Raw genomic sequence first — 230,463 nt, forward strand, 5'->3', positions numbered from 1 at the left:
TTTCTTCTTATAAAGTCATGCAAACACCTTAAAGTTCTCTGCTCGAATTTCAATTTTAATCTTAAAGTCAATTTCAAGAGTGTATCTTTTTCCCCCACATCACACACATTCACATTCACTTTAATCTCTCTCGTATCTTACTCCTTTCATTTTCATCAATTTCACTGACATTTTCCACCTGCCTTTAAAACTCTTTACGTGTAAAATGCTTTCAATTTTCCCTCCCTCTTGAAATTGTGCAATTTAACCAAAACGATATAAAATATGCATAATCTTTTAATTTCATCAAATGGTCCAATTAAACAATTTGCCTACAGAATGTATTTAATCGAGACATTTTCTGAACTTTGAAATTGAAGGGAAATTGAAAGGAAATAAAGCCTTTTTAAAGCTCTTTACAAAGACAGTATTGTAGGTTTTTAATAATGGGAAGAGGCCATAAAGGGCATAGCTTAAGTTTATAGAAAATCAAATAATACTATATAAGTTACTAAATTGACAAGCTCGGAACCCTTTGTTTGTTTAAAGAGCAAAAATCAAACTATTAATAAATTTACACGCTTTTTTAACCGGTTTGCTACAATTTAACTAATTATCAAGTGAGTGGCGTTTAGCTTGGCTAAGCAAAAACAGGCAAACAAAATAGTTACCAAACTTATAATTTGTGATGAGCTAAAATTATTTTCCAATTAAGGGTTTTTGTCAACTATTTAGACTAGGTCCATACTAAACTTGATAAAAAGTGGAAAATTACCCCTAAACTGATGCCACTTAACTACTTAAAAGTTTAAACATGTGATAACAGATTGTTTGAGATTTTCCTTAAAACTTTAATTTGATTAAAAATATTTTTAAGTCGTGTAGTTATTTCTTCGTTTTTCCAATCAGTTTTTTTTTATATTTTATACATAACAACTTTAACCTTTTATATATATATTTAATATTATAAAAAGATATAATTTTTATGCGAAATATAGTAGTACCAAATGCCGTTTGCACAAAAGGCTGTAAATAGTATTTTAAAACGAAAGAAAGAAAACCCACTGGAAATGAAACGAAAATCCTGCGCCGATTCTGTTATTCTTGTTTTGCACTTCTCTGGGCTGGAAAATACATTATCATGAAGGATATATTGCCAACCAGTTTTCGGGTGGAAAATTCCAAAGGGGTGGGAAATTGGGAAGTGTTGGGTCTCTCGCCTGGGCAAGAAAACTGTGCAAAATACAAAAATGAAGAAAAAAGAAAAAAGGACACACATAAAATGTAAACTCTGAACCGAAACGGGGCGTGTAACGAACCTGCGGGGCAAAGTGAAGAGGGCGAGAGGAAGCTATAGTGGGAGAAGAAGGAGGCGGAGAACCAAAAGAGGCGGAGAAATCGTGGGTTGTCGCACACAGGACGAACAGGCCAACAAAACGAACAGGAAACGAGCGTGCAAGGACACACAACTTTGGCGTGTGGGTGGTATGTGTGGCGGTGCACAGAGACGGCGGGTGGGGAGTTGTGCGGGCGGGTAACTGGTGGTGCAAAAATTGGGGGCGTGGCAGGGGTTAGCCGGAGTGAAGTGGCAGTAAAACGAACCGAATGAGAATCGAGAATTGCGAATGGTTGTAGTAGTAGTAGTAGAAGTAGAAGAAGAAGCGGCCGCATCAGCAGAACAGCAAAACTAAAATTGAAAATGGCAACGCCAGGGGGAACACAAAAGAAGAGGAAGGGAAAGGGACAGAAGAAGAGCAGAGCAACTACCAAAAACAACAACAACAGCAAAACCAAATAAAGTCCAGGCTAGCGCAGATGTCGACTGCGACGCTGGCTGCGAAACAGAACTAGTAATAACAACAAATGCAGCAGCAGGAGCAGCAGAAAAGCAGCACCAACTACAACTACAACAAAAACAGCAATGGGAGCAAACAAATGAATTTATGCAGCGAGGCTAGAACAACAAAAACAACAACTACAACAATGACAACCGCAGGCAGTTGTTTCACAGTCGTGACTCACTAAGTTAAACCATTCTATTTATATTTTAATAATTTTTTGTGCCAAAACTCTTGAAATCTATAAGCCTTATGGAAACTGGGAAAAATTACTTGATGATAAGGCCAAATCGTCATATGAATTAATAAAAAAAAAGGTTTGATAGGTTTATAGATCTGAAGCTAAGAAACAATCTAATATAATAACCTGAGAGAGCTAATAGAACACAAAGTTCGTTTTATTGAAATTCTATTGTAGTGGCTTGATTTCGGGATGCCTGATTGATTATCATTTAGGCACGTTAGACTGTAGTTGGTATTTATGTAACGATGTTGGTGTGGTTGATGTTGTAACTGCTGCAGGATTGCAGGAGTACGAGGAATGCATGGGACATGGAAAGTGGGATGCGAGATGCGGTGGAAGAGGTGAAGGGTGAGGTAAGGGAGCAATGGAGCAAGGGAGTGAGAGGTGGCACATTGGACAAGGGACAAAAGCTCCAAGTGGAACGAGAGAGCGCGCACGACCCATAAATTAGAGTGAGAGGGCGCGCGAGTGTGCGAGTGAGAGCTCTTCTAGGAGGTGCAAAAGGACGAGGGGCAACACGAAGGCAACAACATTGACGTATTTGCCATTTGCAACAGCAACAGCAACAACAACAACAAAAACAAGGTGCAAGAGCAATTTCAAGGAGGAGCAAAGAAGAACAGGAGAAGGAAGAGTGCAAAAAGGAGACTCCAGAGCAGAGACAAAAAGAGAGGGAGAGCCATTGTCTCTCTCGCTTTCTCTTACACATACGCTGTCTAACTTCTTCCTGCTCTCGCTCTTCACCTCCCCTCTCGCTTCCTCTCACACTTTTGCGGTGGGCGGAGTGGGCGCATTTTGCGGCTGCACCCATTGCAATCCCTTCCTCTTCACTCTGCCTGCCGCTTCGCCGCTCTTTCGTTGCTCCTTGGCATTCACAAAATGATGATAACGTGATGCAATTTCCAGTCATGTGCAGTTGACCATGTGCAGTTGCCAATTTATACCAGCCACCTGCTTTCTACCTGTTCCTCAACCTTTCTCCTTATCCTTAACTTCCCTTTCTTCTTGCTCTTCCTTCGCCTCTCCTTCTTCTTCTTCTTCTTCTTCTTCCTCCAGTGGACAATCAACTGATATCGGAGACATGCTCACTGCACTTCAAGGACTTAACTTAACCCTCTGACACCTCTTCTTCTGTACCAGAAAATGAACTCATAAATCAGCTTTAAATTACTTTTTGGGTGATGAGAAAATGATTGCGGTTTAATAGGGATACGTTAAATACAGGTTAATAATCGTAGTTTTATGGTTGACAGCTTTAAAAGGATTCATCATCTTTAAAGGTCGTGATCTTATAATCTTATAAGTTATAAATGTTTTAAAACTAAGAATAATAATAAAGGTAATAGGATTCAAAATATATACTAATAAACTTTACTTAAAATATCATAAAAATGGCTGTTATCGCTTTAAATAATCTGATAGAATAAGTACCTTGCTTTCCTTTTTAATAAAATTACATTTTCAAAGGACATCGTCATTCTAGGCACCAAAAATTCTTATCAACTGATAATTGACAAATGGTTTTAAGTAAAAGTTTGTAATATCTTTAAAATAGTTCGAGAAACTATAAATTGAAGTCAACGTTAGACAAATACTACGTATCATACTATATCATTAGTAGTGTAACCCCCGTTGCCATAGCACCAGTCCTCTACCACCCCACTTCGATTCACAAATATTTCCGTCGATTTCCCACACTTGGCACAAGGCATTTTACCCAAAATATCTCGATAACTATATATGTGGTTTTTATAGCTTGTTCTTTTGCTTGTGGCCCCCAACCTGTCTCTCTCTCTCTGTAAAACTCCTGCGATTACAATCCAATCCAATCCAAACCGATTGAATCGCCGTCGTTTCGTTGCACAACTGTACGCATATTTCGCTATTTGTTGGCCAAAGCTTTTAAATGTTGCTCGGCGCTGCGGTGATTTCATTAGACGGCAAATACAATTAAAGAGCTTGTTGCACGTAATCTAATATGGACAGCGCACAGTCGCATTTGTTTTTGTATTTCGTATACGTATTTGTATCTGTGTTTTATTTCGTATACACCGCCACAGAGTGACGGCGATAGATACACGGATAAAAAGATATATAAACGCACACACATGCGTCCGTCCGTCCGCACAGCAATTTAATTAATGCTTAAATCAGATTATCCCAACAAAAGGCAGAACGCGAGGGGAAGTACCGGGTGTGGGAAAAAAGGATAAACGGCGACCGGGGGAGGCGGCAAAGAGAAAGAGGAGAGCAAATGTAGATACTTTGTTACATTAACAGATGGTCAACTTGTAGATACATTTATGTCTGGGCTTTCAAATTAAAATAAACCATTTGTCAACTGATTTGGAGCAGCAAAATTAAAATTAAATAATTAAAATATAAAATAAAATACATATAGTAACTAATAGGATTAAAATAATTCCGTTTTTTGCTTCTCTTGAATACATTTTAGCTTTTAGGATTAAAATAAATTCTCATAAAACACTTTCAGATACTTTTTTTCTAACACAACGACTAGTTGAAAATCAATGGTCACCTTTTAGATATATTGAAATCACTGCTTTTTAAATTCCCTGCCTTTTAAGCCTTTTTAAGTTTTAAAGAAAACTTTCAACTTTATTAGGCGAAATTTGCAAGATGTAATTTCTTAAGTATCTTGTATTTAATTACAAGAACAGAAGCTAACTTTATTTTGCTCGCAAACCCTTTAAAGACAACCAACCTAGGATATTTTCTTATTCTTTCCTATCAAAGTTCCCTTTCTTTTTTAGTTTCCTCACAAAACTCACCTCTTGAAATGAATAAAATCTCAAAGATAAACTTTGTTAGTTTTTTCAGTTCCGCTTTGTTGCCGATTTGTTTACTTTCATTATTATTCAACTATTCACTTTTGTCGCCATTCGATTTTGCTTTCATTTCGTATTCTTAAGCTATCCGTTTTAATTTATCTCACTCACTTTTCAAAAGGAAAAACATAAATTAATGATTTTCTTTTTGATTTTATGATATCATTTCTAGATTTCCGTTGGCCTTTTTTTCTGGCCTGGTTAAAACACAAACACACAATGAGTTTGAAATGATTATTGAAATTTATGGGACGCCGTCGCTCAAAAGAAAAACTTGTAGAGGGAAAACGAGGAATGAAATGCACAATTATAATTTCGGTATTTTCCTACAATTTTTCCTCACACCACCCTCTCTCTGTCTCTCTATCTACCTCTCTGTCTCTCTCCAATGAAATTAAACAGACAAACAACAACAATTATGTATTTTCTATTGGTTTTGTGTTGTTTTTTTTTTTTTTTTCAAACTTTTTCCTAAAAAAGTGGAATGAGATGGAGGGTTTGTGAGTCACTACTTTATATAAACAATGGCCGTTCGCAGCATTTTGGTCAACTTCTCGACGCTGCTGCCGCCGGTCATTTAGCACTTCTCGCCGAAGAAGGGGGCATCAGGGGGTTAAAAATTCTGTACCAAGAAAGCTAATGAACGGCTGCGTCCGATTCGAAATACAAAAAAGCAAGAGGAAGCTAAAAAGAAAAAGAAAAGAGTCAACATTTTTCAATTGAATCAGTTGGCAGAAAGAGATGGAAAAAGTGGGCGAAAAAGAGATGGCTGAGGCCAAAGAGGCCAAGAAAACAATTGACAGTCAGTCAGTGCGTTGGTGGAGGCGAGAGGGCGGTATCTAGATAGAGATATAGACAGCGGGGGAGAGACAGAATGAGAGAGGGGCAGGGTCTGTGTCTGTGCGCTGCGCTTCAATAAATCCGGGCTACAAAAAGCAAACGAAACTCGCCTTAAATCGAAAGAACTGTGCTATTACCGTCTATGTGTTCTACAGTGGATCATCATAAAGAACAACAAAGGTCACAAAACGAAGAAATTTATTGGAAACCTGATAAAAATAAATTTCATTATATCTTTACAGGCAAAAGACCAAAAAGTTAGCAAATCGATAAAGTTTCAGTTCACAGAGTCTCCACTGTATTTCTGTGGCAATGCAATCAATCAGATAGCAACAGCCAACACAGAACGAACCTAACCTAACCGTAAATTATCGTCCAATGGCCAAGTGTTGTTATCGTTTGGTTTTTAGAGCTTGCACTTTCCAAGCTCTTGGGGAAATGTAAAAACATTTGTAATTTAATTAACCGATTGCCTGGGATTTCAACGTTCGCCTCTAATGTGTTTTGAGTGCCCCAATGATATCACAGCTCTCTCGTTAACTAAATAAACCCTTCACTTGTTTATATCGTGTGCACACGGCAAAACTGGAAATCTGCTTTGCAAAATCCATTAATTGCTCTGTACTGTAGTTGTACACAATGCACAGCCCTCTCGTTTTTACCCAAGTGATTAAATGGCAAGGCAGTTTACGCTGACCACTTTGACATCGAGATATGGGTACACAGTGAGAAAAGGTGTTTCCTACCACAAAAACCTTTAATTTTCCGGAATTTATGATTTAAAAAGTAACTACAATTTCTCTCTCTCTCTATCTCTGTACAGAGATAGAAAATGTAAAAATGAAAAAGTGCATCTGAGGAAACTGTAAATTCAAAGCGATCAAAGAGCAGATGCATTTCTCAAAGGGCATTTATTCGGTTGCATGTGTATGCTATACGTGTGTTCGAGTGTTTAGAAGTGCATTTGTGGTGGTGAGGGTGCACGGCAAATGACTAAAATTAAACAAGAAAACAAATTCATCACCGAAATGCCTCAAAAATTCGTTGAAGGGATGATGATGATGAAGCTGAACGGAGCCAGATGAAAAAAGGTACAAACGACATGACGAATTGTAGATACAGATGAACCCAGAAAGAGGAAGAAACAAAAGGGAGAGGAGGTGGCGGATGAGGAGGATAAGGAGGGGGCAACAACGAGCATGGCCACAATGAAAACCAACGAAATAAATTAAATAATATGAAAAGAAACACGCTGCAGAGACGATGGCATACACCCAAAAAACAAACCAAAGAGGGGGGAAGCGCGGAAAGAGCGGTGGAACGCTAAAGAGAGGTGCTATGGAGGGGGGCAAAAGAGGCTTTGGGTGAAGAAGCCGAACCGGGGGGGTTGGAGGTACAGAGCAATCAGCGAGGAGCGAAGCGAAACCGACGGCAAAACAACAGACGAAACAAAACTTGACAGATGGACAAGCGGGCGGAACGGGTGGCACGGGGAACGGATGGGAGGGGGACAGACAGAAATCCAACTAAATATCGAAATCACAAATCCGCAACAGCATGAAAAAAAAGAGCAGAAAGATGCCCAAACTATCGAATACCGAAGTTTGTATACACTTTAGTTCAAATATGATTAGATATTAATCATAATAAACCATAGTATGATAAAAATATAAACCTAACCTAAATAACCAAAATTATTTACATAATAGTCAGTATAATTAGTTTCATTATGAAATATTAAAAGCTTACATGGTAAAAGTGATAAATCGCACATATTTAAAGTTTTAATCCAATTTTTTATTCTCATAACATCTTGTATGGTTAACTAAATATCTGACCTAAATTATGATTCAACCCTTCAAAAAGGGTGTATGAAAAAAACGCGTCCAAAACCAGCGCAAAATTGTATTTTAGAAACGAATGGGAATCGGACAGTGGACATCAGACATTGGAGAGGAATGGCCGAGAGCTAAAACAACAGCAACAAAAATAATTACACCAACAACAACGAATGGAGGCCTGACCGAGCAGCGACGCTGGCCAAAGCAGCGGCAGAGGCAGCGACGCCGGTTAGTTGGCCAAAACCAAAAACAATTCGCTGTGAAAAAGTATAAAAAATACATACAAAATTCCAGCCAACTTCGGCTCAAATACGCGTGGTTAGGCTTTAAAAACTCGATCGGCTTAATAGGTTTTCGGGCACCGAAGGGTTAAGTATTAATATGATGAGATGATCCGGAAAGATGTTCCCATTTCCATAGCGAACAGATGACTTCACATCCATATCAGTAAACTCACTCATTCACTCATTGAGCCCACGCAGCAATACATGTTTATCTTTTAATTTTCACAGTCCAACTTCGCTATAGCAATTGTTAGATACTCAATTGATTGAGATATTAATCCTTGGTCATTCAATTTACTTTTTTTTTGTATGTTCCAGATTAAAAAAATTGGTTTTAAGGCATATTCAAAGGTATCCCTGTAGGATTTCCTTAAGGGAAAATTTCCACCTTTGTTTTTCGGGTTAAAGCTGCTTCTAACTTAACTGAAAACACTAATTTCGGTTTTATTTTGATATTTGATATTGCGCTTAGCCAAGTTGCTCTGTATTTCTGTTTTTAATCCGTTAAGTTCTCGATTTTGCGGCATTTTTCAGTTTGTGTTCAGTTTTTGGTTGTCAAGTTGAGTCGGCAGAAAATGAAACAGAAACAGAAAACCCAAGAACAAAGTAACAAGCGAGTCATGCACACTCACACACATGTGTATATATGAAGAGTGGAAGAGGGAGGAGTGGTTGATTTAGGAGGGCGGGGGAGCAGGATAGGCAGCTCCAAAGTAGCGCAAAAGCAGCAACAACAACAAAGTCAAGCCGAGACATAAAATAAATGAGCGCCGCCGCACAAACATGTCTCCAATGTTCAACCGTTGTTGTTGTTGATTTTGTTGCTCCTGTTGTTGTTGCAATTGTTATTGTTGTTGCTTTCTGCTGTGACTGGCCGTTACGTATGCCCCCGCCTCCCTTTCCCCCCACTACCTCTCCCTCGCACCAACATACACTAGCCCACCACACCATCACCTTCTCTCACTCGCACTCCCTCATTCCATTTTCATTTCCATCCGTGTGCTTCAATTTCGTTTCCCAAGCGTCGTCGTTGTCGTTGTTGTTGCTGCCCCTTGCTTCCTCTCTTTCTGACTCACCCCCTTCTCCACCACCTCTCGTTCACTCTTTGTAATTATTGATACATAAAAATACAACAAAAGCAAGTTGAAATGCCGGACTGCAATTGTGGTCATAATAAATCTTATTGCAAGCTGCTCAAAACAAATGCACAGAAATACAAATATCGTGTGAAATCTTCGAGAGTCGATGAAGCTTAAACGATTTTTGTCGTTTTTTTTAGATATTGATTTATCAATATTGATAGGTAGTACGAGAGTCGAAACCTTTTAAACACTCGGACAAAAGTACATGATTATCCTGAAATTTCTATTAAAACAGCAAAAAATTTAATAACTTTAGATTAGTGTTGCTTATTGACAATTAAATTGTCAGAATAGAGATTATTAATAATCGTTTTAAAGGAAATCACTACGAGAAAACAAAAAAACCTTTATGCCATATTTTCTGCTAATTCTGATAAGTGTTTCAGTCATCCTTTAATAAAATAATGTCTTAATAAGTGAGCATTGATAATATATTTTGATGGTGTTCGGTAAATAATCATATTGATTACAGCAGATGTCAATTTAATTAGTAACAGCGTATCATTGTTTTTTAAAGAAAATTTTAAAACAGGCTATTACATTACAACGAGACTATGTGTTTTATAAAACCTGAGTTTATAGGAATTAAAAGTATTTATATAATATATCTTAAAATGTTTTTTAATTTATATGATAAATAGTTTTAAATATTTTCAAATACATTTCACATATTCACGAATATTTTACAAACCCCGTTTAATTATTTTCAAGATTGATTTGCTGTCGATTTGATCGAATAAAGCAGATTTTTCTACACACGAATACGAAATAATCCAACAAGCTGCCCTTTTCTTTTCTTAATCCTTTTTTCAGTCGTCTCCTTTGGCGGCTGTACGAAAAGAAGAGCGTGGAGAATAAGGTGGCGGAATGGACAAAAGAAAATGCGCGCTCACACAAACACACATACACTAACACGCTTGGCTGCGTTTATAGAAGAAGAAGAAGAAGCCGAGGAGGAAGAAGCAGCAGAACTTGGCCCAAACGAATTCCGTTTTAGCTTTGTGTATCTGTATCTGTATCTGTCGCACTTCCTTTGCTTTTTTGTTGGTGTTTTACTTAATTTATTTGTTATTTATTACTTTTATTTATTTGTTTCTTACTTTTGGCACATTCACTAGTATTTGAGCTCACACACACATATACTTTTCTAATTATTTTGCTTTGACTTTGTATTTCACGACACTGTATTCTTTGCTATATTTTTCTTTACTCAATCATTTGTTTTAGATTTATTATCTTATTTTGTTGTAATTTTCGCTTGGGATTTTACTTGCGCGACCGACGAGTTTCCGAACCAAACTAACACCATCAACATTCAACATCAAACATTCAACATCAGCGGCTGCGGACGGCGACTGCGACGCCAACAGCAACGCGGGCAGCGCTGCGGAGACAACTGTGCGGTTGTTGTTGTTATTTGCTGATTGGGAGAGGGAGAAAATGTATAGAAGAGAGGGGACGAGGGCAAACGAGAGAAGAGAGCAACGGGGCGACGACTGCGATTATATGAGAAAATTTATTCAACATTTAACGAACGTGCCCACAGGCTAAGGGAACGTGGGGTGGGGGAGGATAATGGAGCGGGGAAGGACAGTGGTAAAAAGGAGAGGAAGAGAAGGAGAGGGTGTTAGTCAGGTGAAGGTGTTGTTGTTAGGGGCCAAAGTGGTAAGGAGAGGGCAGCAACAGAAATTAGAGAAAGACAGAAAACATTTGTATTGTTAAAATTTCTTCATTTTTTATATTTCGTCCTGTATTACTTTTTTGTAGTAACTTGTGTTGCTTCTATGGACAAGTTTAGTCCATTCAAGTGCAAGTAATTAAAATTGCTATAACAACTAAATCACATGACACTGCTTCTTATGCGAGTGGGTGTTAGGGTGGTTCAATGTAAGCTTTAAATGACCTAGGAAAAATAAAGCGGCAATAAAAACTTAAGTCCGAAAAATAAAATCATTAAAATATGATCTTTTTAAGGGTTTGTAAATATTTATAGACTGTAATTTGAACGATATTTTCTTCATCTCTATACGAGTTTCTTTATTATTTTATATTTTACACAGGGACTAAGTAGGATTAGGTGTATTAGGTATATAATGGCTCAAATACGATTAAAAATTAAGGAATTATAACAAAGAAAAGATTCTTTAGACTTGGTTATTCTTTTTAAATTCTTTAAGATATTTCAAATGCAGCGAGAAGTGGGGCCACCCTAGTGTACGGCGGTGTAAGTATGTGTGAGTTAAAGGAACAAGTGAGAAATTAAGCAATGCATGATGACAAAAAGGAGATGTGAAGAACAGAGGGATAAATGGAAAGGGTAACAGGAAACGGGAAAATGGAAGTGAGCAAGCGAATTTCGTCATGTATGTGCTGGTGTGGGTGAATACGTCTGGAGTTGTGCAAATGTGTGTGTGTTTATACTCAATGAAAAGTTGTCTCCTTCTTATTGTCCTGTTTATGTTATTCTTGTTGTTGCTGCCAAAACTTTGCGGCAGTTGTAGTTGTTGTTTTTGCTTCTGTTGCGGAAGCAGCAATGCAAATTGTTGAATAATGTCAAGTGAAATTGCGTTTTTGTAAGCGGAAAGTGTGTTTGGATGGGGAGTAGGGGAAATGTGGGGATATTACAGAAAATTGCAGGCACACGCATCAGTTTTCCATGCAGTCATCCCATCTCCCTTGCTCGGGCTCCGCCCACTCTCTTTCGCACTCATTGACAAAGAGGCGTAGGTGCTAAAACTGCAAGTAGAGCGCAATTAAAAAAAACAGCAGGATCGGTGTAGTCGACCATAAAATACCTGGGTTTTATTTTGTGTAATTGCATACTTTTTGGGTTGTAATGATTAAACCAATTAAATTAGGAATTGTGAACTTAATATTGGTTTGATTCATATAAATTGTGGTATGCCGATCAGTAATTTAAAGATGACTTTCCCGTGACCCTAAATTTTATCTTATATGAAAAGTGCTGAGTTTAAATTATGATATAAAGTTGAATTGTAAATTTTATTTCCATATTTATTGATATTATTTTAAAGTTTATGTATTGCCGGTTACATTGCAAAGTAACAGTAATAAAACACCATAATTGCTTAACTAATGCAATATATCTAATACCCCATAGATTGGTTTACCTCCCTACATATAGACATAATCGATTTACCAAAGCATAATCAATAATATTGCACATTTTTCGCAATGTTTTCAGGAAAAAGTTGTGGGACCTGCGAACCGGAGTGAAATGTAAAAGGGCAACGACAAGAAGGACGTGCATAGTGCCAAAGGTGGAGAGGCTAAAGAGATGGTGGAGGAGGAGGATGGCACAGAGGAGTCGAAGTAGGTGGAGGCGGAGGAGGAGGATAAAGAGGAGCTGGAGAAGGTGCATGAAGCGGCAACGTGGCGGCAGCAGACAAAAGCAGAGGCTGATGCTGTCGAACGCAGCTTGATAAAAGGAGGGAGATGGCGAAGGAGGAGCACAGAGGAGGCAGAAACTTGCTGCAGCAGCAGCAGCTATAAGAAGAAAGGAGAGGCGAAGAGCGTGTGCCAACTACAACAACCAGGATTACAATTCAAACTTGCTCGTCAGCCTGGCTGGCTGCCATAGCCGTGGGCCAAAACGGGGGGTTGGAGTGTCAAAGGGGGACGACAGCGGAATAAAGGAAATGACAGAGGGAGCAGGGAATAAATGAGGAAAGAGCAAGAGGAGGAAGAGAAGCAGGGATGTCGTGCAGAGAAAAACGCCAGAGTCAGAGGCAACAACAACACACAGGCCAAGTTTTTGAAATCCCCCTTGCGACTTTTTCCCCACCCCTTGGCCCCTTTAACCCCCTTTAGCCACATCCCTGTCCAACAGCGAAGCTGCAGTTTGCAAAAGAATACACACACACGTGCATAAAAAATGTGCGGAAGAAAAAATATTTAAGCATACGCGTGTACGAAAGAGAGGGTAAGGTAACAACGCAGCCAGAAAGAGCAAGAAATAGAGCATTTTTAAGAAGAGGAAGCAGGAGGAAAAGGAACTTGCGGCCAGCGGAAAATACAGTGGACACTTTAAAGAGTGACCAAAGGGTGGGAAAATAATAAATAATACGGAAAAAATAAATAATTAAATTTAATTATAATTATTTATTAAAAAAGTATATAAAAATATTATTTTTATAACTACCAAGGAAATTTTTATCTCTTAATCAAATCACTTTTATATGTCCACTTTTAATACGATTATTTAATATGTCATTCAAATTGATTGACTACTGTGGACAAAATGAGCGCCAAGGGGCCCAAAAAGCAAAGCCAACAACGTTTCAGCTTTTTTGTTAATTTTCATCAGCAGAGCCACAAATGAGTGGGCCAAAAAAGAAGGAGAGGGGGTACTCTCCCCCAGATAGGCAGCAGAGAAGGCTAAAAAAGGGACACCACGAAGTTCCTCAAAGTCAGCTTAATTGGCACGGCGGAGCTTTTTGCAGCTGATTGTGATTGTGTGTCCCAAACTGTCTCCATATTTTTCTTGCTCGAGATTTTAAACAGTCAGAAGTTAGAGCAAGGCACGTTTCACTGTGATTAGTTGGGCTTTATGGTATATAGTATAGCACACAAAAGAGACCACAAAGTGGTCAGCAAAGTCTCAAAAGCGTACTTTAGTTATGGCAATAGGAAAACATGTTTACAGAAGGAGTTAAGAGTTTTGACTGTACAATACAATTAAACTCAATACTTTAAGTTCTAGCACTTAAAAGAGTGAATAAACATATATGTATCTTAATAGCTTAAATCTATAAATCTTTACGTTTCACCTGCAGATTAAATCGTTTAACGCATCAATTTAACATCTTTAGGATTCAAGGATTTAAGCCCGCCAGCTGTTTTCATAATAAATTGAATCCAATGACCGAAAACTTTTAGTTAGAGCTTCACAGCATGACAATTCAACCAAAATTTAATTTAGGCTTAGATTGCTTTTACATATGTATGTGTGGTTTTCGATTGGCAAGATTCCACCGGACTAAATAAATCAATCAATGAATCATTCAGCCATTTAATTCCCCTACGAATTGCAGAAAAGACATTTGATTTTGAGTGACACATCAGTTGAGTGCTGTGCAAAGAAAGGATTATGTATTTAATATGATATTTTATTTATTGTGGAACTCGGATAAGAAGCTGTATGTTTAACATGAGTAACTTATAAGTTTATATGTTTAATAAGGCTGCGCGACAATATGTGGTGACGTCTTCAAAAGCAGATACAAGAAGAAAGAATACATAAGAAAATATCGCATAAAGCAATAAAAGGGTAGCTTAAGAGTGACCAAAGTTTGTATATCGATTGTTGCCCGACAAATCATATTTCAACACTCCTTCTCAACAATCATATACTTTATACATATTAATAACAATTCATTTCATTAATACATTTTACATGTTTGTTCTTTTGCAAGTTTTTAGTTAACACATCTGAGACCATATCATTAGTACTTATATACTTAACATCTATTTCATTTTTAGTATATAACTCTCGTACATGATGAAACTTAATATCAATATGTTTACTACGTTTATGCAAAATCGGATTCTTAGCTAAACATTGTGCGCTTTGATTATCGCAATACAACAAAACGGACTTGGTTTCTAAGAAACCCATTTCATACAATAGTTTCTTCAGATATATCGCCTCTCTAGCTGCCGTGGATAAGGCAATGTACTCGGCTTCGGTGCTGCTAAGTGCCACCGAACTTTGCTTTTTGATTCCCACGAAATTGCCCCGCCAGCAGCAATGAAGACGTACCCGCTATACGATTTGCGATCTGTAGTATCGTTAGCCCAGTCAGCGTCCACGTATCCATGTATCTCCTTTCCAGTAGCCTGATAGTGAAGCTTCATGTTAGCCGTGCCTTTAAGATATCTCAGCACGCGCTTTGCCGAAACTTCATGCTCCTTGTGAGGGATTGGCGTTGCGCTGCGCCAGTTTCACTACCGAGTGTAGTATGTCTGGCCTAGTTGTTATAGCCAAATACATCAGGGTGCCTATTAACGATTGATAGCCTTTCTCGTCAATGGCCTTGCATTTGGCGTCATCACATTTGACTTGATGACCCGCCTCCAGTGGTGTAGCTACAGGTTTGCATGTTGACATGCCCCAGGCATGAAGCATCTGCTCGACATACTGCTTATGGCCGATAGCTATGCTGCCAGTTTCGCCATCGCGCTCAACTTCGATGCCCAAAAAGTGATTGAGCTGGCCGCCATCCACAACATCAAACTTATTAGCGATTGATGCTTTGATGCCCAAAAGTTCATCTTTATTTGAGCTGGCAAGTAAAAGATCGTCAACATAAACTGCTATTATATTTATACTACCTTGTCCATTGCGTACATATACGCACGGCTCGCTGACACACGGTGTAAAACCAAGTTTTTTCAATACTGCGTCGAGCTTAGTATTCCATTCTCTGCCGCTTTGTTTAAGCCCGTACAGAGACTTCTTTAGCTTTAGGACCTTCTCGGGAAACTCTTCGCTTACGAACCCATCTGGTTGCCGCATGTACACGTCCTCCGATAGCTCGCTGTTCAAGTAAGCAGTAGATACGTCCATCTGATGCAAATGCAGCTTCTTCTCAACCGCCAATGCCATGATCATTCTAACGGACGGGTATCTGACCACAGGTGAGAATGTTTCCCAGAAGTCAACACCATAGCGCTGAGCACATCCTTTGGCAACTAGTCTTGACTTAAAGCGCTCTACATAGCCTTCCTTGTCAACCTTTACGCCAAATACCCACTTGCAGCCTATAGCCCTTTTATCTTGTGGCAGATCCACTAGATCCCACGTGTTATTGGCCTCTAGCGCATCCATCTCCTTCTGAATCGATGCTGACCATTCCTGCTTCATTCCTGACTGATTAACCTCACCCAAATTTGCTGGAATGTGTATATCCTCTGCCTTCAGCATATTCAGACAGTTGTATTGCTTACGTGGTCGCCCCGGCTTGCCAGTTTTAACGAGTCTTGGACGCCCTGGTCCACGGGTTTCAGATACAGCAGGCTGCTCTGCCTCATCGCTGATAGCACTCTCGTATTCATCACTGTTCTGATCATCTCCTGTGTCCAAGTCATCCTCTCCGACGTCCAAATCATCCTCTGCCTGAAGCTGCTCATCATTGTTGTCTTGTGCCTGCTGATTATCTGCTACAAAATCATCAAACAATGCCATTTCCATTTTATCGCTTGGAGATCCACCTACATTATTTTCCATGAAAATAACATCTCTGCTTTCAATAACTTTCCTTGATTTAGGACAAAACAAACGATATGCTTTTGCCGTTGCTGAATAGCCAATCATAACGTATTCATTACCTTTTTGGCTAAACTTCTTTTTATGGGCTTTATTCAATACGATTGCCTTTGAGCCAAAAACCTTGAGGTGCGACACATACGGTTTCTTGCCAACCCACGCCTCATATGGTGTCATGTTGCACAACGCTTTTGTTTCTGACCTATTGCGCAGATATGCTGCAGTCTGTACTGCCTCAGCCCACAGGCTCTCATCTGCGCTTGAATGAATCAACATACTCCTGGCCATTTCTACCAGAGTGCGATTTGCTCTTTCGGCAACTCCATTTTGCTGTGGAGTATAGGGTACTGTCAGCTGTCTTACTATACCGTTTTCAGTAAGAAATTGTCCAAATGCGTGGCTCACGTACTCGCGCCCGTTATCGCTTCGAATTGCTTTTACTTTCTTTCCGCGTTGTTTTTCTGCAAACACAACATAGTCTTTGAATGCGCTTAGTATTTCATCACGATTTTTAAAAAATAAACAGCTGTATAACGCGAGTGATCGTCAATGAACGTTGCAAAATAACGCGCACCCCCGACAGACGGTTTGTTCATTGGTCCACATATGTCCGAATGAATCAAATTCAACACTTCTTCTGAACGACTTTCAGATTTCTTTGGAAATGGTTTCACACTAATTTTACTTTTGGCGCAAGTCTCACACGCATTGCTGTTTGAGTCAATTTTTGTATTAACTGTTTTTAAACCATTCACCATTCCACCACTCGCCATTTTAGTTAAGCTTGACAAATTTATATGGCCAAAACGATAATGCCATTTCCACATTGCACTGCTGTTTGTATTAGAATACATACACTGCTTCATTTTTATGTCAATCATAAACAAGTCACCATATCTGCACGCTTTCAATATGTCCACATTTTGTTTATCCCTAATCACTGCTTTGTGGTTATCAAAAATGACTTTATATCCATTTTCAACTGCTTTAGCCACCGATATAAAGTTTGTCTGTAACTCTTTTGCATACAACACATTTTTCAGTTCTATTGTGAAACTTTTTACACTAACACACACAGTGCCAATGCCATCGGCCAACACAAAATTGGCGCCAGCAAGAAATATTTTTCTTTGTGCTCTCTCATTTCTACGAACCACGACTTATCACAACACATGTGTACAGTCGCGCCACTGTCCAGACACCACATTGATTTGCTCAAATTGTCAGTTTTCTTCACATTCGCCAGAATAGCAAGGGGCTCTCTTCTTCTCAGTGCTTGTGTCTTTGTCATTTTTTAATTCTTCTTTGCACTGAGCTATAAATGACCTTCGCGTCCGCACCTATAGCACTTCTTTTTCTTTTTGTATTACCCTTTTGGTATACATTCTTCGCGCGCGACATAAATGCTTGCTGCACACTGCTGTCCGCAACTTCACTTTTCACTTGTTGTCTCTGTCCTTCTTCAATAATTTTTATTTTCAAGTCAGATAAGGACGGCAACATTTCTCGCGTCTCGATTGCCACAACGAAATTTTCAAATGATTTGCCTAAGCCGGTTAGCAACAAAATTGTAAGCATGTCTTCACTTATGTTCATTCCTATTTCGTTTAACTTTTCCACTATGTCCGAGAATTCACTTATATAGCTTTGCACACTTGTACTTTCTAGCAAGCTCATTCGCAGCAATCTTTTAAACAATGCTATTTTTCTAGCTGGTCCGCGCGGCTGGTACACACTCATTAATTTCTCCCATGCCTCTTTTGACGACGTGCAATTCTTTATGAAGTTAATTTGCGACGACTTTACACCCAGCAATATGCTTGCTAATGCCTTTTCGTCCCGTGTATCAAACAATGCGTTTTGTTCTTGGCTATCCCCTTCATTTTTCACAGTTCTCCCGCACACAATTGGCCACAGATCACTTTGCACCAGAATGCTTTTCATCTGTACCGACCATACCGCGTAATTTTCCTCATCCAACTTTTCGATGGAACATAACCCGTGTCCACTCATGTTCATTAATTTTTTCGCAATCACACACAGTAATTTAAATTAATGTCACAGTTTTTTATCCACACGAGCCCTGGGCCCATAACCTGTTGGTTATATGATATTTTATTTATTGTGGAACTCGGATAAGAAGCTGTATGTTTAACATGAGTAACTTATAAGTTTATATGTTTAATAAGGCTGCGCGACAATATGTGGTGACGTCTTCAAAAGCAGATACAAGAAGAAAGAATACATAAGAAAATATCGCATAAAGCAATAAAAGGGTAGCTTAAGAGTGACCAAAGTTTGTATATCGATTGTTGCCCGACAAATCATATTTCAACAAAAACAATATAGAAGGAGGGTGCACTTGGAAAAATAATGGTGCTTTTGAGAGACTATGAGAAATTTCTGATTGCCATTTTAGGGATAAAACATTTGGAATGTTTAATCAATTAATCTTAATTTAAGCTTACTTGGTTTGCCTCGATTCTTTGCAGATATAAATCACCATTTGCAAATAATCAAATGCTTTATCTAACACCTTTATTAGCTCTATCATATAAAAAAGAAAGTTACCCCTTGCCTAGATTTGATTGATTGATTAAGACAAAACTTCATTTACCTTGTTGCCTAGTGTTCAGCTAGCTTAGTATATATAGAAAATAGTCAGAAACATAGACACACATGCCGAACTAGTGAGCATATAATTACAACATTGGATAAAGGCCTCGCCGCTCGCAGAGGATATCCTGGACTTCTCTTCCACGTCCTATTCCTTTTCACCTCCTTTTGTCAACCCCTTCCCTACGCCGCGTCCTTGTCATTTTCCCACTCTCCCATTCGAGAGCCACGAAAATGCCGCCACTTGGGCTTCCCTTCCAGAAATAAGCAGGATTCAATAGACGACGAAACCGAGGACATGAGCGAAACGAAGCTATAGCTTTGGCTATACCTTTTGCCCACCCATAGATACACACGCACACAAAGACGTTAGCAGGATACACACATGTGTAGTGCAACATATATATATATATATATATATGTATACAAATATATATATATTCACATAATGAAGTAGAGCACAAATGCCTTTATGGTGACTGGATGATGGGCCAAAACCAAAGCCAAACAGTTGCCCACTCGAGACCTCGACCCTCGTCCTTCAGCAGCCATCCCCTCCCTCTTTCTCTCTCTCTCTCTTCGCACACCCTCTTTATCCAGGATCTCCTTCAGCAAGCAGGCAATCACCCAACAACACGGGGCAAAAGTTCACTTTGAGCTTCGCTTAGATGGCCAAACCAAAAGCAAAACCGACAAAAGGAGGTACAAATGCAGATGGCCGAGAGGGATATACGCGAAAGCAAAGCTAGTAAATAACAGGATTATCTATCAGCAGTTACAGTGATTTCTGGGAAGTAACATTATTATTTTAAATACTAAGTTGACACTAACAGAAATTCCTTCCTTAACGTATACCTAAATGGAGATGACACACACGGAAGATCATAAAAATAGGGCCTAAGCCTTTATATGATCTTAAAGGTAAGTAATTTGGAGTCCCTTTTTAAATAACTTCAAATAATATTAAAATGGGTCATATTTCTCAATGCAAACTAATGTTTTGACATTGCCGATGTTTATTTTATCGAAACTAAAACTAACTAACAAACTAAACATGATAACGAGGGATAAAGCCTTAGTCGAATAAGCTTCCGAAAGCGGAAAAAATGTAATGTAATCAAATTTAGCAACTTGGTCTGGCCTTGGTATACTTAAAGATAAAAAAAAAATTCGTCATTTTATTAGGATATCTTCTTGACTTTTAAATACAAATTCTACGTTAAAAATGTATCGTACTGAAACTATATTTAATATTTGAATACAAAAACCATATAAATAATAATTTATGCATAGCATTTATCTGCAAATCCAACAACATTGTGCCAAACAATTTCAGACGTCGAACAAAGTCCCCAAAATATATATATATGTATATATCGCCCCCCCACCTCCAATAACCGATTCAATTAAAAACCGAACCTGATGAAAAATACATATATATGGATATTTCGTAACACGAAATAAGCTCTGCAAATAAACGGAATCAAGCAGAAATAAGAGAATTTCCGACCACAAGGAAAATAGCAATGAAAATTGGCGAACATTGTGTGGGAGTGAGATGGCTAGCGGCAAATGAGTGGACAATGGAAAAGTACGAATGGGTGAGGTGGCAGGGGAATATTGGGCCTGTAAAAATATATAGGTGGCTTACTCATCTTTAGTATTTCAATTTTGGATAGTGTTGACCTGCCTTTTTTCCCACCTCTACCTTCACCTCCTGCTCTACTCCCTTTCCCTACCATAAATTCAATTACTGCCAATATTTTCCAAGCGTGCAAAGCAATTGCACCAAAAATACAATAACAAAACACCAGCAACAACACACAGTAGTAAATTCAATTTTGTGTTATCCATTCGATGTTTCCCCAGAGAATTCGACAGAGACGGAGAATCGGAAAGAGCCAGAGTGAAAGAGATAATCCCCCCCTCCGATTTTGGCGTGCGATTTTTTGCACTCTTTTTTTTATGCTGGCATTTTGAATTGTGTTTGAAATTGGGAAGCAAGAGGCCAGAACACTAGATCCAAAATAAATAATATATATAAATGTGTGTGTGTGTGTGTCTGCAGCATTACAAAATGCAACAGCAGTTGAACAGCCCAAAAACCCCCCTTTTTCTGTTTTGCTCCCCAAAAATCAACTGACAAAATGTCAAAAGCCCATTTCAGATATTTGTTTTGTACACTTTTGCGTAGAATGTATTGCAATATTACTATTTAGATCTAAGGTTTAGCAATGTACACGAAATTCCGTTATTTATTCAAACATCATGGAATATGTACTAGAAAGAAAATTTTTAAGCTGTATCTTACTTTAAAAATATCAATTTACTGATATAGGTACAGATTCGGCATTTATTTTATTTTTATGGTTAGGTCATATGAATTTCTCTAATTTTTGATATGAAATATAAAATCAAATTGTTTATATGTCATCCTAATATATTTTTGTTGAAGGTGCTCATGTTGCGTGTGTTTTTAGGTTCGGAAATTCGCGAAGTTCCCCTTCCAATATCCTTTCGTTTATCTCTCGCATTTAAACAGCGCTGCTGTGGCTGATGTTTGCTGTTCTTTTTTCACTCTCATCCCCATGCTCCTTCTCCTCTTCTTCATGCTCCTCTTTATCCCCTTCCCCACCATTCAATCCTGTTTGATTTTGGCCTGCCCTCTCATTCCCCATTTCCTTTTCATCGAAAAAGCTCAAGGTGCAACCAGAAATCTGTGGACTGCACTGAGAAAAAATATTAATGACCTACATACATTGGTTATTTATATATTTTGAAGATTGAAGATTGAAATTATGTCACAATATTATTTTATATATTTTCTTTGTATTATAATAAGTAAAGGGCTTAAAAACAAAATAGTTTAAATTGCAGAATAATACTCATTAATACCATAATCTATCAAGCACTATTATCTTATCTAAGCAAAACCTTTATCATAATTAGCATGCTAACAATAGGGTATTCTATCATATTACCATATTAAAATATGTATATTGTTTTGTCATATTTATAGTAATTAAACTTAAAAGAAGATTCAAAGATTATACGAAAGTACTTTTTAGTAAGTAAGCTTAGTAAGCAAACCAATTAACATTCGAGTTATAACATATTTTGCTTGCAGTGTAGGACTTTTGGTTTTGAAACAATTGCCCATACAAATCTACCTTTCTCTCTCTGCCCTCCTGATTTTTGTTGCTATGCGAAAGAAGAGGAGTCATATGTGGTACAGGAAGAGTAGAGGTAGAACAGAAGAACGGGAAAGGAGAGGTCGCAGCATTTGTCGCCATTTATTTACACGATTAGAAATCGATTTTGTGCGTTCTCATATAGAATTCCATATGAAATGACAGCCGAAACGAACAAATATACACGGAGACATACAGAAAAGAAGGGTGGTGGGGACGAAAGGTGGCCTGTAAGGTCCCTCCTGTATGCGCCGTTATAATGATTTATGTTAAGCTTATTGCTCACACACACACATACAACATACTCAAACAGAAGTCGAGGGTGTGTGCAAAAGAGACAGAATCAAATCGAAATCGATTTGCGGGCAGAGGAAAAGCAGAGCGGATAAGAAGAGCAAGCAGCCACCGGAATCAGCCAACAGAGGCGACATCTGGCGGCGTGAACCGCTTTTCATTTCGGCGAAAAAGGGAATCGGAAATGAAATTGGGAAATTGAAATTAAACTAAAAGAGCATGTTAAATCAACAAAGTTAACCTTTTGATTAGCCAAGTTAATTAAATTGCTAAAATGGCAGAAGTGAATGAAAATGAATAACATTCTGATTATTTTTTAAATAAAATTACAAAGACGATAGTTTTTTAGCACTCTAAAAGTAACGGTTAAAATATACAGTATTTTAGCTGATAAACACTTTTGGCAAAGGCATTATTATAAGATGCGATTAACTCACACATTTAATGTATGTACATCTATTACCCAATCCTAATGTCAACAATTTACCTTAGAACTACTTTCCTTTACCAAATTTCTAAACATATTTGAATTTCAGCCAACAAAAAACCAGCGGCATGTGTGTTTATAAAACAAACAAACACAGCAAAGAAAACAAAAACCAACAAAAAGCAAAGAGCACCTAAACCAATTGATTAACAACTAAAAGTTCAACGCCGGCAATTAACATGCAAAGGGAAAAAGCGAAATATGCCAAGAAAAGCAAAGGCAAGGAGAAAGTGGGGGAGGTGGTGCTGAAAAGTTCAGTGAAAAAGGAAGGGAGGAGCGAGTAGAAAAAGGGCCAAGGGGAAAACGTATAAAACAAAATCCAAAGCCCAATCCACTTGCCTTCATTTTTGTATACTTCTTATTTTTCTCTATGTTGTATACACGTATTTCTGATCCACGTATGTATGTGTGCTTGTCCACGAACTACGAAACTAGCCTGAAACCCCCTCCTCCCTTTCCAAACCCATACCCCCACCCCCTTTTACAATTTATATACAACTCCAAGAGCAAAAGCAAAAGCCATTCGTGCGCAAATCTCAAATAAAAGCGCGCAGAACCAGCAACAACAAATAATAGCAGCAACAGCAACAACAATAATAAACGACGCCGACTTCTCTGCCGCTGATGAATTGTATTTGTGTGAGCCCAACGCACACAAACCCTCGCGCACTCACACACACGCATAACACATGCGGCCAGGGCGGGCAAAAAAAATAACATAAAAAATGAAAAATAAAATACAATATGAGCGCAAAAAGAATAATAAAAGAAAAAAATTAAAGCAGAGGAATCGGTTTCGAGAGGTGAGTTGACTCCTCGAGGTGTCTTTTGCCTCTGCTGCTGCCGTCGTCGCAGTCTCTGTCCCCCAATACTTTTGTCATTATATTCGTGAGGGCACAGTGGAGATTTCCTAAATCAATCATGATTTCTTATCATTTGAACTTCAAAAGGTATTTAATTTTACTAAAAATACAAAATGTTTGGTTGATAAAATTTGATTTGAATATTATTATTATTTATTTATTCATTTTATTATTATTTTTTCACATAAGACCACAAAACTGATATTGGTCTTAAAGCTCAAAGTTGATTAAACACTAAATCAATGTATTCGTTATCTTGAAAAAACTACGGTACTTAATTCCTTATAAATGACGTTTATTGCTTGCTAAAGAAGATAAGTCAAATATGTAAGTTATGGCTTACAATATTTCGCCATCAAATTAATAAAATATTAAAATATTGCTTAGTTTTAAAGTAGTTTCTTAGAGATCAGCATTTTTAACCTCATTGTTTTTATAGCTTATCGAATGCTAGTTCCCTTTTAAAGAATCTCCACTGTTTTGCTCTGACCAGTAGTGTTTGTTTGTGTGTGTGTGTGTGCTTGTTGGCCGCGTCGTGTGCCACTGCTTGTGGCGTTTCCAGAGTTCGCTGTTCGCTGCCTTCCATTGCTCACTGTCACCGCCGAAGTCAAGCCGAAATAAAGCAAGAACAAGAGCAACGGGGGCAGCAGCAGCAACAACAACAAGTCTATGCACCATGTGGAACGAAATGAAATGGAATGAAGGACTGAAATCGGCGACGCTACTTCTTTCGCTTCTTCTTCTACTTTTGCTTTATCCGCTTCGGGTTTTTCTGCCCATTATATTTGTTTGCGGTTAAAAGTGGGTGGGGTGATATAGGGGTGTGGGGTGATAAAAGGGGGAGGGGACGTAATATCGAACTCAGCGGGAGTAATTTAGGGGTGCAATATCGTGTTTTCAACAGCGAAAATATTACAATTTTAATTTTACTCACCTTTTTTGTATTTGTTTTAACTGCTTATCGCTGATTGACTTTTCTTCTTTTCTTTCTGCTGCCCAATCATTTGTCACCCAATCACACAAACACACACTTTTATATTTTCTTTTTAGCAATTTCTCGAACTTTTTTTTGCTTATGATATTAATTTTTTTTTGCACACCCACACAATTGCAATAATTTTCGCCGTTGGCGTTTATTTCCTTATTATATATCCGCCTTTTCCTTGGCGTTGATTTTCACACGAAAATGTGACAGTTCCTTCCGCACACGCGCAAATTTTCGCGAAGTTTTTCCAAACACTGATTTTGTTGTTATTATTATTTCCAAAATTTATTGATTAAATTTATTTAAAACAACGCCATGCCGCTTAATGATCAATCATAATTATTGTTTACTTTATTCGCCGATGGATTAGATTAAATTTAATCAAGTTCGTATCGCTTTATCTTTTGAACGTCCGAACGCCTCGACAAAGAGTGAGAAACACATACACAGTGACTTCCATTTGCTCTGTTCGACGCCGGTGTTTGAAGCTGTGGTGAATACATCAGCTGTTCGAACTTGTGCAAGGGATATGTGATGGGAAGTCACCTTCCTAAGAGCTACTTGCGCTAGAAGCGTACAGACAGTGTGGGTGAAATTCAAAATATTGAGCGGGTGATTGTGATTATTTCTAAGAAATATAAATTAAGTTATAATTTCTGCTTTCTAAGGATCCATTTATTTCTAAGAATTGTTTATAAATCCATGGAATTCTGAAAAACAATATTTTTAAAGCTATAATACCAAGAATTACATACATATATATATTTTTTTCTCGAAAATGTAGTGCTTAGTGCTGCTTTCAACTATTATTATTTTATTAATTTTATCACAAAATCTTCCTCAATTTGACTTAATTTAAGTTTTTGCTTTACGGAGAAATAGATTCTCTTTAAGTTTTTGCTCTCTTTGTATTGTAGCAATTTTGCAATTCTGTTCTCTTTCTGTAAACAGTTGGAGAGTTATTTCAACTAACAGAGAAGAGAGTGGCGAAAAAGAGAGTGAAACCAAATGGAATTGAAACAAAATGACCAAATCTTGCTGTTGTAGTTGTAGGCACAAACAAACAAACTCACACATATGTACATATCTATTAATCATTGAATAGTCATCCAAATTATTAAGAATTCACTGATTCCTTATTGATAGCCATTAACCACCTAATAATTGAACACCGTTATATTGATAAACACTAATAGTAAACAAGTGGCTTTGTTTTCAAAGTACAGTTTCCAGGTTACTTTACCACCTGTCCACACATACACACATGCACAAATAATACTCACAAGCGAAGCAACCGCGCACTTATACATTGACACCGCTTTTGGCCGTTTTCCTGCGCCGCTTACCAAATTGTCAATTCTTTATCAATTCGCCCAGTTCAGCCACTCAAACGAAATGCAAATCCAATTCCCAGAGCAGCGGCAAAGGCGGACAGGTGGTAACTCAACGGTTTAAGCCATTTCACGGGGGATTAAGATTATTTTGGTATCGGCATAGACCTTTTTGAAGGTCTTGAATATTAGAGTGTACGAATTCTTTAAAAATATGCAAAAACGTTTTACATTTTTTTTATGATAACCATTTGAAAAAATAAATTTTAAAATATCCGAAATACTTTCTTTAAATAGTTAATGTAAAAGCAAGTTTAAGCCTTCTTCCTAAAAATTCAAAGTATATTTCCAGTAAAGTTTAACTATTTACACATGGTATATATGTATGTATGTACATAAATGTCATTTTAGCTGAAAATTGTTATAAAAGCAATCAATAGAATGAAAAATCCAATAAACAATTATTTGTTTACCCATAAAGAACCTCTTACAAATCCAGTTAAAACAACATTAAGTTATCAATAACAATTATTTACTTTAATGTTAAAGGCAATAATAAACTTAGCTACCTAAGCCAGGCTTAGAAGTTAAAGGTGAGCGGATGGACGGGGAAGTAGCCCTTGCTCTTGGTCAGTTGCTTGGAGAGTCTCAGCAGATTGTTATCATTATTTACGAAATTACCGCCAAAGATCTGAGTGCAAAGAGTGTGGACACGATCCCTGCCCTCCGAACAAATCGCTGTAGCAGTTAGCATTTCATGATCCGCCAAGGGCAGGCCAATGCAATAGGACCGCGATGCCCTCGAAACGCTCGCCCACATGGCAAAGATAATTGTTCCCACTTCCGCCAAACGTTGCATTTCACTTTGCTTCTCCACCACGGCATTTCCATGACGGGTGAACATCAGCTCCACAGCCATTTGTAGGCGGGCTACGGAGTGCTCAATGCACTGGGATGCCCCTTCCAATGTTGGATGCACATGCTCCGATAGCTGCATCTTGGTCTTGGGACTATCGATGCTGTTGGTGTCCAGGAACTTGCCGAAAATGTGACCAGGATTGAAGAGGGGATTCCGGGACTTTCGTACGCCTGCGTTCATGGATTGCTGCAAATATAGAGTTTCTTTAGGATCTTTCTTGACTTTCTCTATCTATCAGATCTTTACCCCCGCATGTTGCAATCCAGTCAGGGCAATGAACATCCCCAGGGTATCAAGAGATTCACCCTGCGTGCACAACTGAGCTGCATCCCGTAGTCCCTGCTCTGTGGCCTCGCCACTAAGCAGACTTTTAGGTCCCACTAGGCCAAGATTTTGGGAAGCAATCTCGTACAGCTGCCGTAGAGTAAAGTACTTGGTGATGGCACTCTCTAAGGTCACATCCTGGGCACGGAACTCGTCCAGTAGGCCGGCTGTCATGTAGATCATGCTCTCCATTGCGTAGATGGAACACATGGCTCGGGAAAGGTGGACACGGGTTAGCTCCAGGTCTCTGTAGAATATAAAGATTAGTATAGGTATGGACTTTAGACTTTTAAAGATCCTTTCCAATACAAAACATAACTTACTTCAGTTGCACTCCACACTGAGTGGTGGTCACCGTGTACTGGGCCAGTTTATTAAGCAGTTTCTTGGCCAACGACACGCCCACCAAGCTGCCCCTCAGCCTGGAGGATCGGACTAGCTGCTCGGAGTACCGATTGCCATCGTGGGGTAAGCCCACCACCTGATCCTCACCCAATTTCACTTTGTCGAAGTGCACACGTCTGATTTCCGCTCCGCGGCAACCGAAAGTGGCATGTTTCTCGCCCAGACGAACACCTTCCTGTTGGGAATCCACCAGGAAGATGGTGGTGCCACGTCCCAACGGTCCCGGGACATTAGGCTGCTGGGTTTGAGCGAGTACTAGGAATAGCTGTCGTTCCCCCGGAGTACAGACCACGTAGGATTTTTCGCCATTGAGAAGCCACTTTCCGGATTCGGGGTGCAACTCCGCCTGGGTGCTGAAGTAATCCTCCTCCGGTGGGGTCAACTCATAGATAGCTTCAGTGCCTATCAGTTTACCAGTAGATAAATCCTGGAGATATCTCTGCTGTTGCAATGGAGTCCCGACTTCCTTCAGAAGATCCACAACCACGCGATGACCTTGTAATCCTAGGGTAACATTAAGATCTGTGGAATCTGGTTCACTGGCCATCAGACTGGCACTCCAGCCATATCCTTTGCCGTCGTAATCCGTGGGAGCATTCAGACCATACAGTCCCAACTGTCGGAGAGTCTCCGGGGAGGTCTTCTCCTCCCCTTCTCGCGGCTCCTCAAAGTAATTTTTCAGAGGGAGGAGAGAATTCTGCAGCTGGGCCATCTCATCACGAGGTATCACCTCCGGATAGGCAAGCAGCTCCTTGTCAACGACACCAACGAAGAAATTTTTGGCCAGCGGCTCTCTGGTGGGCAGCTTTTGTTGCTGCTCTGGAGATTCCTCCACGGATTCTGATTTTCCTCCTTCCGTGGCGGCTGCATCCTGGTTCTGCGAATCCAAACTGCTCGAGGTGACCTTGGTGCTCCTTGCTCGAGTCAGAAGTTTTCCATTCCGGCTGTATTTCAAGAGCCGTGAGGCGCCGGAAAACAAATTGGATCGCATATTTACCAAGAAATTAGGTAATTTCCAAGACAAGTGGGACCAGGTGAGGGAGTTTAAAAATATACCGGAACTGATAAGCGGTATTTTTATAAATACTTTATAGCATAGCTCAGCTGTTAGCCTTGCTATAAAATTTGAATATTATAGCGTATTTTTAGTATTTTAAAAGCGAAACAAGCTTAAGGTAAGGTAAATCGTTCAAATTTATAAAATTTAGAATATACAACTATAAATTAAGAAAATCTATTGAAAAATGTATATATTTTTATAGTTATTTTGTTACAAAAATTAAGCTTCAGCTTGGGAACTTAAAAGGCAAATAATTAACAAACTGAAAGAATCCTAGAGACAAAAATGTTATATTCTCAGTTTTACTTAAATTGATAACTTAAAACTTTAGTATTTTGCAAACAATATGTTTTAAAGTTTTTAGAAATACTTAAATGTGCTATAAAAATAAATTTTTATTTTTATACGCCATTTTAGAAGTTATTTATATTTGTTTAAAATGTTTGAGTAAGCTAAGCTTTAAGAATTGTAAATTTAAGCCATATTTATTTATAAATAAAATAAACGAAAAACATTAAAAAATAGTTATATTGAATAAATACCTCAAATCGTAAATATTTCCTTGCTTTACCCACGTTTTCAGTTTAATAACTTTATAATTTTTGAAAAAAAGATAATTTTCTTGCCCAAACAACCTCCTCCTACCCTATATTTGAAATAAAAAACACCTTTTACCTTTATTGAATCATTGTATTGTATATTGGTGTTATTGTTACACATATAATTGCTATTGACAGCGCACATTAAGCTCTCTACTTAAAACAAATTGAACAAAGTAAATTGTATGATTCTCGATCGATGGGTTTAATCCATATCCCCATCGACATTTCTTTATTGTTTCGCTTGGTTTTCATTTTCTTTTCTTTTTTTTCGAGTTTTCCTCCTTTTCATTTCTAAATTTAAGGTTTTTATTTGTTGTTTTTCTTTTCATACCACCTAGATTGAAAATTTGTTAATAGCTGTGTGTAGTACTTTTTGTTATACAATAGTTTATAGTCAGGTATCAATTGGAAAATAAGAATTTTGGTTAGAAATTCAACACATCTAGATCCGTAATAGTTTATCTCTCGGTATTATTGAAGTACAGCATAATGTGCTTGAAGTATTTGTTCAATATTGCATGGCGTGTGCAAAAGTATCTCTCCAAGCACTTATTGCATATGAAAAAAACAAAACAGGGAAACTATTATAGTTTGTAAAAACGAGGAAAGAAAAACGATCAATCAATTGTATTTAACTAAAATAAAACTCTATTAGAAGTACACCCCACATGCAGCTCATATCGTATCACAGGCACGCTTAATAGACACTCTCATAACCGAAATTCAAATCGAAATTAGATAGTTAAATTCATCTCAAACTTGCATTCAACATAAACTTTAGTTCTTTTTAAAATTTTTTGATCATTAAAAACTCACTACACACTAACAACAACGATCGATATGAGCGCACATCAACCATTATCCACTGCTTGCCCCAAAAAACCTACTGCAAATCGCTAACTCCTTCACAAATTGCCTTTTAAAATTGCTGACGCTACTCGACGGTTATACATTATGGTACATAAATATATATTCAAATATATATATATATATTGTATGTGATATCTGCATGCATGCCCTTTCTATATACGTTAGTTTTCTCCCTTGTTTTTATTTAGTATTGCTAATTGCTCCGCTTTCGCTTTTCTTGAATGTGGACCCCAAAAAGATACAGATAGTTGAGATACAATTGCAGTTACAGATACAGATACGGATTGATTTTGCTTCGCTCTTTTGACTGACTAATTCGATTGCTTTCATATTTCAACATTTTTTACTTTCGCAATGTTTTCAAACACATTTTCCAAGTATTTCAAAATTCAAAACTAAACGAATAGAACCTCCCAAGAGGTTGAATACCAAAAAAAAAGAAGAATTTAAAAAGAAACTAAACTTAAACGTTAACTAGTAAAGCAGTTGGTTGGTTGTCACACACACGCCTAGGAGTTTCTTTCGCCTCCTGCCCTCCGCCTCCGCCTCTTCCTGCTCCTCATCCTTCTCCTGCTCTTTCTGTTTCTACAATTGATATCTGGGCCACTGCCAGAGATCCCTTGTCTCCCGCTGCTGCCATTTGTCTTGGAGCTGCTTGCACAGACGGCAGAGCAGCTCAAAGGTGCCGCCCAGGGCTCGCAGTAGCTACTAAATCCTGCCAGCGCTCTCCTGTCGCGCACTGTAGCGCGGTTCAGCTGGCATCATGGTGTCCGTCACCAGCTCATTGGGTGCCTCCAAGACGCCCTTAGCATGTGCCGCCGCCGTATCGCAATCGGTGCGGCGTGAGATCAGCAGGCGGATGTCCGTATGCAGGCACAATCGTCCGGAGCGAGATGTCTGGAACCTAGGAATTAGAAAGATTAGGTTAGTTCTGAGGAATATCTTTGGAAAGTATCTAAAAAACTCGTTATAAGCGAAGGAGCTTTCCACCATGCTGCCTCATCGCTTACAATCTCTTAACGTACCTTAGATGTATGGAGTATCGCAGCCGTTTCATTTGCTCGGCGCTTATAAAATGTCCCAATTTGCTAGTAGTGCTAGTCACTGTTGGACTCCTGGGCATCCTAGGTCCAGCATCCTGCTCCTGGCTAAGTTCCTCAGCCAAAATACGCTGACGAATGAAAGTGCGATGCAACGGGGGCATGTCCCGCATGTCATAAGGTATCACAAACATCCTAACCACAGTGCCCATGGGATTCAATAGTGTGGCCTGCACCGTGCCCGTCCTTGGAACCGAATAACCCTTGCGCGGCAGACGAATCTCGCACTGGAAAAAGATATTTTTCTTGTTATTTTTTCGTTTCCTCCTGAAATTTGTCATCAAACTCACCAAATAAGGAGTGCTCAGCGTCTCGCCATGCAGTTCGTAAAAGTAGGACATCGCTGGGATGGTCAGCTGGGTGGGACAGAATCCTCCGGAGGCACCCAACTGCAGCTTGAAGCCCGACACCTCGATCTTAGGCATAAGTCTTCTTTGTAGCAGAGATTCCTCTAGGTTTCCCAGCAAAGGACGTCCACCAAAATGAGCAGCCAATCTGGCGCGACATTTTAAGGGCGAACCACCAGCTGGACTGCACAGACCAGATTCCAAATCCTCATCCGACAATTGCTCATCGGAACCCAAAGAACTACGATCGCTGCGATCGCTCAAATGGCGGGAACGCCTTTTATGGGCAGCCAAAGCTTGTTTGGCAAACCTTGGCGACACGGACAAAGAAGCTGCATGTGGCAATGTGGGAGCAGAAAAGGATTTCTGCACTGGCGGCGTGGCACTTGCATCCGGTGCCAGCAGCTGTGAATGGGCGTGGCTCAAGGCAGCTGGATCGAAACTAAAGGCGGGACAGCCAATGGCAATGGGAGCCGAACTGCAGAAGATCGTCGTCAGGTTGACCTTGGGCAGGGCTTTTCGCATTTGAGGCGAAACAATGGGTGGCGGTGTTTCACTCGCCAACAAACTTGATCCACAATTTAATCTTAGCTGACTTGGCTTTGGTGAGGATTTGCCCAAATGTTGTTGCTGCTGCAGTGGCACCATCGCATCTGGTTGATGCTTTGCCGGCACTTGGCTCAGCGGCGTCTTGAACTGCACCACTATGTGGTCTGCCACTACGGGTGGTGGAGTCTTGCAGCGCTCTGTGGGATTGAGGGAACAGCGTTCAATGTTGGGAGTCAGCTTGGTTGAGGGAATCTACAAAAGAAACTTGTTTAGCTTAAGATAATCTTGGGAATGGTATCAGAAACCTACCTGAACTTCAGTTTGTTTCTCCGACTCCAGATGCATGCCACCAAAACCATTGCTCGTGTGCTCTCCATTGGTGGGTTGATGGACCTTTCCATTTGCAAAGTTGTGTTGAGTCTTCTGGCGTTTGCACACCTGACAGCCACTGCTGGCTGGCGTGGCGGCTTTCACCAGATTATTGTTCTGCCCTCCATTGAGATCTGAGTTGCGGCAGGAGGTTCCAAGAGGAGCCTGATCCACCGACTGATGGGGCTTTCGATTCCGGTTCTTTGGCGTTCGCTGGATGGCCTGAAGTAGGAGCTCCGCCTTGTTGCGGGGTGTGCCCACGATGAGATCGCTGCTACTGAGGCTGCAAGTAGAGGTATCCTCCATTTCAGAGGCTGTCGTATCGCTATCATCTGCATCATCAGCTCCTTTTCCTACACCATTTGCAGATGTACCATTGGCTGCTCCTCTTGATCCACAAGGTGCTCCTCCTCCTCCTGTGCAGCTGAGGCAAAGTAGAGTCTTCTCACTGCCACATTGCTGGCAGCTGCTTAGAGAAGTCTGCGTGCCCGTGGAGATCATGGCGATGCGCCTTGGTTGCTGCATAGTCAAGGATAGGGATGGCGTTTCTGAAAGCGTCTGAGATTGCGACTGCGACTCTTCGCCCTCCTCCATGGGTTCCTCGGTTTGTTGTTGTGGATTATTTTCCCGTTCCGGTGTTGATTTCCTCTCCCTTTTCTTGTCCCTTCGCTGCATTCGCTTGCGATACTTCTGTAGCTGTCTTTCCCGGTGACTCAAACTTGTATCCCCGTCGAGTTCATCCAATACCTGTCCCATTCCTGGTTTTCCATTATCACAGTTGGAGCCGCTGGCCGTTGTCGTTGGGGTTAGTGCACTTATCCGGGCACCCAGACCTGTCGGTGTGGCGGCATGAAGACCACCGCCACCAGTGGGCGTGCAGACCGGATCTCCTCCTCCGCAGGATCTTAAGCTAGAGCGCGGAGCTGGACTAGGTGGCATTGGCTCAACATGCGGCAGCCCACCATTTATCCTGGGCAAACTACGCACGCTCACCGAGATGCTATAGCTCTCCGAGACATTGACGTTGGGAAAATTGTGCACATTGGCCTTGGCACTGAAGCCATCCTCCTGGTGTAGTCCACTGCTATTGGTGGTGTGCTGTTTGATCCTGTAGAAGATGTTAAGACGTGGTCTCTTTTGGCCACCACACTGTGTATATGTGGTGGCCAAATCTCCGGCATTATTTCCGCAGCTGGAGAAGATTACACGACCACTGTCGTACACCGAAGGATCACATTTGCGAAGGAGATCACACCAGGCCACGATCTGCGAGAAGTACAACTGACTCCGAATGGCGCTGCACAGTGAAGGCAACGTCATTGTAGGCGGCGGAACTCTATAAGAGGAAGATTACTTTAGATCTTTGTTGGTTTTAATGGTTTGAAGACTCACTTCTCCTTGCCGGTAATGATCCACTGCTCTAGCAAAAGTTTATGGCTCACGGGACCCAGGTAAACCTCGATGCATACGGGTTCACGTCTGGCCAAGATGGCCTCCATTTTCATGCAGTACGCCCGCCAACGATTGCACTGGAAAAATAGGATTTAAGAAGTGAAAAATTGAAAGAAAATCTTTTAGTTATCCGAAAACGTACGGTCATATTCACGTAGGACATATCACAGATGTGCTCCTCAGCCTCCGATGGCATCTCGCCCTTGGCCAGACCCATCTTCCTGAGGAACTGATCACAGTGCGGCCCATGTTTGGGCCGCGATGCGGAGCTACTTGCTCCGCTGCTGGCAGTGGCAGTTACCGTTGTTGTTGGTGTGTTACTGATGCTTGCTGCTGCTGCTGCTCCTAATCCCAATCCTCTACCACCAGAACCACCTGATCCTGACCAGAAGAAGGACAAGCTCAGGGGTCGTGGCTCCACAGGTGGTGGCGCCAAGGCGGGTCCACCTCTCAAACAGGTTGTGGCCAGCGATTGCAGTGAGTGAAGGATGTTATCCGATGAATTGGAACCCGGTGAACTGGCGGCACTGGAGTTGTTGGTACCACCACCACCACCGCCCGGACCACCACTACTGGCACTGCTAGCCAAAGCCATTCCACCAGCTCGATTGAGCATAACCCGTCGTACAATCTCGTAGTCGCCGTGATCCTTGTTGAGATCATTGATGGCCAAAGAAACCAACTCCGGTTCAGCACTCATCGCCTGGGCAGCGGGTGAAATCTGACGCAGTTGGCAGAGTTTCTGCGTCCAGCGCTGGTGGGTTAGCGAACTACTACTACTGGGTGATCCGGCCGATCCACTTCCATTGCCTGCTCTATTTTCCGATCCTCCCATGGTACCATAGGGATTCGTTGTGATGTTAATAGCTGCTCTGGAGGTGGAGGGTCGCGGCGAAAGGCGTCCTCCCGCTGAAACACCACTGGATCCTCCTGCGACAATTCCCACCTGCGGTTGCTGATACTCATCGTCGGCAATGGGCCTGCCCTCGAGGATTAGCGAGGCCAAGCCCAGCACAACCGAGCTATAGTTGTTCTGAGCAACTGCACCTGCTCCCGTTGACACGCTACCAATGATTCCTATCATTCCCAAACCGGACAACATTCCTCCTCCACCCGCCGCCGTTGCCGAGCCCAAGGATGCAGATGCTCCATTTTGGCCCAATCCCGCTGGCGGTGGCGAATTGGTCACGCTGGTGGGTATCATAGTCGGTTGGTTGCCTGTCGTCCGTTGGATCTAAAGCTTGTTCCGGTTCCGATTCCTGTAGCTATTGCTGCTGCTGCTGCTTCTTGCACCAGAAGTACACTGGAAAAATAAAGGAAAGATATTTTATTAAGAAATTTAAATGGTTAAATATAGAAAAATAAATAAATAGGTAAAAGTAGATCTTAGAGTACGAAATTCTATTCATTTTCTCATTTTAAAATCTACTTTTAAGTTAGCCATGAAGCCGAAAAACTGGCCCTAATTATATCAAAAAGTGTTAATTTAAGAGTGATATTACATAATTTTAAGTTATCTAACTGATTCTCGTGGGAAAATCTAGTTTCACTCGTAGCCACTGATAGTTAAGTAACCTAAAGCCAAAGTCAGCTTAAATTTGGCCCGAAACTAGGCTGGCAGACTTATGTATGACATACATCCTTGACTCTATTTCGTAACCCACAAGGCTGCTGCTCTATAAATAAGCCTAGCAACAGATGCTGCAGTTGGTGTAGATTCCAACCCACCCACTGGCCGTCACCCACTGCAATTGCTGAAGGTCGACTGAGGAAAGAAGCACCCTCAACTTGAATCGAATCCCCAAGGTCCAGCCACTATGTACTTTTTATATTATGTACTAGTGACATGGTTTACTTTAGTGTTACTCTTTTTTTATCCTTCCGATGCGGAAGCAACAAAAGGCTAGCCGCCAGTATAATTCTCTTGGCCAATTGTTTAAATGCGACACACTGACACGGCCCCGTTTTAACCTGAAATCATTATGTACATAGATACATACATATGTACTGCACTTAACTAAGTGCACATATACATGCTAACTAATAAGTGAGAAGTAGAGGGGAAAAAAGAGCAGAGCTGGAAACCAGGTCGTTACTTAACCGGAGACCCAGTTAGGAGCAACATGTCAGCCGTTTGGCAATGCACAATGCATCAAGCAACCATCCACCCACCCACCACCTCCCTGCTGCTCACCGCACCACTTGAAAATTCGCACAGGTCGTCAGCTCAGCAACAACATGTTGCTAACGATGTGACGTCATTGAGCCAAGCTTTGCAAAAGCATTGCATTCGTATGGGTGAGAATCTGTGCGAAACTTTGAAGGTCGTTCTGTGGCAACCTCTTTGGGGATGCTCTATCTCATTTTGTATAATTATTTATCTATAAATTAGGTTATTAATTTATGGTTTTTATTAGGATTTAATATTATAATAATCTTTTCTAATCGTTTGTCATTTAAATAAACATTAAAATAGTAATTTTAAGAGTCCTATAAAATTATTAGTTAAAATATACATTTTACTATTTATCATTAATAATTAATGAAAATTTAAATATAAAATTTTAAATTATATTTTTAATATTTAATGTTAAAACAAAATGACCTATAAACATAAAAAAATAAACTAGAGTACTTTGTTTATAAAATTAAAAAAATATAATTATTATTGCAACTTTTAATAAATCTTAAGAAAGAGTAAAAAAGTCTGTTGCAATTATATTTTTGCATTTGTAAGCTTTTTTTGTATACATTTTTTTTGTATGCTAAAACTCTGCTTGACAACAGCGAAATCGCGGGCTGCGAATTGAAAACCAAAACCAAATTAAGAAGCAAACATGTGCAGCGAGACGCGTGCAACATGTTGCTAACGAAAGAGAGGGAGAGCGCGCGCTCTCTTGGGTAAACATGTTTGTCTTTACTTTTGCTTTTGCTTTTGCGTTTCTTCTTGACCTGCATACACAATATATAAGTAGCGCGCGAGACAGACACAGATATATAAGACAAAAAAATGAGAGCGGGAGAGCAAAAAGCTTTTGCCCTCTCTCCCTCTCTGAGTGTTTGTATTAGAAAACATCTGATTTTTGTATTGCTTTACAATGTTTGCTGTGCGTTTGTATGTGTTGAGTTTTGTTTATGGCATATTCGCATATATAAACATGCTGATATATATGTATGTATATGAAATACTCTTGGCCCACAATAGGCAAATACATACGGACGCGAAAACCCGTATGAAAATGGGGACAAGCGAACGGAACAACCGTCCATATTTCATTAATAATTCTATTACATTATTGCCAATTCTTGTTCTTTTTTATTTCCCACCCCTGCTTTACAGCTTGTCCATTATCGTTTGCATCTCTCAACGCAGACGGAAGGAAAACGGCGGAAAATTCGCTTTTCAACTGAAAATTGAAAATTTACTCGATGACGCAGTTGGAGGAGAGACGCGCTACGATTTCAAGGAAATGTCAGGAAATGACAAACGTGGAAAATCGCATGGGACACATCGGGAAAATTTTACTTGTCTGATAAATATTTTTAGTCGTCCCAAAAGACGTCATTGTGTGTTTTTTTTTAGTCAATTTAAATTACATAATCGATTAAAACATCTATAAAATTAAAGTAAAGTGAATAAATAACAATAAATTCTGGATATTTTGGAATTGTTCTTAATACTATTTCTAACTTCTTTGCCTTATAAAATCGAAGAAAAATATTTGTACTTCATATTTTTAATATTTATGCCAACTTTATCGTTCTCTAATAATCAAAAATTGTATTTGAGTATCTTATTGTCTATAAAAGCGGATTATTTTTCTTGGCAAGCTAACGAAGCTAAAGCTTCAGCCAATTGCTATTATTCTGTAGAGATAGCCTTGCAATTCCTCGCACTAGGAAATCATGAATTCTCACTAAAATAATTGCTTTTTAAGGTAAAAACAGATGCAAAAGTAATTGGCAGCGAATTAAACAAAAAACCATTAAGTTGATCGGAAAAAAAAACGTTTGTCATATGGTTGTTTTTTCCACCTTTTTCCTCCTTGATTGGCACACTTTGTTGATTATTTTCTGCATTTTCTTGGCAAAGCGATCGAGAGCAGGTTGAAAAAGAGTGGGGCAGAGGAGTGTTGGGCGGAAAAGGGGGTGGTCAGGGGGCGCATTGTTGGACTAATTTCATTTAGCTCGGCCACCGTCCTTGGCATGCTTTTTGATTTTGCAACGCGCGCGCTGCTGCATTTGTGTTCGTAGATTGTCTTGCTTGAATTATTTATTTATTGCACATTTTCGTTTCATTTGAGTTTTTCTCATTTATTATTACGTGTTTTTTTCTCTCTTTTTTTTGACGCACATTACAAAATTTGATTACCAAGCGGAAAATGCAGGCGAGGCGAATGGCACAAGAAGGAAAACAAATTAGGGAACGGGAAATAAAAATGGAAACTTAGGTTTTTGTACCCTATTTTGGTAGAAAACATTAAATATAAGGAAATCTAATTGAGAATTTTGTTTCTAACGTTTCTTTTTGATATGTCTAAGAGGAACCTAGTTATACAAAGTTATCCTCAAACTTTCTAATAAAACACCATTTATATACGATTTCTAAAATCGATTCCAAACAATTTTTCACCAAATCATCTTAAAGAAAAAGAAAAATACACACAAATAGTTATACCCTATAAAGATCACTCTATGAAGGGTATTAAATTCGAATATTGGAATAACAAAATTTTGAAGGCGCGCCACCAGGCGGAGTGAAAGGCATGTAACGAAAACCCCCGCCAGTGGCGCTGCATCAAAAACAAAAACAAAAAACCAAAAAAATAATACCAGTTCAAAGCAGATAAGAAAGAGAAAAACAACGACCACGAGTGGAAAATTGTTATGTTGCAACTTTTCAAATTAAAAAAAAAAAACAAGTTCCGTTTGCCTTTCGTTTGTTTTTGGGGTTTCCTTTTCTGCGTCCCCCTTTTCGGCGTTATGAAATCAAAAAAAAAAAGAAGAAAAAAACAAAAGCCAAGTTAACACGTGAGTGCAACGAAAGCCACAAACAAAGAAAACGTCTTTTATTTGCTTTTAACATCATCTTATACGGTTGTGTTTCACTTTAGTCATGCCGTCGAATGCGTCACCATAAAGTTTAATTATACTCATATTCTCGTTAGCTGCAGAAGTTAAGTTCGTTAAGTGGAGGATGTGTCATCTCAAACGGAAGTCGTAACGAGATTTCTGAGATGGAGTGGAAATATTGAAAGATCTTACAGAAAAATGTTCAAAGAAAGTCCTAAAGATTTAAGTGAAAATAACATGCTTTATAATGTTATATACATTTCATTCTAACTTAAAAAGTGAATACCATAGAAAAAATATAATCTAGGAATAGCTTAACCTCTAATAAATTTGAATTGAAATTATTTCTAAGGAAACCCTTTTAATTCATGTAATTCACCCTAACCAACCTAATATGTAATTCCCGTTCGATTTTCATAGAATCATCCTACGATTCTTATTAAATTTTCATTTCCCAGGAAGACTGCAAGACAATCGCTTTTCCAAACACTGATTGACCTCGCTGTCGACCTTACAAAAGCCCATTCTGTGCCTGTGTGCGTGTTCGAATGCTCATGTGGTGGTGACCCTCCCAATCATAAACCTTCACAGCTGAGCGAGCTTTGGTTTTTTTTTTTTTTGTATTTTCTGTGTGTTTTCTAGGGGGCCGCACCTTCAATGGGTTACATGAAGCCACCCCTGTTTATCACCCATCCTCCTCCTCTCTATTTATCTCTAGTTCTCTCTTACGGAACAAAGAACATATTGTAGGGTGACTTGAGTTATCAGCATGGTCATCCGATAGGGAATTCCTTGATACGGTATGTAAACTTTAGAAAACTTTGAGTTTTTACTTTTTTTTTTACTTTAAATTCTAATAATTTAAGTCTTTAATAATATTATAATTATATTGAAAATATCAGATATTCATTTATATATAATTCAATTTATTTCACACAATTACAGTGCCTACAATTACTCAACTATTTTTTCACACACGAAACATCACCGCGTATTAGAGATATCATATCAAACCAGTCAAGGTTTTCCTTTATAAAATCCCCCTTCACTTACCTTTCAAAACTTTGTTAAAATTCCATTATTTTTTGCTTTTTGCTAAAAAGAAAAGATAAATCGAAAAGCAGTGATTAGAAATGGTTGAATTCTTTGCAGTGAATTAATATGTAATTGATCAGGAAATGTAACAAATTAAAGCGTAATTACAGTTTTTTTTTTTTATCATTTTACAGAGCGTGAGACACCCTGATTCTCTTACACAACAAATAAAGTTGAGGTATTTTTTGCTCACCCCTTGTCTACCTCTCTCTCTATCTTTCTTTCACCCACATTGCCCTGCTGATGCTCACATGTGCGCAGTAAATAAAAAAAAAGCAAAAACAAAATAAAACAGAGGCAAAATCAAAGCGAGCAAAAACAAAAAAGGCAAAGCAAAAATGTAAACAAACGCAGTCCAGTTATGGTGCTCTTCTTCCTCCACGTGTGTGTGAGTGGGTGAGCAAGTATGTGAGTGTGTGTGTGCTTTTGTAATGTGAGAGCACGTGAGCGCATCTCACTCGCACTTGTGTGGAGTTTTGGGGCCAGCAACTGGAGTGGTCGAAAGAGAAATAGGGAGAGAGAGAACATGAGGGAGCCAGAACAGGACGAGCACGTTTTTATTTTTAGCCAAAATATTTCTTGCAAATTGAGAGCAAAAAATCAACAAAAAAATACGCACTTCTTCTCTTGAAAAGCAAATGACCGCAAGACGTGTTAATGCCTTCCTTTAACCCCTCTCTTTTTTGCTCCCCACACACTTTTTCACTTGATACTTTTCCAACTCCAATTCTTTATTCTGTTTCTCTTTCTGCCGCCGCCCCCTACCCTTGTATTGCCCTCTCCCTCTTTCATTTACATTTCCAACTGCGCACGTATAAAATTACTATGACAAATGTATGCAAGTGTGTGTGTGTGTGTCTGTGGGTCCGAGTTCGTTACATTTCATTTATATTTCTGTATTTCTTTTTTGCCTTATCTGAATTGATATAAATTGACCAAGTGTACATTGTACGTGTAAAAACCACAGAAAAAACTTTAACCAAAGTTCAAAAATTTCATCAAGAACAGCTGTTGCTATTTATTTTGGCTTTATTTCGGCTTTGCTATTTTCGTTTTTTGTTTTGCTTATCTGCCAAAAATGAAAGAAACCAAAAGGCAAAGTACTTTCACTTATATAAAAAGCAGGTTCAGAGATAGTGAAAGTTTGTCATTTAATTGTTCTTGCTAAATTCTTTAAATTGCAGTTAAAGTGACCTTCACTTTATGTGAATTTAAAGTGACCACTCGATATGGTAAATTATTTCAGAAATACTTAGGTGTTATACACTTATTGTAAGCTTAAATCATTAAAATATTAAATAATATGAATAGGAAATAACGATAATTTTATTATTTTTACAATAATTTCCTTCCCATAGTTCATTCACAATGTATCCATTTATACATCGCATAATTCTCCCTCCCCACTTTCTTAAAGATTTGATCTAACAACCCGGACACGTGGGAGGTTTCAAGTATTGCGCATTTTATTCTTACAGATTTTGTTGCTATTTTTCTTTATTACATGATTATTGCCTATTATATTTTTTCTTTTATCTTCTAACAGCTGATTGAGTCAAACAGGTTACAAAAGCGAGAAACGAATAAAGAAGTTCGAAAGCAGACCTGCCGATACATGATAAATGCCCCCATGCAAAGCAGCAACAAAAGTGTTGACACACAGCAAATGCAACGACGCCACAATTAGAAAATGTGTGTCAATTATATTAAAAAAGAGAGAAAAAAAACTCGAGTAGTTTTCCTGACTTCACAACATACAAAAACAACATTTGAGGGAGTGGAAAGATAGAGATACAGATAGGTGTGCGGAGGGAGGAGTGTGAAGGGGCCAGAGAGCATGATTTGAATTGCCTTTTCAGTAAATTATGTGTGTTGCTTTGTATGTGAGGGTGTGTGTGTTTGTGTCAAATAACATCGAAGGGGGCGTCACAAAGTCTCCCAAAGTGCTTCACCTACACAAGTGTCCAACTACAGTACAGCTTCTATAAGTAAAATTTTGCATTACGTGATTAGAATTCACGAAAAAAGGTTTGAGATGTCGAAATATTATAAATTTATTTAATATTACAAAACAATTGAAAAAATTATATATTTTTTTAACATTACATAACAATTTAAACGTTAAAAAACTGATTTCAATTTATTAAAAACTGATTGATTTTGCACAAATTTAAACTTAAAAATTTGCAAGTACACTTTTAAAATTGATTTTAGGGAGTGTCCACTGTCACTGTGAGCGATCTTCAATTATTGGCAACTGTGTGTGTGGGTGGTTGTGGGTGATGGAAGTGGTGGTTGGGGGGCTTTAGAGCTTTGCCAATTGCGCTGCATTAGTATTAGTTTGGCTGTGCTTTGGCATTACGTCACCAACACATGCGCAGCTAACCAGCTGAGTGGCCACAAACACACACAACCATACATACTCTTGGCACTTAAAGCCATACAATTATTTTGGTTTTTGTGCACCAACCTTTTTTTGTGTTTTTTGCTGTAAAATTTTGTCGAAAACTTCCTAATTTTGATGAATTTGGTTTCTTTTCAAGTGAATTTTAAAATTTAAAAACACTTAATTGAAATTGATTTGATTTAGATGTTCATAATTTTAGGTATTAACTGTGGCGGATTTTTGTCGCCTTTGATTTTTTTGAATTAATTGGCTTCTAGTCCTGAGGCTGAAAAAATGGCAGTGGCCACATATTTTTGGGCGTTCGCTTAGCTGCATTTGAATTCTCAACGCTTTTGAACAGCGCTAAAATATATCGATGTATTGTGTATATATATATTTCTTTAAAGTTCGAGTTTCGCAGGTAAACGCGTTTCAATATTAGCCAAACAAACTTGTTTGCTTAGATTTTTTGGCCTTTAATTTTTTGTTTTGCTTTCCTATGTATTTCTTTTTGAGAGTCTCTGCACTTCACACACACACACACGCGTTCACACTGTGAAAAAATAAATTTTAATTCCTTCTTTTTCTTTTGATTTCTTTTTGTATATATTTTATGGATTGTGACGCGTGTGCTCGCTTCGACGTCTCGAAATGAAATGAATGGAAATAAATGAGCGGAGGAGCCAAGCGCTGCGAACCGTTCGCTGCTGCTGACGGCAACTTTCTAAAACAGCTGAGCAGCCAGCAGCACTTTGTTTATGTATATACTATACATGTCTATATATACTATATACCTAGATAGATAGATATATACATATATATATGTAAACCCCTCTCTGTTGCGGGGAAAACTACGTCGTACATTTGGCTAGTTTTTGTGAGTTTTGTTTGTGTATGGCAACATGTTGCTAACTATCTCGATAGCAACATGTTGCTAACTATCTCGATAGCAACATGTTGCTGTTGCGCAGGCCAAAAATGTACACAAAAATCATATGGAGCTCACCAATACTAAAGTATGTGAACGAAAAAAATAAATAAACACATATGATAAGATAAGTAAATAGGTAAGAAACAAAATCACAGCTATAAATTACAGTGGACAGTCGGTTAGGGGAACTTTAATTTTGATTAAGAAATATTAATACTTATCATATAATATTTGGTTTTTCAATTATTTATCAAATCTCCTAACATTTTCTGTTTGATTAATCAAAATACTTATTAAATATTACGAAACCTTTTACCATTAATTCAGGTTAATCTCGCGGAACCCTTTTTCATTTTAGTGGGGCAAGAGCAAATGTTGTTGCGATAGCGATTCAATAACAAAAGCCACTCACAGATACACAAAACACTCACACGCATACATGTTAACATGCACATGTAGATTAAACAACAACAAAAAAGACGAGGAAAAGACAGAGATAGAGAACCCGTTTCCATATGTTCGAGATGCCATGTTGTCGAGTGTTGTTTTGCCTTATGTACGAAAATAGCTGTTGGTTCGTGTATATGTATATAGTATATATATATATACAACTTGGGTACTTGTTGGCAGATTTCTTAAAGCAGAAGAGGAAGAGAGGTAGAGCACCAAAAAACAACAACAACGCATGCGCTTTCAATGTATTTATATGAGTATGTGCGATTATATATCCGTATATAGCAAGCCCCAAAAAATCGTCAGCGACCCAGACAACAGCAACAAAATTCAGAATTTATGTTTGCCTGCTTTCCTTCTCTCTCGCCTTTACGTTCTGTCTCTTTCGCGGCCTATCTTTGCCTTTCATTTCCTCTGCGTTCTCCTGCGATGCGAATCTTATCAGCACAACCCACACACACACACCCGTATATTTTCGAATTCTACTGCTCTTCTCGTTTTGCTGATATGATTTGTACTTGATATTGTTTGAGAAAGATTTGCTACACGTTGGCCTATTCTGCTTGGAAAATACGCTTAAAATAAGAAAAAAGATACAAATTATTATACATTAAAGGTAGTTCCTTATAACGTCTGTCTTAATATGAAACCTGTCCTTTTAAACCAAAATCATAATCAACATTTTAAAGAATTCTAAAGATATTTTAAGACATTTTTACTTTACTTGACTTAAGAGAGCTTTACTGTCTTGAAGGTGTTTTTCCTAAAGAGATATCTTTTGGCAACCAAATCGCATTCGAACTTGGCTGCACTTCCCAAGTTTCACTTAACTGTTAACCACTGTAGGTGCAGCAGACACCATCACAGACGGCACACATCTATAGCAGCAGATACTTTGTCAGGCGTCCGTCTGCAGAAAAAGCGAAGAAGTGAACTCGAGTAACCCAACTTGCTTGCTGGAACCGAAGGATACTCTCAGATACTCGAATACTCAGAGATATACGGATACACGGCGACAACAAAAAACAACATAGCCAGCCAGACAAAGAAATGCCCAGACCAATGCGAATGCGAAGACCAAGACTAAAGAAGTCTGGGGTCTGGGGTCTGGGACTCTCATCGGTCGCCATCCTGGCCAAACAGGAAAACAAGAAACTGCTGATGGACCCCCCTTAAGTCCAGACAAAGAACCAACTTGAGTAATGTTTACCAATGCAACAGTCCGTATATGTATGTAGGGTCTTTTCTTTAAGGTGTTTCAATTATCAGCGTTTTAGGTATTATATTTTGTATATTAAGTTGAAATCGAAAGTTATTGCCTTGATAATGATGCATTTTGATGTTTTATGATGTTTATTGATGTTTTGAATAGTACATTGAAAATGTCACACTTAAGATCTATTAATGATCTTCCTCTATTAAAAATGTGCTTTTGAAGAATATCTAAACATGTTTTCCAAAAATCCTAATGTTTTACGTACACTTTCTTTGTATACTCTATATCACTTTGTCAAATTCCATTTCTATTGATTGAAAGGTGTCGTCATAAATTAATGGAGAAACGTTGTGGACCGATTAGCAGCTCTATCGATCAATCGATTCTCTGGGTTTTTCTCGTCACTCGTCTGTAAGCCAGACATTTCCCATTTATATTTTTCCTGAAACCCGAGATAAGAAGTTCAACGCAAATATTTACTGTTTCTTTTCCCACTTCCATTTATCTCGTGCAACTACAAATAGAAGTAAGGGAACTTCAGTTACAGGTATGTAGATCTCTATAGACCTTATATCTTATGGAAAGTCATGCTCAGACGAAATATAAAATTTTCCACGCACAAGAAATAAGGTTTTACATAAATGAAGATGAGATCACAAAAGCCCTTGGGCTTGGTTTTTCTTTTCTGTTTTTGGTTGGCTTTTATTTAAGTTTTATTTTCTGGTCTCTTGGTTTCAAAGCTTGAAAAATTCCACTGATTGATGTCGGGCTTTGGCTTTCTTCGCTTAATTTTAATTAAGATGGAATTCGAGAGACGTGCGAGTGTGTGATTAAATATGTGCGGAATAGTTTAAGCTAATTGTGTTTTTCTTTTACTGATGCTTTGCCCGAATTAAAATGTTTAGTGCTCTCCCTCCCTCCTCTCTCTCTCTCTCTTGATAAAGGGCTAGAGCTCTTCTCGGCTCTCTTCCGCTTTTTATATGCGCAGTTGTTTTCAACACACAGATACAAACACATACACACTTAATTGTGTCGATCAGCTGTTTTGATAATAAAACGGTTAAAAACCTTATGAAAGCAAAGCAGCCCGCAAAAGAGGAAAACAAAAACCAAACTAACAATATTACAGCGAGCTCTGCTTGGAACGAAACAAGCTAAACTATAGAAGATTTTTAGTAAAGGCTATTTTTAAATTAATTAATCATTTAGATTAAAAATAATAATAATAAATTTAAATTATTAAATAAAAGAGATAAAAATGTGTGTTCATTATTGAAACTTAAAGGTTAATACAACGAGTGATTACTGTACTTGCTGAATCTTTTACTGCATTTCATTATACATTTTTATACTTTGTTTCAATCTTAAGGAAAAGTCCACATGTGTTTGTTTGTTTACCATAACTTATAAATTATAGAGCGTTTTGCCGCAACAGCAATTGCGGGATTGCAAAGAACGCAGTTGAAAAGTTTCGAGTTTTTGAGACCCTTGGAAAAACCTTGGATTGATTGCGGGCAAATATAGACTCAAGGCAGACGAAACGCTTACACAAGAACGAACGGCTGGGGGCACAGCTCATGTAACGCGTGTGCATGGTACAGTAAATATTGGCTGTGAATGGCATGCGTCAGCGAAAAGGCAGAGCTAAGGAATTTATAAAGATTTGAGGTCGCAGAAAGGCGTTAGCCCAAGAATTTTAATATATATTCAAGATATAGAAGAATTTATACTTTAGAGTTCTTTTTAGCCAATGCCCACTGTTCAACCCTTGGCACTGTCAACTTTCTGATTATTTTAGCTCTTTGTGTCTGCCGTGTGTTTTTCCTTCGTGTTTTCCGGCACACCAACACAGCTGTTCTTGTAATTTGGCCCACACGTGACTGTGATTGACTCGTCGTCAGGTGGGCATGGAAAGCAGGAGGGGAAGAAAAGAATGTTGGGACTAAGGAGAAGAAAACTGGTAAACGAGGTGCCACTGTAATGAGCTTTCCACGGAAAAGCAGAAAGTTTAAGGTTGAGAGCGCAGACAGCTGTGACATCAAAGCCAAGTGTGGCGGCCATATTGGTTGGTGATTGTGGGAGGTGATTGGAAAAAAGGGTGAAGAGGTGTTCCAAAAATATATATATATATCAGTATATGTTATTTAGATGGCCGATGACCCAGCACTTTGATAATCTACTTCAGATAGCAGGCAGACATTTTGAATAATAAGCCCCTCTGAATAATTGAAGGCTATCAATAGAAGTTAGTTATAGTTAATTGCCTTGTCGAGATAGGGAGTTGGTATTTGTTCAGATATACCACCCACTTACTAAACAAAAATATATAGTAATTTCATCATGCTATATCAAGGACTGTTAACATAACTATAAATAAGACTGAAATGGCTGATATTGCCAAGAATTATCAGATAAGAACTTATTATTACCTAGATATAAACTCCCTTTTAAAATCCCATTAAATCGCATTCAACGTAATCTATTTGTTTAATCCCTTCTATTAAAATGATGTATTAAAACTCCTATTTTTGAGCCATGTAGTAAGAAGCGTGTCATGACGCAATTAGATATCTTTGGAATATAGAATATTTACAAAAATGGGAACTACTCAAGAGCCCGTTGTTGCCCCGAAAACTCTGCTTACCAATCCCAAAATCATGTGATGACTACATGCTGTTTATTTTTGTAAAATCGGCAAAGCAAAAACAACAAAAAAGAACACAAAAATCTAAACAAAGAGCTTTTGTTAGCAATTTAGAGAATTTCATATAGAACATGATTTTTTTGGTTTTATTTCTTTTCCATATATTTTATTTTGTTTGCTTTGATTGAAGCGATAAAGTAGCGAATTGAAAGAAATGCAAATTCCATCAAAGCCATTGCACGAATATCAATCAAAACAATGTTGTTTATCCCCTCCCGACTACTTTCTACCCCTCTTTCAGCTATATAGCAACCCTCATCGGATATAAGGGCTTTTATTCTAAACACAAAATCAGAAATTTCGAAGGAATGAGCTGTGATTCCCAGACGAGACGACTTCATACATATATATGTATGTAGTATATGCCCACCCCCTAAGGAAACCTCTTGATGTAAAACCTCCCAAAAACCCATCAGCTGTTGAAAATTTTGGTGGGTTCGTTGCCTTTACATCGCTCTCTTACTCTCTTTGTTTTTGTATTGTTGAGAGAGAGAGAGTGCGAGAAAGACTGCCCCCCAAAAAATGTTGTTACTTTTTAATTTTTGCTGGCTGGCACATGTTGCTATTGTTGTTGTTGTTATCCCAAAGTCATTCAACCCGACAAACAAAATAACGTAAAATAAAACGCAAAAGTGGGCAAGGAGCAGCAGTAGCAACAACAACAACAACAAATACATAAACAACGGAATGGGAACGGAAAAAGTCAACGGCTGAAAAGTTGGGGTCACTGAGCGTTAGCCACTCTCTCTCTCTATTGCACGCTCTTCTTCCCACTCTCACTTGCTGGACATCTCCCCCTCTTCTTGATTCTCTTCAAGCGAATTTCAAGAATACCTATAATGCGTAGTAGAGAGGAGTCCGGCAAAGAAATCACGCGAAAAGTAGCGTTATAATATCCAGGAACAGGTTCTATAATTCTCAAACAATAGGTTTGCTGAGTAATGTTCTTTATTTAATGCAATTTGATTTTTATCCTTAAGATATTTTATGGTTTCTTGAACCCTGCTTTTAATGCGTAGTATGAATAAGCCGCTAAAACATGATCTAATACAAATACAGAACAAGTTCTACGAGTCTCTAAAGATTTAGACAAATAGTAATCTTTGTGACAGATATTATTTTTTTTTAACACAATAATATAAATATATTAATACTAACACAGATTTATAAACTGGATTGAACAATATTTCTTTTAAAGATTTTCTTTTAAGGGTAATTTACGAAGAATAATGTTTATGATCATTTTCATTTATTTAGACCCTACCGTCTTCTTTTTAATCTATTAAATATTATCTTAAGAAATATTTCCAGAACTGAACACAGTCATAGTAAAATATCTTTTTCATGACTATCAAAACAAATATTTTTTTGTGTGTTTTTATGATACAGATGATATGAACGCCCCCAGAAAGAGAACCAGGATATGTTCATTAAAATTCATTTAAAGAAGCGAGCAAACTTAACAAAGGAGCATTAAAGCGTATCAACCTTTCTTGCTGTTCTTTGGTTATCAGCTGAAGACCTAATGTGATATACGACCCTGAATCGTAATGCAATAACCCCAGGGAACTGGAAATATTGAGATAGACCTTATCAGGGGTCCCAGTTTCGTTTTTCGGAACGGGTTATCTCAGGCTGCCGCATAACCACATACCGTAAATATATAATAATAAATAGCAATAAATGAAACATTGAAAGGAGTTACAAAACAGAAAAGCAAACAACGAATTGAGGTTTCGGTGACTTCGAGATAAGCCCTGCAGTTTTCCTAGGTTTTGCTTCTTTTTTTTCGTATTTTTATTCTTATCGGCGAAAGTTCAACCCGAGAGTGGCGCGGAGGTGGAGTACAGGGCACTACAATATAACACTTATGGCTTCCATTAACAGCATGGAAAACCATAAAAACGCCCAGACACGCAGGGGACTTTACTTTTGTCCTTCCCTTGGGCGAGTTTGCTTATTTGCTAACATATTTAATTTGAAAAAAAAAAACACAAAACCGACAGAGTGGTGAAATACATGGTTATTTCCGGGGGAATCATATTTTATAGGATGAATGCTTTGCAGTATATCCAGATTATTGTGAAATTATGATTAATTTTGCACTATATGAATGAAAAATGCACTACACTCATTCATTGTATTTTAGATTCTCGCAAATGCGGGTCTTGAGGATAATTTTTTCTTTGTTAATCAGTAGTATGAAATTCAAGGGATTTTACCATGATCTTTTCCAAAGCAAATTTTTTTTCATGACAATGTTATGAGTTTTTTTAAACTAAAATTTTTATAGAAAGAAGATTATGATACATACATACATATATCATAAATGGTATTTTAATCGGGGTAAACATACATAAATATAAATGTCTCTTGCGTTATAAAATCTAAGCTCTGATTAATAAAATTTACATTTACATTTTACAGGGTGCCTAATCTTCCACCATTTCTCTTCTTCATTTCACAATGCCTTTGATCTGAAAGCTTAATATGGCCGCCAACGAATGAGAAGGAAATGACAGGGCGCCGACAACCGTTAGTCCGCTTACAGTGCAACATCTTTAACCCGTCTGCCAAGATTTTGCGGATGTACATAATGCGCACTTGGCAGCAAAATCCCAGCAGCTAATTGCTTATGTAAGCAGTCCGCTTTTGGCTATCACTTAAACAAATCAATGCAAATATTAAATCAATATGGATGAGGAGGAAAACTCAAACTGTCAACCGTTTTTAATGTGATTTCCTTTGTTGTCTGTTTCTTCTGCGCAAAAAAAGGAATAGGAAACAAAGCGAAACGAGACGAATTCAAGGATACAGCAAAGTCGACGCTAACCGTTTCTTTGTCTGCTCTCTCTGTTACACACACACACACACAAATGACACAGCTGATTATGAGAGACATCGGAGCGAAGGAGTAGGGGAAAGTAGGGAAAGAAAGAGACAGAAAATAAATATTGAAGCAAAGGCAGTGGAACGTGAATTGAAATCATTTACTTTGACCATAAAGAGAATCAACGAAGACTTTACAAACACATGAGGACGCACAAATGCACTGACGAAAAGCATTAGAAAGGTCAAGCTTAGCTGAGCTTTTTTAAAAACAAGTGAATAAGTTAGGTTTTCTAAAAAGTAACATTAGTAGGTAAACAATTGAAATATTATTCTTTTTTCTTTCCATATGTCTGCATAAACATTGCCCGCCTAAAGACTATTTTATGCTATTTTCTAAATATAACATACTTTTTCATAGTGTATCGAACTGTATATTATGTCTACTTTGTTTACACAAGTCCCGCATTTCCAGTTTTAAGCTTCTCTTAAAAACGCCATTTTCTAACGAAAGACTCCATTTAAACTGATGAAATATTATAGTCCCCGCATAAAGTTCAAGGCAATTAAGCACAATTTGTGGTCTTGTTTTTATTATGTATTAGTCAGAAAGGAAAGAATGACACGAGGAGAATGCAATAAAAATGGCCGACTTACCTTCGCTTTGCAGCTGAAGATCCGTTGAAAGGCACGATTTTCGCTCAGTGTAGCCGAATCTTATGGCCGTGCTAATTTGTTGCCTTTACTTGATTTTTTGACATTATTGCAGTTTCTATTTATTTTTTTTGGCTGCAAATATTGATTTCACTTGCACACACAACACACAGGCACACACACTTGCAAGCAAACAGCGCTCACACACACGCACTCAGCTGTGCTACTGCTGCTTCTTCTATTTCTGGATTTTGCGTCTATATCATTGATTTATTTTCGATTTTTGCAACGCTTGCATTTTGTGGCACTTGAAATATATTATATATTTTTTATATAACCCACAGTATGCCCCTTTTCATTGCATTTTCGCACTCTTATTCGCCATTTATGAACTCTTCTCTGACGGGTAAAACGGTTCTTTTTCGCTATTTTCGCCTTGCACCCACGTACCGCTCTCTGCTCTTCGCTCTCCTCTCTCTATACACACCGCTCTTTATCCTTGATTGCTCTTTCTATTTAGCGAAATTGATCGTTCTCAACTTGGACGCCATTGCAGCTCCACAGGCGAAAAAATCGGTGGAAATGCCAACACAGGTGCACAAATGCCGATAAGATGGAAAATCGGAAAAGGACGCGCCTACACTTTCAATGCCAGCATCGCGTTGCCCATTCGCTGTCAAGATTCGCATAATTTCCACTTTTGGTTCGCGCACAACAACCAGCTAAAATTATTGTTTATTTTTTTCCCAACAAAACAACTGTGAGGTGAGACTGTGAGACCAGACCAGCTGTGGGCGGGTCAGTGTGCCCGTATCCTAGTATGGTGAAAATCTTATCGAGGTACCCAGTTAAAGGTCTATGACACGGGAGTGATTTTAATTTTATTCGTTTTTTAATATGCCCATATTACATATAGAAAAATATATTGCTAAAAAAATCTTTTAAACATAAATCTTTTTTTATTCTAGCCTAGATATAGAAATTAAAGTAACTGTTTGTAAACTAGAGATTTACCCCTTATATGGTTTAACCTCCGAATAAATCATGTTAAAAAGTGCATAAATGAAAATGCATAACTTAAGAAATTTAAATAAAATAAAACACATAAACCCTTTGATATTTAAAATATTATTTATGTTAAACGTTTCTCAGTTTAAAATGTCATTTTTTTTTTTGTTTGCCATATTAATTTTGGGTTAATTTTCGAGTGTTTCATTTTTGTTATTACTTTTTGTTTGCAAAACTACACACGTACATATGATGTAAATATATTAGTCTGCATTGTAAAGCCTTTACGTAATACATATATATATATAGAGGTGTATATAATATTTAATTCTCCTTTTTAGATGTAAATTTTATTGAACCAAAAGTTATTTTTTGTGTGGTACGGAACTTGATTGCACTTTACGGCAATTTTCCATGTATATATATTTTTTTTTTTTTTTACATTTTTTTTTGTTCAACTCTAATTCTAATTAATACATATCAGTTGTGATTTTTTAGTTGATTTCTTGTTAAACAGTTTTTTAAACAAAGTTCAAACGCACTACAAGAGACAGACAGAAAGATCCGTTAAAATACGCAACTTACAACTCTTGTTTTTGTATCATTTTGCATTTTTTTTTTTTTTATATTTTTGTGTAAATATGATTTTGACTTTTTTTTTTGGTTTTTCTTTCTAGGAAAATATATGGTAGGTTGTATGTTTGTATGACACCATTTGCTTAGCTTAACTTTTAGACAGAGAATAAAAAGAATCAGGAAAATATCTCATCTGGTATCGTTTTGCGTTTTATTGTGCTTATCTGTGTGAGTCGAGGGGTTAACTGTGGGGGGTATTGGGTTAAGAGGGGCGGTCGTGGCCATGTTATTGTCACGCCATCGTTTATCCTAGTCCCCAAGCTCACAACTTGGGTTCGGTTCGATCTCTCGAGATTTGGGATAATTATGTAGTTCTGTTGGATAGAAAGAGGGGAAACCTTTCAGTTGTGGAAAATCCTATATTATCTACTTAGTAGTAGTGTGGGCCCAAACTGTGAGCTTATCGCGAGGGTTTACGATAACACCTTCCTGCCCCTTTCTATACATTGTTTAACTTTCTCCTTGGATAATACATTACAAAATAGACTGTATAAATATCTGTGGGAGTCCAGACGGGTGTACATATATAGTTTTATTGAATTATTTATGTGGGTACTGTTGTTTTGTGTGTGTTTTCAGGGAAGATGAGTCGTTTGTTCGTTGTGTAATATACATGGCTATACATTAGATAATGCTAACTTGCTGAACAGTTTTAGCTGGCACTAGACTTGTGTGGTTTTAAATCGGAAATTAATCATAACTCGCATATAGTGTGTGTGTGTGTGTGTGTTTTATTTTTGAACGCTTTGTGGTTCTATCGACATGTTTTGGAATTTAGAAAACTCCAGGTTTTTCTTTCGTTTTTTTTATAGTTTTTAGTTTTAGGTGTGAACCAGTAAGAGATAAAATCCGAGCATGCTCCAGATGGATTTAAATAATTTAGTCATAATTTAGCAAACATTTAATACAGGCATGCTTGTATGAGAGTTAAAACTAAACGCACATAATTGCAGTTTCTAAGCGCTAGACACAGAACATTCAGCGGAACCACCTGAAGCTGGATCGTCTACATATATATGTATATATGTATGTATATATATATACAGATCTATATAAGCTAGCAATTCATCGGGCTGCAGTTAATAACAAACATAGAGCGTGGTCTGGGGCTAATACAGTTTTACACAAATGAGGGTCTAGTTAACGTAGCATATTAAATAAAATAATCACAATTTGATGCTGGTTTTCTGCGAGTTTTTGAAACTCGCTTTAAACTAAAACTAGGGTTACGTTTCCGTTTCCGTTTTCGTTTCAAGCCGCTGCTGCTGTTGCTGCTGCTACAGATTTAGTGACTATGTTGTCATCACTGCGTCAAGCAGGCCCAGCAAATACATGCAGATCATCGAGACGAGAGTCAGGCTGAACACCATGGCGAACATGACGATGCACACGGGCCAGCATCAGTCCGTGGCCGTCTTTCGCATTATCTTTCTGGCGAAGCCAATGGCCGTATCTCAGAGAATCTCACAGCAGCGGCAATAGCGTGGTCGGTGGCCGCTGGTCACAGCTGGCGGGGTTCCGGGTGCAAAGTAGGCGTGCACCTTGATATTTGGTAGATGATTCTGCAATCATAATAATTATTAAATCTCTGTAATTAATACAATCTAATAATTATTACCTTCAGCTTGCGTATGGCGGTGCGGGTGATAAGCTGACAGTCGAATAACTCAATGCGCTGCAGATTGTGGCAGGACACCAAATGCTCTAGCGTTCGGTCCGTGATCAAAGGGCAGTTGTCCAGCTCCAACACAGACAGAATTTCAGCAGCACAGCTGCCAGTAGTAAGGTGTCTAATACCATCATCCGTGATCAGCTCACAATGCGAAAGGGTCTATTGGGGAGCCAAGAAATTAGATAATTTTCAGTTATCAAGGAAATCAATCCTACTAATTTCTCCAAGCTGGGACAACCGGTGGCAAGATGGGCCAGCGTTAAATCTGTTATCTGGCTACACTCCTCCAGGTCCATTCTCTCCAGATATTTACAGTTTCGCCCCAGCGCCTGGAAGCCGATGTCCGTGAAATTGCGACACCCAGACACCTCCAGGGTGTTCAGCAGGTGATTATGCTGCGAGAGGGACAACAGCGTGAGATCGGTAAGGTCCGCACACTTGGACACGCACAACTTTTGCAGCTTGTGGCAATTGGCAGCCAGTTGGCGGATCGATGAATCGCTTATGGTCTAAACAAAAACAAATCTTGATTATAAAATCTATATCTAAGAAGTTATTTATACTCACCTCACAGCTGTGTAGATTTAGCACCATTAAATCGGGACAGTATTTGGCCAGGCACATTATGGCATTGTCGTTAATCTGTTTACAACCTTTACTGCTAAACTTGCGGAGCTTGACGCAGCCGCGAGCCAGCGCCTCCACGCCATTCTCAGAGATCAGGTTGCACCAGGACACGTTGATCTCCATGAGGTTCTGCGGTTACAACCCCGAATAAAGTATTATGCTAATGGGATTAATTCATATTAAAACCTACTGGACAGCCATCGGATAGATACTTCAAGCTGTTGTCTGTTATGTTGGAGCACGAGTCCAAATTAATGGCCGTTAATTTGGAGCAATACCTGCTGATGGACTGTGTGGATATATCGGTTATCTTCTTGCATTCGGACAGATCTAAGTGTTCGATATTGTGGCAGTGATTCGCTAGAGTTCTGAAATATTACATTTATCATTTATTATTGGTTTTATAGAGCAGTTAGGAGTAGTTACTTACCTTACGGACTGATCTCCCACCGATTGGCAGCCACGCAGCGACAGTGACTTGAGGAAACCGCGACATCGCTGCGATATATTCTCAATCACTGGACCCTGTTTTCAATAAATATTGATATAAACATTTAGTTAGTATAAAGTTGATTAGTTATTAGAGCTGTGCTAATAGATTTTATCTTTACTAAACACAAAGAACCATATATCTCGTTCTAAGCTTATTGCAGTCTAGACTTCAAATATATTTTGTTGAAATTACAATATGAAACCCTAAACTTCCTTACAGAACCTTATTCCCTAACTCAAATATGTATAAAATTAAGATTCTGGAAGCTGCGCGTGGCTTTCGTTAACCATTAGTTAGATGCCCCAAAGCTCACCTCGATATCACGTTGAAAGTCGAATAGATTGATTTTCTGCCAGCTGGAACCGTCGAGGGCCAGCACGTTCCAATATTTGCATACCTGTGTAGCATGAAAAATTCATTAGTTAAGGAAAAGCCTGAACGGACACCCAGAATATGGGCGTTTAACATATAGAAGTTCATTTACCTGTGCACAGCGGCATAGTGAGACAACATCCAGGTAGGAGAAAACTCGCAGCAGTACCTCCTTTGGCAGTTGTTTGATTAACTCATCGTCCAGTTCGGTGGCGCCTAGGAATGTTTGCTGTAAAACGGACCAACATGGCGGATGAGTGATGGCATTTCAAAAAGTAATCTTATGGCTATGAAGTTTTTCCCAATTTCGGGGGAGATGTATGGATGGCTAAACAAAATCAACTGACTGATTACTCTCAAGTGGCCCAAAAATTAAAAAAAGAGCATTCATGAAAACCAATAAATTAAATTGAATTCCGGATGAAAACAAATTAATTAATGGAAGAATCATAACGAGCGACGAGAGAAAGAGAGGAGGAGAGAGCGTTAGATAGAGACAGAGGGTGGTTTTTGCGAGGGTTTCTTGAGCAATATGTACAAAATGCTGGATCAAGATGATATTATATACGACCGCTGAAGTGGGGAAAATCGGAGGTGGTAACGATTGACAAATTTTTGTAATGGTTTTTAGCTTTTTTTCGGTTTTTTATCTTCTTTTTTTGTATGGGTTTTTCTTTTTTGGTTTTTGTTTTTTCTTACGGACTGATCCTCTGGCTGATCTTGAGTGCTGATGGCCACAGTCGTTGGCTGATCCCCCAGGCAAACCTCTGGCGTTATCGATGAGCTCAATGAGCAACTATCACTGCTGCTTTCCATGCCCTTGGGGTTAATGTGTACAGCTGGTAATGGGTTAATAACAGGTGTGGCACTGCCAAATGTTGCTGAACGCCAAATGGTGCTGCAAAAACCGCTTATGATATTGCTGCTGTGATTGTTATTGTTGTTGCTGTTGGGAGGGCTTATGTTGCTGCTGTTGCTGGAGTTACTGTTGCTGCTGCTGTTGCTATTATTGCTGCTATGCAGTCTAATATTGCTGCTGTTCTGTCTGGTGTTGCTGTTGCTATGTTGCCTGATATTGCTATTGGCATTACCATTCAGTTGTAAGCTCGGATTGTGATTGTTGTTGTTGTTGGTGTGGTTGATGTTACTGCTGCTGCTGCTGGTGCTGCGATCTGTGGCACTACTGACGGCAGTACTGTGCGTTTGACTGCTACTGCCGCTGGCACCGCTGTTGCTGCTAAAACTGGCGCTACCACTGATGCTGCTGCTGCCGCTGGGCGGGCACAGCAGCTCAATGCTGCCGCTAGGACCGCCGCCACTGTTGTTGCTGCTGCTGCCACCATTGTTGCTGCTACCGACGTCGTTGACGCCTGTCTCGGCGTTGCTGGCAAACATTCTCAGTTTTCTTATCTGCGCCTCTGCCGATTCAATTAACTCTTCAGCACTCTCTTATTTTCCTTTTTTTTTTTTTTGTATTTTTTATTTTTGAGCAGCTGGCGCCGTGTGAACGCTCGATTAAATTATTCACAAATTGCGTCTCCAATACGTTGCTCCCGGCTTCTTTTTTTGGCCTCGGCTTGTTTTTGATTTTTATTATTTTTAAATCACTTACTTACTGCAACAGGAACTGGTTGATATTTCCCAAACATAAAAACCATAAACGTCGTGGAAAAAATAGAACAACAGTGGAATTTATTACGAGACTCAAAACCAAAAATGAAAAAGAAGAAATACAAATATTCGGACATCAAGGTTGGGCGGGCGGTCGTGCTTTAATTGAAATGCGCACCCAACTTTAAGCTCTTCGGAGGGGGCCGCCTTCTTCTTCTACTCAAGCCCCCAACCCCCTTTGTGGCATTCAACTTAAATGAAAAGTCATCAAAGGCAATTTAAAAAAGGCAATCGATCGAACGTGTGACGAATTTGAGCGAAGCGCGAACAAGAAATAAGACTGTATAAATAATAATGACAATAACAAAAGATTCAATTGATAACTGAAGAAAATACTTTAAAAAAAGGGAAGGGTATATTCCATAGTTGAAGAGTTTTAAAACTTGTTTGAAGATTAAATTAAGAATTTAAGATTTTAACCAATCAAACTCATTTTGGCTACTACAATATATAAGTTAAATCCTAAAAGATCAAATATACCTTTGTTTTAAATCCAAACAACTCCCTACAGCCCTATTATACGAGTACACCTAAAAAAAACCCCCCAGCAGAGTATACACACATTTAACTTAACAATACACATTCCTTTCTTTGTCAAAAGTACTGTAAAATGACACAACAATTACAGAAGCACTATGAACACACAATACATGTCGGTTATAAAATTGCTGTTTCCACAATTGTAAAAAAGGCATTCATATGTATGAGATTCAAATAAAGCGATTTGAAGGTCCAATAAATTATTGATTGCGAGCTGCAGATCTTTAACAACAATGGGAGTTGAGAATAAATCTATATGGGGAATATTCATATGCTCATATTCAATTAGACCATCTAAAGATGACAAACAAACGTGTTATCAATTTAGGAGAAAAACACTTAAAGTGGCCTGAATTCAATCAGAACGAACAATGGGAACTCAAAGTACAGGGAAGGTTGAAATAGTTATTGTATTTTAAAAAATTTTAAGGCTTTATGTAACATAATATGTGCACTTCTTCTAAAAAGTCTAAATAATATGAATGTAACACCCGTTTTTGTGAAGTTCTTATTCATAACTTCTACTTATCTTTCTATGAATGTTCTACCTCAACCTACAATCCATCGAATTACTCTGCAAATATGCGCTTATAAACCATTTAAATTCCACCCACTACTAAATCCAAGGCGGTATATCTTTCGCACGTACTTATGCTAATTCAAGTGCAGTTGAGATCCAAAATAGTTTCCAACTCAATTCGTTTTAAGTGATGGAAGCGACAAGTGCAAGGCATTTCGCTTGATTGCTGCGTTTTTGCATAGTTTATTATTTATTTGATCATGCAACACATGGCGTATACGTAACTAAACTAAAACAGCTGACAAAAAGGAAGTGGAAAACAGAAACAACAACAACAATAAGAACAAAAGTGGGCGGTTGGTGCGTGTGGAAAAAAGTAAACAAATTACAAATTCCCAGTCGGGCATTTACTTTCCAAGTGACCTCGAACGAAAAAAAGAGGAATTAATGCATATCAAATATATATATATATGTTTATATATACATGTTATATAGCAGCCCACATGACAACAAATCTGGGCTGCATTTTATATAAGCCATGGCCGGGTCAGCTGGCCCACAAAAAGTTGAGAGTTGATAGCACTGACAGACAATCATGCTTCCGTTCTATATATTCACGGTATATATACATGCAAATATATAGTATAGAAGCTATATACATGCATGTAAGCAAGGTCAGCGAATAGGGAAAACTGGGTCAGCATCCAAATTGGGTTGCACTCATTGAGTTTTTCTTCTGTCGATAAATATAGACTTTCCAAAACAAGAATATCTTTAAAAAACTTTATCAAAAACTAAAACTTTAAGCAGTTAAAGAATATATACACAAAAAACAGCTGACAACACACACACACACACACTGACACTGGTAAGGAAAATCAGGCGGAAAAGCCCAATAACAGTTGGAAATGCCATCACAAACAGCACAAGAAAACACACACTTTTAGTTATTTTACAGACAAATTTGATAGACAATTTGCCCTACCATTTGTTTATATTTTCAGCTGGACTCTCGTGAAATGGATTTTCTTTTCGATATTCCCCCAGCTGCAAGGAAAATCGTGTAAATGCAGAAAACGCGAGTCACGAAAAACGAAGGCGAGCTGCAATTTTCGCGAGACAACATCGATGACAACAGAGCGCAGAATGAGAACTGAGTGGAGAATCAAACACGCAACGCAGCCGAAGCTCAAGAAACAGCTGTCCCACCAGAAGCACTCTCACTCTATTTTCTCTCTCTCTGTTTTTCTCTCGCGAAAAATGAAATGAGGAGGCGGGCCAATGCACCCACACAAAGGTCGACGCAACAACAAAAAACCCAGCTATGAAAATCTCAATGAGAGCAAGTCTTAAACCGAAAGAGAGAGTGCACAATAAGAAGAGACACTGTCCAAACAAAACTAAAGAACTGTTGATGCCCTTGCCCAAGTACTTGAACCTTTTCGGCGGGGTCAGACTGAAAATTAACACAAAACCAAGCAAAGTCTACGGAATGTTACTTAAAGTTCATATTTAATGGAAAAAAATAAGAAATATTTGAAGAACAGTGAACCGTTTATGATAAAGTTAAAAAAGCCCTTCCTATTATAAATTAAAAACGTATAAATCCTCTTATAGGGTATCAATAACTGTAAATTCCAAGGGACTATCTCTCACTTTATCAACAGATTCCTCTCCCCCCCTCTTTCTCTCTTTAAGTTGGTAAATCTGCAAGGGTTGCAATGCTGCCAGACTTTGCGGTATAATGCCCGTCAGCTGTTTATCGGGCAATCTGTTTACTTTCGTTTGTTATTGGTTTTTGCGTTGGTTCTCTAGATAAGTTAAGTACTCTAAATACCGAATACCAAGAATGGACAGTCGGTAAAGCCCACAAAATAAATAAGCAATTCGGTGCGATTAAAGCATAGGAGAACGCAATTAAAATGAGTCTTCATTTCCATTACCCCTCTCTCTTTTTCCTTTACAGCAATTAAAGCAAGTACACGGAAAGAAACTTTTATAAACTGAGAAAGTTATGTGTTTTAGATATATTTTTAAAATTTAATTTGAAAATATTTTTATAACAGAATTAAAAACCTTAAATTTAAATAAAAATGAAATAAAAATGATTCGAGACAAGTAAAATATATTCCTTTCAGTGTCTAACAAATTGGTAAATTCCGGTCATGAGCTTCTTCTCTGTTTGCTTATTTACTTGGCATTGTGTGTCCACATTGCACTTGGCGAAGAATTTCCAATTTGTCAGAAGTCCTCACTTTGCAACTGGTCATTACCCAAGTTTCGATGTGTATGGGGGCTTTGGGGGGTTAAACCTTGGGGGTGTGTTGTCAGCGAGTTTATTGCACTTTTGTCGCAAGACAAACATATATATACAGATATAATTTTTGTTGTTTTTGAAGGAGGGTGAGGCATTAGCCACTTACACTTTTACAAGCTGGGCAAACTCCCCGTCGCTCCGACAAAGGCGATGACTCCTGTCCTTCCTCTCTTCGGATTCCTTATTCCTGACTTCAAACGAAGGACAAAGAACTCGCTTTGCCATAAAAATAAACGAGATGCAGTCTATTTTAGTAGTTAGGGTTTTGGGGGGTGGAGCCGTTGAAATGGAAGTGACTGACTAACTGTCTGGACAGGCAAACAAACAAAAGAGCAACAGCGCGTCTTGAGCTTGGTAGAGGGGGAAGGAAATGCCCTCAAGCTAACAAAAACTTAAACTTAATATCTTAAAAACTGATTCATATAGATAAAGCCCAGTTTTGGATATGTCTTTGAGAATCCATCAATCCTAAAATCATTTATTCAATAAATGATTTATTGAATCAATATTTAGAAGGTGAAGTAATAACCATGAAATATATAGAGGCTGTCCGTAATAAAAAAAAACTTACGGTCCACTTTCAGATTGCTTATCTATCACTTGAAAACCTTTCGAGATTTCTGGGGGCTTTGGATTGAAAATGAAAATTGTCACGATAAGGAAATGGAATTTTTAGTAAGAGAGGTCATTAATTCATAAATTTTTAACGAATTCTTCGTCTATAATTCTCTAAACATATTTAGAGTTTAGAAGCCATAAAAGAACTTTCAAGTGCAATAATAAGTCACATAAATACTTAAAACCTAGCGAGTCATGGAAACTTTTTAAAAAGATAATACCCTTTTTTTAAACGTTTCAAATTTAAAAATTCCAAACCATTTTTTACTGAACTACGACGAAAATGCTTAAAAAACAATTTGTTCTATTTCTTTAACATACATATATCATATTTTGATATCTCTTAGATACATAAGATTCAGAAATCTTTCATAGATAATACGATTTTGATTAATTTACCATATTTTATAACTTTTAGAGATTTGAGAATTATAACAAAATCTTATTGGCTAACTTACATCGAATCGATGATGATTGCGTCCCGAATTGGTCATTTTACGCGTGGATATATCCAAAGATCCAGATCCGAATCCAGAAATGCAGTTGCTGCTCCCCTGCAGTTTTTCCTTTCCCTTTCGCTAGCTCCTCTGCTTCTTACTCTCCCACACTCTTTGATATTCTTTGTTGTCCCGCTCTCTTTGTGCCCGCGGACGTTCGCGCGCGTTTGTGTGTGTGTGTGTGTGTGAGCAGGAAATTATGCGTCGTCTGCTGCTTTTGTTGTTCTTCTTCCTCTTACTCTTTCTCTTGTCTGTTCTGTCCACCGTTTGTTGTTTTTGCTGCTGCTGGTAGTTCTTTGTTCTGATTGCGTTGTAATTGTTGATTGCACTTAGTCGCCGACGGTGTTGTTGTTGTAGTTACTGCTGCTGCTTTTTTTTTTGTTATTGCGTAGAGAGTAATGGTTGTTGTTTTCTGATATTATTTATTTATTTCTTTCTTTAATTTTTATTTTTTTTTGCCTACATCACAAGAGATCTGTTGTTAACTGCATTTGGTGCAGCTACCCCGATATTGGGCATTATAAAAACAAAAAAAAACGGCAAATCAACGACTCGCTGCGTAATGCGTAAATACGTTTTTCCCGTTCTTGCATCTTTTTCGCCGTTCCCTTTGTGCAAGTATCCGCTTGCCCGTTCACCGCAATCTTCTAGTTTCGCCTGAATTTTTCCCGTTTTTATGTAATTTGTATTGCAATATTGCACTACCGACGAAAAGAGAGAGCACAAAAACACAAAAAATTAATGTATGACCGTTTGGTGCTAGCAAAAAAATGACATTGAGTTCGGCGCAATCAGCCGATAGTGTGATAGCATACTTGATTCAGGGGTGGAGAAATAAGCAATAAGCTTACATGTTCTTTACACCAAGTTTGACTTAAGAACTATAACTTTATAAACATTTCTTAAAACAGTTGACTAGTTTTGTAATTGTAATTAAAATTTTATTAGAACGGTTTTTTGAACTGGTTTCTCAACTTATTCCAGCGATCTGGCAGCCCAATCAGCTGTCGGCTGATTTTATAATTCTGCACGCCGTTTATTTCGTGTTTTTGTCTTTAAATTACTGATATTAAGTAAAGACAAGCACTAAAACCAAGATGTGGCCCATTGTAATGGCTCTGCTGAGGCGTAACGCCGTTTACATCACTTTGCCCATAGCTGGAGTTGTTGGATTTATTGGCTATAACCTGGAGAGTATGCTATCTGATAAATACACCCCATACAGTCGTAAGTTACCCAAAGCCAAAGAGATTTTCTTGCTAAAATATATACTGAAACATTCACAGCTTCCATACAAGAACTGCGCGCCAAACGTTTGACCGAAGAAAGCTTAAACACAAATGCCGCCAATGTGGAGAAATTAAGACTAAGTAGTCCTGTACTCGAACGAAATCTCTCACCCTCGCTGCAGCCCAAGAACTAGACTTACCATTATGTGTTATCAAAATTAGAAAGTTGTTTTCAATAAAAAAAATAAGATACTAATGCCGGCAACGTGGAGAAATTAAGTCCCAGTAGTTCTGAACTTGAACGTAATCTCTGCCCCTTGTTGCAGCCCAAGAACTAGAGTTACCAATATGTTATCAATATTAGAATGTTGTTATCAATAAAAAAAATGAGATACGGCAAAAAATTTAATGAAACTCAACATTTCATCCCTTGCGGGGATCGAACCCGCGACCTTTGGATTAGAAGTCCAACGCGCTATCCTCTGCGCCAAAGGGACAGGTGGAGGACGGCTTTCCAATGACTCATTCAAGCTAAGTGGAGTTTTTACAACTGCAAAACGAGTAAATATGCTTTCACTCATTTTTATTTGTTTTAAAATTGTATTAAATAATCCTTTAATGCTTTTTTTGGGAGTTAAGAACAATATTTATTCTCGATCTAGAACGTTTGGGGGCTGAATTGGTTGTTAGCCAGCCTTCACACATAGCCTCGGTGGCGCAGTTGGCAGCGCGTAAGTCTCATAATCTTAAGGTCGTGAGTTCGAGCCTCACCCGGGGCATGTAATATTTTTTTATTTTTTTTTTGATTGCATACTTCTTTTGTCAAATAACACTTTATATCCCACTTTTAAAAAAATGAGTTCAAACCTTACCCGGAGCATATAAAATTTTTTTTTGGTTTTTCTTTATTTACTATTTTTTTTTTTAATACAGCATAAAGTAATTTCAGGTGGAGAGATTTATTTTCCCATCCGTTGGATGGACCACTCTTGCTGGCACAAAGGGCATCGATTGTTCTGCTTGACCCACAAGGACATGCAGCAGTGGTGGAAAGAGTGGTTGCATTCGCCCCAAACCACTACACAGTCCTGGCGACCCATCACATCCCGCTTGTTGTCAGCCTGGCAGCGAAGGCAGGAATCTTGGAAAGATAAGGAGATAAATGGAGTCAGAATTGGCTATTTTTAACGATATAAACGAAATGTTTACATTCCAAGGGACATCAAAAATGAACCCACAATTACATTTACTTTTTTAAAGATCAATATCTACTTAATTCTAGTATTGAATAAATTCAATTTTGATTGGTGCATCATCAGGTGGATAGTCATATTTTCTCATATTTCTAGGTATTATCAAAATTGACTTAATTGAATCAATGAGATGCAGGGTGAAAAGTTCAATTGACTTGGAAGACACTTTAAAAATAGAACTATACGAAAGTGCAATAAGTGAAAATCCCCAAGTGCTCTTGACAAAACGCGTCAATGACGACTTTAAGCCACAATTAGCTAAATATGGTAAAAAACGGTTTCAAATCTCTGCGCCAGTGACGCAAATGAATCTTTGACACCGGTCCGATTTCCTGTGAATTGATTATAAGCGAAAAGCTATTCAATATATCCTCCAATTGCAGTTATTCGATATGAATGTTCTTTAGCGGCCAACGGAAATGCCTTCATTCAGAAAATATTCACACCAAAATCGGCAAAAACGTTCATTCAACAAAAGGTGGTACACATAAAAAATAAGTGCAATGTAAATCACAAATCAGCGAATCCCTTCCCCATCCCCTTTACCATTGCATTACGTTTCAGTTATTTCGGTTGTTGTTCGTGGGAGAGGTCACTGTACTGGGCGGCCCAAATTGGGAACGCATCGGTTTTCACTGTCGATAAAAAAATTTTCTCAGAACTACCGCCGAAATTCGACAAGTCAATGCAAAAATGGTTTAATCAGTGGCTCATTATAGGCACAGAGAGAGAAATTTAATTTATTTTAAATTATATATTAAGAATCTTGTACTATTCCCAACATAAAGTAAAATGCCTTGTCACATAATTAAATTATTATTAATTATTTCTGATTTTCAAAAGGCAAACCATATATATTCAAAATCCAAAATCAAGCCTATCATAACCTATTTTCTTGCCGTGTAACTGGCATCACCTGAGCCGCTTGGGATACCAGGTGCAGGTGTTGGTGTTGACATTTCGAAATACGATCGCGTCGGCAGAAATTTACAATACACCTACCAAAATGACAATCAACAGAACAAGCAGCTAAGGTAAATGCGTCGTCGTCGCTGGTCGGGGCTTGTTAGGCATCACGTATACGCCGCTTTGGCTGCCGTTGCAACGAAGAATTCTGCTGAGCCATAGAGAAATAAATATAGCAACTAAAGAAGTACAAGCGAATCGTACACCTAGCGTGAGTCAAGGAATTATGTATTTTTTTTTCGATTTTTTTTGGTGTGAAAATCGCTTTACAATTTCCCCTGGTTTTAGCACTTTTGGGTAAGCGAAAAACGATCACAACGACAGGAAATTGTTAACATACTTCCAAGAATTTCATGATTTCGTGTAATTGAAGTCGAGGTCAATAGCCATTGGTCACGAACTATGCCTCTAATCGAAGGGCTTAAATGCGTTCTATCCACAAAAACTGCTTGACTGTTCTTTTCCTGGGTCTTTGAACTACTGCGTATATGGGGTTAAACTATAGTTCAAAGATATTGCGTTGTTTATGCTAAATGCTTTTTTAATTGTTTTTAAATTTGAAATATAATTATTTTGAATAATATCGTTCATCGCGGTTTTTTTGGGGTTAATCATAGCGACTGTTGTTTTTGATAAGTAGGAACTTTTATAGTCCTAAACCAGTTCCAATGTATCTTTCATTCCAAATGCTTTCGAATGCGCTTATTTTCTTAATTTTCCTGACTGTCTTACTGCAGGAATCAATGGTAAAATATTAACTTAAATATTTCATTATTATTTAATTTTATTTATTATAAATTTTAAAGGCCACTCGTCTCTTGAAGTTCACCAATGTCAAGTGCATGGATCTACCCACTTCTCATGGCTTTACCAAATACGAGTACTGCCGGTTGAAGGTGGTGCGCAGAAATCAGGTGGAACTTTCTCTCAAGGTCAGCCTGTTGCAACTTCCTATCCGTAATTTGACCACCAGATTGCAATGCTTTCAACGTCGTGATGGCTATAGACCATTTATGTACAACGTTCTCTTTGATTTCTGCAAACTGATGTCTAGTACCAATTATGATTTATCCTTCGAACGTTTTATTTTCGATGCAATCCGAAAGCAGAGTAACTTTAACCAAAGTTGTCCTTGGAAGGAGGTAAGTTTGAGACTAAGATGGGTTAATCAAAAAAATGTTTTTTATTAAAATTATGAAGTTAGTAACTATGTATAGAGGTTGTAACCACATATACTCTTCCAGTATTCATTAGAACTTTAATTCGAATCCTTGTTTACTAACCTTAATAATGATTTTTTGTTGTTTATGTCTATGGATATCACCCTATATTTGTTATTATTATGATAATTATGAAATTCAATCGATAAGAGTTGTTATTCTGGTTTGACCAAACTTAACGCTTGATGGGTTCTATAATTATAGACTCCAAAAATATTTGAAAAATGTAGAATTGACTGTTGTTTTTAGAAATGAAAAGTTTTGCTTGGTTGAGTAAACAGTTTTTTGTCTGTTCCCAAGTTACATTTTGACTTCCTGCCCTATATTATACCCCTTATCTTTCCAGAACCATATGACGGTTGAGAAGTTCGCTCTGGATTTTACTAAGATCAATATGCCAGTGCCCGCCGGAACGTATCGCTTGGATTTCACCTTTTACGCCTACGGCATCGCTCGTACATTGACACAGGTGTTTTTCGAGAAAATCGAGTGACACTCGGACGGGCGTCACAACAAACTTGTTCTTAGTTTGTTTTTGTCATTTAAAGCGCCCTAGATTGCGTAAGTTTTAAAGCTCCAAATACAACTCAATCAAATGGCATCGCTATTTTCAATTTACATACACCAACGATTTGATTTCCTTGCCGTAATAAAAGTCTGTGTGGCAAGTTAAAGTCAATCAAGTCAATAAACAATTACGACCAATGGAAAATTTCATTCTCTTTTAGAGGGCTCGGCCTAGGCACAGTGGAAAAAATAAAGTGTCCCAAGGAATGGAAATTATATTTTCATTTCCCTCAGCTCATACATAATCAATCAAACTACTGCCCGGAGGCGGTTTTCATTTAAATAAATACCAATATATTCGCTAATTGATTCATTTAGGTAGATCAATATGGAATACCCACGGTACAGTTAGTGGAAAAAATATGCGCACCAAGGGAACTGCGTCATTGCAAAAAATCTGCGAAGTTCTCACTCTACAAATATATATATATAGTATTCTTCGAGTTCAATCGCAATCGTTTAGCAGTACTGTTTAAGGGAGAGGGGTGTGTCTGGGAATCTGGAAATCGGAAAATCAAGTCAGCCGAATCGGTATTTGACTTCGTTTTATAGGCCCATTAATATGCATTAGGCAAAACGACAGTTGAGCCCGCCGCCGTCAAGCGACTTAATTGCACAATATATTGTATTTTGCCTTCAGATCGCAGAGAAAACGAAACGTGACAATGACGCGCCCACCTCAGCCGATTTGAGCCAAGCTCACCTGACTTTGCGGCCCGGAAGCTGTTGACCGTCTGGCTACTTGAAGGGTTCCTAAGTCAAGTGATCTTAGGGCATTCGATATAATGTATGCACAAGATCGTAACACTAGCTTGGAGCGAGTTAACTTGAAAAGTAGTAGAATTTGTAGTTTTTCTAGAATTACTTATATTCGGAATGATAAAGCTATAAAATACGAAATATATATCAATATTGGTAGTGTTTTGTCCTACTTTGCAGAGACTTGAAGTTTAAATTTACAAGTTTGGGTTAAAGCTTTTAAGGTTAATTTGAAATCGAAGTATTTTCAAAAAACCAGTTTATAAAGTAATGTTCATTCTTTTTTCTTAACATTTTCTTAGTGATTTATATATTTAAGTTTAAAATTACTTTAGAGACCGCCTAAAAGTATGCTAAGAAATCAAATACAAATGTTTAGCTTGTATGTCTGATGGTTTGATCTTTTAAAGCATACATTCTCTAAATTTTAAAAGTGGTTTTAAATCTCTAGTTATTTTTTCTATATAACCTATTAACAGATATATCCCCCAAAACCTATAGAGTATTGCAGTGCGAACGGCCGGCAAACCAGTCCGACATACCTGACAATATCGTAACTGCTTTGACTACAGGTCTGCCGATACAAGTCGACAGCCGACTGATTAAAAATTCCAGTTTACTGCACCTGACCAGACGCTAGCCGACGACTGACGACTATATAGATAGGTGAATCGGACCGGATCGGAATCGGAATTGGATCTAATCGAGTGCACGGCAAATATGCAAATGCAAAATGTCTGGATGTTATGCAAGCATATCCCGTACATACTATATAAGTTCAAGGTTAGGCGTTAGGTGCATTAGCGAATCGGTCTGAGTATTTTCGGGCCTAAATATAGCCTTTAAAATCATGGCATATAGCAGGTGAACGAGAATTTTCGCACTTGTGACCCACGTTTTCCACACCTCGATGGCTATTTTATCGTTGGGGGCCTCAATATCTGCGTCTTATCGATGCAGTCGATTCACCGACAAATTGGTCACATGCTCTTCGCATTATTATTATTTTTTTTTTATTTATTCTTTATTTGTGGTTCGTTTTGCGTGTCACGTTGCATGCACTGCTATCTCTTTCGTTTGGCCCATACTATCTCTTTCGCACACACAACTTGTTTTGCATTTGTTGTAACGGTCTCGCTTACGTGACGTCATGCACGGGGGCTTGTCGCCCAGCAGCCAGCAAACAAAACAGCAACAGCAACAACAGCGATAAGAAATACGAAAAAAAAAAATAATGAAAATCAACCAGCGAACGTGCCCCCAAAACCTGCTCTTCGTTCTCTGCTCTTTGGATGTTCCGCTCTTTGCTCCCTCTCTGCTGAAAATGCTCTCTTAAGTGCATCCTCATCGAAAGAGTCGGTTAGCGGGATTCTCAACATGCCCTATGCTAAAAAATATTCATATTGCACTTGGTTTACGATCATTTGGATATTAAAATTTTTTTTTTTTTTAATTTTTAATTGTTTTAAAAATATTTTCAACTTATCTTTTCACAAAATGCACTATAAAAAATCATTTACAAATGTTGAGTATTAAAAAAACTATAAAAAAAATTTAATACAAATTTTATCTATTGATTTAAGCTGAATTTTTCATATTTTTAAGAATATATTGTACTTAAAATCGTACTGTAAAAATAAATAAATAACGGAAATATCCATATGGCTCATGAGAACTTTGTTATGAGGGTGATAGCTTCGGTAATTTCTTCAGTTAGATCACATTGGCATATCGTTTCGTGGAAAGTCGCACATGTGACCGAATTGAAGGTGCGAATGTTAGTAGATAAATGTTAATTTTTGCAGAGCGCTCGGGCGGTGAGTAAAATAATTCAGGCATTTAGAAGAAATTAACAAGCTAAGACCAATAGGATAATGCCTTGGAAGCTTATTACAAATGTGAAGATCAATATTTTTTTATAGTTCTAAGTTCAGGCAATTAGTGAGTGATATTTGATTGGGTTAACAAATAAACTCAATCACTAGCAAATAATTTATTTATATATATTTAGCAGGTTACTCATGGTTAATCACTTCCTTTAAATGTTATAGTTATTATTAAGTATAAGAAAAAAAACTATTATTATATATTTTGTTGAAGGTTTTTCATTTATTTTGTTACTTTTATTACTTTTCCTAGATTTTCTAAAAACAAATTTTTAAGCTTATCAAAGTAGCGAATTCTGCTACCAAAAAGACTGAATCGGGCAGAAAAATCTCGAGTACCTTAATGCATTCTATATATGTATGAAGATATATAGTCTACGAAATTGCAAAGATACCAAATGAAAAGACACAGCGTAGCATTTTCTGGCTCGTTCCACTTACGAGTGGGCAATATCTGGCACATTCAGATACTGTATATATATACGATACCATACGTACATGACCGATCACATGTGCAGAGATCAGAGAACGAGTCGAATACGGTGCAAACTTGAAATTTATGGCAATCACCAAAGATCTCAGAGGGGTAAAAATAAGAGAAGTATTCGGTTGTCTGAGGCTGAGGCAGAGGCTGCGGTTGTGGCACTTTCTCACTCGCTCACACCATTTAAAGATCACTTGCAGTCGATGAATGGAAAATTTTGATTTTCGTTTTTGTTTCAGAGGAATTTTTTTTTGAAATCTCTGCACTCCTGCCGTTTGCTGTGATTGAATGCCCCTGGTAATTTTCCATTAAATTTTCCATACGCCCTAAAAATGGTACTTGTTTTTCATCTTTTTTCATCAGGCCGAATGCATTTGTCTTCTGTCTGCGTTTTTCTTATTTTTTATCAGTATTTGCTTTTGATTTTCTGAGCCAACCTGATCTTGCTGACCTTGCTTCGGCTTTTTTTTTGGCACGCTTTACATAAGACATGCGACTCGGACAGGTGCAAAAATGTGTCATATGAAAGGAAAAGTCGAGGCTTTGAAATCTAATCCTATACAAGGCAGTTCCTCGAAATTTGGAACTAAGTTGGAAAAAAGTCTTTGTCAACTTCATACCTAAATTACTTATCGTTTTTTCCGAAAAATGTTTTCTTTAAATATATATAGGAATTTTGTGTATTTTCTTAAAAACTTTTTGGAATCAATAAGTACATTCTGTTCTAAAAAATCCGACCTATGGCAAAAAATCTAGTTAGAACGGCCTTAACCCACTGCCAGCCGCGTGACATTCAGCAGGCGTGGGTGTGGGCTTTTGGGCAAATATTGACATCATTCCGGGACTCAGTCAGTCCGGGTCTGTTAGCTCTGATCTGATCATTACAACGCCCGTGGACGAGTTATATTTGCTTTGTCTCGATCTCGTTGCTAGCTGGAAGAAGCTAATGTCAGCCGTAATGGCCCTGTTATTACCCAGTTAACGTTAACTGTAACTGAATTACGGGATAGCATTTTGTAATCGTAATAATCCAGGCCACACGCCAGTGTAATTTTATGTCACATTTATGACATTTCGCAATATATGATTAAGGAATTCTAAAATGCTTTGCACACAGTCAAAATATTTGAATAAAATAAATTTAAAAACAAACTGCCAAATAAATAAAGAATAAATTAAGCCGCGCTTGGTCCAGGTGAAAATATTTAAGCCAAACAAATAATGTTGTTACAAATAATAACAAATAGAGAGAAGTCATATTACAAAATAGAATCACTGAAACCAATTCCATTTATATATAAGATGTAATATATATCTCAATAATAATCTCTTAATATTATCTCAATTAGTTTCTTGACTTAGAAATATTTTATATTAAAGTTAAAAGAATAAGGAACATAGAAAAAAAAACCAAAAAATGTACATGCCCCGGGTGAGGCTCGAACTCACGACCTTAAGATTATGAGACTTACGCGCTGCCAACTGCGCCACCGAGGCTATGTTCCTTCGCGCCGACCGATTGCAACTTGAAACTGGCCACGTGGCGAGTTCTCGAGCCGTTGAGAATATGGGGATTTAAATCGAAGTCTGTTTAGCCTCCCTCTTTGACTTTTGTTTTTTGCAACTTATTTTGAAAACACAAAACGATATCGAAATTATTTACACAGCGTAGAGCATTTTTGCACGTAAGTCAAGGCTATTATTTATTACTTAGCACATAATGTGCCCTTATTGTTGTTTAATTTGTACAGTTTAAAGGTTCTATTGACATTTTTGTGCTTTAATTATTGACTTTTATGAGAAATAGATATGCTTTGGAATGTGTTTGGTGCTTAATAGATGCGAAATAAGTTAGCTTCCAGAAACTTTTTCAAAAACCTTTTTGCATCAGCGAGTTAATTAACACATTGAAAACAGTTTGATTAGTAGACCAGTAGAGAGTATCGTACGATAGTTGATTTACCCTCTACCTCTACCTTTTTAGATCTACGTTAAAACGGAACCTACATATATATATATTATTTTACCCTGTATGGAATGTGCATATTCATGAGATGATTTATAAATAAACGCCATCAATTAATGCCGCCAAAACCAGACTCTGTTAAGTATTTTAATCTTTGCATACTGGCTGGCAGACTAAAAACTGTATGACTAACTAGTCAAGCCAGACGCCGCCGATCGTCATTTTGTTTGTGGGTTTATTCCTATATATGTGTATATATATCTTGTGGATATCATGAATATATACGTATGTAGAGTTAAGTTTTCTATTAGCGCTCTGACGCAACTTCGCAACTTTGAACTGGTCACTGGCGGTGGCTGGTGACAGAAATTCAGAGAGACAGTCGGGCAGTCCGACTTTGACCTTGGCTGAAGGGCACTGGTCTTGCCATTTAGCTCGCTTTAATTACCTGGATGTCTGAGTACCTCTCGTTGTCTCATGTTTTCTCTGTCAATACACAGGGAAAATATATTACTTAGCACTGGATATTTTAAGATCAATATGTCATATTTTGATCTGCTTTTGATAACTTTAAAAATGAATTTTTGATATATTTTTAAACAAATTTATCTGATTTAAAAAATATATATCATTTTTGACCTGAATTTGTAATCATATTTATTAAGAAATATATTTTAAAAACCCTTTAAAATATTATTAATATTTAACCTATTTTTTCTACACCATTATTGATATCAAATGTTTTTTTCGGTATACAACTAAAACAGGTCTCATGTGCACACGTGTTAGCTGTTGTACTAGGTAAGCACTTCCCATTGAAAATTAGCCGCGTATAAATAGAAAACAAAAGTCAAATTCTAATGATTAGCTGCTGACGAGCAAAGCTTTTTTTGGCAAAGCTTTTGGGTAGGGGGCAGCGATCGATCGAGCGATCGTATGGGTCGATGCATCAATTACTTGGACTAAGTTTAAAGTACGTTTGGTAGGATTATAAAAATTCCTGCAGTCCGAAAAAGTCGTCATAATCGGATCTAATCAGCAAACACATGGGGAAGTGCAAGTCAAAGTCTGATTGGGAAAATGCTAGAAGTAGTGCAAAGTCACCATGTGGAGCTTCGTTTGTATATATAAATGTGTTTGTGGGTTGAGGGGCTCTCTCTTGGTATTAGTTGGAGGCTCGTCTGGTTTGCCAAAAGCAGCAACGTCACCACGCACACTCTACCAATTGAATATTCAGCAATATACTCGTACATATATGTAGTTTATATATGCACAGAAAAAATCAGGTCGAAATAAAATTGAAATAGAATAGGTATATGTTTATATATAAAATTTTATATGGCAAATAGTTTAGAATTTGAAGGAAAGAGTTTAAAGAGAACATCTAACATATATTTTAAGAGAAAATATGTATCATTCGATTGATCTTCATAGTAAGTCACCTTTTTCTTTCTGTGTATATATCAACGAAATACTTTTTATTTGGTTAAGCGCGTGACGAAGAAAATAAGGGAAAAGATCAAGGGGGCAACATCACATGCTTAACTTAACTTATTGGTCTCTTTTCGATTTACATATTTTGATATCTTAGCGCTAAATTTAGCTGCCAAAAAAGAAAAGAAAAGAGAGGAGAATAAAATGTATCACGTGTATGTGTGGGAAGCTCTCTTTTGGACCGCTCTCTTTATTTTCTTGGTTGAAATTGATGTGACTCCAAAACCAATTAGATAAATAAGCTTTTAATGATTTTTGCCATTTGTTTCAATTTGACTTTGTCGAAGTTCTTTAATTAGCGCCTGGAAAATTTCCGCTCATGTACAAGAGTTTTTTTTTTTTCCATATTTGTATTTTTACAGTGGACCCTCGATGAGAAAGTCTGATGCAATAAATGCGCAATTGCATCAGCTTTAAAATCGCGCGCCTGCGCTGCCACATAAATTTAATAGGTTGATGCACTCTCTTTGGGTTTTCTCTTATATATTTTTCTTCTGTTGCCAGGTGCTCTACCTCTCTCATTACCCCTCCTTGTCTCTCTCCGCATTTAACCCTATCTCTTTCTTTTTATATATTGATATCTCTGTCTATTGAGTACGTGCAACTGGGGGCTCGTCTCTTTTGACATTTTCTGCGCTTGTTTCGGCATTTCTGTTGCGGTTTTCGCTTATTTTTTTTAGACTGGTGGAGCTACTAAAAATAGCCAAAATAGGAAGTGGGTCTGTGATTTGCGAGTACAGTTCGGTAATTACGTGAAAGCTCCCTGTTAATTACGTCATGTGCCGGGGACACAAAACTGATTGGGCCTATCTTCCGAAAGATAAGTTAAAAGCCTTGAAAACGAAACACCAGTTAATGCCAACACCTCATTATGCTAAAATGAATCATCTAAATAAGTGTTGTACTTATAGATAGTACCACCTACTAAATAAATATCATGGTGATAATATTGCTGGGTACAAAGCTCTTAAAAACAATAATTTTTAAACATTCGGTAAATATTGCAATTTAAAATTTTTTTTTTTTGATTTTAAAACTAAACCTACTTTTTCTCACAGTGTTGTTCCAAATTCAAACCTTCAGTACTCCTCAATATGTGCAATTATTTTAAAGTTCATTGCACTTTCGTTTTTTTTTTCACCACTTTAAATTCCTATTTCGCCAGCTCATTTTGCCCTCTTTCCTTCCCTTTCCAAAAGATCTTTCTTTCTCTTTCGCGATTCCTGTCAATCAAGTTTCGTATTCAAACATTTTTTTGCTTGACCTTCCCACAGATCGAGAAACAACAACATTCATCAAAATTTGAGAGCTTTAACTATTGTTGGCGTTATTACTTTTCCTCGATTCCAACTGAGCCTTGAGTCATGCCAAAAAAAAAAATATATTAAAAAAACACATTAAGATATATTCCGAAACAAACTGATCGTAACTCCGAGTCGAGGGCAAATGACGGTCGATATGGTGGAAATGGAAATGCCGAAATATCATACGCGTGCTGCAAAGAATCGTGATTAAAAACTTTCCGTTAATTGCCAGTTAAATATTCGATCAGAGGCGCAGATCAGCAGGGGTTTCCCATTACGAAATAGGGGCTCGTTTGAAAGAATGCAGAAACGTTATCGCTTGCTAACAATTTAATGCTTGGTAATGCTTTTGATATAAGTTTTAATCTACTTCGTGACTAACAGTGGCTAAACTGATAATGTTAGGAGGGTAAAATCGGATTGAAAGTAAAATGGAGCAAATCAGGGTTAAGCTTTTTATGATTCTTTGATTTTATAGCTTAAAGTGGTAAGGTTTTTCTCACAGCTTAACAAATGAGAACCTTTTTAATTTAAAGATTTGTTAAAAACTTTTCTTTAATAATTGATATCACTTCATCATAAAAATGCTTAAAAATACCTTTATATCATATTATTTCTATATCCCAAAATGAACCCTCTTTTAAGATCTCTCCAAAAACAGCACAAAGTTATTCTACAAGGTACTATACCAACTCAAGTTCAAGTTTATCTTAAAGAACTCACTGATTATTTAAAAGCAGATAACTTAATAAATCATTTTCTTGAAATACGATTCTAGGTATTTCTTTCGGTCAGGGTGACCCCTGATGACCACCAGCAAGTTTTTCGTACCTTGCCTCGTAATCCGTATCTTTTGCTATTCAGTCGTATCTGTATCTGTATCTGCATCTGCAAATAAACGAAAACCGGCTGGCGGGCCCGCCTTTTACTTGGAAATTGTGTCGTCTCATTGCGCGTAATGTTTATGCCATGTTATGAAATAGAGAGACGAGCCCCCCGCGTCTTTTTTCATTTTTGGGGGCGCGTTTGTTATTTAAAACCAAACCAAACCAAACCAAAAAAAATTGAAATAAATAAACCAATAAAATAATAATAAATAATCGAGAAGAGCTATGCTGAAACACGACGCACTTGTCGAATGGTTAATTATTTGCCAAATGCTTATTTATCTAACATATCATGGCATCATCATCCATCATCGTTTTGTTTTGGTTGCACTTGCGTCAGGCCCCCAAAAAACTAAAGTGAATGAATTGATATTGACATCGGACTGCTGGGCACACAAGGAGTCACACGCAAAATGTTTCCCAAGGCTTCCAGAAATTTGCACGCGCCTCAAAGTCAATTTAATAACAATCAATTGAAAATATGTGTGTAAATAAAAATCAATTGGAAGGCCCACTCACACAATGCCACCGCCGAGGAACTCTCAGCATCCACGCCGCAGCAATTGGTCATTGAGCATATAGCATAACCATAACTATAACCACGTAGGCCAAAACAAATCAATAAAAATATTAAAGTAAAAGGAAAAGGACAGTGCACCGACTGAGAGGTTATCCTAACCAAAAGCAAGATGTTTAAAAATTTGTTTATTAGTTTTCAGCTTTATAGTTTTCTTAGTATTTGATGGACCTTGACGTACATAATATTCCTTTCTTGTATAGATAAACAATCTTAAAAGTATTTTCAGTGTCAAAAGTACTTAGGATTGGCAATACTCTTACTTATATCATTATCTTGATTAGGCTTTAATCAAGCTTATTCCTTAACCATAACACTTTTGTTTTCTGCTAAAGAGATTATAAGTTATGATTGCAGTTTTAATAAGAAGTATGATTAATAAGTTTACTCTAAGTTCCCTTTGTATTTTACTCGTATATGACATATGGAGAACGGCAATATAAAATTCCGACTAAGATGATAACCTATTCTTGAAATTAAGTTCTGCAAGATTTTTTGGTTGCCTTTAAGTATGAAAAATAAAACACTAAATGAACCAGTCATTATATATCACTGCACCTCAGAAGCCTAAGCTATTGCATAACTTTTGGCGCTTAGTTGTGAAATTTAAAAGATAGAATATCCATGAAAATCAAACTTGTTGCTAATAATTCCAATTAATCAATATGAAAAGTGGGAAGTGAATAGCCAATTAAAAAACAAAGTTTTTTGTAATAAAGATATCTTTATTGTTAAATCTATAACTTCAACCATAATTTCTTTAGCCTCGATTATAAAGCCAAGAAACCCTTTCCGCGTAAAGAGTATAAAAATGGGTTTTGGATGGTGCCACTATGTCGCTAGTCGCGACTTCTCTTTAAGAACACGCGTCATACTCTCTCGCAGCCTCCAAATGCCAGGAGCAACAACAGCTAAAAAAACACCAACAACTATGATGGGCACCTACAACTAGGAGGCGTCCCACACACGCACACACACAGTCAGACGGGCCCCATTCATTCATGCCTTCTTTTCGACCTTCGTTCGATGGCTGTCTCTCACTAAAAACCAACTCTCTCTCCAACTCACCCATACCAGCAAGTAATGAGCGAGAGCGGTCGAAGAGAGCGCCTGTTTTACCGTTGGGGAACAACAAAAAGCTCGAGCAAATAACTCTTCTTCTTCCGCAACGAAATCGGTGTGCGCTATATAAACGTTGCGCATTCGAATCTCGAACTTCAGTGCCACAATAGTGGATATCACATTTAGTAGTTTGTTCCAAAGGTAAAAAACCAAAAAAACCAAACAAATAAATCACCGCAAAAATACATATTTATATATAAAACTAAAAGCAAATAATAAAAACATTTTAAAATCGGAAAAAAACACAGTGTTACATTCCAGTTGGTTATTAATAGTTTAGTTTCGCTCACAAGTTCCGGTCGCCAACTTATCGCGTTTCTTAAGAAACTTCAAAAAAAAAAAGCAACTTAAATAAATAAAAAGATAAAAAACGAAACAGTCTCTGTGCCGTCTGGCATATAAATAAAAAACAAAACGAAAGAAAAAACTTGCCAATTTATGCGCATTTTTGCATATACTACGTCAAACTAAGAAATATTTATGAACCAAAATTTGAATGAAACCGCTGAGGACTGCAAACTATTTTACGTAATGTGCGAAAAAATGTTGTAAAAGAGCAACAGCAACAACAAACGAGAAAAGAAATGACAAAAACTATTTGCCAAGGGTAAAATGCAATTTTCGAGGAAATAACGAAAGAAAAGTCGAGAAAAGTCATTTTTTTTTCTCCTTCAGAGAGAGAGATTGGCGACCGTGAAAATTCTTAATTTTAGACAAGAACACTTGGTGTTTTGCACTCTTACAAAAATATTTTGGTGAATATTTGTGAGAGTGGCGCGCAAAATAGTGAAAACAAATGTTGCAAAAGAAAAGACAAAATTTGTAATATCAAATTCAAAGTGTGGGCGTTCATTTTTAGCGCTAATTGAAGCGAATTTACTTATAATACTCGTCTGGCGGCTGCCTTTTGTTAATTTGAAATTTCGATTAAAGGTTGTGTTAATCTGCTGTCAGCATGAAAAACGTTTTTTAAAAATAAAACGCCCGCAAGATCGCCAGATCATGACGAATACGATATACAAAATATATACAAAATCGCAACGTTGCACTGTTGACGTAGTCTTCGCACCTGTGTGGGTTTTAGGCTGTTGCCGTATGTGTGTGTGTGTGAGAGCGGGGTTCATTCGGCACGTGAGTTGATTTATTAAGAGAGCATGAGACAGCTGGTTAAAGAGAGGTTTTAACATAACCAGGGCTTAAGAGAGCGGTTAGCAATGGGTGAGCGAAACGTGCTGCGATCTCTTTCGCCTCGCAAGCCCCCAAAAATATGTGTCACTGCGCCCAGACTATCCCGCCCACACGCTAGCAGGCGGCTAAGGCGGCGGCCTTCAAGGTCAATGGCAACTTTTAGCGCCTTTTGCCCAAGAATTTGCATATAAACACTGGCGTTGTAATTGCGTTTCATTTTCAGGCTAGCGAAAAGCGCAACACGTTCATTAACCAATTAATGGTTAACTAAAAAGGCGTCACGCCCAGTGAAAATATTATTTTGACTATTAAAAATAACTATTTTTAGAGAAATACTCACATAGAAAGTTTTTAGTTTTGTTTATGATATAATACTTTCGTTATATCTTATCTTTTGGATATTATTTTTGATAAAATATAAATTACGATGAATAAAATCACAAATTATATAAAGAAATATTTTATATGTAGAACGAAGAAATGTAATTAAAATAATCATAATTTTTACTTTCAATTTTTAATACTTTATTACAAAATCAAACAGTTTTCTCTTCAGCAGCATTTAAACTTTCCAGAGGGCGGTTACGCCCCCACACTCAAGATCTATATCTAGCATTATGTCACGCCTGCAGATATTTGCACGGAAATCCAAATAAAGAATAGAAAAGCAAAAATAAAAAAACCACCGCCCACATTCGCAGTAATAGAATAAGAAAAGTAGGAGGAGGCCCGGGAGAAAAAGCAGTGACCAAAAAAAAAAAAAAAAAACGCTAAGACAAATCTTCGACGTCATGGCGCCCACACATTTTCCCAGGCATCACATGACGCAAAGTAAAAAGTCAAAATAAATACAAATGAAAAAAATGAAATTTGACAAAACCAATCAAATGAAAATATTTCCCTTTTTTCCCGCGTTGCGGTCATTAATCAGCTAATATGTGTGTATATAGGAAAGTGGGTGGAAAATTTTTGAAATACGTTTTATATTTATATATATTTTTTACCGAACTGCCGCATGCCAAATTTCAAAAGGTCATAAATAAATTCGACGATGCCGGGTGAAAAAAAAACACAAAACACACAAATTTGCGTGAAAAGTAAATAAAAACAACTATAGATTGAGGAAAAACAGTGCTATAAAGTTGGTCACATGTGGAAATCAAGGACATCTAACACATTAGAGACCAAAAAGTGGGTGTGTGTTGAGTGCTAACGGGGGCTCGAATGTTATCTAACAAAACCCAACCCCATAAATTCTTCGGCGATAACAGGGCAGACATCAGACGATTTTAAGTAGACAAGCTACAGCTGATATAGTGCATTTATCTATATCTTTTCAAGTGCTGAACTATTTTTAAGCTTTGTGTGATTTTTTACAGACATCAGACCATTGCATTTAGTAGTGATAGTTATGGAAAATGTATATATGCATATATATAAAACTAGTTAATTATTATCACTATCATTTGGTCAGACATCAGTTCAAACTGATAAATGGCACTTTACTAAAATCCATAATCAAACCTATAAGCTAATAGTTTAACTTACCAAATATTATATAACTTAAATGGAGCATTTAAATATCTAATATTTAACTTTTTCCTTTCTTTCCTTCCAGCAAAGACAAAAAGAAATCATTTTAATCAAGAAAAGGAATACATTGTTTACTTAGTCAAGTGAAAGACACCAAAACAAGTGAAAATCTGAGACAAAAACAAAGTTAACCAAGGAAAACGCACTAGTTCAAGTTCACCTATAAAGCTATTGAGCTGATAAGATGAGTGGACGCGACAACAGAGGAGCCGGTGGCGGCGGAGGCGGCGGTCATCAACCGCTGAGCAGCGCCATGGGCAAGCTCAAGGAAAAACTAACACGAGTAGGTGTAAGTATCTCAAAACAAACCATATTGGGGTAGTCAAGATGGAGCATGGATTTCAAAAACCATAAATTGATTATCAAGGAAAAGAAGAGATTTATTCTGTAAGCTGGAAATAGCGATTATGTTAGGTTTTGCATGGTGGATAAAGATTAACTCTTAATGTGGAAAGTTAATAGAAATCACTAACAATTTGAGTTTTATTATCTATTTATTTCTGGGATTATCTAACCATTCGATTAACTAGACTTTGTAAGAACTTTTAATCAAGATAGGTAGAAAAATCATTTGCTGTGACTTTCAAACTCAAAATATACAATATTTTTTAATAGGGTAACTTGACTTCAATTAAGCCAAAATTAGCCTAACAACGCAAATGTGTTAAGTGCTAAGCCATTAAATAAGTTTTACTAAGGGTAATTAAATATTTCTATTAAAAACCAAAAGAAAAGTTCTTTAGAAGAGCAGCACCAACTGCGCACATGACCGATAATGCTGGACCTCTGTGAACCTTTGCGATTGGGTGTTCAAGAACAGATCTGCCGATTTAAACGCAATATTTTTCGGGCGGTTCAGAGCGGTTTCTTGATGATGGGGATGATGGAGAGGCTTCATCTTTATGCCATGCTTATGTTTCAATTTAATTAATTCGCGACTTTCATTCGATTCGAATCGATTCTAGGACGAGCTGGGCTATCATCGCGTGGAAAGCAATCTTTCGACATCGAATACAGCAACCAGTTTGGACACAATACTCCCGGAGGATCCGTTTCTATTCCCACAAGTGTCACCGCAAAGGCATCCACAGACCGTGAGGACACAGCGTTTGCTGGAGGACGAACCACCGCTATCGTTTCGGCCATTATTGGAGGACGACGACATCAACGAACCACCCACCCAGCAACAGCAACATAGGACACCACTGCGTGCCAGTGGTAGTTTGGAATTAACACCTTTGCCACCACCGCCCACATCTTTGGAGATTCGTGAGCATCGCGATCGCCAGCAAAGAGGTGGCCAGGGTACTGAGGAACTGCAGCGCAGCAAGCAAAGCTTGAAGGGATCACGTGTGTCCTTCGAGCGCAGGGATACTGGTAACAGCAATAATAATACCAGCAATACCAAAGCGGCCGAGAGCAGTGACGAGGATAGTTTCGAGGAGAAACGATCTGGTTTCCAGCAACAGAAGGCAACCAGTGTCGATCATAAGGGTATTTTGAAGGACCTGAAGCACATTTTGGCCAACGACAATCGTCGCCAGTTTCAGGCCAAGAAGCACGTCTCCTTGGACGTCAAGGGCACACGATTTCTTCAGGATCTACTAAAGGAATCATCTTCGGAAGAGGAATTCCATAAGACACGACGCGAGTTCCAGGGACGCAAACATCAGAGTTTGGATCCACGTGTCACCTTCAAGCTTGACAAAGTTCTCCAGGGCTCGAGTACTGACAGTGATGAGGAAGGCGAAGACGCCGAACACAAACGCCTGATCCATCGCCCCAAGGACATTACCAAGCCGGTGATCATCGATCTCAAAGATCTGGAGAGCGAAAGTGACGAGGACTTCCTAACATCGCGTCAGCACTTCCAGCAGCAGCGTTCCATCAGCACAGATTCCCGCAAGAGGTGAGTGTCTAGATGATATGTGATTAATGTCAAAGATATAAGATACTCGAGATACTTCCAAGTTCAAAGAAGGGAAAGTAGGTTTGAAATGGAAACCCCCTAGAGGTCAATGACAGGGGTTATCTGCAACACGCTTTGGCGTTTTTGGACTTTGCAATATAGCTAAATCTGAATGAAATTAACATTAATGCAGTATAGTCTGTGCTCATGGCAACAATAATAAAAGCTCAAAAGCTATCAACTTTGGATATCAGCTTATCAGTTAATGACTTGCATTGTCACTTTTAGTAACTGGAACATCAGAAAACCCGTCATTAATCAAATATTACCAGGAACTGATAAGTTCTCAAAGTTCCAAGAAAGATCATCAAAGGCGATTTGCTCATTCTTTTCACACAAAAACTTTGAAATCTTTAAATTAAATTTGTTTTTATAAAGATTAAAACTTGTTTATTTGTTTTTGAGCATTTAACTAGAGCAACTATTGAACTATTCCCATCAAATAGATCTCAGAATAAACATGGTTTCATAGTAAGCTACCAAATAAAGATCATAGTATATAGTAGTACAATCTGTATAATTGAATAGTTAGATCTTTGCATGACCAAGATTGCTTTCAAGCTATTTGCGCACTTTCGTTGATTAATTTAAACCAAGTGGCATACAAATTGGGATCCCCTGACGCAGCTTGAACTATTTTGAGCGATCTTATAGTATCTCCGGCTCTGGCTAAACCGCTGTACACGCGCCTACGCAATGAGCCGGACAATAAATGACTAGCAAAGGCAGGCGGCAACCTTCCAATCCACAACTGACACGCAATTTTGTAACCTTTTCTCTCTCTCTGTCTACCCCGCAGCCGGCGACTTTACGAGATGGACGAGATGGGTAACAAACGTGGCGAGAACATCCGTCATGCGGTGCCCTTCGTGCGCCAGATAACCGAGGATGGCAAGCCCAAGCTGGAGGTCTATCGTCCCACAACGAATCCCATCTTTATATGGACACAGGTGGGTCAAATAGATGTGCACTTAGAGAAAAAATATTGGTTTTATTACTCATTTTTGAAAAAATTTAAAGAGAGGTTAAAAAATCTTAACTAAAAAACTAAAATTTAAGAACTTTAAAAGGTTTTAATTTATAGAAAATATGTGAGTCATCTGCAGTTTTTAACTTTAAAACCGATTTACTTTAACTTCAACAACATAGATCTCAATTTGTCCGAGTGTAACCCTCCGGCTAGGGTATAGCGAAATCCGTGGGGCGGTGGAGGACATGTATTGTCCGCTCGTTAAGCTCGTTGGCGCCTCCCGGGTCCCGAGATTATGAATGGCATTAATGCGACCATAAAGCACTCGTTGAGCAATTTAAGGGGCCTCCAGATTGAGCTACAAGCGTGTCGGCCATTTGAGCTATTTTCGCACGATGCCCGACGCCCGTTGCCGTTTGAGTCTGAGTCGCTCTTGCCTTAATTGAAATTAACGCATTTAGTTATGGCCGGACTAAAAATATCGCTAGCTGTCTGATGGATGGATCAGATCCGATTGGCTTCGAATAGAACTGTAATGTGTGAAGAGTTGAGGAGGTTAAAGGAAAAACTCTGACAGTTGAACCTGCAAACATTTTCTGCCGATTTGCTTTGGCAGTTGCAGTTTGCATTCGAACTGTCGACGTTCGCTGAAAACAGCCTCAAACCGCTTTTCAAAAATCCGGCATTACCTATCAGCCTTTGTCTTTGTCGCAGGAAAACAAACTGATAAGCTAGGTCTTGATCAATCGCCTGGGAACAGAATCCCTCCTTTCTCTCTGTCTCTCAAATAAGCGATATCGATCAGCATTCGGTGGCGTCGTGTACGTGCCTCAGCCTCATAAAATCACGGCAAAAACTGTTCTCAAAAAAAAAAAAAACTAAATTGAAAACTAGCAAAAATATGCAACTGCCGCTGCACTCTAACGAAATGACAAGTTTCAGTTGAGTTTTGACGAGCGAACGCGCCGAAAGCATTCCATTCTATTCCAAGGAGCAAAGTGAAAGGCAAAACCAAGCCAAAACTATATCCGCAACCTCGTTGCAAGCCAAAAACGGTTTTTAGTTCCGAGTTCTAGAGCTTGAGATACAACAGCTGCGGGATGAGGATCCTAATGCGAGCGGACACCCATGTGTCCTTCTCAGTGCCCGCCGAGGAGCCCAAGGCTATTTGTACCTTTTCTCAGGTGCCTGTTTTTCATGAAATCTCCATTAATTTTCTTATGAAAAAAGACAAACTTTGCTAACTTGAATTTTAATTTGGTATATTTTCAGGTCCTGGCTGCCTTGAGCGTCTCGTTGGGCTCTCTGGTGGTCGGTTTTGTCAGTGCTTATACTTCCCCTGCTCTTGTGTCGATGACCGACAGGAATATCACCTCGTTTGAGGTCACCGAAGATGCTGTAAGTACATCAAACTAAGACAATAATAATTTTTAAAAGTTCTACTTTTTAGTCTTAAAAGAAAAGAACAATCTCATTTCGAAATAGTTAAAAAACCCATCTAATTACTTAAAATTTCTATCTAATTGCAGAGTTCCTGGGTTGGTGGCATTATGCCTCTGGCTGGATTGGCTGGTGGCATTGCCGGTGGTCCATTAATTGAATGTCTGGGCAGGCGTAACACGATCCTGGCCACGGCGGTACCATTCATTTTCTCATCGCTGCTAATTGCTTGTGCGGTCAATGTGGCAATGGTTTTGTGTGGACGATTCTTGGCTGGATTCTGTGTGGGCATTGCCTCCTTATCCCTGCCCGTGTATCTGGGTGAAACTGTGCAGCCAGAGGTGCGTGGCACTTTGGGTCTGCTGCCCACGGCTTTTGGTAACATTGGAATCCTACTATGCTTCGTCGCTGGCACGTATATGGACTGGTCAATGCTGGCCTTTTTGGGAGCAGCTCTACCGGTTCCCTTCCTCATACTGATGTTCATGATCCCGGAAACGCCACGCTGGTTTGTGAGCCGTGGACGGGAGGAGCGTGCCAGGAAGGCGTTGTCATGGCTGCGTGGCAAGGAGGCCGATGTGGAGCCGGAACTGAAGGGTTTGATGCGTTCCCAGGCCGATGCCGAACGTCAGGCTATACAGAATCCAATGATGGAGCTGTTGAAACGCAACAATTTGAAGCCTCTGTCGATATCTTTGGGTTTGATGTTCTTCCAGCAGTTGAGCGGTATCAATGCGGTCATCTTCTACACGGTACAGATCTTTCAGGATGCTGGATCCACCATCGATGGCAATATCTGCACGATTATTGTCGGTATAGTTAACTTTTTGGCCACATTTATCGGCATCGTTTTGATTGATCGGGCAGGTAGAAAGGTGGGTTTAGATAATCTTATAAAAGAAATTAATTCTTTACTAATTTTCTAATGTTTTCTTTCAGATTCTTTTGTATGTTTCCAACATTGCCATGATCTTGACTTTGTTCGTGCTGGGCGGTTTCTTTTACTGCAAGACCTATGGTCCCGATGTAACCCATTTGGGATGGTTACCATTGACCTGTTTCGTCATTTACATCCTGGGCTTCTCTCTGGGTTTCGGACCCATTCCCTGGCTAATGATGGGCGAGATTCTACCGGCCAAGATTCGCGGCTCGGCTGCCTCAGTGGCCACGGCCTTCAACTGGTCCTGCACATTTTTGGTGACCAAGACCTTCAAGGACCTCATGGGTATGTTGAAAAAGCTAAACTAGAAAAATTGAATGTATTAATAACTTTTCCTCTTATCACTGTGCAGCTGTTATGGGAGCCCATGGAGCCTTCTGGCTATTCGGTGCCATTTGCTTTGTTGGCCTGTTCTTTGTGATATTCTATGTGCCCGAGACGCAGGGCAAGACGCTGGAGGACATTGAGCGTAAAATGATGGGCCGTGTGCGGCGCATGTCCTCGGTGGCCAATATTAAGCCATTGTCCTTCAACATGTAAACGACGTGTTGCCAAAAAGGATTTGAATATGCGATCAAACCAAATACTAGACTAGTGCCTTTAGTGCTTAAGAAACCTTTGTATGTGTGTGCATGTATGTAACAACGCAGTGGAGTGGATCCTGGTGGACACCATCCATCCAACCATCCAGGCGCTCTGATATTGTTAGTCCTAGCTAACTTGTAATGCTTAGCAAAAAGAATTTCCTTTCTACACGCATAATTGTTATTATTATTATTTATAATCATTAAGTGCATAGTTTTATTATGTAAATTATGATTTTTAGCACTAATTTGTTGACATTTTGATGAATGTTGCGTGAATTTATCGGTGTACAAACAAAATGACATGATTCGTAGTTAGTTTTAGTCCCAACAAACAATACCCTAAAGACACCAAAATCTCCCTGAAAAAAATACACCAATTGGCTATATATCGAATATATATATATATTATACTATACATAAGCTGTAAGTGTATCTATATGTAGACTAATTTAAAAAAAAATACAAATCAAACCAAATCCAATTTACGTTTACTTTCGTCCGAAAAATTTTGCTACAATTGAGTGGGAAAATCGCTTTGCATACGACCTTCAGAATGCGGTTTACAGTTTCGAACAATGTCAGCGCCTCAGATACGTGAGTTTCATTTCGAATACAGTGTCCCCGCACTTGGGTCTAAATATATATGTTTGTATATATATAAATATATGAATGTCTAGATGGCCATTCCAGAGGCACATGAAAGTGCAAAAATAGAAACGCATTTGCCCTGGCAATCGTTGCAAAAATCAAGCTGCTCTGGCTCTGACACTCTCAACCAAATCGCCTTGATAAGGAGGAGCATTACATGGTCCTCACATCAGATCGCATCGGTTCAGGTTCGAATCGAATTCTTATCGGTTAGCAATTAAGCGAGCTCAAAATCGAATAAACAATTGCGAAAGATGCATCCGTACAACGGCTGTACTATGATGTGATAATCATTCTAGAAAATGTTTACTTACAGGAGTTATACTATGTAGTATGCATACTAAGTATATTCATAGATAAGAGATAGTATTGGTAAGGCAATCAGATGCTTAGCCATTCCTGTTACTATCTGATTTTGCAGTATTAAAATAGGTTTTAAAATAAATGTTGGGGAGATGTCATCTAAATTGGGTCAACTTTCAATACGTTCCTTCTAATGACGCAAATGACTTGCTTAATGGATTCTGATGACGGAATATAAAACAACTTTCTGGCGCAAATGAAATATTGGGATGCTTAAATCATTCAAACTATCGTTAAAAAAATGAAGGTGTCTAGTTCCTGAATTAACTGCAATATCTGTTAGACCCTTTAACTTATTCTACCTATTTTTTCTTAACTTTTAATAATATATTTAAAATACAATTTGAGTTTACTAGCTCTGCAATTTAAAGTACGATATAACTATATATCCTTAATTCAGCAATAATATTTTTATTTACTCAAGGACTTCAATCTTAGAGTTTTAAAAATGTTTTTGTCAAACTTCCAAGAATCTGATAGTTTTAAAACTCTTTCTATCAACTGGTTTAGTTTAAATTTTAACACAGAGCTAAATATTACAATTAAGCAGCTCAAAAACCGTAAGTATATATTTATTCTCAATTAAACAAACAATTGCAGAGGATAGTTGATAATAGTTACGGTTTGGTACATAAAACTAATACAAAACTAAATAGAAAGGTTTATTTAAGAAAAATAATTTTTCAAAAGAGTTAATTGTTAATATTATTGATTCTAATTATTTAAAAAGTGACCGTTGAATTAAAATTTGCTTTGAATTTTAAAAATATTTCAAACAAACTGGAAGTTCTACAGAGACTTCTATTACGTTAATATCTAGAGTTAGTTTAGAGGGATGAATTATTCTGTTTTTTTAATACACATATATCCACTCTTAAAAATTGTTTTCCTAAAAAGTAACAAACTTCTTCTAAAAGTTGTTAAACTCTTTAAAAGGGTATAAACTGCTGATTGCTTTGGTTTACCTTTCCCTTTGTCTTTATGGATTTTGCATTTCCAAAGCAAAGTGAAGTTTCTGCCTAAGGGAAAACTTATACTTTATACATATGTAGGGATATATTTTGGTTATTAAGAAGTATTTAAACCTTAACATATAGTAATTATAAGCTCACCCATAACTTGAACGCGGCAAATTGCACAAATATCGCATTCGACATCCCAACTCCACATTGCAACTGCATTCCATTTCTTCAAAGTGAACATCTTTTCCGGCTTCCCAGCATCTCCATCGTCATTGGGCCTGTCTACTGAATTCTCCGGATCTTCGGCCATGTCGAGTAATGACAGAAATTTGCAGATATATGCAAAAAATAAATGTAAACAATTGCGAGCCAAAAAACAATGTAGCCACACCAAAACACAGAAAAATAATGAGCAGTGTTGCCACAGCTAATCAAGGGAAAAATTTAAAATGAAAAATAAGGTCACCCTTAAAGGTGATATAGGGTCGATAGCTTTACTGTTTTTGTTATCGATAAGGCGGTTCTTTTGGATTTTCAATTTGGCTTTCTGTTTTTTCAACTTCAGTTCAATTCATGTTTAGCCTTCGCCGAGTTCGGAACGTTTTCGCGGCAGCGTTTATCGGCCAAGCTGCTTAAATTTCTTCTATCTTCTAAACGGTTAGTTTTTATTTGTTGGTAAAAAATAAAAGTAAAAATAAAACCTATTTGTGACTTCCTTCCGGTGATTATTAAAAAAAAAAAGAAAAACCTTCAACTGACAAAAGCTGACCGTGAATGCTTAGCAACCTGATTCCGATTCCATTTCCAAACAGAACGCGCCCCGCATAAGTAATTGAGTAATTTCCATGCCGCTCAGCCGGAATTTAACAGTTCTCCCTTATTATTCGCTCATCGTAAACTAAAATTGAAAAAAGATAATAACAAATGGGCCATTATCATTATCAGCACAAATTGCGCATCCGACAATCAAAGATAAACATCCGTATCAATGCGATCCATTGCTAAATATGTGATAAGCCGATAAAAGGAGTGTTAGTGCTAAATAAATGTGAAGATATTTAGTAATATATAGTGTGTTTATAATGAGATAATAGGTGATTAAGAAATATTTGCAAAAATTAATAAAGTTTGTAAACGTTAAATGGATAAGATTATAATACAATTTAATATCACCAACTCTATTTGAATTATAAACAAATGATCTATAAAAATAAAAGTTTAAACTTGAATTAAGTGCATATTCAAGTTTAAACCAATACGTAAAATATACAAATTATCACAAAAACCTATAAAATTATGATAAAAAAGATGCCTAAAGATGTTTACAAAGTTACAATGTAATTAATAATTGATAATAATTAAATATTTAAGTTAAATCAATAATATTTAAAATATGACAAGTCCCACAAACAAATAAAAACTACAAAAAAGTACAACAAATATTTAAAAATAAATCCCTTGACATAAATCCCTTGGCAAATAAAAAACAAACTAAAAAAATAAATAAATGCAAAAAGTTTCTTAATGACAATTCCATGTTAATAAAATGGATAAATTTTAAAATTGATATCAATAATGGTTAAATAAAAACCCTAGAGTTGAACGGCCTTATTTTTAACCGGAATAAAGTAGCAACAGCTGAAGGCGAAACGGGCCAACAGCAATTTTAATTTAATTAAATTTTGTTGTCTTGTGTGCATGTTCGGTTAATGTGAATGTGTGTGTGTTTAATGTTGCTTTTTTTGTTGTTGTTTGTTTTTGTGCTGGATAATCAACGTAATGCTTCCACCCACATCAGCGAAAGAGATGGCAATAGCGCAATTGACTTTGCCATAAATGATTTCAGTTTTTATTTCTCTTTTTTTTTTTTGCTTCGTTTTTTAAGTGTGTTTGTTTGTTTGTTTGTCGAGCGGCGAAAATACGTTGGCAATTAGTGGAACGACAAATGTTTATTGACAAAGGCGTTGGACACTTTGATTTGGCTGGTCTATTCGGGGCGAAAATGATTACGATTTTAAAGCGAAAAGCGAAAATAATGCCACAGCAGCGATCATATGGGGGTGTTGTATTTCAAAGTTTTGAATGGGAAATCTGAGAGTTCTTCTTGGGTGGAACATGTGGAATTTGTTAGGTAAACATTTGTTTCGAATTATTAAGTAGAAAAGTTTGATATTAACAAATAAAGTTATATATATTTTAGAACCTTGAATTCGTTTTGCTGATAAAGTATATCAACCGATTTTGCACAGTTCACCATGAAATTGCTTATTTATGGTGGGTTTTTAACCATAGATGATTCAGTTTAGAACTGAGAATATAATAACTTTTATGTGAGTATGTGTAAGCCATTCAAAATGATCGAATCTTATTACTATTTAGTAGTAATTATTAGTAGTAATAACAATATTATTTCCATTACAAATCATTTGATGATAAGTTTTAGTTTATTTATAATAATTTTTACGTCATATATTTATGATTATTTTATGAGACATACTTAAATTTGTCATGAATAAAAAAATTATATTAATATTTAAAATTAAAAAATGATTTAAAAAATGAAATATTTTATTTTCTTTTATTTTAGTTTTGTAATTAAAAATTTTTTTTTTTTTTTAACCTTTAATTTTTTAATTTTGTAATCTATAAATGAATATCACTTCTAAAGCCGAAACTCTTTTACAAACTGTTAGCACAGTTGTTATAAGGATGTAGAACAAGATCATATCATATCCGATACCGCAATACCTTTCGATAAAATGCAATTAACTGGCGAAAAGCACCTGTAGGCCGGCACCTTGCCCCTCCCTTTAACCCCATAAGCACTGCTCATTCGTTCGCTTTGAATGACGCAAATTGGTGGCTGCAAAAGTGCAAAATCAACAGTTAATGATCTGAACGATGTTTGCCACCTGTAACACCTGAGGGTGGTGTAAATTTCCAATTGGAAACGATGTCAAACAGAGGCGTTTTTTCAACGTCTACTAATTTCACATTTTCTCATTCCCATTCGTGCTGACTTGGCCACAATACAAAAACCAGAAGATATATAATAATAATATAGGAAAAACAGTAAAACCACAAGATTGTGGTTACAAAAATAAATTGATGTATTTTCGAGCATTTTATAAGTCGTTTAAGATATAATATTACTCAGAGCTGTCAGGTCTCTGTCCGTCGTTCGGAGTATATGCAATTAAATGTTAAAATGGCAATTTAATGAACTCAGATTTGATTAACCAATCACCGATCGAAAGTCAAATTGCTCTAAATCGTTTGTCATGCGCCCCGAATTCGAAGCGAAATTCCAATCGCGGAGTCCGGAGTCTGCGTAACTGTCAAATGTTGTAAAAAATCAATAACACAAATGTTAACATGCTCACAATGCTAAAAACGCAACCCACAAAAACGAGTCGGACAACCAATAAAATTGGCAAAAACACAGAAAAAAAAAATAAATAAAATGAAATGCCTAACGACGCTTTAAAGGCAACTCGGTTTGGGCCAATCCAAACCCGAGATAAAACATTTGACACTTTTGGTTAATAAAAGTTGCTAATGAGTGCGAGCAACTCGCTGATTCCGAGATGTTGATTTAGTTTGTTTTTTATGTTTTATTTTTGTAGAGTCCAACCAATGAGAGGGCATTAATAAATAGCTGTAGAGAGGGGTTAGTAGTTTTACTAAATGTGCTAAAAATAATAGATTGTGCAAGCCAATAACATTTACAATGATCAATGAGTAAGCTCAGGAAGCTTTAATTTATTTAAAAAAAACGTTTAAAATATGAATTAAAGATGTTCAACACTTTCCTGTTAAATTTAAGTCAATAAATTAACTTTTTCATTGATCGAACATAATTTCTTAATTTGGCCAAAGCAGCTCCCTTTTCGAGCCTTTTGAGATCTCAAGCTCCTCCTTTAATGTTCAGCGAAATCTCCGATTGCAGTCATGAACATCGATCCATTCATAGAACTGCGTTTTGCTTGTCCATTGAAGATTGACTAAAATGAAGTGCGCTCATAAATATTTATTAGGCATTGCTAAACCGGGCACTAAGTAGTCAATAATTTAAGCAGACATGAAAATTGTTTAGGCCAGGTCCACACACAGCACCGCAACCATTCCAACGATTTGGCTGCTGAATGAAAAGTGTAAATTGCTGCTGCAACTTTTCCAAAGAGGTTGGAGGAGGAGAGACTTAACTTTACTTCACTTTTTTTTATAGAGTCTAGTACACGGATTGCAGGCTAAAACGAACACACGAACTTAAGCGCCAGCTTTGGGGGACGACATTAATTTATGTTCGGCAAACATTTTGCCTGCCATTTAGGCGACAAAGACAAAGTAGCCTCGCCTGTGTTGGCCCCTGTCTATCCCCACCCCCTGCCAAGATTTCCCCCAGATTCTGTTTATGTGTTCGAGCCGGAGCGTGTCGGGATTATTAATTAGCCAACATCGCCGGTGAAGCCTGCAAAACATCGGGCCACATTCTCCAAGTGGAGTTGAGGATGCAATATTGAGGGCATCTCGACAAGCTGCCGATGATCTCAGCTGTGGGAATGCATTTTACGCTTGGGTTAGGTCAGCGAAAAATCAACAAAAAAAGCTAAATTTTTGCTGTAAACAGAAAGTCATTTTGAAATATTTCAATTATCGGTGACATAAATTTGAAAAACAAAACCAGTTGATAATTATTTTTAAAGTCATTTAAAGTTGTAACTTGAAATTGTGCACTTTTTAGAGAGCTTCTAGTTGTAAATTATTATAAAATATAGTGTATTTTGCAGCTAAAACTGTAATTATTAGATCGTTAAAATATGTCTTAACTTCTATATGACAATTTTTTACTTTCTAAGCTTAAAACTGTGAAAATATTCTAGGAAATACACATTTTAATAACAACCTAAGGGCTTAAATAAAAACAAAATGTGCCATTTCTATTAGAAAACCCAAACAACAACCGAATTCCAAAATACCAAAGTATCTTTTCAAAGCCCCAGTGAGTAATTAAAATGTAATCCTAGACTCTTTGACCACCCATTGAGCAAAAGCGGCTTAAAATCAACGGGCTAATTGGCTGCGATTTTCATGCCCATTAAGCGTAAACTGTCAGCCAACCAGATGGATGGATTATCATATACGAAAACCGACAACAAATTGCACCAAATAACAAAGCCAAAAATTGTCAGTCAACCAGCCAGGTTTCATTAGCCGCGCTCGAAGCGTGAAAACGTGATAAAATTTCAGTTTCAGACTATCTGGCCAAAACCAAAATCACAGATCGCAATTTGCGAATTGCGCGCGCAGTTTGGAAGTCACTTCGTTTGCTGCCTACTGGTTGCTATTTAGTTTTCCTAAATTTGTTTTTAGTTTTATTTTATTCTCAGGCCTGGTCAATTACAAGCGACATGAACATAAATAAGATTTTATTAAGTGCTAATTTCTGTTTTATACTCGAAATGGGCAAAACATTGGCTAGTTGCTGATACCACCAGGGCGATAAGTCAATTTGCTTGGCAGACAGATGGTTAAAAGACAGGTTCAGATTGGCGCCTCAGATAGTTAGATATTGATGGAGTGTATGTAAGAGTACTTTGGAAAAGAGTATTTGGCTAGTTAAGTTGGAAGTGAAATTAAAAATTTGTAACAAATATATGTTTTAACTATCTTCTAAATGTTTTTAAAGTAAATGAAAGTATATTTTTACTCAAAATTTGCTATAAGGGTTACAACTATCTATTTTAAAAAAACAAATTAATGTGAAAATAATAAAAACCTTACACCATTGTCTAGTTAGAATCTGTAGAAGTCAAACGAAAAATTGAAAGGCAGTTAAGTTAAAGTTAAGATCTGCCAAAACTATTTCCCAAATTTATACAAAGCCACTACAGCAACACCCAAAAGCATTACCACAAATCCCAAGCTGCCAAAGAGAGCCAGCGATTTAGAAACCTCTCTAACCCCGGAACCGCCACTATCTATATCTCCCTCCTTTGAAGATATAACCTCTTCATCGGGCATCATAACCCTAAACGTTAGATGAGAGAGTTCCGAAACTTCAGTGCTATTTCCGTAAGAAACATTCCGTCGCCTCCTTTGACCCACCGATGGCAAACAATCTTGGGCTGTCACCTGGCAATCTTCACGTTCCAAACAGCCAGTAATGCGCATGGACATTACCAAAACTTCGCCACTACGCATTCCTGGAAACATCACAGCCTTGAAGTGGAGTCGCTGGCCAAGAGGAGGTTCGGAAATGGGGGCATGGGCGCAGATTGCCTGCATGGCGGGATTTAGACAGCCCCTCGAGCTGACCAACTGAACCGTATTGAGTACTTCTCCTCCTCCTGCAATCCTCTGTAGCTGGACATCACTGAGTTTGGTGTAGTTCCAACCTGAGGGATAACAAGATTAATCTTTAAACTTGGTAATTTAATATCTTTAAATGACTTACCATCTCCTGCTAGAACATGAGCCCTCAATAGAAGTTCCTCGCCCAACTGAACAGCTCCATTGCTTTCCAAGTGTCTAGTATAACCAGCACTTCCTTTTCTCAATAATTCCACGTGAGTCCGGAAGGCGTTCTGATTTCCACCATGGGCGTAGCTGCCACCACTGCGAGCTTGACTAAAAACAAAAAAAATAAATTAAACAACCTTCCAATTTTCCAAGCTAATACCATCCTACACATCATTAGCCACTCCCATTTTCAAGGCATGTGTTTTGACAGCCACTCTTTCTTGAGTTTTGCAATGTAGTGTTAAGATTGAATCTCCACTGGTTCTTAACCCTCTGATGGCTGGAAATCGTAGGCGTAGACATAGATCCTGTCCACAGGTTTTCACACCGCATCGTTCGAAGTCCTCGCCAGAAATATCCAAGAGTAGAAAACTTCGAGATAGTTTCATTTCGCAGCGCTTGTCCAGCTGATCATCGTTATCCTGATCCATAGTGGGTGCTGCTCCCAAAAAGCTGTCCAGTTTAAGAACAGCTCGGAAATAACCTGCCGAAAGGCATCGCATGTCCTTGATTCGAAGTCTCAGTTGATTTTGATCCTGGATTATTTCACTGGGTGGCAGGTAAACTGGAGCTGGTGTGGAGGGTTTCTGAGGGAATACGGGAACAGCCACTGGGGCATGGTAATCGTAGCCCGGAGAATGTATCGTCTCAATATCCTCTCCAGGATCTTGTACCACGATTGGTCTTGGAGTGGTGGTTGTTGTGGGTAGAGAGGTGGTAATGATGCTCCCTGCAGGCGGTTGGGGATAGTAATAAGCTGGATAGGGGTCCTCGCTATTAAAGAAGATTGGTAATTATTAAATGGGCAAGGGATTTGGACATACTGCGTATTAAAAGTTAAAACCCACCTAGGCTTGGGACTTTCGTAGTTGGGACGTTCCTCCACAGCAGGCGGTATATAATGCTGGCTTATAGGTATAAAGCTTCCCTGCCTAGATCCCTGAAACTTGACACTGCGATTTTCGATAATCTCCGGCAGACTAAACTCAGTGGTGGATACAGGAGCCACTGGTGCTGGAGTAACAGGTGCTGCAGGAGGAGGTCCATACAAGTTAGGAGGTGATAGTCCCACTTGAAAAGGGACTTGTCCATGAAGATAGTTTCCATATTGTTCCAGTGGTGAGGCAAAAAAATGAGACACATCCGCGTAAGTTTTCTGGATAGTTAGCAATCCCAAAAGGGCCAAGATCCGCTTGCTTGACATTTTGACCAATAACTGACTGATCGAGACCCAAATGATAGTGTTTTTATAAGCTTCAGGCTGGTAGCCTAAGGCGTGACTCCTATGACCTGGATTAATTTGAGTCCAAATTATTCTGGAAGCTCGCACTTTCTCAGCTATCACTTTTAATGGTCGAGTACTCCTACCAAAAAAAAAGTTCCACACGACTTCGTTGTACCAAGTGACTTTCCTTGGTCACGGAATGCCTTGCGAGTGGGTCAGGTTATGTAAAGCTAATTGCGAAGTGCTCTCCGGGGAAAAAGTCACCAATAGCCATTGATCCAAGTTCGGTTCCATCTTCGATTCACTTGCCTCTGCGGCCACATTGTCCCACAAATCATTTGCCATTTGACATCTCGCTTGTGGACAACTAATGACAACACAGCTGCGACACAGCAGCATTTTGGCCATATTGCGGATTTCTGATCGCTGTTAGCCAGAATCCAATCAAACCTAACGAGCCGACAATCTGTCCGTTAATGTGACCATTTTGGGCAGGCTCAAACAAACAGTCATCGTGGAGCGTCATAATGGAAACTAAACAGAGAGAAAACATCATTCTTAAGTTCCTAAATTATTTCAAAATTAAAAAATAAAAATCTTTAAAAAAGTAGGAAACTTGATATATTTGATATCAAATCTGTAGAAAAATGACCAGTTAATAAATAGTTTTCCTCTGTGCACCTGTAAACTCTTTTACACGTGGGAAGAGTTCTCTTTACTTATAATCTGATTTCAGAGTTCATTCACTGGACTTTAAGGTTACATTTATGGCGTTTCAATCAGCTAAACATGACATTTATGTATTGAGCCAATTATTTTTGATGTAACTGCGAGAAGACTGGTTTGAGTAGCAGCTGGTTATTATTCCCAGCGGAAGATTTGCCAAATTGAATGCAATTAATTGAATTAACAAGGCACTATGTTATATTACACACATCGTGGGGGATCGCTAAACTATCATAACTGGATCTTCAACTAACTTTAAGCTGAATTAAGTCTTGCCACCTCTTGCCATAACTTATAAGCGATTTCCTTTAGGATCTCGAACATGCCCGGCACCTCGTATCCCACGAATAATGATAATTTCAGCAACGGATTTCCCATGGCCACCACACAAAGTGAGCGTCTGTTGCAGGCTCAGAATCGAAGAAAATTCAGTTTTCCGGCCACCCTGCATTCCGCATCACTTTTGGAGGTGGGCGGTGGCCCTAAAGAGACCACCAGGCGGAGATTGAGCAATGTAAGCGATGCTGTGACCCGAAAACTGTCCTATACGATTGGCTGGAAGGCAGCACAGATTCCAGCGCAGGATATCATTACGCAGGTGGATTGGTAGTCTAATAAATGGATATATAAACCTGAAGATGTAATCCCAATCTAATCAAAGTATTATCATTCTAAAGGGTCGTTGCCTATGTGGTCACTATATCAAGCGACGTCTGAGAAGATCAGGTTTGTTCAACAAAAAGTTAGGACTGCAGCGCATTCGTAGCATTCTTGGTTCCACCTCCATGGGCATTGTACGTGATGTTTTTCCAGCGGTTCAAGTGGTAGAAAACATTCAAAAATATTTAAATAAAAAATGTAATAAACTTTTCTTTAGCTGGGCGATGAACTGGAGCGTATGCATCCGCGTGTTTACAACGGGGTGGCTCGTCAGATTTGCCGAAATCCTGGTGGTGAATTCCATACTCCGGATGCTGTAAGTTTGCTTCTAGGAGCTGTCGGTCGTGAGCTCTTCCGGGTGGAGATCACATGGAGTAAGGTGATCTCATTGTTTGCCATTGCCGGAGGGCTATCCGTCGATTGTGTACGCCAAGGACATCCGGAATACCTGCCCAAGTTAATGGAGAGCGTATCGGAGGTGATCGAGGATGAGCTGGTGCCTTGGATAAATGAAAATGGTGGTTGGGTAGGTTTATCTAGTAATTCTTTATGAAATAATAAACTAATTTCAATATTTAAACTTTTAGAGCGGCATCAACACTCATGTTTTACCTACTACCAACAGCCTGAATCCATTAGAGTGGACCACTCTGGTTATAGGCGTAGTGTTTGGCTTAATTTTAGTTTTTATGGTTTTGCGATTTATAATTAACATGATTATACCGAAAATATACCAACGATTTACGAACTGAAGATATAGCGTTTCAGCTTATTAACGGAATAGTAAATTTTATTAAATTTATTTGTTTTGAATAGGGAAAGTAAGCTTTTCAGTGCTTTTGGCTTTTGTTTGCCCCTGAATAGCTTTTCAGGCTTATTAGCTTAATCAGTTTAGCTTTTATTAAAAGCTTCTAAAGAGTAAACATTTGATTAGATACGATCTTGATAACGCAAAGTAATCAACTTTGTTTAAGTATCCCTTTAACAGTCAATGATTAATATATCTTATCCTGATAAAATTATTATTAAGTTTATCTTCAATTATTAATGGACATAAGTCTCACCTCCGACAGCTGCACAATCCCTTTCAACTGACAAGACTGTTTAATCTTCACATAGAATAGGTCTTCGGTTTGTTTTTATTACAAAATTTGAGAGGAAAATCTTCCATGGACTCGTTTAGAAATTCAAATAAATGCAACTGTTATCAATTCAATGGTACATAATCTTTATACTACAACACTTGACAATCTCGCCTTACAACTTTCCAGTTAGTTCGGGCACAGCCTTGAAAAGATCAGCAACGATTCCAATATCGGCGACCTGGAAGATGGGAGCCTCGGGATCCTTGTTGATCGCAACAATTGTCTTGGAGTCCTTCATGCCAGCCAAGTGCTGGATGGCACCGGAGATGCCAACAGCGATGTACAGCTCAGGAGCCACAATCTTTCCGGTTTGACCGATCTGCAGATCATTAGGCACAAAGCCAGCATCCACAGCAGCACGAGAAGCACCAACAGCAGCTCCAAACTTATCGGCCAGATCGTACAACAGCTTGAAGTTATCTCCGGACTTCAATCCCCTTCCTCCCGAAACGATAACCTTGGCTCCGGCCAGCTCTGGACGATCGGATTTGGTCAGTTCCTGGGAAACGAATTCAGACAGGCTGCTAGCGTACTCTCCAGCTGGAGCCTGCTCCACAGCTCCACTTCCTCCGCTGGTGGCTGCAGGTGGGAAGTTTGTGCTCCTCACAGTGATCACCTTGACAGCATCCTTGGATTTCAGGGTAAGGATGGCATTTCCGGCGTAGATGGTACGCACAAAAGTGTCCTCCGATTTGACATCAATGATTTCGGATATGGGCGACACATCCAATTTGGCAGCCACGCGCGGCAGTACATTCTTGCCAAAAGCCGAAGCTCCGGCCAGGATGTGGGTGAACTTGAATTGAGATTGTGCGGCCAAGACCAAAGGAGTCAGTGATTCCGCCGTGAAACCGTTGAAAGCAGCATTCTCGGCCACCAGGACTTTGCTCACGCCTTCTACTTTGGAAAGGGCCTCAGAAGCCTAGAAAAGAAGATAGTAGTGATGATAGGATGTCTTCTAATAAATATTATAACTACATTAGGGTGGTTCAATTTTTTTCAGTTTATATAACATTTTGCCGGTATCTGAAAATTTGATCACAAAAATCCTATGATCGCACTCTAAAAAATTTAGTAACTAACACGATATTAAGCCAAAAGCTTGTAAACTTTCTTGGTTTTTCACAACCTTCCTTATGGAACCACCCTAACGTGAGACTTTTTGAGACTTACGGGACCGCATTTTGTGCCTGCCACCAGAACTGTGACGTCACCACCGATCTTCTTTGCCGCGGATATAGTGTTCAAGGTGATCGGATTAAGAGCCTCATTATTATGTTCGGCTACCACCAAAGTGCTCTTGCATCGCTGCAGCTGCAAAATGATAGGTTTATATCAGTTGTTATTTAATTTTCAGCCACTAGCGCCTGCGCTTTTTTTTTTATCTTTTTAAGTATTTTACAACTTACGAGGCTGCTGCGCATCAAATTACGCGTGTTGCTGGCGAACATTTTGGGTAATTAGATATTTAAAGGAGCTAACCAAGGGAGGTAGAAAAGTTGTTTGATTAATTATAGTCCATTAATATTTAATTAAAACTCTTACCTCGGCTACAAAATCACAGAAAGTCCAAAGGTTTTCCGCTGATTCAAGCGTTTGCCGTTTTTTTGGACCTTTTAGCCAATCAACAGCTGTTATTTAACACATGGCAGCTGTTATTACTGTATGCGGCTAACAGTATGGTAACAGTAAACAGCACTTAAGCTTAAAATGTGGTTATCTTGAAAATAATATTATTTCCAGTCAAGTTTTAATTGTTAAACTTAAATTTTTTTGGTTTAGGCAAGTCGAACTAGAAACTAACTTATTGAAATTAATTGTTAATATCTATCTAACTAGACATTGGTTAAAAAAAGTTTATTAAATAATTCATTATTCCGAACCCTAAAAATAACCGTGACCAGTAACATTTTAGTGACTGTGCCATCTCTATACCATATGATAACTTTGGCCGATCTGGCAACGCCTAAAAAACATTTTATTACGTCGCATTGTTACAAATTTTAAACAAATTCGAACATTTTCGGTTGTAAAATCGGTAAAATCGCTTGGAAAACATACTATATAATGTCGATACCAGATAGGTGAGTGTTCTCCAAGGATATTAGATGGCGGATTGTCTTGGAGAAAATCATTAGTTTTTCGGTTTGTTTATGTTCATTCCGCCAATTACAGATGGCTGCAGTACAAACCGATTGGAGAACGTATTCCCGGTACTCGCTTTATTGCATTCAAGGTGCCGCTTGCTCAGGTGAGTTTATAATACATATGCCCCCCATCCAATCAGATCCCGAGATCCAAAAAACCGGTTGATGGGAGGGCCAATTGATGGATGTTGAAAACCCAGGACCACCGACTTTGCGCGGCCCTCTAAAAATATACATATTGTATATAAATAACAACGGACGACGACGAAATTTGTGCATTATAATTATGCATAAAAGTGGCAACTGGAACATGGACCCCACATGAATATTAAATTAAATTGTTTTTGCTTAATTAAATAACGCCACGGATCCTCGGCCCTTATTAATTGCCTGCCCTCTGGTCATTTCGCATAAATTGAGCAATTTTTAGCCTACCATTGTAATATGAGCATCGTGTATTTGCTCTGCTCTTTGCTTTTCAGCATGTCAACGCCAGAGTGGCGGAGAATCTCCGCCTGGCGCCCGAATCCCTGCTGGAATCTGTCCCCAATCTTGGTCTTATAATCGATCTCACCAACACAAACAAATACTATAAACCAAGTGATCTAACTAACCATAATGTACGTCACCAGAAGCTGATGATACCTGGAAAAAGTACGCCTGCACCTAAACTCGCTGAAAAGTAATTATTATATCAAAAATTAAAGAAAAAAGGAATTGGCTTTCTTTTTAAATTATTTAATGCTAATATGATTGTTTTCAGTCGATAGACGCTATGAAACGTTTTAAGCGCAGTAATTGCTTTTTATTTACTTTAAGTTACTTTTAGCTATTTCAAATGATTAATATTTCTCTGATAATATTACAGATTCTGTCGTTTTGTGGCTGACTTCCTTGAAAGCAATGCGGATAATGGTGAGTGCTGACAAATCAACCCACACATCATGATCTCTAAGCCACGTTGCCGTGGGAAACGCTTTCCCGTCAACAATGCAGATTCAGATGCATATCTGTCCACACAATTAGAGCCGCAAAATATGCACACAAATCGTATCAAAAGGGGGGCACCCGCAATTACCACGTATATCCTAATCGCTGGCTGCACTGCCTTCAGAGATTCCTATCAGCCGGCAAGCGCACAACAAACATTTCACAAAGCTGTGAAATGTGCTCGCAGCCAAGTGCCTGGGCAAGAGAAATACTCTATTTAACCCGTTTACAACCAACTGGCGCACCAATGTGGGCGCGCACACACTCAATCAGTCAGTCAGTCAGTCAGCCTTTGAGGAGATCCCGAGGCTGGGGCTGTCTGCCAGTCGGGAGCCGGGCAAACAAATCACTTACAGAGCACGGAGCTTAGTCATGACGCGAGTGGGGAAAAGGGCTATGGAAATTCCAATTATGCACAAAGGCATGCAAAGCCATCCGCAAGTCGCTTTTCATTTATATTTTCAGAATGGAAAGATGCATTCTATACTGAGAGAAAAGCTGATAGTGAAGGATTAAGATTAGGATCTTTAGTAGCCATGGTTAGAGTATTTGAATGCACTTATATTGCTATGTTTTTCTGCCTGTACACCTGAAGGTGTGTTGCTGAAACTGACATTTTTATTTTAATATAATAATAATTAATTTATTAATTTTAAATGTTAGTGTATCCATGGTTTCATCTGCCACTCAAGTTCCATTCATATGTGGGCGCATATCCGCCTAATGTTTCGCAGGTACTTTCATCTAGCGCTAATGTATGTGCGAACCAATTTGGCTTACAATATGCAAAAATGCAGGCTAAGAATGCCTAAGCAGATTCTGATGCGTTCTTAGGGCTTAATTAAAACACGATCTGGCGCCGCGGAAAGTCGCGTAAAACATACAATAAATAAATACACGATGGCTGCCAACATATTTACAACGAAACAAATCAGAAAAATAAGTCAAATCCAAGGTGGTCGCAACTTGTCAACGGCCAATGAGGCTCAGAGAGGCTCAAAAACAAGGCAAAGTCGTTTTCTCAGCACAGTGGTTTTATTTTATTATGATTAGTAAGTTTTCTAGCTGCAACAATATGCAGAAAATTTAAATATCCGAAAAAAACAGGTGGAATAATTTCAAATTAAACGTTAGCAAGCATTAAGATTTAATTTAAGTTAAGATTAAGATGTCTTATGCTTAAACTACAGAATTTTCGTTGAAGATAATCAATTTAACCCACTGTTCATTGGCATATCGACAAGGATGCGTCGCGCGTTCTCGTAATTTCATTTCGTTTTTCGTTTTGCCTGTAAGTTGGCTTAAATGCAAGCCAAACATGACGTACTGACTGACTGGCAGCTTCGCCCGCTGCCAATGACCACGAAGTCCAACAACCAGGCCAAAGCCAAAGTCAAGCCAAAAACTCATACCCGAACCGAAATCCAAGGCACCCGCATATAGTGCACAAAGGCAGGCCAACGCGACCTGGTGGGTTGTCCATGCTCTCTACTCCACTCCTCTCCCGAAAAACCCCTCGTGAATCCCTCCTGCTGACATGTTTTTGTGAAATTTATAGCCAATGTTATTATTGGCAGAGTGCGCTGTTTTCTAGATTTAGCTCAGGTCGCTTCTGCTTTTATGCCAAATTGCCAGGCCGGTTTTTGTGTTGCGGTCTCGCCGCGTGGGTGTTACCAAATGGGCGTGGAGCCGGGATTTGGAGGCTTTGAACCTGGGGAGAGGGAAATTCCTGTGGTCGTGTTTGCAATGAAATTTGTAGCAATTTGCAGCAACATGCGGCATTGCAAAGTAAACAGGCTGTGGCACCGCTTTTAAAGGGGTAAAAATGTCACCAAAAATTGCTAGCAATCTGAACGTTTTTCTTGCTAAAAAGGCTATTAATAACATCCTACTTAAGTTATTAAGTGATATTCAATTTAATTTTAAAATATTCTCTTTCATCTTGCAGACAAATTAATAGGAGTCCACTGCACGCACGGAGTAAATCGAACTGGATACATGATCTGTTTCTTCATGATCTCCGTAATGAAGAGCTCTCCCGAGGAGGCGATAAATAGTGCGTTGGATCCAAGAAACGATCCTACTTAATTAGTTTTATTATTCATATCCTACCCTATGATCCGCAGCCTTTTCAGCGGCACGTGGACATAAAATCGAGCGCAACAATTACTTAATATCCCTGAAGAATCTCTCCCCGCGTCATGAGACTAAAAAGGAACGTTCTCTTTCAAATGACTTAAGTGTAAAGAACACAGGATATGGATCTAGTAGCAGGCACCAATCTAGAAACGAATATCAAGATTGGCGGCAGTTAGCTTATGATCACCAAAGGAGTCAAGGCTATCAACAAAAAACCGACTTTAGTAAGTAATTAAACAATGTAAGTTGATTTAAGTTTTATATTTTTCATGAACATCATGAAAATCATATGAAATACAAATTATCTTAATTTTAAACAAATCTTTGAATTTAATTAAAAATTATTAGATAAACAAGGATAAAAAAGAAGAATACGAATATGCTTACATTTCAGGGGACCAAAATTATCGAAGCTCTTACAAAATTAAGGGACATTCAAGTAACTACTTTCCGGAGCGCTACCAATCAAGAGACCACATCTGGAAATATCAGAACAATCGAGGCTTTCACGAAAGCAACCTGCATGGCAGCTCTGATAGGGATTCTCGAAAATACTCTAGAGAAGACTATAATTCTTATAATCATAATCACCATTATTCTCGCAACTATGGACAGGAACGTGAACATCGTCAGGACAGATTTCAAAGCAACAGAACAACCGGCAGCTATCATCCATATTCCAGAGGCTATCAACAGACTTATTATCAAAAAGACTATCAAAGAGACGATTCAAGAAGAAGCAACAACAGTCGTCATTACAACGATGAGTACTAGGTTGCATAAATTTAGTTCAAATTTGTTGTACTTTGTAGAAAGCCCTAGTTTTTAATAAATTTCCAATGCCGTGGTAAGCAATTTGTAAATTATTGTTAATTAACTGTAACAACAATTAAAATTCATTTGCAACAAGATCAAGTTGAGGCACACACCATATAAACCAAGATAATGGTAGTTAACAAGCAGTAGTCGGCACAGATCGTGTGAAGATACAATAAAAGTTAAGAAAAATTTGCATCTCGATAAGCGAGAAGAGACCGTGAAATTCCTGGAAATTAGCGATCATCATGGTAAGCGGTGCCGGCGGGTCTGCTCCCTGTGTCAAAGCAAATGTCAAGATTGTCCGGGAAAATGTTTTATATTTTACAGTGGCTGAAATTTAAAACTTATATTTCAGTTTTTTACCTTGTAAAATTTAAAATATTTTGGGGAAGTAGCTTTTACTAGAGGTACTTTAGAAAGAACCTGGCTTAATCGAAAAAACTAGTTTATACTTCAATTAGAAACAACTTGGCAACCTTTTGATATATAATATTATATATTAAACTTTCCATTTTATATTTACATGCATTTTATGCTTTTTTGTCCCATTGTAGATATTTTTTTTTTGAAGTACCTGTCACGTTGACGGCTCCTGATCGTTTCATTATTTCGTCATGGTGGTCAAATGTCAACTTATTAGCATAAATGCTCCTGCTGTCGCCTCCGCCCATCGCCCATTCTTTTTAACCCTCGGGTTCCGATATCGGCGCTTTATCTTTGTGCAATCTTATCGCGGCCGCACGATCAACGATTGTCATTATGGCCCAGGGACTGGAGGCTCGGACAGCGATAAATCGTTGGTCATTACAATGGCCATTGGGTGATGGAACTGGAGGAGAAGGCTGGGGTTGTGGTTCAGGGACAGGATCGGTAACCAAGGATCGAATCGATCGGTTTGGGATCTGATCAGACTGCCCGATAAACGCCTGTTGTTTGCGTGTGTGTGGCATGTGGCGTAAAGTTGTTTGTTGCGCTTAATTGGACAGCGTTTCATTTCGCGGCTGCTTGGACGACGGTTCGATTTGCTTCCTTTATTCACTCTTTATTTTTAGCGTCTGACTGACCCAAAGACATGACCAAATGGCATCCAGCGAAAGTGCCATCAAATGCTCCAGGGGATGTCCGCCAAAGATCTCTTCATTCGATTACTAACTGCAGGAGGCTTTTTCCAGGAAATATAAAGAGTTGATTGGGGATGGAGATGGAATGGTGTTGCTTTTAAGCAACCAAATTAAAATAATTGTACAATTATTTTGAAATATTTCTTTAAAATTGTAACGGAATTAAAAAAAAAACTGTTAATTTATACTTATTTAAATAAATACCCTAAGGTGACCATACTTTGGAGTTCATAAAATAATTTTTAAAAAGTTTTTTAATGAATTTGTGGAAAAGCTAACTGTCTTAGCTTAAGAAATACTCTTTCGATATATCAAATAGATGAAGTAAAAACTGAAAGAAAGGAAGATCAATCAAATAACTAGTCAAGAAACCGATTTTCCTACTCAATATTAAAAAAAGGACATCCTAAACTCAAAGTCCTTTCTCGCAGATCCTCCTATAAGCCCTATGCCCTCGATCATTATATGGGTCTTTTGGTCATGCCGACGATATGACACACCTCCGCCCCTTCTGCTGCCATAAATTCTTGAATCAACCAAAAATTGCCAATTGTCAGTTGCGTGTGCGTCTTACCTCTGCCCTCCCACCCCCCTCCAACAGCCACACAAAAATTTCTTCATATTTTTCTCGATCGTTTTGTTTAGTTTATGGCCGACGACGACGACGACGACTGGAAAGTGTTGCCAATTTCCACCGACTGTGTGCCGGACTTGGGGCCCATTTATCTTAGCATAACTTGGAGCGCGATAATTGCATTCCACGGACTTGGCCAAGATCGAGAAGCGAGGCCACTTTGAAGTTCGGTGCGGACAATTAGGCATGGCCCATAAATTGCCAACTCATATGTGGCGATGTGGCGGCTAAAAAAAAAGGGAAGCGCGGCATTGATTTAAATAATAGTGTTTAACTTTGCAACCACCAACCCCTGGAAATGGCACAATCTGCAAAAGAGAAAAAAGTCAGCGACAATTACCTGGCCATTTCAATTAGCCGGTGAAGAAGCATACAAATGGTTGAGGGGGCAGAATCAATCAGATATTGATATCAATGCCGGACCAGTCCCCGAGCTCTCAATTGTTGTCGAGGGCCTTTTGTCTGCTTGCCAGGTGATTTACGGTGTCGCCCTGTCTGGCTGATAAAAGAGTTGACGGATCAAGAGCAGACGCATTGAAATTGACGTACGGAAAAGTGTGGTAACAGGTGAAAGGAGGTGATGCAGTGCAGCAGGGATTAAAGCGAATATGATGCTTTTGCAATGGAAGTTAAAGGTAAACGGGAAATATTACAAAAATACAAAAGTTCTTAGTTTAGCTTAAAGTTATGATGACTTAGCCATAAGAAATGATCAGCCAATAAACTTCTAAAACCAAAACTTTTACTCCAGTATAACTTTTACCCATAGTCACCTATTTTAACAGAGCACACATTCAATTTAAATACCTGCTTTAACTTTTCTTAAAGCATTACAAATAAAATAAATATTTATTCAATGACCTAAAGACACGCAAAAAATAAACGTTAAGAAGATGGCAAAAGACTGAGTTCCATTTTACTTACCCTCAATTGAAGCGGGATTTCTCAGGGGGACTCCTGCAACACTTGCCATTTATCGCCGTACGCAATCTTAATTAAAAGCCGCCCCCAGATTAAAACAAATGTTTACTTTAAAACCGATACGGATCGGAGCAATCACGAAATCGATTCAGTTCGATTCGATTCGATTCCAAGGCGCGTTGAAAACACACGAATTGGGCAATTAAAGCGGCTGAAGGGCGAGAGTTTATCGTTGATTTTGTGCGATATGGATGCGAGGCACGCACATGACCCTCCCACTCATTAAGCGGAGTCCTACAAACCGGGATTAAAACTGGTTGCCAAATCCATTGTCTGAAAACTGTGCCACACGCAGAGAAATCAATGAATATTTTTATTATAAATTTCGTTTTTCACTTTTTATCTTTACTTGAAGGTCTTACGAGATTTTCTTAACAAGTTTCGAACTTTTTTTTTCCAATTCTTTGCTAAACCTTTTCTCGGTGTGCACAGCTAAGCCATCTTATAGATGAACTAATGATGGTGTCTCAGATCAACTGACTTGTCTTTGGTTGCAACTCCCACAGCGTTCATTCCTGCACATCTATTTATCCTTGACTATTGCAACTCCTATTCTGTTCTTCTTCTCTTTTTGGCTTTGGCTTTGGCGCCGTGGCATAAACTTTATTGTCGCCACATTGCTACTGCATACTTAATGGCGCCACAGCGACATAACACACGAAAAATGTGCCAGGCTGTGAGTGTCAACGAACTTTAAAATGTCCCGCTTGGAAGAAAACCCACCCACTCATTGGGGGCGATATTTCACCCTCACACTCTACTACCATTCTACCAAACCGAAAATTCCATTTTCGGCAAATATTTGTGCAAGTCAGCTTCATTTTTGGGAGACTAGTAAGCCAGCCAGTCACCCCTTACATATATATCGGCCTGATTCTTATTTTTCTGTTATCATTCGGACTGCATACAATGGGCTGGGCAAATTGCTTAGAGACTTGGCTGGCAAATGTTTTGGAAATATCTCAAGTGCTATTTATTTTGAAGGGGTCCAAAAGGGGCCACAGGGTGGTTTCCATTCCGTGGTTTTCAAATGGGGTGTCGCCTGTGGGTGGGTTTTTGGATACTGCCCGAGGCTGCATGGCAAATTGGCCAGATAAGCATTGTCAAAAAACTCACAGTTTACCTGCTATTTGGTTTTTATATTTCACCTTCTAGAAAGATTCCTGTTAACAATTACATTTTAGTTAGTTTTGGATTTAAGTTTTCTTTATTTTTCAATGTTTAAAAGTATTTTTAACATATAAAAGTTAGACCAACCACAACATTTAGACTTAAAAAACCACTTGAAATAGCAAAAAGACAAAATATGTTGTTTTTTTTCCATATAAAATAATTAACCCTTAGAGATGCAACATTTTCCGGCTATAACTTCAATTCCAAAGCTCAGAACAGCCAACGAGTAGCCAAAAGCCAAAGAAATCGTTGGCATTAGGAAATAATCCAGACCCAATGGCCTTGCCTCCACGTGCTCTGTGATGGGAAACTTGAGATAACCATGCCGCACTGCCTCTCTATATGCATCCCAAGCCATTTTATCCACTATGCCGCTCTCGAAACCATGGAACCAGGCCTTACTTAGATGATGCTTGAGAAACCACTTTTTGCTCATGGGAAATCCAGCAAATAGAAAGCAAAAGTCAAAGCGTATCCTGCGAAACTTTCCATGCTTTAGGAATTGCTGAGCATACTGAAACATCTCGAGGCGATCGGGAAACATAACATAGGCATAGTCTTGATCAAAATTATTTCGATGATTGATCAATGTCTCTGAAGACACAGTTCTTGCTACGGATAGAAGAGATCTTGGGATATAATGCTTGGAAAATAATATCTGATCGTAGGAATCGATTAGGAGTGGTATATTCCTTTCAGCCAGTTCCTCAAAGGTTTCTATTTGCTTCTCAAATACCTCCGATATAAGCATGCTCTTCAGTAATCCCAAGTACATGGTGGAGTAAACAAATCCGCAAATGAATAAAACGGCAAATAGTATATACCGTTCCTTGCCATGAATCGCTTTCAGGTGAAAACCATTATTTAAAAGTGAACTGAAAACTTCTAGCAAAGTGTGACTAAAGTCCCATCTGCCACACTTTAACCAGTTTACTAGGCATAGAAAGCCCGCAATCAGGAGAACATAGATGCCTAAAACCAACCATACTTTGGTCTTAAATGGAGCTGTTAGATATCGATAAGGTAGTAAGTGCTTAGCATGAGGCACTATCACATTGGCCGGGGCAATCCTGAGTTCTCTGGAGACGGTAAAAACTTTGGAATTACGAACCAAAGCATCTGCGCACAGATCCACTGTGTTATTTAGTAAAAATTTAGTACAATTTAGGGGTGAATCATTGGGTGTATGAACTGCCTTAAAAGTAGCATTTCTGGACTTCAAAAAAGCTCGTGCAAATCGCATAAAATAGCCACCATATACCTTCTCTCCATTCTCATCAAAATATATAAAACTCCTGGGTACATTATTATAAGCAGCCACTCGAACTTTATAGCCATTAACATTATGAAAGGTATCCCGAAAGTTGGCATAATCTTTGACATTAGTTTTCCTTATCCTTAGTTTGGGAAACAGCAATTTATCATAGGACATGCCGTTATATATCGAATGAATCAAGATTTTCACATAACCAATTTGAAAAGCAAAGTTTATAAACTTTTTCCATTTATCTTCTTCGATTTCGTTATCGATTACAAGAAGAAAATCGGCATGCTGAAGGCTTAATTCCAGTTTTTTCAGCAGTTCATATGGCGGTTCGTTTCCCATTACTATAAAAAGTTTATTATCACTTCCAACATGGGTTCCCAGACTAGTAATATTAAAAGTTTTCAAAGAACTGTACATAAACATGGAGACGTGGCTTCGGAAGGGTATAAATTTATCCATTTGTTCGCAGAAAATTATGTTAGTGGAGATGACCAGGTGTTCGTTAAGCTTATTTATTATGTGCGGTAAACTTTGATCCATTACTATAACTATTTGAATAGTCAGTAGAAGTATCAATGTAGCAAGTTTTGCGGTTAGCATCATCTGAAAGATATAAAAAAAGATCTTAAAGAAGTATAAATATTCTATAAAATGTATTAATATTAAAATTAGAGTTTGTAGAATACCTTTTCGGTTTTGAAAGTAGGCTCAGGAACTTTTAATTTATTTTTTTGCTGACTTTACAACATCAAGACTGTAAAAAAAAAAAAATCAAGCAAAGCAGACATCACAACATCAATCCGTCACTCAATCAACATCAACATAACCGCCTCCTGGACAACAGGTACTCATCCCCATATTCAACTTCCATCCCAAGAATTCCCTTATGCGCCAGGCCGTCATCTCGATGACAAAACTTAAAAGGGCCAGGATGTAGCCGAGGGCCAGAGCAATCGCTGGCATGACGAAATAATCCACATCCAGTGGTTGGGCCTCTAAATGCTCCGTGATGAGAAAGTTCAGATAGCCCACGCGAACCGCCTCGAAGTCGGCATCCAAGGCCAGTTTCCTCGTAAGACCACTCTCGAAGGCCCAGTACCAGGCCTGGCCCAAATGATGCTTCAGGAACCATCTCTTCCGCATTGGGATGCCAGTGTAAAGGAACGAGAAGTCAATGGGAATCCTTAGTAGTTTCGGATGCTTTAAAAACTGCTGAGCATAGTCGTAGAGTGCCATTCGATCTGAGAACAGTATATAAGCATAATCCTGATCGAAGCGATTTCTATGTTCCAAGAGTGTCTCAAAGCTGACTAGCTCCATGATGGGCTCCAATATCTTAGGCATGTTGTACTTGGCGAATAACGTTTTATCATAGGGATCAACCATCAGGGTTATATTACTATCCACCAAGGCTTCAAAGGTATCAATTTGCTTTTCAAATACCTCCGAGATCAACATGCTCTTGAGCAATCCCAGATACTCGGTGGAGTAGACAAATCCAGCTATGAATAGCACCCCAAAGAGTATGTATCTTTCTTTTCCCTGAATCTCCTTGAGGTAGAAACCACTGAATAAAAGTGAACTGAAGACCTCTAGGAGGTGCTTACTAAAGTCCCATTTGCCACATCTAAACCAGTGTATGAAGCTGAGCAAATTCACCACCAGGATCACATATGAGGCCAAACAAAGCCATACGCTCCATTGAAATGGAGCTGTTAGATAGCGATAGGAGTGCAGGGGCTTCGCATGGGTCACCAAAACATTCGCCGAGGCTATCCTGAATCCATGGGTTAAACTGAATGCCGCTGGGTTTGCTGCCAAGGCATCGGCGCATACATCCACCGTTTCATTGCGTAAGTTTAGTGTACAATTTCCAGGGGAATTACTTGGCGTTAAAACTGGCACAAAGCTTCCATTCCTATAGCCTATAAAAGCCCGAATAAATCGCATATAGAAACCGGCGAACACCTTTTTGCCCCAGCGATTCTGATAAAGCATAGTGCGTGGGGCATTGTTATAAGCGGCAACTTTAACCGGATAACCATAAATGTCCTTGAAAGATCCTCTAATGGCTATATACTTTTCAATAGATGCTTCCTCTATCAGCAACTCCGGAAATATGATTTTGTGATATAGTTTATCATCATAGGAGGTGTAAAATAGCAAATTTACATAACCTTCCTGCCATAGGTATCTTACAAAGTCCGACCATTTGGTGTCCCTTTTAAGATCTAAGATATCATCTATTACCATAACAAATTCCGCTTGCTGAAAATGTAAATCCAAAGTATTAAAGAAGTCATATGGTGGTTTTTCATTGCCCAGGATCATGAAGAGCTTGTTTGTAGCTCCCAAATTGTATTCAAGTTGAGTGACGTTAAAGGACTTGATGGAAGTGAAGATCATCAGGTTCATGGGTGGCATTTTACGGAGATACTTGATCTCGTATTCATCTAGTATATCAGATCGGTTGCAGAACAAAAAGTTTGTGGATATCAGAAGACGTTGGTTTAGCTCATTTATGATGCTATTTAGACCTTGAGTCATTTTTGAAGAGATAGCAAGGAATAGAAGAAGTATTAGAAGTTTGGATGATTGTTGAAGGATCATCTGAAAGATATAGAGAGGGTATAGATATTTGAAAGTTGAAGTTAACAGATAGATTTGTTAAATGAAAAGATGAAGAGTAAAGGTAGGTAGATGAAGGTAGCTAAGACTTAAAAAGTTTACTCAGATGTCTTATCTTCTTAGACTTATGGATATCTGAGATACAAACTTAAGTAAGTTTCTGTAGTTTATCACTCAAATAATGTTTTTCTTTCCTAGTATTATGTATTCAATTACGTTACACATTCACAGATACGTTTACATCTGTTGGGATACCACATATTTTTCGGCAGTCACGATCACTTCCGCCTTTGTCCAGTTCTTTTCGCAGTCTCGAACTCAATTAGCACCGACAATTGATATGAGTATGATATATGGATGGACTTTGTCTAATCGATTGCCCAACCTTATAAATATTCCATTCCACCTGATTGAGTCTGGGGCAATTAACACTCCAACACGATCCCACCCACGCATCCTACGGCGGCAATTGGGGCACTTTACGGATACATTAATGATTTACTAATATATTTACATGTACATTTAGATCGATCCATTCTCATGAGCGTGCAAAATATGGGGCTCGATCGTGTCAATATTTTCGCGCAGAGACAAAGGAGCAGTCATGGGAAGAGCGGCTGCCATCACGAAACCGGCGAGTGAATGGAAAATCACAAAGTCTGCATCGCCATTTTCTCTCTGCCTCACTCTTATCTAAATATAGCAGATCCCATTCTGTTGATCATCCAATCAGAAGAGAGCAGGGGGAAATCCCCCTAGATATGCTCTCATCTGATTTGCGGCGCCTGATTAACGGTTGTCCAGACATTGTAATGGCTAACTACTGTATCTTTGAGTTTCGCATCACCGACATGGTTATGGCTTTTGAGTAGGGTTGACTCGCTGAGATGCGTGCTGTATGGGCAACCACGGACATCTGGTGGGAATTGAATTTGAATAAGCCGGAATTTTCGCTTTTTTAAGCCCGTTCACTGGGTCAATGCTCGGGTGGTCTTCGCGAAAGTGGTTATTAGCGTTGGCTAAATATAACGGAACAAGTTGAAGGATCTCTGAGAATAACAAGATGTCAGCAAGGTTTATTTTTTGTGTTGATTTGTGAGGTTCTGGTTCCTGATCTTCTTCAATCTTCATTCTGATGTTTAATTTTCTTAATATATAAAATTACATGAAAAATATTCTATATAAAGGTTGGGTAGAGATCAGAGGATCAATGTCAAAAAGTCTTTTGGTTTTTTGTTTTTCTTTTTCAATTTCAGTTAGTAAAACTATTAAGTTTTACTCTTTACTGTAGTAGTTCTTTTACATACTCTATCTCCCATTACCATCCTTAAAATAAAGGTATATATCTTTGCATTTTCAATTACCTTTTTTTCTCCCCCTTACACTAACTTTCTAAGACTCCACTTCTCTTACTTTTCCCCCACTCTCTCACATCGGCATTTCTCAGATGACTCATACGCACAGTAGTCCACCGAACCCATTCCACTTGCAATAAAGAGCAAATAATTAATAAGATAAGAAAAGCACTTGCACGAGCGCAAATCCAGCCCGGGGCTGAAGGTCAAACTAATAATGATTTAGATAATCAAAGAGCGGAGCTGGAAACCAAGGAGCCGGGCCATGAGGCGGCCATCAGACCAACACTCTGCAATGCGAAGCACTTGAACCTGTTGCTACCACCACGACGAAGAGACCTCGAAGGCATCTGATTCTGCTGGTGAAAACCAAACAAAACGATCTCGGGGAGCGCCGTTGCGGATGCTTCACTGTGCTACAGTGCAGTAGACTTTAGTAGACTTTAGACAGCTAAAAAAAAAAACGACGACTTTGGAGTCGGCTCATCCAGTGCCGGCCAGACCATAAATACCAAAGGGTTACGCCTATTTTTACACGCAGCCGAGTGCATTTCCTCGTACTTGGGCCATGAGCGCACAAATATTAAAACGATGCGACGTGACAGATTACAAAACGTTTGACACCAGCGCCAAAGCCGCCAGCCAAGATGATGCCCCCAAAAAGGCAGCTAAGATGAAGAAGGCAATGGTCCACCAGAAGTCACGGGTTCCGAAGAGGGAGCCACAGAAGAAGCTCAGGCAGATCAAGCTCGAGCAGAGGCCAAAAACTGCAACTGCAGTCAAGCAGCAGCCACTTGCCACACGACGATGACGAAGACGAGCAAGCTGATGGTACAGTGGTTAAAGATTACATTGAAAATGTGACTTTGCTTGATATTTCTATGAAAATCAGACCGGAAATTCTCAATCTAAAACCTTTTAAAGTTGTAGAAAATTTATTTTAAATAAAGTTTTTTATGGTTTACTTAATGATAGTTTAACAATCTCATAACTATTGATTATTTAAGGAACTTTAATTGAACTTGAACTTAGATTTTTGCTTCCAAAAAACACCATTTAATGCAAAAAAATGTCACCATCTGCCAACCATTTCTAAGAGTGGCTGTGGTCCTACATAAAGCAGCTTGGAACTTGTGCAGTTTTTCATTTTTCCCAATTAACCATAACAAACCACTGTACATTGTTGCAGTCACGATTTTGGCTACCACAGCGTGCACCACCAAGCAAAGAGAGTAAATTGCCTCCAGGCCATGGCTCCTCGACTGCAACTGGGAACCTGGAACTGGACTGGGTTGGCTAAAGATGAAGATGGGTATGGGGATCTCTGGGTATTTCAGACAAGAGGGGGTAGGGATGTGCTCCTCCGTGGAGAGCGCGCGTCACAAATTAATTCGCTGAAGGCGAGCCAGTTGCTGTTGTGCCGTTCCTGTTCAGTTCTGGCCAGATCGGCATGATTCCCACAGTAGTCCCTTTTATTTGTGGAGTGCTCTTGAGGATCTGCTCCTGCTTGTCTAGTTCACCTGCAACGGAGCAGCGGTTAAATGCGGAGGCCGTATCTGTGTTTGTTTGCATCAGTATCTGCGTCTGCTTCTGCGTCTACGTCTGCTTCTGCCACTCGTGAGTTATGTCAGTCAGTCAGACAGAACAGAACGGACTGGACCACAAAAACCAGACCAGAGGTCCTCCCTTCCACTTGAGCGTGCAATTTTTCTAATTCACATCCCAGGAATCCCAGAATGTAGTAACCAGCATCCAGCATATCCACCATCCAGACATCCAGAGAGTCTTCGCAGCGGGCGCATCGCGTAATTGACTTGGAAGTTATGAACCTTTAAATGTGGGATCCCTGGATCCCTGGATCCGCAGTCGAAACCATCATGGTCATGTAATTTTAATTTTCTCACTTGATTGCCCCAGCAAAGACTGGCCAGCCGATTGGCCATTCATATGGCCATTGGCTCCTGAACTTGGTTAACTTGGCTAACTGGATGGCCAGCTGCCTACAAGCAGTTGCACTTCAAGCTGAGTTGATTAGTTTGCCAGGTGGGGGCGTTATCCGATGCTGAAAGATCATCGTTATCATATGCATAGGGAAAACTGAAGAGGAATGTTTTCTTACATAAAATATAAATATTGCTTAGATCTCTTATAAGATAGAATATTCAGACAAAATACAAATAAAGTTTACAAATCAAACTCCTAATGTCATTATTAACTTGTCATAGCTCTAAATATAGCTTATTTAACTGAGACCTCTGAAGGTATGCCATAATTATATAGAATGTGTAAATTGAATTGAAGACGAAATCTGCAATACCGGAACTAGATCATTATTTGCTCTTTGGGTTTTTTTCCAAATCCGGATAAATCTTCATAACTTCTAGAACTTCGCACCTAAACGCTCTTTTCTCTTAACATCCTTTATTTCTTTTTTATCGAAAAGTTTAAACAAAATCTTGTTCGATTTGGTTATAATCACAAGCCATAGGACACCTGTTCTTTATATTTGCCAGCAGTGCTAATTACCTTTACTGCCAATAAGTTTCGAGACAAATTCCCATGTCAGTGATCAGAGAGTTCACTAATTAGACGAGGAATGCATATCTCATTTTTTTTTTTATTATTATTGTTTTCGGGGACAGATGCAAATTTAAGTATGAGAAAAAGAAGTCACAGCGCGAAATTCGTCAGCTCGAATATTTCGAAGGTTTGGGCTTTCGGTTAGTGGGGTATTTATAAGCGAGATCTGAGATTTTATAATCCCGATGTGTCGTTGGCTGTGTGGCACTTCGCACTTGTGCGAAAATTGTTAAGGCAAAGACCCGAATATTTCATTCAGCTTTTTTTTTCGGGCATCTTGTTTCTTATTAACTTGGCCCAACCAAACGGCTGGCCATTTGGCTTGAAGCTTATTGGCTCAATGAATTATGAGCCCGCTTCTTATGAGCATGCAAACAGCATCGAAGTTGTGGGTGTTATGCGTTGTCCAGTTCGTTTAATGAAAATGTTTGGCTCGAACTTTGGCTCTCTTATTTTGTTATTTTTCGTTAGACTTAGATATATATTCGAATGTGTGTATTTTCACCCGCCTCTGTTTCTTTCTACTATTTGTAGGTGGGAAACACCGATTTATTGCGCATCAAATTACAAGAGCCGATCAAAATATTTGCCTGTGGCATCAGCATTCAGCATCAGCATGCTCATCATCATGGTCTGGTGGCATCTTAGCCTTAATGGCCTTGTAATGAAGCGACTAGTAAGCTAATGGCCACTGCTGGAGGTGTATATTACCACATATTTAGATGCAAACTAGGAAGTGGCTTATTTTTGGACGGGCGGAGATATCTCCGATTTATATTTGGAAATAACTTTCTTGGCTGTCTAAGACGGCGTAAATAGCTGGTAATCAAGCAAGAAGTCAACAGTCTGGCGACAAGAAGGGCTAAGAGTTAAGATAAACAAAGTTGTAGAACTTATTTTTACAGAAAATATAAAAAGAAAATAGTTAAATTTTTAGGCTGCTATTTAAAGCTCTCAAAATAATTAGTTTAAGCTTGTACTTTCACTCTTTGGCAATCAAAAGCTTATGATTTTGTGATTTTATTCGATAGCCAAAGTTTGATCTCATCTTTTTAAACTGACCTACAAATACTCTAGAAACTTTATTAAGTTTCTATTAAAATCATTTTACCTTTCCGTTTCAATGAAGGAGAATCCCTTTTGTTAAAGCGAAAAAACCGCACGCCAATTAGCAAGGCATTTAGAAACACATTAACCTTTTCGCCTTGGCCTTAACCTTTCGCCAAAAGAGCGTTAATTCGCTACGAAAATATTAAAAACGCAAATCTTGATTTGATGATGCTGATTCACAGAAGTCGTAAAATGTCATAAATATAACGTATATAGACTGGCGCCAGTTCCAAATTAAATCGTCGATATGATTTTTTACCAATTTTGGGGCACACGCGTTGCAACTCATTTTTGGCTTTCTTTGGCTGATCCCGGAATTTAATTTGCCCGCTTTTGTTAGCCTCGTTTTTTTGTGGAAGTGGAAAATACAAACATAAGCACATTTATTTTGTCATTATTTTATAATACTAATTTGCCCACCGATTGCTATTTTTGTCTTGTGAGCTTTACCTTATTGACACGCATAAATTTGTACGCACTTAAATTTATGTTAATCTTGGCAAAATCTGAAAACACTTCTCACTTTGCCATTGGGGGGATTGTTAATTATTTGCCCAAATACACGTGTTTCAGGTGCGGAACATTGGACTCTGACAAATTTCGAAATTTGTCAGCCTGTTAGAAATTTGTTTTGGAAAATGGAAATTAACCCACCCCTTTGCATATTGGGAATTTAAAATATGATATAGGGGTAACTCGTTTGTTATCTTAAGGGATCAACAATTGTCTGAGGTCTTCACTGTGTGTACACTTCATTTGTTAGCATTTGACAGGCAGCTTACGGATAGGAGTTAAGGATCTAGGAACTACCACTAACCCTCCTCCTGCCAAGATCGATCGGAAGCCAGCCACGCGTTAATGTTAACAGAAGTTCCGATCACTTTCACTTCGAATGGAAACCCAATGATGCTCAACGCATAAATTAGAGATGGAAAATTATCTCTCTGGGGTAAGAGTGTAAATTGCGGGAAAAGAGGGTTGTCTACATTTTCATTAACAAAACTCTTGTTAGTGACCAATGCCAAGCGACAGTTGGCCAGTACCAAATACGGGTGCCCCTTTTTCAGTAATTAAAAACGGGTTCTCATATCGAAAACAAAAACAAAAAAAAACCGAAATAAAATTCATTGTTGGTTTAATTGAATTTGCTGCTCACGAAAAGCTAACAGAAACTGCAGACAATAAAGGAGATATGGAAACGATATGGAAAGCGGTAAATTGGGGGACCCTTGAGAGCTGGAAAGAGAGTTCCATCGATTGATCATGTGTTATCCTGCGGAGCACTGCACTGTCCAGCAACCTTAACCCATCAGCAACACCATCGGCGTTGAAAGGTTAACTCTCGGCACCACTTCACGTCCAGGGACAATCGCTTACAGTTCCTTGGAACGCAGAGATTGCAATGCTCTACAATTTTGGGGGTGTTAGATGTCTTAAATTTTTAGACCCTTAAAACTATGTATTAGGTTTAATCATCTGATAAAAGCAAGACAAGTAATAATAAGTATTTTGGTAAAATTTAATTAAATAAATTTAAAATTTAAATTTAATAAAAAAAAGGTTTATATTTATAAATTGTTTATAATTTGTAAATTTACCTAAGCATTTATTATTTTAAAAATTATTATAAAAATGTAAAAATATTTTTTTTTTGCTTTTATTCTGTTTCCTTGAAAATTTATTAGTTAATTTAGATTATATAAGAAAAGACCTTAAAATAAACTAAGAAAGGGCATCCAATATTCTCCTCCATAAACCCAATATAATTCACATTTGCCTTCTTTTGTGCTTTACTTATTTTTTGCAGATCGTTTTTTACCAACGCCCACCGTTGGCTTTATTTTTTACCTTTGAGCCGTTCTTGTTGTTGGTTTTTTCGCGTTTATCAGTTGAGATCAGGCGGCGGCGGTGGTTCCCGCTTTGGGTTTAGGTTTATCCTGTCTGCCTGTGGTTTTGGTAGTCTCCTTTCTTTTGGCTGCTTTTTTTTTTTTTGGGGCAGTGAATTTTAATTAAAATATTTCTCAGGGTTTTTATTTTCTCTCAGCTTGGAGAGGGGCTAAACTCCCGCCTGGGTAATGAACAAGAAAAAAAGGGGCAAGCAGGGGAATTATCTCCACGGTCGTGAGTGTGACACATTTGTAACAGATATGACAAGCTCGTCTCGGAAGGACACCCACAGACTCATAAATCAGAGTGGCTGCGTTTTGCTTGGAAAAACAAAGCAGGCACAGGAGAAAACCCTAGAAATTGACTTGTCAGAGGACACCTGACATCCTCATAAATATTTGAATTCGTTTTCTTTGTTTTTTTTTTTTAGTTTGCAGTCGTGAAGATTTCACACATTTTTCTCGTTTGCCATTTTTTCACTGCGACGCGACATGGCGCCAGGGACACATTGCCACGGCCTTTTATGCCCCGCTGTGTTGGCCAAAAAGGAAAATAAGAACCGCAAAGGCACTATAAGAATCCTATCTATGATTATGCAGTTATGGCTACTTGGAATTCTCCATGCGGTTGGATTTATTTCGATTCTATAAACACAGAGTGGGTGGGTTATTTTACCTTGGCCAGCCGAAGAGGTGACCTGAAAAAATAAGATTGCATTTTTTATTTAATATCAATTTGTCTGCCTTTTCATTTCCCTAACCACTTGAGACTGACTCTTGGAATTTCGCATCAAATTCAATTAATTAATTTATCATTTCCCTTATCAGCTGATGATTTTCTTTTTGTTTTCATTTCTTTTTTCTGCAAATTGCCAAACTGTCTCATTAATCTTCATTAATGAGTTCTTGATGGGCGGGGTCAAGTGGGTGGTGAAATTTGTTTTAATAGTTAATAATAAAAAAAAGGGAGAAATTTTAATGTTTATTCTTTAAAGGAAAGTGAAGAAATGAGGAAATATTTTTAACTGAAGTAAAAAAATTGCTTATTAATTAGGCATATATTTCATATTTCTATTATAAATGGGTTTTCATTACTAAATAGGGATAATTTTTCTAGAATTTTTCTAAATTTCCTTTTCAAAATCACCCTTAAAATACCATAATGTTGCCGAACATGTTTGATATCAAACCAATCTGTTAATAGCCCCCTTATAACATCCAGCTTAGAAACGCACTGCTTATCCTTATTAACAAAAGCACTGCTTGCTGACTAACAGAGCTCTGTTACCAGACAAACGTAGCTTGGTTGGCAGAGCCAGCAACATGTTGCAACCACAACACGTTTGAACTGTTAAGCAAAGGTGGGAATTCAAAATTCGTAATAAAATCCATGTTAACTGACTTTCCATCGACTTTATCGGATGTAAGAGCACGGTTAATTCCCTTTATCAATTTCATCAGCTTTATAGGCGGGCCATAACTGAAAAATAATACCATGATAAACATTTAGAGCGATCTGATTCGATTATTCTGCCATTTCATCATTGCTATCATATATCACATATCAAAATTCTAAGGCATTCAAATTTCACGACCAAAATTATGCGTCACATAGCTGGCATAGCTACGAAGACGTAAGCAAAATAGCTGACAGCATGGAATATTCGTGATCAGTTTGGTATTTTTGATAACAGGGAGCAATGCTACTGTATTTCGGAGCCCGTCGTCATTCATGGCCAGATCTTCGCTCAAGAGTCTAGTGTTCTAATTGAACCTATCACAAAACTTGTGCAGTTATCTAGGTAACCAGTTAATTGGAAATTGAAACATGAGCAAAGTCCACAGCGACTGTTGCTGCTCTCGTTTTCGGGGAAGTTCCCCTTTGATAGAGTCGGGGATCTCTTATGTTATTCTGTGACAGATCATTGGAATGCCCAAACTAAACATTATTTCCGAAAACTAATATATTTGTTTATTCAAACTGGATTAATGTCATTATAATTGTGCAGTGAATCATCTTTTTAACTTTAATTTAAACCAGTAACCGATCGACAACATATTGCTAATAGTTTTTCTTAAAACTCATTTAATGTTAATTTATTTAATATATGATTTATTTATTTGTTTGTTTATTGTTATTAGCTTGATAGTTATTCTAACATGAATCATATTTTTAACTATAGTTTAAGTTACTAACTGATCAAGAACATCATCATCATGCCAAGTTATTTTATATAATATATCCTCATTTATTCTTGGACATTAGTTTAGTTTCAATCTAAAATGTATCATATTTTCTGCTTAAATCAACATATTTCTAGTAGCTCTCCTAAAACTTACTTTGGATAACTCTTAACTATAACACATTTGCATAACATATTAACCATCTTTATGGTAAGTTCCATTTATTTTCACCTTTCAGTGACCGAAATAAATATTGCTTAATTTAATCTATGTACGATTTGTGCTTTGTTTTTGGGTCGCTGGCAACAACAAGAACACACAATTTGATTTACAGCATGATCAATAAAACTGCCTGATACAACTGGCTGGCTAATCGATCAATATCAAAATGCAGGGGCCAACTTTGCTAATGGCTCGCCAACTGGACCTTGCCCAATATCGCGTCTGGCATTTTCCCTGGCGCATTCGAAGTTTTGGTTATATTTGTATACGAAATTCGAAATTGGGTGGGTGACTAGTTTGGTTTTTTGTAACTTTTTTATATAAAGTGGAGCAGGTGGACGCCACCTAGAGATCATTATCTGACCGGGAGACCTAGTTTTCCTAAATGGAGCAAACATTTCAAGGAATGACAAACGTTAGCGTGTCGGTCTCCTTATTTATGATTACTGACTGCAAGTGGGCTAAGCTTGTGGTCAAAATGGATTATTAGGAAGTGCAAAAAATCCAAAAATTAAGACTGTATTTTGGATAGAGATTCTATAGGAGGATAGATACAGATACAGATTCCGAAAAGTTTTAAAAAGTTTCAATAAAAGGTGATTAAAATATTATATATATCAAAGTATAGAAAAATATATCGTTTAGGAATCCTTAGATATTACATTAGGACTACTTATAACTGTTCTCACGATTAGAAATCATAGCCCTTTAACTTTTCTAAAACCTCCCAAAACAGTTTTTCATTTAAATTTGTCTAAAAATTTCAATAATTTCGGCATTTTCAAAAATTACCAATCATACTTGTTAGATTTCAAGTCCAACCCAAAACGATCTGCAAGGAACTACCAGCCAAGTTAGTGAGGAATTCCGGACCAGCCTTTCCACCGAACCATCTATCACCCACATGGACATGTCTGCGACTCGAAGAATTTATAACGACGAACTGTAAATGCGAGGGGTGAGAATGGCGGGGGCGGTTCGAAGTGAGGGAACAAAAACAAAAATAACAAAAAAACGAAAAACGAAAAGGAAAAACGAACGCGAGACGAACGCGGTTGGCTGGCCGGATTGTCGGTTCGGTTCGAAACGACGACAAACGCTATAGCTCGATGTTCGACGACACTCAGATTCAGATTCAGTTTCTATTCACCTTTCGTCGGTTAAAGATCGCTGCCAGCGGAACCAACGGATAACCAAAGCCAGCCAATATACCCAGCAACAAATGCCTTGGAAAATATTTTTCAAAAATTCCAAGTCACCTAATTACTTGAAATAAAACAAAAATCAAGTGAAAAGTTCGGCTTAACAGATACTGATTTTGTTTTAAAAATCGCACACCCCCAAAACCAGTTAAAAATTATATAAAAATAACATAAAAACACCTACGAAAAATATATATAAAAATATTTTCGAGTGCCCCAGTGCTAGTGGAAAAAAAAGTAAAAAATAAATTTTAAAAGTTCCCGCAAAATTAATCAAATTTTGTGCAACGCGAAAATACACACACACACAAAAAAGATATATATTCGAATAACAAAAAATACAACTAAATATCGTGTCATTGCTGTTGACAAAAAGTGCAATACAAATACAAATATATAACCAATAATAATATATTTATTACAATCAATTACACATATTGTTAATCAAAAGTAATAAAATACGCAAATCAAGGCGATATATTGCATGTACATAAAGTGCGGTTAACAAAATACAAATTGCAAGAATAACAAAAAATTAAATCAAAAAAATAAAACTAAAAAAAAAAACAAACAAAGCCATACGACCGGATTTGATTGCATTTTTTTGCGGTGTAATTGTAAATTTGTTGACGCTGCTTTTTACTGGCCCAAAGTATCAGATTCAGTTTCGCCGTTTCGAGTTTATATGAATTCTGTTTTCTGAATTTCCGCTCGGACTCGAAAGCTCAGCAGAAAATTAAAACTCTTTCGTCGGTCCAATGATAGACTCCCGACGATACTACGCACAAACCCATGTTGGATTATAATTTATACCCTTAAATTTGGGGGCTACAATGCGGCCAGAAGTATACGATGTAAGTTTGCAATTTTAATTTTAATTCTGATTCCTCATTATTTTGATAAAATTTCAATTCAAAAAACCCCTCATTTTTCGCTAATCGCTTACTCTTTTCATGTTTAGCTTTTGTATATTTTTATGAGTATTCACTAGAATTTTTTATAGTAATGATAAATTAATAAAAAGATACTGTGAAGTGAAAAGAAATTGCTTCATGGAAATAAGGCTTAAGGTTTTTAGGGGTAAACTGGAAGTGGTCATGTTGGCTTACAGTTTTTTAGATTTTTACTTTCTGAGAAAAAGTTAAGTTAGGAAAAGGAAATTATTACCAAATGGAAGGAGTATTATTATCTTACTAAAACGTTGTGTTTCAAGAATTTTTAATATTTTTATAGGATTTATTTTATTAATATTAATATGCTTATCAGCTTTCTTCGACCTCTTATGTCTTTAAAAGTTAGCAAAATTACTTAAAATTGTAATGCTTAAAATCTTTGTTCTCTAAAAAACATTTACAGTTAAGAGATCTATTATTTATGGTTATTAATTTCTTAATACTCTTTCAAACTAATAACTGCAAATCCTTAAACCACGTGCAAAGAAAGGAACACGCCATGCAGAAACCAAAACCAAACCATACGCAATCCAAGAAATAATCCGCAAATACCATGACCTGTGTTCTTCTCTCCCTTTTACTTTTCGCACAATTCCCAAACACAAATACAGAGGCAACTATAAAAACATAAATTATATATACATATATATATGAAATATACATAAAGGGCTGTTTATCTGGCGGAACGCAATTTCACTTAAAAAACAATTTCCAAAAGCACAATTATATGTTCGAAACAAGAAATATGAAATGTGCCAAAGACCAAAGACCAAGTCCGAGTTTCGGTTTCAGTTTCGGTTTGTGTTAATGTTTCAGGTTCAGGTTCAGGTCCATAATTGCCGTTTATAACTTGTTATGGCACCAACACATGCAAGCTCTCAGGATAAATCAGCGTGTGTGTGTGTATTTGGTTTTTATATGTATGCGTACAACCCCTTTTTCGAAAAAACTTTCGAGGGTTTTTCGCGCGTGTGTGTGTGTGTGTGTGTGGCGTGTTCTGATCTCAGGACATTTACCTGAGTTATAAATCAATTGCAAACGCGCCAACCCTCGGCTTAAATCGCCTTGCAAAACTCTCAGGGAAAACTAAATCGAAACTAAAACCTTTTAATTCGTACTAAGACAGATTAATTCTGCCTAATTTCCACACCTTTTTTCGAAATCATAAACCAGGTTCAACCTTTCATAAGGCAAACATTGCCACGCCCCAGAAAATATTTTTGGAGAGCCACGATAAGAAACGCGTTTTCTCCTGTAAAAATAGACAATATTTGATTTGATAATTCGAATTTGTTCGCTTCTTTTATTAATTAAACGGAAATACGTTGTGATAACACGAGAACGAGAACAGAGAACAGAGAACTCATGGGTTTGGTCTAAACTGGATTGATAAGCACGTTGGTATTTTCTTTGGGGGCCCAAAAGATGATCACAATTAGTAGAAGATCATACATAATGGTTGCCCTCTTTTAAAATATATTTTAGACTAATCTACACCCTCAAGAATTTTATTGAAATTTATGATTTGGCCACGAGGCACGAGCTCAAATGCCAAAACATCATAAATACATCTGTGACATGGCACATATTTTTGTGCAGCTTTGATTAATGCAATCGTTAAGCCCACACAACCCAATCTTGCCTCATTTGTTACCGTTAACCTTGGCCAACTGCACTCTTTTTCCTCCAGAATTCCTAGAATTTTCCCAACCCTCTGATTATGTTAATTAGTTTTAAAAACATTGAACTATCATTAAAAACGTGTCAGGTTCCTGGTTCATACTAAAAGGTTCAATAGTACGCTCATGTAAAGTGTACGAAAGTTTGTGGGAATTAGCAGATTAACAAAAGTTTGTTGGCGCCCAAAGCTGCTAAATGAAAAAAATGTCACATCCAGGTTTATAATTAAGTTACGCGCGGATGGAAAAAGCTGTAAACAGAAAGTGGGCTAAAAACTGGCTTAAATAATTGGGTCCCCAAACATATGACGCCACAAGCAGCAAATCGGAACTTGTCATTAGGAAACGTACCCCAAAGGCACGTCCCTACAAATGCTCTGTAATATTTCTGTACAGAGATAACACCGATGATGTATATAGCTTATAGACTATATCAAACGATTAGTCACATTGGCAGCTGCGTTTCAGGGGTTTCATGTACTATATAGAAAAGCCGTCGGCGAAAAGGTCGCATCTGAATTTGTTGTTTATTATTATTATCAGTTTACAGAGTAAAGAATTCGCAAATTGCATGCCAGACACACTTTTAAGCCACCTGTATACGATATTCTATATCTGTCTGGATTAGCCTTAGAGGAGTGGAGTTTTCAGTGCGATAAGGCAGCTTATTTTGGCTATCTTTGATTCGCAATCGATCGATTTTCGGTCTATATGGCTTAATACCTTTACGACCGGTTCAATGCCAGTGACTAAGTGGCCAAGATCTGTAGGCGAGCCAACCCCAATAAACCCCAGATCTGAGCCGACGGCCAAGTTCTCACCAAGTTGGTGAGTACAACTATACAAACGAGTTCGTCACTATCTTATCAGCGAAGAACACGTTCAAAATATACGCCACGGCGTACTACGCGTACTACGTTCATATATACTCGGCTATATCTTTATATATATATATATAGGTATATATACAAAATAATAACAATACGCCAAAAAAAAGAGAACCATGCGGCCGTCAAGTGTTTACAGTTTGTTTTGCTTTTTCGCATAGCACTAAAAAAGCCCTATCAGAAAAGCCCCTCCCCCAATAGTTTGTGGCCCCCTCAAAAGGGATCCTCTATGAACTTTTACTACGCTTTTTTTTCTTCTTTTTCAATTTTACAACTCGATGAAGTTTTCCACGCTGATAAGTTCGCTTTCTTTAAAGGGCAATTTGAAATATTTGCCAAGTGCAACGGCGGGAGGGCTGATTAATTGTTCGATTTTTGGCAAATATTTGCATTGCACACGTTTGTCGTTGCACCTGACCCACAAATGCTGTTCATTGGTTGTACTTTATTGGGGTTGTCATTGTTGGCTTAGTGTTTCGTAAAAGGAAAAACAAAAGAAAAACCCTACAAATACACACCCACTTTCTGCTGAGTCCGACGGCGACGACGACGACGACGTAACGAAAAATCATCAAAGATAAAACGCATCGCGATGGGAGATTTTGATGAATTAGAAAGTTATGCGGCGAGAAAAGGTGTTTCTCTGAAAGCTAATCAGCTTAGCGATTGATTTATCTTTTCGGTTTATTGTCTAGTTGATTTATTGGCAATCGACTATCGGCGGTTATCAGATATTTACAGTAATGTAAAACTCGCTTTTATAGAACCCCCCAATAACTCTTGATAACGCCTTCGATTTCGATATAATGATCGTTTCCTATTTCTTTTTGAAACCATATCAAATGTATTTGCTTAGCCATTTAAGCCGGCAATTTAGTTGGAATGGAAAACGAAACACGCGTTTTCCCAACCCCCCACCACCTCTCCTGGTTCAGGTGCAAGGCAATTATTATTTACTTCCAGTAAAAAAAAGGTGTCATATTTGAGTAGCCCGCTCGTAGTCCCTAGACAAATTCAATGGATGCACTTGCCATGTTTGCCTTAAACTCGCCATCGTCTCATCGATTTCGTCGCCATCTGCTTGTCTCTTTCTTTAACCCTATACCCCATCTCTTTCGCTCTGTCTGGCTGGCTGGCTGGCTTGCTGGCTGGCTGGCGGCGGTGTTGACACTTTGGGAAAGTTGCTGAATGCTTAACAAAGTATATTCGCTGCCACTTAAGTAGCCCGGACTTATCAAAAGGGCTGAGAGAGCAGCGCCGAAAGCCGCTTATCACCTCCGACGGTGCAGCTGTCCCGGTGGCGAAAATCGCATTAGATACAACCCCCCTCTGTATAGAGATGTATTGTAGTGGTTAGGGGAAAAAACAGGGGGTGGTCACAGAGAGAGAAAAAACATGATATTTATAATCATTAATGAAACTCCCTCTCGCTTTACTAACAATCAAGACCATCATTAATAAAAGTTTCTTAAAATATTTATAAAAAGTTAGCTTGTAATAATATTATTGTTAGTAAAAAGTATACAAACCGAACTTGCACTACTTTTTTTCCCAGTGGATTCATAGGTAAGAGGGGCGGCTTGCTAATGAGGCGAGATTTGTGTGGCGGCACGTCAACTTTTTCAGCATTCCAGAGTGTTTTTATTCAGCCATCTCCCCCGCAGCCTTGACATCAAATGATTCGTTCTCCTATATATATCTACTGAACAGTCTGAAAACAACATTAGCTTATCGCTGGGGTACACTGAACTCTCACGGATTCCCATTCCCATTCCCGTTGCTGTTACTGTTGCTGGTGCTATTCCCTATTTCTATTATATTTTTGGGGCGTTGCTTTTGGTGGCTGCAAGTTCAAGAGGTTTTCGGGTTGAGAAAGAGGGAAAGCAAGCAAAGCGAGATGGAAGGGAAAGAGCTCTTCCAAGCGGTGCCAAAAGTATGCAAGGCTTTTTGGCTTGGTGAGAGGAATCTTAAGAGTTAAGGCTTAATTAAAGTTGTCTGGAAAATGGCTAGGAAAATGTAAGAAAATTTGATTAAAGGGAGTTTGCTTTAAAGATAATTTATTAGAAAACTTAGCCATAGAACTTAAAGGGGTTACACTTGTAATTTTTTCTAATTTACTTGCCACTTTCTGCCTAACTTATTATTTATTATCCACCCCAACTCTTGATCACATTTGCATATTGTTCTACTTCTCAAGTCGCATTGAAATGCATACTTCACATTCCCAAACCGAATCTGAATCCGAATCCGAATCCAATCCCAACTCCCACTGCCTGTTGCAGTTGCAATTGCAGTCGCTGCTGAGAACATTATACATATACTTGTAAATATTTTCATATAATGCCCACCAGCTCGGCGCCCTGCTGCAAAAACAAAGGCAACAAAAAGTAATAAAAAAAAAAGAAGAAACTGGCAACTGTCAAAGTCAGTTGAGGACTTGTGTACACACATATAGAACGAGAATATATATATATCCATCCCTTTTCCAGTTGGAACTTCATTAAGTCGGGACAGAGCAAACACGTAGAAAAAGTTGCAGTTGCAGCCGGAGAGTATCAGGGGGCTAGCCGAGGGATGAGGCTTAGGGTTGCTCGGCTCGAAAAGCGCAAGGTGGATGATGTAAGAGTATTAAGTAACAGCCAGTTCCCTTGCAATCCAACCCCTAAAACAAAAGGAAAAAAATTGCATTAAGTGCAGCAGGGCAGAGTAAAAAGTAAATTACACAAAAAAAAATATCCCAACAAGGGGTAACCATTACCCATCATCATTATGATCTTTCACATATCATCATCATTACAATCAAAATTATTCGCACAATTGACAGCATAAAATTTCACACCCAAACACGTGGCAGTTGACTTGGGGGCAGTTACACGGACCTCAATTACATGATGGATTACCCCCCAGAACACGTGCCCGCAATCAGAGTTCAATGCTATCACTTTCTTTGGCCGACTATCTTGGCCAAATCTTTCTGCCAATTCATTTTTCTGTCCAAATACTTTATGGCCTAATCTAATCGGTTGCGCATTCCGCAGATGCCATATTTATTTTGTTTTAATACATATACATACATAAACATATTACGAAGTACGGAGTACAATTATATGGTTAGATGTGAGTTGGAAGCAACAAGTGTTAAAGTCCAGATGCCAACACGTGCCCCGTTCTCGAGAGACTCGCGACTCGAGACTCGCAACTCGCAACTCGAGACTCGAGAGATTCGAGGCCCAAACTAGTTTGCATTCGATTTGAATCGAATTGGAAAAGACCCGGTGCTTAGCATATTATCGATCGATGCGATCGGGGCGAAACACTTGGAGTTTAATTTTAATTTTAATTTCCAGATTTATATGTATTGGCCATTGGCCAGTGGACGGTGGCCGAAAGCCAGCACAATCGAGTGGACAAACTAATTAAAGGCCTGAAAATGTCGCCAGCGATTAGATTGCACATTTCAAACAGTCGTTGTTGTTGCTGGATACTATGACGTAGATAATATTACGAAAGGAGGTTCCACTATTTCGTTTTTTCCAGACTTTGTCAATGAAAAGCTTCCTCGTTCGGGTGGTCCCTGTTAAGAAAAAAAATCTAAAAAAATAAAAATAAAATAAAAATGTGCTCACGTAGCAAAAGGAAAACTTATCAATCCAAAAACTATAGCTATTTAGAATTCAGAACACATTTAAGGTGGCCCCTTCGATATTGCGTAAGTCCAAGACCAAGGAAACTGGGGACTCAGCATAGAGGGGCCCTTCTGGCTCCGTTCTGAGCTCCTGTCTGCATACCAAATAAGGTAATTATGAGTCGCAGAAGGGAACAAAAGTAAAGCACAGACAGAGGCGACTGGCCCATAGAAGCGGTATCGTGTTACATACATGGGAACCGCTTGTGCACTGGGAAAAAAATTTTTAAAAAAATACAGGAAAGGTTTTCAGGGAAATATAAATCTACTTACTCTGCTCATTATTTACTTTATCATTTCATTTCTTTTGTTAACTAACAATACTAATTCGAATTATTTTAGACATCTCTTTTTTACCTATAATTTCTCTCTCTGTTAAACCGCGGGTCATGCGTTTGGAGCCCTTTGTCTGGTCTTAGAGAACTCCTGAACTTTTCAAGTTTCGGTTTCAATTTCAATTTAGGTTTAGGTCTTTCTTTCTTTTTTAGGTATGCGGTTGCCAGCCCACAAAAAAGGCTTTTCCCTTTTTCCCTTTTGGTCTAACTACCTAAGCTAACTGAAATTTCGTAAGCCACTCTCATTGATCTGTCAGCAGTAGCTTCTTTATTTACTTTGAAAAGCCAAATTACTGAGAATGCTGGCTAAGCATAAATTGGCAAGGCTTCAAGTTGATTTAATTGCTTGCCAAGCTGGTGAAATAAAAAAAAAAATAATATAAAATAAATGTTGTTCCTTCGGCGATGCATTGTGAAATTTCATTTAGAATGCCAATGCCGGCGTGTGTGTGTTTGCACATTTCAAATGGAACTTCATTGTCTGCTGTGAAATTGAAAAATGATAAAAATCGCACGCCAACAGGCATTTGATTTGCCAGAGGGAGGTTATTTTTTGTTTTTATTTTTACATTTTTTTTGGGACTGCCCACTGAGAGGGTTAGGGATTTCGGATTTGGTACCAAATTGCTCTGCTCGCCTCCTCCTGGGGCTGTTTTAACTTTTGACTCTCGTTCGTTCGTTCGTTCGCTGTATATAGTATATTGATTTCTTGAGCTTGAATTCTTTGCGTTTTCACTTTTCAAGCGCAGAACAGTGAGACCTTCGTCTCAAGAAACTACCCTTCTGGGTCTTGAGTTCTGTTCGTAGTTCTTGTGTTTTGTAGTTTTTGTAGTTCAGTTCAGTTCAGTGCTAAGCTGAAATCAATGACCTTTTGGGCCCGGGGGATTAGTTGGTCGTGAAACAGAATATGCAGTGCGGAAAGTACAACAAAATATGGCAAGACTTGTTCGGCTGAATCGATAAAATAAAAGGAGAAAAAAAAAAACAAGAAAAAACAAAAAATAAAAGCACATTTTTCTCTGGCGTTTTCCGAGTGGCCACTTGTGGTCACTTGTGATGGGGTGACATTGAGCCAGAGGCACTGGAAGGGCTCTCCATGGAAATCCAATGGATATATATATATATATATTTTGCTTATATAAATACATTTTTAAAGATCTCACGATCGGCCGTTAAATGACTTAATTGCTGTTTAAGACGGAAGTTCGTCTCGGGAAACAAAACGAATATAAAGCTGAAAACAAATCAATAAAACCAATAATAATCATTAATAATAATCTGTAAGATTTATGCAAATGCTTCTCCTTTAAGTCACAACTCAACTCTTTATTTATAGTGGCTAGCGTAATTTTGTTTTGAATATTAAATATTGAATACTGAAAATATTAAAATATTGAAAAAAACTCATTTCGTTTATTTTTCGCCTACTTACAGGTTACCACAGTCCATGCTGACCAATGTCATAACTATTTTTACACTGGTGAGTTTTTGCCCTAGTAGTAGACATTTTTACTAACTTCTTAAACTTTAAGATGGGGTAAAAATTAAGGTTAATTTACTATATTACCCAAGAATACTTTTAAGTCACCTAAAACCTTGATCCAGTTTTGTCTTTTTGGCTGGGCGAAAAGCATCTGGAAATCTTCAATCTCAATCGAAAGCTGTCTTGTTTTCAACACACTCCGAATAATTATCTTGAGAAATGTCAAAATATTTTTATACGTTCGAGAGATTGAGTGTGTGTAATCGAAATCGGAGTGTGGGGGAAGTTTTGATATGGGGAGCGTGTGTACATTGGAGTGGCTCTCCGTTTTTTTCCCCCTCTTTCTGTTTTTTTTTTTTGTTGTTGTGGGGTCTCTCCACTTGAGGCGGCCCATAAAAAAATAATAATAATTATTATTATGATTATGATTGTTACACATACACGCGAGGGGGAACGTCATTGAACTATGGAAAAGGTCGCACGGCATATTTTGGTTTTTTTTTTTAGAAGTGCAAACAGAAGGCCTTACTTCCCTCTCTCTTATCCATCTTTCTGGAAAACTGACATTGTGTCAACTTTAACTTGAAAGATCAGAAATACGAGAAATGTTAACCTTGTTAACTTGGGGAATACGAATGGAATTTGTTATAGTTCCATAAATTGTTCGGCACGCGTCGATTTTTTGGCTTGTTTTGTTTATGGTTTCTGACCAAAAAAACCCATCGCTTACCCACGCCAAATCCCTTTTAAGCCCTCTGCAAAAGTCAAGCGTTATTTTTGGTCATTCGCCTCCTTAAAAATAACTAATAATGCTTACTGGCCGACTTTGGTGCCGTGTGTTATATACGCCCCATGAGCACATTATAGAATGTTATGATGTATGAGAAAGGTCCGATTTAAGACCCCATAAATACCCGATTTGCACTCGCCACGCTATATATATGTCAGATGTCTAGCCCATTCGATTGTTTTGCTGATTTGCATATTTTGTTTATTATATATTATCAATATGATAGAGTAATTGTGATATCAGACGAAGAGTGGGTCGAAATTTGATTGATCAAAGGTCGAAAACGTGCCTTGGGTTGGTGGGCATGAGACATACACGTGCCAGGTGGTGAAATATATCTTTCTGGAAGCTTAAACTTATGTCAGGTGATTTTTAATAGGTCTAGATTGTGATTATTACAAAATAGTGGTAATATCAATTAGCATTAAGGAAACTCTACAGATTATCCACTTCGTTACCAAGCAATTAAAATTCCTAATGGTAGATTTTTCAACCAACCGCCTCTTCCAATTTAAATGCATGGGAACGAGACACTTCCCATATGTGCAGAATGTCAAAGCTTAGGACAACATATCCCATTGAGAAACCAATTACCTGGACTACCATACCGTACCTATCTGCCATAGGAAATGGCCAACTTGTCCAGTGGGCTCAACTTTGACCATAAAAATCTCGTGTCGCATGTGCTGCGTCGGGGCTGTGTAATAAAAAGCTCATCGTATTAATGGAAATTTATGGGGCAAAAAGGGTTACTCTGGGGCAAGGATTAGTCGCCACCAGATGTGGCTGTAATGCAAATGAATTGTCCATTAATCGAGCTTCTCTAACCCTCTTCTCTCTTCTCTTCTCTCTATTCCAGATTGCTTTTGTGATGCCAGCAGGCGCCGCGAAAAATGTTCTAACATTGAGCAAACACAGCGATCGGGCGCTGCACATCAATTCGCACGGCAAAGTGACCGCCGAGAACATATTGCGATCATATCGTAAGTATATATATTATATATATATCATAAAGTAATAAATTATACCGATCTGGAACTGAGACGGCACTTACTCATCAATTACCATTGGCATTTAAATTAAATTGGCATTTATACAAGTACTTCTATAGATGCGTATGTTTGCAGATAAAGTAGGGCCTGCTTAAGGGGGAAAAATATGAAAAAATGATTTTCAAAGTTGAAAAAGATTTTATTTATTTTTAAATCCCTTTTTTATCTTTCAAATTAGTCTTTAAAACTGAAATACTTTCCTATAAAATCATTTCAGCAAGTCTAAACTAGCCAATTTGACCTGTAGCCATACTTTGAACTCTGTCTGGGTCTTGGCTCTTCATCTGTGTCTGTGCATATTGTGTGCTTAATTAAATTATTGGTAATTTAATATTTGATTGATGTTATGAACCGCGCCGAACAGCGCCCATTGCGGTTTCGCCTTTGTTTTGTTTTTGCCCAACTGGTCTTAATTTATACGGAATTCATTTGCTGCGGTTTCCAGGCCTCTGGCATTTCTGAAGTTCACGAACAGCCCTCGTTTTTTGTTATTTCTTTTTTTTCCATATTCATTGTGGGTTGATGGCTGAGCGAAAGTGACAAGATCAGGCGCCGCCTTGCGTCACTGATAAGTCAAGGAAAGAAGCGACTTTTACCGATCCACTGGCTATATATATATGCGTAAATTTAATACACAAACTCAATGAAACGGAAACAAATTTTTGTCAGCTCCGGCATTTTATCTTATCGGAACTCAGGTGCTACTGGGGCAATTTGATCGATTTGCTGGGTCTTCGAAGGTCTTTCCCCAAAAAATAAAACTCAAAACTCAAATCCAAATCGTAACCCCAAGTCAAATCGTTTGGAATTATCAGGCTTAGGTGTATTTTCAGGGTTAAAACCTTTTGCTAAGTGACTGCAGAGAGTTCAACGACTCAGCGCCATTAATTGACTTAGTCGATTTATTGATTCGATCAAATGTTCCACTGAAAATGCCACACATAGTTTCACATTCTAATCGAAAGCCCCTTCATAACTTTATCAAAAACCTTTCAATTAATTGGGTTATCTGTAAAGGGGGGCTGCTTGAAGTGGTTCCAGTTCCAGTTCCATTAAATATTTACACAATAACCGTCGCTGGTTTTTGTTTGCCAATAATTAATTAATTTTTTTTTGGTTTTTATTATTTGTCTTTTTTTCACATATAGAATACTTCACCATGAAAGCTGTCAACGATGTGTTCAGCTTGGATTTCAAAATCACCATCTACTCGGCAGATGTAGGCTACTATCTGTGCTTCCATCAAGGCAGACTGGTTGGAAAGGTGAGTTCTTGTAGATATTAACTTGGATATTAGTTTTAGTTTTATTAGTCATAAAAAATTCATAAAGATTTTTGACAAATTTCGCGGTTTTCTTGGTTCTTAAAGTAATGGATATTAATTTTATAAAAATAAAAACTTGACTTTACTAACTTCCCTCTCTCTCTTCTTTTTTTTTTAATTTTCACAGAAAAACGCCACAAAGGAATGCCATTTTAAGGAGCAGATTTTTGGTGGCCATCAAAACTTCAGCAGCGCCTACAATCCAATGCTGCGAGTTGGTTTTAAGGGAAACTTAAAGCCAATTGGCTTAAATGATTTTGCCAAGCCGAAAGTGATGGAGAAGGCCATATTATTTTTCTTTCCTTTGAATGAGAAGAAGTTCAATTTGCATTTGGCAAACGTATTGAGCAAAAGCTCTACTACCACAACAACAACTACATCAACAACAACCACAACAACAACAACAACCACAACACCACCCAGTACTACCAAAATCAGCTCCACAACAACAAAAACAACAACAACAACAGCTAACCCAGTGGCTGTCACAAAAAGGACGCGTCCGAAATCGCGTCGCCCAACAAGTATTAATAGCGATAGTAGCAACATCCATAACCCTGACAACAGCAACAGTAATAGCCTTAAGTCCTACAACCAAGCCAATAGCAACAACAACAATAACAACAACAACAACAACATTGAGCTGGATCCGCAGCAACAGGAGATCCTGCAAAGGAATCGCAAGCTGCATCGCCGCCTGAGATTGCAACAGAAGAAGCAACGAATGCTAGAAAAGCAACAGCAGCAGCAACATCGCCGTCGCCATCGGCAACATGGCACATCGGGTCTGATGGCCCAACCGCAGCCCAAAAATCTGGTGGTCCGACATCATCACAATAATTCCACCATAATGGAGCGACGTAGACGTCGCCGTTTGGAGCGGCAGCAGCACAAGTTGCAGCGGGAGTTGTGGGAGCGGGAACAGCGAGAGGCGGGCGATAAGGAGAGAGAACGCGAGCGGGTGGAACACCTGCCCAAGGCCACCTCCTCAGCCTCATCCTCATCCTCATCCTCGTCAACGGCCACATCAACGGCCTTGACTGCCACAGCTGCCTCGTTGGCACCCAGCGCTTTTAATCTGGTGGCCATAATGGCCGCAAGTCGTAGGAAGCGGGACAGGCGAAAACGCTCGACAGGAGCAACAGGTGGTGCGGGTGGGGGTGCAACAGGTGGTGCAGCAAGGGGAGGTAACAATAGTCCACCCGATGCTGATATGCAACTGGTTGAACTGCCCTCGCAGCGATTGCAGCAGCAGCAGCACCAGGATGAGCCACAAAACGAATACTCAAAACCCTATGTTAATAGTAACTTAAATTTAAACTTAAACTTAAACCAACTAATTGATAGTAATAGCGCTAATGTTAATCATGCAATACCTGCCTTGCCAAAAAACTACAACTACTTGTACAGTAACGAGCATTATAATTTGAATACTAAAAGTAGCACGACTGATTCTAGTAGTTTAGACGTTAGCACTAAGTTCGATAGTCCAAATAGCCATAGCCCTAGCCATAGCCATAGCCCTAGCCATAGCCACAGCGCGTTCAATCAGAATATTGACAATAATCTTAAGCAATTAAACGATCGAATTGACAATGTCTCAACTGAGAAACCAGTTGAGACATCCGTGACCCAAGATGACCAAGGTGACCTTGAGGAGACAGTTAACGAAGAAACTGTTGTTGAGAATCGCAATCATATTGATGCTAATAATATAATCGACGATAGCTATCCGAACGATGAGGAGCACGAAGAGCTGATTCTAAAGAAACTTCTTCGTAGCTTTCAAAAGCTGCAACAGCAACATGTGCAGCAGCAACAGCAACAGCCACAGCAGCAGCAACAGCAGCAGCAACAACCTAATATTGATAACCCTAACGTAAATATTAATGTTGTTAACAATAATCAGAATCATAATGATAATGGGCTGCTGACAAATAATAACCATAATAGTAATTACAATGAGCAATTTGCGAATGACGATGAAACGATACGAATTCAAAATAATAAATATGAAACACATATAGTACAATACAAACATGCGGTATTTATTTGGAAAATAGTTGGGGGTTTCTCTGGGAAATTATCTCTAACTTTCAAGCATATCATTTTTTTAAGGCGTCGAAGGAAGGCTTACAGCTAAAGGAAATAATCGTAGTTTGCAGTTAGTTAGCTGCACGAAACAGTCTTTCGTTTAGCTTTACGCCTTGTTCTTACCATTTCATGACTTAAAAAGCTAGACAAATATTGCAAGAACTGTTTGGCAATCTTTAGCCTGATTTTTAACCAAAAAAAGTGGATTTTGTTCAGATCAATGCCAAAAACTGGGAATGGATATGGATATGGAATGTTGAACTCGTAATTAAATTTCCAGTCGACTGACATTCACACTTCAAAATGTACGTTTTTGTCCATTTTTTGCAAAATTTGATGGTGTAACCCCTTATCATAAATGCGAAAATCGTTACCAGGATTTCTGTTCCAAAAGTCAGTGTTTTGACAATATCAAAGGTCGGAACATGGAATGTCATATCTCGTTGAGCTTGTAAGTAAATTTCTAATAGAACTGTATTCTCACCTACAAAGCTAAAACTTTGTTCATTTTTCGCAAAATTTGATAATGTAACCCCTTATCAAAAATGCAAAAATATGGCAAAAATTAGAAATTGCCAAATCAGTCGGACAATGATAAAAACTTTAAGTTCGGGTCGTTAGCTACACAAAACATTCATTCTTTTAGCTGTACGTCTTGTTTTGGCCATTTTATGAATAAAAATCTATAAAAATTACTCCAAAAATGGCTCCAAATTGGTTATCCTAATTCTGAGCTTAGAAACTCAGTATTTTTTCTAAAACAATGCCGAAAGGTGGTCAAAATATGGTATTTCATACCTCGTTGAATTGAATTGAATTAGTTATGAAAATTCGATCGGTATTTACATCCAAAAATTGTATGTAAAAAGTTTAAAAAAGACGGAAAATTATACAAAACATAAGTTTAATTTTCAGGATACCAATTCGTGATTTCATCCCAGAATATCAGTATTGATGAATTCTTTTGCTTTATTATTAACATTCATAAAAACATGACTTATAGTTTTTCCTTCAACAAAAAACCTTATCAGCTTAGCCATGTGAAAATTTCCCTCAAATAACATCTCGCAATCCGAAAACATCTATGGGCCACATTTTTGTGGTCACCCAATTTGGGTATTCAAAATGCACATTCCAGCAAATCGTAAAATAAAAATCAACGGAATTAAAATCAAAACATAATTCGAAAATCGTGTAACAATTGATAAGAATCTACAACAATGTGACAATGTGTAAATCTCCTGACTGCCTGACCTCAATCTGTTCGGATAACAATAAATTATCTGGCGGCCAAAAGTCGCCACAAAGTCGCGTGCAAAACGCGTGGGCGATTTTCAAAAAATATTTCCATCACATCTTCTTCTTTTGTATTTCGTATTGAGAGTTCGATCCAGCGTTGGAAACTGTGAATATGTGATAGATGTTTCGAACCATGTTGACACCGCATAAATCATAAATAAAGATTTTTATATTAATTTATGCAAAGTACCCGAGATGTATGGCGTGTCTGAAATTAATTAACCAGCGTTTTTCTGTGTCGCAGCGACACATGCAAATTTGGTTAGCTTTTCAGGCCTCACATCGCCTAGGATTTATCAACAAACTACCTGAGCTTGAACTGTCCAACAGCTCTGTCCAGTCGACCGACAGCTCTGGCCAAAACAAAGATCTCTCACTCTCCCTCGATCTTGGCCAACTGGCGCCGCTTGTCTGTGATCGCGCCCCTAAGCGAAAAACTCCAAAACGAAACGCGCCACGCCAACGCCTTAGACCGACATTCGGAGTCGGCAAATGCTGCTAATGAAATTTTATTATACTCTAACAGCAATAATTTATAAATTTGTTTAACAAAAAATAAATTTGTTAAGCAATAAATTTAAATACGCAAAGCACTTGCCACTTTTTTGTAAGTCGCTCTGCGATCTGTCTGCTACGAGGCTATCGAGATGCTCTCACGGTTCGGGTTGGTATTTTTTATCTGTAGAATTGATGATAGAATCTTTGGTTTATTAACTTTGCTTTGGGAGTTTGTCATTGGCTAATATGGGTTTTCAAACCAAGGGCACTGATCACTGATCAGAATCGAGAATCTTCCATTTAAAATGTCTTACTTAATCGGAAATAATCGGTAAATATTAAAATAATTCATTATGTGTGATGAGAATAATTAAATATTAATTAAATATTATAAACAGCAGGAGGAAATCATTATATAGATGTTTGAAGATTTTATCTGGATAGCCTAAGATGGAATTAATTTTCCATTAACTCTCACCACTTTTTCTATAAATACGTTTAGTTTATTAAAGAAATTTGTATTTATTCTAACACTTAAGAGCAGACCTTCTAATTAATAGTATATATTATTACTTTACATTAGAAAAGGCATTTTGGTAAGCAATTTATTTAGATTTATTGACTTTTAATTACTGCGGAACTTTTTCCAGAATTATTATTCACGTTTTTCCATAATTTTTGTTAGAAACCTTAAAAAGTGACTAGACCCACCCATCGCATAAGTTTAACGCTTTGTCCGGCACTTAAATGTTACACCTTCCCTGGCTGGATGAGCAGGTTTTTATTTATGTTTGGATTTTTTTTTTGGGATAGAGGGGAAGGAAGTGGAAAATATCAAAAACCCAAACAAATAAAATTCGAAATTTGCATTAGAATACGTCTCGGTTTGGCGTCAAAATAACTCAACGGCAAATAGCTCACTGGTTTTGAGTTGAATTTATCACCCAAGACCAAGTCCAAGAACAACATATCGGTTAGGAATGTCGGTAGATATATATACCTCTATATATATTTATATACATTATATTTAATTTTATTACTTTCTTGGATAAACACACATTTTTTTGTGTGCTAATTTTCGGCCAGGCGCCTTCGAAATTTCATTTGAATTTTGTGGTTAAGATTTTTTTCTCTTTTTGGTATTTTGTCGAATGTTTATTAGCCAAATTAGCGTGTCAGGTGAAATTTAAGCAGATTTTAGTTGAGCATCGCCGGCTGTTTATGGGAAAATGATTAGATCCGCTTATGGCCGGGTATCGGTGAGTTGTGTTTTTATGCGTTTATTTTTATGACACTTATTCTAATGAAGAAACATTTTAAGCTATGGCTTAAGTGACGGAAATGCCAGAGCAGTCTAACAGCCAGCAGTCTACCCTTCTCCACTTTCCGTGCCATTCATATTCATGTTGATTTTTTAACCATTTTTCAAGTGCAGCTTAAGCGGGGCTTAAGCCAACTTTGACGACAGGCGGCAATTACGATCGGATTAGTTAGCATCTTAATTTAATTGTTGCAAATTAAATTTGCATAAAGGAAAAGTTGCTGGATATGGGAAAACAATTTTCCATTTAACTTTGCTGATGTACAAGTTGATGGTTAAAATTCTTTAATAATCTTTATTTTATTTTTAAGGATGATAAGATTATGCCATATCTTATCTTAATATTTATTTGTCTGTTGATTATACTTAATAAATTTCTTATATTTTCCTTCAGGCTTTTTCTCATTTATAAATCATTGTGTAAGGTAAGGTAAGGAACGCCCCCCTTTGTTTCAAATGACAAAAGCCGATATATAAACTCGATGTGTATTTGCCAAAAAACGTAAACACTTGGAGCCATAAAATCAGTTCCGATTTATGGCCATTATAATGATATTTATAGCAATCCACTAAAGTCACAAAAAGCGAGTTAATGATGACCAAAAGAGAAAATATGCGAGGCTTATTAACAATTTGGCGCCATTTAAACGGCGACGAAATCTTAACATGATTTTTTTCGTTTTATAATGCAATAACTAAATCTGAAAAAACGAATCTGTCTTCTATATATCGACGACGACGACGACAACAATGTCGGGAGATTTTAATGGCATCGTTAAAAGCTTATATCGAAAGGGAACCATGACGGCATCAAAAAGTCAGAAAAAACAAAACGTTTTACGACTTCGCGCCTTAGAAGCAGCTCGTTCTTTTTGGCTTATACCGAGATACTGTTGTAGAATTTTTTTTTTTTTTTTTGTGGATTATATATACGATCCGATCAAATCCAATCCGATGGGTGGGAATTCCAATGATTAAGTAGGCGTAAGGGGGGTGGGTGTTCCAACCGGTTAGGGTTTAAAATTAAAATCTGACGCGCACTCAATTAAGTTTATTGCATTGCAAATCATGTCCGTAACCCATTTTTATGACACTCTGAAGGTGTCAAGATGATTTGTCAATGTTTGGCCACGCCCTCGTACATCTCCGCCCTCATAGTATTCAGCCCGCACTCCCCTTCTTAGCCTCATCAGTACTTGGGACATCGTAAAAACTGACGGTAAACAGTTAGCCCAGACACTTGGCCATCTGTTGCTGTGCCACTTGCACTGACGGAATGCTAACTGTTGCTCCCACCTCGCCTCGACATTAACTTTAAGTTCGACGTCCAAGTCGCCTTCAACTTCGACTTGGATTTAGAATCACTAAAAGGGGACACTGAAAGAAAGTTTGGGTTTTATAAGGAAATTTGAGGTTGGGAAATATTTTAAGCAAATTTTTGTAGATTTGAGAAGGGCTTATAGAGCTGTCGAATATCCTTAAATTGTGAGTTTTTCATATTGATCATTTTAGGCATAGATTTAAGAAAATGTTAACCTTAAAATAACTTTAAAAAATTTTGAAATTTTGATCATATTTTTGCCTATATAAGTATCTTTAAGCCTCAATGACATATCTCTAATATTTCGCTGTGCTATTCGTTTCGGGATTTGGGCTCAGTTCGGTTCGGTAATTAACCGCACACTGACCTTCCTCATTGCAGTTGGTATTTGGTAGTTGGCAATAGGCAATAGCCAGTTGGCAGTACTTGGGTTTTGGCACCTTTTGCAAAGCCAGTTTCCGCCGGCAGTCGGCAGTCCACTTAGTATGTGCCTTTTGCAAACAATCATAACTGTTCAGCTCGTCAGTAGCTCATTGTGTTCTAAGATAAGTTTTCGGTTTTTCTTCTACCCTCTCTCTCTCTCTTTCTCTTTCTATTCTATTTTCTATTTTCTATTACTTTTCTTTTTGTTCTTTTTTTGTTCTGGTATTTAACGCCCCGTTAAAAGTAGGTTAAAGTCTTTAAATATTTTAAAGGCCCAGTTTTTCTCAGTTTTAAAGGGGTTAAGCTTGGGCAGATCAAGTTAGGTTGGGACTTAGAAAAATGGTAAAGGTTTTTCTTATAAGAGAAGGGTTTCTTCTTCTTAAAGGACAGTTTAAACATCCTTAAATGTAGTTTGATAAGAAGTAGACAGTAGATATCCTCCAGTTAGCAAACACCTTAACTTACCTTCTAACTTATCCTGACATAAATCATATTTCACTTTTTTCCTACCTATCATAACTTAAGTTCCAAAATCTGTCTTGCCAATTTGCCTGTACTTAGCCAAAATATTTCAAATATTTGCCAGCACCACCTGGGAGTATAAAAAGGCAACTGCAATTGCAAGACTAAGCTGCTTGTTTACGTGGCAGCCACGTCAAAGACATAAAATATTCACACAATATCATAGAGTCTCCTCTGGTTTTGAGTATGTTGGGTATTGGTGGCAGCCAAGGCGCAAGGTGGAAGCCAAATTGAAACGGAGGCTAGCCCGGCTAGATAGTTAGCCCGCCTGTCAATCCCTCATGGACTAAAGACTTAACTACTTGACAAATAGCCCAGGTGGCAGCGAAAAAATCTACATAAATTCTCACCTATGGCAGCCAAACACCGAAATCGAAGGCGATGGGAAAAGCGACCAGGTTTTTTTTTTGTATTTGATTTTATTTTTATTTTTCATGTTTTATTTTTGAAAGTGCCAACTACTTGACATTTGCTTTCCAACTCCCCAAGACTTTCAAAAAGATGTCAAAAAAAAAAAGAAGAAAAAACCATCTCCCGACCATCTTTTGTTGGCCGAAAAGCTTGGGCTTTTAATGATTCTTCGCGGGGCCCTCTCTTCTTTTCTTTTGTCGAACACCTTTTTTGTGTCCAACTTTTCATTTTCAATCAGGCCTGTCAAATTTGTCAAGCTCGACGAGTTTTCAAGTGGTAAAGGAAATGAGCTTGGCCGGGGAAAAGCCGCTGAGAAAAATTACAAAAATGCATTCGAAGATGCGCATTCCCTTCGTTCGCCTCCTAATCAATGGCATCTAATTAAATGGCGTTGATTGTTGTTGCCACTTTGACAAATTGTTGTTGTTTATTTGTCGGCCTTTTGGTTTTAATGCGTTTTTGATTGGGTCGGAGTCGGCTTAAAGGCTTTCGTCCCATAGCCTCTTATTCGTTGGTTGGTTAGGTGTGAGGCATTTTGATTTATTCGCCCCCTAATCAGATAAAGTAAAAAGCTTTCAGTTTGAGTTATTTGCTGCCTGGTTAACTCCCGTTAGGGAGTGTTTTTCTTTGGGGGGAGGGAGCAAGAGGGTTATGAACAATATTTTGTTTGACTTGCCAAAACGGAAATCCAGTTTAATCTCTTATGGGAGCTTGGAAAACACTAAGGCAGATTGTAGGCAGAGTAACTGAAGATAATCATGAATGGGTTTGGAGTATATAGAGTAGAAAGTGCTGGGAAACATAAGTGATAATGCTTGATTTATGCTAGATTTTCTAGGGCTTTAAAACACATACAAGTTACCTAAAAAAAATAATCCAAAATTGTATAACCAAAACGGAAACGAACTGCATGAAGATCAGCCTCATCAAAAGTAAATTATTTTTGGAAATTATAACGCCTAACAAGAATTTAGCCACTTAAACATACCAGTTTGACTGAACTAAGCCATTTGAAATACATTCTGAAGTCATTCGGGGTATCATTAAGTCGTTTTGAATATGAATTGGTAATTACATTAGCAAATATACAATAAAATCTCGTCTTTCCCTGATCAACGGAGTGAACTGAAATCATCTCAAATATGATATACCCAGACCCCTTTCCTTTTACCGTGTTCCCTCTTCGTCAAGTGGCGAGGAGGTGTCAATATTCCGTTCTATTGACGCCCTCGAACAATAACCCGAAACAAACATCAAAAACTTGTCCCCGGCACTCTCGACTTGACTGTGTCACAGGTCCGAAATCCATCCAATCGATCGATCGATCGAGGTTTTGTTGTTCGCCGACCCATTGCCTGAGAACTTGATTGGGCCGATCAATTTGATGATCGTGATGATCATGATGCCGCCGATGATGCCGATGCTGATGACTTCATGGCAGTCAATCAGGGGGTTCGGCGCATTTGAATAAGCAAAGAATATTTTTAAATATTTTTTTTCACGCGCCAATATTATTATTTAAAATTTTTATGACTTTTCCAATAAAAAAAACCAAATGTGACTCAACGGGTCAGAGATTTTCGAGGTACAGAAGAAGGGTGGAGTCGATCTGGGAAAAATGTCAAAATGTTTTGTCGCCTCCTGTCAGCCTGTCGCCCCGGCCTTTTCGCCTACTATTTTCCCCACCCCACATAAAGTATCTAAAATTATGTAGCCGTAAATTATGGCTTGGGAAATGCTTGGAATTAGCATATATACTCGTACCTTGACTCACCCACGGCCAACTGCTGAGCGTAGCTTTGGTTTCCCGCGATCCAGTTAGAAAGTAGTAAAAGTTCGTTAGCCAGAAGTTTGTTTTTCATTTTCGGATGACTCTACACACAGTTGGAAAATGTTAATTTTCCAAATGCATTTCTGTTGTTGGGCATGGGCTTTGCATGTTGGACATGATTTTGATGATTTGTCAGAATGTGATTCGATGATCTGCGATCTAATGAGTTAGAAAGGTGAACAAATCTAAGAGTTAGTAGATCCTAGTAAAGGTTGACTATTCTTTTACCAAATTGAAGATTTTTTAGCATATTTTTAGATCTAAACTGGCACGTTTTCAGCCAATGCCACCCAAGATTTAACCCAGTCCAATCCCAAATCTCTTACCCCTTATCAGCGTGGCCAATTACAAGTAAAAAACTAAAGTGCCAGATAAAACACTTCTGCCCTCAGATAGCACGCCAGTGCTCAGTAGTTAGTCCGGAAAACTGTTGCAGAAAAGAAAAACAAAAGAAGAGCTGGACAAAAGGTAGCGACACAGGGGAGTTGGACGTGGGTTAAGGCGATAAGGAGGAGTACAAGCCAGGTAGATGCCGGTAGATTCCAACTTGGCCCAAATGTCCAACGAATTGACAATTTATGTGACGGGCCGTGCATAATTGAGGCCTTTTTTGGCATTTTGCAACTGATGTTGGCCAGGTAAGCCAGCCCGTTAATAGGTATGTAATTTTTCCTGGTAACACTTAATTTCATTGATGTCCTTGCCCCCAGGGCGATGATCGTCGTGTGCTGCCTTTAAAGTCGGTTGAATATCAAAGGATCGTTGCCATATATAGTTGAAGTGATTTATATGACCATTGATAGACTGATTTTTATTGACTACAGCCAATTAACAGCTGCCATCGACTTCCGTTTTCTGCTCTTTGACTTTGTCTTTGATCTATTGGCTCTAATTGTGGATAATTGTGGCTAGCGCCAAGGTCGAAAGATTGATTTGTTAGTTCTAGTAGGTACTAGAGATGTGGCCCAACCATAAAGACATAATCCCCGGCAAACGGAACATACCACTCCATGTGAACTCCCAACTTGAGTGTTTATGGCCGCCGGGCACTAAAACCAACTTAGTGGACAATTTTGTATTGTTAAGCTCTTAGTTTAGCGATAAGACAGCAAAGGTAACCAGTTCTAACTGGTTTTGCTAGCCATTATCAATCAACGATCATTTCCCGTTTCGACCCCTTTCGGTTTATTAATCTATATAGTAAAAGAGCTTACACGGACGCACCTCTGATCTTTTGTTCGTCCTCCTGACTCACCCCGGGCCAGTGATAGCTCTATTTTTAGTGTGCTAATTCTTGGAATCAAATTGCTTTGGTCAGGGCTAAATGGAATTTCTGATTAGAAACGAAATTAGCACGCAATTGCGGAAGCTCTCAAATGGAATTTTTAACTAAGAACTTGCACCTTATCAAGTACATCCACTTCCTAGTTTTGTATTTCATATCAAAGTACTAAATTGGTTAGTTTTAAAAATTAGTATCAGCATTAGTTTTGAATAAGGGAAATTCCCATTTCCAATATCTTGGCCTTAATAGAAATCCCCTTAAAATACCTTTCTTTTGATAAACATTTTTCTGATCACCTCCTTTTGTTAACTGGAACCCCAAAAATGTTGGGTGAGTAACTTAGTGTATTGGATATGCGATATCTTGGCCTTGACCTAGCACCACAAAATCCAATCTAGAGTCTGGCGAATTGACCACAGCAACAGGAGAGCCTTTTTTATTCGCTTCCTTCATAAACAAACAATAGCTAATGGTAAAAGTATTTATGATTCCTTGACGATAAACCAAAAACAATAATAAAAAATTATAAAAACCTGGCCAAGCGAGGGCCTGTTTGCGTAACGAGCCCCCCCTTAAAGACCATAAAGTCGCCTTTCCAATCGATAAGTGATAGTCAGACGAAGTTATTTATTTTGGCCAAATTGCGACTTAATGACCGTCGCAAGAGGTTGTAGAAAGTGATGTCACCACACTACCAAGCTGATAAACTACAATTGGCCACTCAAAATGCTGGGCTAGCGCCACTGAATGGAAAAATTACCAGAGATCCGTAACCAAATCTTGTTGCCAATAGGCCAAGATTTCGATTTAAACCAAATTTCGTGGAAAAATTACTAAATTCCTAGGGAAATAAATCGATAGCACATGGTCTCTCTTTCTCGTAGGTGACGGAATCAAATCTAATTTAGCAGCAAGCCAACCACTTAATTATAAAGAAAGTACATGACGCCATTTGGCGATTAAATTTTTGAGAGATCCATAAAGCATGGGATTTTCGGGGGGGCTTTAGAGTCCAGAAATATGATATGCCTGAAATGTCGCGTGACTAGGCTAGAGTGTCATTCGATTTAAACGTGACTTGATCAGTACAGTAATAAACTCAATTAGCGATATCAAAATGGTAGTAAAATTCAGTCAAGACATCCATAAAAAAAGGGTTTGGTAATATTCTAAGCAAATGGCAAGCCAACGTGATGGGAAAATTGTGTGGTCTTAGTGATATAACAGAAGTTTATGGGAGGTTTAAGAATGTTTTTATTTATGTAAGGAAAGGTTTGGGGTTTTATAACTTAGCTGAGAGGTATACCCTTCAAATTAGTTTTGAAAATATTCAAAATAATTGAGTTATTTAACATTTTCATCTTACATAAGTACTCATACCACGCGCTTGATACAAACTAACTAGAAAACACAACGATTCGAACTTTTATCTTGTTTTAGGGTTTATTTTGTTTTGGAGAAACACTCCTAAGACCCCCGGCTGTAATACCCAGTTGACAACCTCGAGTCCGCCGGCATGCCTTGAGATCGTGCTTTCGGCTTTCCCGCTCTCACCCGATATAGGGTATATCATATCATATATAGTATTCATATGTAAACCTGCAAAGAGGTTTACAGGGTTTGTTTACGTCCCGAGTTTGGGGCTTAAATGGGACCTCCAGCGATTGTTGGCTTTTAATGCCCCCTGGTAAATGCCACAAACGGGCCGCTTTTGACCAATTGCACCATATGCGCCGTATGGCTATGATTGCGCCGGGCGGGGGCTTTGTAGTAGGTCACGGTTCTCTAGTGGCTACCAACTTCTGGTTATCACCGCTGATAATTGGTTGTGCCAAGTGCGAAATGAGGTGTGGTACGAGGGCGGCGGCAGGTTCTTCTCGCCGAAACGATAACCCGAAAACAAAGTGTAAACATCCGTTCTCGACGCGTGATCAACGCGATCACTGATCACAGATCACTAGTACGTGCTAGTGGGTAATTTCCTTTGAATATTTTAGGTAATCTCCTTTAGCCAAATGCGAAATATTTCCTTTGATAAGCCGTTGGCCTAAAAATATACTCAAAAGGAAATTCCAATAAGGTTGCAGGCCTATTTGACTGATTAGGCTTCGGTCTGTGGAAAGTCTTTCGCATATTTGTAATTGTGATTTCATACACTTAATTTTCTTTTCCACGAATGTCCTTATCAGATTATCAGATGGAATTTATTGAGAAATTTATGATAGCAACAGGAAATGTTTGCGATGCGTAACAACGGATGTGACTTGACATTGATCGAGAAGTGAATTTAGGGGGAGTTTTATGCTTAAAAGTGGTTTAAGGTTTTTAAAATGGGAAAAGTGAATCATTGCAGTTGGTTATAAATTGATTTTGAAAAGTTATGTATGATGTATATAACATTTATTGGGATAATCAAACTCAGACAGTGATAAATCTTAACAATATTGCATTAATTTCTTGCTGTTCTCAGGTAAACTCATCTTTAATAGTCAATTTCCTTTAAGCTGATAAGATTCACATATCTTTCTTTGTATTCTTAACATTTAATATTTATGAATGAATTTATTGCCTTCTTTAAAGGTAAACATTTTTTATGATTTTGGCCAAGATTCCAAGAAGAGTTACTTAACTTTCCTGGTTTTGTCACCACAGAGGCAGGCAGTAAATAATTGCCTAAGCATGATTCAAAGTCAATCGCTTCTCAAATTGCCAATTTCCTTCCGTTTTCATTTTATAGAAATCCCCTGTTTATCTGTATTTTCCCTTCCGTTCCATTTCCTTTGAGTTTTTAAGCAATGTCAAGCCCCTAATGAGGCAGGAAAAACGCAGAGTCATGCCACAAATGCTGTCCCAGAATTTAGCCAGCGGCCAACAGAAAACAAGGTGAAAGGTGGAATGGAGGGGTGACTTGGTGGCAGACGTCGACAGGACCTTTCTCTCGTCCATTCTGTTGCGTCATGTTAAATAAAAGCCCGCCGACGGAGAAAACAGGACATTGGACATGGACTTGGCTTCCGGTTAACACGGCAACAAAGGATCGCCCCGAGGCAGTTGCGGTTTTTCAATTGAAATCAGCCGGGACGAGGCAGGACAGGAACACAACCCTGACCGCAACGTGCTTGGAAATGAATACACGGCCAAAGAAAATAAACCCAAAAAAAAAAAAAGAAACGGGGAGTTGCCCCGGGGCCAGTTGCAATCCTTCGAAATGCGGCTATACGACTGTATCTCTGACAATCTGGCGGCGAGGAAGTCTCGTGGCCTTCCTGTCCATCCGAGTGACACCAATATTTTAGAAGAAGTCAACGACTAACTGACCGCTAAGTTTATTACAGTAAAGCCTTGATAAAAGGGTTTTTCGTAGTTATATTTATGGTTTAAGTACTATATGAGAGATGACATTTCTGTTTAGGGAAGTTAGCCCGTATTTATGACGATCAGCGTTCGCATTCCGAGCTGGCCAACACACACCCAAGAGGGGCCAAAGTTTGGACTGTCCTAAATTAACATCTGTCTGCTAATTGACTGCTCAAATAGTTGACTCGATTCATTAGCTCTCTTGGCTCTGTGAGTACGAGTCTTGGGGGTTTTGGGTAGAGCCAGTCGTCGTCGTCGGTTCTGGGCTCAAGGGCTCCCACATGGCATGGATCTGAGTTTTAATTGCCGCACCTGCATCGCGTGTCCATAAACAGAAACAAAAGGCCACAAAAGCAAATAAGTGTCAGGCCCATTGTCAGATGTGTGTCAATGATATATGTCGTATATATATTATATATATATATATTTTATATGTGGCAAATGGACAGCCTTGAACAGTTTTATCCTTAAATTCAAATTGCTGCTGATGCAGATAGTAAAATGTTGGACATGGCATGTAAGTGGTTTGTTTTTCAGGTTAAATTAAATACAGCTGAGGTCCTGGAATATGAATTGAAAGTTTTTAATATTTAAACAAGTTTTTATTCAGTAAATGTTCCTTTAAAGTTTCCCTTTTACAAGCCTTATTTTTGTAAAAGATATTTAGGCTTCAAATTAAAGATTTTTAGGTTAAATATTTTAGAGAAATTTAACTATGTTAGTATTTTAAACTACAAAGTAGTTAGGTGAAATAAAAGTATTAAGTAATTTTTGAAATTCCAAAGAATATCTCCTAACATTTTTATAGGAACTATAAACTACTTGACTTTGTCGAATCGATACTCAATCCTCACTTAACCTCCAGTCAATGACAATTATCAAGCGATTTCAATGATCAGTGTCATTCGATCCCTCCCTGACCCTTTGCCCAGCGCTCCCTCCCCGCCTACTTTCCCCACCTCTCCACTCCACTACCCAATTTGAAACGTTTTAGAAAAAAATCTGCATAAATTAGTTGGGTAAATAATTTTGCAGTTGATGACGCGCCGCAACAATTTGAAATAAATTAAGTCGCGTTTGAGGGGGCAGCAGCAGGCAGGGGGGGGTATCAGGGCCTATTCCGGGGGCCTATATAGACTCCGATCAAGTGACGCTAATGGCCACAACAAACAAACCAAACGATGCAACTTGATGGCCGCTGATGATAGTCGTAGTTGCAGGGCCAAACAGCAGCAGCGGCAGCAACAAATTGATCAATTCATAAATAATGAAAACGTTTAGCCAAAGAAAGTGTTGACGTGGGCTGGAGGGGTGGTAGGCAGGGGGGTATACAGGGGGGAATATTCAGAGGGAACATTCAGGGGGCGATGTGTAAGCAGTGACGCGTTCACAACTCCACTAACGTCAATTTTAATCGTCTATGATAGGCAGGCCAAGTGGACTGAGAGAAAAAAGTGCTGAAGAAGAGATAAGAGTTTGCAGAACAGGTGTAGAAGCTTCAAACTTCAAATTACTATGTCTTAAAATGAGATTTATATTCTCATTTTCTTAGATGGCTATCAGTTTTAATTACTTTTTAATCACTTCATTTTAAAGTAAGAAATTATACTTTTTAGAAACAAAGTTGCAGTTTTCTATTTTTTTGGATTTTTAAATATGATTTTCTTATACATATTCTTACCCTTACAGTCAAACCTCGCAAATAGATTTCTTTTAGTGCATCTGTCGATTGGTTAACTGTTGCTGACCATATCTCGATCCAGGAGACCCCCCCGATGTAGATCGACACATGAAGTGAAGAGTTTTGCACTTGCGTTGGCGATTGTCACGATCGATGGCGACGCCGAAGACAACGTCCCTGCCGCCAGAAATAAATATTCAAATAAGAAATCAAGTTCGCTTCAGGTTACCCCCTCCCTCCAATGCTTGGATCTCTTCAAAACCAATACCAATAGCCCACAAACGATGGCCACTTGCATCCGCAATCGCTTGATGTTGCTGTTGTTGCCCCATGATGTTGCTGCTGCTGGGACATTGTCGCCGCTGTCAGCGTTTGTCAAATGAATGCACCGCACCGCAGCAGAAGCCAATGGACAGCGGCAACAACATGGGTGGGCACCGCAACTTGGACTTGGACTTGGACTGCGCGACTCTTGGCGTTGACAGTTTCCCCTGTGATGCCCCCCTCCTGATCAACAGACTCCCCCTCTTCGATAACTAAAAGAAAAAAAAATCGACCGGATAAGGCGTTTTCTGCATTACTTTGTTCATTGGAATTTTTTTTACTGATGCCTCGAACAGCGTCGGCTGCTGGTAGAAATTAGAAAAACGCCCATGAAATGGAATTCTTTTGCGGGCAGCGCACAGCATGTGGCATTTGGCCAACTGCAAAGATGTTGCTGCCAACCGATGGTGGCTTCCAATTTGAACATTTTAACCGATTTGGCGCCTAATTTGGTGCAAAATTTGATTTCTTTCAAGGCGGCATGGTTCGGCTTTTTAGAAAGTAATTGTTGCGTGGGTGGTTCTTTCTCCGCTCTAAACGAATGTGGCTTAAATAAATGGTCATTTGATTGCCAAACTTGTTTGAAGGCACAGTGGAAAAAACTAACAAAACTATTGGAAAAATTAGAATAGGGCATATAATGTATAAAAGTAATCTTAGATCTATATTATGTTTAGATTCTAAAATGGTAAACTTGTCCTACGTTGTCTTACTTTTATTGTTAATGTTTTCTGATTATTAAAAACAAGAACTTACTTTACAACCTCTTAGGAACTTATAAAAACTATCTTAAAATATATAAAACTGCATAAAAAATCACAGAAAATTCCAGATTTTACCCCAAATTTCCTCCTCAGTGCAGTAGTTACACATCTGCCAGTTATAAAATCTCCTTTTTGCTGATTTCCCAAATAGTTCACTCCAACTATGACCACATCTTGGCTTTCCTCGAAGTGACTTCCCCTAAGTGGGTCATGATTCTCAAACTTAGTTGCCCTGACTAACGATCCTTCTGCGGGCTGGTCAAATCAAGTGCGTGCTGGCCATAAATCAAATTGAGAGTAAAGGATCTTGCCCCTTAGGGCACAGCCGTGGCATGTCCGACTACTAATAAGTAAAATGAAAAATGCGCCACGCCCCCGGGCCACTTAATTGTTGGCAAACAAAATGAATGCATAATTAGTTTGCTGCCCCAATGTGATGGCCACAAGATGAGGCATGAGGTTAGTTATTTATGTTGGCCTTCCCCTATCCCCAGCCCCGAACCTTTATGCATATTATGAATATTTCTCTTGGCCCTGGCTCTCGGCTTAAATGCATTTTTAATAATTTCATTAGGGCCATGTCGCGGGTATTGGTCGTCGGTCAACTGATATGCCATAATTTTAATGATCGTTTTATAGAGACATCGTATGTGAGAGCAGGCAGAGAGAGAGAGAGAACCCTAGATGCTTTCCCATCCGATAAGAACGTGGAAAATTTATACGTTCGTTTGGCATTGTCAGTGCCGTTTACCGTTGGATCTATTTCACTGGGGTTTTCCAATTTCTTCTTTTTTTTTTTTGATAGCTTAATTGGAATTTATTCTATCATCGCTTTGATCAATGTCTGTGGTGGATTCTTCTACAAGTTGACCGATAGAAATCTTGGGTGACCAACCACAAACTTGAACGGCATAAATTTTCCCTTCTTAATTTATGCAGTGAGCTTTTTGATTCCAGTTCTTACTTATTTTGTGAGAAATGGAGAATAAATGGAGAATAACTATCTTTAGTATAGATAACATTATTAAGTATCTTTCACCTCTCATTATTAATAGTTGCAATTAGCACGACCTAACAGTCCTAATGACTTGGCAAACTTCTTTGATCGTCTTAGTCCTGCGGCCGAACATGGAATGGGAATATCTTTAAACGATTATAGACATATCATGCCATCTATATTAAGTTGGGGAGGGCAGCCTTATCGCTAACATCGCATCTCTTAGAGATCCCTCGCCAGCGATAAGCAAACTCTGGAAATCAATTTTGCTGCGTTGTTGTACTTAATTAAAAACAGAGGTAGAGGTAGAAGAGGCCTTAAAGGAGGGACAAGGAATGCCTTTGCATATACAGTCTGTTACCTTTACCTTTATGGCTGAAAACTTAATTTGCCAGATGTACCAATGTATGTGTGAGCCGATAAAGGAGCTCAATTAGCAGCCGAGGGCACCTGTTGGATCCTCCTAAACTGCTCTACCTGTGCGGTGGTCCGAGAATTCCTTAACTAATTTCCCTCTATTTCTCTATGCCGCCGCCTCTGATAAATCAAAATTCCTTTCAACATTGTGTGCGGTCCAGCCAATCAATGAAAATCGTTTCTCTCTCCTTTTGTTTCACTTTTTTATTTGATTTTCCTTCTTTGTTTGGCTTTGTCAAGGACTCCTTGGCTATTAATCAAATCGTTCTATTTATATTATTTATAACGTGACTTGTTTGGTGGCTATATATCAAAACACTTACCTAAATCATAATTTCAATTGTTGCCATTGGCGATGGGAAAAACCGTTGGGGAAAAACCAAGAAAATTATTGTTTTGGTTAAACTAATGAGTCGGCCAACTTGTATATTCTTCTGGGAAAATTCTGGCTTAGGTGGGGTTTGGTATTTCATTTTAATTGTTTGTGTTGGCCAAGAAAATCAATAAATGATTTATTGGGGCAGACTTTAAATGTCCTTAAAGTTGATTTTTTATGGGATTTTTAAAGGGAAAAACCATTTTTCTTGCAGTTTTTATATTGAAATTATTTAAGGGAAGATTAAACAATTTTACTAAAAATTAAAAGCAATTTGAAAACATTAATCTTAAATTATTTAAAAACTCCTCCTTCCCCACTAGCCATATATTTTATTACTCCCTAATCGACCTCACCTTCACCTCAACGGAAAGTGGAATTCTAATGAGACCCATTTAGCCAGCTTTGAAGATTCTTATTTCCAAGGTTGACACTGGGGAAATTGCCACTAAATCACAACTGTACATGCAAAGTGCCCCGTAAGTATGCAACTCTTGCTGCTAGCTGCAGCTTGGAAAATTCCGGCTAAAATGTACAGAAAGTAAAGGTGGCAGAGATTTATGGCCCGGGCGCCCATTAGCAAATAATTTCGCCCATTCAGAGGCCTTAAGGCCAAGGCGAATTTAAATCAATTTTAAATAGCAAACGAAATTCGGGGGCGTAGCGAAATGGCTTTTCCGCCTCCAAATGGTTGGCAATAATTTGGCATGAAAAATTTCCCATTTTTGCCCATAATTTATTGTCAACCGCAGCTTGTGTGTGCGTGTGTTGGTCCTTTTAGGCCAACTTTTACCTGAAAGGCAGACACACGCACCCTGGCACACTTTCACCTTTCCCTTGGCATTTCCCTCCTTTCGGTTACCGCAATTTGCCGCCTTCAATGCAGTTTTTCCTCATCCTCCATTGTCTATGGCCTCTAATTTGTGTGGCATTGTTGCAGGAAAAACAGCTGGTGCTATATGTTATATTGTATATATCTAGGTATCCTTGGCACGGGTCCAAAATAGCACGCTTTCCCAATTGATCTGCAATTTGAAAGGAGGAGAAGGCGGAGCAGGACGTGGGCGGTGCTTTTAATTGCAATGCAGCTGCTCCTAAGCATTTTTCTCGTTAATTCCAGTGATTCAACATTGGTGACTCACCCAAATCGATGCATCCAAGACCCGCATTTCCAACTAAACTCATCAATGAACTATATTTACATATCTCAGGCAACGCAGAGAGAGAGAGGGAGAGAAGGAAAGAGAGGCTGCAAGAGAAAGGGGAAAATGTTCTTTATCTCAAGGCGCCGTTTGAAGTTCATTTTAGACGCATTACCTGGCAATCGGCTGAGAAAATGTGGCTAGATGCAGTTAGAAAAAATTGTTTGCTTATAAACTATATTTACTATCATTTTTTAATACTTCTTTTTGTTTATTTTTAACTAACTAAATTCAGTTTTTAGCACCTTAAACCTCTGTTTTATTTTCTTCATTTAAGAAATTGCTGTTTTCTTGGTTACATGTAAGTTACCTCTCTTACAGCTTCCTTTAAAATTGTATTTACCTTTGAAACCCATACTTTTTCCCAGTGTCTTCATCTCTATATCCACCATCTTCTTCTTCCACATCTTGCACTAACGGACGCCAAAAACATTTAGTCAGCAACTGGCTCTGGTTTTGTTTTTGGACCTGAATCCCCAGCCTTATCGCTGGCACTGTGAACCACTTGAAGCCCATGGCTAATTAAGATGGGGGCTATGAGAGGGAAAACTACGGGAGATGTTCGGGGTAGCTATTGGAATAAATGTCTGGGTTGCCATATTCCTGGCACGGGCTATATTTTCTTAATATTCATGATGATTTTCATGGAAATAAATGATTCGATAAGCCATTTATACAATTGCCTATTTGCATTTGCATTTATAAGAGCAGTGGAAGCTGTGTTGGTTTTTGCTTTTGATAGAAGGTTAATGAGGAGTCTTAGTAGTTATTGGGATAAGCTTAATGGTGGAGTTGGACTTTGAGAATAAAGTATAAAATATAAAGAAAATGAATGACAGGGCTTTAATATTCCTCCTGCAAGGTTAAAAAGTATCCCTAAAGGTTATATGGAAATTCTGATAAGTTCTTCGATAGTTTTCGTATTAAAATCATCTGAAAAATATCATAATGTTTATTTATCTTTACTTATACTTATACTTCGTAAAATAAACTCCCTTCGTTTTCCAAAACAAAACCCATTTTTTCACTTGTTGAACTGCTAAAATCATTCCCAGTAAGCTGGAGTATTTACAGACTGAAGCACGCCCTTGGGAACGGTATCTCCCGTTTGCTGCCAAAATGCTTATTGATTTCTCGGGCCATTCAACTAATTGGATCCTTAGCGCTGACACGTTTTGGTCATTGACAAGTGTGCGTTTCAATTTGGTAGGGAAATAAATGACTGGCAATTAGACAATTGGCGAAAAGAACGAATACCAATGGCACTTTCAATTTGTCTGTCAATCGCACGTGACTTTTGCCTGGCAGCATATTTTTCATATTTATAGAGCTGTCATGTGTGGCTCAAACGGAATTGGGAAATTGTGAAATTCAGGAAATCACAATCACGTGCTGCAGTTGCCCGTGTTTGGGTTTCGGTTTCATTTGTCACAAAAGGGATATATATACTATATATCCTTTAGTTTGTGTCTCTCTGTGTGGCATTGGCATTATAGTTCCAAGTGTCATAATTCATATGAAATTTATGTCAGCTTTGTTGGTTTGTTTTCCTTTCTTTTTGATTGTGAAAAGGTGTCCTGGCTTATTGACTGCGCCAGGATTAAGTGACATTTGTGATTTTGACATGTGGACAGAAAATAGTAGTGAAAAGGCACATCTTAGGTATCTGTCCTATATTTATCCCAACTACCCAACCTCCTTTCTTATCATAGTTGCAAAACTTTCTTTAAGTTATCAAAACTTCTTCTCCCAACTTTCACTATCTGTCCAAATAACAATGAGCTGACCTCAAACTCCTTTGGAAAACTTTGGTTTCATGCGAAAAAGGTGCCTCTGATAAATGATTTATCTACTTGCAAGTCACAAACTTTCACAAATTGCCTTGGAATCTATATGGAAAGACAAACTTAAACAGCAATTTAAAATCCTCTTACCCATATCTGGCAACAAGTCAATGAAAAGGGGATAAGTTACCACAGAGAAGTTGAGTTTATCAAATCAAACACATGACTGTCAAGTGCAGAAAGTTCCACCCACTTTAATGCCAACTTCAAATTGAATCGTATTGGGGGGCGAAAGCTGAGTGAAATTTATTCACCCTTGTTAAATTTTCACACACAATGATTTTCTTTTTCGCGGCCATTACCATTTTTGCAATTCCCTTTAAGAAGAGAAAAGCTCTTGGAGCTGGAAAATGCCTTCATGGTGGCAAATGAATTGCAATTTCCCTTTCTTTTGGGCGAGAGTGAGCTCCTCTGCTGACTTTTGCCAGCTCCTCTGGGTGCGATAATTCAATGAAGTTTCAACAACTTTTTGCACCACATGCACCTAAAGGTTTTCCTTCTCCCCACAAAGTTGTTGCATACTAAAATGTTTTCCCTTCACATTTACAGACACTTTTCCCGCGTCTTTGGCATTTTCTTGCTTCGTTTTTCCTCAGGCAAATGCGTCGCCATGAAATTTTAATCAACTTTTTGCTTCCGTTTTTGACTATTTTGTTCTTTTTTTTGCATACAAAATAGCAGACATGTCTGCCGCGTCGCATTTCCGCTTTTTTGAGGCGAGAATGGGAGGTGGATTGTGGGTGGTGTTGAGCTGAAAAAAGGTGAAAGAACACACATAGCTTTGTGGTTTTTGGGAAAAGTTCAGTGAACTTTTTATCACATTTTAAAGGGCTTAAGAATGCAGATTTTTAGGGAATGTTGAAAAGAAATCTTTTGGCAGTAGATTAAGATTTGTTTTAGAGAATTCCTTGTGGTTGCTGGGATTGAAAACTTTGAGTTTCCACTCTTTTTTTTAGAAAGAAAAAAAACTTTTTGCTGTAACTCGTATTCATATCCCATATCCTCGTCTACATTAATATGCTTATCAAGTTCATTGATCGAAAAGAAATATTATTTCATCGAAATTGCCAGCCATAAACTTGTAATAGCAATAATCGATTAGTTGTTATTGCCTAATAAGTAAGCTCGATATGCACTAACAATTAATCGCATTGTTTTGCTACTCAAAACAAAACTGCAAATATCAGTTAATGTAACGTAATTCCTAACTAATCTATTGAGTAATTCCGACAGTTAACAAAGTTGCGACATGACTACTCAACTCGCCTCGACTCGACTCAAAGCTGCGAAAACGGAAACACTCTGCAAACACTCGTGCGCCCTCGATGTATTTTGGATGATATAAGACCATTACCAAATAAATCATCGCACTAGCCATAAAAACCAGTCATTTAGCAATCAATATGGTATGACATTCCAAAAACTACAATGTACAAAGAATCAGTAATCGTTATTTTTATTCCCTTTCTAGGCCCAAACCCCAACTAACCAACTTAATCTCCAGACTAACGTCAAAGGAAATGTCCTTCCTCTTGAAATCATTCAATTAGGCTACCAAATCTCGACAAAAGCTGATGTGGAAACTTTTGGCAGCAAGCTGTTGGCTGCGGGTACCACAGTAATTGAAAGCGAATCCTGGATCGAGGACCCAAATCACGGCGACTCATAAATAATACAATGCCAAAGGGATAAGCGACAAATTCGAGGCCTTTGCCGATGCCAGCGGCCAGATAATTGCCGGCAATCAAAGTTTATTGAAACGTGACACAGAGCCCTCAGGCTCCTGATCTTTTTGTTCACTCCCACAACAGCTGCATCATCATCATCTGGTTTTCTGGCATGCGGGAGGAGGTCTCCTCATTCCTTAGTGCCCTCCCAATCCTTCCTATCACCATCCACCCACCAAAACGACCTCAATTCCTTTCGTCTGCCAGACACCGAGTCGCCTACACAAAAACTTTTCTCGAATCGTGCAAGCATGGGGAAAAAAGCAGAAATAAGTTGCCGAAATTCTCTGAATGAATGTGGCAGAACAGAAATAAGTTTGTCCTGGACAAAAGTTGTATTTTTAGTAGCCAGACTTCTGGTCGGGGGCTGGTCAGCGAAATAAATCTGTCAAGTGAAGCCAAAGTTTTAGCATGATTATACTCTTTGTGAAGGGGCATAGGTTGTTAGAAGGATAGATGTAGGAATTAGTATAAGAATTTAAAGAAGTTAGTTTAATAATATTTAATAATGTTAAAGTAAAGAAGACTCTTTTTAAGGATTTAAAGCTAACAGCTCGCTCTTTAAGTTCTTTGTCCTATGATATAAAGATACTTTTTCAAGAGAGCAACTGAGGAGTCCTTCGATTGATACCAACTTTCAGGTGCCTCCTTAACCTTCTGTTTTTTAACAAACTAAAAGCCCTTTCAAGTTCAGTTGGCCCACGCAGAATCGTCGTAGGCCCAATTATGGTTGGTTGGCGTTTTGGGCCTTGAATAAAAATAGAATGAAAAGCCATCGAAGGGGGCACCCTCGACTAGGCTAAAACTAATAAAACGCTGCGAGGAATATTGAATATTTTATGGGATACGAAAAGGATGTGGGGGTGGCGTCGCCTCAAGTTGACCTCAAACATTCGTGAATACATAATGCATAAAAGTGGCCAAGTGACGCCAGCTTTTTGGCTCCGTCAGGACTTTTGAATATGACATCGCGAGTCGCGACTATATCTATGACGTCGTTCTGGGCTGTTTGGCGTCAATGAGATTGCCGCCCATTGTTTGCCGGGTTATTTGTTTGGCAAGTGCATTGCGTAAGACATTTTGAGCTCATAGAAACACTGACGCCATGGAAGAGCTAGGAGAACCTGAAACCCACCTACCAAAAAATGGGTTCTGCGTCCTGGCGGTGGTTTTCCTAGGTTGATGGACAGGGGCAGACCAACTGGCGCTGGTTGGACTCTGGCCAATTGAAGTGGCATTAAGTGGATTGTGCCAATTGGAGGCGCGCAGTGGGTCAATGGGTTGGTGTTGGGTTAAATACTTTACGATTATGGCCGAACATAAATATCAAAACTTTAATTAAGGTGTTTATTTGCTCTAACAAATGACTCACTTAAACTTATTTTTTACGATTTATTTTTTGGAGATATTGCCGAAACGGAATTTTTACATGCATTTAGATATTGCCCTGCCTTATGCTGCTATAAAAATATGTTTTTTAATATTTGAAATTGTAAATCTTAAGTTTTATTTTCCCAAAAATAGTTAAAAAAGAAATCAAAAGGCTTTAGTTTTAAAAAGTTATGCGTGTTCTCATTTCTAACTTTTTTATAGCTCAAAGTTTAGGCGCTAATAAAAAATTATTGGGAAAATCTAAATTTAAAGCCACGATATTATTTCAACTTTTTGGTTATTTGGCTTATTCAAATTCCTCAAAGAATTCCGAGTTAATTGGTTTCAACTAGGCCAGCTAGCGGCTTATTTGGACCATAATTGAAGGTTGCCAGAGCGCGTTGGCCGGGAAAAACCCTTTTGATCCATGATCAGGGCACCCAAAAACCCGAAATTCCCCAATCTGAATTCAAAGTGCAGCCAACTAGCAGTGCAATTAGAGTCTAATAAGACGCAAAACACTAACGCCATGCGATGCATAAAATACAAGTAGTAATAGCATGGAAAGAGCCAGAGATTCCGGAGGGAAGTCCAGTGGAGTGGTGTCGAGTTGGTTTCGAGGAGCAACTACCACAAAACTGGGCAGAGATAGCCATCTAGTTAGCCAACAAATTGCATAGACAGTAAAGTGGAAATCTAACACACCCCACCGTCTCACCCCCCAGAAAAATCGGCCATGAAAATGGTGAGAAATTTTCACAAATTGCGCCAGGCGATTCATTTCGCATTGCTGGAGGATGAGGATGGGTATTCTGGTTGGGTTTGAGGATGGGGATTCGAGGATGAGGATGAGGCCTCTCGAATGGCCGGCTAATCCAGACGCAGGCGGCGGCCGCTTTGCTGGATATGATTAGGAATTTAAATGCTTTTGAATTATTAAATTAGTAAATATGCAACGCCCGGCGAGAGGCGAGATCCGAGATCCCAGATCTCGAACCAGCCCGCAGTTGTTGCAGGTGCAGCTGGATCCCAACTCCAAGTCAGGCTTCTGACTCAGGCAGGCTCCAAAAACCAGTTAAAAGTCCATTAAAACGCCAGGGAGAAAAAGAGTTTGCCCGCAGTCAAAACTGTCACAGTGGCTTCAAATTTGAAAGTAATAAAATTAAAATGCAGTAAAATATTTAGAGAAATAAATAAGTTTAAAGAAAATACATTAATGGCTAATCAAATTTGAACAAAATAAAGTTTAAAAATGTAAAAACTTTCTTAGGTAAGAAAATTTTAACCTAATAAAAGTTTTACTTCCTCTTTAAGACCTTTTTTTAAAAGATTTCTTAACGTTTTATTATTTCTAACGTTTTAAGAATTATGGTTTGTTGATTTTTTCTTATGATGATTAGACCATAAAAATTATAGAACCGTTTAAACTGATCTTATGATTTTCCAACTTACGCGCTGGCTGTAAACTGCAGCTTTTTGCTCGTAAAATTAAATATTATTTCTTTTTAATTAAGGCAATTGAATATAAAACATTATCTCTATTAAAAGTTGATTGTTTTTATTGCTAGTTGATTAAATATGAGTTGCAGATTAAAGTGTTTTTTAATAGACATCTACATTACTTTGAAAATGTAAAAATAAATCTTGGATGATGATAAGAAATATTTTGATTCCTTAAATATATTTATTTGCTTTAAACATATATTTAATTTATAAAAAAAATATTAAAAATATGTGCAAGTATATAACAAATTAAATACAAATTAAATATATTTTTCTAAGACTTCGTTAATATTTATTTGATTTTTCCCCTTTAAGTCCCACTGTGCAACGTTCGTGGTCTGCGGCTGGTGGCTAGTGGCTGGTGGCTCAGCTCGTTTTGTTCTTGCCTGCTCTGCTCGCTGTTCGACTGTTGCTTTTGTTGTAATTACACGCCCGCCCCAGTCGCCGCTGAAGTCGCCGCTACGCTGCGTGTAATCGAATCTATCAATCTATGAGATAAATCTTATTTTCTAATCTTGTTATCGTGCGCGCGCCGCGATCGACGGATCGCTATTGGACTTGGGGGGAACTTGGAACTTGGACTGGGACTGGGACTGGGTCTTGCCTCACTTTTAAGCCATTGCTTGGGGTTTTCTCCTCTTGTTATATTTTTTTTTATTTTGGCTGGTCAGTAAATTTTGCACAGCATTTCCGCCCAGGCACAAAAAGCCGCCGCACAAAACACTTGCGCATAAATTGACCAAAGTGGACAGCACTTGTTGGCCAGGGAACATGACGCTTTTGGTTATGCTCCAGCTAACTGTTATTGTGGAATCTACAGTCAGACACTTTAAACTCATCTTGATAATCATTTTCAACATTTTACAACCGCCCTAAATAAGCAATCAAAAGTCAGTTGCTAACTACTTTAAAAGCCCTTCAGGGGGCTGGCTCTCAACAATGTCAGTTTGAACTAACTGCAAACTAAAAATAGTCGAATGATATTTATAACCACTAAGGGGAAGCGACTTAAGCGGCATGCAAAGCGAAAACAAAATATGAAAAGCAATTAACTTCGAGATTAATTTAAGCGCGCTTGAAACATTCAACAAAAATATTGAGCAACTAAAATAAACGGTAGGAAAGGGAGTCAAACTAAACACACATGGGTTAAATGAGAAATAATGCGTACACTGAGAGAAAGGAAAATGAGAAGTGGTTGTTAATGTAATAATTGTTGATGTTACAACAGAATAATTGAGATATAAAAAGGGAATATGTTTGGAGTATAAAAAGTTTGTTATTTTTTATACTCTTTTTTAGATTTATATTGTAAGTACTTTTTGAAGTGTTTTTTTTAACTTCTGAGAGTAAATTTGCAACTCAAATAAGTTCAATAATTGTAATATTTCAATTTCTCTCAGTGTAACTAAGTCCAGGAGCCGGGGTAAGCCACAACTAGCGCCCTCGAAAGGCGAAATACTCTGTTTATCGCAAGGAAGCCGGCTCCTTCGGTGGCTGACTCCGCTGACGTCCAGTTTGGGCCAACTCCCTTTGCCAAGTTCTCGACCAGAGTGGAGTGGAGTGGAGTGCACACGGGCACATTGATTGAAAAAGATGAAAAGTGCATGAAATGCTATGCACTATTGGCAGCTGGGACCTCGACTCAATATCGTCTCAGCTCGCCTCGAATCGGCTCTCCTTCGATGGACGGATAAACAGACTGGTGGATGTGGATATGGTTGAGGATGGAGGAGGGGAACCAAGTGGAGGTAGGCAATATTTAAACTAAAATGAACAAAAGATGCAAAGCGAAGCCGACACAATCTGTCGATGCTGATGACCAACAACGATGGCGATGATGAAGATCGTAATGAGCCGAGAGAGTCGGCGGAGGCCCAAGGAATGGGAATGGAAATGGGTCCACCGATCGGCCAGGTTAGTTTTTTTTTTTTTTTTTTTTTTTTTTGAGGAACGCGTCGTAGCATGGCATGTTTACTTAACGAAACCAACCAACCTCATTCCATTCCATTCGATTCTCAGTTCCCAGTTCCCCAGTCCAGTTCCCATCTCTCATAGCCCATTGCCCATTGCCCATCGCCCAAGTCCAAGTCTCAGTCCCATGTAAAAAGCCACTTGAGCATTGGTCAGCCTCCGCTCAGTGGAAGTGATGGACCAATGGATGGACGGACGGACGAACGGACAGACAGATTCGACTGCTGAGGTCAAGTGTAGTTTTTAATTTTTTGTTTCAATATGCACATTCCCCAAGCGATTGTTCGCGCTGCTGTTCTTGTCTGTTGATGAATTATGTGAGGAAGTCCCCTCGGAAACCCCCAAGCCCATTCGATTCTCCACTTCTGTTGTCTTTAGCTTGAGGGGGCGAAGTGATCTCGTGGAGCTTAAGTGCAGCTTAAGCCTGAGATTCACTTGATTCAAGGACAACAACAAAGGATATTTTTCAATGGGTTATAAATATTTATTTTATACAATTTATGTGGGTCTGACAGGGAAGTTAATAAAAGGAGTAAGCTATAAATTAAAAACTATAAAACTAGTTTTACCTTGACTACATATAGGAAACGTAGTATTAGTCCAGAAAACATATTTTTATCTTTAGAATTTTCAAACATCTTTCTCTGGCCAAGACATCTATAAATTATCCAAGTCTCCAAGAGCCTTCGCTTTCACGGCAGTCTTAGAACCTTTTCGCATACTTAATCTGACTAGAAAAGAATGTCTAACCAAAAAGCAAACAAATCCACTTCTAAGACATGCACTAAAACTTGGAAAACTCAGACAAAATGCGTCGGTCAAACTGTAACATAAATCAAAATTCGCCCATTTTCCAAAGGGCCAGAGCGCCGTCGGCTGTCAGTCATTTTGGAGGAGTTCGAGGAGTCAAGGAGTCGTCGTCGGGCGATAAAAATCGCTTCCTCATAAAAATTCCGCTAAAAATATTTCTAGGCTGGCCAGAGAAGAGGACCTAAAACCGACACCTTCCAACGGCTGCAAAATGTTGTTAAACAATGAAAATGCTTCGACTGCAGTGGAGCAAAGAGTTAAGAGACGGGAAAAATGGAGACCCAGAACGCCGGAGAGGGCGGTCTGCCAATGCCAATAAACTGTTGTTTATTTTCACTAGCGTCGGCGACGCCGCAGCAGCGCATAAATACAACAAGAAAGAAAAAGTAAAAAAAAAAAAAGAAATACAAAATACAAAATACATCCATCACTATCCATGGCTCCAAGTCCAAGTGCAAGTCCCCGCAGTCATCGTCGTTGTCGTCGGCAATTTATCTTTGAAATCAGCGCCTGACTTCGCTTATATCTCTGTTTCCATCCTGCTTTTTTGTGGCATTTTTCCTTTGCTTGTAATTAGATACGCGCTAAAGCAACCCACACAGCCTCGAACAGGTGAGCAAAATCTACACAGAGGTGAAAATATAGAAAAATTCTGGATCTTATGAAAGATTTCGAGAAGAAAAGTGCGCGCATTAAACAAAAATCCACAAATCTCTTTTACTCTGATTTATAATCATACTTAAAATTGTTTAACATATTTTTAGAATTACTGAAGTTATTGATTTAAATCAGGAATATTCCGAAAGTATTTTCTTGATTTATTGATATTTTTTATGATATTTATTTTTTACATTTTCATATAGTTACCTTCTTGGCTGATATTTTCCTCTCTGTAAGCAATCGCGTTTGTTCTGCAGTGGGCGTGGTCGGGAATTAAGCTATATGGAAAAGCCAGCAACTTTGAGTCAATTGTTGGCCATGCCAGGTTAGCTAGGTCCAGACCAAGTCCCACTTTCCCGCTTTCCACTAGACAACAAAGTCTAAGTCCGAATCTGTGACTTTGCATATGCGCAATCAGTGCAAACAGCCACCTCAAAGACACCCTACCCCCCTTCAGTTTTGGGTCGGACCTTGTTGAAGTGCTAAAATGCAAATGCAAATAGTTGGGCCCCACCAATGTGTCTGCACTTGCATCTCTTCATCTGCATCTCCATCTACATCTCCAACTGCATTTGCATCTGCATCTGGCGGCAGTCAAATGATTTGACTTGTGGTTCCCTACTGGCTGTTGCACTTGTTGTTATGACTTTGTTATGTGCTGTGTGTGTTGTGTTGTGTTGTGTTGGACCTGGGGTTAGGTGTGTTCGGTTTGGTTTGGTTTTCAGCTTTTCGGTTTTGGTCTTGGTTTTGGCCGTGTTTTGTGTGCTGCTCCCATTGTTCAGTGGGTCAGTCCTTGAGCTTAAACTGGCAACAAGTTATTTTTGTTTATTCGAATGATTTGTGAATTTGTGGTTAAAGAAATTCCTAACTCGTCTTTAATTTATGTTTAAGCAGCTTGAATAAATAATAAATTTATTAAATTTATGAAGATTCTTAATAATAATATATTTATTGGTCAACCTTTTGACTCAATGTACATATCTTCTAGGAAAGGAAAGAATATTCAGTAAATAAAATTGTTAAAATTATTTAACAGCTTTTTAAAATGTTATAAAAATCATAAGTACAACCCGCAGAACAGCTTAGTTCTAGGCTGTATAAATTTATTTCTTTAAAAAAGAAAGAAAACTTTCCTTAAAGCCACTTAAATAATTTCTGTAATCTCTTTTGGTTGGAAAAACACTGAGGAATTGCAATTACCTGTCAATCGGGGAATGGAGTAAGAATTGTTCAGTTATCGAATAGGCTAAGCAAATGCAAATTAAAAATCTGAGAAAGCTTAACTATTGCTGTTTAGTTACTGTCTAGTTCCCATCAAACTTACGGGATATATTTTCGCATGGCCATGTGGAATTTTTCTAACGACTCTCTTAGGCGTTTTGTAACAACGCATTTTAAATGCCATTCGATTTTTATGGATTCACAGACGCATCCCAGACACTTTTCCTATCCTTTACTAGACTCCCAATGACAACCTCTGGCAACCTCTGTTGAACCCCTCAAAGGCTCAAAAGTTTACACATAAAAGTAAAAGCTTATGCCAACGGGCAACGGCCAACGACCAACAAAACCATGTTGGGTCAAGAAAATCCAATACATGGCACTCTGAAATCTATGCAAATGGAGAGACCTCCGGTAGGAAAATATTTACCTAATTACCAGGCAAAACGGATGGAAACATATATTTGCACGTCGAGGGGGGAAAAAAGGTTGACAACCAAGCTAGCCAAGCTAAACGCTACGAAACTCCAGTCAACTCAGACGGTAGACATATGCGAAAATTGACAGCTAACAGCGGAAAAACAACAAAAGACAACGACGACTTTAGAGTGTTAAAAACAAAAAGTTTCCACTAAAAAGACGCAACAGTAGTGACTGCCAATTTGAAGGTGTAATGGAAATGGAACTCTGGTTATTGGTTATATTGGTACAGCTGCCCTCTGGTATACCCCTCGTAAGATATTATACTCCTATCTTAATGGTATACTCGTATATATGGTAACTGAGAGGACTGTCAAGTCATGCGACGCGTTGTTTACGCGGCATAATGAGTTATTAGAAAACGTTTAATAATTTGCATAAATCAACAGGCAACGCGATAAACTTGTACTGAAAATATGAAAATACATATAGAGTTGGGGAAAAAATGGAAAAAACGTACATTAAATACGCACGGAATTTGACAAAAACAAGTGGAGATTGGGGTTAGTCCATTCGAATGGGAAATACTCTTAAGTTGGGTTTATTAAATTGGAAAAAAAATTTGTATTTATTTATATATGATTTGTATATTTATTGCTTTTATTAGGGGAATACTTTTTGCAAGGATAATTTCCAGAAGTAAAAACGAAATCCCCCATTAAAGGGGGAGTAAGGTTAGAGCCCTGGAAAGTATCTCGAAAAGTCTCCTCTATATAACCTTCTTTTCCCAACACCATATGATATCATAAAAACTAGTTTCTGATTAGAGTATATTAGGTTACCCTACTAGTTCGTGATCTTGCTCCCAGTTTATTTCAACGTTTTTTGGCTTTTTTAACCTCCTATTAAACGACGTTGACATTTTTGGTACGCGCAATTGCAAAAACCCGGCAAAATATAATGTAAAAATGATTGGACTAACCCAAGGAATTTGTTGGGTAAATAAATAGCAAAGCGTTTTGTATGCTGTCCATGATAAGTATCATTGCTTTTCGTATTTTTTATTAATAACTCTGTTTTTGCTTTATTTTTATGCCGGATTTCGGGTTCAGAGTCCACTTTGGAAGTATGAATAAGAGAGTAAAAGTTTAATTATTTGGCAAATTTACAAGATTAGATAGGCCCGAGACATAATTAACTGGGTATATTCCCAGGAAATATACTAGAGATCAGAAATTCCAGGTTTTTGTTTATAAAAGAGGAAAGTTGAGGAAACCAAATTCCATTGTTATCGCCGTCGTCTATCTGTGGTCATAAAACCAAACCCGAATGACTATTCAAATATGATTTATTTTATGTCAACCACTTTTGATCATAAATATTATCTATTTTTAGCTACCGCAGTAAATGCACAAAAACAACTTATTTTTAACAGTAAAATAATTGAATTATAAAATTTTTTTGTTAACTTAATTGTTTGTTTGGGGAATAAAGAAAGTTAAAAATATATCTTTGTTATGTTCGCCTTGGAAAAGGTTTTATACTTCTAAATTTTTAATCAGGAAAAGGTTTATTAAACTTAATATATTTTTAGCAATATAATAAAACAAATTTTTATTATCTCTTCATCTTTATAAAATCTATCTTATCTGCTTAGCACTTCTTGTTATTTATTTAATTAATTATTTTATAATTTCTGGTGTCTGGCTTGTGGCCATTTCTTTGATTGGCCAAAAGAGAATCTTTGGAATTCCCGGACTATCTCATCTCCATCGCCATCTCATCTGTTCCCTGGCTAAGATAGGTTTTTAACAAGGTGCGATAAACAACAAATTAATGCCCTGGCACGATGACAGCACCGCACAGTGAGCGCCAGAATTAAATTCCACATTGGGCTCGACGGGCGCCAATGAAAATGCAAAAGGGTTTCCTTTTCCTTTTCCTTAACCTGGGGAACAATTCATAATTGTCATTTATTTATTGCTCAGATATTGCGAGCTTGATTTTACGGGCGCTTATTAAAATGAATTTTTCAACACACACACACGAGGAGGGATCGTCGGCGGAGCCTGGATACGATGGCCATCTGATAGGCCATTTGATCGAAAGCTTCGATATGTGAGTTGGCTATCTTCCCTCTCGCCCGGCCCCCTGTCGCCCTCTCTTTCTCTTACGCTTCTGCGACGGCGTGTTTTTATTACAAGCGAGCGCCACCCGCTGCGCAGGCGTGTAACTTCTTTTTTGTTTTTTTGTTTTTGTTTTTGTTTTTACGATGCTGTTTTTGCCGTTCGCCTTCTGCTGCGTTGTCCTTCGGATCGCTTTGTCTTTTGTCTAGAGCGGGTGGCTATCGCTATCCCTTTCTACAGGGTTAACTATGGTCTGCTCTGTCAAGCTGTGCAGTGAGAAAAATACTGTTCAAGTTTTGGAACTAAGTCCCAAAATGTTAAGACTTTACCACAAAGCAGTCCCTTCTAAAATCAAAGTTTGCCAACCATTTTATTATCTTAAAGAAATCTTAGTATTACCTAAGAGACTTAATGTTTTTCTCTCAGTGTAACCCTTTTTGCAATTTGTTACTCCTGGCGTGTTCACACCATTAAAGATGGCCCATAGAGAAGCTGTTTTGTTCCGTGGCGTTCAAATTAATAGGCCCGAGCCCGTAAGGATCTATGATTAATGAAGCGCGACTATCGCTGCCTTAATGCTGTCAATATATCACAATATGCACAAAACACTCGACTCAGCTAACCGATTACCGACCGACCCCTGATCACATAAGGTGTCTATAAACCCAATACCAATCCCAATCTCGATGATATTGCGTGAGCCGGGCATCGCGTGAGTAATCATCCGCATGTGGGAAATGATGATCTCTACTCCATCCACAAAGATCCTTACCAAAAAAATAAAACCCAAAACGTGCGTCCAATGCCAACCGCTTGACTCATTGCCACTTTGCAACATGTTGCTCGGTTCATGCAACATTCATTGCGTTGGCCAACTCAAACCTGTTGTTGTTTCTTTAATGGCTTTTCCCTGTGTTTGTTAAGCAATTATCGCATGCGAGAGTGGCCAAAATTAACAATGAGAAACGGGAGCTCAATCAACCCCCAGAGATGGAATTAGGGTTACCAGCTTTGCTGATTTCAAATTTTTGTAGTTCGTTATTTTTGAAGAAAAAATTGAGTTTTAAAGATATTAAGCTTGTTCTCAGGGTTCATATTTATACGTATATATTTTGAGATCTCTTGAAAATTAACAAATTTCCCTAATCTCAGCTGTTAACAAATTTATAAAATCCATTAAGCCTTCTAAATATCCTTCCAAGCTTTCGAAAGCTTTTTTGTCTAATAAATGGTCACTCCGAAAACTTAAAACCACCAAACAAATGTTTGCTGGTCAGTTTAAAATCAACCCTTGTACTAGAGTATCCGCTCTCGATTTTGCAACTTAAGAGCAGCAGTAAGAAAGCACAAAATCGCATGCAATTTAGTGGCATAAACCGTTAGGCGTTCGTTGGCTCTCTCCTTTTCTCTTTCACTCTGTTTGGCTTCCGCAAAACTTGAAAGAGCGAAAAGTTTTCTCTTGTTTTATGGCGAAAAAGTGGCCGCAGCGCAGTCAACGTCGCTGCTCAAAGCTCCTGTTGCAATCAACTCGCTCTCATTGCGGTTGTTGTTGTTGTTGTTTTTCTTCCTCCTTCCCTGTCACTTCCTCCTCTGCTTATGCTTCTTCTTGGGCTTCTTCTTCTTCTTCTTATTAGCCTCAAGTGGTGAGCATACACCCCGCCACGCCCCCTTTCCCAGGAACTATTAAAAAACTGGCCGGTCTCAAAGTCTCCCGAGTATTTGTTCCAATAAGAAAAGCCACTGCTCTGCTTCAGTCAACGCAGTCAAAAGCAGCGACGCTGACAGCGACAGCGACCGAGACTGCAGCCGAGGCAGCGGAATATTGTTGGCCAGTTTCGCATCGCATTTAGTTGGGTTCGCAACAACAAAACATAACAAACCGCAGTCGCGAATCGGTTCGAAATCTGAATCGGAATCCATTTAAAATCGAAATAATAACTAACATAACTCGAGTTTAATTAAACAATAACATTAATAAATTAAAATAAATACAGTGCATATTACAAAACTAAAATATTAAATTGAAATATTAAAAACATAAACAAAAACTAAGTTTAGTGTTTGTGAGCTTAACACCTTGTTTTGGCCACCCTTGGAGTTTTTTCGCTTCGTTTGCTTTTCTGCGGTCAACTTGACTAAGGAAAAACCTTTTCCCTGCGTTCATTTGAGCTTTTTAAGCCGTTTAGGCAGGATCTCAAGGATAGACGAAAAACGAACCCCTTTTTGGCTTAGCTGCCAGGACTTAAAGTATGGTTTGCCACTTGAAACTTTCGGGGGATGGTCAAGTGATTCATAAATAGGTGGAAAAGTTATGGCCACAGTGAGCACTAAGGCTAGTGAACTAGAACGTAAGCTGATGAAGTAGATTTTGTTATTGAAATGTTTTGTAATATTAAAAAGTTGAAAATCAAACTATTAAAATAAAAACCTAAACTTCTAGAAAGCTTAAAAAAGTTCAAAATTTTGGCACATTCACATTATAGCTATATAATGTTACGGTCTTTGGAAACTCTATTAAAAAATAGGTTTTTAAAACTATTAAAAAGAGAGAAAGTAGAGATTCTACATCTTTCAACTAAAGTTCTTAATTTGTAGTTAAAACGAGTCTCTATCTAGAAAAACTGTTTTCTGGAGACTATTTCTGAGTAAATTGAATCTTTATTAAGCGGGAACTACTTTTGCTGTTTTTTTTCAACACAGTTGCACTTTTAGGCTTAAATGTTACAAAAAAAGATCAATTTATTTATTTTAAAATAAATTAAAATATCTTAAGAGTATCATCATCTGATCTCTGATACTCAGCGGAATTTTTCAAAATTCCAAACTCTTTATTCGCTGCTTAAATCAGGCCTTAGATTTCGTATCCCCTTCGCAGGACACACACGTGTTGTTGGCTTTCTCTTAGACCCTCTCTTTGCGCAGCGGCGCATCTGAAGCTCTCCCTTTTGACCGGCTCTCCATCTCTACGATACTCTCGGCTTCTCCATTTCTCTCAGTGTCGCTCTCCACTGTAAAACTGCTTGTTCTTCCACGTAGTTTTGACACTTGTGACATTTTTGACACACAAATCAATTGTTACGTGAATTTTCAGCGCTGCAGCAGCAGAGGCAGCAGCGCCCAGCGACATCGGGTAAACGCTCATAAAATCGGGTAAAAAATTTCTACAAAAAAATTCTATAATTTTTTTCAACAATTGCAAAGAAGACTAAGCGAAATCTTGTTAACCGGAAAAGTGTAATTTTCGCGGTGTATTCGTTCTGAAATCGTTGCCTACTTTCGTGCGCTGCGTGTGTGTGACATAATTTGCTGTTTCAACGAGAACTTTAATTTAAGGATTCCCCCAAAACAGAAGAGCCTCACTATCGTGACCTCAGAGTGCATAACACACACCACTCGACCGAACCTCCCCCTTTTCGGGGGCCTTCTTTCTGCTGCAAATCGATTTCTGTTTCCGGCATTTTTCACGTGGCTGCTGCTGTCCCCCTTCACTGAGCGAAAACTTGCCTTGTTTTTGGGGAAAAGTAGTTTGTGGATTTCGGTTTTAGATTATAAAACATGAAAATTAATTTGTCTTGCAAAAATATTGACCAAATATGTCGAATGGCATAAACGATTTTCTATTGGAAACTATTTCGAAATCGAATTTAAAAAAAATTAAAAAAAAATTATAAATCAAAGTAATATAAAAATATTTATATTCTTTTTTAATTTTGTAAATTTAGAATATTTTTCTATATATTAGTATCAAATATTTGTCATTTCAGTCAGTCATAGAGATATAAAATTTCATTTTAATTCCAAGAATTTAGTTTAATTTTTGGGAAACTTTTTTCTCAGTGCTCGCATCGTCTGTTTCGTGCAGTTTTGGCATTTTGCTGCCGTTCTGGCTTTCCCGCTGCTGCTGCTGCTGTTGTTGTTGTTCTTGTTGTTGTTCTTGTTGTTGCCGCCTAACGATTTTTCCCGCAAACAACACGGCAAAGTGAAACGTGTCAGGCCAGAGGAAAAGCCAAAATGAAAAGCCCAATGGGTGGCGAGAGAAACGAGAGAACATTAACAGCAAGGTGGCCGTAAATCGCGAATCGTAAACAGTTTTTGGGCAATGCGGGGAACCAGCTGAAAGTAACAGTCAGCCTGGTTTATCGGAATCGTTTTTGATTTCCTGCCTTTGGCCTGTTTTCCGTAGTTTCCCTCAGTTACCTCCGACCACCATTTTCCGTACTCTGCTCTGCTTCTTGCCACTTCCATTCGCTTTTGGGGGTTTTCCTCGTTTCGTTTGGTTTCGGTTTCGGTTTCAATTTCAGTCAGTCAGTCAGCTGCTGCTTTTCACGTGGCACGTGTCGTATGAGTAATATTTTTTCAACTACCCTTCATTTTTTTGGTCGCTTCTTGCAGTCGCCTCTTCACTCAGAAAATAACAATAATCAAAGACTGTTTTAATATCAACTGAAAAAACAACAAAATTAAATAAAGTGCTTAAATCAATCGCAATTGCAAAGTGTTCAAAATTCTTAAGCCTAATTACTAAAAAAAAGTATCAAAAATATTTAACGGAAAAAGACATTGTCAAATTGGCCCCCAAATCGATTCACCGAAATCGCATTCTAAATGTTCGACTGGATTGAATTTAACAGAGAAGCGTAGACGAAATACGAATGCAAATTAGATGCAAAATAAATGGGTAAAATGAGGTCAAGTAAATACGATGTAAGTATGCAATTTTAAAATATAAAATTAATACACATGAAGTTGTGCAAGATATTAATAAGTTAAGGTATAAGAGTTAAGTATTTGTTAAACCTTTAATAAAAGTTTGTATTTAAGAACTTTCCTTTCACTTTCTATATAATAAATTATAATATTAATTAAGCCAGAACTGACTTTCACTTACTCTCCCATCGAAATTGCCCATCAATCTTAACCTCTCAGTTCGCAATTACCAACCAACCAATGGCCAAAAACCAATTGAAGGTTATGCCATCGCATCCAGACTCCAGCCAGGTGGTGAACTCAAAGCTGGTCAGCGAACCAAAAATTTACATAATCACTTAACTCATGGCCCACATTTCAGGTGATTATCATCGGGTCGGTGGAGAAACAATGGCCTGGCCAAAGATCTGAACATAAATTAAGTCCAGAAACGGAAAACGGACGAGCTGTCTGCCCTTAATCTTGAATTACAAATCGAGTGCAATTATCCGACGGGACGGCTGCAATGAGTCTCTATCTCTCTCTCTCCTAAAGGTGTTCTTGGTTCAGGTTTGGGTGCCCATTCCCAATCCCAAATCCCCTTTGGTGGGGGGGCCTCTTGGCAATTTGTTTTCACACTTTACGATTTGCATGGCCGGATCAATGTTTTCGATAAGCGTCGACAAGGTTTCATTTGGGAGTAGGAACGGAAAGGAACCTGGTTCTTGGCCTGGTAGACCCATTCTCTAGCCCGGTAGCCCCACTTCCAGTTCCACAAACACATCTACTGACATTTGCGTGCAGAGTTTTGCCTCTTTGGCGCTACTGTGTGCGCCTTTAAATTTCGCATTTAATTGATTTGTCAACACAGATGTCCGTCGCGGCTTCCTGGGCCAACTAAGCTGCTTATTCGACTACCAGCCGATTTGGCCTAAACACACGATTTATGCCGGCATAAATTGCCGACTTTAGTCTTTGACTGGAAATCGAAAGTCGAGAGTGCTGGCCGATGGCCAAAAGATATGTTACCTCAAAGAAGACTTCAAAGGCGCATCGGGCCCATTGCTAACTGCAATCATCAATCAAATAATAATAAAAAGCCGAGGGAAATGTGTATCTTTGTATCTTTGGTCATTCAGGCGGTTAAAAGTTGCAAACTCATTCGAATCCAGAACTTCAGGTTGCTTCTGTGTGGGCGATTCTTACGTGCCTGGACTCTTGATTCTCAATAGGATGCAGTCTTATGGGGAGTCCAGTGGGGATTGGCACAGTGGCAAAAGGGTTTTCATAATGTTTGGAGGATAATGATTTATGGGGAGATCTAAGGGAAATTAATTACTTTTACGGGCTTTATGGCTAAAAAAGTTAGTTTAAATGTTAAAAACTGATTCCTTTTAAAGTCAACTATCAGAGGTTTGAGTTTGATTTGGCAATTTTCGGCAATGTTGAGTCTGTTTTAGTATAAGAATAGTACATTTTATTATTTAATCTTTTAAAACTAGTTAAAAGTTAGTTTTTTATTTCAATCCCAAAGTTTGCGCCACTGTATTGTGCCGCATTGTCTCCTGACAATTGGCGACATTCTTGATTTCTGATTTTTTTATTTTTAGGTAGCGCCAGTGCGCCCTCCCTGAATCTGAATTATGTTGTCATGTCCCCCGGCTCTTTGTCTTTTGCCTTTGCTCCGTTTGGCTTTGTCTTTTGGCTTTGTCAGTTGGCTTTTCGTTTTTTTTTCTGGCTCTCTCTCAGGCTTTCTGTCTTGCTGGCTTTCTGCAAAATGCGAACACGCGCCCCAGCACGTGGGCGGAAAATGTCTGCCGCCGTTTCTGTTTTTTTTTTCGCTTTTTTTGGGTGGGGGAGCTCCATCTGTTCGGCGCTTATTAATTGTGTGCGAATGTTTGCACAATTTGTCAATATTATCGCACAAAACATGACCATTGGCAACCGCCCCCGCTATACCCCCTTCCCGTGCCCCTTAACATCTTGTTCAGCTACCAAAAAGAGTTTGCCTAAGTGATTTGTGATTTATGAGTTCACTCGATTTTCGCTTGCATATTTAATGGGATGTGGCGGGTGCGGTTGTCACCTATTTTTCTACACAGAAAGATAATTGGATATACTTTTTAAAACTATTAAAAGATAGTACTAAGATGATAGTATTTTATAAATGGTATGTTTATGAGAGGTTATTACTATTGCTAAGATCCTACTAAAAAGTAAGTTTAGCTTAAAAGAACTAGCTAAAGACTAATGAGACTAATACTACCCAAACCACAATGCTCATATTTCTTCTCTGTGTACTCACCTCTCTCTATCTCTCTCTATCTAACTCGCCTTTATAGATATATCTATCTCTATCTCTAGCTCGGTCTTTGGCCTGGGGGCCTGACTATTTGCTAATTCCCCCAACCCCGCCCCGCGTACACGTCTGGCAATATGCTTTACGACTTTATAATGCCCGGTTAATTGGGTCAACCAGCTCGATGGGTAGAAAGGGGGTGGGGCCAGGAGAAGGAGGAGGAGTAGAAAGAGGGGTGGAGTCAACGCATGTTTCAAATGTTTGATAAACGCGTTGTGGCATTGCCTCCTGACACCGCTCATACATATTAATGCCAAACGACGACTTTGTTGTATATTGGCTGCCTGGCAGTAGCCAACTGGGTGTTGTTCAAAACTTGGCTAAAAGAACCCACGGAATGGGAATTGGCAACTGGGATATGAAGTCGGGATCCCAAGTTGAGTGGGAGGAAGGAGCGTTGATTGGTGGCTCCCGTCTTTAACTGTCAACTTGGTAATTTAACATGAGGGAAACAACCACAAACAGGAAATTGAATTAGCAAGAAAAATGTTTCTGCTTCATGTCCTACAGTAGGAAAAGGTGAACTAATATTGTAAAACAATTTGTTGTATTTCTGCAATCTGTTTAAAACAGGTTAATAGCCATTTATTGACCAAAAACCAATAAGTAATACTTTTAAAAGCATCAACAAACTCCTTAACAACTTAATAAAATAGCTCAAGATATTGGCTTTTCTTCAATAACTTGCTAGCTAAAACACACACACACCAATTTCGATTGCCCAATCAAATTTGACAATATTTGTAAATGAATTTTCCTGCGTTCGTATTTGGTTAATTTCCAAATTAAGTGCCTCATGTTAGAGGGGCGTCTGCGTTGGGTCGACTTAATAGAAAGCGAAAACTCGACAATTTTCCACAAGTTCCACTACAGCAACAACACCAACTCGCTGGCTGCTAAGCCGCGAAAGTAAATAATCCAATTATCGCACACATGCGCGCCCATAGCATAAATAAAATCATTTGATAAGACAAGCCATAGACCAAGGAGAGACCGGGAGACTAAAGACTGAAGACGGCAGACTGGAAGACTGAGAAACTGAAAGACTGAAAGAGTGTAGACTAAAGACCGTAGACTAGGCGGGGAAATTGCATAAACATGTTTGGGGAGCCGCTCACTGAGGAAGTAAGTCAGTCAGATGAGAGTCGACTTTGCATTTGAAATATGCTGCATTAATATGCCGATAAATATTTGCCAGCCATCGTGCGACTCTCTTTGGGATCTTCGGCCATATATGTAGCTATATAGCTGGCCAACAACTCAATTAGATGGCCGTCTGGATGATGTTGGAGAGGGAGAGGGGAGGGGGCCTGAAATTAAATGGCATAAAATATTTCCGCGAATGATCATCAGCCGATCCTGATTACGATCGTGATCATCATGGGCACTGACTTTGTGCAACTTTGTCGCTTCTCGAGTGGAGTTTCCCTTGAAATTTCTGAGTTTTTAAGGGATATATAGGGTTGGGGGAGAGCTTATCTTAAAGCTGCTCTTAAAATGATTTAAACTGTAAACAATTTAGTTTATAAAAGAGAGATATTAACCCAATTCCTGAGGTGACTCAATCAAAACTCTGCTTTAGCTTTATGCTTAAGTAAATTTCCTGATTTAAAAGATACTAGGTATCCCTAAGTCGACTCCCCATAGTCCCATCCCCCTTCTGCTTATCCGATCCCCCACCATTCCGTGTGCATTGTGTCAATGTCAGCAATGTCTCTCCATCTTTCCATCTGCGTCTGCGTGGCGTGTCAACAATTTGACAGACATTCATCAGCGTTCGCCACTTTGGAGCTGCCTGTGTCGCATACTCAATCAGCAAAGAGGGGAACTCGAAGTTGGATGTGGAGTTTAGAGTTGTACCCCAAGCTTGGAGTCTTATTCCGAAGTCCCAGTGTGTCATTTATGTGTGTTCGGTGTGGCTTTTGCCTTTGTGCCGCGTGCGCATAATTGATTTTTTCGCGGCGATTCGCTGGTTGTTCGCTGGTCAGCTGCCTGTGTTCTCCTGCTGTCGTTGTCATATTAATGTCAAAAAGATTGCACTTGATCATGAGTTGCGTGTTTGCCAATTTGTACACATACAGACATGGCTGTATGAAGAACGTGGGCTGTTCTTTAGCGGTGGCAGAAGAAGAATTCAAGAATCCCGCTGAAGCTGGAGAATCATCATGAGAAAACCAAGTGAAAGGAGTGCGGAGTGGGCGTTATTTCAACAGCATGGGAAAATATTTTCACAACTCTCGCCACTTGCCTCTCTCGCTCGACTGCCATTTGTAATGGCTAGGGCAAACTGGTTGGGGAAATGAAAAAACAAAAAAAATAAAACAAAAAAACAATAATGATATTGCTAAATATAAACAGACAATTGGCAATATTTATCGATTAAATACCGAAATACCAGGTGGGTCTAGACATCCACTAAAAATAAAACGTGCGTCAAGTATTTTATCGTCGGCGGTCACATGTCTTGCCTTGCTTTTTGTTTTGCATTCCACAGGGCATTACTGACCTAAGCTACCCAAATAATTAATGGGTGTGAATCAGTGTGTCACCTGGCATGGGCAATATAACTTTAAGGGGTTAAGAACCATAAATATTGAGCTATAGGACGGCGTTTATGATGGCTAGATGACTTTGGGTTTTATTTGTTGATTTATAAGTGGCACAAAAGTGAAGTTGAAAGACTTTACTAACTATTTTGTTTATATAATTATTAAAATTTCCTCGAAGGCGGCTAACTTCTTCGATTACCTTTCATAATCGCAGCTTACAGACCCTGTAATTTCCCTTTGGCTTTCAATTAAGCCCACTCTACATGCTAGTTCCACCCTTTCAACAACTTCCTCCTAAGCACTTGATGATATGTTCTGCCAAAGCTCAATTGCCATTTAATTACTTCATTTAACGAAAACCAATAACAACGCCAACGCTGAGGGCGCCTGGCAAGTGCAATTGCACATGTTGAATGCAATTACAGGCAAAGCATTTAGACGCCAATAATTATTAGATATTTATATGCAGTCGAGAGCCAACAGCAACAGCAACAGCAACAACAAGTTTGCCAGACACTAAAAGCCAATGTTAGAGGGACGGGGGGACGACACCCCCGCTCATTGCATTGACATTGAATTGAATGCATCTGCTCGAATCTCTAACTGTAAAGTGCCATCAGACGTTAAGATGAGATTGTTTTCCCCCATTTTCCACCCCCTCTTATCGTTCATTGTCATCGGAACTAAGTTGCTTTTGGTCTGTGGCTCTTAGCACTCACTTAATTAAATGACAATTTGAGGGAAGATGATGTTAATGATGGCTGTGGATTGGGGATTGAAATGAAAATTTGATTTGGTTCTTGAGAGGGTGATGGGAAAGGAAATGTGTTTGAGTTTTTCGGTCTTTAAAAGCTTGGAAGTGGAAAATAGTGGAAATATTATTTCCTAAGCTTACGGTCTTAGTCTAGTGTTTGTTCTTTAACTCTAACTTAACTTTAGCCTCCATTTAGCACTCTGAAAATCTGAAATAATGCCCACCCCGTATACATTCTCAAGACACTCCCCCCTTAGATCAGCACTTGTCGAACGGGTTTCCACCTCTAAAGCCATTAACCCGTTGATGTAATCTAACCGAGGTGCTACATATTATTCAATTGAATCGGACTATTGCATAAATCTTGACCAGCGCCGTCACCCCGTTAGGTTCGTTCCACACCCAATCGGTGAATATTCATCAAGAACTGGCTGCACTTGTCATTATGTCAAGTTCGTTGAGAAATCCACTAAACTAGAGTTTAGTAATCAGAAACGGCTATAAAGAGACACCACATCCATCCCCAATCTCCAATCCCCTATCCCAGTTCCAGCCATAACCATTGGCACTACTAAGTTGTCGTTGGTGGCTCATAAAAAATGGCAATCACATTTGCATTGCATGCTCGACCAATGTAAATCGGACATCATACTGCGCATTTCCAATTCGATCCGATCGTTGCCCGATCGATTGTCAGTATATATAGTGTAGGTGTGTGTGTTGAGAAGGGCTAAGCTAAACCCAACAGATCCGATAGATAGCACGCAGTTTCCCCAGAAATCTGTGTACATATGACACGGTTAACTATTTATAGCGGCTCTGAGGTTTCCAAGGCTGTGTGTTTAGATTTTTGAACTCCTTGAAACGCCAATCAGGCTAGACGTTTCGAAAATTCAAACTAACTACTCTAGTTGAGTGCGGGATTTTCCTTAGTTAGGTAAAAGCTCAAGGGCTGAACTGATTTTCCCAGATTAAATGTAAAAAACTTGATTTTGTAGGTCAATATTTGATATATTTGAATGGGAATTTTTGTCATTATCTAAAACCATTTTTCCTTAATTGACTAACCTAAAAATCACTTTATAAGCCAGCCAACCTTTACTTCCTTTGCCCTCTATTTTTTCGATTCTGGGCTAAACCAGTTTGTGATTATCTTTCACTGGAAAACCACACCCTGACATAAAGTTAATTAAAAGCTTTCAGCGCTTTTGACATTCGCCGCTAATGTCGCGCCTCTTAAACGTTGCTCCCGTTGATAAGGTTTTTGCTTTTCATTTAGACAGCTAAATGGTGTCCTTGTGCGTAGAGTTTTCCAACAATTAATTCAGTTACTGGCTAACAGGCAGCAGGCACAGGCAGCAGGCACAGGCAGCAGGCTCAGGCAGCAGTGGCCGTTCTGACAATTACGAAATTCCTGGCCTGACTGCTCAGTAATTTTTATCACATACATTTTTTATCGCAAATATCACAACTTCATCAGCAATCAATGCGGCCAACAGAGGCACCAACAGCAGCAGCAGCAGCAACTGCATGCAACATGAGAGGCGGGCAGGCAGACAATTAGCCATAAAATTAGCTGCAAGTTGGCTCAAGGAATGCGCGTTGTCGATGGCCAAGGCGCTTGGCGGTGGCAAATTGAAAACAATTTTAGCTATTTGCATATAAATGCAACCTGAGACGCTGCCAACCAGCAGCAGCAGCAGCAACTGCAACTTGCAGCTGCAATGTTGCCCACCAATGTTGCTTAGAAATGTTGCTGGCCCACTGTGGAATAAAAATTGAAACCCTATTACCAATAAATCAAGCAAAAATAAATATTTTAACAATGCAGATAAAGTAGTTAAGATGTGGCATATTTCGTAAGTAGGCAAGTGAGTTTTTTGCTTATTAATTTAGAAGTCTACTCAAGTAATTGTTTTTTAGAGCAAACAATTTTCTATAAATTATAAATTCCAATAATTTAAAATACATTATAAAGAATTTCTAGAAAACTTTTCCAAATTAATAGGTCTAAAAATGTTTAAAACCTTTTTAAGTATCAAAAAAAGAAGCTAAAAATCTGCCTTGGCAACTACAAAAGGCTTGTTGCTAGTTAAAAGTTCTTAACTTTATAAACTTACTTACTTGTTATGTAACAGATATTAGTTTATGAGTTTTGTTTTTGTAAGACATTCCCTAATGAGTTTTTGATCACCTTATCAGCCACCTTTTTTTTTTTAATTTCCTGTACCCAATTTATCTCCCTGTCTGAGGGCAAAAAGTTTATCACAATTGCATATTAAACTAAATTAATTAGTTAGCTAAGTACTTCTAAAACCCAGATGTCTTAACAAATAAAAAGATAGCAAAAACGAAGACTTAAAACAAGTACAAAGGCTTACCAATATTTAAGTGATCTTAAATTACAAATTAGTGGAAAAGAATAGCTCCGTGATTTTTGTTCTTGTGAGATCTAGCCTAATGAGTTTTTGATCACCTTATCGGAGAGCTCTTTTTTACCACTTCCTGTACCCAGTTTTCTCCCACTGTGCTGGGCCGCCGTAAAGTTTATTGAAATTGCATTTGCCATATAGTTCATAATGGCATGTTCTCCGACTGTGGTCAGTACTAAGCAGATAAAGATTGCCGAGGGCGATCGACAAATGCTTTTATCAGCTCTGGAATATAAATATTGATATAGTCCGAGAGTGGACTTGGCAACAATTAAGGTGGCAAACATATGGGAAGGCACAAGGCACCCCGAACCACGTGCTCGGTTTATTATTATTATATACATAAACATGTGGAATTAACAAAAAAATACAAAAAAAAAATCTCCCTCGAACACTTGTGAATGTTGTTAAAAAATATTTCCACAAAGGTTCAAACTACATTTCACGCCTAATTTCATCTGACAACAACAGCAGCGAAAACTTGGGGAATACGTTTCTTATTTTCCTTTATTTTTTTTTACACATTTTCTTGGTGTTATTTTTTAGCGGCTATTGCGGCTCTTGGGGAAGGGGCAGTGGGGCGGCGAGGGGCGCTCTGTGTTGGCTGCTGTGTTAATTTGAGACATAATTGCAAGCTCGCCAGGATGAGTGGGGTGGTGGGGCTAGGCCAGGAGGCTGGCATAGGGGGAGGGGACAGCTGCGCCGACTGGTTATGACAGCAATGACAGCTGCGGCAGCGTCGGCATTTGAATAATTTGCAATTAAACGCTCCACGCGGCTCAGCAATTAAGCGAGGAGTCAAGGAGGAGGGGCAGCGGAAAAGGTGCTGCAGAGAGAAAAATTTGTTCTGGGTGATTGTCCTAATTAAAGGATTCTAAGAGGACTAAGTTTAGTAACTTTTAATCTCTTCCTTTTTTAGGATTTTTCTCACAATTTTTTAAGTTTTTAATTTTTTTTGCCTAAAAAATTTTATTAAGAAAGAAATATAAAGAAAATTCTACCATTAACATTTAATTTCCCTCACTGCAGTTCGGGGGAGTGAGAAAAAAAAAGCCAAACATTTCCCCCAAAAAGCCAGAAGAAACCACCAAATGTACCACACGACGTATGCGTAATATTTGCATATGATTCAGCCAGCCTGGTCGACTTTTGAACGGGTTTATCTGGTAGTCACAGGAGTTGGCCTGAGAACGAATCCAAATGTCCACGTCCATCAGCTGTCCGCAGCTGCTGAAAGTTGATGGCCCGCGATGAAGACAGCGGACCGGTCAAAACCAACACCCAACTGTGTTTCCAATTAAACGCCGCTTAGCCAAACAACGCGGCCAACAAACAACAAGCTAAATAAACGCCAAACTACCAAAACGTCAGCGAGACTTTCAATTCGGTTTTACGGTTAGTTCGTGAGTCGGTTGCACTGAACTTGAATCTTTATGTGGCAGACAGATCGGGCCTGGAGGAGACCCAAACCCCCCTCCCTGTCCCAAGATCAAATCCAGATCCAGATCAGAGCTCTGCGATTCAAAGAAGAGAAAAAAAGTGTGATATGGACTGACACACTGACTAATTGATGGCCCGCTGATTGATTGATTGATTGATTGACTGCCGATTGATTTATGGGCCATCGTGGGGGGTAGCGTTAGATTTTCCGCTGATCTGATAGTTAAACGGTGTTTGATAAGTCTTTGGTGTTGGTCTTTGAGTGGAATTGAAGAGGAAGTATGATGAACATTTTTAAGATTTTTTAAGGGAAGAGAAGTGTTAGGAAGGGAGCTAGGGTGCCCTAATCGTTAGGAGTCTAATCTTAGATCATACAAAATAATATATGTAGTACATTATTTGTGGCTTTTCCGGACTTTATCAAAACAAATTAGTAGGCAAAAATTAACTCATTAACTATTCACTCTAGCCTGACTAATGACTGCCCTAAATATATGATTCAAAACAAGTACAATATAAATCAGTTATAGAAAAGATTTCCAAGAAAGTAGCTGAAAATGTTGTTATTACTCCTCCTGGTACTGTCTTTTTACGAATCCCTCAGTGAGTAATCCAATTTTAGATACTTTCTAAGCAAAAGATACTTTTTTCTAACCACCAATAAAGCTCTTCGTAGCAAGTTCACCAATGTGAGCGTAGAGTGCAGTCATGACTTCTGCTCTCACATTCGGGGATGGCTCACCAAAAAAGGTGAGGTCAACCTGGATATCCACCTGAATCGCACTTTGAGGAATGGACTGAGGACTACACTAACACTGCTGCAACTGATAGATGGCCAAAATCGGTACCAGATACTTTTCAGCTACGACTTGGACACCTGCAAAACGCTGCGGGAACTTTTGCAAGCCAGTTTGATGAAGGTCTGGCTGAGAAACGTGTTCAAGTACGGGAATTTGGCCGACCGCTGTCCCATACAGCCAGTGCGTACTGTAATACTCAATTTATTCGAAGGTCTGGGTCAAAGTTTCTCTGTCTCTTTCTCCACTGCAGGCCAACTTTGAGGTTCGCAACTTTCAGCTGGAGAACCACAGCATTCCGGGGTATTTGCCAGCGGGATTCTACCGCCTCCATGACACAAATTACTACGGAAAGCCCAAGGGCAAGCAACGGCGTCCGGTGGCCACTTTCATATTGGATATAAAGTTCTATTAAATGGAAATGGAAAATGTGGGAATTGAAGATGCTCAAGTGGGTCACACGGGTGGGGCTGCTCATTGGCTAACGAGTTTCAAGGTTGAGTTTGGCCTCTTGTTTCGTGTAGTGGAAGACCAAGTTCAAGCTGATAAAAGTCTGAGAAAACTACAGGGATTGCCCTGTATACTATGTATACTCAAGGTCTTTCTTTTGGCCAAAAGTATTTCTGACAGCCGCTGGGCCTGCTCCACTTTCAGCTGGGACATTTGCCATCTGACAATGCAGGTCTTTAACTAATTGCATAATAAATTCAAGTGAATTTATGGCGCTGCTCCTGCAAACTGTCCTTGCTCATTTGCGTTGTCAAAAAGTCGCTCAATCTAAATGATTTATGCCTTTATACGAGCTAAATGCAGGCTCACGTGTTCGCCGCTGCTCTACATAATATTGTTTTCTCATAATTGAGTGTGCTGTGGGTGTTCCAGTTTGCGGTTTCAATTAGGAGTTGAGAAAGCAGGCTAAACTTTGGGGAAGTACTCGAGAAAATCTTTAAATCTTTAACTTTTATATCTTAGTAGTGAGTTTAGGAAAGAAACATAAATCACAGGCTTCTTCTGCATTCCTAAATCTAAGCTGTAGGTATATATCTCCTTTAATTTATTTCCTAACTAATTTCTGTAGAGAGACAAGTTCAAGTTTAAGTGGCAGATAAATCTTAAAAAGAGTTATCTTTCTAATTTTAAAAAGGGGATTTTTTGGGAATTTTAAAAAAGGTTTTAATAGTTCATAAATCTCTGGAAGTGATTTAGAGGTATGGAAATCTGTTAAACTTGAGGTAAAAATGTTCTTATATATAAACAAGGTAAGGTTAAAGTTTAAGGCTATTATTCCTTACAATACTTAGACCTTACTTTAGATATAAATATAACCACAAAATATTTCATAGATCTAAGCCCGCTTAACTAGTATATCTTTCTAAGCACTTTAATTCCCTTTCAGGTTACCACAGCTTACGGTCTATGCCAAGATTATTTACCTCCTGATGGTGAGTAGCATAAATACCTTAAACATGATTAATGCTGGCTTAACCCTCAACCCTCAAAACCCAACTTAGTCATATTGAATCCTTGACTACCTCTGCCCAGTTCATCACACTCGAAACCTTACAATGCAACAGTTTTTGATAAACATTTTTAGATATTTACACCGCACAGCGGGAACTCAAATATTGTCGTTAAGTGCCCTTCAGGGGGAATATTGACGCGTGTGCAAATATTCGATAATACTATCAAATGTTGTATCAAGTTATATCATCATCCTCTCGTCATGCCAGAGAGCAACAAACTTGTCCAAAGCCAGGCCAAGCCCAGACGCCGCGAAACTATGCCAATTATTTTATCAAAAGGGAATTTCCCTGCAAATCACAAACCAACATTGGTCGTCCGCCGTTATCAATTGCGATTGGGCAAATATTTACCAAAAAATACGAATAATAATAAATAAAAAGACGAGCAACTACAATGGAAATGTCGAGTGAATACTTATAAAAATGCCAACCATCGAACGCTAATTAAATTATACTGTTCTTCATTTTTTTACACGTTTTCACCAGCTATTTTGTGGTTGCTTTTCCTCTCTTTTTTTTCGTACACTTTTAATTTATTTGGCAATCAATTTGAAGTATGACCTGGGGGTTTTGGGGAGGGGAATGTCGGATGTCTGGTTGGTTGTTAATGTGCCGAAATAAATAACTGGAATATCTGGCATTCCTTGGGCGTGAAACAAACTGGGCGACGTCTTCGTTGGTGGAAGTTCCGTTTACTGCGATTTTTCATGAACATCAACCTCAGTGTATTTACAGCAAGTATTTGCTTATTTGTTCTAAATGAACAACAAAATGATTTTGGCAAGAGTTGGCTCGAGGCTGATTGAATTGTTAAACGTTTTTTTTTTTGGTTTTTTATATTTTACCGCTCAGGTATTTCTCAAGCCCTAGGCATTCGGTAAATCTCCACTGCCACTGTCTGAACCGAACCTCTTCATAAACTCGAATATGCAAATTATGACCCGGTGTGATTATTTTTGGCAATAATCAATATGCCAAAAAGTTCCACTTGCAATTAAGGCGGATGTGAAGATGGTCGAAAGAGAACTGTGCTAAAATTTGTTTTTAAAATATTTAACTTTTGTTTTTTATTACAAGAAAGGGGAGGCTCTCTTTGATTAATAACAACTTTATAGCACATAAATATCCTTTTTTTCACATTCATTTTCTTTATTTCTTATTTACTCACTTAATGTAGTTATTAAATGTGAAATGGTCAAAACTTTCGTAGTTTATTGTTATGAATTTCTTCGTAAATCAAACTTTTATGGCCCAATATAAACTCGAACCTTGACTTTTCTAACCAACTGCACTCGAAATACTTTGATGTGCCCCAGGATGGAAGGCTTCTTTATAGCTGATGGATGGCCAGAATTTAATATATCTAATGCAAGTGAAGTGCCAGGGGGTTAATATATATATTTTTACTCAGGAAAATCGCCGATGATGGCAATGAACGTGTGCCGAGCAAATAAATGAGCAATCAAGGGCCAAATTAGCGGCGCTTTTTATGGTAGCTTAACATGGGGCTTTTGATAGTGTCGATTTTGATTGGCGCCAGGTAAGGCAATTGATGTTCAGATAGCTGAATTACAATGCCATCGGGACTAGACGAAGATATCGAGTCCAAGAAAACTCAACTGTCAGTGGCGAAATTACGTTTTAAATTAGTTACACGAAGTTTATTTACTTTATTTTACAAATTAAGACCAAGATGTTGCTTTATCTAAGTTTGGAAAACATAGCTTATTATGATTTCTGCGTATTTCTTATCGTTAAACTTATTGGCAATCCCGTAAGTCTTCATTATTTTGTTTATATTTTGTTGTTATGAAATAATTCTTCCAACACCTGATTATTTTATTTAAAAAATGCTAAGAAATTTTTAGGTTTTAATTGAAGATGTAAAAATATATTTTTTTTCGGGTTATACCCTTATCACCCCAAATTTAGTGTCTTTCCCAGACGTTTAATCTTTCCTTCTTAACATTGAAGTTCATCAATGAAAGCCAGATAGCCATGGGGATTTCACTTTTCATCGGTTTAGTAAACATTTCCACTAAAAGATACTTAGAATCATATCAAATCACTTACATTGTCTTAATTTCCGCTATGATTTTTATTAAGTATATTAACAATCTGATGTTAAGATTCAGTATTGATTAGAATCCTTCAACCTAACTTGCATTTAGATACCAACCAATGAGAAATTGAGGGCCATGTTTATGGCTTAATTAGTGATATCTGAGGTCTACCACCTCGATTCTGGTTCTTGTTTTATTAGTAAGTTTAAACGTTGTTGGGATATTATTGAGTGCTGTTTAATTTCCTTTTTTTTTTTGGTTCTTTTTCTTGCTTTGTAGCCCCAAAACAGCGGCGCTTATCAGGAAATTATTTCAAAACGTTAATTGAATTGTCAATAGATGGGGAGGCAGAACAGTTTTTTGGTGTCTGGGGCCTCTTTCGAACTGGTGATAGGAGAAAGAACGAAAGGTGTACGTACGCGAAAGATATACGCCCCAAAGAACATATACTTCTTGGTATTGCCCCTATAAATACCAAGAGCCAAGAGTAAGTATGTAAGTCGGTCTCTAATTGCATTTGCCAGATAAGAGTTTCATGGCAGCTTTTCAAATTTTCGGTTTTGGCTTTCTCGTTATGGAAATCCATCCAAGGCCGTCATAATATCCGAAATCTATAGAACTTGTTATTGTTTTTATTCTCGATATCTTTGGCCATATCGATTCTGACCGGAATCGGTATTTTATCTTGATCGTCGCATTGTTTTGGTCAACAGCGGAAAGTTTCGCGTCGCGTTTCAAAAACGTGATTTGCGATAGGAGAGTGCGAATAAAACGTGTTTACCGCAATCACTATGACTGGCATTGATAAATTGGGCTACCTCAAGAATGCCACTTCGATAGGTGTATGATAGTTTTCACTGGGATATGGGAATCCCCAAAACGTTAGGAGGTTACCGTAAGGTCAAAGTTGGATTCATATTCATTATGAAAACACCAACAGCTTTATGAGTTAAACTTATGAATAATTCTACTATTTCCAGTTCTTAAGATTGAAGTTGAAGTAGTTGTTATTATTTCTTAACCCTGCCTGTTAGCAACCCCTATATAGCTTTAGATGCCAAAATCAAGATAAATCCTCAAAATCATTGCTGCCAATCTTGAAACGTGGAACTTATATGCTGACCCATACGAATGCCCAGACAACTTTGAGATACGGAAAGTGGACAAGAGGCCTGAGCTATCTGGACATAATTTGATATGATATGAACATGATATGATCCCGCCAGCCAAGTCGTAAATTAAGTTTTTGTTTCTTCGAAAAAAGAAACAATACAGACGGAGCTAAGACCCCTTGACATTGTCAGTGATTTTGATTTATGCTCTCCGGGCGAAAAAAACATTCGATTGTGGTATCGATTTGGTCTTCAGCCTTAAAAGGCTTTTGCTGTAAAACGCTTTTCCGACACTTTCACGCCACGATTTCCGCTTTCCAAGTGTATTTCTCCTTTTACAGCCGCTGTTTACATTGCTAATGTGTGGGCAAATATGGCAGTTTTCCTGGGATAAAATGTTGATATCAGCCTGATATTGAAAATGCCTGTTTTTATTTCCAGAGATCTGTGTTTTTGTCTTTTGGTAATCGCTGGTTGCCTATCCTTTTGCTATCATATATTTCATATGTTATAAATACCAGTAATTTGCCAATCGCAGACCTCCGTCGCATTTGGCTAGCCATGTGCGTTCGGCTTCTTATCGATGTTCTCCTATAAAAGGCCACTAAATATCATCTAATAAGTTTCTAACAAAACAAACTAAGACTAGGACAACTAAGGAACATGATGCTAAAGCTTAAAATATTAATAAAATATTATTGTGTTTTTGCAATTAGTCTGGTGACCAATTAAAGCAAATGGCAGCTTAAGATAGCCTTTTTACTGCGCAGATGTTTTGCAGGGCATTCACGTGTTATTACTTTGAATAACAAATTGGTCTGGCGAATATTTGCTTTTTTTATGTAAATATTATTGTCGCACTCGAAATTGATGGGGCACAGTGGGTCGAGATAGTTGCAGGTGGCAAGTGGCCCCCTACTTGGGGAAACAATATAATTTATACATTAATAAATGCTGCACAAACATTGGATTTATTAATAGGCAAATGCCAGTTAGGAATGTTATCAAAGCCACTGGAAGAAATTTTATGTTATACATTTTATTTCTAAACCAGGATATAACTTTAAGTATTTATCATTATCATTAATCTTCAAAGCTATTGGCATATTAAAGAAAAATTAGCCTTGGTTTTGATTTTTAAAATCAAGAAAATTTCGAAAATAGGGTTTGAGTCTTAGATACAATATTTTCTATCGTCAAAAATATAGCTTTTCATGTCTAAAGGTCTGCATTTAAGGGATAATCACCCAACTACTTGCTTCCTAACTCCTCCAGCCATCTACCACCTAGAACCCAACCATCCACCACCCACTTTTCCCCCACCTGATAGCAGCAGCACCAGCAGCAGCCCCAGACGAAGCTTCGCAATCTTATCGTAGCTGCTCTTATTGATTAATATAAAGATACTGACAGCCCAATCGGCGCAGTTCTGGCGGGTATACTGACTCGCATTTGTATCTGTATCTAAATGGGGAAGGCTAAGCACCGGCACCGGCACCGGCAACGGCACAGACCCTCCGGAGGGAGCTCCGATGTAGCACCTTTCTCACCTGGCTGGCGCTTGGGGCTTGACATATAGAGCAAACAGAAAGACACAATTATTTTTTTATATTATTGTTATTTGTTATAATGGGCAGATATGGGAGCTCCTTTTGGACTGTCCTATCTGACACGCATTTCTCTGCCTTTGGCGCCCCCTTACTGTATATCGATAAAGGCGGCATTGAATGACTGACAGTGCACTGAGCGAAATTCCACGCCCTGCCTTACACAGCTATTTGCGCACTTAGATAAGCGTCTGTTTTTTTTTTTTTTGGCAGCCCATCAAAAGTGATAATCGATTGGTTTTCAGGTGTTTTTTTCCTTTCTTTTTTGTTTGCTGGCATGGCATTTCGGAAGCTTTGTTTGGGGAGAGTTTTTATGGGTGGGAATTATCGCGAATGGCTTCTGTTTAATAAAGGGGGGTTATTGGGAAATATTTATGATAATTAGGGAATTTTATTTTGCAATGTCTGGTTAGGGGTTTTATGAATATAAACAGACTTTTCCAAGAAACGTAATTTTGCATTGTTATAGATGGATTATAACTTACATAAGGTTTTCCTTTAAGATACTGCTTAGTAAAAAAATATGATATGGGACCTCCCACGATCACTTTCACCATTGTGAAACCCAACCAGCGAGCACTCCCACCTGTCATTGCAATAGCTTATGTCAACTGCAAGTGACCCAAATGTGGATCCCCTGACTCCGCCTATTTTACTGTCTCAAAAACAACTCACAAAAGCCCCGCAGGAACCAGAGTTTCATTTTGGGTTATATGCATAGAGAAACTCTCCCTTTTTATCACAAGCCAAGGCAAACTTCCGCTCAGTGTAACCCCGCCCCCATTTTTATGGAACATTCTGAGGGCAGTTGAGCGCCAGGCGGCCTTTTTGTGATTTGTGATTGTGAGTGTGTTTGTGTGTATTTGTGTGTGTGTGCTGACAACAGAACAGAGTCGGAGGAAAGAAAGACAGCCGACGAGCTGTTTATGATGATGATTTCTGCCATATGCCATATGCCTTATACCGTGTGCCTTATGCCACATGCCATATCCATGTTACCATGATTTAGATGTTTTTGGCTACGTCTGGGCTGGAGCTGGAAATGGAACTGGAAAGCTGTTATAAACACGACTATTTGAGCTGCATAATTACCGCTTTGTTGTTTATTTCCTGTAACGTGCAAGACGAACCCACCACCTACCATACATCTCCACCCACAAAGTCTGATGGCAAACAGAAAATAGGTCTACTCATTGGGGGCTTATAAAGCGGTTCCGTTATTGCAAAACGCATTTCGTCTTATCAGTGGGGCAACTGTTGGCTAAAGAACCCAAAAGGCTCTCGGAATATTCCACATTGCGAAGCATTATATTTGTCTATCAAAAGATACAAAAGACTGGAAATCGTTTATAGAGTTGGTGACTCTGGATTTTTCCATACTGAAAACCATGAAAGTTTAGTTTCCAAGGGCTATTTTATAGCAATTTGCTGGGGTTTCTTTTGGGGTTTTCATGGGTTGAAAACGTTTAACATTCCATTGTACAAAAACAAAACTTAGCCAAAGGGAATTTCCACTGGGCTTATGTTCTATATTTCAACAAGGAAAGGGCTTTACAAGGGTAATGAGGTCTTAGTGGGGGTCTTGAATGTAAATATTTGTACCTAAAGGAATTCCAAATATTTGTCATTAACTAAAAATTTTCCACCACGCTTTTTGCATAGATATATGTATTATTTTTTATTTATACCACAAGGAATGTCAAGTATTTGCTAAGTACATAAATTATTACACCATGGTTTTGGGTAGATATATTATTTAAATAACTTAAGTCTAGCGAGGAAAAATGTTTAACAGTTTACATCTCTGTTATGTCGATATAAAGGTTATCTCCTAAAACATTTCTATAGCTAAAAAGATCTAAAAATATTCTTTAGAAATTTCAAATTAATTATCAAAAAATATCTATAAACCATTCATGGGGTATCATGACTTCGATCATAGCTCTTGATTTCGCAACAGTCGCTTTTGGTTGGCGCAACCCCCCGGCACGAGAATCAAATCAATTAGTACGCTTGTCAAATTCCTTGTTGTATTTTGGATTAACAGTTAACGCAACATTTTTGGCGATATCGATAGAACGATAACAGGCGACGCGTGGCCGGCTCAACTATACTTAACAGATCTTTAACCTTGTATTTCTATATTACGATAACCCTACGATAACAGAATCTTTTCCTTTGGGAAAGACATGGAAATAGGTAATCCCCAGACTTGACCACATTTTTACATATGGCAACTGATGCTATTTTGGTTTATTTCCGTTGGCGAAGCATTAAAAATCGATCAGTTTGGCTTGAGACTAATCCACTTGACCGTCGTCGTTCTATTTTGGTGCCTTGGTTTCCCCCAAAAATATGGTTAAGAAACCCAACTATTTTATCGGTGTGAGTAAGGTCAGTCACATTGGGTAGCTATTTGCTGCTGCAGTACAGTTGCATCCAATTACAGCTATTACAGTGCTGACTCGATGAGCTGAACTTTAGGCTGTGATTAGAGAGCTCAATTAAAATACCTTACCGATAATTGAAGTGAAGTACTGGCACTCGAGACCCCACTCGATCGCACATTTTGCAGTACCGAAATCGACGCTTATCGATCGATGCCAGGCGAACGACCTTAAACACGGGGTCTTGACTCTATGTACCCTTGTTATGCAAGTCCCTGAAAGACTTTGGCCAAAAAATATTTTAGCCATGACTCGGCCAGGAATGTGTTGCCTGCTATCTGTTATCAGCTATCTGCGACGCTTCCGCGTCACTTGATTGATCAAAGAATGTTCAGGCAACAAACCCTTTTTTTCGCTGCCTTTTTGCGTTGTAAACCGAAACTTCGTGGCGATCTGAGGGCCCGACACTCGAGAGCCCCCGATACTCTGATGTTACGTCTGATTCGGTGCTGATAAAATGCCAGGGCGTTTATTGTATTTGACTTGATTTGTTTGGCATTGTCTTTGTCTATCTAATTGCTGTCTACAAAACTAGATTTCTCGGAAATGTTCCCTTGGCCAAATACTAGAGACGAGTGTCTAGGATTACGGGCTACCACTAACTGTAATTTCAGTTAGCTGGACACTTCGGCATAGACAGGTGATTCAGTTTCGGTTGGACTTTTGGACTTTAGAATGTATATCAACGGGGATTTGAAAAGAGTTGGGTAAGAGAATTGCATAAAAGAAATTACGAAAGGTAGATAGCTAGATAGAGGGTAACAGTTTGTCCTTAACTTGGGACTTAAAATCGAGATATATACGGATAACTTATATAAAAAATACCTAGTGAAGTAAACCTCAGATCTCTGGCATTATTAATCAATTTTCAAAAACTTTCGAGCAGAATGCATGTACGAAATTTTCTGTGTTGCTTGCCCCTAAAACATGGTGTGGTTTCGGTGGGCGCTGCTTTTGGCCTAGTGGACTTCCTTTTGGGTTGCTATGGATGGGAAATGGTTATCGCAGACACATATCCGGAATATTTAGTCGAGTTTTTTAGGACCATGGACACCCGAGTTTGCGTTGCTGGATTTTCAGCACTTTTTTGGGTGATGATGGTGATTCACTGTCTTCTCTTATATGGCGTGTTCTGTGTGAGTTTTGAAGGTTCAAACACAAAACAAAATCAATCTCATAGATCCATCTAAACCTAGAACAAGTTTGTGATTATCGGAACATGGCTGTTGATCAACTATGTCGTATATTTGTTTACCCTCGTGACTGTATTGTTGGATAGCCTGGCAATCTTTAGAATAAGTAAGGCTTTGAAATGGAAATCTATTAATCACATATTAAAGTTAAGTTTTTAGTTGCTTTCGGATACTGTTTGATCGTGGTGAAATCCTACTATGCTGAAATGACTATGGTTGAGGAAACATCTGATAGCAGCCGAGGAGCCAGCGATAGTGATAGTGGAGAAGAGTCACAGGCATAAGTTTTAGAGCTGAGTTATAGATTTGGGTATACATATATCACCATTCCCATTTTTCCAAATCAGCAGTATTTATCTTTCTCCTTCCTGAAAGGCAAACAGGATTAAGCGATAATGAAACTGCACTTTCCGAAAATGCCGTCAAAAGCCCTGCTCAGACTCATTAAAAATCCATTAAACTCGATAAAAAAGAGAGGGCGAGTGAGATGGAGGCTCCATCAGAAAGAGACAGAGAGCGGAATAAGCATTTCTTAATAAGCTTTACACTCAAATCTGGAGCACTTGGTGACAGTTCCCAATGCCTTTTTTTTTTTGGGTTTTTTGCCTTCAAAAAGGGTGAAGTCCACATAAAAAAACATACGAAAGTCGAGGGCCGGCCACTTAAAAGCTCATTTTGTGAGTGCATTTCGGTGTTGCATATGCAAATAAATCATTCCGTTTCGAATTCAGATTTCGTGCCCCTCATGAGATATGCAAAAAATAAAATCAACGGGTAAATGAGCTCCCAAATCGTTTTAACTACAAATGAGCCAAATCAGCGTTGATCACGAGCAGTTTATGGTTGAGCATGAATTATAAATTAAATCGAATTTTAAGGGATAATCCCAGTCACTATTGGCTGCTAAATATAAGGTTGAGGAAGTTGTATAACTTGGCCTTCCTAGGTGGTGAGTCATAGATTTTAAGTCAGCTCAACTTGAACTCTATATCAGGCATATTACGAGACGTTTGTTTATTTAAGTTAAATAACTTAAAATATTTATTTACTTCAGAAAGGAATGCTATTGTGATATATAGGCTAAGATTCCAAAGTAACTGAATGGCATTCTTAAACATTATTAATCAAAATTCCAGAAAACCTTTTAAGTAACCCTCCTGGAATTTACATCATTAAAATTTAAGTTTAAAAAACAATTTTAAAACTATATATCTAAAACCAAGAATCACAAATAACAAATATATTTTATCGAAATTTCTAAGCAGTCATTTTCTTTCTAACTTAATTTTAATGAAGAATATTTTCAATTAAGTCTACCCTTCTGACTAATATTTTAAGTATAAACTTTAGACAAACATTTCCTTTGAGAGTGACTAACATTTAGAAATATTTCTAACAGCCACTTCCTTTTATTATCTTTTCTCGAATTGAATTTAAATAAAAATCCATTCATATATTACGTCTAAGGGGGTGATAAAACCAAATTTAAACACCAAGCTTGTTTGATAATTCATTTAATAAATTTCATTTTAAAGTGAGTCATCATCATCTGGAATAGGGGTTTCCTTTCATTATCTGTTCTAATATTTAATTTAAATAGAGAATGCTCTTATGAGACTTAGAAAAGTGACTAATAGCTTAAACAGAATATTCAAACAACAATTTCCCTTCAGAGATGTGACAAACATTGGAAACTATTTCGAACACCCACTTCCTTTCATTTCATTTACTTAAACTCTTACTTAAATAGTGACTCATCACATTGACCAATAACCAATGTTTGTACTTACATCCAGCTATAATGAGCAGTACCATAAAACCTATTTACCCGATACAGATACAAATACCAGATACAGTTGCAGTTGCGGGTTGAATGACACCGCCCTCGAGTGCAGCAAACATCATATCAGGGGAATATCGATAAGGCAAGGAGCTCCGGCGATTCACTTCGGTTGGCTACAAAGTTGGGGATATAGTTATCAACGGCATAACTCCCGATACAAATCGGTTTTGTGGTTTCACAACTTTGTTTAATGATTGGCATAAAATTCACTTTCCACTATACGACTGCCTGCCGTGCGTTTTATGCCTTGGATCGGAGTCCTCAAAAAAAAAGAGTCCAAGCGATCCAAGCTGCCGACTTTGCTCTTCTAGAATTTATGCGGTGCCATTAAAGAAGTGTCCATAAAACGTTGCGCTTAATTAAAATGCCACGTAACGCATTTAACCTCAGGATGGCGTTCAAAGTTGAGTTGCAAATTGCTGGCTGGCAACCTATATTTATGGCTACAGCCAAAGCAATCGGCATCCTTTTTCACCGCCTAATGAGATTTTCACAAAAGCAAAAATCATAATTTCCACGCGCAACGAAGCGCAACAAATTGCCCTTTTTTGCCAAGGGGGGGCGTGGCATTTGCCACAGTTTCAGACTCACTGCAAGACACACCCATTTCTGGGAAAAACAAAAGAGGCAACTTGAGTTGCGATAACAGCTTGAGTTTGGAAATTAAGATTAAAAGTGTTTTTCATTGATATTCCAAAGTAAATTAGATTACATTTCTATAATTTGCCATTACTTTAACCTTGACCGCGTCTTTGAGCGCTGATTACCCCGCTATCTGACTTGAGGAGATTTTCACATTCGCTGGATATTTATTTCCAAGCAGCTGACAAGGAAAATCGTTCACTCTCACTTTTGACTTCACTTGGAAACCGTGAGAATGACAAGTTTGATACGTAGATTAAGTGGTTTCAGACAAAACAAAATTTATGGATGCTCCTCAAATGCGGAATTTAAAAGTGACGTGTTTAGCCGTAAAAATAATGTGATATTTCTTTCAAGGAATTCCCGTGCTCATCCGCTAAATATAAAGTATTCACTATTTGTTTGCCAAATTGGAATTTGATTTATCATCATTGAATAGCAAGTATCTGATCAAATGCAGAAAGAATTTCATTATTCCATATCAGACTTTCGAATGAATGTTAAAACAGAATCTTATCATGCTGGACGAAGGGGAAGAAGTCACTCCTATTTTGATTTGTATTTTTATAAAATACTCGAACAGCGAATCTGTTTTATGACGGGAAGCGAATGCAGATTAGGAAATCAATCCACTACACGAAAATTGTTTGGCTTGGCCTCGCTCTCAATATTTTGCCACCGTTATTATCTATCTATTGAATTTCCAGAGGCTAGCTGGCCAAATATTAATAATCCGCCGCGTTGTACCGCTGGCTTATGCAATGAGCCGTGGCAATTACAGATTTCTTTGCGATTGCCCGCCCATTGAGGCGTAAGTAATTTTCGGTATGAGGGAAGGGGGGGGGTACTCCAAAATTCAATACCCGAATGGATCATTAAAATATGAAATTTTCTGCACATTAAACAAGCCACGAGATACAGTATCTGCGGTGGCTTTCGAGACCTATCTGTCTGTGTCCGCATATCAATTTCACCCCAGGACACAAAACTGCACCCCGGGAGCTTGATATCTCGGCGGTCTCCGCCTGTGTCTTGAACCCTTTCGTCGCATAAGGCAACATAATTCGCTTCCGTTTGCCAATCCAAACAACAACAAAAAGGACTAGCAAAAAAAGGCAAAAGGATAAGTGCACTGTAAATAAAATTTATGATTATAGAAGAATAAATAAGCTGGAAACGGATTCAATCAAAGTCAATTTTTAAGGCAATCTTTTTAATGTGTATTTTAAATATTTTTAATTTCTAGTATACTTTTTCAATCTGGTTATAAATGTGGCCTCTTCAGTGTCATTTTATATTACCATTTTTATTTTTAAGTGCATCCAAAGTAGCAGGGCGGATTGTCAGTCTTTCGACAGCTTCCTTTTGCGGTTCCCCCTCGTGTCTTGGCCCCCTTCTGGCCTGCATTTGTGTGTCAGTTGCCAGTTTCGCGTCTTTCCGCTTCCGTTTTACTTGCCACTGTCGACGGCGACTCGACCCAAAGCGACCCCATAAATCCGCTCACTGTTTGTCTTAGATCGTCCCACTCCCATTTCTCCATTTTCCATCTCCCACTTTGCCCTTCATCGTAACTTTTCCTCGTCGCCAGTCGCCAGTTATCCTACACATATTTATTTTCCTTTTAAATGTGTTTTTTGTTGATTTTATTGCATCGCCCTGGCAGTTCAATGAACGCATTTGCCGGCGCCATTTGCCAAGTCATCCCCAGCCCCACCCCCTCTTATACATATATCCCCTGTTATACCAAAAAAAAAAAAAAACCCCTTCTTGGCACGTTGTTTTTCTTAAATTTCAAATATTCCAACATATTACATTCTCATACTCGTCGGAGGCACGCAAACATTTTGGCGCACATTTCCGCAGGAAAATGGCAGCCGAAATGCCAAAAGGCCAGCGGACCAGGTGGTTGTTGTTGGGTGGGTGGGGTTGGTGGTGAAAGTGGGAAGCGGGATGTGGGGGTTCGACCTTTTGCAGCATGTTCATGCCGTTTGACATGCAACTTGGGGCGCAGTAGGGTCGCAGGTGAGGGAGAGCTATGGCTAGACTCATTACGCCAAAAGGGGACGATTTTTTTTGAGGCAACTAACAGTGGTGAAAATTTGTTCATAGAAAAGCATAAATATTAATAAGAAAATAAATAAAATACTTTGAGAAATAAAATTAAAGTGAATAATCTTTATAATCCATTTTAAAGTGTAAAAATCTTAATGGCATTCCCTCGACAGTTTCTCTCACTAAACCTCAAAGCTGACCCACTGTTCGAATCACCACCATTTGCCCCTTTCACCGGACTGATCCATTATGTTATTACATTTACTACAATAACCAAATTACAGGTCTGTCGAGGGGCAGGCACTTCCGTTCTATTGATTACATTTGCATTTTGATTAACAAATGATTCGAACCCTGCCCTGATTCAACATTTGGATGTTATCCCCCCAGTGGGATATAGTATATAGTATAGTGCATTATTCACTGGCATAAAAGCTTGGGGCAAGTGTTTAGATTTGCTTTAATCACCTTTATTACTTGTCAAACACGATTCGCCCGCAGGCCACATTTTCCGCACTGAGTGTGAGCAATGTGTGTGTGGGTTGGATATTTTGTTGGCTTTGCGGTTTTTTGTTTACATGTTTGGGGAACAACAGCAAATGTGTGGAAAACTCAATACGCTTTTCGGGTTTTGGCTTTTGCGGTTGGCCCGAAAACATTCGATACAAACGGACGACACGTGCCCGAAAACAAACAGCGAACGGCAAACCGAAAACCAGGAAACCGCAAGATCCTGTCCAGATATAAAGGCACGGTCGTAAACCAATCTCGAAGGGAATCAATTAAAGCTCATTAGCCTGGCCCAAAAACCGAAAATAGCCAGGAAACTCGAGCGATAAGGCAGCTGTCCGCCCGTTGAATTCTTATATATAAATATGGGTAATATACGATCCGATAGCAAAGTCCGCCGTAGAAAGGCGGATGCCACTGGAGACGATCCGATAGAGCCGGTGTCATGGAATCTTTCATAAGGAATTTCGCAGCGATTTATTTACGATTTATTTTGATTTCGCTATTCGGGGCAATCTTTATGAGGCTTCCACACTATGCGAACCATAAATCACTGCCAGCAGTGGCGCTCTAAAGCTAGATTCGCACGTCATCCTGGCCAGACGGGGTGTGAGCGGTCTGATTTGGGCCAGTCGTTGTCCCCGATTGACTGATAAGACCCTGGTTACTTTGCAAGGAAAATAAATGCCCGGTCATCTAACAGTAATTGAAAGGAAATCACTTAATTGAATTTACTTTTAAAGGACTTTTAAAGGTTAAAGAAATGGGGCAGTAATTCATACTATATTCAAACCCAAACTACGTTTATTTATATTTTCTTATCTGTCTAGACATTCTTGCCTTTCTTTAACTTTTACTTTGGCTTTAATATAACTTTAAGATTGGGAATAAATCTTAGCATTATCAGACTCACAAACTTTATAAGAAATTGTATTAGAAAATTTATGTAGATGATAGATAAAAGCTTTTTAAGTTAGGTTTATAGATTTATTAGAGAAATTTTTCCCAAAGCAATACATTTTCAGGTATATTTCTAGTACAATGTTTCTGACTAAAATATAAGCTTCTGATATGGCCCTAATTACTCCCCTGCAGGTCAATGAGAAAGTTTTCTTCAATGGCAAATAATTATGTGTAATAATTAGAAATAATTGTTCCGTTGAAGGTTCTCCACTCGATCAATCTCATAAAGCCTTCCGCAAACAACTTTCACCTGTGCCAACTGTCAAAGTTTTTCCTTATAACTTTTGGCCACACGATACCCCGAAGCGTGACTCATTTCCCAGGCATTTTCGCATTTTCACCTGGCCAAATGGAGGCTCGCCAAAAACGCAAATGGCCAACTAGCGCGTGGACATGGAGTTTAATCGTAATCAGTCATTGATATTGATTGGGCGATATGCCCATGCCTACCACCGCTCCCCACCCAAGGCATGCCACCACCCACCGCTTCAAAAAAATGCCGCTATGATTGACAGTAAATAACGGCGCTTAGTGTGCGAGTGAGACGGCATAGTTGAAGGGGGAAACGATTAGGGAGCTGGTCAGCAGTTGGCCTCGAAGTTCAAGTGGGGCCAACACGGAGCTGCCAACTCGTTCCACAGCCACATGGGGCTGTCAACGCGATAATCAACTGCAAATATTTATTTCCAATGACAGAGTTTGAAAGTTAATTGAAAGAGTTTAACACGTTGTGGGAGAAGCATTTCCGGTTTGTTACCTTAAAAATGTAATCAACACTTATTGGTTGGGCAAACTTTAAAAATTAAATAAAATAATAAAAATCCGTCAAAAACCATAAAAACCCTGATAGTTATGTCTTCATTAAATTAATCAAAACTCTCCCATAAATGAGTAACCAAACGAAAGGTAACAAAACAATTTGTTAGCCAAAATGGCAAATTAAATTGTTAAGTTTATTAAACGGCATAGTCGGTTGTCACGTCGATGTCAAAAAGGCCAAACGGTAAACGGCAAGAAAACCGAAAAACACTTTTGGCCAGGTCTTGAGTTGGCTATGGGTTTTTGGCCAAAACAGCTAACTTGGCTCATTGGAAGCCATTAAGCAGACAATAAGCTGCGTCTTTTTAAATGCCTGCCGTTGGCAGGTTCTCGCCGACCGGCTACCAGCGACCGGCGCATGCAATTAAAGCCAAGCCGAGTAGTTGGCCAAGAGGTTGGAATGACCACCCACGCCGCCAGCTTGGCCAATTAGTTTGATGAGCGTTTTCGGCTGCCGTTGACGGCAAATGAGCAAAAGAGCAAAAAATTAATTAGCTTCTTGCGGTATCCGCTTGATTGGCCAAATTGCGGGCCAGCCCAGCAAAAAATGTGGCCAAAATAAAGATTGATTTGAGTTTGGGATTTGTTTTGGCTTTAGCCTGACCTCAGCAGGGTTAGCATTAAGCTGGTTAATAGGAAATGAAATATTTTCAATAAATAGATTACAAATATATATCAGCCAATGTAACTATAAAGATAGGAAATCATTATATCACCTATAAAAATCACGTTTTTGCCCTCCATAAAGAGATAAGACAACCGAATACATTCCAAGCATTATCTAACCCTTTCTAATAGGCCCAAGTGTAATCTAGAAAAAATTCCCCGTTTTAGTTTTTCAAAGAATTTCCAAATAAAAACATCTCATTGATCTGAAGGGGCTCAAGCGATTCAAACATCACATAATATCGATTAATTGGCCAGTTTGAGTAGGTAAAAAACACATTTCAATAATCTCGATGACAGGCTGTGTCTAAGAACTCCTATTTCGCTAATGAACAGCACTCGGCTATCACTTGACAACTTAACAGATTTCGTGTTGTTTGTAAGCGAATCTAATCGGTGGCAATCTCCCTGGCACATTCCTTGTGACGTCACAGCGATAGCCAGCCGGCAATCTGTGTTGGCCCGTGACTTTAGCCAATATTTTTTCACGAAACTTCAATCGACTTTCTACTCGTAATACAAAAGCTGCTGTGTCGGAGTCTCGGCAGTTGGCAACAGCCCTGATAACTGGGCTGAAAGCAAAAAAAAAACTGAAAACCAAAAGTGAAAAGTAATTGTTTACGATTTTATTGGCGGAGGAGAGGTCCCATCCGCCACCTGAGTCACGGAAATGGTGAAATCGGAATGGCCAGAAATTTATTTAGGGAACAACCTTTGCACCGATCACAAGATATTGCCTGATTGAAGGGGAATACTGCCCGGCCAACTTAATCCCACTTAAGGTTCCTGTTATTTTCGTTTCACATTTGAAAAGTGTAATTATCTTTTGAGTGTCGAACGTGACTCTTAACTATTCTAAAGAAATGTCATTTTACTTTTATATTAGTCAGTAATTTCCCACAACCAGCAGTCTACAGAATTAATCCTTATTGACTGACCACATGCTTACTTTTAGTAGAGTGCTGCTATTTTTAATCGTAAGTCTATTTAAAAACCAATTTATTGAAAACTATAAAAGGAAACCCCTGTAGTTTGGGACTTTCCTTTAATTGCAAAATAGAAACCACAACTGTTTGTGCTAGGGAAATGAAAACTCCCTCTAGCTTTCCCTTTATTCCAAAATAATCCTTCTAATCAAGCTAATTAGTGGCTATTTCACACCCCTCTTATCAATTGCCAATCTGTCTTACTGTCGTATACCCAATTTCGCCGGACTTTAATGAGCTTAAAGTGCCCACCAGTAGGGCAATCCAATCCAATTCAATCCAATCCGTGTCTGTGCCAAAGTACGTCAGCAATCACTGGCCAGCCAAGTGGCTGTCATTGGTCGTCATCGGCAGGCGTCAGAAATCAGAAATCAGGCATCAGTCGTCGTCGTCCCACCACATCGAACATCGATACTGACAATGGCCCATTATCATCGGCGGATTACAAGGCTGGGCAAGGAGGAGGACAACAAAAGAGCGAGGAGCGAGGACTGCTCACGGTGCACAAATCGCCATTGTCTCGTCAAACAATGGGAATCACAAGGAGCAGTGGCACTTACCCATCCCCATTCACATTAACATCCATGTCCATGTTCATGTCCACGTCCAAGACCATGAATCGATTGTCAGTGGACCGCGCCCCCTTCTTGTGTTCCGCATCCTGTCCGGGAGCCATTGTCAATCAATGTTCAATCAACTGCTGCATTTTTGGCAACTTCCGCTGGAAGAAGTAGAGTAATGCCACCCAATTGACATACTTCTCATGCACTTGGAGAAAATATTGGTTTTAGGTACCAAAATATGTTTAATAAATAATTTTTTAGATTTTCCTTTATGATTTTTGAGTGAATCTTTATTCTTAGAGAGCACGTTAGAACTCAAAAATGCTACTACATAATCTCAAGATATTTAAGTTTAATTTTTTCCAAGTGTCCTGGCAACGGATGTCGCATGCGGGTCCTCATTCTGTTGCCTTATTGTGACCCTAATCGCTTTAAATTGTGATACACTTAGGGGTGGTTCCGCTTTATTGCGTGGGTGTTAACCGTTTTTATAGCCAGCCGGAACTATTGCCATTCCCGTGATTGTGATTGAGATTGAGAGTGAGCCCATTAGGCGAGCAGCTCGCCCAGGAAACAGATTCCGGCGAGGGCGTGTCCGCCGCCCAAGACCATGGCAGCCATCACAATATCCTCGAGTCGCAGTGGCTCGATAGTTTGTGTTTGAGTGGGAAAGAAGTGCAGGAAGCCAGCTCTAATGGCCAACTCGTGGACATCATCCACCAGTTTATTCTGCAAGCCAGTCTCAAACAGGCGTTGGATATGGTCATTGTAGTATTTTTCTAGAACCCAATTTTGTTTGATAACCTGAACGGCCCAGGTGTAACCCACTGGATTTGATAACTTCTTCATCCGTCGTCTTCGCAGGAATTTCTGCTGATATAGATAGAAATCCATTCTATCCTCCGAGTCCACATAGGCGTAACTTGGATCCAAGCCATCTCTTTTCTCCTGATGCAGGGACTCTTCTACCAGAAGGAATCTCTCCCTTAACTCCTTGGAACTTCCATAAACTGAACTTGGTCGAAGATTGTGAGTTTGCAGCAGTATACTGACATTGGCTGCCTTGAGGTCAGCCAAGTTTTCTATGGGTCTTTGGTATAGTTTGGTGGTCAACATCATGGATAACAGTGCCACATATAAATTGGATAAAATAAAACCAAAGGCAAAGAGCAGAAGAAGTAACATCAATTTGGTGACACTCGATGACTGCGGCAAAGATAGTTCGCGGTTCAGCAGTGTTTCCATGGCCAGCAGGAGGTACTGGCCCACATCCCATTCCTTGAAATGCCAGCGATGGAGCAACGAACCCATTACCCATATATAGACCACTATAGACCCAGTACCGATCCAAACGTACAAGTCAAATGGTCTGAAGAAATAGTAGAACTTCTCGATGGGGTTGCCAAATGGCGCCATTATAGCCACACGATTCAGCCGAACTGGCTGACTGGTGGCATATTTATAGGTCCTTATAAAGATACTGCCACAGGCATCGGTTTCATTATCTTTCACCATCTGCAAACATTCTGCCGTATTATAGCGTCGAAGTCCTGGAAAGGGTACAGCTTGAAAGGTGGCATTCAGATGATCGGCAAATATTTTGAATATCGTGATTATACTTCCTTTATAGCGATTTGGGGAGCCAGGTAGTTCATCTTTATCTACAAAGCAATGAGGTGGATCATTGGTCACTAAAACACGCACTGGATAACCCATTAGATTCCGATTATTTCTGTCCTTTATATATTCTTCTAAGTTTGTAGATATTATCTCCAAGTAAGGATAGGGCTTCATTGACCAAAGTTGTTCTTGCAAGTCATAAATTAGCACATAGGGAAAGCCTGCATCCCAGTAAGCTTTACCAATTTCCCAATAGCTGATCACCTTTTCAGAATCTCTACCTATAAGCATTATATTGTTGTATTGTCTATCTGTGAGATAGGATTTTATCACATCCACTGCTGCCAGATTAAAATCTAAATCCTTTTCAAGTTGCATTATAACAAGCACTGGTTCGTCGTGATACTTTTTAAGTTCTTCACTTATGTTGTTAAAAATCAACAATTTTGGTTGATTAATATCTAAATTTATTTCTTCAAAAGATTCTGCAGTAAAGCCAAAGTAGATGTGGGTTTTAATTTTTAGTTTCGTAGTCAATTGTTTAATGATTGTCTCAGGCTTAGCCAGAAGTAATCTCAAAAAGGTGGTTATGAGAATAACTTTAAGCAGCGACATCTTGGATGACTTATAAGCTAATGAAAGTAAAGAGTAAAGAAGTCACAGAAGAAAACTCGGTTGGTTAATTCAATTAACTAAGATAATTAGTTGGGCAAACTTATTACGGGCATTTAATTACGAACTTTGAAAGGCGTGAAATTGGTGTAATTAAGTCAGATCTAAGTGATTGAAATTCCCTCTTAAGGCACAGGGCAGGGAATGTTTTTTATCATTTAAAATAATAACAAATTCTTTTTTAAAAGTACTTTAAAATATATTTATATTCCTTAATAATTTTTTACTATCTACTTACAAATGTATGTTTTGTTTTTAATCTTAGTACATTAATAGAAATAAAACTATTAAATAAAAGAAATAAAAAGAATTTTCAATATAAAAATAATTTCCAAAATCGCATTATCAAAATCAAGCAGTTAACAGTGCTAACAGTTGGCCATAACTGCCGTTTAACAGCTGCCACTGCTTTAACAGTTCGAACTGCAACCAACAGGTTCGAGCAATAACAGCTGTTAGCTAACACAGCATGTTGCACGCTGCTCTCTAAGCAAATATCGCATGCAATAAATATCACAATGCAGCAGCAATGGCCGCGCTCACACACACACTTGTGCAAAGACTTTCACAGGGAGCAACAACAAATGCGCAAGTTTTCAAACTGCTTTCGATGTTGTTGCTGTTGCTGTTGGTGTTGCCGATGTTGCTGCTGCGCCAACTAATGTTGCTGCTAGCGGTGATGTTGCTGCTGCTGCTGCTGTTCATGTTGCTGCTAGCGTCGCTGCTGCTGGTGCTGCTTGTGTGGAAAGGAAGAAAAACACAAAGCCAAAAAATGTCGCACGTTTCGCTTCGGTTTAGTCTCGATAATTCAATCGCCCTGCCAAGACGTCCAACGTCTCGCTGCCGAAACGCCCGACATTTTAGCCAACATCGTCCCGTGCATTACGCGATTTACACAACCCCTAAATATATATAATATAAAAATTATATATATATATATATATAATAAACGTGCCCCCATCAAATTTTTAATAACATATTTTATATATTATTTGATTATTATTATTGCAATCGCAAAACGGAAGTACATCGCGTGTGTGTGTTAATTCGCGAGTGTGCACGTGTGTGCTTTGAGTGTTTCTTGGCCAGAAATGAGTTTCGATTTCATTTCGTTTTGAACGTAAAGAGAATATCACAGAGCAGAGGTTTAGCTATCGGTCAAGTGAGGCAGGCTATTTGGTGATTACATGGGGATTACAACGCCGAAACTGCCCAATGTCAACCATCACATCAATTAAGCAGCAGCACGTTATCACACAGCGACTACATCGACACCTCTGAGTTTTAGTTTACTGCTCTGTGCCGGCAGTAAATGGGTTAAAATTATGTACATTAATCGCCGAATGAATGTCGAATCAGTTAGAGAGACTGCTGTTTTTTATTGTGAGTATCAGTATTGCCAATGATCGATGGCCCGGCCAAGTGAAGGTGAAGTGGTATTATTAAATTATTATGCTTGCAGTTGTTTCCGAAACAGCACTTGGGGGGAGTACTTCAAAATTGAGGATATAACATGTTTTACAGTAACTAATATGAATAGTTAATCATATGAGTTAGGATTTGATGGGAGGAAGGAGTACTATATGCTTTAAGGAAGTTAATGTGTATTAACTTTTATTCTTGGTTACTCTTAGAAGAAGGCTTATAGAACTTTACCATAAGTTACTAGAAAAGCATTAACAATAACATTCAAAGCATTATGCATTCTTTATCAGTTCATAGAACCTCCTAGAACCATACCATTCTGTAGTTGCATCTCCTTCTCACGTTAAAATCAAATTAATTACCGATATGAGAAAGGCCCCTTAACTTTCCAGCGCCACCAGCTCTCATGTTACCCACTCGAATGGCAATACCCTCGAAATCTATAAAACAATAACAATCAAGGCCTCTTAAGAATAACCGCAGCCTCAATCATAACTATCGTTCTACAAATTAGCCAAGTTACAAAGAACTAAAGGCTGAAACACTTCCTCAATACACACACACAACTTAAACACACCCAACACCACCCACTAAAGGGGGGAAGGGGGAAACTTTAGCTGGTAGCTTCGAAATCTTATCAAGGCGCACGCTTTGTAATGCTATCGAGCACTTCCTCGCCTCGAATTTATGCCCTGGGTAACCTCGTTTCGATCCCCCGTAACCAATGTGCATGCTATATTTTCCCAAGCATTGATGCACAGAGAGAAAATGAAGGAACTAGAAAGTTATAACAACAAACCAAAAGTACGACATCTTAAAGTTCTTAAGCTAAAAGCTGAAACCACATTGCCTAAGAAGAGTTTTTAAACCATTAACCCCTTCAAGAAGATACCTTCTTTTCTCACAGTGCCTGTGAAGACGCTCAAGGTGGGTGGCGAAGAAGAGGCGGGCGTAGGAGGTTTGGAACTTGAGTAAAGTGAAGTGGTAGAAAAAGCCAAGGGTTGCGGGGCAAGCAAACGCATTATTTTGTAATTATCGACAGAGTTCTAATAAATAAACCGTAGCAAGGCCCCACACAAAAGCGTTGGGTTATTCTTTTTTTTTCTGGGTTGATGAAATTATGAATGGCGATAAGGTGTGGCATGTGTGAGAGCGAAGCCGAGAGGCAAAGATACCCACGAAATGATTGTAACTCTTTTCCATTCAGATTCTACAAACGAAAACAGAAAATCTAAAATAAATCTCGTGAAAAAAATTACTATAGAAAACAGGAAGATAGCAAAGACTGGAGTAAACAGAACGTAACTCAGCTATAAAGATATAAGTTTCCAAAGAGATAGTTGGCTCCATAAATCGTGTACTTTGGCAATAAAAAACTACGCAGAAAATGATCGAAATTACATGGTCAAAGTCCACTCGAAATTACTGTAAGCCCAGAAGCACCTGACTTCCATATATATATCGCAGCTAAATCTGGGTTCAATTTGATTTACAACCTGACCTGGCACAATATATATGGGGGGAGAGGGGAAAGGGGGACAAACACAAGCGCCGCCCGCTTGGCAAAACAATAAATTCATTAAATCAAAGGCGCGATTATTAATGAATGTAATAAAATACCAAAGAGACAACTAATCAAACATGATAAATTACCCAACAAAGGGGGCTTTTTTTCGGAGGGGTGGCGGTAGGTGAAAGAAGGTAAAGGCTACCGACATACGCCCATTCAGGGGCGTCGCATAAAAAGGGGGAGACCACTCAAAGATGGCAATAGAAGACAGAACAGGCAAACAAACAACAACATGAAATACTTTTGGGCCTTGTTTGTGTTTGTCGTGACAACGTGTAAACATTGGTATGCAATTTAGGTTTTGATATTTGTGAGTTTTTGTATCTGATAGATACTATTATTTGGGGCTCCATTGGGAGATAGCAGGGCGATAAGGTGGGCAACAAATGATAGACTCTTAAACTGGCAAAATTGTTCTTGAAGGCCATTTAAAGTTCCAGATTTTAAATCCCTGTTTTTCGCTCTCTTCCAGGTGGTGATTTCAGGTGCATTATGTACAGTAGAAGATTACGTAATAATGTCACAGTGTGCACACAACAAAGCCATATACCTAGCTGCGGAAGGAACAGTCTCAGTGACAGACACTTCACAGATACGTAAGTATTCCAATAAATTTACTACTTAACCCCCTCATGCCCCTAACACCTCAAGTGCCCCCCTCTACTGGCATTCCTCCTGTTCGGATGTATTTCTTTTTTTGTTTATTAACACGTCTGCAGGAAATGCCTTCACATTGCCATCTAATTTACAATTTCTACTCTTTCTTTTTTGGTTGTGCCCTCGAAAACCTTTCACAAAAATATATCCCGAAAACACAAAAATATTTCAACAATTTACAGTAGTTTGTAGCTGCTGTTTGTTTGCTTTCGATTTCCATGACAATAGAGAAGGGGTTGGTGGATGTGGGGGGTGGAGGCATTCCACTTGACTTGTCCAAAAGTCGGTAACAACAATAACAGAAAGTGCCACAATTGTTGAATATTTTCTTCTGCCTCAGTTATTAATAATGTTGCCAACTGTCATTCAAGCGCGTGACGAAATCTACTTGAGATGCTGTAACAGAGCATGGAATGTAAATGAAGTTTGGAAAGAAATAACTTTCGAGTTTTCTTTGAGTTATTATTAAGTACTAGGGGATTTTTTTTTTAATTTATTCGAAAGATTATGAATTGTAAGAAGTTTCTTGCATAATTTATATTTCCCTTAATGCTTTTCTAAGAGGGGAAGTATATAAGATACATCCCAAAAATTCGACTACCTTCATGTTGACCTACAACTAACTGAAAAATACATTTTCATATGCAACCTTTTTGTGGGGCATGCATAAAATGCGTAATTTATTGCAAAAACTGCCAACAAAACAGCTCGCTACTCGCAACAGAGAAAAAAGAAGAAAATCATAAAAATTTGCTACGCTTTGGGTCAACTTTCACTCGGCGCGCAACACCAACCTTTTTTTCGGCTTTGACCATGGCCAATTAGAGCCGCTGCAGCTGCTGCCTGGCTGCAAGGCAGGAGAAAAAAAATGAGATACAAGGACCAGCACGAGCTACGTACACAGCCTCGCACAGCAGGATAATAGGAAAAGAAAGGAAAGGACAATGGAGGTTCAGAAGAAGCGAGCAAAATGCTGGAAAATGCACAAACAACAGGTGCAAAACTGTATTTTGTTTGTTGCGAGTGCGCGTGAAAATTTCCAGCTGGCCAGGGTTAGGGACAGGGACCACTTAAGGCCTAATGTGCGAAAAGTTCCTTTGTCAATTTGCACGCCCTCTCACCGAGCGACCCTGGAAAACTTCATTCATTTGCATGGCTAAGCTCAGGTAGTCGAGGATTATCCCTAGTTCTTACCAAAACTAAGCTGCATTCGGGTTTAACCCACACTTGTTCGGCTGGGAAATTCCCCTACCGGCAGATTTACAGCGGTCAGCCAAATCCTTGGTTAGCTGGAAAAATTAGCTGGAAATGTGACCGAAAATAGGGGAAGGTATGACTGCTAATGAATCCTGACATCTCAATCAATTTTGGGGGAAGCATAAAGGAAAGAGGGAGGTGGAACTTTCACCACCCCAGAAAAAGAAAATAAAAACGTACACACACACACACTCAGGAAACCACAACATTTTCCCATTTTCCAAAACAGAAGCGGGCCACACGTCAATAAATCACACGATTTAATTTCAGACCAACAGAAGGCGAAAATTGTTGAGGTGGCTGTGTGGATGTGGATTGGGATGTGTTTTCTAGGACCGCAACTGCAACTAGGGACCATGGCCATAAAACATTTTATAGCTCATCATGTGCGGTCATAAATTTGAGAACGCAATCAGTTCTGGGCCCCGACTCCCCTATATATATACATATATATCAATATATATCCATGGGTTAGGGCTATATGTTCAGGGCGTTGCCCAATCAACACCTAACCCTTACCCCTGTCCACGGGATATCCATGTAACAAGTAACGAAACCGTTAATTTCTTGATCAAATGAATCCCAATCCCAGTCCCTGGCGGCCCTTTTAATTCTGGAACTCCTCTCTATAGACTCCGTATGAATATGAGTGGTCTTCTGGCAGTTTGGCCGCTTGTTTGCCTGGCAGTTCATTAAAAATGTTTAGCATTGTTAAGCATCGTTGAAGGCGGCAGCGCCGGTGATCAATCAGATATTCCGAAGATTCTGTATCTACGATTATCCAAATGTCTTTATAACGAGTGCGAGATGATCAGAAAAACAGCCTAGGTACTTTAGGAGTGTTCATTGATTTACCCAATAATATTCTTAAGCCTTTTTCTTTATGAAGAAAAACTTAGAATTGGAATATCTTTTACTTTTTTAATCACAGATATTGTGTAGTGGATATTACTATAAGTTGATGTATTTTTAATTGACAGATCCTTAAAATCAAAAAAAGATTCTATGATAATTTCCATCCATTCATCTTCTTGAGTGTTAAACTCACCTCTACCGAATACCTGCCTTAAACAAATTTGTAAATCCTTTTCCACCGATCTTTACCCACACAAACTTTAACCCTTTATGCCTAGACTTACTTTCTGTGTGACACGATCATGATCATGATCATACACACAACTTGTTCCCAAAGAAAATCCCTCAATGACTTTGCCGCCTGGCCCTGAGACCTAAACCCTAAGCCCTAAACCCTAAACCCTAAGCCCTGAAAACCCAGAGCCGCGACGAGACCCAGACGAGGAGGTGCTAATAATGTGGGAAATATTTAGCACCATCATTACAAACATCATTAAAATATAAATAGATGTGTTTAACATGAACACCCAAAAGGGAAAACCAAAGGGAAAAAGAGCGGCCGAAAACATGGAACAGAAAGTTCGACTTGGTCGAAAAGGAAATCATGGCCCAAACGAAAAATTCCAAGAAATAGCACATGTAGGGGGGTATGGGTATAGTCATTGAACCTATATAGCCGCCTGTCTCTACTTGCTTCGATCGCGCAGATTCATCAATTAACGCCCCTGAAGAAAGAGACAGGCGACCCATGAACAGAACGAGACAGATAGCCCCTTCATTTCGGTCCAAGACGTCAGCAAATAAATGCATTTCCGTTCGTTGGCCATAACAAACAAATTTCCAAGAGACGCCGACGACGACGACCACGATGAAGCTAAAGAAAATGTTGAAAAATTCCCAAACAGATTCGACTCGATATTCTGTTTTTCTTTTTTTTTTTTTTTTACCTACCGCGCGCCTAAAAAACAAGAAGAAGATGAGGGAAAAAAGGGGCTCAAACGGTTAAGAAAACATGGTCAACAACAAAGCCGAACAAGTGTACCGCTTGCCGATCGTCAGTTCGACAGTTTTTGGTCAATTGCTTCACTCGGAGTTGGGAGCTCGGAATTTTTGGTAACGAAAAGAGAGAGAGAGAGAGATAGAGAGAGAGAGGGAGATAGAGATATGTCAAAGGGTCTGCCTGCATTGATTTCCACTTAACGCTTCAAAACTCAAGTGGCCAGTCCAGTCCAGTCCAGTCTAGGCCACATACTATATACCATCTTTCTGGCCAAGTAAACTCTGCGCTTTCGTTCCTGGCTCTCTCTGTTTCAATATTATTGTTTCCCACAGTCAGTGGAAAATATTTAAGCGCCAATTTGATTGTAGTTTTTCTTGTCCCAGTAGTTTTTCCTCTTCATTTTTTCTTCCATTTCCATTTTTCTTTCTTGGCCCCGGTCAAGTGTCGCCCCCTTGAATTTGAATAACAATGCCGTTCGGCTCGTCTTCAAAGCTGGCTTTCTATCCCGAATTCGAACACTCCACCCCAGACTGTTAACCCGACTTCGATTTTGGTAATGAGCGATTGGATCGTTTGATCTTCAGTTGGCAGCAAGGAGCCGGGTTGTCAGCAATTACGCACTTGACGTAGAAAATCGGCCCTGACAATGGGAGCTGGCCAAGGAGCTGGGTTCAATAGGTTTTGGGGGCTAGTCAGTCGATCCGATCGATCCCCGGGAAATCAAAAAGTTCTTGGAATCTGTTATTGTCTAGCGTGGGAATATAGCTGTGACCATAGCGACATCGTTTTTGAGGTGAGAAAGTTGGTTAAGTCAGAAATGAATGGACCTGCTTTGGGAAGGAAGAGCAGCTATCAGCTTAGGGCTGCAAAGAATCTGGCAATCACAACGAGATTTCGCATTATTTAGATTTTCTTTTTCAACCCAACAAAAAGTTTTTATCCTATCTTAATCCTTGTTTTTGAGATAAACATGCAACCGAATCATGTTCTAATCAATAAAAACCCACCACATGCCGCATAGCTGGCCCGATTATCGGTGAGATAATGGAGTCCAGACCCATCTCAGACTCATAACTATAGCACACTCCATGCCGAACACACCGGCACACCGTTAAATTGTGCATTTTATGAGCCCAAAAACCAAATCCAAAGCCAGAACTGAAAAGCCATTAAAGAAATGCCGCGGATAAAACAAAACGCCGCCGTTCACCGATCAGCCGATCACCCGATCGCTATTCCATGATCAGTGGGGCAATAAATTCATCAAACAAATATCGCTAGGCCTGCTGCTGCTGATCGACAGGAATATTAAAAACCACAAAACTATAATCAGGGCATTATGATCAGCGCCGATCGTCTGTGGGTCCAGGAAACATATCAATCTCCCAGAGCCACCGTTGTGGCCTTTTTTGGTTTTTTTTTTGTGGTGGTGGTGCAGCCATTAACTGCCTGCAGACGACCTAATGGACAAGATCTTTCGTCACTCCCAGAAAGGAATTTACCTTTTTGTGTTTTTTTCTGTTGTTGTTCTGCCGCAACAAAGATCGATCGATAGATCTTTCGAACTGATCTGCTGTCGCCGATGTGTGGTTGATCCCTAAATACCCTTTAAATTGAACTTAATTCCAGCGCACACCGCATTTATCATCATTTATATCGGCGGGCCCTTCCGCTTTTTACTCGGAGGAGTTAACCAGGTCCCTGAGTGCTGAGATAGGCTATCTGGCGGGATGTGTAATGGAAGTGAAGGATCAGGCATCTGTTGTTAGGGAAATGGATGGAATAGGATGTTGGTCCTTAAAGGAATAAAAAACAAATTTATATCAAGGCGCCACAGAGAAAATTCCTGACTAAATTTAAACAGGATTCATATGAGTTGATGGGTTAGGTTTAGATAAGAATGTTACATTAAAACATATTTTCAAGGAATAAACATACGCTTAAGGATCAGGAATAAGTATCTATTAACTCAAATCTAAAATAAAAACGCTATAAAGTTTATCCCCCAAAGGGGTTTCCATCTCATATTTAGTCTAAACAAGTTTATTTATAGAAACCCTTCAGTTTCTATTGCATGATTCATGTCCATCCCTCAATCGATAATCTCGAGTGTCTGTTCAATTGATTTAGCCTAATTTATTTTAAGCATTTCCCAGAACAAAACGTTCCGTGTCATTGGGCAGGAAATGTCGCAAGCTCTCGAGGCTTTGGGGCAAAAATAAATAAATTGTGGTCAAAGCCAAGACATCTGTCAGTTGATCATTGCGGCAGAACGGAAATGCATTCATTTGTCAGTTGGCTTGTGCCTGCGAAATAAATCAATTCACTTGGCCATTTCGATTGGGGCTTCTTCTCCGAAATGCTTTCCCCTCTCCATTGCCGTGGCTGGCACTTTCCAATTACGTAAAGTCTTTAAAGAGTTAAGGGTTTTTCTGGATCGCGTGCAGCTATGCAAATTCAGCTTGGTCCTGCAGTCGGAATCGAATCGAGTCTCACTACCGTTTAATGAGCTTGTGATGGTAATGTTAGTGGCTCACTTTGCATGACTCAAACTCGAACTTCAAACGGCCGTGTTCCAACGTTTTTTTTTTTTTGGGCATGCAAATGGGTCTTTTAATCATAAAAAAATAAGAAGAAGGAAAACCTGTGTATTTTTGGGCAGTTGTTAATGGCAGGAGGAGTTGGCTTGCGTGTCTCTGGCCTTTTCCCCATCGACACGCAATCCCCCAGAAAGCAGCCCCCTAACCCGGCTATCCATTTAATTCAAGTATCTGTTAGATGACAATGCGTGCCTGCCGACACCTTGCCAACTACATTTGTAGTGCTGGTAATTGTCGATTGCGGGGGCAAATTGTTATTCGATTGGCACATAATCTACCTACCCACTGACGTAACCATGAACTTGGCTGGCTTTGGCTGGCAACATCAGGGGTCTAGACCACACTCAGACATTTTAGTCCGAAATGGCCAAATGGGCCACTAAAAACATAAAACCTTTAATAGAGTTATCCTGGTGCCGATCAGGCGGCACATAAAAATGTTCGCTTATCTGCTTATTAAAGGGTCGCAGTGCCGCAAAACAGGATTCGGCCAGCATTTTGGCCACATAAACCAAAATTAAGACTAAAGCGGAAAGGGTTTTTGGCCATTGACCTGCAGTTCTGGGCCAGAGATTAGCGCAAATTATGAAATGAGTAGGAAGCGCCATTAAGACAGAAAATCTCAAAAAAGAAGCAGGAGAATGGAGAAGATCTCAAATGAAGATGAGAGGAGTCGAAAGATTGAAGAAATTGGCAAGCTAAAAGATTCTTAGATACTTCGCGGAAAACTTTTCGCCTTCGAAGGTAACAAATATTCACAAAATATATAAAAAATATATTTTAAAAGATATTCATTAAGCAAATTCTTGTCAAGGAAGCAATAAAGTACCTACATTTCTTTTCAAATTCAAAGCAAATATATTGATTTCCTTTCAAATCTCTTTAATCAAAGATTTCCCAGAAAGGGGCTACAATGTAACGCGATTTTCTCTGTTAATTCATGGCTCCAAACATTAATAAAACAAAACCTATTAGCAAAATATTTATAAAAACTAAAGAAACAAAACCCCCAAATAGACAGCCAAAGGTAAAATTTCTCAAACAATTTTCCCATAGCTAAAGTTACATGCTTTTCACGAGAAAACATGAAAACAGAGCCCCAGTATCAACAGCTTTCTTAGAGCCTTATTACAGATTTGTTTTTCCAGCGAATCAATTTGCAAAAAATCCACAGGAAGGTGTGTAAACCAACAAATAATTTAAAAAGAGTTGCGATCCCACATCTTTAACGAGCCCCTTACACCTGAGGCCTTAATTAAGTCCTGGCCTGGAAAGTACTGCCACGGATCCCGGGAAAATAAAACAAACAAAATGTTAAAGTCGAAATAATGACGCGCGAAGAAACAATAAAACAAAGGGCACTGAGGGACATGAAAACTGAAATAATGTTGGCTGGCAAAAATGACAGACAATAAAAGTGGGCTTCTCTAGCCAGGCTAAAATCCAGCTGGCCGCACTTGGCACCTTTTTGGCCCGATCCTGTTGGCCACACAGCGTCAAATGGCCAGCCGGGCGGACAAGGACATGACGTTTTTATTACGCTCAGCGTCTGACTTTTGCTTAAGGCCAAAAATACAGAAAAAACTACAAGAAAAGAGAGGACCTGAAAGACAGACGGCGCCCTGCCGAGTAACCCGTGACCACGTTTACATAGATCTCCTCCGTTCTGGCCCTAAACTTTTGTTTTACAACCCATGGGCTAAATGGCAACAGTGTAAATCAAAAGGTGTTATCCTTGGCGCTGAGGGGGCTTCAGGGTGCTAGAATTGAACATTGCCCAGTACAATTTCCAGTTCCAGGTTTCCCTTTTTGCCCGTTTTGGTAATTTCAGCTAATTAATGGCATCATTATAGGCCAACGTATCCCTCAGACATGTTAATAGTGCGCTCTGTTTACCTTTGCGCCGTTCGAAAGGATAATTATCTTGTAAGTGGTCCAGGCACGCCCATCCATTTGGATCCCTTAGCCAGGGGTAAACAGTTTTGCATGATCCAGGAATATTTGGGTGGTCCCACTTGAGTGTCTAGCCTACAGTTTCAAGAGATTGAAGAAGGTTTCTAGTTAAAAAGAAACTATACGAGTATGGTTTTGGGAATTATCATCTAATATGAGATATTTTTTGTATTAATAAACTCAAACCCCGAGATATATCTCATAAATTCAACCAACAAAAATGAATTTCCTTTTAAAAAAGCTACCCACCACATAAATTCCCCAACTTATGCTATCAAAGCCTTTCAATAAAGTCCCAAAAATATACCTTTTAGTGCTGACACAAACCCAGTTACCAGGCCATAAAATCCACCAATTGATTGGTAATGTCTTTCCATTTTGTTAAGCAATTAGAATACCATTTCAGGTACCCAAAGATAAGGAACCTTCAGTTTTGAGTACATAATTAAAAGTGCATAAATTTTGCCACTCTAAATTCGAACAATAAATTTTGCACCACCCCGAAGTGAGCGGAAATTCAATTACAAACAAAAAAAAAACAACTTCATTGCAAGACAAATTTTGGGTGGGGAGGGAAAATAATATGGGATATTTATGGAGCTGTGCCGAAAATCACCCCATACATAACCATAAAGCCGGCTTTATCTGTTGTTAACCCATTAGTTGACAAATTTTTCGCCAGTACAACTCCCACGTAGCACTTCCTGGAGAATTACGATCATTGGCCAATCGATGGATATTAACACCTGTCTGCATAAATCAAGCGGCAACTATATCTTAATTTATGATGACGTAATCAATGCTTCTGCATCTATCTTGGCCATAACTCAGATCGTTTGCGTGTCTCTCTGTGTGTGTGTGTGTGTGGTTCCAAATGTTAATGGTAAAATTGGGAAAAATAGAAAAATAATCAAAAATTGTTAAGAAAAAAAGACGAAAAATAATGAAACAATTCAAATTGTCACAATAATTCAGCGAGTTATGCTCAAAAGGAAGCCAGCAAAATTTTAGTGTTTACTGGCGGCTGTTGCAACTACAAATGCAATTGCAACTGCAACTGCAACTTCAGCGGTCGAGTGTTAACGTTAACCCATTAAATGGGATACCGAAAAGCGTAAACAAGTGACGGAGACTGCAGCCGTCGGCAAAATTTATGTGACCGGGTTGACAATTTTTCCAGGCACACGAGTATATTTTCGGGTGGTTTCTTTTTTAATGTTTCTCTTTTTTTCTCTTCATTTTTTATTTTACATTTTTTTGGTAGACCTGCTGTTGGCGCATTAGCGGGGCCATTTCAAGTTGGCTAACACGCAGTTTAAACGGCTTGTAAGTGACCACGTTTGCACTTAATTAATAAAGTCCGCAAATCCGTGGCACTATGGCTGTTGACTTTGTTGCCATGTTGCAACTTCGAATTTGAGTTGATTTGAGTTTTTCGGGTTGCCCGCGTCCTTGCTTAGATAACATTGCAATTAGTGTTGCTCGATCCAGTACATATCTACATATATATATTCTTGTGTTTATTTTAATAAATTGCCATCGAGTCGGGTCAGTTTAACTTAATTAAATGCCAGTTTCAATTTATTTTCCATTTACTCTCCCGGAGTCACCCTGCCTCCATGACTGCCTTCTTGCCACAATGAAAGCGAAACCGCAGTAATAACAACAACAATATCTTGCCGGCAAGTAAATAAACAAAAGCGGGCTGTGGAAAAAAATTACACAAAAAAAATGAGGAAAATATATTGCCTCTCTGGCTGATGGAACTATCAATGTAATTTAACATTCATTCGCCGCCAGCAGCAATTAACTGTAAATAACATGCGGAGCGGTCTGCGTGTGTGGTCTGCGCAAAAAAAGAGTAAAGAGTAAATAAATAAATAAAATACCACTTTCAATATCGAGACTACAAAAGGCGGCTTTTTATTATTGCCCTTGTCATCGATATTGTCCGCAGGCCATTCGATTGATAAATGTTTTTGCATATATATCGATATCAGCAGCAGGAGGCCACTGAAATAACAGTATAATCCGTAATGAGTAACTTTATAGTTTAAAAAGTTCATATTGTGAGTCACCTGCTTGCGACAGACAGCAAATTGATTGAATTTCCATCAATAAATTGAATTAATTACTAGCTTAAAATGACGTGTTCCTCAAGGAAATGACAAATCCATTACGATCACGTAAATCTCTAAACATTTAAAGTCTCTTAACTCACTTTTCTCAGAACAACTATACAAGTTTGCACTTTAAACAAAACGAAAAAAGCAAAAACTGGAGCAACATCGAAAGCTTTTACATTTTATGGCTATTTTAATCAAATTCAACAGAAATTCTTTAAATGGTTTCGCTTATAAATTGTTATCTCGAATATTTTCTATAATTTTAATTGCTTTTTCTTGATTTTGTGGACCACAAAATTCAATCAGAGCAACATAAATTATAACCAAATAAAATCCGGTGTCGAGTCCACAGTATGTGACCCAGAAATGGGCTGTCTTGACTCCAATAAAAGAGATTTTCCTTCACGATAGCTTTTCCAGGGGGAAGCCACCCACATAAAGAGCAAAGAGAGTGCTCTTTTCTCACACCTCTTAGCTCTTAAATGCACTGAAAAAAAACTTCTATGTTAAGAAATGTTGAAAATATATGAAGTTTGAATAATATAAAATGATGATGTAGAAATCAGAATATAGATTTTTTTCCAGGAAAAAAACTTTATCACTTTCCTAGTTTCCTCTCAGTGTATTTTCAAGTTTTGTGGGGGCGACAAATCGTGCGCTAATTAACTCATTGACACTGTGGCCTCTGCTCTCCCCGTTGTCCCTGATGCACTGCAACCCATTCCCGGGGGGCAACGATTCGAGTGGCGTCAGTGAAAGAATCGTGCGTAAAACTTGAGTACGCTCCACATTAAATGGCGCTAATTTCGTGGCATTCGAGCTGCCTTTGGTGCTGGTCGATGGTCAGTGGTCAGTGGTCGGTGGTTTATAATGCAATGGAAATAGAAATGGAACTGGAGCTGATGATGGAGCTGGGAGTCTGAGGTCTCTGTGCTCTTCAGGGCGTGCCAATGCAATTAGCATTAGTGCAGTTAGCGGTGGGGAGGGGCCAGAGAAAAAAGTGGAGGTCGAAACTGATAAATGGCTGCAGCCAAGTTGAGGTTTATTTTCCTTTTGCCCAGGCCCAGGGCAGTTTGTTTGCCGCTCTCCGCTTACAAAACAAACCGAAATGCCAGCCGCGGCACCAGGCGAGCAAATAAAACGGTTTCTTCCAGGAAACGTGACAAAAACGTCAATAACTGCAGGCCCTCTCTATACGCGTATACTATACCCATACACCATATACAACCATATACCATAAACCATATATAGTGGCTGCAACTACGGCGATTCCGATGACGATGCCAATGCCAATAACAACAACAGCCAATACTAAAACCAAAAACCAATACCGATGATGGCCATGACCACTAGTTGCAGCACATGTGACAAATCGCAGTTGTTTGTTGACTTTGCTGCATATGCAAAATGCAAAATGCAAAATGCGAAATGCAATTACTTAGGGCCGAGTGTAATCTAAGACGCTTCACCCAGGGTCCCGGTCCCAAGTCAAGACCCCAGACTCCAGAACCCAGTACTCAGTGTACTCAGAGGGTAACCAACTGCAATCGTCAGCGTAAAAGTTCCGGGAATGGAGCCTTCGAAGTGAATGCCTCAGACGACATTCCAGGAACTATTGCAACCTATAGGGGCAATGTTCTTGGGGGCAGTTACGGTCAAAAGCCAAGGATAACTTTGGGTTTTAAATGGAGAAAGAATTTCTGTGGGTTATCTTTCAAATAAAGGGATTGTTAAACATAATGAAATCTGATCTTAAAAACCAATAAATAAAAGTAGAAATTGCATTTCCTGTCATATGTTTGCTTTTACTTAAAGCTGAAAACTTTAACTCTCCTTCTTAAATCATAAGTCGCCATGGAATTCTTATCCGCATCACTATAGTGAAAGTAAAATCTGGAAAGTAAAATCAAATATGTTTAGACTCGATAAATATGCCAGGGAAATGGCTCTTGATTATCATAGAGATCGATAAGCTGCGATTTATGTTTATCGAATGGTGGATAAATGAGAGTTGGCAACGCCCACCGATCTTTGGTTTACTGCTCCACACAGATCCCATAACTCAAATCGAAAATGGAGGCCGAAAGAGATGATCATGCTGATGGAATGACAAAATGATTGGACAGATGGAAAAGCCATGTGAGATGGTGTTGGCCATAACCATATGTTCACGGATAGATCGTAAAATCTTTTTTCTGTACATGTGCCGCAATTACGAGGCATTTTGACGCCCCAGCTCGTTGTCAAGATATTTGATTTTTTTTCTTGTTTTTGTTTTTATTTTGATTCGTTTTTTTCCGAATTTGTATTTTGGATTTTGTTCATGCTGTGCAGTTTAGCATTTTATGATTTTTTAATTTTATGTTGATGAAGCTCATTGCTTGCATATTTGATTAGCGTTTTAGGTTGTAGTTTTCTGATTGTGTTTTTTATGGTTTGTTTGCTTGTTGGCCGCGTTCTTTGTTTTCCTGATTATTCCAGCATAATACGGCCTGTGATTCGCTTAGTTTCCGAGGCTTCCCTCCGAGTGTGTCATTTGTTACATTTTCAGGTTTTGACATTATATATCAAGATCTTTGTTTTTACGGCCAACGAAATAAAGCTGTGCACAGCTGGTGGCCCAAGCCCATATAAATTGGCTTATTTATAAATCCAATAAATACCAGCTGTATATTATTAAATGTTGTTATGATATACAAACCTTAAAACTAATTAGTAAGCTTCGAAAATTCGCAATTCAGCCGTCCAGTATGAAATTCTTATCACTTGTTTATGATTTTTTGCCAGTTAATGACGCAAATTCTGTGACGTTGCAGCCTTCAGTTAGTGACAATTAAATTATGGCCAGCAAGCCGCTATCGTTCAACGCCATAAATACCCATAAATAAGAACCACTAGCCCGCTCGAAACTCTATATCCATCGGTTAATTTCTGAAACAAATCACGCCCCCACATCGAGACCTATCGATAGCATCTTAGAACGCCTTTTCTTTTGGCTTTATTTTGCCATATTTATGCTGATGCATTTCCCAGTTCTCAATAGCCCTGCCCAAAACTAAACTAATCGAAACGAAACGAGTCGAGACGAGCATTCCACTCACCATGACTAATAACTTAATTAGAAACTCGGGAGAAGACCGAGATTTTGATGTTAAAATCTTAATAACTTGCGGCAAAAATGCGACCCGATCGAAGCTTTTTATTGAGTGAAAAACAAACCCGTAGCGAAGATCTCTAAAATATCCAAAAAGATCGAAGCCCATAAAAATTCCAAAGCCTAAAATGCATTTGATGGCCTTTTCTTCCAGGGGAGTGTGAGTGTGTGTCGTGAAAATAAAAATAAACATTTGGCTTTTCTAGTTTTGGGTTTTGTTTTCTTTTAGTATAAAGACTGAGGTTAGATGTTAGGAACTGTGGTGGCACTTTCAATGTCAAAGTCATTGGCAGTTCAACGGTAAGGAATCTTGGGTCATCTAATGGATTACCCAGGCCACAGAGACCGCAACAAGATTACCGTTGTTCATCTGGATGGACTTGCACTTCCTGCTCGGCTGGGAAATCAAGTAGGCAAATATGGCACAAAGTTGACAACGCTTTCGGAGGGGACTGAAAATAAAGGAGACTGAAACTGAGACATTAAGTGGCAGTTCACTGAGAAAAAAGTCCCGGAATAGAGTTTGTAAGGAGAATAAGATTTACTTTCTGTAATCGTAAATGTGTAAACTGGATTAGACATTTGATTTTTGGCTATAAGTTTATCTATAATGTATAAGATATTAAATCCCTTATTTAAGGATCAAATAACTTGACTTTAGTCAAAGTTTTTTCTTCCAGTTAAGCACCAAGAAGTGCGCACTCACAAGTGCTGGCTGGCAAAGGGTGCTCCACTCGGGGTTTGTGTCACCAAACTAATGAAATCAATAAGCTAGACGAGGACGGCCGGGCCGTGAATCACAAGAATCAGAAGAATAACAACAAAAGGGAGCTTCCTGGGGGCAAGAGGCACAAGTGGCTGCCACCGGCGGCCAAAGGTGTGAAGCACAGAGTCACTCAAGCCCTCAGTTCGCCTCGGCTCGGCTTATGAAATATGAGAGCTAAGAGCTAAGAGCTGAGATCCCAGAACCGAGAACTGAGAACCCAGACCGAGACCAAGAACGGCGACTCTTGCCAAGAATTTGTGTGCATAAATTTAATTACTGGCAGAACGGCAGAATGGCAGACGACTGAGACCGGGGCTGAACCCAGTCACCTATCAATCTAACTCGAGTGGCTTTTCTCCTCGTGTTGCCTTTTTCTTTGGCTTTTCAAGTGCTTTACTTATTAGTGACTTTTGTGGCCACATCCCTTCTCCTGTTCTCCTCCACCCCGCTGAAGTTCAATAGCCTGTCGAGGCCAGATACAGATACAGATACAGTATCTGAAATACTCAATGAACAGGGGCAGATGCCCTACCAGATACATCTGCTGATGCAACATTGTCGGTTTATAATTAGCGGAGAGAGCATGCGCGCACCTTGGCTACTTGACTTTTCTAAGGTTTAATGCATTTTCCGACTATTTTGGGAAATTGTTTTGGTTTTTGATTGAAATGATAGGAAAGAATTAAAGAGGTTTTGCCCTCTATTCTATTGAAAGAAAATATCTAATACCGTTTCAAGGATCTTTCTTATTTCTTTAACTTATTTAAGAAGCTCTAAAAACCCATAACTTAATAATGAAAATCTTTGACAACCACCCATCACTATCTACTTTCATAAAGTAATATCCGCTAAGGCACGTGTTTCGCTTAAGGTCAAAGTTCTAGTCTTACACATACTTTTATCTATAATGTTAATGATAATCCCCTGCCCCCACTGATTTCTACCTTCCGTTTTGGCACGCTTAATCACTTCGATGAGAAAAGAGCCATGTTTGCCTTTAATTAAAAATGTTTTTGCCCGCCAAATATTTACATCAATTAAAAGCGCCCGCCAAGCTGATTAACTAATGGAATTAATTTCATTTTTTTCTTTATTTTATTTTTCAGAAAATATAACGATAGTCGGCTTCCCGGATTATCTGAACAACGAATTCAAAATAGCACTGTTCGCAAAAGAAACTCAAAGATATTTGTGTTTCAACGACAATTGGAGATTAGTTGGCATGGTGAGTATTGACCTTAACTTAGGATTGCTTCTTCTCCATTGAAGAAAATGATTCACAGAGCAACTTGATAGATAAAAGACAACGCCAAGATGAAAGGGAATTTCCACACACAATTTGTTTATGGATAGATAAAGTTTATGGCATCTTGTGCAAGCAAATTGCTGGCCATAGCCATAATTATATGCTTGACAATATTTGTTTTGCCGGCATATAGATGCTGATATATAGCCAAGGCCCAGTGCAGCGATTTTGATTGCATTCGTACTCGTACTCGTACTTGACAAAATACAATGCGCCAAGTGTAGACAACACACACTTTTTTTTATTCCGTATATCCTCGGTTTTTTTTTTTTTGTATTTTATGCAAACTAACTGTACAAACACTGTAATTTATGACATGTTCCACATAATGGTTTTATGCAAACGATCGCTTATACGACAATAACAATATTATAGCAAACTGGCTAAATTGTCAGCCACAATGGGTGAAAACCCGTTTGCGGTTGCACCAAATCTGTCAGCGAGCTGAACAAAATATTTATTACAATATTTTTGTAATTTGTAATTCGAAAATGCGAACAATTTCATATGCAATTACGGACAAATGTGGGCCAGATTTTTAGGTAGATTTTTTTCATAGATACGTTTACGCGGCGTATGCGTGATATCGCATTGAGCAGTGAATTGCAACTGTTTCGGGACTCCGGGACTCGAAGGAAATTGAAAATCAAATTTTCGAGACATTGTAACAGTTTTTACTAGGCCCCGGGTTTCAATGTCAGACGTTAGAAGTGCAGGCACTCGAGAGCTGAGATTTGCCATCATAAAAGTCAAACAAACTCGTTTATGCCAGTTAGATATGTCTAATCAATCAAACGAATGACGCGGCACTTAATTACCGCTGTTATGATGTGGTAATGGCAAAAACATTTCAATGTCCTTTTCGCCACTCGCCAGTTACAGTTAAGTTAGTTAGCTAAACCGCACTCGAGCTCTAGACAAACAATAGAACCCCCATAAGGTCACTTGTCATTCTATTTCTATTGCTTTCGATTATGACCGCAAAATCCATGTTGAATTATTGTGCAAATACTCACCGTGATTTACACTCCATTCGATATCTTAGGCGGCTTTTCTCGGTAAGGTTATATGTCGTTATATTGTCGAGGTCGCAAAGTCTGGATGTGAGTCACATATTGATTACTCGATCCCTTCTCGAAATAGAACAAATATGTTTACCACCAAACACTCTGTGCTCCACTTGACCAGTGGTGCTGAGAAGCATCTCAAAAATAGCAATTAACAGCTATAAATATTCGAAGAGCTAACAAGTAGTCCATCGCTAAATATGGCATCAGACTTAATTGCTTGGGAAATGTTACATCTGCGTCGTTTGCAACACTTTGGGCCACAATCTCCTCGATCTCAGTGATCAGATTGGTCCGCTGATAGCAGAAATGGCCAGCAGCACGGCAGCAACACGCGCTCAACCACTTGGCTGTGAAGAGTGTTTTTCAAAGGGACTCCCACTTTGAGTACCCTGGAACTTTCGTGCTGCTTAAATTCATTTATTTTGACAGCAAATTTCACTTAAAGTTGATAAGCTTAAAACATAGTATCTTAACATTCGTTTCTTAATTGACTTTCTTAAATATTTCAAAGATATAAAATCGTAAAAAGTCCACTCTGTCGCACCCAATATCCCCTGAAAAGCAAGCTGACCACGGTATTTCAACATCCAAGCCATAAGCCGCGTTTCATTTGGTTGTCGTTTTCGAGATTTCAAGTGTTTTATAAATAAACAGAAGACAGACTAAACGTTCACTCCTCGCGCGATGATGTCGCTGTCATCGTTGTCGATACGTATATCAGAATATCTATCGAAGATAACACCTTTAACCAAAAAAAAAGAAACTATTTATGAACGGAAATGCCGCTCATAAATTGCATGTGAAGTGCACGGAAGCTAATGGTATATATCTTTTCTGATTACAGAGGGAACTGCGAGATACCTGCTATTTCAACGAGACCATCGTTCACGGTTATTTCGTGTTCCGTTCCGTTGTCGATCTGCAGCGACGTGTCGGGTTCACGCACCGAGGTAAGCCTGTGGGGCCAAAGAAGAGCGTCAACGATGCCTGCTATATGTTCAACAAGATCGAGGCCGAGCAGTTTTTCCGCCATCATCATAACAATGGCAATAGTGGCAGCAACAGCAATGGCAGCAACAACAGTCGGACGCCCCCGCGCAACAACAAAAACAATCGCCACAAATCGAATAACCAAAATCAAAAGTTGCAACAGCAACAGGAGCATCATGGCCATAATAATAATAACGTTATTCTTAATAATAGTAGTACTAGTTTAAGTAGCACTAACAAAAAGCAATTAGCGATAAACCGGCAGAAGCAGCAGCAGCAGCAGCGACAGCAACAACATCAGGTGCGACATCATCACAATGATCCATCGCTGCTGCTGCGACGACAGCAACACGAGAAGAAGCAGAAGCGGCGCAAGCAACAGAAGCAACAGCAACACCAACAACGAGTATCAGCTAGTCCAACGAAACAAATGCCAGCAACAGTAACACCAACACCAACACCAACACCAGCAGCAACCATTGCAGCAACATCACCGGCAACAGCAACACAATTGACAACAGCAACATTGAGCAGCAAGCGCAAAAGTCGGCGAAGAAAGGGCAAGGGCAAGCCAAAAGCACAGCAGCAACAGCAATTGCAACCACTAGCCACGGCAGCTACATCGCCCTACACCGACGACACCCTCTACGGCAGCAGCAGCAGCAGCAGCACGGGTTTCGAGGACTTTGATACCTACAACAGCAGCAGCAGCTCCAGTTTGGATCCCTGGTCCACTTGGTCCACTATCGATAGCTTTAGCAGCAGCAGCACAACAGCAACATCTGATGACAGTATTAGCAGCAGCAGCAACTACGATGCCTGGGCCACCTATATCACCGAAATGGAGGCCGAGGCATCGGCCATGACGCCCGAGATGGGCGGTAACGACACCGAGTTGCTGCAGTACGAGGCCGAGTTGGTGGACGATTCGGAGGCGGCGGAGTCCACGGCAACAATTGAAACCAAAGCAACATCAGCAATAGCGGCAACGGCGGCCACAACTACCTCGACAGCGGGCTCGCAGCTGGTGATAGAGCAGACGCCGCTGGCCAGGAGCAACATCAGCAACAAAAGCCACATCAGCAGCAGCACGCGGGCAACACCAACGGCAACCAGTCAGACTGAAACAGCACAGAGCACGCAACAAGCAAGCAGGCAATTCACCAGCAGCAGTAGGGAAAATCCCTCGGAAAATGCGGATAACTCCAAGATGTTGTTGGCAGGCGAAAACGAAGTGAAGCCACAACCACAGCCACTCAAGTTGCTCTGGACTTTGCAACCACCCATCGCCACACGTGGCAGCACGCGAGCAACTTCGATGACAACACCCATGCAGCAACTATCCAGCACGGCAGCAACAGCGGCCACGACACCACAGCAACATGTTGCTCCCTCACTCTTTAGCGTGGACAAGAACATTAACAGCAACCTGAACAACACTCTTACTGAGGCCTCGCCAACGGCAGCAGCAACATCCAGCTTTACGGCAGCAACAACGATGAAGAAGCCCATTCGGAAGTTTACTCGGAAGCTGATGGCTACACCCTATCACCAATTGACCTATGTCCGGAATGCCGGCGGGGATATCGATATCGACAACCTAGACAATATCAGCGTATATCCCGTTCTCTACAATGGCGATCTGGATGGGAATGGCAGCGGCAACAGCTCTGATAGCGGCTTCAGCGGATTCCTGCCTACCTCCACCACTTCCCATCTGACGGAACCGATTCGTATCGGCATGAACAGGATCAGGCCGAATAAGACTCTTCATTGGTTCAATCATCAGAGATTTGCGTAGTAGTTAGGGATTGGCAAGCTTTGGCTATTAGATCTTTAAAGGCAGGACTGTTCCGGTCTTAGCTTTCACAGATATCTTAATTTCTATGCAATGCAAGTCGATTGTTCAATTCTGAATATCATGATTTTGAAATACTTTATCATCTTACTAAATTCCAAACTTTAAAATATCTTTAAAAGTCACGACCAGAACAGAGCCTCTAAAGATACCTTTACTCAGTACTCAGTTTTCAAATGAATTTAGGCAAAACTAAGTGAAGAAGAACAAAAATGTATGAATAAATATTTCAAATTTATAATGAACTGATACATATATATATAAACATATATAGAACTCGATATACAATGGAGTTGCTTACTGTTCAGTACCTCGACTCAGACAGGACTTTGCACTTGCACTACGCCTAAAAGCACACTACAAAAGCGAAAAAAAAAACGGAAGCGGAAGCAGAGGCGCAAAGCCGCAGAGCCGACAAACGATGACGATAACTCAGGCCGCACTTCATCCAGTAGCGAGTACAGTGAAGACTCCACCAACTGCACTCGAGAGGCCGCAGGCAACGAACTCGCAGAACTGCTACATAGTTATAAATGAAAAGACAATAAGATTTTTATTTACGAGTATGTGCTATATAAACTAACAAAAAACGATGAACCGAAGCGTTAGCGATAATCGATAACAAAATGCTAAAATTGTTGAAATGGAAATTATGAAAGCGCGAATTTCAAGTGCAAGCTAAAAAAAAAAAGTAAACGTTTCGAATGCACTGAAAAAGCGTAGCAAACTTTTGATTTACTAAATCAATTAATTATATTAGCAATGAGAATTAATAAATACAAATGCAAACAAAAAATCGAAATATATATTATATACATATATGCATATATTTTCAAAATTTTATAACGAACCAAAAAAAACCAATTAGCAAACAAATTTAACAAGATGAACGGGAAACGAATGAAGAAGTTTTTTAAATTCATACGCAAGCAGAACTAAGAGTCGGTAACGAATTCGCACAGCAAAACACTTCCATAAAAAAAAAAATGAAAGGTTAAAACTAAATATTAAACAATTTTACTAGGCACAAGCGGACGAAATTGGGCTAGATGAACAAACAAAAAATAAGAAAAACTCCATTCAAAATAAACCGAATTTTTTAAGCAAATACAAAAATGTTGTTGAAAATGGTCAGCATGGAAATTGATTTTAGGACACAGTTTGTGGGCGATATATCCAATTCGAGGGAGGATGGAAACAAATTTTGAATAATGGAAAATTTTAAAGAACTACTAACGTATGTATCCAGATATGTACTGCAACCAAACACCAAAATTCACACTGAATAAGCAACGTTATATTTATTAATTGAACAAAAACTAAGACACTAAAACTACAAATTGAATCAAAATAACAGCAAAAAGAAACCAACTGCTGCTTTTCTACATACGAACATATATATATATATATATATATATATATATATGTATACAGACACATATAGGCATATGTGTATGAACATGGAAAAAGATATGCAAAAATTGTTTCTCATATATTTATATTAATATTTAAAATAAATAGTTCAAACATATTAGCAAACCAAATATGCGAAATTAAAACAATTTGAAGGGAAATGCGAAAGAAGAAAAAAAAAACACAGAAACACAGAAAACTGAAGCGTCAAGTTTATATGTAGAGATATGTATGAATGTAAATTTAAAGTGAACAAAGTAAAACCCAAACAAAAAGAAGTTAAAGCAAGATGCTTAGGTGAAAATTTAATTAGTGTGTACTTAAGAAACAAGAAACAAGAAACCATTTAACAATTGAACGATTAATTATTAACTTAACTAGGCATTGAAGCAGCACTCAACTAAATAAAAACCGAAAACGAATCGAATCGAAGCCGAGGCCGAAAAACAGAAACACACACACAGAACTCGAATTGAACTACTGTACTTATACGTATGCGCGTTGCTGTAATATAAACAAAATTCTTATGTTGAATCGATGGCGAATGGGTGTAATCGATTAATCGATGACTATATCTACCACAGCAGAAACTATTTATTTAAACCTATATCGAATCGAATCGATTGGAGTGAAGTGGAGCGGGGACCGATTGTCATTTGTCATTTGTAAATTCATTTGCACTTTTCTTTCTAACTAATTACGTTTAATTAATGAATTAATCATACGC

The 230,463-nt window shown here is 38.7% G+C and overlaps 17 protein-coding genes and 3 non-coding genes across 30 annotated transcripts; 10 read left to right on the forward strand and 10 right to left on the reverse strand.

Moving 5' to 3' along the window:
* Positions 1–26,587: 26,587 nt before the first annotated feature.
* Positions 26,588–28,766, reverse strand: LOC108106774 (complex I assembly factor ACAD9, mitochondrial). Its single transcript, XM_017214015.2, has 3 exons — positions 27,639–28,766; positions 27,238–27,562; positions 26,588–27,177 (listed from the first exon to the last, which is right to left on the reverse strand). The coding sequence occupies exons 1-3, from the start codon at positions 28,709–28,711 to the stop codon at positions 26,653–26,655; spliced, it is 1,923 nt and encodes a 640-aa protein (XP_017069504.1). The 5' UTR covers positions 28,712–28,766; the 3' UTR covers positions 26,588–26,652.
* A 683-nt stretch (positions 28,767–29,449) lies between these two features.
* LOC108106332 lies at positions 29,450–52,192 on the reverse strand. 2 transcript variants are annotated; one of them, XM_017213305.2, is made up of 8 exons: positions 51,414–52,192; positions 40,196–40,237; positions 34,212–35,372; positions 34,010–34,146; positions 32,558–33,953; positions 31,643–32,500; positions 31,278–31,579; positions 29,450–31,156 (listed from the first exon to the last, which is right to left on the reverse strand). In XM_017213305.2, the coding sequence occupies exons 3-8, from the start codon at positions 35,271–35,273 to the stop codon at positions 30,961–30,963; spliced, it is 3,951 nt and encodes a 1,316-aa protein (XP_017068794.1). In that variant the 5' UTR covers positions 35,274–35,372; positions 40,196–40,237; positions 51,414–52,192; the 3' UTR covers positions 29,450–30,960. The 2 variants fall into 2 exon arrangements, with proteins under 2 accessions (XP_017068794.1, XP_017068793.1); XM_017213304.2 differs by lacking the exon at positions 51,414–52,192 and adding an exon at positions 42,708–43,346.
* Positions 52,193–53,762: 1,570 nt separating this feature from the next.
* LOC108106335 (F-box/LRR-repeat protein 20) lies at positions 53,763–63,157 on the reverse strand. 3 transcript variants are annotated; one of them, XM_017213308.2, is made up of 10 exons: positions 62,343–63,157; positions 56,918–57,845; positions 56,331–56,447; positions 56,160–56,243; positions 55,784–55,878; positions 55,544–55,721; positions 55,294–55,482; positions 54,942–55,235; positions 54,673–54,885; positions 53,763–54,616 (listed from the first exon to the last, which is right to left on the reverse strand). In XM_017213308.2, exons 2-10 carry the CDS (start codon positions 57,611–57,613, stop codon positions 54,509–54,511), a joined length of 1,974 nt encoding a protein of 657 aa, XP_017068797.1. In that variant the 5' UTR covers positions 57,614–57,845; positions 62,343–63,157; the 3' UTR covers positions 53,763–54,508. The 3 variants fall into 3 exon arrangements, with proteins under 3 accessions (XP_017068797.1, XP_017068798.1, XP_017068799.1); XM_017213309.2 differs by lacking the exon at positions 56,918–57,845 and having other exon boundaries at positions 62,343–63,152; XM_017213310.2 differs by lacking the exons at positions 56,918–57,845; positions 62,343–63,157 and adding an exon at positions 59,935–60,099.
* Positions 63,158–63,368: 211 nt separating this feature from the next.
* LOC108106342 (small integral membrane protein 12-A) lies at positions 63,369–63,866 on the forward strand. The gene is made up of 2 exons (XM_017213322.2): positions 63,369–63,608; positions 63,668–63,866. Exons 1-2 carry the CDS (start codon positions 63,479–63,481, stop codon positions 63,802–63,804), a joined length of 267 nt encoding a protein of 88 aa, XP_017068811.1. The 5' UTR covers positions 63,369–63,478; the 3' UTR covers positions 63,805–63,866.
* A 168-nt stretch (positions 63,867–64,034) lies between these two features.
* Trnar-ucu lies at positions 64,035–64,107 on the reverse strand. Its single transcript has one exon. It is a non-coding gene; the product is annotated as a tRNA-Arg (tRNA).
* A 209-nt stretch (positions 64,108–64,316) lies between these two features.
* Positions 64,317–64,389, forward strand: Trnam-cau. The gene has a single exon. It is a non-coding gene; the product is annotated as a tRNA-Met (tRNA).
* Positions 64,390–64,492: 103 nt separating this feature from the next.
* Positions 64,493–89,065, reverse strand: LOC108106341 (RING-box protein 2). The gene is made up of 2 exons (XM_017213321.2): positions 88,906–89,065; positions 64,493–64,751 (listed from the first exon to the last, which is right to left on the reverse strand). The coding sequence occupies exons 1-2, from the start codon at positions 89,063–89,065 to the stop codon at positions 64,570–64,572; spliced, it is 342 nt and encodes a 113-aa protein (XP_017068810.1). The 3' UTR covers positions 64,493–64,569.
* Positions 64,763–67,941, forward strand: LOC108106340. Its single transcript, XM_017213320.2, has 3 exons — positions 64,763–66,575; positions 66,636–66,971; positions 67,396–67,941. Exons 1-3 carry the CDS (start codon positions 66,498–66,500, stop codon positions 67,540–67,542), a joined length of 561 nt encoding a protein of 186 aa, XP_017068809.1. The 5' UTR covers positions 64,763–66,497; the 3' UTR covers positions 67,543–67,941.
* Trnam-cau lies at positions 72,170–72,242 on the reverse strand. The gene has a single exon. It is a non-coding gene; the product is annotated as a tRNA-Met (tRNA).
* On the forward strand, positions 78,176–87,263 carry LOC108106333 (facilitated trehalose transporter Tret1). 2 transcript variants are annotated; one of them, XM_017213306.2, is made up of 8 exons: positions 78,176–78,236; positions 80,902–81,165; positions 81,842–82,785; positions 83,645–83,795; positions 85,088–85,213; positions 85,345–86,130; positions 86,195–86,480; positions 86,548–87,263. In XM_017213306.2, the coding sequence occupies exons 2-8, from the start codon at positions 81,061–81,063 to the stop codon at positions 86,733–86,735; spliced, it is 2,586 nt and encodes an 861-aa protein (XP_017068795.1). In that variant the 5' UTR covers positions 78,176–78,236; positions 80,902–81,060; the 3' UTR covers positions 86,736–87,263. The 2 variants fall into 2 exon arrangements, with proteins under 2 accessions (XP_017068795.1, XP_017068796.1); XM_017213307.2 differs by lacking the exons at positions 78,176–78,236; positions 80,902–81,165; positions 81,842–82,785; positions 83,645–83,795 and adding an exon at positions 84,745–84,999.
* A 182-nt stretch (positions 89,066–89,247) lies between the features above and the next one.
* LOC108106339 (bcl-2-related ovarian killer protein homolog B) lies at positions 89,248–98,641 on the forward strand. Of its 4 annotated transcripts, none has more exons than XM_017213316.2 (5): positions 89,248–89,849; positions 97,541–97,826; positions 97,906–98,052; positions 98,106–98,414; positions 98,476–98,641. In XM_017213316.2, exons 2-5 carry the CDS (start codon positions 97,551–97,553, stop codon positions 98,638–98,640), a joined length of 897 nt encoding a protein of 298 aa, XP_017068805.1. In that variant the 5' UTR covers positions 89,248–89,849; positions 97,541–97,550; the 3' UTR covers position 98,641. The 4 variants fall into 4 exon arrangements, with proteins under 4 accessions (XP_017068805.1, XP_017068807.1, XP_017068806.1 ...); XM_017213318.2 differs by having other exon boundaries at positions 89,248–89,786; XM_017213317.2 differs by having other exon boundaries at positions 89,248–89,412.
* Positions 94,103–97,532, reverse strand: LOC108106336. Its single transcript, XM_017213311.2, has 4 exons — positions 96,126–97,532; positions 95,446–96,051; positions 95,213–95,385; positions 94,103–95,153 (listed from the first exon to the last, which is right to left on the reverse strand). The coding sequence occupies exons 1-4, from the start codon at positions 96,479–96,481 to the stop codon at positions 94,618–94,620; spliced, it is 1,671 nt and encodes a 556-aa protein (XP_017068800.1). The 5' UTR covers positions 96,482–97,532; the 3' UTR covers positions 94,103–94,617.
* A 357-nt stretch (positions 98,642–98,998) lies between the features above and the next one.
* Positions 98,999–100,690, reverse strand: LOC108106338 (electron transfer flavoprotein subunit alpha, mitochondrial). Its single transcript, XM_017213315.1, has 4 exons — positions 100,579–100,690; positions 100,443–100,510; positions 100,207–100,347; positions 98,999–99,955 (listed from the first exon to the last, which is right to left on the reverse strand). Exons 2-4 carry the CDS (start codon positions 100,482–100,484, stop codon positions 99,146–99,148), a joined length of 993 nt encoding a protein of 330 aa, XP_017068804.1. The 5' UTR covers positions 100,485–100,510; positions 100,579–100,690; the 3' UTR covers positions 98,999–99,145.
* A 269-nt stretch (positions 100,691–100,959) lies between these two features.
* Positions 100,960–105,160, forward strand: LOC108106337 (RNA/RNP complex-1-interacting phosphatase). 2 transcript variants are annotated; one of them, XM_017213314.2, is made up of 7 exons: positions 100,960–101,117; positions 101,209–101,284; positions 101,663–101,862; positions 102,049–102,095; positions 104,119–104,226; positions 104,297–104,550; positions 104,704–104,796. In XM_017213314.2, the coding sequence occupies exons 1-6, from the start codon at positions 101,101–101,103 to the stop codon at positions 104,539–104,541; spliced, it is 693 nt and encodes a 230-aa protein (XP_017068803.1). In that variant the 5' UTR covers positions 100,960–101,100; the 3' UTR covers positions 104,542–104,550; positions 104,704–104,796. The 2 variants fall into 2 exon arrangements, with proteins under 2 accessions (XP_017068803.1, XP_017068802.1); XM_017213313.2 differs by having other exon boundaries at positions 100,962–101,117; positions 104,297–104,533; positions 104,704–105,160.
* A 5,939-nt stretch (positions 105,161–111,099) lies between these two features.
* On the reverse strand, positions 111,100–113,181 carry LOC108106324. Its single transcript, XM_017213295.1, has one exon. It carries the CDS (start codon positions 112,912–112,914, stop codon positions 111,112–111,114), a length of 1,803 nt encoding a protein of 600 aa, XP_017068784.1. The 5' UTR covers positions 112,915–113,181; the 3' UTR covers positions 111,100–111,111.
* A 10,546-nt stretch (positions 113,182–123,727) lies between these two features.
* On the forward strand, positions 123,728–137,817 carry LOC108106656 (protein kinase 4). Its single transcript, XM_017213878.2, has 5 exons — positions 123,728–124,325; positions 132,445–132,490; positions 134,143–134,266; positions 135,484–135,599; positions 135,787–137,817. Coding segments are annotated over exons 1-5 (2,304 nt in total). The 5' UTR covers positions 123,728–124,323; the 3' UTR covers positions 137,803–137,817.
* A 33,657-nt stretch (positions 137,818–171,474) lies between these two features.
* LOC108106544 (myb-like protein AA) lies at positions 171,475–228,387 on the forward strand. Of its 2 annotated transcripts, XM_017213697.2 has the most exons (6): positions 171,475–172,588; positions 173,831–174,142; positions 185,852–185,897; positions 209,204–209,327; positions 224,206–224,324; positions 226,320–228,387. In XM_017213697.2, coding segments are annotated over exons 2-6 (2,238 nt in total). In that variant the 5' UTR covers positions 171,475–172,588; positions 173,831–174,140; the 3' UTR covers positions 228,267–228,387. The 2 variants fall into 2 exon arrangements, with proteins under 2 accessions (XP_017069186.1, XP_017069189.1); XM_017213700.2 differs by lacking the exons at positions 171,475–172,588; positions 173,831–174,142; positions 185,852–185,897 and adding an exon at positions 206,696–207,119.
* LOC108106209 lies at positions 184,216–184,870 on the forward strand. Its single transcript, XM_017213134.1, has 3 exons — positions 184,216–184,261; positions 184,325–184,638; positions 184,709–184,870. Exons 1-3 carry the CDS (start codon positions 184,216–184,218, stop codon positions 184,868–184,870), a joined length of 522 nt encoding a protein of 173 aa, XP_017068623.1.
* On the forward strand, positions 194,025–195,183 carry LOC108106545. 2 transcript variants are annotated; one of them, XM_017213702.2, is made up of 4 exons: positions 194,025–194,343; positions 194,404–194,506; positions 194,560–194,710; positions 194,784–195,183. In XM_017213702.2, exons 1-3 carry the CDS (start codon positions 194,095–194,097, stop codon positions 194,682–194,684), a joined length of 477 nt encoding a protein of 158 aa, XP_017069191.1. In that variant the 5' UTR covers positions 194,025–194,094; the 3' UTR covers positions 194,685–194,710; positions 194,784–195,183. The 2 variants fall into 2 exon arrangements, with proteins under 2 accessions (XP_017069191.1, XP_017069190.1); XM_017213701.2 differs by having other exon boundaries at positions 194,026–194,343; positions 194,776–195,183.
* On the reverse strand, positions 203,994–205,688 carry LOC108106208. Its single transcript, XM_017213133.1, has one exon. The coding sequence runs from the start codon at positions 205,677–205,679 to the stop codon at positions 203,994–203,996; it is 1,686 nt and encodes a 561-aa protein (XP_017068622.1). The 5' UTR covers positions 205,680–205,688.
* Positions 228,388–230,463: the final 2,076 nt, after the last annotated feature.

Source organism: Drosophila eugracilis, unplaced genomic scaffold (genome assembly GCF_018153835.1).
Source record: "Drosophila eugracilis isolate 14026-0451.02 unplaced genomic scaffold, ASM1815383v1 contig_90, whole genome shotgun sequence".
Classification (NCBI taxonomy): domain Eukaryota; kingdom Metazoa; phylum Arthropoda; class Insecta; order Diptera; family Drosophilidae; genus Drosophila; species Drosophila eugracilis.

Coding starts and splice junctions, on each gene's coding strand:
- LOC108106774 (XM_017214015.2), bottom strand. CDS start 28,711: ATGCGATCCAATTTGTTTTCCGGCGCCTCACGGCTCTTGAAATACAGC. Junction 27,563..27,638: donor CAGTGTGGAGTGCAACTGAA/GTAAGTTATGTT, acceptor TATATTCTACAG/AGACCTGGAGCTAACCCGTG. Junction 27,178..27,237: donor CTGGATTGCAACATGCGGGG/GTAAAGATCTGA, acceptor CTATATTTGCAG/CAATCCATGAACGCAGGCGT.
- LOC108106208 (XM_017213133.1), bottom strand. CDS start 205,679: ATGTCGCTGCTTAAAGTTATTCTCATAACCACCTTTTTGAGATTACTT.
- LOC108106656 (XM_017213878.2), top strand. Junction 132,491..134,142: donor TCATAACTATTTTTACACTG/GTGAGTTTTTGC, acceptor TCTCTATTCCAG/ATTGCTTTTGTGATGCCAGC. Junction 135,600..135,786: donor AAGGCAGACTGGTTGGAAAG/GTGAGTTCTTGT, acceptor TAATTTTCACAG/AAAAACGCCACAAAGGAATG.
- LOC108106545 (XM_017213702.2), top strand. CDS start 194,095: ATGCATGTACGAAATTTTCTGTGTTGCTTGCCCCTAAAACATGGTGTG. Junction 194,344..194,403: donor TCTTATATGGCGTGTTCTGT/GTGAGTTTTGAA, acceptor ATCTAAACCTAG/AACAAGTTTGTGATTATCGG. Junction 194,507..194,559: donor CCTGGCAATCTTTAGAATAA/GTAAGGCTTTGA, acceptor TTAAGTTTTTAG/TTGCTTTCGGATACTGTTTG.
- LOC108106337 (XM_017213313.2), top strand. Junction 101,285..101,662: donor TCAAGGTGCCGCTTGCTCAG/GTGAGTTTATAA, acceptor TTTGCTTTTCAG/CATGTCAACGCCAGAGTGGC. Junction 104,534..104,703: donor TCAACAAAAAACCGACTTTA/GTAAGTAATTAA, acceptor CTTACATTTCAG/GGGACCAAAATTATCGAAGC.
- LOC108106333 (XM_017213306.2), top strand. CDS start 81,061: ATGAGTGGACGCGACAACAGAGGAGCCGGTGGCGGCGGAGGCGGCGGT. Junction 81,166..81,841: donor AAAAACTAACACGAGTAGGT/GTAAGTATCTCA, acceptor AATCGATTCTAG/GACGAGCTGGGCTATCATCG. Junction 83,796..85,087: donor CCATCTTTATATGGACACAG/GTGGGTCAAATA, acceptor GTATATTTTCAG/GTCCTGGCTGCCTTGAGCGT.
- LOC108106332 (XM_017213305.2), bottom strand. CDS start 35,273: ATGATACCCACCAGCGTGACCAATTCGCCACCGCCAGCGGGATTGGGC. Junction 34,147..34,211: donor TGTCCTACGTGAATATGACC/GTACGTTTTCGG, acceptor CTATTTTTCCAG/TGCAATCGTTGGCGGGCGTA. Junction 31,580..31,642: donor CGCTGAGCACTCCTTATTTG/GTGAGTTTGATG, acceptor ATCTTTTTCCAG/TGCGAGATTCGTCTGCCGCG.
- LOC108106336 (XM_017213311.2), bottom strand. CDS start 96,481: ATGTCAAGCAAGCGGATCTTGGCCCTTTTGGGATTGCTAACTATCCAG. Junction 95,386..95,445: donor ATGGGAGTGGCTAATGATGT/GTAGGATGGTAT, acceptor TTTTGTTTTTAG/TCAAGCTCGCAGTGGTGGCA. Junction 95,154..95,212: donor TCATGTTCTAGCAGGAGATG/GTAAGTCATTTA, acceptor GTTATCCCTCAG/GTTGGAACTACACCAAACTC.
- LOC108106342 (XM_017213322.2), top strand. CDS start 63,479: ATGTGGCCCATTGTAATGGCTCTGCTGAGGCGTAACGCCGTTTACATC. Junction 63,609..63,667: donor TAAATACACCCCATACAGTC/GTAAGTTACCCA, acceptor AAACATTCACAG/CTTCCATACAAGAACTGCGC.
- LOC108106338 (XM_017213315.1), bottom strand. CDS start 100,484: ATGTTCGCCAGCAACACGCGTAATTTGATGCGCAGCAGCCTC. Junction 100,348..100,442: donor ATTTGATGCGCAGCAGCCTC/GTAAGTTGTAAA, acceptor ATCATTTTGCAG/CTGCAGCGATGCAAGAGCAC. Junction 99,956..100,206: donor CAGGCACAAAATGCGGTCCC/GTAAGTCTCAAA, acceptor CTTCTTTTCTAG/GCTTCTGAGGCCCTTTCCAA.
- LOC108106340 (XM_017213320.2), top strand. CDS start 66,498: ATGTATCTTTCATTCCAAATGCTTTCGAATGCGCTTATTTTCTTAATT. Junction 66,576..66,635: donor TCTTACTGCAGGAATCAATG/GTAAAATATTAA, acceptor TAAATTTTAAAG/GCCACTCGTCTCTTGAAGTT. Junction 66,972..67,395: donor AAAGTTGTCCTTGGAAGGAG/GTAAGTTTGAGA, acceptor TTATCTTTCCAG/AACCATATGACGGTTGAGAA.
- LOC108106209 (XM_017213134.1), top strand. CDS start 184,216: ATGTTGTTATTACTCCTCCTGGTACTGTCTTTTTACGAATCCCTCA. Junction 184,262..184,324: donor GTCTTTTTACGAATCCCTCA/GTGAGTAATCCA, acceptor CCACCAATAAAG/CTCTTCGTAGCAAGTTCACC. Junction 184,639..184,708: donor ACCGCTGTCCCATACAGCCA/GTGCGTACTGTA, acceptor TCTCCACTGCAG/GCCAACTTTGAGGTTCGCAA.
- LOC108106324 (XM_017213295.1), bottom strand. CDS start 112,914: ATGATCCTTCAACAATCATCCAAACTTCTAATACTTCTTCTATTCCTT.
- LOC108106339 (XM_017213316.2), top strand. CDS start 97,551: ATGCCCGGCACCTCGTATCCCACGAATAATGATAATTTCAGCAACGGA. Junction 97,827..97,905: donor CGCAGGATATCATTACGCAG/GTGGATTGGTAG, acceptor ATCATTCTAAAG/GGTCGTTGCCTATGTGGTCA. Junction 98,053..98,105: donor TTTTTCCAGCGGTTCAAGTG/GTAGAAAACATT, acceptor ACTTTTCTTTAG/CTGGGCGATGAACTGGAGCG.
- LOC108106544 (XM_017213697.2), top strand. Junction 209,328..224,205: donor GACAGACACTTCACAGATAC/GTAAGTATTCCA, acceptor TTTATTTTTCAG/AAAATATAACGATAGTCGGC. Junction 224,325..226,319: donor ATTGGAGATTAGTTGGCATG/GTGAGTATTGAC, acceptor TTCTGATTACAG/AGGGAACTGCGAGATACCTG.
- LOC108106335 (XM_017213308.2), bottom strand. CDS start 57,613: ATGTTTGCCAGCAACGCCGAGACAGGCGTCAACGACGTCGGTAGCAGC. Junction 56,448..56,917: donor ATCAGCCAGAGGATCAGTCC/GTAAGAAAAAAC, acceptor TCCGTTTTACAG/CAAACATTCCTAGGCGCCAC. Junction 54,886..54,941: donor GTCCCAGCTTGGAGAAATTA/GTAGGATTGATT, acceptor GCTCCCCAATAG/ACCCTTTCGCATTGTGAGCT.
- LOC108106341 (XM_017213321.2), bottom strand. CDS start 89,065: ATGGCCGAAGATCCGGAGAATTCAGTAGACAGGCCCAATGACGATGGA. Junction 64,752..88,905: donor TTGCCGCGTTCAAGTTATGG/GTGAGCTTATAA, acceptor TATCTTTCCAAG/ATTCCTGCCTTCGCTGCCAG.